Source organism: Cheilinus undulatus, linkage group 13 (assembly GCF_018320785.1).
Source record: "Cheilinus undulatus linkage group 13, ASM1832078v1, whole genome shotgun sequence".
In the NCBI taxonomy this organism is placed as follows: domain Eukaryota; kingdom Metazoa; phylum Chordata; class Actinopteri; order Labriformes; family Labridae; genus Cheilinus; species Cheilinus undulatus.
The window spans coordinates 34,067,878-34,329,664 of record NC_054877.1 but is presented as its reverse complement, the minus strand read 5'-3'; the positions used below and the strand labels follow the sequence as shown (position 1 = coordinate 34,329,664).

General features: G+C 39.0%; 17 protein-coding genes and 1 long non-coding RNA gene across 22 annotated transcripts; 11 read left to right on the top strand and 7 right to left on the bottom strand.

Moving 5' to 3' along the window:
• The first annotated feature begins 9,498 nt into the window (after positions 1–9,498).
• Positions 9,499–10,692, top strand: LOC121520225 (beta-1,3-galactosyltransferase 2-like). The gene has a single exon (XM_041803600.1). It carries the CDS (start codon positions 9,499–9,501, stop codon positions 10,690–10,692), a length of 1,194 nt encoding a protein of 397 aa, XP_041659534.1.
• Positions 10,693–22,107: 11,415 nt separating this feature from the next.
• LOC121520224 (beta-1,3-galactosyltransferase 2-like) lies at positions 22,108–23,292 on the top strand. Its single transcript, XM_041803598.1, has one exon. The coding sequence runs from the start codon at positions 22,108–22,110 to the stop codon at positions 23,290–23,292; it is 1,185 nt and encodes a 394-aa protein (XP_041659532.1).
• A 10,188-nt stretch (positions 23,293–33,480) lies between these two features.
• Positions 33,481–42,315, top strand: LOC121520223 (beta-1,3-galactosyltransferase 2-like). Its single transcript, XM_041803597.1, has 2 exons — positions 33,481–33,628; positions 41,102–42,315. Exons 1-2 carry the CDS (start codon positions 33,481–33,483, stop codon positions 42,313–42,315), a joined length of 1,362 nt encoding a protein of 453 aa, XP_041659531.1.
• A 3,434-nt stretch (positions 42,316–45,749) lies between these two features.
• On the top strand, positions 45,750–54,714 carry LOC121519576 (complement factor H-related protein 1-like). 2 transcript variants are annotated; one of them, XM_041802335.1, is made up of 12 exons: positions 45,750–45,910; positions 46,022–46,213; positions 48,382–48,561; positions 48,700–48,891; positions 50,469–50,573; positions 50,682–50,753; positions 51,276–51,377; positions 51,575–51,631; positions 52,259–52,420; positions 52,514–52,675; positions 54,311–54,336; positions 54,488–54,714. In XM_041802335.1, exons 1-12 carry the CDS (start codon positions 45,853–45,855, stop codon positions 54,509–54,511), a joined length of 1,332 nt encoding a protein of 443 aa, XP_041658269.1. In that variant the 5' UTR covers positions 45,750–45,852; the 3' UTR covers positions 54,512–54,714. The 2 variants fall into 2 exon arrangements, 1 of the variants encoding a protein (XP_041658269.1); XR_005992714.1 differs by lacking the exons at positions 52,514–52,675; positions 54,311–54,336; positions 54,488–54,714 and adding an exon at positions 51,910–52,163 and having other exon boundaries at positions 52,259–52,287.
• On the bottom strand, positions 47,446–48,059 carry LOC121519577. The gene is made up of 2 exons (XR_005992715.1): positions 47,743–48,059; positions 47,446–47,633 (listed from the first exon to the last, which is right to left on the bottom strand). It is a non-coding gene; the product is annotated as an uncharacterized LOC121519577 (long non-coding RNA).
• Positions 54,715–59,886: 5,172 nt separating the features above from the next.
• LOC121520222 (complement factor H-related protein 1-like) lies at positions 59,887–70,425 on the top strand. The gene is made up of 9 exons (XM_041803596.1): positions 59,887–59,980; positions 60,078–60,269; positions 60,819–60,998; positions 61,150–61,341; positions 63,159–63,263; positions 67,500–67,661; positions 67,767–67,928; positions 70,009–70,034; positions 70,186–70,425. The coding sequence occupies exons 1-9, from the start codon at positions 59,923–59,925 to the stop codon at positions 70,207–70,209; spliced, it is 1,101 nt and encodes a 366-aa protein (XP_041659530.1). The 5' UTR covers positions 59,887–59,922; the 3' UTR covers positions 70,210–70,425.
• Positions 70,426–74,440: 4,015 nt separating this feature from the next.
• On the top strand, positions 74,441–83,118 carry LOC121519561 (complement factor H-related protein 1-like). Its single transcript, XM_041802308.1, has 9 exons — positions 74,441–74,599; positions 74,705–74,896; positions 76,492–76,671; positions 76,823–77,014; positions 78,673–78,723; positions 80,736–80,897; positions 81,004–81,165; positions 82,689–82,714; positions 82,865–83,118. The coding sequence occupies exons 1-9, from the start codon at positions 74,542–74,544 to the stop codon at positions 82,886–82,888; spliced, it is 1,047 nt and encodes a 348-aa protein (XP_041658242.1). The 5' UTR covers positions 74,441–74,541; the 3' UTR covers positions 82,889–83,118.
• Positions 83,119–85,590: 2,472 nt separating this feature from the next.
• LOC121519814 (complement factor H-like) lies at positions 85,591–108,732 on the top strand. The gene is made up of 10 exons (XM_041802792.1): positions 85,591–85,751; positions 85,830–86,021; positions 87,515–87,694; positions 87,834–88,022; positions 103,529–103,576; positions 105,467–105,547; positions 106,348–106,509; positions 106,603–106,767; positions 108,082–108,107; positions 108,288–108,732. Exons 1-10 carry the CDS (start codon positions 85,694–85,696, stop codon positions 108,297–108,299), a joined length of 1,113 nt encoding a protein of 370 aa, XP_041658726.1. The 5' UTR covers positions 85,591–85,693; the 3' UTR covers positions 108,300–108,732.
• zbtb41 (zinc finger and BTB domain containing 41) lies at positions 108,567–122,778 on the bottom strand. Its single transcript, XM_041802791.1, has 11 exons — positions 122,602–122,778; positions 120,561–121,759; positions 119,234–119,441; positions 118,585–118,654; positions 118,318–118,465; positions 117,998–118,127; positions 116,426–116,521; positions 116,227–116,333; positions 115,972–116,077; positions 115,734–115,822; positions 108,567–113,059 (listed from the first exon to the last, which is right to left on the bottom strand). The coding sequence occupies exons 2-11, from the start codon at positions 121,723–121,725 to the stop codon at positions 112,428–112,430; spliced, it is 2,751 nt and encodes a 916-aa protein (XP_041658725.1). The 5' UTR covers positions 121,726–121,759; positions 122,602–122,778; the 3' UTR covers positions 108,567–112,427.
• A 3,481-nt stretch (positions 122,779–126,259) lies between these two features.
• Positions 126,260–143,365, top strand: LOC121520220 (protein crumbs homolog 1-like). Its single transcript, XM_041803595.1, has 8 exons — positions 126,260–126,265; positions 126,319–127,183; positions 135,293–135,843; positions 135,978–136,143; positions 138,432–139,338; positions 139,446–139,487; positions 139,582–139,704; positions 143,113–143,365. The coding sequence occupies exons 1-8, from the start codon at positions 126,260–126,262 to the stop codon at positions 143,363–143,365; spliced, it is 2,913 nt and encodes a 970-aa protein (XP_041659529.1).
• A 2,970-nt stretch (positions 143,366–146,335) lies between these two features.
• LOC121519567 (sentrin-specific protease 5-like) lies at positions 146,336–159,355 on the bottom strand. Of its 2 annotated transcripts, none has more exons than XM_041802314.1 (10): positions 159,165–159,355; positions 156,663–157,720; positions 156,470–156,575; positions 155,537–155,684; positions 155,372–155,419; positions 153,568–153,645; positions 153,269–153,406; positions 152,771–152,854; positions 146,979–147,029; positions 146,336–146,894 (listed from the first exon to the last, which is right to left on the bottom strand). In XM_041802314.1, the coding sequence occupies exons 2-10, from the start codon at positions 157,447–157,449 to the stop codon at positions 146,778–146,780; spliced, it is 1,557 nt and encodes a 518-aa protein (XP_041658248.1). In that variant the 5' UTR covers positions 157,450–157,720; positions 159,165–159,355; the 3' UTR covers positions 146,336–146,777. The 2 variants fall into 2 exon arrangements, with proteins under 2 accessions (XP_041658248.1, XP_041658249.1); XM_041802315.1 differs by having other exon boundaries at positions 159,260–159,355.
• A 1,175-nt stretch (positions 159,356–160,530) lies between these two features.
• On the top strand, positions 160,531–162,757 carry ahsg2 (alpha-2-HS-glycoprotein 2). Its single transcript, XM_041803905.1, has 7 exons — positions 160,531–160,832; positions 161,011–161,121; positions 161,208–161,289; positions 161,384–161,538; positions 161,630–161,725; positions 161,824–161,895; positions 162,008–162,757. The coding sequence occupies exons 1-7, from the start codon at positions 160,635–160,637 to the stop codon at positions 162,527–162,529; spliced, it is 1,236 nt and encodes a 411-aa protein (XP_041659839.1). The 5' UTR covers positions 160,531–160,634; the 3' UTR covers positions 162,530–162,757.
• A 2,269-nt stretch (positions 162,758–165,026) lies between these two features.
• LOC121520304 (titin-like) lies at positions 165,027–170,399 on the bottom strand. The gene is made up of 8 exons (XM_041803678.1): positions 170,031–170,399; positions 169,690–169,869; positions 169,463–169,584; positions 169,214–169,379; positions 168,852–168,967; positions 168,641–168,776; positions 165,178–168,546; positions 165,027–165,112 (listed from the first exon to the last, which is right to left on the bottom strand). The coding sequence occupies exons 1-8, from the start codon at positions 170,305–170,307 to the stop codon at positions 165,063–165,065; spliced, it is 4,416 nt and encodes a 1,471-aa protein (XP_041659612.1). The 5' UTR covers positions 170,308–170,399; the 3' UTR covers positions 165,027–165,062.
• Positions 170,400–173,071: 2,672 nt separating this feature from the next.
• On the bottom strand, positions 173,072–179,231 carry LOC121520370 (profilin-2-like). Of its 2 annotated transcripts, none has more exons than XM_041803779.1 (3): positions 178,886–179,231; positions 177,298–177,490; positions 173,072–175,155 (listed from the first exon to the last, which is right to left on the bottom strand). In XM_041803779.1, the coding sequence occupies exons 1-3, from the start codon at positions 179,012–179,014 to the stop codon at positions 175,058–175,060; spliced, it is 420 nt and encodes a 139-aa protein (XP_041659713.1). In that variant the 5' UTR covers positions 179,015–179,231; the 3' UTR covers positions 173,072–175,057. The 2 variants fall into 2 exon arrangements, with proteins under 2 accessions (XP_041659713.1, XP_041659712.1); XM_041803778.1 differs by having other exon boundaries at positions 173,072–174,829; positions 178,886–179,228.
• Positions 179,232–185,871: 6,640 nt separating this feature from the next.
• LOC121520433 (TSC22 domain family protein 2-like) lies at positions 185,872–223,156 on the top strand. Of its 2 annotated transcripts, XM_041803877.1 has the most exons (4): positions 185,872–188,253; positions 202,348–202,422; positions 220,181–220,232; positions 221,254–223,156. In XM_041803877.1, exons 1-4 carry the CDS (start codon positions 186,482–186,484, stop codon positions 221,623–221,625), a joined length of 2,271 nt encoding a protein of 756 aa, XP_041659811.1. In that variant the 5' UTR covers positions 185,872–186,481; the 3' UTR covers positions 221,626–223,156. The 2 variants fall into 2 exon arrangements, with proteins under 2 accessions (XP_041659811.1, XP_041659812.1); XM_041803878.1 differs by lacking the exon at positions 202,348–202,422.
• Positions 223,157–223,827: 671 nt separating this feature from the next.
• Positions 223,828–232,327, bottom strand: LOC121520435 (UAP56-interacting factor-like). Its single transcript, XM_041803880.1, has 9 exons — positions 232,134–232,327; positions 231,826–231,966; positions 231,552–231,715; positions 227,205–227,353; positions 226,890–226,962; positions 226,723–226,778; positions 226,500–226,574; positions 226,182–226,308; positions 223,828–224,384 (listed from the first exon to the last, which is right to left on the bottom strand). The coding sequence occupies exons 1-9, from the start codon at positions 232,204–232,206 to the stop codon at positions 224,283–224,285; spliced, it is 960 nt and encodes a 319-aa protein (XP_041659814.1). The 5' UTR covers positions 232,207–232,327; the 3' UTR covers positions 223,828–224,282.
• A 57-nt stretch (positions 232,328–232,384) lies between these two features.
• On the top strand, positions 232,385–241,287 carry LOC121520434 (CPD photolyase). The gene is made up of 10 exons (XM_041803879.1): positions 232,385–232,579; positions 232,790–233,148; positions 233,473–233,621; positions 234,612–234,794; positions 236,267–236,425; positions 237,003–237,201; positions 239,735–239,887; positions 240,054–240,175; positions 240,388–240,547; positions 240,648–241,287. Exons 1-10 carry the CDS (start codon positions 232,557–232,559, stop codon positions 240,794–240,796), a joined length of 1,656 nt encoding a protein of 551 aa, XP_041659813.1. The 5' UTR covers positions 232,385–232,556; the 3' UTR covers positions 240,797–241,287.
• Positions 241,288–247,693: 6,406 nt separating this feature from the next.
• LOC121520219 (neuromedin-U receptor 1-like) lies at positions 247,694–252,413 on the bottom strand (the record flags this gene model as incomplete). The annotated part of the gene is made up of 3 exons (XM_041803594.1): positions 247,694–247,989; positions 250,126–250,359; positions 251,717–252,413. Coding segments are annotated over 3 exons (1,227 nt in total), but the record flags the coding sequence as incomplete, so codon positions are not given.
• Between the last annotated feature and the right edge of the window lie 9,374 nt (positions 252,414–261,787).

The following is a 261,787-nucleotide window of genomic DNA, read 5'->3' as shown; positions in this document are numbered from 1 at the left end:
TTACCCATTATTTGGCCCCCTGCCAGCATTATTCCTTATCCAAATCCACTCACTACCCTGAACTGTCCCTGAGCACAATAGGCATGATAGGCCACCATCATCCGAGCATTCTCAACCTAGGTTGGTTCTACTTCCTCCTGTCTACGTAGCTGCTCCACTAATGGCTTCCTTCCATCTTTAGGACCTGCTTTGTTCCATGCCAGTTCACCTGAGCCAAGCCCCAGGCCTCCCTGGCCTATCTGGACAATGTCTACTATCTCAGCATGCTTAAGAGCTGCCTCTGCTTCCTGTACTGCCTGTCCTTGGTTCCATTCCCTCCATCTTTTTGGATTTGGATCCACTTTGTTAATTACTCTCTTTGTTCCCTTATAACAACAACTCTGCTCTAACCGTTGTGATCTTGAACTCTTCTGTGTAGCTATTATTAATTGGGAGCTGGAGTATCCCTCTGCCATACAGTGCCACACTACTGAGTAAAGAGAAACAGGAAAAGCAATAGTTCTGTTTAGATACACATTTTTAAGTGGGCTTAAACTGCTCTACTACTGCCTGTGGTGATTAGTGGTGGCCTTTGCAAATTAGTTGCCATATGCACCAAGGCTTATTTGTAAAAGAATGGAGACAATTTTGAATATTCCCTTTTTGCATTCATGCAAATGGGACTCTGTCTGCTTTCCTTGTGGTTTGCCCTTCATTCATGGTCTGTGGACTGCGCAGTATCTTTTTCTCTTATTTTTACAGGTTTAATGCAAACAAAAGCAGCACTGTCTTTGTAGCCCCATGTGCTTTCTTGTAGTTTGGAGTCCTCTGGTGGACAAAATAAAAATTTGTGAAGGGTTGTGTTTTTTTTTTTAATTTCAGATCAACTGAAATAACCTCAAGTCACAAAATTTCACAAAATAAACCATTTGATGATTTAAGGTGTCATTTCATCAGCTCATTTCATATTTCAATATCATTTTTAAATGGGTTAAACAGCTTTGTCAGAGTGAATGACAGTGTAACTGCCCGAATTATTTCTTGCAGGTTTTCCATTAATGGATCTTACCAACAAGTGCTTTGACAGACAGGCCTGCCCACCAAGTGGTTTGAGCCCCTGGAAAACCCATAAAAACCCCTAGTAGTGATTAAATGATGATGTCAGTGCATGTAGGTTGGAGCAGCAGCATTTGTGCTAGCTTCCAGGCAATAGTTACCTCATTTTGGAGCTGAAAAGTCTGTCAAATAATCACTGGATTCTGGTCTTGGAATTGTTGAAATTATTTTTTGCCATCTCTTGTTGCCACTTTAGCCCATTTTGCTACTTTTTACCAAGCTGCAACCTCCAGTCCTTAAAAATGAAGCCAATGCAGAAGTGCAAAAAAAATTGCTATACTGCGAGTGTCCACTAGAGGCTGGCTGCAGGAACACTGGAAGTCCCATCTGGACACATGTTAAACAGCTGGTTTTTACACTAGAAATAAACTGGTTTACAGCCTGGTTTAAAACATCAAACGTGTCTCATTAGCCAGTGTCTTACTGTTCTCCCACTGTACGGGGGGAATTTTTTTTGTACCACGATCGTTTGGATTATATTTAGGATGAAAGCTGATTGGCGCGTCTCATCTGATTGACAGATAGCTTGGCAGGCAGAGGCTCCTTTTCTGTCAACCAGAATGCTAGCTAGCAGGCTGACAGGAAGTCACGCTTAGTGGGCGGGCCATTAGGTTGATCCAAATTTCGGTTGAGACCGCGATTTCAATATGGAAGCCTCCACAGATTGGCTTCAAGAGCCGTTTGAGTCCGCCTATAGTAAGCAGACGACTGACGTCACACGGGGTTTGTCAAATTCTTTCTACAGTCTATGATTTTTACCCATTTTGGCACTTTCAACCCTTTATTGCCACTTTTTACCTGTTGTACCATTCTTTTGCCACTTTTTCCCAATTTTTGGCCTCTTTTCCCAATCATTCAAATATTTTTCCAATAAAGTTCTCTCTGGTTTTTCTACGTTATTTTCTGATATTTTGCCGTTTGGCTTAGACACATCGTGGCTTAGCTATGAAGTCTGATATTACTTTCCTAATTGTTTAGTTCAGTGTGTCCATCCACATTGTTAACATTACTAAATAATAATAATAATAATAATGATAATAATAACAATAGTAATTAAATAATAAATAAGTTTTTAAAAAGGGATTTACATTTCACAAATAAATCTCTATTGCACTGTGGCATAAATAAATAAAGTTACATTTTTGTTGCTTTGATAGTGGTTTCTATTAAGGTCAAAAGCAATATATACAATTTATAACCCCCTTATGAAAGGCCTTGTTGACAGATATTTAGTGTTGGCATACAGATGTGTAGAAAAGTAGTCTATAATTACAAAAGTACAGTTTGAGGCAGTCGCATGCTCTTCGTTTCAATAATAGCAGCTTCCTGTTACATGGTGAGACATCAGACCCTTGATAAACCAACGGTGTGATAAGAGAAATTTTGTATGGTTTTTGACATCAATGGGGGACATCAGTTATGGTCAATGTAGACTCCATGGTCAAGTGAAGAAAGTTCTTCGGTCAGACTGTCTTGGATGACTGATGAATATCCACATGATATTTATGTAAAAATTGAAGCCAAGCCATTCACTGATCTCTCCATCTCTTTCTGTGTTTCATCATCGACTACTGCCGTTTCTTTCTCATTCTATTCATCATCAGGAGCTGCCTGTGTCTCTCTGTACAGAGCACATGAAAGTAAGCCATGTGACTTCATTAACAACGATGCACTCATTCTCAATCCAAGCACGTTGCAAGGACCCTGTCAAAATGCGAGGCGTGATTACTTTTATATTGTTTCATTTTCATTCTGTGGTCACTGTGTGCTTGTGGGGTTGAGTGCCGCATTTTAACAGCTTTTCTCCCTCATTATGTCAAAAACATGCATTTAAAGAAAACAATGTAGACCGCTTAACTTTTTATAAGTTTTTTATAAAAAGAATAGACAAAAACTCAAAACTCTAGGTTAAAAAAAATATAGTTATGTAGCAATGCCTGACAGGATGTCTTTGACTCCCCCACCTGGCCTGAGACTGGCTGGAGGGACAGAGATCCTGGCCCTACCTGGTTTCACGCTGCTAGTCTTGAGCAGAGAATCTAACCTTTACCCTGAACCCTCCTTGGTTTGGGCTAAGGCATAGATATATAGAAGAGTATAGATATATAGAAGAGTAGATACGACACGCCCCTTTGAGCTGCGTGTCTACGGCGAGGCTAAGCTAGTGGGGGCAAAAGTGTCAGGGCATTCCATGGTTGTAGATGGCATGAAAACTAAAACAACAAGGATACAGCATACAGTTGCACACTACACCGTACGGTTGAAACAAGGAATCTGGAAATAACTTTTCATAGGTAAAAATAGTTTTTGGCTTTTTTTTCATCATTAAATCTTGTTGAGAGCTTCAGTAACTACCTGGCTACTAGCAAAACACTAACGCGAGCTAGCAGCTTGACAGCCAAATACCAGACGATTAATATTAGCTGTAGTATAGTTGTACAAGCAGCAGCAGTAGTAGTATAACTAGCCTTGAGAGCCGTAGAAGTATTATCAGCATTTGTAATAGTATTACCAGTTGTAGTAGCAGTGCCAGTATCAGCAGTAGTAGCCGGTGTACTACCACTACTATTAGTAGTAGTTATGTAAGTTATACGTTATAGTTATATGTATGGTTATATACGTTATTTAAGTCCAAGGTGAAGGGAAATGTTACTACGTATTTACTCAGTGACACGCACAACAATTTCAATGTACCTGTTTCTAACTTGTACAAATGGCAATAAACTCTATTCTATCGCCACAGTGTGTTTGTTTCTATAAACATATATATAGAGAGAGAGATAAGGAGGGAGAGGGAGACAAATTAATATTAATGATTATTTGATTACTTTACAATTAAATCTTTAGATCTAAAAATATATTTTCTATATATGTATATCTTTATCTTTTTATTTCTATACATAAAACTATATGTCTACGTATATAAATTTATAAATATATAATGGCTGAAAATAAACAATTCCCAGACCTCTGGACTTAAAGAGTAAAATAACTAAAATTGTAGGCTACATTGGTAGAAAGCCCTTTTCTGTTTTTTTTTTTTTAAATCAAATGTTCTGTATTAATAGCACATGTTTTGACGTTGACAATAAAGCAAACCACATGAAAATTGGTTGAGAAATGAGCAAGTTCTGATTTATTTTCAATGTACATGCCTTTAATGAGAACGTCGCCCCCGCCAAGATGGCCACCGTGTAGGCACGTCGCCTAGCGGGCTGCTACAGCACGCTGGCGTATCTACGTAGTGTTCTATCAGATATCTATGGGCTAAAGCACCAACATTTGCCCCTTCTAGCTCTGCCCCTGGCTTACTGTGCGTCACATTGCTGCCACCATTTTTCTAGCCTTTAGTAACGATGAGTCCGTTGTGTGTGTTTGAATACCGGGGCAGGCTTAGGATGGTTGAGGTGAAAATGATAAAAGTGCTTATGCTGTGTGAGGCTGAAAGCTGTCATACATGTATGGTGGAGTTGTGAATGGCTCTTGATCAGCTTGAGGTATTGATTGTGGTATGACCAGTATTTTGAGGAGCTTATGGAAGGGCACTTTATCACATTTGTCCATTGAGAAGGCACCTTGGATTGCCATTTACAGTATTTTTTTCACTGGTACCATTTTTATGCTTCCTTTGTATGTGTAAACTTAGACCATTTGATATGAAAAAATACTTGTAAAAGGTAAGCAGACCAAAGTCTGTTCTGTTGGTTTGGTTGTAACATTGTTGTTTTGGTTATGGAGGAAAGATGATCTTACAAGCTGGAACTTACGCTGACACTAAAGACCACGAGTTTATTGAATAATGAAAGAGGAAACCATCTTTAAATTTGCTTACCAGTCCTGTGGAACCAGTTTAAGAGCCTGCTAAATGATCAAGTATGGCACACTGACGCTCAGAGTTGTGTCACCAAGCTGGATCTGATCTTTGTCTCTCTGGAATAAGACCTCATGTTTAGATGGAAGTTCTGAATCTTCATCTCCTCTGGTGTAACAAACCTGGTAAGTGCAAACAGCTATTCTACCCATTATTATAGAACAGATTTTTATTTTTAGGGTCTCATGTTTTATCAGCTTAGTGCTGCTAGGATTTATACAGTAAATGCAGCATTTAAATTACATACACTTCAAAGATTGGTACATTCCTCCCAAACCATCCTCGAGTGTTTTAGATATTCACAAATACTACACAGAGGGCAAAAGAAGGTGCTTTAAAAGGTCCTAAATACTAACTTCTTACTGGGTTTTCTTATTATAATGATTTGATTCTAAAAAAAAAAAAACTGAAAATATCCTGCTGCTTTTAATTCAGAAACAGTTGTTTATAAACTTCTAACAGAATTTAAATTATTCTCAGTCCTGTGTTTCTCACTGATTTGAAGGCAGCTTACACAGGAAATAGCCTGGTTGATTGTTACCTGAGCCTTGTCAGGAAATTGTGCTTAAAAATATGGACTAAATGAACTGGAGTTAATAATTATAGTAATTCAGGGCCAAAACTGATGATGTGTGGTTAATGCCCTGAGGTCTTTGACTGAGAGAATCCCTGTAGTGAAATTATATAAAGAAATGTCAGAAATGGCATAAGGAAGAACTGATTAGATTTTGGAAGTGATCTGGATCACCGTCTGGATCCAGGAATTTTTTAAAGGATTCTTTACTATTGGGAGATAGGGCTAATGGCGGAGGTCTGCGCTCCCTGAGTGCTTTTCTAGTTTTTAATGTGACAAATTAACAGAGCAGCTCTCAACTTTTATATTATGTTGTACGAATTGTCAAACATCATGAAACATTCATGGAAATAACTTCAGTATATAACAAATAAAAATCATGTTAATGTACAAAGGCTGCTTTAATTAATCTGTGATAAATATTGATGGACTTTATTTCTTTTCAAAAGGTGTAAATCAGAGATCATGGGACTATTTGTACAATCATAATCTGTTGTCCGAAGATTGTCATCTTGGATATTATTTTATTGTATGGTTGATTTGCTAAAATTTAAGGTCAACTCGACTGCTGCTGATCAGTCATCACAGTCCATTTAAAGCAGCTGTGGTTAAATCCCCTAAACTTTGTAGCACATCCATGAGCCAACATTATGTGTTTACAATCCAGAGGTTAAAAAAATTTGTCATGATGTGTTCAAATGTAACTTTATAAATAGGAAATTTGGCATTTTGGTGAGAAACCTAATTAAAGCAGATTTTTTTTTCCTTATTTATCTGGAATTATTGCATCAGTTGTGAAATTAATCACCGCGAGTCCAAACTGAGTTGAAAACGTGAGCTCACCTGGAGTGGGATTTAAGTGTATCATATCTGTGTATACAGGTTTGATATATGAGGGCCATTTTCTTTTATTTAACAGACAATTTGCACTGTTTAGTCAATTAAATACATCCATTTTTTGAATCTGTAATTATTGTGTTAAATAACTGACAAATAATTACATTTAATAAGTAAAACACCACTTCAATTGTCCTCACTGTTGGATACTTCTTACGTAGCTCCTTGGGAGGTTTTTGTTCTGCTCTATTGAACAAAAGAAATAAAAGCAAGACGTTGACTGAATAAGGATGATGTTTCTGCTGATTTTATTAGGCTATGTAGACAGTCTTCAAAAACCAGGCAGGAATTAAACACAAGAGAGCAAAAAGGAAAGAATATGAGAATGAGGGATACTAGAGCATAACTAATGAAAATGATTATTCCAGACATACAGTATTTCTGTTTAACTAAAGCCAAGAATACTCTGATCAACAACAGGCTATGAACATTTGTCCAGCTGGTTAGTCCACGGTGTAAAGTACTGACAAGATGAGAGGTTTGTTGAAGCAAAGCTACATCTTTAGTGGAAAAAAAAATCCCTCTAATTTCAGGTTTCTTTGCTCTGTTTTGGTCTTCATCAGCTGCTCAGGGAAACATCAAAGGGGAGTAACATGAAGAGACCCAGACTCTCTTTGAGGAAGCACCCTTGACACAGCCTAAAGCTCCAGCTAGAGCTATCAGGTATCATGACGCTATAGGACCTTTCTTTGTTTACTCACATTTTCAGCTTGAGGTTGTGTGTGCTCATACTAAAGGTCAGTCTAGGACACTTCCTCTGCATGGAGCCGTCTGCCTCATTCAATTAGATTGAAATATTAATGAATACATAAACATTATTGAAGAATAATAGACTCCGCTGCTCTCAAGGTCAGGGACTTCAGACAATGACTGCTTCTATTTGTACGTAAATTAACTAGATTACTTTGCCATCTAACAACTAGGCAATGCCCATTGTTTATTCCTAAAATGAAGATGTCCCTGTGAAACTCCAAATTTTAACAAACATAAACACGGTTTCATCAATTACAATAAGTAATTTTGTTAGATAACCTCTATGCCAAAATGACAAAAATACAATTAATAAAATGTATTTCTGCAAGAGTCACCATTCAAAAATGTTCCTTTCATCTCTTACATGGCAGAACGAGGCTAAAAGATGAAGCTTAGCATCAGATCATGCAGGACACGGAAGTCATAAGGCCAGCCGTGGTCAGCTGATGGCCAGCTGATCCTAATTATCGCCTCCCAACTTCCACAGCCAATCACAGCTCTTTCTCTCGATACAGAATCCATTTAAATATGACGACCTTCTCACTAGCCTCCTCCACCCCAGCCTCCTCCTTTATGGCATAAAGCTTGTTGTAGCCTCATATTCAATTTCATGCAACAATGGATCAAGTTTTTTTTTTTTTAATTTAATTAAGATTATTTTGGGGGCTTTTTGCCTTTATTTAGACAGAACAGCTAAAAAGAAACAGGAAATATGAGGAGGGAGAGTAGGGGAAGGCCAGGAGTCGATCCTGTGAACCAGAGAAGCTTGGCACAACCATGACTCTTCCTCTGCTTTTGAGGGTTTTATTTGCTGTTTAATTCATTTTTTTTATTTACTAAATTTTTCCGTTGTAGGTGTTTGCTGGAATTTTCCATAATTTTCGTGCAATTTGGGGTATGTATTTTTGTTTTGGGGGGAATTTGATGAGGAAATTTGGGGGGGATTTGCTTTGAATTTTTCAGTAATTACATAGAATTTTTGGGGTAAATTTTTACTGGCATTTTTTGGCTTTATGACAAAGTTTTTTATGTGATACTTTATGTGATACTTTAAAAAATGTTTTAGACTTTTCAGACATTTTCTCTGAAATGTGAATAAATTTGTTTGGGTTTTAGAAAAGAAAATTTACAGAATTCAGATCTTTTGGAGATTTGTGGACATCATTTTGGTCAAAAGTAGTTCCTATTAACAGACAAGGCTGAGCTTTTTGACTCATCAGGTCCTACTGATCACAAATAAGTCGGAGAATGTAAAAATGCACTCCAAAGAGAAGATTAGGTCTAAGGAGATTAAAATCCAGGTAATAACAGCAGGGATGATATTGGGACACCTGTCTTGTGGTGGCCTCTAGGTCTATGAATGTAAGGGGGGCAAAGGGACCTCTCTTCTTTTCCTCAGAGGCAGAGAATTAGTGGAGGTGAGATAAAATCACAAGAGCCAGCATCACGTGGAGCTCCTGCATAACTGTAATGGAATATAAAAAACAGACAGTGGCACCAGATATGCTGTCTTGGTATCAGTGTGAGTGTCTTAAGGTTGAATGAAGGCCGAGCTTTGTTAACCCTTAGAGGTGAACTGGCTATTTAGCCCTTTTGGTAATACTTTTCTTTTGACAATAAAAAACACTCTGATAATTATGGAAGCCCATGTACAACAAATAAAGAAAAAATGGGAAAGTAAGGCAATTCTTGAAAACAAAATCCAGTGTCATAATCATGAGTTGAAAAGCCATAATTATGAGATAAAAAGTCGAAATTATGAGATAAAAAGTCATAATTGTGAAACATAAAGTCATAATTGACTTTTTATCTAATAACTATGACCAAGGATACTTTTTTAAATTGCCTAACTTCCACATTTTTTTCCATTTTTGAGTGGCAGAAATGGGCTTCCATAGAAAATGTATACCATGCTCATGTTTGGACTACCTCAACTTTATGAAATGAAAACTATATTTTTAAAGTTGAATTTACTGTATTAGATGTAGGACCTCCAACAAAGTTACTGATTATATCAAATTAAGGGTAAAGATGAGACATGCCTGACATTGTCATTGTTCATGAACATCTTTTCTGTCTCTGCAGGTTATCACAAGATGTGCAACACTATCGTCCACTCCTACCTTGCTGTTGGATTGTAAAGGAATTACAAAGTGATTCAGACTGTTGGAAGTGAAATAGAACCTGCAGGTTACAGCTCTTTAGACAACAAACCAAGTACACTTCCCTTTATCTCCAGACACCAAGGCCAGGTCAGAAGCTGCTGGAGATTAGTGGACACCCTGAGAGGATCAGTCCTGCTGTAACCATGCAATGGAAAAGACGCCACTGCTGTTCATACGGCAAATACCTCTTCTCTCTCCTGTCACTTCTGGTAGTGCTGCTCTTCTTGGTTCAACAAAAATATCAGCCTACTGTCAGAGAAGGACTGCAGGTCAGATACACCCCTGTGTCATTTTGGGGTGATGAACTAAACACCACAAAACCCAAACTGAACGTGAGCCGTCAAATTTCAGAGACATGGCTGGTCACTAATCCTCTGACCACTGTTGTCAACATCAGCTCACAGAAGGAAGCTGCCCCCTCTCCTCAAGAAGTGCCTAATGTTAAAACCACTATGGCAGTCAGTGTGGAGGGAGAACACAAAGACAATATCACCCCTGGGCCTTACGCTTATATCATCAGTGAGCCTGACAAATGTTCACAGAGCAGACAGGCACCATTTCTGGTGTTGCTGATATCCACTGAGGCTCGGCAAGAGAAAGCCAGAAATGCCATTCGACAGACATGGGGAAATGAGAGCGTGACTCCAGATCTCAGACTCATTCATCTGTTTCTCCTGGGAAGAAATGGTGAAAAGCTGGGAGTATTACAGCAGAAGATGCTTGAAGCAGAGAGTAGCAGGCACCACGATATCATCCAGCAGGACTTCAGAGATACCTACAACAACCTGACCATTAAGACACTGATGGGACTGAACTGGGTGGCGTTACACTGCCCACAAGCCAGCTATGTTATGAAGACAGACAGTGACATGTTCGTCAACACTGAGAACCTCATTGAGAACCTACTCCAGCCAAAAATGAAGCCTAAGATGAACTACTTTACAGGTCACATGATGGAAGACTTTTCTCCCATTAGAAATAATGAAAGTAAATGGTACGTGCCCCCTGAGCTGTACCCTGGCAACAGGTATCCCACCTTCTGCTCTGGGACTGGTTATGTCTTCTCAGGAGACTTGGTAACAAAAATCTATCAGGCATCTTTAAATGTTCCCTACATAAATCTGGAGGATGTGTATGTGGGGTTATGTCTGGCCAAGCTTGGTGTAAAGCCCACTCCTCCACCCAATCCACTGCTATTCAACCACTGGCATGTGTCCTATTCCAGCTGCAGGTACAAACATCTCATTACATCACATGGCTTTAATCCTAAAGAAATATTCAGATATTGGCGTCGCTTGCAGAGCACCAAACACAATGCTTGCATCAACATGATATAAGCAAGAAGAGCAAGAAGCAACCAGCTCATTAACTCATGCAGTTACAGTCAAATTCCCTGTGTTATAACCGATTTACATCTCTGCCCTGTACTCTTAACTTGGTGGATTCACAAACGCTTTCAAACATCAACTCTACTACAGTCAGAGATCATCACTGTCAGCCTGCCTCTACAACCTATGAAGGAGCAAGTGCAACCATGGCTGATTAACACTGGAATAAAGCAGAGACTGAGCCCTGCTAGTGATGAAAATAGAGTTTGTATGTAAGAATCAAATTTGATTTCATTAAAAACCCATTAATGATTGTTTTTATGACTTGTGTGCAGGGCTTGACATTACCTTTCTTTGCTCACCAGCCATGGTGGCTAATGGTTTTGCAAACTTACTAGCCACTCTGTATTTCACTAGCCACAATTTTGGTGTTTGGAAACTATGAGCTGTATGCCAAATGTGGTACAAAGGGTATTATATGACACACATGCTCTACATTCCCTCATCAATATGATCAATATCAGCTCTCCTCTTAATAAAGCGCCTCTCCCTGCACAGCACACCACAGAGATATTTCATACTTCACCGTTAGAGACAGACATCTAAGAGTCAAGACTCTTAGATTTTTATTTTCTTCAGTGGATATTAAGTTTATGCTAATATTAAAATACCGTTAATTTGCTGTTTAGTAGAAAAAACTACAGCAGATTACAAGAACTTCATATACCTTTTCTAATAATAACCACATAAGTGTTGAGTTTCCACCTGTAACCCTATTATGTATGTTTTTAAAATTCCCAAAGGCAAATAGCATAACAGAATTTCAAATGGGACTTATCATCTATAGTCTGATCGATTCCTTCCTGACTCACTCTGCTCTCTCTTCCTCCTCTAATCTTTCATTCTCCCCCTTTCTCTCTCTGCTCCACTCTTTTACTCCTCGATGGAAGTTTGCTCCACTGAAAGAGGAAAACATAAAAACAAGGAGTTTGAGATTTATGACCATTATACTACTATTAAAAGATCAAGTTTTTTTTTTTTTTTGTATCTTAGTCACATCAATTAACTGCTTCCCATGATTGGAGTCAAAAAGGTCAGACTAAATAAACCAAACACAAAATCAAACCATCTTCTAAAGTCTAAAAGCCACATAATATTTTCTGTTTAAGATCCAAGTTAAATTAGAAATCAAATCCTATCAGACTTTCATAATAGCCAGTATTTTAAAGAATAAAAAAAGTTAGTGCTTCCTATCTGATTTTAACCTCTCCAGTCTACAGTCAGCTCAATCTTTAGCAGAAACACAGTAAAGAGTCGACCCAGGCTAAATCATGAGTAGAAGTTTAAATCTCCCCTCTTAGATAATCTTTTATTCTATATGGTTCTTGTCTGACTGCAGTGTTTTAAACACAGCTTTAACCAAATGTTAACGTATATAATAAGAGTTTTGTTCAAAATGACAATTGTTTGTTTTTTGAGAGAGAGATTCTTCCCCCAAAAATAAGTGAGACTGTATTGAACATCTCTGCTGTGCTCAGTGTGTGTGTGATAGATTGACCCAGGGTCAGCAGCATCACAGCTTTCAGGATCAGATCACTGTTAATCAAACATGTTCAGAACTCAGAGGAAAACTTTAAGAACAGAGTGTTGTCTGAAATGTGGAGGATACATATTTATTTTCTCAGTTATACCTCCATAATCTAACTGGTTCATGTGACGGACATGTCTGTGTTTTTAGCTTTAATCAGAGTGATGAGTCTGACTGAAACGGCACAGGCACAAGCAGAACACGATGTGAACGAGCTGTGAGCTCGGGCTGAATTTACATGCTCTATGCTGGCTGTCTACTGATTGCACCTGTTTAATTGACTTTGGTGTTCCATTTCTAATTGATATTATGTTCTTTTTTATCTTGTTACTGTACTTTATATGTATAGAATATGTCTGCTATACTCTTCATCGTTTATCATGTGTTTTTCCTTTATCTGCTCGACATCATTGTAAATGAGGGCTCGCCCTCAATGATTTGAGTCAAAGATGATGATTATTTTTATTATTATTATTATTACTACTACTAAATCAGACATTAGAAACTTTATCTGTATTCTGACCATCTTCTGTCCTCTATGCTGAACATTTCTTCATTCAACTTTGGTGTCACTACCACAGCAAAGATTGCATATTGACGACAAAAGCACTCACTTCATCCCAAATTCAAACTCAAGCAATAACTGAATGGAGGTGCAAGTCGCTCTGACACCAAAGAGGTTCAGGGCTCATGTAGCTCATGTAGCCATCCCTTAACTCCGCCAATGGTGTCAACACAATTGTTTAACTGCCCCAAATCGTGCTGTAGCCTCCCAGACCCTGAATCGTAAATATCAAACATGTTTGATATTTATAGAAAATCCTCGAGGACAATCTTAAGCAGTCTGCAGGAGAACTACAGCTTGGGAGAACATTTATTTTCTAAGGCAATGACCCAAAACACACAGTGAGAGCTAACCAGAAATAGATTAAGGACAACATCCTGAATGTTCTGCTGTCAAGTCAATGTAGCATTCCATATTTATATTGAACTGGTGTTTTGTTTTTTTTTTCTGTAACTTTGACTTTAAAGATTGTTGTTTTGATCAAATATGTCAGATCATACTGACTATGGCTGATATTTAAAATCAACAACAGGATAAAACATCCAAGGTGGTGAAAACTATTAAAGGCGCTGTAATTGTGTTCAAATGTAGGGAGTAAAAGTAAAAAGTTGTCAAAAAAATACACTCAAGTACAGATACCTGAAAAGTCTACTACAGTAATGAAATATTTTTACTCTGTTACTTTTTACCTCTAAATTTTATAGTATTATTAGTAATAACTCAAAGTTCTGCAGTAGGGTTAGTGCCAGACAAAGTCATTTCCAGTATGTTTTTATATTTTCCACCATAAATATTCACAGTGGTTAATATATTAAACTGTAAAAAAGGTTTTTTTTACACAGGGTTTTTTGATAAAAAGTAAAAATACATTTCTCATGGCTAAATACAGCTTGTGTTGATGTTGTGCAACCACCTTTGCCTTTTACTGGAAATAGGATGCAGTCCATGCAGCTTGAGCAAATGAGGTGTGTGAAGAAGTTTTGTGTGGGACCACTTGGCCTTCTGAGGTTATAGAGCTACATAATTGACGCCATCAGTATTTGAGAAGAGCAGTTGCAATGACAACACCAAAAGTCTCTGAAATTATCACACTGAAAAACAACATTATTTCAAATAAAAAAGCAATTTTCTCAAGCAATGTTACTCACTGGATAGAGGCCTCAGTGTAAGGGGCAGGTATTCCAATCATTTTTTGACGCTATCAGTTGAAGCTCAATACATCTATCAGCTATACCCTCCTGTCATCAAGAAAATACAAGGATGCTTTAAATGAGCAATCTTTTTTTCCACCTGATAGTATATTAACAACTCATTTGAATGTAGGTTTATGAACTTCAGAGGATGAAAAGCGGTAAAAAAGTGGCATCACCAACCTGGTAATGTTACTGGTTTTGCTCTTTTGTGCATGCAAACACACACAGACTTTGTCATGAAAAAATTCTGTGATGCTGATTATGGGTCAACGGACAGAAGCCTATTGTATTGGTTTTGTTGTTTGTTTGGTGTAAGGGGAACATATTATCTTACAGCCGGGCAGTTATGATGGAGGGCACATCAGTTTATTGTGTGATGAAAGAGGAAACCAGCTTAAAGCATGCTCACCAGTCCTGTGGAACCAGTTGAAGATCCTAAAAAATGACCCAGTGTGGCACAATGATGCTCGGAGTCATGCCAACAGGCTGGATCTGATCTTTGAGTCTCCAGACTAAATCTTCATTGTCGCGCTGGATGCCCTGATTCTTCTTCTCCTCTGGTAGGTACAAACAGCAATTTTACACATTATCATTCACCTGAGTCTCTTCTTTCATTAAAGATAATTTTTATACAGTACACGCAGCACTTAAATACCATATACTTGAAAGTTTGGTTCATTTCTTCCAAATGATCATCAAGTGTTTAACATTTATCAGTATTACAACGGAGGGCAAAATAATATACTCAAAGAGGCCTCAGAAAGTTACTTCTCATTTATTTATTTATTTATTTATTTTTACAACAAATGCCTTAATTCTGAACTAACAGAAAATGTGATGCTGCTGCAAATTCAGAGTTAGTTATTGTAATTCCTACAGAGATTCAATCACTTGCTGTCTGATGTCTCACACTGGTTTGGAAACAACTTACTAAAAGATGCTGCTGTTGACCAGGACAAAATCATTATTGGGCAATTTTATTAAAATTAAGTGAACGTGGATTGAAATTAATACTTCTTATCAACTCCTGCTGTCTGTGGCTGAGGGAATCACTGTAATTTAATGATCTCAGTTGCTTTAAGAGGCAACCGTGGTTAAATCCCCCAAACTTGTTGTCCGATTAGTTCAAATGGTGATCCAGTGTTTGAGTAGCTTCACTTTTAACTGAATGAGATGGCACAATGTTACTTCATGATGTGTCTAGGTTACCCTTACAACTTTCCTTTACAAGTCCCTGATATTATGTTTGTTTTATTTGGTAGTAAATTTCATCCATAATACGATTTATATAAATACATATGTATAAAAAAAAAAAAAAACTTTAGCACTTGTTGTGTATTGGAAACTTGACAGTTTATATAGGACACATGAGGACTGCATTTCACATATTTTTAAATTGTGAGTGTTAAGTTGAAAAAATGCTTTAAAATATAATCAGTAATAATATATCATTAAGTCATTCTTCATCTAGCACATTTATGTGCAGATGAGTGCACAATTTAATATTTTATCCTCTCATATCAACACTCAAATGTTTGTAAGAGTGCTCTGGAGCGTTCTTACAGGTAAGAGAACTTTGGTGAATGTCAGAATTAGTGATGGGAATTCTGTCTCTTTTCAGGGATCCAGATTATCTGCCACAGCTCTGCAAGAAGAGCCGGTTCTTTTGTATTTTGTATTTGTATTTTTATTTATTTGAAATGACAGGGTCAGTACATATTATTAAACACTTACATGTAAATATGTAGGATTATAGCCAATGGCTAGTTTCTGTCTTTTGACCCTGGGCAGGTTGATGTTAACAGTAAAACAGAGGTACCCAACAGTTTTTTTGTTCTGGTATCAGTTTGGCTTCATTTGACCTATGGCTGATATCTGTGCTGGGAATAATATGTTTCACACTGACCACTGTGCTAAAGGTGGGGGAGTTGCGATACATTTTAAAAACACATTTCAGGTAACCATAGTTTTATCTAAAACTGTTCCTAAACAGTACAAGTTGCTTGTTACCTCTGCCAAGGAGGTTATGTGATTGGGTGGGTTTGTTTGTTTGTTCATTAGCAACATAACTCAAAAAGTTGAGGACCGATTTTGATGAAAATTTCAGGAAATGTCAGAAATGGCGTAAGGAAGAACTGATTAGATTTTGGGAGTGATCCAGATCACCGTATGGATCCAGGAAATTTTTTAAGGATTCTGTACTATTAAGAGATAGGGCTAATGGCAGAGGTCTTTATACCAGGAGATGGCAGACATGAGTAACTTCAATTCCCGCAGCATTTTTGTGTGTGTTTCTATTCAAAGTTTTGGAGTTTATAGAGTTTGAAAGATGCACGTCTGTTACTCATGTCCGCCATCTCCTGGTGTAAAGTGGTAACAGCGCAGCCCTAACTCCCAATAGTACTAACCTTGCAAAGCAGATGGATACACCCGTTTCCTTGTTTTTCCACTGGCGAATCCGTCTTGCAAAGCTCCCATCTGAACCATTTGGGCCCGGTTAGAAAGTGAGAGGACCAATCAGTGGCGAGGGGCAGTAATTTCAGGTGCAGCAGAGTCGTGACATAAACAAGCAGCAGCAAGAGCTATTGCAGTTATGGAGGAAGATTAGCTTGGATGCTGCTAAAGCGCCAGTTTTATCAGAACTTGACAACATTTCTTCATTAAAAGAAGAACAAAGAACAGCAGTGAGTTGTTTTCTCTTCAAAAACAGAAGTCTAGTACTTACATGTCTATAGTCGCCATGTTTCACTTTATTCCTCTGTAGCTGCGCACATAAAGCTCGATAGTGGCTACGTCATGTGTTTTGTTGCTCTGATTGGCCCGTAGAGTTGTGACAGACAGAACGTTCAACCAATCACACTGAGTTTTTTTCAAAGACTCTGCCTTTTCTCAAACGTTTCCTATTGAAGCTTTCCCAGATGGATGTGTGAAACACATCCATCTGGCGTGTCAGGTTACAATAGTACAGAATCCTTTAAAAAATTCCTTGATCCAGACGGTGATCCGGATCAGTCACAAAATTTAATCAGTTCTCCCTTATGCCATTTCTGACATCTCCTGAACATTTCATGAAAATCTGTCCATGACTTTTTGAGTTATGTTGCTAACAAACTAACAAACGAACAAACAAACCCACCTGATCACATAACCGGAGGTAAAAATAATAACAGTAACGGTGATAATATAAAATGGTTCTCAAGCAGGAGCCGACTGTTATCATTCACATTAAAGAACTGGCTCTACGAACCGGCTCATTTACAAACAAGCCTCATCATTAGTCAGAATCTTCTTGCAAAGGAGGGCTTTAAGAACAAATTTCTTCTGTATTGTCGGTTAATAAGGCCCAATGTCTCCAAGAGCAAGGCTAAATGCTTAAAATCAGTAAAGGTAAATAGTCTGTAGCCAAAAAGCAGACACTAAGGCAAAAGGCTGGGTAAAGAATAGGCAGGAATCAAACACAGAGAGAAAAACTGAGAATGTGAGGATGAAGGACTACGCCGTGGTAACATGAAGTAGCTCACGGTGGGGTTCAATCAGGTGATAACTAGAAGAGTGTATGTGTAATCACGGGCAAGCAGACAAAAAGGGCGGGAAACAGGAGGAGGAGGACCTGAGGACAGAGAGGAGAGTTAAAAAAACAAAATCGGGGAAAAAACAGAAATAAACTGAAAAAACATGAAACAAAAACTTCATGAAATGCGTCAAAAGGATGAGCTGCTTCACGACTGATGGAAATATAATATATATGTTTCTGTTAAATTTAAGCCTACAATACTCTGGTTAACAGCAAATTTATCCTGGACATTTGTTCACTTGGGTGGTTCACAATATAAACTTGAGATAAACAATATTTATTACGAGAAAAAAGAAAATGTCTTTTTAATAGCCTACAGTTCCAGTTAGAGATCGGGTATCAGGAAGTTGCATGAGTTTTCTGTTTACTCACATTTTCTGCTTCAGGCTGTTTGAGCTCAAATTAAAGGTAGGTTAAGGATGCTTCTTCTGCACTAAGCTGACTTTATGATTCAATTAGATTTATAAAACAATGAATACACAAGCATCCCTGCAGAATAAAACACTCTGCTGCTGCACTAAAGGGACAATGACTGCTTTAATTTGTATGTAAATGAACTTGGTAACCTTGCTATCCAATAAATTGACAGTACCTCTGCTTTATTTCTAATGGGAAAATGTCACACAGTGCAACTAATCCTAATCTGGACAAAAATGCACAAGAAATCATAAACGGGAAATTGGTCAAATAGCCTCTATGCCAAGAAATTTAAAAAATGACTCGTATTTGGCTAAATCATCATCCTTACCTCTAAGATTTAAAAAAAAAAAACAACAGGCTTTATATTGGATGCATGTCATGATAGAGGTTGGTATATGCAGCTTCAGCTTTAATAACTTTAAAAACCCTTCTGAGAAAGATGGAACAAGAACTAAAAAAATGAGAATGAGTATGTCACAGGAAACAGAGGGAACAAGGATCAGAGTATTTATTTTAAACTCATGACTCATCTTTCACTGTGTGCATCCAAAAATCATGCTTACAAATGTAGGTATGATAGATATGTATGAAAAGCAGTTCATATACAACAGACAACCACAGATTCACGTTGAAAGTCCACACAGATACGGCCTACAACCAGTTCATAGTTTTCAGGGGTTAAAGTAAATTATATTTACTCACATTACTGTAATGTAGTTGATTTTTGTGTACTAGTCCTTTTTTAAAGTAGTTTTTAAAATCAGTTATCTGACTCTTACTTAAGTGAGAAAGCACTTTTCAAAAGCATCCATTGCTGAGTAAAAACATATTAAAGTCAAAAAGTAGGTCCAAGTTTGTTGTTAGAAAAATAAAACTGTCTTTCTGATTGGCTTTTAATACATAACAGTCAGTTACCTATGAAGAGAGAATGAGTCCATATTTCACTCAAAAACAGCTGTTGCATTTTACTTTATTATAAAGGTTGGACTTTACTGAAATAACTCAGCTGATCAATGCAGCCAGGACATATGAGGCCGCATGGATCTGCTAACACGCTCAGTCTGCAGTTTTGTTTGAATTATTCCAGTTGAGATCTATAACAGTTGTCCCATTTGCCTTCTTTTCAGAAAACAATGGGACAGTATTTGCCATTTTATGTCTCTGTGTTATGACTTCTGTCAGTGCCGCTCAAAATAGAGCAGGGTACCCCTACTATTACATATGTGAGCAGAGCCATTGGGATGTTAACACCATTAGCTTCTGTACATGTCTTTTGCTCTACCAGACCCTTTTTAAGACTACGGGGAAAAGATGATTGACACCTGCTGTCTTTTACCTCTGGGTAATGCTGTGTAAAATTCTTCAGCATGTTTGATGTTTTCAGTAACATACAGTGCTTTACAAATTTATTAGACCACCCTAACCAAAGTAAGGTTTATGCCACAGCTGCCCTAAATTAACAGCATTGGTAATTACCAAAATCATTTTTTATGTTTCTGCAATGGTTAATACACCAATATGTAGAAGCTCTTTAACCCAAATGATATTTTTAATGCTAAAATATAATTATTATTGTTATCCATGAATTTTCATATTGACTGATTTACAAAAAACTAAAAAAATAGTAAAGCACATTAGTATTTCTTGATTAATATGTCAAATTAAAGTTATTTACTTGTATTCCTGAAAAGAAAAATTAGTTTAAGTGGTTGAATGTTATGCTTGATTCATTTGTGACTTCTCAGAGAAGCTCAGTGAGCCGGCTCAAATTTGGGTGAATTCAGTTTGAAATTCCTCATTCCTGTTCAAAATGGTAAAACATGGAGAGCTCACTGAAAATGAAAGAGTCCGGATTAAAGTTCTTCATGATGCTGGATGGTCTTTGAGACAAATATGACAGGTGGTCTAATAAATGTGTTAAGCACTGTACTTCACTGTGAATCTGAATTTTTTTTTTTTTTAATACAAAAAACCGACTTCATACTAGAACTGCCATCAGGTGAAATCCGAGCCATTTTGGCACTGTAGATGAAGTAATGAAGACTTACAAAAGCCTGCAATAGAATTTTATTTTTCACATGTTGCATGGTAAAATATATACATATTATACAAATATTTTTTTCCTGCAGAGATCTGATTTTGAAATTTCAGCCTACAAATGTGCAAAGATAAGAGGGTCTAATCTAATCTAATTGGGCCTATTGGGACCAAGCCCAAACCGCTACAGGGGTGTTGGGGTTCCTCCCCTTGGATCTTTTTTGAAAAAGCTCTATTTTTACACTATTTTTGTGCCTTTCTGTTTTCACAATGACATCGTGAATTTTTTATTTTTATTATTTTTATTAGTGTTGCTATTAGAGACCTACTCCTACTTCTACTCTTTTTGGTCAGGTAAAAACACCTACAATACTGATTTAAATTTGCTTAGTCTATGTGTTGTGCAGCTTTATGTGTTTCATCTCTTTCTTTGTTGTAATCTGGGAGCAAAGATAGCAAAGTTAGTGGTTCCAACTCCAACTAGAGGGAGAAAATGGAGCCCAGGACAGGCAGTACGGGAGGCAGAGGCAGCTCTTGGGCATACAGAGATTGTAGACAATGTTCAGTTAGGCCAGGGAGGCCTGGGGCTTGGCTCAGGCAAACCAGCCTGAAGATCCTACTGATGGAAGGAAGCTGGTAGTGGAGCAGGTACATAGACAAGAGGTAGTACTAGGGTGAACTAAGGCTGTGGCTCAGGCTAAACAGGGACAGTGGATGAACTGGGAGGGCATAGAGAAGAGGCAGCTGAGTTAGCGGAACCTCTGGAGTATGGAGGATAGCTGGCTCCAATACCTATTAACTCCAAATGAAAGCTCACTTGTCTTTTATATGGAGCTTTTTGCAAACTCCAAGCAGGCTTTCATGTGTTTTGCACTGAAAAAGTGAAGGGGGTCTGAATACTCTCTTAATGCACTGTGATGTGTTCCCTTATTAACTGAGCAGAGTCCTAAAGCAAAGGGGATTAGTTTGACCACATCAGTGGCTACATTTATATCAGTAATACATCATGCATCACTTACAGATGTTGTACAAGGAAATCCATGAGCCGTGTGTGATGTGGGTTTGCAACAAAGGTCTCTCCTCTGACCTGGCTGGAAACCACTTTTTATAAGCAGCTTTAATCTCATCTGACCATTAAATAAAGTAGGTAGAATTTCAAAACCAACAGCTAAAATAAAGCGCCAAGACAACAAATAAAGAAAAATGTTGCGCAAAAAAAATCATTTACCCTTAGAATTTTTTTCTTTACATAAACATAATATGGTGTAATATCTGCATGAACAGGTATCTAAAATCCCATAAGCAAGTTTAAACAACATGCATAAAATGCTGCAGCAATTAAACAGTAAGTTTCAGGAAGTCACAATTTAATATAAATTAAACAGAGAGGAGCATCCCCATAGGAGTATCTCATCTAAAAAATAAAAAAAAGAAGTGGTACCAGCATTTCCCACCTATAAGCAGCTGCCTTATCAGGTTAGCATCAGCTAGAGCAAAATGAAAAAACTTTCTTTAGTAGTATGTTGGAGATTGTGGAACAGAACACATCAGTTTGGCTGCAAACAGACTGCAAATAATAAATGCTAGAAACGCTGACATTGACCATGCTGGAAAAAAATTTGACCAGAGCCTGCACCGTATGGACCCCCAAAAAACACAGAAAGGAGGAAAACACTAAATGAGAAATTTTTCATTCATGAGCAATAACTTTATCAAACTGATAAAGTATATGACAGCACTCTCATAAATAAAGCAGTTTCAAGCGCAAAAAAACAAACTGAGGGTAATTAGAAATGCGTGACCTGTGTTTTATTGTTTTTCTTCTCACAGGTTATCACGAGATGTGCAACACTGGAGTGGACTCCTGTCTTGCTGCTGGATTGTGAAGTAACAACAGTGTTTGGACGGTTTGAAATTTGATATAACCTGCAGGTTACAGCTCTTGAGACAACAAATCAAATACACTTCCCTTTACCCTAAGAGCCAAGGCCAGGTCAGAGGCTGCTGGAGATAAGCAGACACTCAGTGGATCAGTCCTGCTGTAACCATGCAATGGAAAAGATGCCACTGCCGTTCATACAGCAAATACCTCTTCTGTTTCCTCTCATTTCTGGTAGTGCTGCTCTTCTTGGGTCAACAAAAATATCAGCCCACTGTCAGAGAGAGACTGCAGTTAATACACCATCCTGTGTTGTTTTGGGGTGATGAACTAAACACCACAAAAACCAAACGAAACATGAGCCTGCAAATGTCAGCAATGACATCTAATTCTCAGACCACTGTTGCCAAAATCAGCTCACAGGAGAAGAAGGTTGCCCCCTCACCTCAAGGATTGCCCAGTGTTCAGACCACTTTTGCAGCTAGTGCGGAAGGAGAACTCAGAGGCAATATTACCTATGGGCCTTACGCTTATATCATCAATGAGCCTGAAAAATGTTCACAGAGCAGACAGGCACCATTTCTGGTGTTGCTGATAACCACAGAGGCTCAGCAAGTGGAGGCAAGAAATGTCATTCGACAGGCATGGGGAAACGAGAGCGTGGCACCAGGATTTTTCCATCTGTTTCTGCTTGGAATTAATTACAGAGCGCTGGGAGTAACAACGCAGAAGATGCTTGAAGCAGAGAGTAACAGGCATCATGATATCATCCAGCAGGACTTCAGCGATACCTACAACAACCTGACCATTAAGACATTGATGGGATTGAACTGGGTTGCATTACACTGTCCACAAGTCAGCTATGTTATGAAGACAGACAGCGACATGTTCGTCAACACTGAGTACCTCATTCACAGTGTACTCCAGCCAAAAATGAAGCCCAAGACAGATTACTTCACAGGCCATATTTTGGAAAACCAAACACCATTCCGAGACAAAAACAATAAATGGTACATGCCCTCTGAGCTGTACCCTGGTAACAGGTATCCCACCTTCTGCTCTGGGACTGGTTATGTCTTCTCAGGAGACTTGGCAACAAAACTCTATCAAGCATCAATGAATATTCCTCACATTCATCTGGAAGATGTGTATGTGGGATTATGTCTGGCCAAGCTTGGTGTAAAGCCCACTCCTCCACCCAGTCCAGTCCTATTCCACAACTGGCGGGTGTCTTATTCCAGCTGCAGGTACAGCCGCCTCGTAACATCACATGGCTTTCATCCTGATGAAATACTCAAATACTGGCGTCTCTTGCAAAGCACTAAACACAATGCATGCAACATCACAACGTAAGCAATCGAGACCAGACAAAGAGAATACATGCAAACACCTAGAGCAAGGAGAAACCAGCTCCTCATGTCTTTAGTCAAATTTTCTGTTATAATTCATTTGTACCCCTGCACTCTACTCGTAACTAGATATGGGTGGATTTGTAATTTCTCTAAGACATTAAGTCTCTCTAATTTCAGTGTTGAGTGATGAGAGCGTCACAATGCTGCAAAAACTCTGATGTCCATAAAATGTCCTTTTTAAGAAAATACAGAGAGAAGAATCACTGCATACACTTCTTTTATAAGACTGAATTCTGGCAGAGTGATTGGTGTTTGGGGTGTGTAATTGTGCTGTCCCTTATGTCTGTAGGTCGAGAATTAAGGGATCCCAACAGTTTAAAAGATAAAGCCCTGTCAGCAGTAAACAGCTAACCTGACATGCCAGATAGACTGTTTCCTGGATCCATCGCATGAATATATTTCCCATTCATCTGGAGAAGCTCCCATAGTAAGCGTCTGGGTAGGGTAGGACTCAAAATTCTCAAAAGGTAATTGGATGAACGTTCTGTCTGTCACATTCAGGACAGGCCAACCGGAGACTATTTAGCCTAGACAAGGCAAAATTAGGTTGTGCGCATGCGCTACTCTTGAGCTGACACGCTGCAGCTGCCGTAGATCGTTAATGGTGAATCCATAGTGCTTGTGTGAAAGGGGCAATGTGAACTTCAACCTAAATGTGTGTGTAAAAGGTCACCTAGAAGTCTACCTGCTGATTTTATACAAAGGAGAAAGTCTGTGGTGATTATAATTACTGCAAACTTTATGTACAAGCTATTTTTTATATTAAACAATAAATTGTGTTTTAATAAGACCTTTTTTTGTACTTATTAGAGATCTACTATGTGTGTCTTGTAAATGATGGGTGAAAGATGGTACTGGACCAAAATAAAACATTTTTACATGCTAATATTGAAATTACTTCTACATGAAGTGTGAAAACTGTTACTAAATTGAATTAGTGGCCAATTGTATTTCAATTGATGCTAGCTCATTGAACCTCTAGGTGGGGTGCACATTTAAACACATGGATCCAGAGGTCAGATCAACCATTTATTGAAGATGAGAGGATGGATGATTTTCTGTGCAAAACAGATATAATAAATCAAAACATTACCATGCACATTTCACTATTAAATTAAAGCTAACAAGAATTAACTTACATTCATTTATGCATCCATTAAGTTCCACAAGGAGTGAGGAATTGCTTCAGCTTCCTGTTAAACAAACATAAATTAGTACACTGTGTCAAAATAAACTCTTCTCTTTAAACTCAGGTAGGAAATTTACTCACTCATTTGTGTCCTTTAAAGTAGACAAACAATTCTAGGTCTCTAGGTCTTCTTTGTGTTTTCACCAGTCATAAACAAGCTTCTACCTTTGGTCAAAAGTGACAAACAGAATTAAAAAGATGCACTTATTTGGCAAACAAAGTAAAAAGTGGAATAATTCCTCAAACAAACTTACTTAAGTGCTGTGGCAGCATGGACCAAGCAGGCTCAAGGACAAAGGGAAGACAATAACCACACCCATCTCTTATGTAACCTCTTGAGGCTCCTCCTCTCTGCTCTGCCATGATTGTCTCGGTGATTGAGGAGTTGAGATTTTTAACATGAAGTCAATCATCAAATGCTAAAATCTTTGTTACCTCTTTTTATTACCGGGCAAAAAGACCACAGCGTTTACCCCTCTTCACCTCATATATTTGCTCGCCAAAAACTGTTAACAAATAACAACTTATGTCAACAGAACATGAAATTTTTTCTTCTTCTTTTCTTCTTCTTGCAAGTTCAATATGGCCACTACCTGTGAGCCTAAAAAGACTAACAGTATTCGTATGCTGAAATTTTTTTTCACAAAATGATCTGGGTTCAGACTGAAATGAGGAAAAATGGCGAATAAAAAAACGTGATGATGTAAAAAATGTTGAAGACAGGAAAAATATTGACCATGGTGAAAAGGACAACGATGAAAATGACAACCGTGACAAAAATGAGCTCCTGGAGAAGAGCCCCCTCAGCCAGCTGATCCTGAGGCTCAGCTCACCTTACAGTACAGACTGCAGGACAGCCCTAGATTTGTAAGAAGACCCCACATTTCACTACCATATAGTAATATTGGTTTAATTACTGATTTAAAGATTTGGAGCCAGGCTCTGATTGGTAAATTAATATTTGAAGAATATCTTAATTAAATAAAAACCCCTTCTTTCCCTCTCTCTGAGCTCATTCACAGCCAGATTAAAATTTCCTGTGTGAGTGATTTTTAGTTCAAAATGAGTGTATGCATGTGTGTGTTCTACGTCTGTGGATCCTAAAGTAAATCACAGTTGGTTTCCCTGACCTCTGGATAAATTCTGGAATATCAGAATTTTAGTTTTATCCAAATTTTCAGTCAGGGCCCAGGTATGACAGAAGTTTTGCAGATGATCAAGTTGGTGTTGTAACACCTCCTTGGATGGAGCCAGCATTTTCAGATTACATGCAAACAGGAGGCATTTAATGTCCGAGTCAGAGAGGGTGACACCAGGTATGTTTGATTGTTCCAGAGAGTTAGCAAATTCATCGATGAAAATATTAAACAGGGTGGGGCTGAGACTGCAGATCTGTTTGACTTTGGGAGAAAAAGTTGGTTTCCGTTTCTCCCATTTGAACAGAACACCTCATATTAGTACACAAATTGTTTTAATTACCTTTACTCATTATTTAAGCTCTTGACAATCTACTGAATAAATGTGTATTAGAAAGTCTGACATCCATTAACTTGTGTCTTCAGTATGGTGCATTTGCTTATTGAAGTTTGTTAACAGACAAAATCATACAGTAGCACACAGGTAAACCACAGGTAAACCACAGTGGTTAAAGTAAAAGTAAAAATGACTTGGACTGAATAAAAAATTTGCATAAAATCAAACCTGTTCCGCTAAAGTGACGGATGAAAGTTTCTGGGTGAACAACTTGATATTAATTTTGTTTTTTAACATGCAAAAAATCCAGATAAAAAAAAACAGTCTCAGTGTGCAAAGGCCTTTAGGATAAACAGCATTCAACATGACTATAAATCCTTTCTGAAATATAACCGAGCTTTGAATGTTTGTATGTATACTGTCTCATTCATGGTTGTTTGCATTTTTTCTTTAGTATTCTATGTGAATTTTGTTCTTCCTCTATGTGCAACACTTAAGTCAGCTGCTGCTGTTTTTGAATGTGCTAGAAAAATAAATTTCCACTTGTTGGCTCATGTTGAGACAAGTCACAGTTAATGTCCAATAAAACTGATCAAGTTACAGTGTTGAGACTGCAGGGGAGTCTGTGTTTTATTACTGTCATTTTCATTAACAACCATTATATTACCTTTCAGTAAACAGTGGTCTGTGATGCTACTGGAAGTCATGGATCAGTGTTTACATAGACTTGTTTTCCAACTGTTTCTATTTTTAGCTTGAAGGTACGTGTACTTAAGTATGATTATTGCGTGGTTTGTACAAGAAGTGTAAATATTTGATGTACTTCCTTACAACACTACAACATGAAGGAATGGGGTGTCGAAAAGGATATTTTCACCACATTAACAGGACGTGAACCCTGCATCTGGTAATAATGATGTGAACCGAGTGGGAAAGAAACCACACGACTTAAGTGTTTAAATTATTCAGAAAAAAAACACATTTAAGCTCATAACTCAGACAAACATGGCTCAGAACTGCATGAGTAACCTAAAAGCAATGACTCAGTCTCTCACTAAGCCATCTGTGGAGCAAGGATGGAGAACAACTAATAACATTTACTCAAATTACTGTAATTGAGTAAGTTTTTTGTGTACTTTTGTAATCAGTATTCTATTTAAGTAACTTTTAAAGTGAGTAACTGTGCTTTTACTTGAGTTCAATAGTCTTGTACTTTTCCCATCTTTGTTGACTACACAGTAGCACACAGAGAAAATGATGTCACATCACATCCTAAAACAGCAAAGAATTAAAATTAAAATTAAAAAGACTGGACTATTTAGGAATCCAGGTTAAACATTTCAGAGGTGACTTTAACTCCCAAAGTGCATTTTTTAACTCCATTCTGAGTGAAATGGTTTTTATTGTTGGAGTTATAGTGTTAGTTCAACTCTGGAAAGAGTCAGTTGATCTAAGCTCCGCCCATACTAGACATAGGATGCAGTTTCATGCAGCAGAGTTAGGAAGTTTTGTGAGGGACCATTCAGCCTGGCAGGATAAGAGCTAAGGCCATGAAGTCTAGCCATTTTGGAGCAGTGTGATCATGCTCAAGATATGTATCAGCTCTTCTCTCCCGTTATCAAAAATATGCTTTTTTTACTCTCTTTACAGCTTAATAAAGGTGAACAACTGCCTCAATAAGTCTCCATTATCAAAACTTTAACTGTCCTCTTGTCAGACATTGGAGATTTTCTATTTTGTTCAAGCGTCCTTGGGTTTCTTGAAAGGGGCTATATAAATTCAAGATATTATTATTATTATTATTATTATTATTATTATTATTATTATTATAAAGTCCACAAGCTGTTTCATCTCTTTTCTGTTTTCTCCTGCTAGTTGGCAGGACAGTTGTTGGTCTCTCAGCTTGTGGTGATAGTTGTGATGTACAAAACTGGCTGTTTTATTTGAATGTAAGATTATGAACTTAAGAGGGAGAAAACGGTTAAAAAGTGGCATCACCAGCCTGGTGATTTTACTTTTTTATCTTTTATACATATAAACACACACATTTTTTCATGAAAAAATGTTAATACTTGCCACTCTGATTATGGGTCAACAGACAAAAGCCTATTGTATTGGTAACTGATACTGAAAGCCACATCAGTATGAAAAAGGGAACCAAATTCAAATTACTAACTATCCCAGCTGAGCGAGTTGAAGAGGCTAATAAACGCTTCAGTATGGCACATTGATGCACAGAGTTGTGCCACCAGGCTGGATCCAATCTTTCCTCATTGTCTCACTGGATGCCCTGCTTCTTCATCTCCTATGGTATGTGCAAACAACAATTTAACCCATTATTATACAACTGACTTTTAATGTTAGGGTGTCATATTTCATCAGATCAGAGCTGCAAATATTGACATAGTAGATGCAGGGGTCAAATTATGTACTTGAGAGTTTGGTACATTTCACCCAAAATATCGCCAAGCATTTTAGATATTCAGAGGGAAAAAACATGTTCTCATAAAGGTCCCACAAATTTACTTCAGACTGAGTTTCTTATTCTAAATAATTTAATTATAAAAGATCAAAAATATAATGCTGATCTAAATTGAGAATTAGTAGTTGTTTATGAACATCCTACAGAATTTTAATCTTGTGTTTCTTACTGATGTGACCCCCGTCATTATCAGGCAGTTTTCATCGGTCAGTGGATTACATTTAATGCTTATAATCATGCATGGCCAAAACTGATGACATGTGGTTAATACCCTGGAGTCTGTGGCTGAGAGAATCCCTTAAGTTTAATTATATAACCGAACTGCTGGCCAATAGGTCACGAGCACATCAGCGTTATGAATCAAGGAATACAAGGAAAAACTTCACCCTGCTGCCTCAGCCAGTCAGCCACTTCGTTTGAAGCAGCTGTGGTAAAATTCATGCAAATAGTGTAAACATTTTATGTGGATATGGTGTAAAAATAGCAAGCACTAAATAAGGGCTAATCTTTGTGCTTATTCTTTGTCGATCAGAATCTTGAATCTTTGGTAATAAACAAGTGCTTGAATACTCTCTCATTTACATGCTTGCAAACGAGACAGACGCACCCACGCTATGTGCTTTGCATAGCTGTTTGCATGTGTCACCCTCTGTGGATTGCATGGTGTCTTTTTCTCTTATTTTCACTCAACAGCAGCATAGTCCTTTAGTGGATCTGGCCCAGTGTGACTGATGAGGCTGTTGGGGATGACTCACCTCCTCAGGTGTTGGCCATGCAACATACAAGGAAACAGTCTGTGAAGTTTTGATATCTATGTCAGAGCAAGAAGTACACACTGAACTCTTAATGTTTAGCTACAAGGTGTGTTTAAAGTGTTTTAATTGCTGTGTGTTTAAGTCAGTGACGGTTGATAGATGTAAATGTTAAATATCATGGTCAATGAGATTGAAAGCATGAGCTCAAGTAACAGAAGTACACCATGTGTGTTTCTTTGTAGATGATCTCTGACTCCTGTGCCTGTTGGAGGGTGCCAGTATAGCGATGCTTCTTTTTCTGACAGTACAGTTACCTTTTGACCAAAGAGTCCTATTTTCAAGCCTCCTCGTTTAAATAAACAGCTCTCCTGGATTCTGATCCTGCAGAGTTAAAAAAGCCTGCATTTTCAGGTGCTCATCTTGTTTCTTTGCAGCACTGCAACAGTACAGGTAATTATATACTCTGTTCATTCAAATTCACCTGCTGTCTGTAAGTTAAAATTATTCAATTATACTCTTACTGTTGATAATACATTCTTAGGAAAAGTGGAACCTATCTGTAATACAATTTTGAAGGGGCATGTATAAAACCTGTTTTTGCCCCATAAGAAAAAAATAAATAATTTTGTTAGAAATTTAAAAAACTGGCAGCTGGAAGTTGATGTCACATGATAACTATTCACCTGAGGTCATCTATAACATGCCAGATGCAGGTGCAACACACAGATGGATGAGGGATTTCTGTGCACCACAGGGAATTTTAAAAGTCAGTTAATGATGCACTTGTTTAGACAGGCTTTAGGAAATTATCATTTTTTTATGCACAATGAACTAAATTGTGCAAAATGTGCTTTGAAATGTGAATGCTCATATGTTGTTACTACTCTTGTGGTGATTTTATCATCATCACTTTTATTGGCTGACCACTGAGGTCAGCCCTACAGATGGGTCTGTCTGTTTTTATTAGTGACTGACTGACTGGGTGACTGAGTGAATGATGCTACTTTCAGTAACACCATACAGAGTTGGGTTTAGTTGTAATGAAAGCCCTCTAATGGCTGCCTCCACTTCTCTTAATACCTCAGATATAGCGTTAGCATTGCGTCCTTTTACCAGAACTTGACCACATCTCTGTATGAAATAAAGAATAAAAAAACCCTAAAAGCTTTTTATGTTGGCAAAGATCCTTTTACTCTTCTGCTGACCTGTTTCCGCATGACTCTGTGATAGTGAAGAGGTAAAGGGTTACTTGTTGTGTGAATGCTTGGATACAATGGCTGCTAGTGGAGCGATTAGCTCTGACTTTGCCACAGCAGTGCTTTTGTCAGAAATTCAAAGCATTTCATTATTAAAACAAGTGCTGAGAGCAACACGGTAGCCTTCCACAACAGAAAACAATGTCTTCCCTCTTCTGCCGACCTGCTTTGGCATCAGTGTGTGATAGTTATGGGGGAAAGGGTTAGTTGTTGTGAGTGATTGTATTCAAGACCTACTAGTGGAGTCATTAGCTTGGACTTAGCCGCAGCGGCGGTTTGGTCTGAACTGGACAATGTGTCTTAAGTCAAACGAACGCAGAGAGCATCACTGAAAGCTTTCCGTGACAGAAAGGATGTTTTCGCTCTACTCTGTTTCGCCATGGCACTTTACGCCACTGCTATTAAAATAAATAGAACTAACTAATTTTCCAACAGTGCTGGTATGTGTTAGCAGGGCTATGAGAAAGGAACTTCTTTCTTAACTTTTATTTACACATACAGGCCAAAAAAAAATTAAACTCTGAAAGTCTCCTGCCCTCTTCAAACTCAAGACAGAAAATTATTTTGGGTTTTACCAAAAAGGCAACAGGAAAGTATCTATGTTTCCTCATTTGATGCTCCAAAGTCAAATTGATGTTGGGGTGCGGGCTTTAAGTCTGTTTGACCTGCATGTTTTGAGTATAACTGTCTACAGCAACACCACTGCCAAACCTCAAGCACTGTTGCACACTAAACTACATATGACATATGACATATTAAGTCCAACTTTCAATTCTGGAGAATTAAATGAGAACCCACTTACTATAGCAGTTTGGAGCCAGTGCTCTAGCTCTAGCGCAGTGCCTCCCCACCCACCCAAACCACCATGAGTAAAACCATATTATCCATCAAGGAAATCTTTCAGTGTGGCTCTTTGCTCTTTATCTAATTAAGAAATGTGGTACAGTCTGATAAAACAAATGATGTGAATTGGAGCTTTACAAGATGGGGAATTTGCCTGATGAAACTCACACTGAGACTTTAGTAAATGACCAGGAAAAAAACTAACAGCTTAGATTTTAGATTTAATAAGCTAGAACCAGCAAATATTTTACAATTTCCTTAAAAAAATGTCTAAACAATAAATTTAAATGAATTATTCATCAACATATTGTGCAATTATTTTTTTCCGATCAGCTTTTTGATTAATCTACTTATAGTTGAAGCTCCATGTGGCTCTTTTTAAAGGTCACATATTTTACCCCTTTAAGACAAGTTTATATCGGTCTCAGAGGTCCCCAAAACATGCCTGTGAAGTTTGCTGCTAAAAAAACACTCCAGTTTTGAATTTGTGCATGTGTAAAACCCCAAATCCTGCCCAAAACAAGCTGTTCTGTGTCTGTGGCTTTAAATGTTACTGAGCTGTCTGAACCCACCCCTCTAACGTGGCTCTTCTGATCCTCCTCTCAGGAGAGGAGGTTAAAACTTTCTTCCAAGAGGGGAGGGCCAACTGAACCAGGGGGTGGTGCTAACTCCACACATGACATCATGAGGGGAAAATCTGAAAACGGCTTGTTTCAGCACAAATTTTCCGAAAGGAGGAGAAAGAGAGGGTAGGAGGGAATTGATGTTTCTGATTCTTGGGGGGATTGTGGACTGGCCAGGGGCACATATTTTTGATAGAAAAGCCTAGAAAAGTTATTTTGCATAATATGTCCCTTTTACTTTGAACACCTGCCTCTTTAATGGTCTCTGCACTGGCCTGGTTTATGTTAGCTTACAGCAACACAGGGTGTTTCAAAACCTCTGCATGAGTCCTAATCTGACTGCTTATACTTCTTTTGTACATTTGTTCTATGTCATGGAAAAATGGAACATTTGGGACAAATAAAGGTTTAACAGACATTAGCTATTCTATAGATGTATTTTTAATCTTGTTAATTAACTGTTCATGTTTGGCACAAGGAGGGCAGACTATCTTACATTACATCCTCGGGTAGTAATCTTGTCACGTTATGTTTTGCTGGAACTGAAGGTTATATCAGTTCAATCTGTTATAAAGGAGGAGACAAGCTTTAATAGTACTCAGCAGTCCTGTGGAGCCAGTTTAAGATCCTGATAAACGGTTTGATATGCCACACTGATCCTTAAAGTCTGACCCTCAGGCTGGATCTGATATGTGTGCTCTGAAGTAAATCGTCATTGTCTCACTGGATGTCCTGCTTTTTCCTCTCCTCTGGTGAAATGAGCCTGGTAGGTACAAACCGAGATTATACCCATTATTAGACACCTGATCAATAGGGTTTTTTTCATTTACTCATAAGGTCAAATATTCACCTCTGTGGAGCTCGGATTACATCTAAACTCTAGAATTATTTTCCATATTACCATCCAGCATTTCAGATACTCAGTATTACATAGAGGACAAAATAATGTGCTTAAAATGTCAAAAAATAAAATGTGGTTAATTGAATTTTTCATTGTTATAAATAATTTACATCTGACAGAACAGTAAATGTGCTCTGTAGCACTTTTTCAGAGAATTTTAATCATTTGCAGTCTTGTGTTTCTCATTTGATCTGCCATCCAGTTTTAGGTCAATCTAAATTCACGCAAAAAAAATGTGGTTTACGGTAGTTGCTTATGCAGCTGAAAGGCTGCCTCCAGAGCCCCAGGGCCTAGTTCGCACCCCCACACACTTGAACGACATTGTACGTAAACACCTATGAATGAAAGATCTGGGTAGGGTTGGTACTCCTGATGCTGCAGCCGTTAGACGCGCTGCACGTCACATGAAGGCAGAGAGGTGAAGACCTTGGGACCCTCTCTGTCGGATGAGATGGGAATCCCGGTCCAACAAGCGTTCAGGTTGGTTGAACGTTGCTGGTGGTGTTGAGGTGTTGTTGACTGATTTAGCAACTGTTTCGACTCAAGTCAAGGCAGCCCTTCTTTGTCAGCACCTGGACTGTAACCTCTCTTCAGGAGGACTCTTGCGATGTCAAGGGAATTCGGCTTGGGATTGCTGTTGCTGCCTTGTCCGACCCTGGCACTGCTAAGTCTAGTGTGGGTGGATACATCTAATTCTGGTCTGGCTGCGCTGATGGATGACACACCAAAGGGTGACTGGCCCCTTGAAATCGGAGGTAAGGCCTGTCAATCAGCATTTACTGCGCACCACACTGGACCATTCATTGAGCTCAGTCTCATTCGTCGCTGTCTTTTCACCAACAGGGGTGAGTGGACTCTCTGAAAAAAAAGCATTTGACACCAGACTACCCTAAGGCTGGCCACACACTACAGGATTTTAAGCCCGATTTGGGGCAAGATTTGCCTCCCCTGACGATCATGGGGGCGTATCCCGAGAGGAGCCTTGTCGCAAACGACTGTTTGTCTGAGTAGCCTGCGTGTGTGTGGTGTCAACACAATTGTTTTACTGCTCCAAATCGCGTCGTAGCCTCCAAAATCCCAGCTAGTGTCACAGCCAGATCATATGTACTTTCACCACTCACAACCATGAACACAACTTTAACTTAATTTCAGCCATGAGTCTTTCCTTTGTATTATGATTTTTGCTTCACCTGTAACACATGCCAGGACAGCCTACTGTGGAGACACAGCAAGACGGTATCGACAGACATCCATGTTTTGTTTTGTTTTCTGAAGTCATGTGATCACGCAAGGTCGTAGGCAGGTCGGCAGGTGTGTAGTCTCCAGTGATCTGACAGTCTGACTGAGTCGTCCACTGTGTGCTTTCAGAGGATTAAAGAGGAAAAATCTTTGGAAATTATCCTGAAGTCTGTGGTCTCTCACAGTTTAAAAATCGTTCCAGATTTAAAAAATTGTGTAGTGTGTGGCCGGCCTAAGTGGTGGATTCGGTCCCCAGGAGTACATGCTTCGGTCGTTCTTGGGGACTTCAGTGCTACCACTGGCACTGGCAGGGAGATTTACAAGGCATGCGTTGGTCCATACAGCTCTGGACAACGAGATGAAAGCTCCTGAATGCTCTGGAGTTTGCCTGCAGTCAGAGCTTAAGGATTGCTGGAGTGTGGTTTCAGAGCCTTGATTTGTGGCGCTGGACTTAGTATGTCAATGATGGTGTCACGAAGAAGGAGATTGACCATGTACTTGTAGGCAGATGCTAGAGGCTGCTCAGGGACTGCAGGGTTTTTCAGGAATGCCAAATTCTTAACTAGTGACCCTAAAATTTGTGGCTGAAGTGCCCCTGGGAGGCTGAATCTAGATGTATCAGATTGGACATCGGTCATCCTGGGTACATCTAAGCCCCTACGCTCTTCACTACCTGTATGGACTGGATAATGTGGTGGGTAACATGGGCAATTAGATGTTATTTGTTTGTAGCGATACCCAGATCACTGAACTGGACTTTGGTCCAAAACAAAGGCCCAGGCATTTGGCAATGCCCTGGAATCAAGAGGGTTTGCTGCCATCAAATCAGTGTCTGTAGATGGTAAGAACGTAGAAGTTGTGGGGCAGTTCACCTACTGTACCTTGGCAGTGTAATCAATCGACTGCAAGGATGAGATCAGCCAGAGATTTGGATGCTGACTCATGGTCAGAGACACTGGCTGGACTCTTCTGTGATGACTTCTCTTCGCTGATACTTCCTATCTCTTCGGATAGGAGATATCAGCTACTGGATATGGGAGCAGCAGCTTTGCTTCTAAAGGTACCTGGTGCACTTTCCCAGGTCTGAACACAGCTAATCACATACTGGGACCCAATGGGCTGGACCAGATCTTTAGGGCGGCTGTGTGAGTCATGGAGGGGTCAGCTAGGAGGATACCTGTGGAAATGGGGCTGGGGCCTGGCAGGCCATCAAGAGGCTTGAGCAGAACTAGGCCAAGGCAGATGTGGCCAAGTGATGAAACACCACATGCTCCCACATGTACCTGATCTGACATGTGCCTTTCAGGGTGGCTACTTTTACACCCAATCATGGTACTATCACCTATTAACCTGTTTACCTTTGGAATGTTTCAGGTGTTGTTTGAGCACACCACAAATCTCCCAATAGTTACACTGTCAATACTTAAGCAGTCATGGCTTTCAATTCCTAGACGCTTACAGAGTGTTGTTAGAAGAAAAGGTAATGTAACACAGCGCATAAACATACTCCAGTGCCAGCTTTCATAGAACATGTTGCAGGCCTCAAATTAAAAAATGTGACTTTATTTGGTCTGACACACAGAGTGGGTATCAGGGTTTAACTGGTGCTGACTTAACAGTGTATTAAACTGCCTATGTTTTCTATTTTGCAGCAAATGTACATGTGCAATCAGTAGTGGTGTGCGACAAGTTCATGTGAGGGTGGGCAGACAAAACGGTTAGATGTGAGATCCAGGAAACAGCCACTGATATTCTAATTGAATCCTGTTTTGATCTGCAGGTTAATCAGACATTATTAAGGCCACTTTCTTGGTGTTTGGAGCCCACTAGTGGACAAAGAGAAGAAAGTGTGAAGTAATGATAATTTTCTGTGTTGTATGTCTAGCTAGAAGTTACTTAGTCACTATGTTGAATATTGATCTGTTACAGTAGGGGGTTTGGAGACGACTGAAATGGCTTGAGAGCATCAAAAATAAAACAGGAACATTAACTGTCTTGATTTGTACTAGAGCTCGACTGGAATGGATTTTTGGGGCAGATGCTGTACTAATACGAGGAAAAAGTTCATGTTACCAATATATCGGCCAATTACGTTTTTGCACACATTTTTTTTTTTTTTACCAATTCATAAATAAAACAGATAGCCGCTTCTGATTTCTTGGAATGTAGTCAAACACGTGTTATAAAGATATAAATTCAATTCAATTTTAATTTACCCCCGCTGGTCGTCACTCTAATCGCCTGAATTTCCTTTGGTCTTGGGTGGCAGCATGCCACTGCCTGAATGAGCGTAATATTCCATCCATCAATCCATTTTCTACACCACTTATCCCATTTGGGGTTGCTGAGGGGCTGGAGTCTATCCCAGCTGTCATTGGGCGAGAGGCAGGGTACACCCTGGACTGGTTGCCAGTCAATCGCAGGCTGACATATAGAGACAAACAACCAGGCACGCTCATACACCTACAGCCAATTTAGAGTGATTAATTAACCTAAAAAGCATGTTTTTGGTGGTGGGAGGAAGCTGGAGTACTTGGAGAGAACATGTAAACTCCGCACAGAAAGGCCCTGACCAGGAGGTGAACCAGGGACCTTCTTGCTGTGAAGCAACAGTGCTAACCCCTGCGCCGCTATGCAGCCTGAGGATAAAACTACTGTGAGATACTGCACCATTACGTTCACTGTGTCGGTTAAGTTTATAGCTGAAAAATGTTAAGCTAGGTTATCATAACTTCAGCTTACTAACAAAAGGGTGACTGACACAATGAGGCACACATGACCCATAGTCAAGTGGGGTCAACTGAAACAGGAACCTTATGGCATTATTTTTTATTTCACACTTACCACTGAGGCAAACTGTTCTCTCCAACAAGTTTGATGCTCAGCCAAGCTGCACTGGGCCCTAGCTCACTCTGCCGAAAGGAGGTAAAATGAAGCATGTGACATGAAAAGAGTTGTAGTGCCCTCTACTGGATAAAAAACAGAGCACAGTCATCATGTCTAAGATCAACCAAGTCATATTCTCTGCACTTTGGCCGATAACAATTACATTTGATAGGATATAATGAACCAATTAATTGGCTGGCTGATTTATCAGTCAAGCACTAATTTGTATACCATTTTGCACCATTTTTTTTTGCATCAGCCTTGATATGGGTGGTTTGGTGTCTTGTTAGGTAAAGTTGGGTAGGACTTGTTATAAAGTAGTGTAACGCTGCATAAAGGAGTCCAGAAACTGGTGTCAGCTGAGATGTAACTATAGACAGTGCAGACAATGCAGCTACACTACAGTGTACTGTAAAATATTGCTAAGGTTGACACACAATGCATTGATAAAGCAGTGTCTTTGCCTAGAAATAATGGTCACAAGGATCCAGACAGTTTGGTAAACTGTCTGTACATTTGATAAACAGATAGGCCATGACACAGAAGGTCACATACGTTTACATTAACGTACACATAGTATTTTGCCATATAGTTATGTTTGTACTATTTTCAGCAGCTCCGTGAGTGTTACTCTCTCTCCTCTGCACCCAAGAAGGAGGGGGCGGATAGAGAATACTGCGCTGACAGAGCTCCTCCTTCTCTGTGAAGATAAATGTTACACACATCCGGAAATCGTCTCTCTTCCTTGATCCTGCATGACAAGAGAAGGAGACACTCGGCCGAGTATTTACCTTACACATGGTCATTGGATTAAAGTTTGAGCCTAGAACTGAACTTACTCCTCTCTTGTCCTTTTGTCCAACAAAAGAAGTGACGCTATATCTAACAGTAGTGTATTGTTCCATCTTGTGGCATTTTCCTGCCATGCTTGTTACAATTTGTAGTGTATTACATATTAAATAATATAAGTGGAGAAATAAAATAGCTAGATGCAAAACATTAATCTAAGCAGTGGTGAATGCTAGCTCCTGATTTTAATGTAAAATGAAATTAGCAAAATAGAAATACAAAACTTTTGGAGTAATGTATTACGGAAGAGGATTAGGGACACCAGTGAAGGGGAATAAAATAATGAGCAAGTCAAGATTAAAGTCAAAATGACAAGAATAAAGTCCGAATTTCAAGAATAAAGTTGAGGCTAGAGAATAAAGTTAAAATACAATGCTGAGATCAAAGTCAAAATGACACGAAAAATTGATCATGGACAGTTTGCTGCAAATGACAAAATGTTTTAAAAAAGGAACACTTTGGCACGTGTTTCAGTTGGAAACTCTAGTTAACAGTACTGTGTGTGAAAATTTCACCTGCAAAATGCAATGTACACGATGTACTAGGGGTGTGAATCTCTCTTCCCTAAGACCTTTTTGATCAAATCTTGATTCACAGACAATTCATTCACTGACGATTCATTAAAATACCAAAGTACAAATCAGTACAAATCGATAATGGGATCAAAATAACCTTTATCTCAACAAAGATGAGAAAAAATGGGCAAACAAGATATTTTCACAATAGTCTAAGTGTCTTTGAGCTCATTTATCAGATAGACTAAATCCCAGGCCTTCTGTGTAAACATTATGAAATTCTGTTTAAGAAATGAAGTTTTTATCACACACAGCTGCTCTGATGTCTCACTTTGAGAATTAGTTTGGAGATAAATATTAAAATAAGTTTTTACTTGTACATAAATCTTTGTTCTTCTGTAATTGTTACTTCCCTGGTTTTATTAATCCTGATGACAGTAAAAACTTTATATCAAATTTTCATAATTACTCTTAATGTGAATATTTGGTCAACATGTTGCTTAAACCTTGTTATCTCTGCTCTCTATACCTACACCTCTCATGTTTTCTGGAGAGATCAAATGATCTCTAGCTCAGTAAAATCCTCTGTTTAATATCACATCAGTGGGCTCAGGCGTATTAATTATGTCACCCAATCAGTCACTCTCAGTAGCACATTACAGTTGTAACGCCTGTGAATAAAATGGGCTGTGGTTATGGTGATGACTGGAGAGTTCCCGAGTTTTAACTACGAAGAGTGTTTATTTGTGTTTGGTGCTTTGTTGTAACTGTGATTCTGCTTATTGTCAAAGCACTTTGTAAACCTCTGTTTTTAAAGGTGCTCTACAAGTAAAGTTTATTATTATTATTATTATTATTATTATTATTATTATTTTCAGGTCTGTTTGTGCTACATTTAGCATTAGAATCTTTGCTAAAATTTAGCTCTGCCATCCCTACAGGTGAGATTTATGTGATGCCGTTATACTACATCTCATTCTCCAAACGATACAGACGAGCAGACATTTCTCAGTATCACTCCTTCGGCGATGACCAGTGAAAAACATCTAGTTACCTATAGAGCACCTATAGCTAATGCAATTCTTGTTCTAAGGTAAGGTCACCATGGGTGGCTCGAGATTAGAGATGCTGACCCAGAGCTAGAGGAAAGAGCTCTGATAACAAGCAGCAGAGGCTCAGTGAACCGATCTCTAATGTTAAAATCAGTATAAAGACTGATTCATGCTACATCTTTACCGATCCAAGGCTCCACAGACCGATGCACAGACCTTTGATGTTAGGATCGGTTAACCGATCCATAACAGTTTATGTTTAAACCACTACCATGTACATTAGATTTTTGTATGGAATTTAGAAATAAAAATCACCATATGTTGTCATTGCTGCATTCATGCAGCACCTCCATGCTTCGCTTCAGAAATGTCGTTGACGTTGTTTAGTACGGGTGGGAGAAAAAATCGATACAGCATAGCATCGCAATATTTTGTGTGGTGATATATCGTCTCGTCTCGTCCACCAAGTATCGATTTTTTTCAAATTCATTCCAATATGAACTGAAGTCTAAAATAATGGAAAAATATGTGGAAAAATATTTGTCCAGTGAGGTTAGCAAAGGTCAAAGGTGACCGTAATAGAGCAGGAAAAAGTTAGTACAACAAACATGGCAGCACCAGGGCAAGGACATTAGGCTGAAAGCAGGGCACGAATGACACGGACATGACATGTGAGGTTTGCAAGAAGTGCTACATGAAAATAAAATACTGCAACATGAGGGTAAGACTAATGTTAAATCAGCTTAACGGTTGAAAAAAATGGTATAGATCGCAATATACAGTATCGCAATACTCACTGTATTGCAAAATATTTAAAATCGCCATGATATTGAATTGGGACCCAAGTATCATGATAAAATCATATGCATCTCTACAGGTGATCAGACAGAGAGGAAGAGGAAAAGAGATGAGAACTGTTATGTCTCTTCTGTCAATGTATGAGTATTTAAGACAATAACAGAGAATCCTGACTGCCTCCACAAAATGCCTTACGCCTTCGATGAAAATGTGAAACTATACTGAGATTCTTTCTCTTCAGCACATAAACACACAGTGTCTAAGACTGTAACAGCAAGTTTTGACTTTTTTCTCATCATTACGACTTTAATCTTGAAACTGTATTTTAACTTTATTCTTGAAATTTCGACTTTATTCTCGAGTTACCCAAAATCATTTTCTCCTTGGGTGTCCCTAATCCTCTTCCGTATTATATTATATTAATGATTAACAATTGTTAATCTGTGACAGCCCCCCCAATGGTCCTCGGGTGTTGACAGACTATTCAGGGATTCTTCAAAACATTTCAATGGCCACCCTGCCACTGCAGCAAATTGAGAGCCGCTTTTAGACTTAACTGTCCATCCCATTGCTCATGAATATCTTCTTCTCTGTCTCCCAGGTAATGGATGTGCAACATCAGAGTGGACTCCTACCCTACTGTTGGACTGTAAAGCAAGCACAGAGATTTGGACAGTTAGAAATGAGAAATCATCTGCATGTAACAGCTCTTTAGACAACAAACCGAATACACTTTCCTTTACCTCTAAGGAATTGAGGCCAGCTCAGGAGCTGCTGGAGATAAGCCGACTCTCTGAGTGGATCAGTCCTGCTGTAACCATGCAGTGGAAAAGACATCACTGCCATTCATTCATGAAATATCTCTTCTGTCTCCTGTCACTTCTGGTAGTGCTGCTCTTCTTGGTTCAACAAGCAAATCAGCCTACTGTCAGAGAAGGACTGGAGTTCAGGCACATTCCTAAGTTGTTTTGGGGTGATAAACTAAACACCACAAAAACCAAACTGAACGTGAGTCATCAAATACCCGAAACTAGGCTGGCTATCAGTCCTCAGACCACCATTGCCAACATCAGCACACAAAAGGAAGCTGCCCAGTCGCCTCAGGAAGTGCCTGACGTTAAAACCACCATGGCAGTCACTGTGGAGGGAGAACACGGAGACAATATCACCCCTGGGCCTTATGCTTATATCATCAATGAGCCCGAAAAATGTTCACAGAGCAGACAGGCACCATTTCTGGTGTTGCTGATAACCACAGAGGCTCGGCAAGAGGAAGCCAGAAACGCCATTCGACAGACATGGGGAAATGAAAGTTTGGCTCCAGGTTTCATTCGGCTGTTTCTGCTTGGAAAAAATGGTGGAGTTTTGCAGCAGAAGATGCTTGAAGCAGAGAGTAACAGGCATCATGATATCATCCAGCAGGACTTCAGCGATACCTACAACAACCTGACCATTAAGATATTGATGGGATTGAACTGGGTGGCGTTACACTGCCCACAAGTCAGCTATGTTATGAAGACAGACAGCGACATGTTCGTCAACACTGAGTACCTCATTCACAGTGTACTCCGACCAAAAATAAAGCCCAAGACAGATTACTTCACAGGTCATATTTTGGAAAACCAAACACCATTCCGAGACAGAAACAATAAATGGTACATGCCCCCTGAGCTGTACCCTGGTAACAGGTATCCCACCTTCTGCTCTGGGACTGGTTATGTCTTCTCAGGAGACTTGGCAACAAAACTCTACCAAGCATCACTGAATATTCCTCACATTCATCTGGAAGATGTGTATGTGGGATTATGTCTGGCCAAGCTTGGTGTAAAGCCCACTCCTCCACCCAGTCCAGTCCTATTCCACAACTGGCGGGTGTCTTATTCCAGCTGCAGGTACAGCCATCTCGTAACATCACATGGCTTTCGTCCTGATGAAATACTCAAATACTGGCGTCTCTTGCAAAGCACTAAACACAATGCATGCTTTGACAAGATGAGATCAAGAGCAGTTTCATTAAGCAGGTTTAGTGTAAACCTCTTGTCTGCATATTCTGAAATGAGGGAAAATGAGTTTTCTGTTTCAGAGGGAGGTATCTCAAACTGAAGAGGTAGCTCAAGCCTGTTCCAGAAAAAGAGGTAACTCAAGCCCTGAGTCAGTTACAATTTTTTTTTACTGTCTTCTCCCTCTTATGGAGCCCAAAATGCAGTTTCATTTCTGCATTCTTTAATTCAATCATTTAGTCTGTATCAGGCACATTAAGTCTTTTCAATCTGAATAAAAATCCACACTATCTCATCCAGATATGAAAATACTAGAAATTTTTGTAAGTTATTCTTGCTATTCCTCGGTACCTCTCTGACCTCCTTCATCCATATACCCCGACCCGGAGCCTCTGGTCCTCAGACACTGGCCTCCTCACTGCTTCCACCACCAAACTTCATACCTATGGAGACAGAGCGTTCAGAACTACAGCCCCCATCCTCTGGAACACCCTCCCCGAAAACATCCACAATGCTCCATCCTCACATTTAAAAAAACTCCTCAAGCACCACCTGTTCACCACAGCGTACAGTCTCTCCTAAACCTGCCCCCCTGCATACACTCAACTTAGTGTTTGTCGTTTTTGTTGTCTTGTTTTCCACTTTTCTGTAAAGCGACCTTATAAAACTCTGTCACTCTAGGATGACAGTATATAAGCATGTATCTCGCTGTGTTGGCCAATTCTGTGTCTCTGCACATGCTATGTGATGTGTTTATATAACTTTATATTAAATAAAGTTTGCTTGTCAATCACACAAAATACTGTTTATCCTTCTGTTATTTTATTATGTTTTTTCTTTTTAATTGATTACTACATGATGAAATAACTGGACAATCTCATGACACACAATCAAGTGTTTTCATTTTTGTCTATTGATTGCTTGTATTTTTTCAGGTTTTTTTCAAATGCTAAAGAAAAATATTAACACTACTGACACACCTGTAGAGTAGTGTTGTCCTGTCATTATTTATCTAAGCGTTGCTATTCAGGCATTAAAATTATGCATAAATGATGCAGAGATGCAGAGCTCTGTATATGATTTGTAAGGATGAAAAAGGAAGAGGCCAGATCACTCATGTGAGAGGCCGCCTCTATCAGAACACATGTGACATAATTTGCTGGATCAACATTTTATGTCTTTTTCTTTTTTAATTCAACTCTATTAATGAACAAATAACCACACTGCTAACATTACAGTCTTAACAACATCTCATAATTAAAACAGAATAAAGGTCTGATGTCTAATCCAGGATGAAATTATGTGTGGACCTATTGTAGAAGTACACATAAGGACAAAATTATTAGCCCCCATATGAAAATTTCAGTATTTTCTAAGTGCTGTTAAAGATAGGAGTTTTTAGTACAACTTTTCCAAACATCCTGGTTTTATTTTGAAAGCTTACATTATTTTATTTTGCACACAGAAACAAAGTTATTTCGCTCAAACCAAAAACTACCAGGGTCAAAATTATTAGCCCCCTTTAGAACTGTCCTTTTAGTCGTGCCATTGCAAAAACTACTGTAAGTCAAGGATGTGCCTCAACTTTGCAATGCTCAAAGCCTGTAGAATCGTTAAAACCAAGGGTTATTTCCACCTTTACACACAGTATACACACAGTCACTTGGGAAGGCACTATGCCAAAACCAAAAGAAATCAGTTCAGACTTGAGAAAAATAATTGTTGATGCTCACAAAGCAGAAGGATATAAGAAGTTATCGAAGCATTTCCAAGTGTCGAGGACTGGAGTGAGAAGTATAATCGAGAAGTTCAATGAGTTCCACACAGTCCAAAACAAGCCTGGCAGAGGAAGGGAAAGATTTTAAAGACTCTGGAAAGAACACTAGTGACAGATGTGTCTAAAGACCCCTGAACAACTGACAAGACACTAGTGAAGGACTCAGCCAAATCAGGAACTGTAGTCTCAAAGAAGACCATCACTAGAGCCCTGCACAGGAATGGACTGTGAGGTTGCAGACCAAGAAAAACTCCCCTTCTGCAGAAGAGACACCTTCAAGCCAGACTGAAGTATAAGGACAACCTGGAGAAGGATTATGAATACTGGAAGAGCGTCCTTTGGTAAGATGAAACCAAACTAGAGCTCTTTGGCCACAGAGACATTGGTGATGTTTGGAGAAACATAGTGGTGGGAGTATTATGCTGTGGGGATGCTTCAGTGCATCTGGAACTGGAAACCTCATCAAGGTGGAAGGAATCATGAAGAAAGAAAGATACGTGGAGATTTTGAAAGGATACCTGAAGCAGCCAGCAACAAAACTGGGTCTGGGTCATTGCTTTTTCTTCCAACACGAAAAATAAAACCTGCTCCACAAAAAAAACTACACTTTATGCTCCGAGACCTATCGTTTGAAGCCGTCACATGTTCACAACAGTATTGAGAGGCTTCTGTCACCACATTACTGTGAAATTTATGATACCATTGCATCTCTTATAGCACAGCTTCAATTTGTTTTAGCTTTAGCTATGTTAGTTATATAACTACTCTACCTTCGTAGCTTATGTAGCTAAAGTAGCTTTGTTAATTTTACATTTAGCTACATGATCTACATATCTGCATTATCTACCTAGCTCCTAAAGCTAACGTTAGCTTTAGCCTTTGCTACGTTAGCTGAGTTTTTGTGTTTTCATGAGGGGAAAGTTTCCTGTAAGCAGACGATTCACTCGATTTTATTACATGTTTTGCTATTTTTGAGCTTTTACTTTTGGTACCCTAACCCTCACCTTAACCCTTTCCCTAACCCTAACCAGAAGTTTAATACAATTTTGTTTTGAAACTTTCAGCTTGTATTGCCATTCTGACAGAGGCGGGGTCTCACCATAGTGGTCTGCAAGAAATCTGCAAAAGAATCAGGTCTGAGATCTTTGGTCTGAGGCCAGACCCAATAAGCGCAGAGCATTGTATAATGCCAGTCTTTTTTCACTAAGCTTGCTTTATAGTGATAATCCAGAATTTGTACTTCATTCTTTTTTTCTTACCAACTTATTTCCAGTGTTATAAATTCAGAAGGAACAGTTATCAATGTCCGTTTTTCCACGGCAGGTGAGACTGATTTTGCTGATGAGACAGTGAAAGTGCAGAGAGAAGCAGAGTGGAGTACTCCAGCCTGAACTTTTCCACTAGCTGTTTGTTATTTCATAATGCTGACCTCTGATCACAGGAGTCCGGGAAATCATTTTGAAATCTGGACTGTAAACAAATAGAAGTGTTTGGTAAGAAAAACATGGAGGAAACACTCCAAAAGGCTGCAATGTTTGCTGCTGTGTTTTATACAAAATAAAATACCAAGATAGAGTTGAAACACAATCCTTAAAAATAACATTTTTTATCTGTCAGTCAGAAAACTTATTTACATCTTCTGTCACAACACAGTTTAGTTGTGTTTTACCCCCTGTGTTTCTGCGATGTTGCTGCTCCATGTGAACAGTGTGAGGGCTTGAGAGTAAGAGCATGATGTCAGAGTCAAAGTTTCAGTGTTTACTTCACATTTCTTAACTTTTTGGGGGAATGCCCTCAGCAATCATTAACGTGTCCTGATCTGAAAAGGACTCTTTGCTCTGTAAAGATTTAATTCCTGACAAAATGAGAACGAGATACTTTGGATTTCTTCTTCTTATTGGGCTTCCCGCAGCCTTGTATGGTAAGAATGATAAATTATATTATTGATAAATAATCAATCTTTTTATTAAAATCTTACTATTAAAAGATAAATAAATTTCAGAGTCATACTTTGTTTATTCATCTTTTTCAGCTCAAAGTGCACATTGGCCTTGCAGAGCTCCCAGCCTGGTGGGTGGTTATTTTGTCCCAGAAAAACAAATTTATCCTCACGGATCTGAGATTACTTACAGCTGTGAGAGTGGACGTAAACCAGCAGTGGAGGGATGGTGGGCAACAAGCACATGTCAGAATGGAGAATGGTCTCACGAGCCACGATGTATAGGTAGGTGTTCTGGTTTGTTTGAGTGAGAAAGTCCACAGTGGTGTTTTTATCTCAAACTGCATGTCTCTTTCACATTTATGTTTGTTTTAACCCAACAAAGTCCTCAGTTTGTAACTTACTGGGACAGTTTATCAGTTATTGTTAGAAAGTGTTTTTTTTTTCCTCATTGAACCAGTTTGATTTGACCTTCATCATCTTGCTGTAAAAAGTACATAAGTACTGAACTGAAATAAATTTTACTTGTAATTTTAACATAAATTATCAATCTGGGCTGTAGTGGCATAAGCTTATCACATCAAAATCAGAGGCAGTATACAAATGGAGAGTGTGCTTTAGTCATCTCCTGACATATAGGGAATTTAGAACTAGTCTGCACAATTGAGATCTGCTGAAGGACACTGCGTACACAAATTGCGTGATAAAAACCCTATCATTCATGATATAAATCATAGTCTGTCACAGGACATTTGAGGAAAAAAACTGAATCAAAACTTTCATTGAATTATTAGTAATCATAGAAGTTTTAATAAAAAAATTTCCATAATGTGTAACAGTTTGGCCTCTTGCATTGACTATAAAATTAATGCGCCCCTCTTGGTACCAAGGGTGCCCATCCCTGGCCTATGGTTTACAGGCAACTTTTCAAACGAATGAGATGTTGGAAAAAAGAAAAAAAGAGAATGTCCGGATGTCTCTTTGTGTGGTCTGATGAGCATTAGTGACATTTAATAAAAAACTAAACAAAGAGGAATTCTCCTGGATAGCTAGATAGGCATCAAGGCATTTTTATGCATAAACATCACTGCCTGTGCATGAAGAAATGCCTCATCAGTTTTTCAAGTTTTTCTCCTTGAGTATGAACTACCTTGTTTGACCGGGTCACTAAAATTGGTGTTAAATTAGGCATATTCTATTTTGTTTCTTTTACGTACTTTAATTTCTCCCAAGTACACCTTAAATAATTTGTCGACTAGTAATATCTACCGTGGCACGTCCATCATGTAATGAGTGACATTATAGTAGTGACTGTCTACAAAAGCTCTACACTGCAGCCAGTCGGCAGGGGGATTCCTCTTGCTTCTCTTAAGGAAAGTTATCTAACTGTCCATTCTTTATTAACTCTGTGATCAAGTCCCTTTGTCTTTGCTAACAATTAAGTTAAATGTTTCCTGTAATGATCTGTGGATTGTGGTTGTAATGTTGGACCCAATATGCAGAACCGGACACAGTGAAGCAGTTAAAGGGATTTATTGTAGGGTAAACAGGCAGTGGGGGGGGGGTTGAGGTCCAGAGGTGAGAGAGGAATCCAAGGACGTGAGAGCTCCAGGCGTGAGGTGAAGAGGGGGGAGGCTGGTGAATCCGGAGTGAGAGTGCGGCAGTGTGGCAGAGATTGTGCTAGCACTGACAGCTCGTGGAGGCACTGGAAAAACGGAAGAGAAGGCAGGATTAGTCTCAGGGTAACACACGTAGTAGAAATCTCTACAAAATTACTCAGAGTAACACTGAAAGCACTAGGAGTTGGCCGATACCACTGTGAAAGCGGGAATCATCTGGCACTGGTGAAGGCACAGAGCACAGCTTAAGAGCAGGGTGGTGATTGCAGTGATGAGTATCAGGTGTGCAGGATTGAGGAGAGTCAGTGCAGGTGAAGACGCCCAATCTCTGTAAAGAGAGAACAAAAACTCCACACAGGAAGTGGTCACACAGGAAGTTAACAAAATAAGACCAAAAATTACAAATCACCACAGTTTCCAATTCATACAAAATATACAGGTTTAAATCTGAGGAACTTCTTTGGTGGTTCAGATTTGGTTATTGACTTGTCTACTGTCAAACAAGCACTTGTTTTTGGGGTTTTTTTAAGATTTATTTTTGGGCATTTTTGTGCCTTTATTAGATAGAGGAGGACAGTGGATAGAGTCAGAAACAGGGTCAAGAGTGGGGGTGAGACATGTGGTAAAGGGCCTCAGGCTGGATTCGAACCCTAGCTGCCCACGTACATGGGGAGCACCTTTAACCACTAGGCCACCTGCTCCCCAAAACAAGCACTTGCTTTTTTATTATGCTGCTAGGATTGTTAGCCTGTTTGCCGAAATGGGAGATGTTAGAAGAAAGCTATAGCTTCTGCGAATATCTAATATCTTCAACATTCCTTCTTCTGCCCACAGATGAAAGAGCCTGCGTTCCCCTTGAGATACCAAATGGAAAATATAATAAAAGACGAACTGGCTGGTATGGCGAGAGTAGCACAATTAGGGTTACATGCGAGGATGGGTATGAACTGAAAAACTGGAGCGCTACAGCTACGTGTTTAAATGGAGCCTGGTCCTCTGTGCCCATCTGTGAGAGTAAGTCAGTCCCTTTGCATTTTAGCTGTACAAGTGTGTCTTAATAACATAAAATCTAAGCTTTTGTTTTTTTGAAGTGAAGCTGACTTCATCCTCACCTTTAGTGCTCACCTATTAATGATGTGTTTGTCTTTGCAGTCAGTATCAATGCATGCAGCACGCCCCCTAAAGTCCCACATGCAGTCATCGTTGGCCAGAGATTTCAGGAGGTGTACCCTGCTGATTCAGAAGTTCAATATGAATGTGAGGATGGATACACTGTGGAGGGGGCAGTGAGTAAAAAAACCATCATCTGCATGGCTGGAAACTGGACTGAAGGCCCAACATGCAGTAAGTGAACTATGTGCTGAGATAAGCAGCATCAATGCATTAGTTTAACTTCAGAAACCACTGGTGTGGCTCTGTTGATGAACATGAGCAATCAACACAAACACTCCCCTCCAAAAGTATTGGAACAGAGAGGCCAATTCCTTCAGCAAACACCTCCAGAAAACAGGAGTGAAAGTATCCCAATCTGCTGTTTGCAGAAGACTTCAAGAACAAAAGTACAGAGGCTGCAGCAGAAGATGAAAACCACTGTATAGGAAGGGCAGGCTTAGGAGCTTAGAAACCTGACCTGCCAAGATTAAGATTTTTTTCAAATGATCAAAAAGTCATCACACAAAAAAAGTAATTGGAGCAATTTGTAACAGGACCCAGAAGAGGGATTGCTCCCCTAACTGTGCAGAGCTAATGACATCTCTAGGCTGGGTGCGTACACAACAAGTGGATAGGGATGCAGGATATTAGATTATCACCGGTATCCGATATGCTGATATGCTGATATTTAGAGATTCATTTTAGCCAATACCGATATTTAAATATGCTTTTCAGACAAGAGATTTCAGTCCTTTTGGACACACTTTAAGGTTTGAGGATGACCAAGGAATAAAACTTAAGCCCTAAAAACACACTAAAGTTTAAAGAACGAGGATAATAAAAAAAAGACCTCAACTGACATAGGTGTGCAGGTTCAGCCTAAAACTCCACTAATTTTTAGTATGGACAAAATTTACGCTGAAATACACAGGCAAAATCAATGTAAATATCAGCAGAAATTTTGATATCTATCGATACCAATATTTGACGTTTCACGCTAATATCTGCCAATATCAAGACCAGACCAATGATATCGTCCATCCCTGCAGATGAACATACATAAGAGAAAGATAGCAGATAAAAGGTGGTGCTTCAGTGAGTTCATTCACTGACGTGTGCTGTCTTGTGTTCAAATAAAAGCTTTTTGTGCCCTCGCTCTAATAGTGTTCCTCACTCACTTCCTGATGCTCTCCCACATTGGGTTTTTATGACAATTAGTGCAATGTGCATCAACATCAATGAGCCTCCACACACAGATCACATGTTGACTAACATAATACCAAGACTTGACTAAACATGGTTATCTTTTCTTATCTTAAATGTACTGCTGATAATCAATATTGTCAACGGAGCAGAAGAAAAAAACAAAAATATAAAATTAATCAGGGTGAAACCACACAATGTGTATGGGAGAGCAGAAGGTGACTGTGGGCAGGGCCAGGTTTCATCACTGGGAGGCCCAGGGCAAAGACTAATATAAGGCTAAAAAATTGAAAGCATCTCTTCTAAAGGGTTTAAGCTTTCTTTCAAATGGTGAAACTCATGTCTCATTCCTCAAGGCTGGCCACATAATAAAATTGGAAAGTGCCTCCTCCCCTTCCAGCTCACCATCTTCATGTAGACCTATGGATGAGCTATTTCAAATAGAGACTGCAGCAGACCACAGAAAGCTGCATAAGCATTTGTCATGTCTTGGAGAGGGGTTCCTGATTTTTTTGTACTGATTTCCTACAGTTTTCCGTTTGCGTAACTAATGTTGTGCCATTCAGGCAAACAAACAACACCAGATACCGGACACAGTGGCCCAGAAGAGGCCGACTCATCCGGGGGCCATTCTACATCTCCTGGCAGTGGGACACGAACTGGGAGTGGAGGTAGTTCATTGATCTGTTTTACATTAAATACTAACCAGACCATCACTAGATCTAGTTACTCTTTGAGTATATACTGTGTATTTCATGTATGTTTTTATCTTCACTTAGATGGAGTTGACAGACCAGGTACTGGACATGGTGGATCTACAGGGCAAGGAGGTGACAGACAACCTGTTGGAGGTACAGACTTGTATAGAATATATAACCATCCTCATGTCTTTTCAGTCATTTTTTAAAATCCTTTTCAGTCATAAATGTGTTAAAATATCACATACGAAAGCAGCTTTGATGTATCTATAGGTTTAAATGTGGTTGAATTGAGTCAGGCTCCTACAGGCATTTTTGAGGCAGCTTTGGAGAAGTTTAGGGGTCTTTTGGATGCACAGGTGCCCCTGTCTTTTGTCCAAGATGTTATGTACATACCACAGATACGCATTGATTCAGTTAGGGCAGGTCCTGTCACAAGAACAGTGTGCTAGTGCTGCCTCTATCCTGAAGAGGGATAACCACACAACTCACACAGATTGCTCCTGGGTATAATCAGCTGTCTGGATTGGAGTCTCGACCTCCACAAGCTAAGGTGGCTCACACCTTGGGGCTTAGGAGAGTTACAGGACTGACTTGCCTAGTCTGCTGCAACTTAGCCCCAGTTTGCAGGAGAAACATGGACTGTACATCAAATATATTGTATTATTTCTACAGGAGGAGGAGGACATGGTAGTGGACAAGGTGGACATGCCACAGGAGGAACAGCTGGTGGACACATTACTCCTACTGGTAGTGGGGCAGGGCCTGCTAGTGGAGGTAGGTGGCTACCCATGATATTATTGTAGAATGGATGAAGCTTTCAGTAGTTAAAGGTCTGAAAGTCTTTTTTCATTTTTCAGAAAGAATCATGGTATGTTTTTACTGTGAATCTGAAAAAGCATGTCAAGGAGAATTTAGAAGCAATCCCTTTTGTTGTGTCTTCTTTTTTTGTAAATGTGATCTCTATCTTACAGGATCTTCTTCCACCTCTGGTTTGGATGACAGAAATAATAGGCCCGCTTTCATATCAGGTAAATCAATTAAATTTTTGGTGTGCATTGGTATAACTTTTCCATTACTTTTTTCTCTTGCTAACAATTTCTAGGGAAGTTTTATTAAAAAAAGGGGTTCCACAAAGTACCGCACTAGGCCCTGTCAGATTCAAAATTCAGAGCAAGACTAGTCATCAGCAGCCTCTCTCTGACAAAGCTGCACACAAGTGTAACTGTACTCTGTGCTAACACTCTGCTCTTTTTCATTCTTTGTTTTTCACCACCACCCATTTCTCCTCTTTTCTCCATGTTGTAAGTTTAAGATTTAAACTCAGAAACTTACCAACCCTTCAGTTTCCTGTCATGATGAGCCTTCCCGAACCTCCCAATCACCACCCTACCTCTGATGCCATATTGGAAATGCTATCTGTACCAAACCTTTGATCTATCCTGAAACAGGCATAGAGGTGGACAGCTTGGCTAACAGCTACAGTGACCCATCTGTCAGTTAAATCACCTGGTCCCTGAAATGATCTAACTTATTAAGAAAACTACAGATAAACAAAATAATGTGTGTAATTAATTACAACACGTTTTGCTGTGCTGTGAACATTTGTCACTCTACTGTTATTTGAAAATGTTAATCAGTCTCTGTTTTGATTTCAGTTGACCAATGTGGAGTCGCTCCAGTTATTCAAAATAGTGTTCTTGTGGAAGAAGACCGAATGTATTTGAAATACCAGTGTAATGCTTTTTACACACTAGAGGGGTCAGATACTGTGGCGTGTTACAGCGATCAAACCTGGTCAGAACTTCCCCAATGCAAAGGTATAATCAAATCAATACAGCTGTTTCTTTTTCATTTTGAATGGCTTCAAAATAGTTATACAAAAACAGAAAATGTATTTTTTCTGTTTGCAGAGGCTTTCTGTGTTCTGGATCTTTCTCTGTATCATGAGAATGGGTTTCAGTTGACTGAAAAACAGTTTGTGAAGGAAGGAGAGACGAAGTCTTTCAGCTGTATTTGGCAAGACTGGGAAAAACGTTTTACTTGCACTAATGGAAGATTAACCTTCAGCAGATGTAAGTGCATGTTTCTTTTTCACATTTTCTTAACAACTAGTTTGAATGCTCAATAAAACAAATATCAAATCAGCTAAACAGCCATGCATTCAGGTATGTAGACCTGGTCAAGACCCCCTTCTCAAGTTCAGAGTATCAGCATGATGAAGAAAGCTGATCTGATGACTTTGACATGTCATGGTTGTTGGTGTCAGATGGACTGGTCTGAGTATTTCACAATCTGTTTATCTGCAAGGATTTTCTCGCTCAACCATCTTTAGGGTTTACAGAATACAGTACAGGAAAGTATCCAGGGAGCGGCAGTTCTTTGGGCCAAAATGCATTTTTGATGACAAATTTTTCTCCTACAGCCTTCAATTTCTTGTGGATTCTCTCAGAGTGCAGTGCTTCCTGATTAGAGTGCAGCAGGAAAAGATAGCCTTTTCAGAATGAGATATAGTTCCCTTTTTTCAATGTTATCTGCTTCTTGGAAGTGATTACAACTATCTTTTTCAAACTTAACACCTAAGCTTCATTCCTGTCTCCTTCATCAGCTGTGCAGTGATGTGCAGCTGATTAAGGAGAAACAGGAGAGTCTACGGGCTGAAGTTTCCGTATCAAAATTTTAAGAAAAGGATCAAGTCTAAATAAATCATTTCCAAGAAGCAGATATATTAGAAAAAGGGGAAACAGAAATATCATTCTGAAAAGGCTCCAGCTGCGATTATGAGAAAATCTATGATTAAAAAAAAAAAGGCTATAGGAGTTGAATTTGGAAAATTAATTATTCTGAGTGGATATCTACATAATAACAAGACCGATCTTATTGTTTGTGTAAATACGAGCTGTGATATTTCTCTGCTGAGCTACAATGGTGATGACAGTGATTATCATAATTGATTAAAACGGGAGATGTAATCATTTCCAAAATTAATAGCATGACTTTATCTAAAGACACTGTCCTTGATAGCCCTCCAAACGAGAATTATGTTTCCCCTTTTCTAAATCCAGCTATCTGGGACTTGACAACTTGAAATAAGGTAACTACACTAGTTAGTTATTTTACCAGAGTGTTGAAAAACACCCTGGTAAAATAAAAGACACACAACTACTGTTCAGAGATGAGACTCCTCTCTTCGCTCATTCATTATTTGAGAAGTTTATATCGGTCTCAGAGGTCAACAAAACATACCTTAGAAGTTTGTTGCTGAAAAAATAGTCCAGTATTGGATCTTTAAATCTCTAAAAACCCCCTCTGTTTTAGCCCTGCTCAGAACAAGCTGTTTCTGTGTCTGTGCCTTTAAATGTTAATGAGCTGTCTGACCCCGCCCATCTGAGGATATGGATGTGGCTTAATTGATGTGGCTAGAAGGGCGGAACTGTCTTCCAAGAGGCGAGGGCCAATGAACTTGGGGGCGGGGCTGATTCCCCACATGGCATCATGATGGGAAAATCTGAGAATGGCTTGTTTCAGCACACATTTTCCAAAAGGTGGAGAAAGAGAGGGGGAGAGGGAATGGGCTTTTGTGGACAGGCCACAGGCACATTACTTGCTAGAAAAGCCTGAAAAAGTGTATTCTGCATAATATGTACCTTTAAAACACCCAAGTAATGACATGCCTCTCATGTGCTGCTGTTTTGTTTTGTTGTTTTTAGGTTGTCATAGATATGACCACTATTATGTAAGTATCAGTCTGTCATCAGCCTCCCAAAGAATCACATGATAACTCATTTATTTATTCAGTCTGACTCAGGTTACATTTTATAGATCATGTTTTATGTTTCAAGTTTAGTAAAACTCTGGTAAAATAACCCATTGTGTGATCTACTCAGGGACGCTGTCAGTGGAGGAGCTGATTGTGGACTGCCAACAAAAAATGAAGATGGAAGCTTGAGAAACACCTCTATCAGAGAAGAAGCTCTAAAACACACATGATGACACATTTATCACTTTTGTTTTAAAACGCAGTGAGATTTTTGACAGTCTGCATTTTCTTTACAACAGAAACTCTAAATAGAGTTTTAACATGAATCATACAGAATAAAGTTTTTGTGCCCTATGTTATCTTTAATGTCTTACTTTTGTCTGGAGAAATTCTTGCAAAAAATATCGATCTATTATAAAAATGCATTCCTCTCTTATTGAAAAACTTGAAATGCCATCAATGTGAGTCAATTGGCACAAATAAGAACAATCTCTGGCAGACAGAAGAAGTGCTGTTTTTCTCAAGCTCTTCTTTTACACAGCCAATAAGAGCACTGCTTTCAAAAAGCCATAAAAAAGCTGCATTAAAACAGCCCCAACCCACAGACTGTAGAAAGATTTGGACAAACCCCGTGTGACGTCAGTCATCTGCTTACAATAGGTGGAGTAAAACGGCTTTTATATACTGTATATACACGGGTGAATTGTATATATTGTATTGTGAATAATTGTATGGTGGACACGTATCAATTAAAAAAAAAAATAAAAAAAATAAAACGGCTTTTGAAGCCAATCCGTGGAGGCTTCCATATTGAAATCACGGTCTCAACCGAACTTTGGATCAACTAAGCGCGACTTCCTGTCAGCCTGCTAGCTGGCATTCCGGTGACAGGAACGGAGCCTCTGCCTGCCGAGCTATCTGCCAATCAAATGAGACGCGCCAATCACCATGAAGTGAGGTTTATCCTAAATATAATCCAAATGAGACACGTTTGGTATTTTGAACCAGGCTGTAAACCAGTTTATTTTGTGTGTCAAAACCGGCTGTTTAACATGTGTGCAGACAGAACTTCCGGTTTTCCAGCAGCCAACCTCAAGTGGACAGTCGCAGTATGGCAATTTTTTGCGCTCGACAGTATGTCACCCAGCTCTTTCTTAGGCAAGGTGGGTCTGTTAGTGGTTCATGTGATGGAACATTAGCCTGTTGTCTATTCCTAACGTTATACATACTTTATAAGCTAGCTCACTTTTCTCCCCATATAAGCTCATATTTCTGGAGAAAACTCTGGATTTATACATTTCACTGTTGTTTTAGTTAAACAATCAACGCAGGCAAATGTTTAGCAAGCTGCTCTGTTCATATTCAGTCAGTTAAAACATGACGCGTGTTCCGAACAGACACGTCAAGAAGAGCAGCAGCAGCAGTCTGTCAGTCCCCCCTGTCCCCAGGTACCCCCTGAGGAAGGAGGTGAGCAGCTGTGTGTTAAATTAATTGATTATTATGGAGAAAAAACATTAAAGAATAAAAAATAGTTCTGAAATAAAAAGTCTATAGTCTGTATTTATTTCAGAACGATTTTAAGGGTTTAAAAAGCATCAGCTATCTCTGAAATAAAATGTTTGGTCAGTAGTTTGGGACTCTCACCCCCTGACTGGGTGACTGCTCTCAATCCAATCAGAGAAATGTTTTCATTTTCTGGAAATCAGAAGATTAAATACCAACAACCATATAGCCTCATATATGTATTATTTCACCATAAATCTAATGACATCACCTGTGAGTCTACAGTTTTAGAGAAAAATTAGACCTGCATGTGGGGCTACAAGAGGATGACAGTGAGTAGTGGAGTATTGGTAGTAAAATGACATTTTCCTTTGTCATTTTTGGTCAAATCACTGAAAACACCATTAAGTAAAACAAAATGGTGAGGCCACCTAAAATGGTGATTATGATGCTATTACAAACGGTATTACATTATAGGAAATACTATATAATGTGAGCCTATTTCACTTAGTTTAACCTCTGCTGCTGATTTTATTTATCATCATTATTATTATTTTTAGTTTTATGTATTTTTCTTGTTTGCTTGTTGTATCTTGTTCTATAGATGATAATGTTGAAATTACAATAAATCATAAAAGGCAATTGGCCGTTTTGTTTTTGATGGTGTTTTTAGCTGAGATTTTATTTGTTTCTCCACAGATTATAATTACATTTCATTTTAATGGAAGAGGTTATTTTGTATTTAAGTTTTGTATTTTCAGGTAATTAATTTTAAGAGAATTTTATGTTCAAGTATTTAAAGAAAGAGATGGCTTTTTGATTATAGAGTATCAGTCTTGCAGCAAATAACTGAATCCAAATGAATTTCATTTTAGTTTCAGTGTTTCCCCTACCAAGTAACTGTCATGTTGTTCTTTTCACTAATATGGGAATGATAGTCAAAAATATCATTAAAATGCATAGTTATGTAAAACGGTATCAAAATTTTCCACCAGCCTAATGGCCGGCTGTGGGGGGGCCCAGTTAGATTTCTTTTCATGGGGCCCAAAATCCCTGGCAGCACCCCTGGCCCCAACAGTAGCACTGGTTTTATACAGCAAATGAGATTCATACAGACAGCAGGTGTGCTGCTTAGAAACCGCTAATAGGAACATTTATTCTTTAATGTATTTTTTAAATTCTTTTATTGTTTTAATAGGTGGTAGAAGAGACATACAGAACTCTGTTATGTACAGTAGCGTCACATATGAAGTAACATGAAGAAGAAGAAAGTACAGGCTTAGCATTTTAGAAAGAAAAAAGGGTAAAAGAAAACTACATGTTTTGAGTTCTGTTAAATCAAATAACTTGAACATGCCACAGAATAAACACGAAAAAATAATAAATGATTTTAATAAATGAGAATGATATTTTTCATGTTATTACCTTGCCTCCCTCCTTACAAACATTCATACACACTTTAAGATCATACTAATGACAACAGCCTGGGAAAGATTTAAATGACAGACTCTTATAGTGATATAATGCTTTCATAATGTCCTCTTATAATCATTTTATTCCAGAGGAGCCACAGGTTAGCCTCAGCCTCTTAAAGTTGACATGATAACTATTAAACACTCGTCACTCACTTATTCAGCAAGCTAACATTATTTTGTTAACGCTTGTTGTCAGACTGCAATTTTTTCCACTAATCATCAGATTATTATCAGAGAAGTACTAAGCTAAGCAAAAGTAAAGTTTATCAGCTGCCTGTGTGTGACATAAACAGCTCTCTCAAAATTGGTTTCCAACATCCTTATACCACCCCAGTCTAATCATGTAAAGCTCACAGATCTGCAACAAAAGCTGTCTCTGTGACAATGCATTATATGGCATCAAACAGGAAGTGGGTTTTTGAAGGGCTTGAGACACATCTGCCATGAAAATTGGATGAGATGATCCACTCAAGACATTAGAAGATCATTTGGGATATTCATGTTGGTGTGGAAAAAATGTAATAAAATCAGCCCATGCAGCCTGTTGCACCTCAGTTGTGAAATTTGGAAGGCCATACCAGGGCCTAAAAAAAGTCTCTTGGACCCACTTCATAAAACCAACAGGAAATCTACCATTTTATTAACAAGTCTGAATAAAAAATCTCAACATGTTTAAAAATGAACAGCTTAAATATATTCACTTCTCTCTGTTTGTGAGATTTCCCTGACTTCTCTGTGTGTCTCTGCAGCTGCAGGCTGTTCTCACAAACACTCTAACTCGTCTGAGTGGGTCTGGTGATGGACATAGCAGCATCCTTTTTGCTACCATGAAGACAACAGAAGCTGCACAGGTAAAAGATTGTTGTTAGTGAGAAAATATTGTGCTTTATATTGGAATGATGTAACAAAGTAAGTTTGGCTTAGTTGGCAGCCTACCAGAAATAGTGGTCAAGGAAAGTACTTTTATGGAACTGAAGTGGTCACATGGGGTGACTTCCTGGATCGGGCGTCAAGTGTATAAATGACTGTCAATGTGTGCATTCTTGGTCTTTGGCCTGTGCATTTGTCGATGACTGCACCTGCAAGTAAAATTCTTGAGAGAGAACCCAGTCTTCTTGTCTCTGTGAAGCTTCTGAATCTTCCTCTTGTGCCAATACATTTATTTCCACATAACACTCAAAAAAAGAAAGATTCGTTAATACACACTTGGAATGAAATTTAGAGCTCTAACACTCTGGTATTTGATCATAAAGGCTAATAAAGCAGTAAATAACCTATATAGCATAGAGCTTGGTATTGCGACATTCTTTTTCCTGAAAGTTTGCTTGTGATAATCTGAGAGACATCTGGCTGCAGACCTCTATGGTGGGGCGTTTTGGGCTCATTTGTTGCAGACCTCTACAATGGGCGACCTCGACCATGGGGCAAGAAGTGATGTACTAACCATTGTTGGGTTTTTCCGTAGTTTGTGGTGTCTTATTTTTAATTTAACCCACTTTACCTCCCCCTTACCCTTACCCTAACCTTTATGGTCCCGGTGCCTAACCCTAACCCTCTTTAGGTTTTCCTTTACTTTTTGGTGTGTTAAATCAAAAATGTATCTCTCTCAATAAATGTTTGGTTTTATTCATACATTTCTGCTGTTGTGAAATACAGCCACTTACTGTAACCTTTGACAGAGAGTGGAAAATATACATCATTCAGTACGTCACTGTGGTTCCAGTCTGGGTAATGCACATCACTTCCTGCCCCGGGTTCAGGGTTGCCCCATTGTAGAGGTCTGCAGCAGGTGAGCCCAAAACGCCCCACCTTAGAGGTCTGTTGCCATATCCTCTTGAATAATCCAGGATCTGCGCTGTATTTCTTTTTTCCCCCAATAACCTATTTCCAGAGTTAAAACTACATAAAGAACAGCCATCAATGTCAGTTTATTTCACAGTAGCTAAGCAATTCAGAGCGAACTTCTCCACTGAAAGTGTGTGGTGTTTCACAATGCTGACCTCTAATCACAGGAGTCCTGGAAATCTTGTTGAAATCTGGAATGTAAACTAGTTCAAGTGTGTTTGCTTTGACAAACATGGAAGAATCACTCCAAAAAGCTGTGTTATATGAAATGTACCAAACTGGAGTTGAAACACAAGCTTTAATAGAACATTTAAAGTATTATCCAAAAGTAGGAAAACAGTATTTTTCACTTTATCAAACTCTTAATAATTTAAAAGTCACTGAATGTGTTTTCTATGTTGGTAAGTTCACATGGCTTGTAAAAGCATGTATAGAATCTGACTGAAATTCTCATTCATTTCCAGGACTCATTTAAAGATAAATATGAGGCACAATCTTATAAATAAGTCTTTAAAAGCTGTAACTCTTCAGTGTTGTTCCCTGTGTATGTCTGCAATGTTGCTGCTCCATGTGAACAGTGTGGGTGCTAGAGAGTAACAGTGTGATGCCAGAGTCACAGTTTAAGTGTTTACTTGTTAAGTGCAGATCTCTTAATTTCAGGGGGAATGTCCTCAGCAATCATTAACGTGTCCTGATCTGAAAAGAGCTCTTTGCTCTGCTAAGATTGAACTCCTAACAAATGAGAATGAGATATCTTGTATTTTTTCTCCTTATTGGGCTTCCAGGTGCACTTCATGGTAAGAACGCTAAATTATTTCATCAATAAAAAAATCTATAAAACAATCTATTTAATGCCTAAATATCATTTCAGTGTTGTAATTTCTTTTCTTCCAGCTCAAAGAGCAGCTCAGCCTTGTTCTGCTCCCAGTCTAGATGGTGGTTATTTTGTCCCAGAACAAGAAAGTTATTCTCATGAATCTGAGATTTCTTACACCTGTGATAGTGGACGCAAACTAGTAGTGGAGGGATGGTGGGCAACAAGCACATGTCAGGATGGAGCATGGTCTCGTAAGCCACGATGTATAGGTAAGGTGTTCTGGTTTGTCTGAATGAGAAAGTCCACAGTGGTGTTTTCATCTCAAACTGCATGTCTCTTTCACATTTTATATTTATTATGTGTCATCTTTAGCAAATGTTGATCAATTTTACATTGAATCAGTTAGATTTGGTCTCTATCCTCTTGCTGTAATGAGCATAATCTGTGTAGAACAGGCTTGTGCACTGTAAGTTTAGAAAACTTGAAATTTCAGTGTTAGATACCTGCAAATCATTTTATGAAACATAAAACAGTATTTTCCACGCCAACATTTCACTGAATGGGCCAAAACTTGTACATGTCAGTCAGGCTATGGTTTAACACCTGATGCTTGCCTTCCAGTACTTCAATCTTTAGCTGTCCTTGTGTTTTTAGCTGTCTCCTAGCATTTGTCATCTTATCTGTGTTTTCTTGGTTTACCTTGCTTGTGGCTCAAGGCTCAATCAATGAGGCTAAGCTAATGCTAGCGGTCTGAAGTAATAAGCACCTCCTCCACAGATTTTGGCTGCTATCTTAAACATTCCCTCTTCTGCTCACAGATGAAAAAGCCTGTCTTTCCCTTAAGATACCAAATGGAAAATATAATAAAAGACGAACTGGCTGGTATCATGATAGAAGCACAATCAGGGTTACATGTGAGGACGGGTATGAACTGAAAAACCGGCGTGCCACAGCCATCTGTTTGAATGGAGCCTGGTCGTCTGTGCCTGTGTGTGAGAGTAAGTCAGACACTTTACACCTTAGCTCTGTAAATGTGTCTGTGTAACATTAAATCAAAGGTTTTCATTCTTGAAACTTACAATAACTACACTGACTTCATTGCCACCTGTTAAAGCAATCACCCACTGATGATGTGTTTGTTTGTTACAGTCAGTATCGATTCATGCGGTGTACCCCCAAAAATCCCTCATGCGGTCATCATTGGTCAGAGATATCAGAAGGTGTTTCCTGCTGATTCAGAGCTTCAGTATGAATGTCAAGTTGGATACACTGTGGAGAATGCAGGGAGTAAAAAATCCATCATCTGCATGGCTGGAAACTGGAATGAATGCCCAACATGCAGTAAGTGAACTATGTGCTGAGCTATGCAGCATTGATGCTTTAGTTTTATTCAGTAACCCCTGGTGGATCCCTGTTGGTGAACATGGGCAATCAGCAAATACACTCCCCTCAAAAAGTTTAGAAACAGTGGGGCCAATTCATTTATTTTTGCTGTAGACTGAAAACATTTGGTTTTGACATCAAGAGATGAATATGAGACAAGAGATCAACATTTCAGCCTTTATTTCAAGGTATTTACATTTATATCTGATACACAACTTAGAAGATAGCATTATTTGTAACATAACGGAAAGATTTTAGTGACATCAGCAACAACCTCCAGAAAGCAGGAGTGAAGGTATCACAATCTGCTGTTTGCAGAAGACTTCATGAAAAAAGTACAAAAGCTACAGCAGAAGATGCAAACCACTGGTCAGCAAGAATTACAGAAAGGCCAGGCTTAGGAGCTTAGAAACCTGACCTGCCAAGATTAAGATTTTTTTAAATGATTAAAAAGTCATCACACAAAAAAAGTAATTGGAGCAATTTGTAACAGGACCCAGAAGAGGGATTGCTCCCCTAACTGTGCAGAGCTAATGACATCTCTTGGCTGGGTGCGTACACAACAAGTGGATAGGGATGCAGGATATTGGATTTTCACCAATATGCCAATATTTACAGATTCATTTTAGCTAGATATTTAAATATGCTTTTCAGACAAGAGATTTCAGTCCTTTTGGATACACTTTAAGGTTTGAGGATGACCAAGGAATAAAAACTTTAGCCCTTAAAACACACTTACATTTAAAGAATGATGATAAATAAAGAAAAAGACCTCAACTGACATAGGTGTGTTGGTTCAGCCTAAACCTCCACTAATTTTTAGTATACAGAGCTTAACAAATTTATTAAGCCACCACCCAAAGTAAGGTTTATGCCACAGCTGCCCTAAATTAACAGCATTGGTAATTACCTAAATCATTTTTTATGTTTCTGCAATGGTTAATACACCAATATGTAGAAGCTCTTTAACTAAAATGACATTTTTAATGCTAAAATATAATTATTATTATTATCCATGAATTTTCAAATTGACTGATTTACAAAAAAACTGAAAAAATAGTAAAGCACATTATTATTTCTTGGTTGATATGTCAATTTGTATTTATTGACTTGCATTCCTGAACAGAAAAACTAGTTTTAGTGGTTGAATGTTATGCTATATTATGTTATGTTAATATATTTGACCAAGAAAAAGGAATCTGGAGTACTGGAACTGATGGACTGGCCAAGTCAAAGACCAGATTTGAATCCTGTTGAAGAAATGTGGGATTTAGTAGATTTAAAGATTGATTGCACAAAAATTTCATCTAAAGCAAGTCTGTGGGAACAGCTAAAAACTATTTGGAGCTCAATAACAAAAGCGACTGTGGAAAACTATATAAAAACAATGCCAGCAAGAATGCAAGCTCTTATCAAAACCAAAGGAGGCCATACAAAATATCAAGTTTTTGGTTATTATGTGTGAAAAAGGACTATTTATTTATTTCAGCTTGTTATTTGTCAAATAAATCACAATAGCATTTTTAGTTTTAAAGAAGTTTTTGAAAGATTTCTTTCAAAGATTTCTGGCCTCGTGATAAAATTGGAAAAGTGCCTCCTCCCCTTCCAGCTCATCATCTTCATGTGGACTTATGGATGAGCTATTTCAAATAGAGACGGCAGCTCACAGCAGCAAGCTGCATAAGCATTTGTCATGTCTTGGAGAGGGGTTCCTGATTTTTTTGTACTGATTTTCTACAGTTTTTAGTTTGCATAACTAATGCGCTACCATTCAGGCAAACAAACAACACCAGATGCTGGACACGGTGGCCCAGAAGAAGCCAAATCATCCAGGGGCCATTCTACATCTCCTGGCAGTGGGACACGAACTGGGAGTGGAGGTAGTTCATTGATCTGTTCAACATTAAAGACTAACCAGAACATCACTAGATCTAGTCACTCTTAGAGCATATATACTGTGTATTTCATCTTCTTTTTAATCTTCACTTAGATGGAGTAGACAGACCAAATACTGGACATGGTTGATCTACGAGGCAAGGAGGTGACAGACAACCTGTTGGAGGTACAGACTTGTATAGAATATACACTCCTGATCAAAATTTTAAGACTAGATGAAAAAATTGCAAGAATTTGCATTTTCCCTTTACTATATTTCCATGGTTGAGAGGCAGAGAGAGGCGAACAAGCAGGAAACAGCGGGAGCCAATCTGAATCATCAACCATCACACTGCTTCCTCAGGTTAGAAGTTTTGCTGTAGTAAATCTTGAACTTCATGTCACAAATACTGCAGCGTAACCTGCATCGTATTTTCAAAAGTCGTGTGCCACCTTTAACCGCTGCCGGTCAACCATGTTTGTTTTGTTGATTCATTAAGCTGCTACCGACGTCATTACTCACGTGCGTGCAATGCTGCATTCGCGTCCGGCATGGAAAATTGACAACTCTTCCACTGTCTTACAGTCACAAGGATGCGTTTAGGTACCGACACATGGTACTGTTTGATTTTACGTGAATCGGTACTAAGTAGTACCGATGGAATTCGGTTGGTGCTTATAAAAGTACCAAACTCGCTACCCATCCCTAGTTCCAGACAGTGGATGCCCTTTGTGAATCCATCTTCATCATTTGGAGCAACGTTCCCACTAGCCTCCTGGAAACACTCGCATCAAGCATGCCAAAACAAATTTTTGAAGTGAACAAGAAGAACGGTGGAGCTACTCATTACTGAGCCCTTTTCCGAAACTTTTAGTTCTGTTTTGAGGGTTTTTTGAGGTGTGGTCTTAAACTTTTGATCAGCTGATGAACAGCCTATTTCAGTGAAATTGTTGTTTTCAAGAAATTGCTTACACAAATGTTTTTTTGTCTCACTCCCATTTTTTCTTTTTGCATTTTGAAGCTCTACTTAGAACCTTCTTAAGATCCAACAGTGCAAAATGTAAATTCTTGCAGTTTTTCAACTGGTCTTAAAATTTTGATCAGGACTTGTCTAGACCATCCTCATGTCTTTTCAGTCATTTTTAAAATCCTTTTCAGTCATAAATGTGTTAAAATCTCACATACAAAAGCAGTTTTGATGTATCTATAGGTTTGAATGTGGTTGAATTGAGTCAGGCTCCTACAGGCATTTTTGAGGCAGCTTTGGGGAAGTTTAGGGGTCTTTCGGATGCACAGGTGCCCTGGTCTTTTGTCTAAGGTGTTACATACACACCATAGTTGTATACGCATTGATTCTGAAACTTAGCCCCAGTTTGCAGGAGAAACATAGACTGCTGGACAAGGATCTTCTACCACCTCTGGTTTAAATGACAGAGTGAATATGCCCAGTTTCATACCAGGTAAATCAGTCAAATTCTTGGTGTTTCTTGGTATAACTTTTCCATTATTTTTTTTCTCTTGCTAACAATTTCTAGGGAAGTTTTATTAAAAAAAGGGGTTCCACAAAGTACCGCACTAGGCCCTGTCAGATTCAAAATTCAGAGCAAGACTAGTCATCAGCAGCCTCTCTCTGACAAAGCTGCACACAAGTGTAACTGTACTCTGTGCTAACACTCTGCTCCTTTTTCATTCTTTGTTATTCACCACCACCCATTTCTTGTCTTTTCTCCATGTTGTAAGTTTAAGATTTAAACTCAGAAACCTACCAACCCTTCAGTTTCCTGTCATGATGAGCCTTCCCGAACCTCCCAATCACCACCCTACCTCTGATGCCATATTGGAAATGCTATCTGTACCAAACCTTTGATCTATCCTGAAACAGGCATAGAGGTGGACAGCTTGGCTAACAGCTACAGTGACCCATCTGTCAGTTAAATCACCTGGTCCCTGAAATGATCTAACTTATTAAGAAAACTACAGATAAACAAAATAATGTGTGTAATTAATTACAACACATTTTGCTCTGCTGTGAACATTTGTCACTCTACTGTTATTTGAAAATGTGAATCAGTCTCTGTTTTGATTTCAGTTGACCAATGTGGAGTCGCTCCAGTTATTCAAAATAGTGTTCTTGTGGAAAAAGACTGAATGTATTTGAAATACCAGTGTAATGCTTTTTACACACTAGAGGGTCCAGATACTGTGACGTGTTACAGCGATCAAACCTGGTCAGAACTTCCCCTATGCAAAAGTATAATCAAATCAATACAGCAGTTTCGTTTTCATTTTGAATGGCTTCAAAATAGTTATACAAAAATAGGAAATGTATTTTCTTTCTGTTTGCAGAGGCTTTCTGTGTTCTGGATCTTTCTCTGTATCGTGTGTATGGGCTTCAGCAGACTGGAAAACTATTGGTGAAGGAAGGAAATACGAAGGTTGTCAGCTGTGTTCGGCCATACCATGAAAGCCATTTTACTTGCAAAAATCGAAGAATAACCTACACTACATTGAGGGTGGGAGGCTGTTCCACAGTTGAGGGACTTTTACTGCAAAAGCTTGGTCCCCTCCAAGTTTATGAATGGAACGAGGGACAGCCAGAAGTCCCATGTCTGTGGATCTAATGGGGCTGGAAGTAGTACAAGGGATGAGGAGGTTGTAAATGTAAGCTGGTGCCAGGCCATTTACAGCTTTAAACACAAACAGAGCAACCTTAAAATCAAACCTGTACTGTATTGGAAGCCAGTGAAGAGAGGGTAAGATTCGGGTGACATAATCCCTTTTATGAGAGACAGTGAGAAGCCTTGCTGCTGTGTTTTGTACCATTTGCAGTCTGGAGAGGGATGTCTGGCTGATTCCAGAATATGATCCAACCGTGAGGACATGAAAGCATGTATAATTTTTCCTAAATCATTAAAGGAGAGGAATTGGTTTTAATATGGCTATTGTTTTTAAATGAAAGAAATTGTTATTAACCACAGATTTTACTTGGGTTTCAAATGTGAATGCAGAGTCAAATATCACTCCAATATTCTTAGCCTGGGGCTTGATGAAGGTGAAAAATCACTTAAGCTGCTAGATACCAGTTTTATAGCACTGGGGGGGCCAAAGACAGCGACTTCAGTTTTGCTTTCATTCATTTGTAAAAAACTTTCAGCCATCCAGCATTTGATGTCATCGAGACACTGTGTGAGTGCGTTTAGGTCTGACTGGTTGTTTGGTTGTATGGGGAGATAGAGCTGTGTAATATTATCTAACTAGAAAAGCACTCAGAGAGCGCAGACCTCCGCCATTAGCCCTACTTCCCAACAGTGAAGGATCCTTTATAAAATTCCTGGATCCGTCCCCCTGTGCCCCCCTCCACAGCATTCATTGGTTACTCCCTCCCTGGTGGGGTGGACACGCGGTGAGGCAAAGCATTGGCTTCGCAATGGGTGGACTGTCACGGCAGAAGCATTGCCTACTGGTGCCAACAGATGCACTGACAGTCTCACCCATGGTCTCACTGGATGACTGGAAGTCATGGCAGAGGGTGAATATTCCTCTATTCCTCCCAGCATTGTGAGTATTCTCGCTACAATTCGCTGTCTTTCTCTGTTACACTCCGACTCATATCTCGACCAGACGTGCGTCTTTCAAACTCTATAAACTCCAAAACTTTGAATAGAAACACACCCAAAATGCTGCTGGGATTGAAGTTGCTCATGTCCGCCAACTCCTGGCGTAAAGTGGTAACAGTGCAAACCTCCACCATCAGCCCTATCTCCCAATAGTACAGAATCCTTTAAAAAATTCCTGGATCCAGACGATGATACGGATCAGTCCCAAAATCTAATCAGTTCTTCCTTATGCCATTTCTGACATTTCCTGAAAATTTCATCAAAATCCATTTACAACTTTTTGAGTTATGTTGCTAACAAACTAACAAACAAACTAACAAACTAACAAAACCCACCCAATCATATAACCTATTTGTAATACTATCTAATATTATGAAATATTGTGTTTTTCTATAACTTTACCTAACATCTCATTAGCCAGCCTGCCCCTGATGCCATATTGGAAATGCTATCTCTATCAAACCTTTGCTCTTTCTTGAAACAGGCATTGAGGTGGAACTAATGTGACTGTCCGTTAAATCACCTGGTCCCTGAAATGATCGAACATGTTTTGCTCTGCTGTGAACATATGTCACTCTACTATGTTCTTTGAAAATGTTAATCAGTCTCTGTTTTGATTTCAGTTGACCAATGTGGAGTCGCTCCAGTTATTCAAAATGATATTCTTGTGCAAGAACACAGAATGCATTTGAAATACCAGTGTAATGCTTTTTACACACTAGAGGGTCCAGATACTGTGACGTGTTACAGCGATCAAACCTGGTCAGAACTTCCCCAATGCAAAGGTATAATCAAATCAATACAGCTGTTTCTTTTTCATTTTGAATGTTTTCAAAATAGTTATACAAAAACAGAAAATGAGAAAATGTTTTTTTTTTTTCTGTTTGCAGAGGCTTTCTGTGTTCTGGATCTTTCTCTGTATCGTGTGTATGGGCTTCAGCAGACTGGAAAACTATTGGTGAAGGAAGGAAATACGAAGGTTGTCAGCTGTGTTCGGCCATACCATGAAAGCCATTTTACTTGCAAAAATCGAAGAATAACCTACACCTATTGTAAGTTAATGTTTCTTTTTCACATTTTGCCTTAAAGCAATTAATTGAAAATTTTGAGCAGATGTATATGAATATTTGCTTCATGGATTAAAGTTTAGCTAATTCAATCAGTTTCTTTGTAATGGTTTTAAAAGTATTACATAGACACACATACCATAATTATTCAATATTTATATATAATTACAGTTTTTCTAAATAAAGAAACCTTCATTATTTACTGTACTTATTTTTCAGATGGACTGGTCTGAGTATTTCATAATCTGTTTATCTGCAAGGATTTTCTCACTCAACCATCTTTAGGATTTACAGAATACAGTACAGGAGCGTATCCAGGGAGCGGCAGTTCTTTGGGCCAAAATGCATTTTTGATGACATTTTTTTTCTCCTACAGCCTTCAATTCCTTGTGGATTCTCTTAGAGTACAGCGCTTCCTAGGACGGAGTAATAGGGCCACACGAAGAGAGAAAAAAATACAAGAATATATATATATATATTTTTTTTTTTTTATTACAAGAATAAAGTCATATATTACGAGAATAAAGTCCTACTGTAACAAGAAAAAATAGTAATGTTACAAGAAAAAAGTCTAATATTATGAGAATAAAGTCGTAATATTACGAGAGTAAAATATTACAAGACAGTCTGCCGCGGAGCTGCGGATCTACGATGGAGTATTGTCCTGATTCTGATCAGAATTTGATGCTGATGTGCCAAAAGATGAAGTATTTCCTTATTTGTGAAACCAGTACTTAAGTATAGCTTCACAACATGCTCAACATTGCTCATTTTAATTGAGGCGGCGCCCTGGCAGACAATCTTTACTTTAGTCATAGTATTACGATTTCATTCTCATAATATTATGATTTCATTCTCGTAATATTATGATTTCATTCTCGTAATATTATGATTTCATTCTCATAATATTACAACTTTTTTCTCGTAATGTTAAAAAAAAATTAATTCTTGTTTTTTTCTTTCTCTTTGTGTGGCCCTAATACTCCATCGTAGCTTCCTGATTAGAGTGAAGAAGGAAAAAGAATGAGACATATTTCCCTTTTTTCAATGTTATCTGCTTCTTGGAAGTGATTACAACTATCTTTTTCAACTTTAACATGTAAGCTTTAATCCTGTCTCCTCCTTCATCAGCTGCGTACTGATGTGCAGCTGATGGAGGAGGAGACAGGAGAGTCTACGGGCTGAAGTTTCTGTATCAAATTTTAAGAAAAAGATAAAGTCTAAATAAATCATTTCCATTAGTGATTATCATAATTGATAATAAAGGTAGATGTAAAATAATTTCCAAAATTAATAGCATGACTAAATAAACTGGCCTCGATAGCCCACCAAATGAGAATAATTTTTCCCCTTTTCTAAATCCAGCTATCTGTGACTTGAGACCTTGAAATAAGGTTACTACAAAATAAAAGACACACAACTGCCATTCAGAGATAAGACTCCACTCCTGTCTTGGCTTGGTCATTATTTGACTCTAAATTGTTTCAGAATATTCAACAAACTCATTTTTAGACTGCTGGTATCTCCAAACTGGACTGAATTCATTCAAATGTGTTCTTTTTAGTTATCTTTTCAGAGAAGCACAATTTCTTTTAAGGTCATGCATTTTACCCCTTTAAGAGAAGTTTATATCGGTCTCAGAGGTCAACAAAACATACCTTAGAAGTTTGTTGCTGAAAAAATAGTCCAGTATTGGATTTTTAAATCTCTAAAACCCCCCTCTGTTTAAGCCCTTCTCAGAACAAGCTGTTTCTGTGTCTGTGCCTTTAAATGTTTATTAGCTGACTGACCCCGGCCCTCTCAGGATATGGATGTGTCTTGATGGATGTAGCTAGAAGGGCGGACCTGTCGTCCAAGAGGCGAGGGCCAACTGAACCTGGGGGCGGGGCTAATTCCTCACGTGGCATCATGAGGGGAAAATCTGAGAATGGCTTGTTTTGGCCCCCCTTTTTCCAAAAGGTGGAGAAAGAGGGGTAGAGGGAATGGATTTTTTTTGCAAGAAAAGACTGAAAGTGGATTGTGCATAATATGTGACCTTTAAAACCTTTGTTTTGTTGTTTTTTAGGTTGTTCTCAACATGACCACAATTATGTAAGTATCAGTCTGTCATTAACCTCCCAAAGAATCACATGATAACTCATTTATTTATTCAGTCTGATTCAGGTTACATTTTATAGATCATGTTTTATGTTTCAAGTTTAGTAAAACTCTGGTAAAATAACCCATTGTGTGATCTACTCAGGGATACTGTCAGTGGTGGAGCTGATTGTGGACTGCCAACAAAAAATGAAGATGGAAGCTTGAGAAACACCTCTATCAGAGAAGAAGCTCTAAAACACACATGATGACATATTTATCACTTTTGTTTTAAAACACATTTTTTTCCTGTTTTATATAAAAACAGTGAGATTTTTGACAGTCTGCATTTTCTTTACAACAGAAACTCTAAATGCAGTTTTAACATGAATCATACAGAATAAAGTTTTTGTGCCCTATGTTATCTTTAATGTCTCAATATTTTCTGTAGCAATCCTTGCAAAAAATATCAATCTATTATGAAAATGCATTCCTCTCTTATTGAAAAACTTGAAATGCCATCAATGTGAGTCAATTGGCATGAATAAGAACAATCTCTGGCAGACAGTAGGAGCACTGTTTTTCCCAAGTTCTTCTTTTACACAGCCAATAAGAGCACTGCTTTCAAAAAGACATAACAAGGCTGCATTCAAACAGCCCCAACAGTAGCACTGCTTTAATACAGCAAATGAGAGCGCTTATTTCAAACAGACAATAGGTGTGCTGCTTAGAAACCGCTGATAGGAACAATTATTCTTTAACATGTTTTTGTAATTCTTCTCTTATTGTTTTAATAGGTGGTAGAAGAGACATACAGAACTGTGTTATGTACGGTAGCTTCACATATGAGGTAACATGAACAAGAAGAAAGTACAGGCTTAGCATTTTAGAAAAAAAGGGTAAAAGAAAACTACATGTTTTGAGTTCTGTTAAATCAAATAACTTGAACATGCCACAGAATAAACACGAAAAAATAATAAATTATTTTAATAAATGAGAATGATATTTTTTATGTTAGTACCTTGCCTCCCTCCTTAAAAGCACACATACACACTTTAAGATCATACTAATGACAACAGCCTGGGGATGATTTAAATGACAGACTCCTACAGTGGGATTCTGCTTTTTATCCTAAAGGAGCCACAGGTTAGCCTCAGCCTCTTAATGTTGAAATGATAACTATTAAACACTCGTCACTCACTTATTCAACAAGCTAACATTATTTCGTTCATGCTTGTTGTCAGACTGCACTTATGGACACACACATACCCAGCTGCTCCTCTCACCCTGTGACTGCTGCTCATGCTCCTTAGGAGAGAGGAACATCTGACATTTAGAACACAAAGTGAGGCAATATCTACTCAATTTTTCTGCTATTCATCAGATTATTATCAGAGAAGTACTACACTAACAATGCATTTTATGGCATCAAACAGGAAGTAGGTTTTTGAAGGGCTTCAGACTCTTCTGCCAATAAATCGGATGAGATGATCCAGTCAAGCCATTAGAAGATAATTTGGGGTATTCATGTTGGTGTGGGAAAAATGTAATAAAATCAGCCCATGCAGCCTGTTACGCCTCAATTATGAAATTTGCCAGGGCCTAAAAAAGTCTCTTGGACCCACTTCATAAAACCAACAGGAAATCTACCATTTTATAACCAATTTTGAATGAAAACATCTCAACACGTTTAAAAATGAACAGCTTAAATATATTCACTTCTCTTTGTTCCTGAGATTTCCCCGACCTCTCTGTGTGTCTGCAGCTGCAGGCTGTTCTCACAAACACTCTGCCTCGTCTGAGTGGGTCTGGTGATGGACATAGCAGCATCCTGTTTTGCTACCATAAAGACAACAGAAGCTGCACAGGTAAAAGAAGATTACTGTACATGTCAAAATGCTGCAAGAGTCAAAATAAAAGTCCTCATTAGAATGAAATAACAGATTCACCAATACACACTTGGAATGAGATTCAGTAGACATCTACCATAATTGTAAAGGCTATAAAAGGAGTTAATAACCTATAGAGCTTAGAGCTCAGAGCTTGGGGTTATGACATTCCTTTTCCTGAAAGTTTGCTTGTGATAATCTGAGAGACATCTGGCTGCAGACCTCTATGGTGGGGCGTTTTGGGCTCATTTGTTGCAGATCTCTACGATAGGTGACCTCGACCATGGGGCAGGAAGTGATGTACTAACCATTGTTGGGTTTTTTTTCTTAGTTTGTAGTGTCTTACCCCTCACCTTTACCCTTACCTTTAGGATCCCGGTGCCTAACCCAAACCCTCTTTAGATTTTCCTTTATTTTGTGGTGTGTTAAATTAAAAATGTATCTCTCTCAGTAAGTTTTTGATTTTTGTTCATACATTTCTGCTGTTGTGAAAAATAGCCACTTTAAGTAACCTTTGACAGAGAGTGGAAAATATACATCATTCAGTAAGTCACTGTGGTTATGTAATAAATAAATAAATAAAATAAATAAAAAATAAAAAAAGGTAATGCACATCACCTCCTGCCTCGTGGTCAGGGTTGCCCAATTGACCTATGGCTAAGCCATGCCCCCTCCACTCACTCGGACAAACAATGACCATTCAGTGACAGACGCTACTGCAGCTGTCACAGTAGGAGATATTTCACAGGAGGCCAGTGATGATTTTTGGAGACAGAAAGATCACATATCATCTAGAAGTCACCAAAAGGGTCTAAACTACGCATTGGAGGGATATAGTAATCATTTTATTGTTGAGAAGGTCAATAAAAGGTCTCAGTTACAAGCCAAAATTTACAGGTCTCAGTGCAAACGTGATAAACCGCATCTCGTTGCCATCACAATCTCAGACCACAAGATAGAGGATCAGCATCAAAGTGCCACTGAAGTTAAGGTTTTTGGCTCAGAATATGAGAAAAATGAAGGTCTTTTTACCATCTTTACCAGGAGTGTCTCTCCGTTAATTTGGTGCTACAGTATTTACATTGAATCATTCAGCATAACGTTTGCCAACCTTTGTTATCTCAGCTTTTTCAGATGAGTTCATGAAGCTGAGCTCCAGGAGTTAACGTTAGTTTAACTAAAGCCCTTTGGACAACAGCTAACAATGATGTACGATCATCAAAGTACAAAAACTAGAACAAAAAAATGCCAATGAACTCCCAACAAATAACGAGACACAACGCAGCTAGGAGCTAACGTTAGGCTAACTTTAGCTAACGTTATGTTAAAGATATCTTTATATTTCTTTCCAACAAAGAGACAATATGCTGCCTCAAATCCGATGTTGGCTTACCCTAGAACAGATGTTATTAATTTTATCCACGTTGAGTTGATGTTGTGGTCTACTGCAAAACCTTTATCCAAAGAAGACACTTTTCTTGGTTTAGATTTGGCTTAGGAAAGGGTAAAAAATACACTCCGTCCCCCAGCCTCTCAGGATACCTTGTGTTGGAGTCGCATGTACCCCATGAACACTGTTTGACCATTTTTAAACTTAAAGTCTCAAAAAAGCCTCATAAAACCGGACGAAAACTGACTTTCTCCTATTCATTTCAATGGACGTCCAGGCAGAGGATGTCCAAGTGTATTGGAGTGGCTATACGCACTGTGATTCGCGTTTGAGGGCGGGACTTAGCCATAGGTCAATTGTAGAGGTCTGCAACAGGTGAGCCCGAAATGCCCAACCCTAGAGGTCTGCCGCCAGATCCTCTTGAATAATCCAGGATCTGTGCTATATTCCTTTTTCCCCAATAAATTATAACTACATAAAGAACAGCTACCAATGTCAGTTTTTTTTCACAGTAGCTTAGCAATTTTCAGAGTCATTATTACATTTCTCTGTTTGAGAAATCAATGATGACAGAATGAAAGTGTGGAAGGTTTAGAGAGAAGCAGAGTGGAGTACTCCAGCCTGACCTTTTCCACTCAAAGTGTGTGGTGTTTCATAATGCTGACCTCTGATCACAGGAGTCCAGGAAATCATGTTGAAATCTGGACTATAAACAAGTTCAAGTGTGTTTGCTTTGACAAACATGGAGAAATCACCCCAAAAAGCTGTGTTATACATGAAATGTACCAAACTGGAGTTGAAACACAAGCTTTAATAGAACATTTAAAGTATTATTCAAAAGTAGGAAAACAGTATTTTTCACTTTATCGAACTCTAAATAATTTAAAAGTCACTGAATGTGTTTTCTATGTTGGTAAGTTCACATGGCTTGTAAAAGCATGTATAGAATCTGACTGAAATTCTCATTCATTTCCAGGACTCATTTAAAGATAAATATGAGGCACAATCTTATAAATAAGTCTTTAAAAGCTGTAACTCTTCAGTGTTGTTCCCTGTGTATGTCTGCAATGTTGCTGCTCCATGTGAACAGTGTGGGTGCTAGAGAGTAACAGTGTGATGCCAGAGTCACAGTTTCAGTGTTTACTGCAGATCTCTTAATTTCAGGGGGAATGTCCTCAGCAATCATTAACGTGTCCTGATCTGAAAAGAGCTCTTTGCTCTGCTAAGATTAAACTCCTAACAAATGAGAATGAGATATCTTGTATTTCTTCTCCTTATTGGGCTTCCAGGTGCACTTTATGGTAAGAACGATAAATTATTTCATCAATAAAAAAATCTATAAAACAATCTATTTAATGCCTAAATATCATTTCAGTGTTGTAATTTATTTTCTTCTTTTTTTCCAGCTCAAAGAGCAGCTCAGCCTTGTTCTGCTCCCAGTCTAGATGGTGGTTATTTTGTCCCAGAACAAGAAAGTTATTCTCATGAATCTGAGATTTCTTACACCTGTGACAGTGGACGCAAACTAGTAGTGGAGGGATGGTGGGCAACAAGCACATGTCAGAACGGAGCATGGTCTCATGAGCCACAATGTATAGGTAAGGTGTTCTGGTTTATCTGAATGGGAAAGTCAACAGTGGTGTTTTCATCTCAAACTGCATGTCTCTTTCACATTTTATATTGATTATGTGTCATTGTTAGCAAATGTTGCTCAATTTTACATTGAATCAGTTAGATTTGGTCTCTATCCTCTTGCTGTAATGGTCATCCAAATAATTCCTGAGCACCAAACTGAAAGAAAATTCTACTTGTAATGCTTTAACTGGAACAGATTAAAGTAGCAGGATTGCAGAAATTAACCAACAAAAAGGGTTGGAGGCCGGAGGTCAGACGCGCTTTCACTGTTAACATTAGCTAGAGTTTGCCTGACATCGTTGTACAGTATGAAGTTGGTTTACAGAATGTAGTTATTTGTAAGAACAATTTTTTTTTTTATATGTAACATGTTTCAGACCATCTTTTAACCCAATATCTAACAACTGTAACATTAACAATCAGTTTGAGAAATGTAATAAAATAATAAACATAATATATAAACAATCAAATACAAGAGTAACAGTCAACAGGACATTATCTGAAATATTTGCTTTTAGAAGAGGTATTATTAGAATTCAATCTAATTGAAAAGGATATACAAGATATATATCCACTATAAAAATGTATCATGGAAAATTATAATTGTAAATGAAAAATGCTATGTTGCAGTAGTGTAAGCGTATTGCTAACACATCAAAATCAGAGGCTGTATACAAATGGACCGTGTATTCTGGGCATCTCCAGATGGACAGGAATGAGGCCAAAATAACTGTGTCAGACCCTGATATATTTTGAATTTAGGGCCATTCTGCACAACCGGGATCAGCTGAAGGACCAGACAACACACACAAACATATAACTCGCTGATAAAATGTCACAGATGGTGCACACAAGGACAGATGTCATGGTGTTAATAGCTTTATATTGTATGAAACATCTAAAATCAAAAGATGTCGTTACCAAAAAAGATGATTTGCACACAAAATGTGTAACAGAACAGTCTTTCATAATAGAAACAGTAATAAATATCTTTATCAGATGAAAAAATTAATTCTGGTGTGTATTTCGACTTTGAGTCTGACACATGATCCATTTGTTAGCATAGAGAAGGCGGAGCTTATGGTCTATAGAACTTTTACATCTAACGACCCACAGTCTGTTTTACTCGAGGAATGCTAATGCAAAATAAATACTCCTGTTGACACATTTCCTGGGGTAATCTGTGTAGTCCACGCTTGTGCACTGTAAGTTTAGAAAGCTTGAAATTTCAGTGTTAGATACCTGCAAATCAATTTATGAAACATGAAACAATATTTTCCACGTCAACATTTCACTGAATGGGCCAAAACTTGTCCATGTCAGTCAGGCTATGGTTTAACACCTGATGCTTGCCTTCCAGTACTTCAGTCTTTAGCTGTCCTTGTGTTTTTAGCTGTCTCCTAGCATTTGACATCTTATCTGTGTTTTCTTGGTTTACCTTGCTTGTGGCTCAAGGCTCAATCAATGAGGCTAAGCTAATGCTAGCGGTCTGAAGTAATAAGCTCCTCCTCCACAGATTTTAGGCTGCTATCTTAAACATTCCCTCTTCTGCCCACAGATGAAAAAGCCTGTCTTTCCCTTGAGATACCAAATGGAAAATATAATAAAAGACGAACTGGCTGGTATCGCGATAGAAGCACAATCAGGGTTACATGTGAGGAGGGGTATGAACTGAAAAACCTGCACGCCACAGCCATCTGTTTGAATGGAGCCTGGTCGTCTGTGCCTGTGTGTGAGAGTAAGTCAGACACTTTACACCTTAGCTCTGTAAATGTGTCTGTGTAACATTAAATCAAAGGTTTTTATTCTTGAAACTTACAATAACTACACTGACCTCATTGCCACCTGTTAAAGCAATCGCCCACTGATGATGTGTTTGTTTTTTACAGTCAGTATCAATTCATGCGGTGTACCCCCAAAAATCCCTCATGCGGTCATCATTGGTCAGAGATATCAGAAGGTGTTTCCTGCTGATTCAGAGCTTCAGTATGAATGTCAAGTTGGATACACTGTGGAGAATGCAGGGAGTAAAAAATCCATCATCTGCATTGCTGGAAACTGGACTGAAGGCCCAACATGCAGTAAGTGGAATAAGCGCAGCTTTTGAGCATGAATGCAGTTTCACATCAGTCAAGACTGATACATGTCCTGCTGATAAACATCGGCCACCAGCAAATAATGCAGCATGAACCTTAGCAGTGTCCAATGTATTTCTGTTGCCTCAAATTTAGGAAATGCTTCCACCACCTACAATTCAAAAATTTGTTTTATTAAGGCTGAAAAAGTCACCTGCTGGAAAACTCTAATCTGTTCTCATGGCCAAACACAAGAGAAATGGCATTTTGGGAGTCTTCCACAAAAAGTACGAAAAAACATGCTGGTCAAAGGTCAAAAAGACATTTTCTGATTTTAAACAAGACTACGTAAAAACCTAGTGCATGGCTGACCACAATTATCTGGGATGCCAGTTGAAATGCCTGACTGAATTGTGTGTTCTAGCAGAGTGATTATTTTTTGGGTGTGTAATTGTGCTGTCCCTTATCTCTGTGGGTTGAGAATTGAAGGGTCCTAAAAGTTAAAAACATAAAGCCCTTACAGCATGAAACATCAAACCTGACACACCAGATCAACTCATACGTATATCCAATTCATAAATATATTTGACATTTGCCTGGGAAAGCTCCCAAAAAAAGTTTGGGAAGCGCATGACTTTTCAGAAAATCTTCAGAGGGTGATTGGACAAACGTGCTGTCTGTCACATTCATGACAGGCCAATCAGAGTGGCAAATTGCGTTGTGCGCATGTGCAGAACAGAAGTAGAGCGAAAACATCTCTTCTGTCACAGAAAGCTTTTTGTGTTGCTCTCTGCCCTCGTTTTATTAAAGACACGTTGTCCAGCTCTGACAAAAGTGTCACTGTGGCTAAGTCTGAGCTAATCACTCCACTAGCAGGCATTGTATAAAAGCATTCACACAACAAGAAACCCTATACCCCATCACATACTCATGCTGAAGCAGGTCCTCTGTATGTATGTCTCTGAAAGTATGGTCATTCAGTTACCAACCAGTCAGTCAGTTACATACAGACCCATGTGTTGGGCTGACTTCAGCAGTCACCCAAAAAGGGGATTATTTGCTCCCATGAATGTGCTGCAGAACAAGTGGCATCTCTGAGTTGGTGCTGTTTATACATGTTTTAATCAGCCATTATGCAGTCATTTGGGGAAAAAAACAATGTTTGAAGATGTAAAAAAGGATGAATTACCAAACACTGGTGCTGCTCACACCATTCACAGTTAAGGCTCCTGTATGCTGCATTTATGTTTGAAAATGAATCTATGCAATTTAGATGATACAACTATCACGGCCTACACACTCATGTGCACCTGGGGTAGGCGTAGAAAAATGAATTCAGTAGAGGTCGCTGTCTAACACGGATCACCACAACTCTTTTGTTGCTGCTCCTGTCATCCTTGCTGTCTAGTCATTCTGTAGTAGTCTTTCTCTGTTCCCAGGTGAGCTAATATACAGTACATCATATCTTTGTAGTTACTAACAATTTGACCATCATGAGATTTCCTCAGCAATTTCAGTAAAAGTCAGACATTTTTAATCATCTGTTTTGTTGTTTTGGCTTGAACTTTTGTGTTCAACATTGCCCTAGTGATTAGCTGTGATATTGCAGCATTTTGTCCATGTCTGTAAAGCTTTATTTTGTATATCTGCTCTCTGTCTTACAGGATCTTCTACCACCTCTGGATTTATTGATAGTATACCCACTTTTATACCAGGTAAATCAATCAAATTCTTGGTGTTTCTTGGTATAACTTCACCATTATTATTTTTTTTTTATCTTGCTGACAGCTTAAAGGAAAGTTTAATTAATAAAAGGGGTTCCACAAAGTACCATACTAGGCCCTGTCATATTCAATGATACAAAAGATACAAAAATAGAAGTTGTTGGAGCTATGTTAAATATTAAGACCAGGTCACTGGGCTTCAGACTCAAAACCTAGACTGTAGACATACGTTTTGAGACGGGACTTTAAACAGTCAACGGAGGGGGCAGACTTGATTGAGGGTGGGAGGCTGTTCCACAGTTGAGGGGCTTTTACTGCAAAAGCTTGGTCCCCTCTAAGTTTTATGAATGGAACGAGGGACAGCCAGAAGTCCCATGTCTGTGGATCTGATGGGGCTGGAAGTAGTACAAGGGATGAGGAGGTTGTAAATGTAAGCTGGTGCCAGGCCATTTACAGCTTTAAACACAAACAGAGCAACCTTAAAATCAAACCTGTACTGTATTGGAAGCCAGTGAAGAGAGGGTAAGATTCGGGTGACATAATCCCTTTTTTGAGAGACAGTGAGAAGCCTTGCTGCTGTGTTTTGTACCATTTGCAGTCTGGAGAGGGATGTCTGGCTGATTCCAGAATATGATCCAACCGTGAGGACATGAAAGCATGTATAATTTTTCCTAAATCATTAAAGGAGAGGAATTGGTTTTAATATGGCTATTGTTTTTAAATGAAAGAAATTGTTATTAACCACAGATTTTACTTGGGTTTCAAATGTGAATGCAGAGTCAAATATCACTCCAATATTCTTAGCCTGGGGCTTGATGAAGGTGAAAAATCACTTAAGCTGCTAGATACCAGTTTTATAGCACTGGGGGGGGCCAAAGACAGCGACTTCAGTTTTGCTTTCATTCATTTGTAAAAAACTTTCAGCCATCCAGCATTTGATGTCATCGAGACACTGTGTGAGTGCGTTTAGGTCTGACTGGTTGTTTGGTTGTATGGGGAGATAGAGCTGTGTAATATTATCTAACTAGAAAAGCACTCAGAGAGCGCAAACCTCCGCCATTAGCCCTACTTCCCAACAGTGAAGGATCCTTTATAAAATTCCTGGATCCGTCCCCCTGTGCCCCCCTCCACAGCATTCACTGGTTACTCCCTCCCTGGTGGGGTGGACACGCGGTGAGGCAAAGCATTGGCTTCGCAATGGGTGGACTGTCATGGCAGAAGCATTGCCTACTGGTGCCAACAGATGCACTGACAGTCTCACCCATGGTCTCACTGGATGACTGGAAGTCATGGCAGAGGGTGAATATTCCTCTATTCCTCCCAGCATTGTGAGTATTCTCGCTACAATTCGCCGTCTTTCTCTGTTACACTCCAACTCATATCTCGACCAGACGTGCGTCTTTCAAACTCTATAAACTCCAAAACTTTGAATAGAAACACACCCAAAATGCTGCTGGGATTGAAGTTGCTCATGTCCACCAACTCCTGGCGTAAAGTGGTAACAGTGCAAACCTCCACCATTAGCCCTATCTCCCAATAGTACAGAATCCTTTAAAAAATTCCTGGATCCAGACGATGATCCGGATCAGTCCCAAAATCTAATCAGTTCTTCCTTATGCCATTTCTGACATTTCCTGAAAATTTCATCAAAATCCATCTACAACTTTTTGAGTTATGTTGCTAACAAACTAACAAACAAACTAACAAACTAACAAAACCCACCCAATCATATAACCTATTTGTAATACTATCTAATATTATGAAATATTGTGTTTTTCTATAACTTTACCTAACATCTCATTAGCCAGCCTGCCCCTGATGCCATATTGGAAATGCTATCTCTATCAAACCTTTGCTCTTTCTTGAAACAGGCATTGAGGTGGAACTAATGTGACTGTCCGTTAAATCACCTGGTCCCTGAAATGATGTTTTGCTGTGCTGTGAACATATGTCACTCTACTATGTTCTTTGAAAATGTTAATCAGTCTCTGTTTTGATTTCAGTTGACCAATGTGGAGTCGCTCCAGTTATTCAAAATGGTATTCTTGTGCAAGAACACAGAATGCATTTGAAATACCAGTGTAATGCTTTTTACACACTAGAGGGTCCAGATACTGTGACGTGTTACAGCGATCAAACCTGGTCAGAACTTCCCCAATGCAAAGGTATAATCAAATCAATACAGCTGTTTCTTTTTCATTTTGAATGTTTTCAAAATAGTTATACAAAAACAGAAAATGAGAAAATGTATTTTTTTTTTTCTGTTTGCAGAGGCTTTCTGTGTTCTGGATCTTTCTCTGTATAGTGTTAATGGGCTTCAGGAGACTGGAAAACAGTTTGTGAGGGAAGGAGAGACGAAGGAGTTTGCATGCAATTTGCGACTCTACACAAGCCGTTTTACGTGCACTGATCGGAGAATAACCTACACCAATTGTAAGTGCATGTTTCTTTTTCACATTTTGTCATGAAGCTATTCATTTAAAATTTTGATGTCAGCAGATGTACATGAATATTTGCTTCATGGTTTAAGAATTAAATTCGATCTGTTTCTGTGTAATGGTTTCAAAAATATTACACAGACACACGGAAACAAAGGATGGGAAACTGAACTTAAGTTTTGATTCAATATTTAATAACAGTTTTACTAAAAAAATAAACCTCCATTGTTTACTGTACTTATTTTCCATAAACAGTGCTCTTAGATCTCATAAACAGAACTAAAACTATGTATTTCTTCTTCTAACTGCTACTATTTCAATACACTTTTTCACATGTACTAGCTCAACAATCAGTTTGACTGCTCAATCAAACAAATATCTAATCAGCTAAACAGCCATGAGCGTGTGGGATGGTCTTCTCTGTCCTCATGTAGAAAACTGGCATAGTCTTATTCACAAGAATGTTCTTGGGCTTCTACCTCCATACCTTCTGACCGACATCTGAAGAAATCTGGAACTTAAAATCTCTGATCTCTATCTGTCCACAGGGTCAGAACTGAACTGGGCCAAAAGGCCTTTAAATTTGCTGCTCCCTTTGCCTGGAATGATACAGAAACACCTAAAAATTAGGGAGCTGGTCTCATTGGAAGCTTTTAAGAGGAGTTTGGTTGACATGGAGGCAGTCAGATCTGTCTGCAGATGTTTTGTGTGAGGTGTTTTGATTGTAGTCAATCTTAACAAATACTTGCTGTTTCTCTTTTAGTGTACTGGTGTGACATTTTGTATGACTACTCATTGGTTGTTTGTAACTTTGTTCTGCTGTCTATCTTGGCTAAGACACTCTTGAAAAAGAGATACTTAATGTCAATGAGTTTTTTTCTCCTGGTTAAATAAAGATTAAATAAACGATTAATAAAAATGGGGATTAATAAGGAATGTTAAGTAATGTTAAGGATTTGCATATCCTTATCCTTTTCAAACCAGGTGGAAAAGCTTTTAAGGTCATTCCCACAGGCTGTTGGCTATGAATTTGCTTTTCTAGCTTCTCAGAGTTTCTCCTCTAAGCCACTCTGATGGCCTTCGTTAGTGGGTTTCTGGCCTGTTTGTACAGGAGCTGGTCCCCACTTCTGTAGGCCTCCACTATGGCTCAGCATTGGTGTGAGCCAGGGCTGTCACTCTGAAGTCAAAATGTTGACATTTATTCAAACCAGGGGGTAAAGATCATATTCTAACTGTAATGAGCTGCTCAACATCAGGGCACCATTAAGCCTGAGCTAGCTTGCCCTTCAGCCAGCAGAGGGGGCTCTCAGTGTCACTTTACCATTGTGTGCCCTCTTGACCTCAGCAAATAATGACTATGTTGCAGTAAGTTTTACAAAGATGGAGGGTGTGGATAGCAGAGGAATGAGCAGACAATAATGATTTGATTCATAAAAGTCTGCATGCACAGTTTTTTTTTAAAACACCCATGTAATGACATGCCTCTCATGTGCTGCTGTTTTGTTTTGTTGTTTTTAGGCTGTAATTCAAGGGATCACCATTATGTAAGTATCAGTCTGTCATTAACCTCCCAAAGAATCACATGATAACTCATTTATTTATTCTGTCAGATTCGGGTTACATTTTTAAAGATCATGTTCTATGTTTCAAGTTCAATAATACTCTGGTAAAATAACTCATTGTGTTCTAATCAGGGATACTGTCTGAAGTGGAACTGATGGTGGACTGCCAACAAAATATGAAGATGGAAGCTTAAGAAAAACCTACATCAGAAAAGAAGCTCTAAAACACACATGATGACACATTTATCACTTTTCTAAACCAGATTTTTTCCTGTTTTGTTTAAAATCAATGAGATTTTGACAGTCTGCTCTTTCCTTACGATAGAAACTCTAAACGCAGTTTTAACATGAATCATACAAAATAAAGTTTACGCGCCCCTCTGTTATCTTTAATGTCTTCATTTTTTTCTGAAACTATCCTTGCAAAAAATATCAATCTATAAAAAAATGGATTCCTCTCTTTTGGAAAAGCTTGAGATGCCATCAATGTTGGGTAAATAGGCACAAATGATAAAAAGGCTGCATTCAAACAGCCCCAATAGTAGCCCTACTGTTACACAGCAACCGGGAGCGCTTGTTTGACACAGTCAATAGGGGTACTGATTAGAAACAGCCAATAGGCATTTTTAAAAGGCATTGGAAGAGACATACAGAACTATTTGAAGAACTTGCAGGCTTAGCTTTCCAAGGGTGAAAAAAAAAAGAAAGAGCTGAATACATTTGGCAACAGGAAAATGAAATAGCGGATCAATGGGCTGAAAAAAATCTCTGATAAAAGATCATGTTGACCAGAGTGTGTTTTTTGGAAAACCTAAAGAAAAATTAGAGTCTGTTGAGTCTCCTTGACAGTTGGTGGGTCACAGCTTACAGGTAGGTCCAAACTCACTGTGTCTGCGGCACATATTTGGAGCTCACAACTGAAAAGATCTGCCCGACACAACTCCTCAAAGAAGCCAGACCATCTTTCCTTGATATCTGACTCCTCTACCATGCCATTAAGTGCCTTTGCTGCAGAACAACATGGACAGGATAGAGCTGCCTTGAGAATTTGTGTGGCCCGGAACGCTGGACGGGTGTTACTTGTGCAAAGTGGCCCTCTACCAGGGGTGTAAATCACCGGTTTCATACAGATACGACATGATATTGGTATTTTTGTTTTCAGATATCACAAAATCTGCCACAATACGATCAATACCAGGCAATTTTATGCACAAATTTCAAACAGTTTCTACAATCAAATTACTGACGGGTCTCTGTATTTAATAAAAACATTTCTTTAACAAAAAGAAAAGAGACCTGAGTTTCACTACAATAACATTTTTTAATGTTGTAAATGTCTCATTTCTTTAAACTAAGACCCCTGATTACCTTTAAATTAGGAACATAACTACAAACATCTATGTTGAACATGTTTTTGCACTACCTCAACCATAACAAGTAGTGTTTTTTATCTGTGAATGATCTCATACGGTGGTTGTATGCAGATAAAGATGTAGACGTAAAAAGCAAACTAAGGAGAAAGGCCCGTCCTGCAATGGCGTCTGTCTGAAATATGTCCACACAGCCGAGACAGGAGAGGATATCCTCTTTCCCTCAGCTGCACAACTTTAAACCACTGCTGCTAGTTAGCTCGCTTGCAGCTAGCCTGTTGCTATTGCTAAGTACAGCTACATCTATCACTACCGCTGTCTTCTGATGTTTATCAACCAGCACTATGTCAGGATGACTAGCCATCATTATCTTGTTATTCTGGATCTAGAAGTCCCACAGGATCTTTGCTCACTTGTTCTCGACCACTTTAGGAGGCGTCTTCCATCTTAAACTGAGGTGTGCCCTGTAATTAGCATCAAACTTGTAATCAGTCAGTCTGCCTATTTAAAGGGTGAAAAGTAGTCACTGGGCCACAGTGTTGGACAAAGTCTCACTTAGCAGACTTTGGGAAAAAAAAGTAATCAGCTGACTTCAGAGAAAAAGTAGTGAGAGGATCTATAGAAATGTAGTGGTGTAAAAGTATTTGCCCATCAAATGTAGTGTAACAAAAGTAAAAAGTCAAAACTTGACTAAAGAACAAACACTCAAAAACTTCACTGTCCACCACTGCTGTGCACCACATACACCATGGGCCAAAATATCTGTGGACAGGTGCAGAAGTCTCATTGGTATTACGAGCAAGTGAAAATGCACGGCTTCTACCCCATCAACCACTGCCTTTAGTCCCAAGATGCTTACATTGTGTTGAAATAAACATCCGTGGTAAACATACTTCTGTCCCAACTTTTTTGAAACAAGTTGCCAACATCAACTTCAGGCATTGAGTATATTTTCTGTCACCACCACTAATATTACTACTACTATTAATAATGATGATGATAATAAGGGGAAGAAAAAGAACAACTGTATTATTTTTGTTATTATTATTATTAATAGTAGTAATAGTATGACAATAATATCAATAATTATGATAATGAGAATTAAGTTAAACAGTTTGACCATAAAAAATCCCATCTTTGTGCTATATTGATCGATTTGATCTCTGGCTGGAAACAGTATCTTAGATTTTTGTGTGACATTTTTCAGGGAAATAAAAAAGCAGTATTTCTGAAAAAAAAAAAATATGATGCAAGATATTTTCAAAATTGGGAAAATGACTAAAATTGGAGAAAAAAGTTGAACAGTAAATGAAGCAAGGCCTGTCCACATTATTGATCTGTGTACTTTGTTCACAGTCGTAGGAACAGAGGTTGAGCAACATGATTGTGCAAAATGTGGCTGATGTGTCTTTAGTAAGCTCATTTGTGTACTTTTGTTGAATTTCCGAGCAACATTATGAGGACAGTGGCTCAGTGCAATGTTTACTGTTTCTTAATATGTTTGGGAAAATCCCGCAACAATGATTAACCAGTCCACTTGTGAACTGAGTTTTTAGCTGTGATTGGTTTCTGTGTTTTATTCCTTCACAAAATGTGTGTGAGATATCTACTATGTTTTCTCCTGGGTTTGCTTCCTGGAGTGCTTTATGGTAAGAACATTAGATTTTATTAATAAGAAACACTTTGATCATTTAGCCCATTTTTAATGTGCACTTTTGCTGTTTCAGCTCAAAGTGCTGCTCAGTCCTGTTCTGCTCCCAACCTGGATGGGGGCTACTTTGTCCCAGAGCAAGCCGCATATTCCCATGACACAACACTGACATATGCCTGTGATAGAGGACGCAAACCTGCCGCAGAGGGGTGGTGGGCTACGAGCACATGTCAAAATGGAAAATGGTTGCCTGAACCCCAATGTATAGGTAAGATTTTTTTTAATTAATCTGCTGGAAAAAGTTCAGAAAACTCTGAAGTGGCATTTGGTAATAAATGAACATTCTGCTCAGGAATAGCACAATTGTCTGTACATAGGAGAACGGCTTGCGTTTGTCAATTCAAACAAAGGAAAATATTTACCATTTTGCAAAAAAAACAATAAGCCAGCATCAAAATGTCATTTTGAACTTAAAAAATAAAGACAAAAGGAGTGATTCACTGCTGACAAATTATCTGCCAAAATTGCAAATATTTTGTATCATTGTATATTTCTGACAATAAAATATTACTGATAAAACCCACTGATAAAATAGGCATTTTGACCCCCCTAACGAGACTACACCTCCCAAAACAGTAGGTGGCGTGGTGGTATGTGGCCTGTCATTAAGCCCCATAGAGGAAGAGCATGGCTTAACTAGTCTTCTCATGTGGGAGCTCATCAGTGTTTCAGGAGTATAACATGATTGTGTTTGTAGAACATGCTCCTCAACGATCCCAAAGGGAGGAAAAACTCCTTCACTTTTAACACACCAGGTCTTACAAGTCACATGAGTCATCATCCTTACAAAGAACTATTAACGGTATACAAAGCAGAAGTAGCTGCTAGCAATAGCTGCCAGCATTAGGACCAATGTGAAAGATAATACAGATAGAGGGCCGATTTAGCGGGCATTTGAAACTGCAGAAAGTTTGTCAAGAGACAGCTGGAAGGCAAATCTATTTCTGACATAATCAGTCTTGATTTCCAGATCCACAGCTACTTTTTAGACGTAGTCCTTTCTGCTCTGGTTTCATTCAGTCTGATCAACATATCAGTGACATCAGTTTAACCACGGACAACAGGATTAAGGATTCACTCTAGTTTCTGCTTCCCTTTGTTAAAACTTGTTGGTGTATATTTTGAATTTCTATGAAAAACAACAGCTCTCTTTAAGTTTTAAGATCTAAGATTTAAGATGGTGGATCGGAAACTACTTCTGGTTCAAGCAAATCCCTTACAGTCTCTTATAGACCGAGGACCGATCTATAAGAGACCTGGGATCCGGCTACAGAAACAGCTTGTTCTGAGAAGGGCTGAAACAGATGGGTTTTTAGACATACAAAAAACCAATACTTGAGTGTTTTTTCAGCAATAAACTTCACAAGCATTTTTGGGGACCTCTGAGACCAATATAAACTTGTCTTAAAAGGATAAAATATGTCCCCTTTAACAAACAGAAGCCTCCGTACTGTGTGGAAGAACCATACACAGCCACAACATCCTTCTCATGCTGGTCACCAGCCTGGTCACACACTGCTGTGGGATGGCATCCCATTCTTCAAACTGTATTTGTTGCAAGTCAGCCAATTCTGATGATCAGAAAAATGTAGTTCTGACAAATTTGAAAAATAAAATCAGGAGGTGGGAAAATACTTTTCTACAGCACTCTATGAATAATAATAAAAGTCATCTTTAAATGTCATTTGGTTAATTCCCTAGACGCAAATGGCTGCCTTCCTTTGACAATCCCACATGGAGAATACACAGAAGACTCTGATGGCTGGTTTAAGGAGGGGGAAAAAGAAAGAGTAAAATGTAATGAGGGATTTTATCTGAAAAACTGGGATGCCACAGCTGTTTGCTTGAATGGAACCTGGACTTCTGTGCCCATCTGTGAGAGTAAGTTCATTCCTCCATTAAGCCCACAAGAGAATAATATCAGTGACTAAATCTAAGACTGGTTTCAGCAGCTGCAACAACCAGTCATCTGTCCATTTCTGTCTGTTCCTGTTAACAACCATTATTATCTTGTTTACAGAGAGTATCACTGCATGTGGGGAACCTCCTAAAATCCCACATGCTGTGATTGTTGGTCAGAAATATAAGGAGGTGTTTGCTGCAGATTCAAATGTGCAGTATGAATGTGAAGAGGGATACACCGTAGAAGGAGAAGAAAGCAAAAAAACAATCATCTGCATATCTGGAAACTGGACTGAAGGCCCAACATGTAAGTGGAATAGATGCTGACATTTAAAAAATTAAAAGCACCACAGAATTCATTATTAGTGCAATATACCTGCAAAACTGTCAGACTAACTTTTAAACTACTACTTATGTTGTTTCTGAGTGTAGTACCCAGCCCTTTACCTGGATCATTAATTCAATATTAAAAGTAACTCTGCATGACCAGTCAAATTCACAATATTTGATAGATATTTGTGTCTTTTATATGTATATTAAACAATAAACTCACCAGATATCTGCATTTTGATAAAGTTTTAAATCAAAGTTTTAATTAACTTTCCTGGATGCCACCATGTTTTAGTCCACACTGCGCCCTGGGTAGTGTGACGTCACGAGGCTTCAGTGGTCCTCTGCCGTACCATTTCTATGCATTAGTAAACCAATCAAATCTGTATATCGTGAGCAGGGGTGGACTGGCCATCTGGCAGTCCATCTGGCAGTCCAGTCCACTAAATTTTTCCTTTTTTTTTTTTTTTTTAATTATTATTTTGACATGGCCTACCTATGTGGGGCGCTGAAAGTTTCTTCATTTTCTAAATTCCCTCCAATTGGGCCTGCCAGCCGCTCATCATTGGCTACAGAGGGCTAGCAGTGTGTTGACACATATTATTGGTCCATTGTTTGTCATTGTCAATAAATCATGGGCTGACAGGCTCAGAGAGCCCTAACAGTGCTGTCAATCACTACACGAGCCAGGCTGGGGCGGGACCTCATAGGCGGGACGGGCAAACCACTGACTTTGCTAATTAGCCAGGTAAAATCAAAATGAACAGGAAGAAAAAACACCCGGATGGCGCTGAGAAACAGCAGACCAATAGCTAAAATCTCTTGAGGTTGAGGCTGCTAAATGTGCAAAACTGGCAGACCTATTTAATGCCGTTGTCACCACCCAAGCAGCAGCGAGTGCTGCTGCGCCAGGAGACGAGTGAGGAGGGGGTCAGACTCAGCAGCAGGAGCTGGTGGCGATAAAGTCCGTGATCGCAGTGTTAATTTTGTTGACTAATTATTTTCGTTATAGTTTTCATTAATAGCCTTTTTTCCCCTGACGAAAACGAGACAGTAACCAATAAAAGAAAGTGCACATGGACAAAAACTAAAACTAAATTATTTGACATTTTAGTCAACAAATAAAAACGAGACGAAAAAGCTTGACAGAGACTTTATCTAATCAGATCTAATTTTGTCATGTAGAAAGTAGGGGCAAGTTAGGCATATATCCAATCACAGCTATTTTGGCTGTGTGGAAAGGAGGGAGGAGATACGGGGGGAGCCAATCACAACTGCTTTTGCAGTGTGGTGGCGGGGTAAGTTGGGGAGAGATCCAATCAGTCGACTAAATCTACTGTAAACTTCGTTAACTAAAACGTTGGGAAGTTTCGTCAACTAAAACTAGACTAAAACTCAAACAATTTAGATGACTAAATTATGACTAAAACTAAAATATATTTTTGGCAAAAGACTATAAGTAAAACTAAATTAAAAAGTGCAGTCAAAATTAACACTGCGTGATCGGCGATGATGAGCGAGTGGAGGCAGACATGGTAAGTAATGTTAGCCTGGGGCTGGCTAGGCTTCATTTTTGAGACATGTCCAAAACAAAGGAAAAAACGCTTTTACATTGAATGTGATGTTACCTTTATTGATAAAGTCATTTCTTCATGCAATGCTTTACCTGCAAAGTGGCCATGAAGCTTTCTGAGAACAGAGTGTAGTATTTAGTCCGTTCTTACTCTTGTTAATGGAGAAAATACATTTACAACCATTCAGTAAAGTATCCAGTTACATAAAAGAGGAAAAAAAAACATGAACTGTTTTGAATGTAAAGACTAAAACATTAGTTTTGCCTGATGATTTTGAATTATTAAGGGTCAAACACCAAAAAAGTATAATGGCTGCACAGAAAATGTTTATAAAGGTACACATATTTTTATCTGGTGTACAAGACAAGGAGAAGTAGGATAGGTTGTCCAATTTGAGGCTTCAATAAAAGTACTCAGGCTATTGTAAAACTCTCAAATATATTTTTTTCTCAGTTGTTTTGGTGCATTTCTCTGATCAGAATTAAAAGTCTCATAACTGTTAGTTCAACCTCCACAACATTGAGTCATTTGTGCACATCATAGCAGCAGTTTGTCATTTCTTCTAACAAACTGCAAATGCTTTTGGGCATGCATTAATTGCTTTCATACAATTCTCTGCTGTTTTGTAACATTATCATTTGCTTATGTCATGTCAGTCAAAATGAACTATACTTATGAATGCTAAATAGTCGTTTCCTATAAAACTAATAGTCCTCATTTAGTTGCTTGAGTCATTACATACAACAGGGTATCTGCAGGTTTCAGCAAGTCAAATTTAAGACTTTTTAAGACCTTTTTTAATGCCACTTTGAATGAAATTTAAGACCGAAAACACTATAAATACAGGCGATGGTTGGGGGATCCCGCTGTATTACAACCCAAGCATAGCATGTGTGTCACTCATTCAAGTTTACTTTTTGTCTGTTTATTGAACATAAAGTGATACTCAGTGCTCTCTGGTTCAATAGCTGTATGTACGAGTGCAGTTTAACTGCATGTTTCCAACCAAGTATACAAAAAAATAGGGATGCGCCAAAATGAAAATTCTTGGCCGAAAACCGAAACACCAAAAGAAATTATTATGCCAGTTATTAGTACCATTGCATTTATGGCTATGACTGTGTACTAACCTCACTAAAATCAAATGCAATTGCAAAAATTAATATTAATGCTTCAAACAATAAATCAGTTACAAAATTATGTAAATATTTATTAAGCACTGACATTCTAACAATGCACAAAATAAAATAAAATAAAATACAAAATAAAATGTTTAACTTGACCGCACTCATATATACATTAAATCAGTGGTTCTCAACCTTTTATCAATCCTGTACCCCCTGTGAAGTATTTTTACCCACTAAACAGCACAAAGCTTTTTAGCCAAAAAGAAAGACATTAAAGAGTGCTGTGACAGCCGTCTGATTTATCAAACTTTGTAACTGATAAACACTTTCAAATTACAAATATAAGATCTTTTTTTCATACATTTCACATGTTGAAAATGTATGACTAAATTCATGGCAAATCTTCTCATCTCTAAATGTGGGAATTCAAGTTAATGTAGCTATTGAAAACAGTGACTGGAAAGGCTTTAAACCCAGAAGTGTGTAAAACTCTGCTCAGCTGCAGTGGTCTCTCTGGAACAATTTGGAAATTAAAACTGAGCTAGAAAGGACTGAAGACCTGTAAATAATAAACAAAATATATAAAAAGACTTCGCTCTTCTCAAATTGAAATCATGAACTTAGTTATAGATCAGAATTTCTACACAAAAAATAAATCATAAACCTTTTTATGAATGGAGTGATTGTGAATGCAGTGATTGACAGGCATGTGCCAGTGTGGGTCAAACCATTCTGCCATGGGGGAGACTCAGAGGGTTTTAGGGTGAATAAATGTAAGAGCCTACAAAATATAAACTCCAGTTTATAAAGTTAAGGTCCTTACACTCTAGACGCAATTTTTTCATGCATATTATTTACACAAAATATTTACATTTCGAACCTGTAGCCAGTCAGAGCAAGCTTCCACACCTGCAACATCATATCGCAGCACGACATTGCTGCGAATATTTAAGTAGCGGATTTACATTCAAATAGACATGTCAGGCTGCCTGTTGCCTGTCTCCCTCTCTACCAGGCTAAAAAAAAACAGGCAAAAACACAAGCACTGATACAGACAGATATGAGGAGATTTCAAACATCAGGTGGTGCTGGAGAGGAGGACGTTTTTGTTCCTCTGTCTGCCTTAAAAAACGGCACCACCACCACCATGTGCGCTCGTCTGAGCGAAACTCACACAGCTGGAGCTGTTTCTAAAATAATGGGACTTCAGTGAAATATTTACCAACACAGTCTCCTCTGACCTCAGACAAACGACTTATAAAAGCTCCAGATCAACCAGCTAATGACTCCTCTGAACAGCCTGGAACACAAACAGGTGAGTCAGTCTGTGCGCTGTGGAGAGAGTTAACTCCTCTCACCACGAGCCTCAGCTGGGCCCTTATCACTCTTATTGATCATATTTGACATAGAATGAATGAAAAGTCAGTCCCTCCTCTTACAAACTTGGCTGGCACAGTGAATGAAACAGTCAAACAAAACGGCGCTGACGTCCTAACTGTGCGCACAGAATGAAGGACAGCGAGGGACAAACCTCATTTTATCTTCCACTCCAATAAATATCACTGTTTATCAGAGGACAGAGAAAACACATCGCAGACGTTTGCAGCACGAATGTGATTTGAGAATGTAATATACTCGCAACATCGTGTCGCTCCTGACGTGCAAAGAAAGGCGCCATTTTTCTTATATAGCCGGCATGTATTTTAAAATTTCGCGTAACCCCTAGAGTGCCTTCACGTACGCGTACCCCTAATTGAGAACCACTGATCCAAGTACGTGCTGGCCGCGGTTTTTGCTTGCGTCATCACAACATCGTGTTTTGGCTTTGTTGTTTCGGAGATAAAAAAAATCTTTCGCCTACAAAAAAATATACAAAAATACAAAATATACAAAGAAATAAAGTACATTCAGTCAAACAGTAGTGTGCAACTGGAAACATCTAACCAAAAAAACTACTGGACCTGCTGAACAAACACGCATGTCATGATGAGACTCAGTTCTGTGGCCTTAACCTCCAGTTCCCCAATCTGTCTGTGAATAGCTGTGTGCGTCTGGGTGGGTGGGGCGAGCAAGAGCGAGCGCGAGAGTGAGAGAGCGGTAGACCACTCTCCCCTGTGCGTTCTGACTACAGTCGGGGCGCCGAAGCAGGAAAGGTTTAAAAATAAGAGAAAAAAAAAAAAACCATTAAATAGTCCTGCCCCAACAAATTTAAGACCTTTTGAGTAATGTATTTAAAACCAGCATATAACATTTTTAATGAAATGAAGACTTTTTAAGGCCTTAATTTTTGGTTACATGAATTTAAGACACTTTTTAAGACTTTTTAAGGATGCACAGACACCCTGTACAAAAATGTTCAACTAGTTGTCAAAATCTGTCAAGCAAATTTTATACATTTCTTTATCACTTTTTTTTCCGGACAATGTTGTCTAAATTCAACAGTTCCAATGGATTATAATATTTGTTGTGCACAGCTCTATCCAAAGGCTGTATTTTTCTTTTGCACAATGCTGTGAAGAAATTAAAATTGCAAAGAGCATTATGCAGTAAAAATGTGAATCGTATGTATTCAGTGTCTTGTACTCAGTTACCCAATTAAATGCAGTAATTTGTCATTTTTACTGAAGTTTTCAAATGGCTGGGCAAATAGTGCTGTCTTGAGCATTTTCAGGTAGTGTCACAAAGATCTGACTTTTGTTGCATTGGAAAACACTAGAAAAGTGTCAGAATGAAAACATGACAAAGCCATTTGACTATCTTGTTCATAAATCATGGTGTCAGGACTTTTGTTTATCAAACGCACACTTTCGTTGACATGAAAACTTGCTTTTGAGGAATGACCTCTCCATTTCGAGCATGTGACCTGCTTTTGCAGGTTATCATTGAGGTTCTGCGGCTTGTACTAATTGTTTTTAGAAATGCACCAGCTGTTGTGCAAATGTTAAAAGTGATGTGAGAAATTTGTCGCACATTATTAGCTTGATAAGCGGGGTTCACATTAGCTAAATGTGTGCTTGTTTGGTTTGTGTGTGGAAGGGGGGTCTGGTTGGCGGTGCGGGTGGAGGCCGCATAGAGTGACAGGCAGGTCTTAGCTCCTCCTCCCAGCCCGCCCACAATGAGGCATTTTTTGAATTTTGAGTGCAGAGGCACTGCAGCCAAAACCTGGGGGCTTAGTTACACTTTAACTAAGGGTTCTTCCTGTTAGTCTGGTCTCACCCCTAGTCATGACATAACTTCTGTTGTGATTTGACACTATAATGAACAAAGATTGATTGACTGATTCCTATAGCTGTCAATTTTCTTCCTTGATTTCGTAGTTATGCGCTTCATTTGTTAACCGCTATCGAGAAATATGACTCTCCTTTGTAGTTTGCACAAGAGAAGACGCTCTGAGATTTGTGGACGTCTACGTGGTGTCTGCTGATAATGTAATGGGCTGGTCTGGACAGAACATGCCAGGGCTGAATTTTTGTCCCAGTCCACCCCTGGCTTCTGGTACCCACATACTCAGCTCTGCTGCTCATCCCACAAATGCATGTTCCTAGCAAATGTATGAAATAATCAACGTAATAGAAAGTTTGTTACATTTTGTGCTAAGTTTATATATAATGCACCAAAAATGTAAACCTTGATCTTGATCTTTCAGGTGTGAAAAGACCCTTTGTTGCTGCACTCATAGCTCTTGGTATAACATGGTTCATAATTTTGAACACTGTCATTCTTGCCCATCATCACTTCTGAGAGACTCTGCCTCTCTAGAATGCTCCTTTTACACCCAGTGCCCCAGCCTTTTGGAAATGGGGTTGTATTTTTTTAGTGTTTGGTTGTCATTGTGATTTCAAAAGCTTCCTGACCGTTTACACAGGATAAAATCTCCTGAATTTCGTGAATCTGCCTGCAGAACTGTCAACAGCTCACAGGAGCTCTAAAACACTACTGAGTTACAATGGAAGAAAACACAATTTACTGACATTTCAAAACAGCAGTAGTCATTTTATTTTTACTGATAGAACTGCTGATTAGTGTTGCACCTGGCATTTAATGCTGGGTCGGCCACGTTTGTTTACGTTTCATTTCAAACTGGTAAACAAGAAAACTGGGGCGTTCCGGAATGTTGGACTCAGACATACTGTGACATCATCAAAGCCAAATGGCTCTGATGTCACTCCTCAAATGTCTATATATACCAGCCAAACCACAAACACTGCAGAGTTAGAGTTACAGAGCAGATCAGAGATCATTGATCAGCAAGACGTATTCAAACTTTTTGATTTCTAGACTTTTCTTCAAACACAGAAAATGTCTGAAAACACGGAGACTAGTTCAGTGAGTTGGGGAGATCTGATGGAGATGGAGGATGAGAAAATGCTCAATACAACGCCTGAGACTGGCAGCGATCAGATCCACGCTGAAGAAGTCGCAACAGAGGAGCAAGACAATGCTCCTCAAGAAAGTGAGGAAGGAGGTCCCAGGCAGATCCACAATCACTGCCGGGGACCCCCTCGTCCACGCTACCCCTACCACGGACCCCCACGACCACCATATCCCCACCGTGGACCCCCTCCACCACCGCACTGCAGACCCCCACATCAGCCGTACAGGGGTCCTCCTGGTCCACCACACCATGGACCCCCTCATCAACCACACGGACCCCCTCGCCAACCAACCCAGGGCCATGATCGCCCTCCTTGGATGAAGGACATAGAGAGTCTAAAGAGTAAGCTCAGAGACCGGACCGGCAAACTCAAAGAGGTCTCCCTTGAGCTAAAAGACGTGTCCTCCAAGCTGGAAGAGGAGAAAGAGAAAAATGCCAAATTAGAGACTGAGAATGGAAAAAATGAGAAAAGGATCAATGATCTACTTGAAGCGGTGAAGGCGGAGAATAGCAGGAGGCTGGAGGGTGAAAAACAGATCAGGATGCTGAAGGAACAGCTGAAGCACCTGAATCCATCCTTCACTGAGGTGAACTTCGGCCTTTATCCTTACAAGACCAAAGAGGAGCTCATCGGTGTCATTGAAGCTCAGAATAAAAAGCTCCAGGACAAAGCCTCAGGGGTTTCACTCCAAGACAAGACCCTGAGAACTCAGAAAGAAGTCCTGGAGCAGGAGAGCAAGACACTGAAAGCTCAGAGAGAGGTCCAGGAGCGGGAGAACAAGACTCTGAGAGCTCAGAGAGAGGTCCAGGAGCGGGAGAACAAGACTCTGAGAGCTCAGAAAGAGGTTCTGGAGCGGGAGACCGGGACCCTGAGAGCTCAGAAGGAGGTCCTGGAGCAGAAGAACAAGACCCTGCCAGAAGAGCTCTCCAAAAAAGAAGCCAGCACTGTCATGCAGCTGAAAGTTTTAAAGGGTCAGCTGCAGGAACAGCATGCTACAATAAAGGCTAAGGAAGAGGCCCAACAGGACATGGAGAGAGAGATTACAGACCTCAGAAAGCAGCTGGAAATTTACATGTGGGATGAAAGTGCGGCGCCTCCCACTCAGGACAAGGAGGAAGTGAGGTTTGATGAGGATGGAGAGTCATACTTGGTTGAAAAACCTCCAAAGGGGGCCACTGAACCAAAGACCAGCTCACGTCCAGCCTCCAGAGCACCAAAGGAAGAATCAGTCCATCCTGGAAAAATACAAGAGCTCTTGGATCTTGTGTCTGCTCAGAATGATCGATTGAAGGCTGAAGTGTTGAGGTCTGACTCCATGCAGAGAGAGGCTCAGGAGGTCCAACAGAGGCTGACGGCTCAGATAGACTCTCTCAAGAAGGAGATATGGGTCTTCCGGAGAGAAGCCTCTAGAAAGGACACCGATACCTCCCTGCAGATAGAGGCCTTGACCAATCAGCTGCAGCTACAGGTCAGCCACGGCCGTGACCTGGAATGCAAACTTCAGGCTGAGAAAGACACTGTCCAGGTCCTGCAGAGAGAAATTGAATACGCGAGGGACCTCAATGCATCTCAGACCAGTCATCTGCAGGCTGAAACGTTGAGGGCTGACACTCTGAAAAACCAACTACAGGGTGTCAGGCTTCAGCTCTCAGAGGCGGAGGACAGGAACCTGATGTTGCAGCAGAAGATGAACGAGGAGGCCTCCAACAGAGACGCGGTCAATGAGCAGCTGGAGAGCCTGGAGAACGAGCTGGAAGTGAAGACGTCCTGCTGCATCGTCCTGCAGACAGAAGTGGACGAGTTAATAAGAGAGGCGGGGGAAAACGTCTCATCCTGGAGGAAGTTCAAGAAGGCCCTCACTCCATTATATCGGCGCCAGTTCAAGATGGAGAAGAGGCAGCAGAGAGTGGCCACACTCAGCTCTCTCTGTCCTCCAGATCCACAAAGGCTGCCTGGGCAGCACAGTGGGCCACAGGAAGTCCTGATGGATAGGAGGTAGCTTTCTGCTTTCTGTCTGTCAGGGCGATACATGGTCCACTGTGTCTGTGAAGGGTTTTCTCCGGGAGCTCCGGTTTGCCAATAAAAAAAATAAAAATAGAATTAAAAAAAAAAGAAATAGAAAAGAAAATATTTGTCTACAAATTGAATAAAAATGTTTTAAAGTGAATAAATTCTTATAACAGACTTCCTGTACTGTACTGACAACTGTAGGGTGTAAAGTGTCCATATATACTGTGATTTTCATCAATGTAATATCCACCTTACACCATAGAAAAGGGCTTCACTTATTACTTGGATGAGGACAGTGGCCCATGATGTCCATATTACAAACAAACAAACCTAGCATGCTTAGACTTTCCAGCGAGTGCATGGCTAGAAACCCTCATATGGATAGATACATTAATGACAGGCACAAAAAGTTGTAAAAGGGGATTAAGAGGGACAGAAAAAGTGTTAAAGTGACAAAAATTAGTGAAATGGGATTTAAAAGTGGAAAAATGTGCATTAAACAATCAAAATTAGGTTAACTGGGGCAGACAAATAGGCGGAAATTGGCAGAAATGGGTTAAACTGGTCAAAGGGGGCATATCAAACAGTGCAATGTGGTTAAAATGGGCAAAAATGGGTGTTAAATGCAAAAAAAGGGGTTGATAGTGGCAATAATTGGTCAACAGAGGCAATAATATACAGAAAGTTGTGAGAACTGGTTTAAAAGTGACAAAATAGACAGTAAAAAGTGTTGTAAAGGATTAAAAATTTAAATGAATGGGTTTAGAGTAGCAAGAATTTGTTAAAACTGGCAAAAAATGTTGGTTAAAAAGGGATAAAAATGTGTTAAAATGGAGTAAAGTGGCAAAAAATGGGTTCAAATTATGCAAAATTGATTTAGTGGCAAATTATAGTAACGAAACTGGGTGAGAAAAAAATCATTTTAACCCCTTAATGCCTGAAAACATAAATAACAGACAGAAAATTCTATTTTTTTGGAACTGAAATGTTCATTTAACTTTCTACTAAAATTTAAAAAAAAATCAAATTTTCCCCAAAAATTTTACACATATATATTTTTAGTATCTCATTTCATTCATTACATGTTTTTGGTAACTGATAATCCACTTGAGGGCATTTTTATCATTTATGAGATTGTATTTATAAGTGTTTTTGAGTAATTTATTGAGCATATTCATTAGATAGAAGTATCATAAAAGTATGTATCAAATTTGCGACAGCAGGCGTTAAGGGGTTAAAAGTATTCTCAGTTTATGAAGGCATCTGGCGACCCCCTCTTAGTGTTTTGCAACCCCCAATGGGGTCCCGACCCCCAGCTTGAGAACCACTGCTCTAGGACAATGCTGTGCATAAATGGGGGATAAAGAGGAGAGCTTTCTGGTGCCCAGCCAAACTGAGGGCCCATGGAGCTCAGCAAAGCCATGGTCCACTGTAAAGTTAAGCTGTGATATCCATAACTTATATCTAATCTGAATAATAACCACTCTTATCAAAGGAACAAATATCTTTATTCATTTGTACGTTAAGTAAATAGCCCTACTTAAAAATGTAAAATCCTTTTGTCAAAAAAAGAATGAAAATGGTTTAAAAATTGCTAAAATGGGTTAATCATAGCAAAAAATGTTGGAAAAGGTGGTGAAGCTGAATTAAAAGAGTGGCAGAAATTGGTTAAAGTTGCAAAAATGGGCATAAATAGTGGTAAAAGGGAGTTAAAATGTGGCTGAAATGGCTTTAAATTGGCAAAAATGTGTGGAAATTTGGTGAAATGGGATTAAACATTGATAGAAACTGGCAAAAAAGGGTTAACTGAGAAAGAGAAAAGCAGGTAGATAGTGGACGAAATTGGTTACACTACAAAAAATTATGCATATCACATGGTGAAATGTGGTTAAAATGGGAAAAATGGGTGTAAACAGTGGTTAATAGTTGTGATAATGGGTCAACAGATGCAACATTAGGCTTAAGTGGCAATAATTGGTTTAGAAGTGGCAAAAACAGGCAGAAAAAAAGTGGTGGAAAGAGTTTAAGACTGACAAAAATAGGTGATAAATGGCAAAAATGTCTTAAAATTGATGGGAAAAATGATGAAAAGGGGTTAAAAATTTGACAAAACTGGTCTAAAGAGGAAACAGTATTTTAAAGTATTTAAAAAACATCCTTAGTTTTTTGGGGGCATCTGGAGACCCCTTCTCAGTGTCTCACGACCCCCAAGAGGGTCCCGACCCCAAGGTTAAGAACCATTGGAAAAGACTGGTAAAGTGTCATAATGAAAACATGACAAAGCCATTTGACTATCTTGTTCATAAATCATGGTGTCAGGACTTTTTTTATCAAACACTCACTTTCGTTGACATGAATACTTGCTTTGGAGGAATGAATTTGCGGGTTATCAATGAGGTTCTGCAGTTTGTACTAATTGTTTTCAGAAATGCACCAGCTGTTGTGCAAATGTTAAAAGTGATGTGAGAAATTTGTCGCTCGTTATTAGCTCGTTAAGCGGGGATCGCATTAGCTAAATGTGTGCTTGTTTGGTTTGTGTGTGGAAGGGGGGTCTGGTTGGCAGTGCAGGTGGAGGCCGCATAGAGTGACAGGCAGGTCTTAGCTCCTCCTCCCAGCCCGCCCACAATGAGGCATTTTTTGAATTTTGAGTGCAGAGGCACTGCAGCCAAAACCTGGGGGCTTAGTTACACTTTAACTAAGGGTTCTTCCTGTTAGTCTGGTCACACCCCTAGTCATGACATAACTTCTGTTGTGATTTGACACTATAATGGATAAAGATTGATTGACTGATTGCTATAGCTGCCAATTTTAGTCCTTGATTTTGTTGTTATGTGCTTCATTTTTTAACCGCTATCAAGAAATATGACTCTCCTTTGTAGTTTGCACAAGAGAAGACGCTGCGAGATTTGTGGACTTCTACATGGTGTCCACGAATAATGTAGTGGGCTGGTCTGGACAGAAAATGCCAGGGCTGAATTTTTGTCCCAGTCCACCCCTGATCATGAGCATGATCGCGCTGTTAGTGAAGAGAAATTTATGAAGACCTAACTCTCAGTGTAAATCAAAGGGAAAATAGTCATACAGGCAAAAAGACAGTGAGTGGTGCTGATATTATTTTTTATTCTGGAATCTCCCAAAAATCTATTTCTCATCTCCAACTCATTCAAAACTCAGCAGCCAGACTCTTTACAAACTCCAACAGACAAGACCATATCACCCCCATTCTCGCATCTCTCCACTGGCTACCGGTCAAGTATAGGATTGATTTTAAACATTTACTTTTTACTTTTAAAGCTTTAAACGGACTCGCCCCAACATACATCACAGACTCACTAACACCCTACGAGCCTAGCCGCTGTCTTCGTTCCTCAGGTAGCAGCCTCCTTTGTGTTCCGCCAACTCACCTTGTCACTAAGGGGGACAGAGCATTTTCTGTAAGAGCTCCACAACTATGGAACTCCCTACCTGAGGAACTGAGGCTGGCTAATTCCTTGCTCTCTTTTAAATCACTCCTTAAAACCTACTTTTACAGACAGGCTTTTTTATAGTAAATCTGTTTTGATAGTTTTACCCCCCTTGTGTATTGTGCTAATACTTTTATTGTTTGATTATCTGTTTAGACTCTGTCACCGATTTATAGTTTCCTGTTTATTTTCTTTTTGTCTGTATGACCTGACATATTTAATCTCATGCTGCTAACACTGTGCTCCTGTGCTTCATGTCTTTAATGTTCTTATTTAATTATACCTTATGTTGTTTTTTAATTGGTGTTTTATTTGATTTTATGATGTAAAGCACCTTGTAACAGTGTTTTGAAAGGTGCTATATAATTATTATTACTATTATTATTATTAGTGCCTGCTAAGAACGACAGTGAGAGCCTACCTGGGTGAGCAGTAAGTCCAGGTTGTTGACACCAGTATAGCTCCAAGTACCACTATTCACGCCTGGTCTGGTCCTCATCATCTCCCAATGTCTCAGTGAACACCTGAACACTTTGTTCTGTAAATGCAAATAAACACAGAGCCCCATTCACCATCAAAAGGCTTTAAAAATAGGAAATAATGGCGACATACTGCAAACACGAGCAGTGCGCTAACACAGTTTTGTTTTTTTTCCGTTTTATGTAGCTTGTAGAAACAGTACAAAGACATCCGTGGATAAAATAGCAGGCAATATTTTGTGAATGAAACTAACGAGGTAAGTCCTTCCTGTTAATATCTCTGGATGACCGGATAAAAAAAAAAAAAATGCAGATCCACTGTTTCTGTTTAGGCTCCAAGTAACCTGGTTAATGTCTTCAATATTAGAATTTAGCCAAAATAGCCTGGTCCAATGGTTAAAGCTCTGTTTCTACATGCTTAATACCGTGTCTAATGATGCAGCTGCTTACCTGTGTAACAGAAGTGAAAATAACCTGCTTTTAGCTTTTTAAACCATTTTCAGTAAATTTTTTAAGAGTTTTGAATTTAATGGCAGAACCTTCATTTATTAAGGAAAAAAAAATCCCACTAAGAATTTGTTTTTAAACACAATCTTCCCCTTTTAACTCAAAACACATACATGGATAAAATGTAAACATGACGCATATACTGTACTTTAAATTAAAATGTCAAATGTAGTTAAATAAAAGAGAATTAGATCAAGAAAACAGTAAAAAAGCATCAAATATGTTTCACAAACACTCAAAAGGATTTCCTTTTTCAAAAAAAAAAAAGCCTTTTTTCAAGAACCTTTGGTTTAAGTACATTTTGACAAAGAGTGCCCTTTAAGTTCACATTTTAGTATTAGTCCGTCAAACCCAAAATAAACGTTACAGGTCTGATTTTTATGTAAAAACATTGGAAGTTATGAACATAACTGCATTTGCTACAGCATGAAAAAAAGCATAGGAACTGGTTTGTTTTAACTCACCAATCCTTCAGTTTTGTCTGAGGCTGGGTCAGAAGGAGAGGGTGATGGATGGCACACAGGAACGGTCAGTGAGGTTTAAAGCCAAGGCAATGGTCCAGACAGGTGATAGCTAATATGGAGACTTGTACACTTCTAGCAGGTCCAAAGAAAGCCTCCTGGTTCACTGTGTGCAGTGAAATGACTATAAGTCACTTTGAAATCGTCAAAAAACGTATTTAATCCTTGCATAAAGTCTGAGTGAGCTTTACTTTAGCTTACAAAATAACATACCACGCAACCACAGTATCATTAGCTGCTACTGGCAGATACATGCTAATCCCGCTAGCATGCTAATGCGCTAATTACGCTTAGCATAACATTTTAACATACGCATTTTGCTGAAGGAGTACACGATATTCATACAAAAGTGTTTGCCTCATGCATGCTTCTCAGTGTCCATAATTTGTCGGTTTACTCCGTGTATACTCAAGTATTAGACAAAAAAAAAAAACTCACTGGTGGCTAGTCTGTGCAACTGACATAACCCTTTTGTAGATTCTGCAAGTTTAGATAAGGCCCCGCTCCTCTACCTTTCAGATAGTGCTTAAGGATAAAGGATAGGATATATAACCAACAGAATTCACAAAAGCTGCAGATTGCCAGCTAAACTTCCTCTGCTTCATAGTCTGCTATAATGTTTTTTCAACCATTGTGAACTATTTTAAGACTCAGAAGAAACAGTTTAACATGGCATTTTGCTCTTTTAGGAACATATTGTCTTTATTAGCATTTCTTTCTCTGTTAACAATGTTTAAATGTCCCTTTTGACACACTTATTTTCTCAAATGGCATATTTTAGACTGGGCTGCTGTGCATAGTAATATCAGACATTGCAGTTAGTTTGATTAGCTGGATAAATCTCCTCATATGATCTTTAAAAGAACTGAAAGGAAAAAGGAAAATTAGGGAATTTGTATGACTACTAGAGGGAGGAGGCACAAATCTGACTACAAATCAGGGAGGTGGCACAAAGAAAAAGGAAGTGAATAGAAGTAGTAAATAATGACTCTTAATTGTAAAAAAAAAATAATAATAATAATTAAAATTTTCAAATTAATTTGAATTTAATGTCTTTGCTTAAACAAGAAATTAATTGACCACATGATTGCTTGAAAATGTAGAATTTTGTCACAAGAGTGGTTCATTTTAATTAAGAGCTTTTTTGCTCTTTATTCCTTGCAACCATTTTTGGTGCTCAGTTTGGTCATGTGACCTAGACAGGGCACAGTTCAGAGCATGATTGTTTAAACTCTTTTAGCAACCTGTGGGTTTGTGTGCATACACGCATCAATGACAGAATAGATTTGATGTGATGTTGAGTGACTATAATCAAGACAATCTTTTACTGTGTGACTGTGGCTATCATGCTCTATATAGATAAAGGCTTTATTTCCAAAAGCACTATTTGTGAAGTCTATTAAATGTACAATTTTTCCCCTACAGGCAGAGCAACCAGACCAGAAAGTGGATCGGGTGGATCTACAGTTGGAGGTGGAGGACACTCTACATCTACATCTCATTCTTTTTTTAAAAATCATTTCAAAGTTACACTATTTTGCCTTCAAACTGCTTTTGTGTTATTTGGCTTTTTATATGATACTAAACTATGGCAATGGACTTCCTGTTTGCATACAGACATGCTTTTACACAACACTAAGTTGTATCAATATCAATAAGAAGACATGATGAACATTTTTGAGCTGCTTTTACAGTTGGATCAAAACTTATAACATTAACTTAACCCAGGAAAAAGGAACTTGTAATGGATAGAAAACAAAATAAGGGAGTAGTAAAAAGGTAAAAACTTGATAACACAAGGTGTAGATGACTTCTGACTCATCTGAGGTTTTTTGTTTTTAACGTGAACTGAGACCTTCAGGTGGAGGTAACAGTGCTGTATTAAATCTATATCAGTTTTTTACCCTTGTATCTGATCTCTAGTTTGTAATAAAAGGGATATATAGCCTGTAAATATTCCAAACAGGTGGACAGTTAAGAGTTAATTTACTTGAGCGTTGTACTTAAATATGTTTTTTTGACAATGTACTTCACTTATGTGTTTTTTAACCTTATAACTAAATATATTGCACTTTTACTTCACTACATTTCCATGTATGCTTTTACTAGTCAATCTGTTACTCTGAAGTTTGTTTATTATTTCATCTTATTTTATTTTTCTAAAATCAGTTCCCAAAGGCAATAAACTGTGTTTAGGTTTAAAGAAGGTGCAAAAATGGGCAACATGTGGCAAAAATGTTTTAAAAATCTTCCAAAGAGGTACAAAAACTTGGCAAAGAAAGAGGCAAAATGGGAGAAAAATTGCAAAACTGGGTTACAGTAGCAGAAATAGTGGCAAAAATGGATTGTCAACAAGGGCATAAAGCACCAAAAAATGTGTAAAAGTGGGAAAAAATAGTCAAAAGTGGTAGAAAAATGACTAAACCTGGTTAAAAGTGGCAAGAAAACTAACAAAATGGGTAAAAGGGGGCTTTAAACTGACAAAAATTGGTTAAAAGTGGCAGATATTGCAAAGTAGTATGGACATACAGTGCTTAACAAATTTATTAGACCACCCTAACCCTAACCAAAGTAAGATTTATGCCACAGCTGCCCTAAATTAACAGCACTGGTAATTACCAAAATCATTTTTTATGTTTCTGCAATGGTTAATACACCAATATGTAGAAACTCTTTAACCCAAATGATATTTTAATGCTAAAATATAATTATTATTGTTATCCATGAATTTTCAAATTTACTGATTTACAAAAAACTGAAAAAATAGTAAAGCACATTAATATTTCTTGATTAATATGTCAAATTATAATTATTTACTTGCATTCCTGAACAGAAAAATTAGTTTTAGTGGTTGAATGTTATGCTTGATTCATTTCTGACTTCTCAGAGAAGCCCAGTGAGCCGGCTCAAATTTGGATGAATTCAGTTTGAAATTCCTCATTCCTGTTCAAAATGGTAAAATGTGGAGAGCTCACTGAAAGTGAAAGAGTCCGCATTAAAGCACTTCATGAGGCTGGATGGTCTTTGATACAAATATGACAGGTGGTCTAATAAATTTGTTAAGCACTGTATAATTTTAACACAAGAACCCTGTAATATCCTGACACCCTTTCAGCTCCAAAATGAGGGAAGCCAGGACGCTTGCATCAATGCTAGTGATACGACTCGCATACATTGCCAGCATCAACAAATCACATTTGAGAAGACCCATTCTCTGGGCTTTTCAGGGGCCCTGCCAATTCTGTGGGAAAGCCTGCTAATCTGACTGAGCAGCTTTTGCTTGTATTTGAATTATATTTACCAGAAGTATTATTACTTTGACTCAGTAAAAATGTTGTGTTCTTTGTCCACCTCTTCTAACAGGCAGCCGACCGGGTACTGGACATGGCGCTGCAGGAGGGGGAAGCACTCCATCTGGTGGCAGTGCAGTGCGGCCTGTGCATCGTATGTTGTAATTCTTATGATGCAGGATTACAGTAGAATAAATGTTGAATATTTAGAATAAATGTCCATTTGGACTGAGAGCACATTTTGGAAAGTTTTGATAAATGCATACATATTAAAAGTATTTCACAACCAACAATCTGGCAGTCACAATTTGGGGTCAAATAAAAAAGTGATTAAAACTGCTTTAAAAGACTTAAAATATTTAGCTCACTTGTGCATACTTACTTTTCAAGAGATTTTGTTGCTCTGATACTTCAGACCCAGATCTTTGGAGAACACTGACTCTTCCCATCTGTTGTCCCCAGTGGTAGAACGAGTCTCCTAAATACAGTTAGCTTAAACTCTCCCACTCTACATCTGGGGGTTTTGCACCCAGCTCTTTGAGAGCAACCCAATGTTTGGCACTTTAGTCAAATGCTTGTTAGTGAAGGCAAATTAATTGATGAGGATGATGAGGGGTCTCACATTAATGATTGGTTGTTTCATTGCTGATGCTTATCATTAGAAAAAAAGGTTCAATCCATCATATGCGTAGCCTCTAGAACTGCATGACAGCACCTGTGTCCCATTAGACTTGAATTATTTGTGGCACTTACTAATGTTGTCTTTTCCTGTCTAGATGTATGATTGTGTTGTACTCACTTTCAGATGTGAGTTACTTTCTGCTAAATGAGAGTCTAACATTGTAACATTGATAATCTGCTGCTAAGAACAATATCTAGGTTAAAGTTTACGAAAACGCACCTGTTTCTGTATCTCTCTCTCACTACTTCTTACTTATTTTTTATATTTTCCAGTCACATACTGTGGAAATTCTCCAACAGTTCCAAATGGTGAAGTTTTTCAATCTACTGAGTTGTTTTTGAAGTACCAATGCAATCACTATTACAAACTGGAGGGTCCAGCGACTGTGTATTGTTATAGCAATGGCTTATGGTCAGAAAAACCCACCTGCAGAGGTAAAAACACTTCTATTCTACTACAATACCGGACTGTATGAGGGGAAATTTAGGGACAAAAACATATTTTAATGTTTTTTGTCTTTTGTACAGTTGCCTTCTGTACTGTGAACACTGATGGACACCCAGATTTGGTTCCAGTTGGAGTACAATTCATAAAAGAGGGAGAAGAAATGGAGTTTCGTTGTGTGGATAAGTGGAGCTTTACTAATTACGCTGTGGGCCGGTGCATGAAAGGAAGACTTTGGTTATCCAGATGTAAGTATATCTTTAGAGATTATCTGTAAGTCAATAAATTAAATACTTAATGATCACTGATTTCCTAAATTGGTTCTATGATCCATTTTGAGTTAAGATACAGGAAATGAATGTTAATCATCTGCTTTATCACTTCACTGTTGGTAATCTCTACAACACATTTTCATCATTTCCATCATCAGAGCAACATGATCCAGGTCACATAGATAAGATAAGATAAGATAAGATAAGATAAGATAAGATAAGATAAGATAACATACAATACAATAAAATGAGACAATATAAGATAAGAAAGGATAAGAAAAGATACAATTACTTGAGATAAAAGAGATATTTAAGATAAGATTAAATATGATATAATTTAATATGATAAAATAAATTACGATACAATTAAATAAGATAAAATGAAACAAGATAAGGTAAGAAGGTAAAATAAGATCAGTTTACACAAGGTAAAATAGATCAGATAAGATCAGTTAAGATGAGAAATGGACATAAGAAAAGAGGCGATTAGATAAATTAAGATACAATTAAATGATAAGATCAAATAAGATAACATAAGATAAGATTTTATACAATATGATTAAATATGATATGATTTAGTACGATAAGATAAAATACAATAAAATGAGACAATATAAGATAAGAAAGGATAAGATCAAATTATATTGGGTAAAATAGATAAGATCAGATAACATAGGAACCATGAATAAAATGAAAAATAAAACAGGAGGTATATGCAATTGGAATTTTGTGCATGAAGGCAGTCTTTTATGTAGCAAGGGACCATAAATGATCACTTCTTGACCTCCCCCTAACTTTCCGTGTCATAGCCAGTATAATTTTTCTCAGCCAATCAGTGGAGCTCAGTCAATGTTACGGAAAGTGACATCACACCACCTGACCAGCCAGCAGTGGCCCAGCATGTCTCAAATTTCCTGTTTCCTCCAAAACTCCCAAAAAGTTCGTCTCTTTTGGTACCAAACAAATAGCCCAAACATCCAAACTAACCAAGCAAGATGATGAAACTAACCATATAGGCATTACGCACTTTCTGGAGGAAACAGGAAGTCAGAAATATTTTGGGTCACAGCTGATTCGTCCAATGGAGTGATGCCACTGTCCATGACATCGACTGCTCTCCACTGACTGGCTGAGAAAAATCAGACTGATTCTACTGTGTCAGAAAGCTGGGGGGAGGCCATGGAGGAAGTAGACTGACGTGACCATATATGGTTCCTTGCCCCTTAAAGGGTTGTATGTGGTGTACAATTATTCATATTCACTGTTGTGTCTTTGTGTGACTGTTTCCAGGTTGTAACAGGGGGCAAATAACATTTGTGAGTGTCACTTTTACATCTTTCTTTAAAGTACACATTATGAATTTATGATACTTTGTACCACATTATTTTAGTTTTACCGAATAAGTAGTGCAACTGTTTTTATGGCTATTTCCATGAGTTTTATTTACATTTAATGTCACTGCTTCTTGTTTGTGACACCATGTGTCTTGATTCCAGGGTGTGTGTTAAGGCTGTACCACACAGGGGAAGATAACACTGCAGCCTCTGGATTTTTCAACCCGTTGTTTTGCAAAAATACCACCCAGGAGACTTTCTGAATAATGCACTTACACACTGCTAGGTTTCACAAACACATCTCTGCCTTTTCATAGTAATCCACACATGCCAACTTAAACTGAGCAGCATTTTTGACTGCAAAAAACATAAATGAGAGGTTTTTTTGATGAACTGGCCTCAATAAACTCTTCTTGAATATATAATGTTTGGCTTTTTTTAGAGATCTTGGCAGGGTCACATCATCAGTATATAAACAATGTTTTTTTGAACTGAATTTATTGGTCATTAATGCTGTTTTAAAAGAGAGCGGTTTCGAACTGTGTGGTAGTAAATCTATGCAGCAATAACTGTGCAAATAAAAAATAAAGATTCATTTTCAAAACAACCTCAAGATGAAACCATTCCTTTCTCACGTTTCAGTCTTTACAGTTGCCTGTTTCTGCAACTCTTTTAACAAAAACGTATAATTAACTTTTACTTTTAAATTACTTAATACACACACTGCAACCTCTTACATTGAATGGATGTTCTCTTAATTATGGATTTTAATCTTTTCCTTGATGATTAAAATCATTACAAACCCAAAACTTTTCAGTGAGCTGATGTAGAAACAGTCAACTTTTATTTTTTTATTGATACATTTTAATTTAATTAACCAATGAACTGCTTATTCAAACACATTTCAATCAGTGATGTTTCATAATTTTTAAACCTGTATCTGCTCAATCTTTTAATAGACATAATTCCAAGAATTAAACAAGAAAACAAAATAGTCCTAAATTACTTAAATTAATTAATGTTTAAAACTAATTGCTTTCACTTTTTAAAAGCACTTTATAAAAGGCAAATATAAAACAAAACTCATTCTGTTTCTCTTAAAAAACCCAAAACACCAATGAGAACCAGAGACACAGCTGAGGCTGAAAACAAAACCCATTTTCATGATATTTACAGCCAGGTCCATATATATGTGGACACTGACACAGTTATGTAATCAATATGGGCTTAAAGTGCAGACTCTCAGGTTTAATATGAGGGTATCATCCCAATTGGAGGAAGGATTTGGAATTACAGCTCTTTAATCTGCAGCCGCCTCTTTTTCAAGGAACCAAAGGTAATTGAGCAATGGACTCCAGCTTTTAAATGGGCTGCATGGGCTATTCCCTGCCTGTAAAATGTTGAGTTGATTCCAGGTGTGGCATTTGCATTTGGAAGCTGTTGCTGTGAATCCACAACATGTAATCAAAGGAGGTCGCAATGGAAGTGAAACAGACCCTTAGGCTGAAAAAAATCCAGGAGAAACCCATCAGCAAGATAGTGTAAATGTAGGAGAGGCCAAATTAACAGTTTGGTTCATTCTGCTTGGGAACTCAAAAATGTCTGGATGTCCACAGAAGACACCAGTGGTGGATGATTGCAGGATCCTATTCATGGGGAAGGAAAACCCCTTCAAAACATCCACCCAAGTGAAGAACACTCCTGGAAATATCAGTATCTGAGTCTACCATACAGACAAGACTTCATGAAAATACACATGGGTTACTATAAGGTGCAAACCATTAATCAGCCTCAAAAAGAGAAAAGCCAGAGTAGACTTTGCCAAAAACATCTAAAGAAGCCATTCCAGTACTGGAAAAGCATTCTTTGGACAGATGAAACCAAGATAAACCCGTACCAGAATGATGGGAAGAAGAAAGTATGGAGAAGGCTTGGAACGGCTCATGATCCAGAGCACACCACGTCTTCTGTAAAACATGGCAAAGGCAGAGTGATGGCATGGTCATGCATGGCTTCCAATAGCACTGGGTCACTAGTGTTTATTAATGATCTGACAGAAGACAGAAGCAGCCGTGTGAATTCGGAAGTGTATAGGGATATACTGTCGGCTAAGACTCAGCCAAGTGCAGCAAAGTTGATTGGACGATTACCCAAAACATACAGCAAAATCAACCCAGGAGTTTTGGAGGCAAAAAGTGAAATATTCTGCAATGGCCAAATCAAACACCAGATCTCAACCCGATTGAGCCTGCATTTCTTTGCATAAGACAGAAAGACCCACAAACAAGCAACAACCGAAGACAGCTGCAGTAAAGGCCTGGCAAAGCATCACAAAGAAGGAAACCCAGCGTTTGGTGATGTCCATGGGTTCCCGACTTCAGGCAGTCATTGCCTGCAAAAGATTCCCAGAAAGTATAAAAAGTGAATATTTCATTAAGGGTAATGTTAATTCGTCCAATTACTTTTGAGCCCCTGAAATGAGGAGACTTAGTATAAAAATTGTTTCATAGGGTATTTTTGTTCAACCCCTTGTATTAAACCTATAAGTCTGCACTTCAAATGCATTGCAGTTGTTTCATTTCAGATCTAATGTGGCATCATGCGAAGCCTGAATGATGAAAATTGTGTCACCATCCAAATTTTTCTGTGCCTGTGTACTGTTAGATCATCAGGCTTTGGGAAAACGGAAATACCCATTTTGTACAATGAAAGAGCAGCTGTGTTTGTTAGTAAAACTGTGTTCTTGCACATTTTTCTTTCAGCTTATATTTTAGATTTAAGCTGAAACTGTCTGTGGTTTTTCTTCAGTTATAAAAGATAAAGGCCACATTTTTTCTTCTTAAAATACCAAAAATAGTTTTTATGTCGGGGGCAATATGATCTTAAATTCATGCAAATTCATGGATGAACATTTAATTAGTTTAACTCAACGTTTCCAAGTTAAATAAGTGCATTTGTGTAGTTTTGTCTCTGCTGTACACTGAAAGAAAGGCAATTGGCAGGTCTTTGAATTTACTAAGATTAAATGAGTTTATGTAACACAATAAATCACATTCCTTATGTAAACATAGTTTAATCAAATAGATGTAGCATGTTAAATAAGAATGTATAATTTACATATTTGTTTTGAGTTGACTGAAAGTGATTTAATCTAAAAACAGAAAAGTAATATAAACGAGTTTGATCAACACCGGAAATGACATAGCCAATTCAGTGACTGCCAGGACGTGCCATTGGACAATTCTGCATGGTGGGTTGTGGTAAATAAAGGGGCACGCATTCTGGAATCACACAAGCTCCCTTTCCAAACGGAATAACTGAAAAAGTAAGTAAATACAAATATTGTGGCGATCCAGGAAGCCTGGAGCAGGGACTGCTGAGATTGTTTTGTGCAAGGGAATTCACTCTTCTGATGTTCTATAATGTTCGTGTGTCATTGTGGGGTTGTAATTGTGCATGTTTTGTTTGTTGGTTCATGTTTTTGGGGGAGGGTGTTCTTTCCAAGTGGCACACCATGAGTGAGGGGGTTAATGGTGCAGACTGCCCTGTCTGTATATGTGTATCCATGTTATAAATAAATAATAGCTGCTCATGCTCACTGCATGAGGGCTTGTAGAACTCATTCAGTCTGTCTGTGAGCCAATCCTCACCACAGCTTGCCACAATATTACTCTGCACTAGTTTTGTTATTGCTACTAGTGATGCACAGTTTGAAACAAATTTAGTTTCTGTATGCACTTAATCTACTGTGAAGAGAAGTTTATATTGGGTTTATGAATGTCTATGCAGTCATTAATCTGTCCTGAAGATGCTTTTAAAAGCATAGTTGTAGCAAAATAACAATGTGTATTTGGTATCCACTGCATCTTCTGTACACAATTACACAACTGATTGGAGTAATAGTAATTTGAAAATAATACGTTGATTCAACATGATTCTTTTAAACAGTCTAATTCGATGGAAACATTTTGGTCTAAAGAGTAATAGTTAGATTGGGATAAAGAGGAAAGGGATGTCAGATCTACACATTTTGATTGTGTGGGAACAATGTACACATTAAAATTAAGTAGATTCAAATATTTTTTTCTTTCAGTGTAAAATCAGACTTAAGTTTTAGGTCCGAACTACATTAATGCAATGGTATCAATATCTGTATTGGCTCATATGAAGTTGTTAATATCAGCAGATCAAATATTGGCAAAAATCCAGTTTCATGTCTTTTATTTCTGTTATTTTTTGCTGGAAATGACCTCTAATGAAGCTAATCTGTGCCCAGTTTGCTCTGTTTTTGTCTGATGAGTATCAGTGTGAGTGGTCAGGGTTGGAAATGTTCTGCACAGATGATCCTGAATCCAGTCCCAGCAGCGTGCCCAAGTAGGACTGCTCCCGGGGGTCCAGCATCTGATCTGGCCTCACAGGGTGCACGATGTTAGCCGGCTGCGGGGTCAGGGTGTACTTCTCTAAGAAGGCCAGATCTGAGGATGCCTGGTATCCAGAATTCTGCTGCTGTCCTTGAGCCTGCATGCTCACAATGCTGTGAGTCTGGGCAGACAGAGACGGGGGTCTGTGAGGGTTTAAGTTTCCCTGCGTTCCCCCTGCCATCTGGACAGGAACGAGAGTGACGGGCACGCACACATTAGCAGGAGGAGGGGTGCTCAGTGTGGACTTCGGTTCAGTGCTGAATGACTTAGACGGTTCCTCAAAGGGAACAGAGACAAGTTTAACCTCACTGATGCTGCTGCTCGGGTGTTCTGTAAAGCGGGTGCTGTGCACGTGATCTACGTGGTACTTGAGCTTGTCCTTTCTTTTGAAGGTGGCGCTGCAGTGCGGGCAGTTAAAAGGACGAGCGTCTGAGTGAATCACCATGTGCTTTGTCAGCGTTTTCTTTATACGAAATGTCTGGTTACACTCGGGACATCTGTGAGGTTTCTCACCTGTTACATGATAACGACAGGAAAAATCAGTTACTTCAGGAGAAAACATTTATCATTCAGTCATCACCATGACTCACAAATGTACAGTGGTAAAAACTCAGCATCAGTACTTAAAGCTCATGTGAGAAACTGTTGGTTTGCACCGATTTTATTGTCCCATGTGGATAAAGCAGTATGTCTAATCTCTTAGCTGATTTTATCCTCTACATGCATGAATGACAAAAATGTGCATACTACTTTCATTCAACATTCAAATAGTCTGTGTTTCTTCAGTGGTTGTTACTGTAATTGCTTTGTGTAACACATGGCTGTAGCAGTTTCAGGCATTTTAATATACACCATAGAAGCAGTCACTCTAGTAGCCGATGATAAGAAGCCGGTCACAATGAAGCATCAGAATTAATTTCAGTCTGTTTTAAAAACATTTAAAAACTCATGACTGTGAGTAGGTGGGGAAAGAACATTGCTAAAAGTTGTTTGCCACAAAGGAACCAATCATGACAATCATTAAAATCATAACACTGAGCAGATGTAAGATTTATAAATAAAACACTGTACGATAGAGGAAGAAAAAAAGAAAATTGAAATTAAGCAATACAAGCCCAATTTTTAAAAAAAAATGGCGCGCTGTGTAGGATGTAGAAAAAAAGAATGCACTGATTTTCAAATCTCATAAAGCCATATTTCATTTATAATAACAAATGTTGAAACTGAAACATTTCACCATCTTATGAAAAATATTAGCTCATTTGGATTTATTGCAGCAACACATCTCAGAAAAGTAGGGTCAGGGCCACGTTTACCATTGTGTACTATCCCCTTTTCTTTTAACAACAGTCTGTAAACATCTGGGAGGTGAGGAGACAAGCTGCTGCAGTTTTGGGACAGGAATGTTGTCCCATTCTTGTCTGATGTAGGATTCTAGCTGCTCAAAAGTCCTGGGCCTTTTTTTCTGGATGATTTTTATGAAGCACTAAATGTTTGCTGTTGGTGAAAGGTCTGGACTGCAGGCAGGCCAGTTCAGCGCCCGGACTCTTCTAATGTGAAGCCATGCTGTTGTGAGATGCAGTATGTGGTTTAGCACTCCCTTTCTCAAATATGCAAGGCGTTCCCTGAAAGGGTCGTTGTCTAGATGGATGCATATGCTGCTCTAAAACCTCTATATAGTTTTCAGCATTGATAGTGTCTTGCCAGATGTGTAAGCTGCCCATGCCATATGCACTAATGCAACCCCATACCATCAGAGACACAGGTTTTTCAACTGGTGCCTCTTCTCCAAAGTCCACAGGACTTGATTAATCTGACCACAGAACAGTTTTCCATTTTGCCCCTGTCCATTTTAAATGGGCTTTGACCCAGAGAAGATGGTTGTGTTTCTGGATTGTGTTCACTTTTGGCTTCTTCTTTGCACAACACCGGTTTAACTTGCATTTGTGGATGGCACAATGAACTGTGCTGACAATGATTTCTGGAAGTGTTCCTGAGCCCATATATAGAATAGTTCCATAGTTCCTGAGTCCATGATAGAATCATGCCTGTTTTAATGAAATCACAAGCATCAAATATTAACCCTCAATCTTGTCTGTTGTGCACAGAATCTTTTGATGATATTATGGACTGTAGATGGTGAGATATTCAAAGTCTTTTCAATTTTTTTGTGAAATTTTTCCACAATTTTTGAACAGTGTTCACAGATTGGTGAACCTCTGCCAGTCTTTACTTCGGAGAGCCTCTGCCTCTCTAAAATACTGCATTTACACCCATTCATGTTACTGACATGTAGCCAATTTACACAATTAGTTGAAAAATGCTCCACCAGCAGTTTTTCATTAGTACCATTTACTTTTCTAGTCTTTTGTTGCCCTGTCCCTACTTTATTGAGATGTGTTTATTAGATTTGAAAATCATTGAATTCTGTTTTTATTCATATTTATGACCCATTTTTTGTAATCAGGGTTGTAATAATATAATTCAAAATATATTACAATATTTTGGAATTTTTAATGGTGAGATATTTGTGGCTTGGAAGAGTATTTTCTAAATTCTTTTCAAAGTGTGTACTTCACTGATTAACAAACAGCAGAATCACAACAAGGCCTATTTTCTGCCCTGACTGATGCATATATGCCTTATTGGGAGTGAGAGTTAAAAGTGTCAAAGTTGCATTTGAAATACTGCGATTGTTATTTCTACTGTCAACCAGCCACCCACTCCCACTGAAGATGAGATGGGAGAAAGACCTTCTACACGTCAAAGTTCTCCTGCGACACAGAGGAGAAGGAATTAACAGTTACAGTCCATAAGAAGATTTGCCAAAACACCAGAAAGCTAGAGTTAAATCTAAAACCAGTAAATATCAAATAATTTTAATGCCTTATTTGACAACACAACAACAAAAAAACAAAGTTCTAGTCCGCAACTTTGGGGAATCACTTTTGGGGAATCACCAGAAATTGCAGGCAAGCTTCTGCACACTCTCTGATTTCACAAATATGTTTGCAATGGGTTCTCTCTTCATTTAGGGCTGCAGATCTGAGTTTTTTTTTTAAGCATTGGCACTCTTTCATACAACTGATAATTGAAATGCAGACCAAATTGTTTTATAACCTGGTGTGTTTTTTCGCAAGCAACATCCATTGGCCTCATACTGCATCTCTTATCTTTGTTATTTTACCTGAGTGGGTCCTGAAGTGCATTTCCAGACTAGACTTTCCCTTAAACTCTTTCTTGCAAACCTCACACTGATGCACGGCTGTTTTATACCTGAAAATAAAAGTATCATTAGTGTGGGAAAATGAATGTTTGCCACGGCGACGGGGGATGAAGGGGAAAATAATCTTCTTCAATGGTAAAAAAAAAAAAAAAATTTAAAAACATATATGATTTAAAAAAAGACTTTTATGAAGACTTACTTTTGCCAAACTTTCTCTCCTAAATGGATGCTTTTGTAGTGGACGGTCAGATGGTCGTGGCGTCTGAAGCACTTTCCACACTCTTCACATTGGTGGGCTTTCTCACCTGTAAAAAATAATTCAGTTAAAGAAACTAAAGGAAATTCTCACAGGATAGCATGAATGGTAAACTCAAACAAGCTTGATCTGTGTGAATTTTACCAAAAAGAGGCAAACAAAGAAAACACAAGACCAATCAAGTTGGGGCATGATTACCTGAGTGTATTTTCTGATGTTTTGTCAGGTGATCATGCCGTATGAAGGTTTTCCCACATTCATCGCACTCGTAGCGCTTGTCGTCATGATGAACTCGGAGGTGGAGTCTGTATAGAGAACAGTTCACTCATTATAAGCCCATAAACCATATTCTGAATTTTTCTCAACTATGCAATTCTTCAGATCTCCTTTGACTCACCTGTAGGAGCTGCCATGTCGGAAACTCTGGCCACAGATACTACAAAGGTGAGGCTTTTCCCCGCTGTGGATCCTCATGTGCTCTCTCAACGTCGTCCTAGGAGAAGAAAAACAGCCTTATTTGAAACGAACAGTACATCAATTTCACAGCCAAGGGGCTCTCAATCAGAAACAATAAGAAGAAATTGCCTGTAAAGACATGATGCTTAATTTTTGTTTTGAATTGGGGACTGTTTTGAATTCAATACTTCATAAGGTGCCTTTAAACAAAATAGTAAATCAGCATTTTCCTTTATCCCCATAATGAGGGAGAAAAGCTACTTACAAAGCATTCCAGTAATGCTTGTAGCTGTAACCAGGAAGGACATTTTTAACAGCTTTTATCTCTCATTATGTGATATCTACAAAAAAGTACAATAAATACACCTTTAAAACACTTGTCAAATAAGAAAAAAGCATGGAAACTGGTGGAGATCTGTAAACATCTAGTGGAGCCATGCTGTTCAGCCAGAGATGTAGTTGCTGTTTCACCTTGTGGCAATATATAAATATACAACCGATGCATGTTTCTGGAGGACACTACTAGAGAGTACACAGACCATACAGAACTATCTGATGTGTGGGATGTAAACTACAAACATAGAGGCACTTAAGGAGGTTACTATAATATTAACTCTGAGATCAGAACTAACGTGATATTCACATCAGTAACCAATAGGAACATTTTTACTTTTTACTTTCCTATTATTGTAAAAAAAAAAAAAAAAGCTCTTAAATACTCTGCATTTTATGTTCAGCCTGTCTTAAATCTAATTCTAAAATGCATTTTTAATCCCCAGCTTTTGGCTATGAGTGGGAATTGGCTTTTTATCGTCACCTTTTCTTTTTTAGTAATTAGAGCCGTTAATGTTTACACGTTAATACACATGATTAATCTGCAAACCTTAACACACTAAAAAACTAGAAAAGCACTCGGAGAGCGCAGACCTCTGCCATTAGCCCTATCTCCCAATAGTGAAGAATCCTTTAAAAAAATTCCTGGGTCCATCCCAATGTGCCCCCCATCTCAGCATTCGCCGATTACTCCCTCCCCGGTGGGGTGGAAACATGGTGAGGCAACAGCTATAGATACACTCAACTGGAAGTCACTGCTTTGCACATCATATTGTAAAGATGAGGAGCATGGTTGACTTCACCTATTAGTTTGTCCTTAAAACTTTCACCTGTTGTTTTCTGCTTCTGTGTTTATTGTCACATCTTCTCTGCTGCCACAATGCCTCTACCACAGATGTATTTTCTACTTGCATTTTTGAGGACGTGCACAGACGGTGCGTCAAACAAACTTTGAGGACATGTGGCAGCCATGATGTGACTGAGTATGCATAGTTAACTGTGTGTCTATCTTCAACTTGGGGTCAGGGGTTGGAGGGATGAAGTGAAGCATTACAGTGGGAGCATAGGTAACAGAACCACAGCCAATGGCAGAGAATAATCATTGTTCATAGTAAGTTTGTGATGTTTACATGATAACAAGCAGAATTATGCTGTTATAGAAGGGAAAATTCTGGCGTACCTTTCTCTTACAGACTTCCCACAAACAAAACAAGTCCACTTCCTTTTGCCTCCATGTGTACACTCGATGTGCCTCTTCCTGTTGCCTGTGTCGTTAAACTGCCGACCACAAATCTCACATGGAAAAGGACCTATCAATTAAAGAGTGACATCTTTCAAAGTTTCGGTGAAGACTTCATCTTTTCACATAAGTCTAACAGCTGGATATTGGTGTGTGTTGTGACTTTCTATTGGTAAGTTTAATGTAAAAAAGCTGTCCTGTTCAAACTAGATGTTTAATACCAAGGGCTTCAGCATGCATTTCCATCATTCATCTCTTACCTAAGTGGTACTTTTCTTGGTGTTTCAGCCTGGCAAACCTGGACTTAAAGTATTCATCACAGAAGGAACATTTAAAAGGTCGGTCCTGTGTGTGCAGGATCATGTGCTCCTGCAGATGAGGCCTGCGGCTGAAAGTCTTCAAACAAATCTGATAAAGAAAAATAAAAGTTAAGACTCTTAAATTTATTCTTAAAAATATTTCCAGCACTTGAGGTCAGCTTATGTTATTATAAGACCAAGACTAAAGAGACTGAGATAAATTCTCACAGCACATTTCCAGCCCTCGCTCTTCCTTTTCCTCTTGGTAAGAAACTCTTGGATGTTGTCTGGATGAAACCTGACAGGACAGAGAAAGCCGACGCTACTGATCAACATTTAAAGATACATGCAAAACCAGTAAAGTGGCTTGTCATTTGTTTCAGCTTTGTTTAAGCCCTGATTAGCCATGTTAACATGAAAATGATTACACAAAGTTGGTAAACGTAGCAAATAATGTACATTCTAAAAAGTCAGAATGTTAGCTTCTTCACTATGAGCATATCAGCAAACTTAGGTATAAGTTTTCCAAACTTATATTTTACAAAAATCTTAGTCTATAGGAGAAAATATCCAGACAACACTTAACTGGTGTTCAGTTTGACAGACACATTGCCCGGCTACTTTGCGGTTTAGACAGAATTTCATTGAAAACAAGAAATTACCTAATATTTGGTGCCTCAAACTTATATTTGTTGCAGTGGAATCACAAAAAACATCACATATGATATTAACAAGAATCATACCAAAGTTTAAAATTTGGTATCATGCAATCGTGTTGTCTGACATCACCGTGTATGAGACAACAGGGAAATGTAACAACTGTACTTAAAAAAGAAAAACTACAACAAAAGAAAGGTTCTGAAGGTGAGAGTCTCACCGTCTGACATGCCGGGTGAGGGTCTTCTTGGTGGCATGCAGCTTGCTACAGAAGGGACATTTGTGCTCCTTCCTCTGCAAGGGAGTGTCACTGGTGTGCTTCTTCTTGTGAACGGTCAGGTTCGACTTGGTGGAGTAACGCTGGAAACAAAGGTCGCACTGGAACGGTTTCTCTCCTGTGTGCACTCTGGTGTGACTTTCATATTTCCCTAATCGTACAGAAAAATTAACAACAGTTATTATGTTGCATCAGTCAGACACTAAAGAATCCGGAATAATAACACTAAGGGTATATGTACTTTTCATTTGTTACAGAAAAAGGCTTTTTTGTTTTCTTTTTTAAATTGGACAAAACAGAAGCAGAGCCTCTGCTCTTCAAGAACAAACCAGCCAGAGCTTTAAGGAAGCATTACTTATGGCTACAAGTGATGCATTAGGTGCAGTAAGAAGGGTTTATTTTTGCACTACTACTTTTTTACTTTTTAAACATTTTCTTACATAGAATCAGCAATCTATAAAGATCCTGTGAGGACTTTTTAGGTGGTTGTGAAACAGACTGTCATTATTAATGATCTATCTGTATGGGCAAAAAAAGTCAACCTGTCCTTCAGGAAGAAGAGTTATTACTTTAATATAGTTATTTTAGTTTCTAAATGCCTCAAATCAACTAAAACCAGGAAGATAGTACTTAAGATTAATGACAAATTGGTCTTTCAAAAATTTTTCCATGCCAGTGATCTAAGTGAAAGTCTTAAAACAAAGATGGGCAACATTTTTTCAGTCAAACAGAGTTAGTTTAAAGCTAAAATTCACCTGCAATTCATCTGCCACTGGCAGATCTAAAAGACAGTTTAATGTGCTCGTAGAAAGTTTTACATGCTAACGAGACTGTTTAAAGGATCCACTTGGAAATTTTTTCCACATGAAAACATTCAGTGTATTTACGAAAATGTTTAATGTCTGCATGTGGCAGTACTGCTAGTGCATGAGAAACTCTCACAAAAGTCCAGTAAATTAATCCAATGAGAGAAAATAGCAGAGAATCTCTGGTGCACACAAAGTACTTTTAAGTGATCGCAGGTAACTTTTTCTGGCACAATATTTTCTCATAAACACCAGAAACTGTCTTCTGCCTATTGAATACCTTATACTCACAGTGTAGTTTCTGGGGAGCACAAGATAGTTTACCTTTCACACCTGAATTTTTTTCTTTTTTTGGCTAAGTGTCTTTAAAAAAACACACATGTACCTGCTACAATAACCTTCAGCAACAAGATAATACTTTGATGACATCACTGATAGTTCAGACCTCACTAAATGGTTCCCACCTGCTCGGTCAAAGGTCTTGTCACATTTAGGACACTTGAGAGTTTTTTTGCTGGCGGTCTGGATGATGACTGGAGCCAGGCCTTCAGGGTACACCTTTTTCTGAGGAGAGCTTCCGGCAGCCGACGCACAAACCTTGACCTCTCTGACGGCCTCGTTCTGTGCTCCATCTGCATCGAAACCATGAGGACTTGAAATATTCTCTGCTGTGAAAATCTCGCCAACTTGCCTCTGAGCAACTACATCCTCACTGTCCCCATCCTCTTCCCCGTCCTCTTCGCCCACTATAACAACCCTAAAATCTGGAATAGGTGTCGCCTGGTTTCCAACAGTCACCTTCTCTGCCTCTTTTGCGCTCTCTCCACTTGGCTCTCCTGCAGATTCAGTCTTTTGTTGTTCTTCAGCTGAGTTGTTAAACTCAATATTTTCTCTTTGGTACTTGACAGGTGTTATTCTCCTTCTAGCTGATTTCCTTGTAGTCTTCTCTGCCTCAGTTGATTTTTTTTGTACATCAGTGAGAGTTTCATCCAAGCCATCCTGCAGGGTGTTTTCACCGCTAAACTGATGACTAGGAGGGCTCTGCATGTCTGTTTCACCTGTTGGCGAGTCACTAAATGATATCTCCTCCTCAGGAGACCCTCTTATCTCATCATGTGGCGGGTTTACACCTACAGGGTTGCTGTCCCCTTCCTCACAAAGCAGCTTCAGTATATCCATCATATCCAGGAATCGGGCTGCTTCTATAAGAGCTGGGAGCTCCCTTTGTGCAACAGCACACTCTGAGGTGTACAAAAAGCCAAGCAGATGCTGGAAAACTGAGTCCTCCACATGGTCCAGGGTCACATGTGCTATGGTAGGGTTCTTAGAAAGCTCAGCATGGAAGTAGCTGCTCCCATGGGCCAACACCACCTTGTGGGCACTGTAGACCATGCCACCCACAGAAACAGAAACATCACAGAACCTTTGTCGTGTCCGGTCCTCATTCAGAAACTTGAGGAGGTTGTGACTGTGCTGTGGCATAGTCAGGTGTCTGGTTTGAGAGGTAGATCCTGGGGGAGTTTGAGAGGTTGGTGGGGGGGTGTTTGCTGCCAGCATGGTGTCCTCATTGTCTGCACTGACCTGCCTGCTGCGTTTGGAGCGCAGGGGATTACAAGGCTTTTTCTTCATTGGTGTGCGTCTTTTTGGCCACCATAAATTACACCTGGAGACAAAAGAAAGGTAAGAAAGCTCAGTTGAATCTCCACCGGTGGGAACTCTTACAAGACTGGTAATCAATCACGCTTTTACAGGATCAGGATCCTTTAGAGGCCAGGGAATGAGGATGTCAAACAGATGCGTTGCAGTGGAATTACTACATCAGAAAAGGCAAGCAAAAAACACACTTTCTGAGTTGCAACAATGAATACAGAGGGCGTGCAATTAAGACTATGCTTACATTTTTTGATAAGTCAGAATAAGAAATGATCTAATACTTTGAGTGCAAAGAAATAATTATTTTAAGTTGCATGGTATCAAATCATATATCAATATTGTCTGATTCATACTGGTATTATATTTAAGTTTAATATTCTGGTATCATGACCACCCTATTGGGAAATAGTTTAACAGGATAATGTGTCACACTTTACACCACATCAGTGGTATCAATAGCATGTCAAGAAGGGGTCATACTGGTAAAATATTTAACAAAAACATAAAGCACTGTACTTGAAATGATGCATTTTATCTGCTTGTTGCTCTCGTTTCACGTCTGTATAGCCAATATAACAATATATAGCAAAATAATAGCTGTTTATCATCAATGCTGGACCCCAACAGAAGAATAGCCCTGCCGTTTATGTGCAATTAAGCTAGTTGTAGCCGCACTGACATGTTGGCCGGTCAAGACGGCTGTAAATGCAAATCTTCTCTCCACCTCAGGGACCCCTACCATCAAGGTACCAGGCTAACGGACGGGACCCCTCCGAGGAGAGTGTTGACAAACGACCCTCAATGCAACCTCGGAATAGTACGTTTCTGTTGTTTTATCAAAGCATATCTTACCTTTCAGATACATGTCATGTTTAAAAACACACTCTTCGCTCCTGCTGACATTACAAATATGCAATGTAGACGAATAAACAATAATTTCCTAGATTTTCGCTACGCCCCTCCTCAACACCCTACCAGAAATGTCCGACACCGTAACAAACCGTCCGCCCATTGGCTGCTTCAGCTTCAGTCCTTTAAACCTCTTGTTTTAAGTATTTGACACCATAACAAACTCGGAATTCGAAGTAGTGTCGCGTCTAGTCCAACATCGATAAAACCGCCTCAAGAAATTATGTCTGTAAGCCAAATAAAGCCACATTAAACGAAAAGGACGTGGACTGCACAGCAGAAGCCAAAAGTTCACGCGAGGTTTCACGAGATCTCGGTATGATGGGAAATGTAGTTCGAAAGCGGTAGACAAAATCCTCTCTGTTCCTAGCTAACATTTAAAAGAATCCTGTGATTTTAGGTGTATTTTAAATGTAACTAAAACATGTACTTCAGTATTGTAATTAAAGACAATTTATATGTGCTTTTACTTGCTAATTAGATTTTCACTTAGAGACACATGAAGAAATGAAGGTTAGTTTGAGTAATTTATCAGACAGCTTAGTAATAGGCTTAGCTACATTCCAGTTCAATTACATTAGCCTAATACAAGAAAACAAGCTTCTTTCATAAACAATTTAAGAAACGGGACTCTGTCTGCTCTGATGTTGTCAAAATAAGATATATATATATATATATATATATATATATACATCTTTTAAACATAATGATTAAACATAATGTATGACAGTGTACAGGGCAACCCTAAAAGATGAAAACATTAAAAGGGTCCATTCATTTTTGGCCAAAAAAAAAAAAGTGGAAAAGTAGATTTTTTTTTCTTTTTTTCCCAGATTACAACGATTATTTTTACAAGAAAAAGAACTCAGAATTTCAGAGTTTGAAAAGTTGAAAGTTTATGAAAAATATCAGATTTTTAAAAAATCCTAATACCCCCAAAATCAAGTTTTTAAAATCATAAATTTACAATATTGTAAAGTCAAAAATTTACAAAAAAACAAACTGAAAACTATGGTTGGTTAAATGGTCAAAATTCAAAGTTTCGGTTGACGTTGAAGTACATTTACAACTTTTAAAGTTAAAAATTTCTGTTTGTTTCCTTTTAAGTCAAGGACTTTAAAGTTGAGAATTTTCAGTTTCTCTTGAAAATTAACAGATTCTCTTTATTTTTTCCAGAGTGGGCCTTATACAACTGTCATAATAATGGATGGTTTATAAATATCCTCTTTTCAAGAGTAAGTGTCTGTCCCAGGTGTAGTGGGACTAACTGGATGAAACACTGACGAAGGAGGGTTCCCACTTGACAACCCTGGTGGGACGCGGGTTTCTTACTACCCATCAGACTGCACGGTTGACTTGTGGAGGCAAACAGTAATGGGTTAGGGACTTCTTCACTGAGCGCTTATCCTCTTTATAGGGCACAAGTATCTTGTGTTTCATCCAAATGTCGGCCTGTTATGTTCAGATTTTGTCAATGAAAACAATTAAAATATATGTGTACTTTTTCCAAGTGGGCCCTGGGGGTTCTCAGCTCCTCTTAGATTTGAGTATGGGGGCCCTTAGGAAAACAGGTTGGGAACCACTGGCCTATTGGATTCAGATACTACTTAAAGAGGCATATAACTATCATTGCAGGCCTTTTTAAAAGCTCAACAGCTATTTTATGAGTGTATATAGGACTAAACTGTGCAAATATACATGTCTTGTAAAGTAAATATATCTTACTAATAAACCTGGACTAGACTTTCCCAAAGCAAGATTTAGGATAAGGCCTTATTTATATCTCAATGTGTTAGAGCTCTAAAGACCAAAATGAGTTTTTTTGTCCAGTTTCTTCACTTGAGACACGACAGTTTGTAACTTCACTGTGAGCCTTGAGTGAGATCTCTTGTATTTCCTTCAGTTGTCTCAATCCAAGATGTAAAGTCAAAGAAACAAAAGCAAGGTCTCAAATCTGGCTCAAAATAAAGGTCAGTTTTCAGTCCAAGTTCTTTACTTTGTCTAACAAATGTCTCACTCTAAGATACTGCTCAGAAAAGACTTGCCAAGACAGCTACGAGACAAAAATCTCCTCCAGTCTAGTTTCAATTTATTCTCCCCAGAAGTAATTTCTTAGGCCTGTATGCACAAATATGAACATAAACATGACATATGTCTTATATTAGTCCCATGAAAGTCTTTTCAGACAAAAATGAGACAAAGATGAGCTCTCTCAACTGTTGCTTTGACGATTTACTCAAGTTATTCTCCTTCATCTTAAAGATGTCACTTTTCCATGTGATTTCATGCTCCTAAAGGTTGCTCAGAATCATCTTATTTTACCTTTAAGACAAAAACGAGCCATAGACTTTTAGTTATAGGATTATTGGATCATGACCCAAAGTTTTAGACTTAAAATCTAGGCCAGAACTTTTTCATCAGCCCTAACATTTAAACAATAACCAGCTATGTGCACACAGGATAGCTCTTTGGGCTTATAAGAGGAATGAGTCGTGAGGACTGGAGTGACGTTTTAATGACAGAGACACTTAATGGATTAGAAACAATTACCTGAGTTTTCTTTAAAAAGATGGGCATCGGGCCAGCCAGCTCCTGCAGCCAGATTCTCAGCTGGGCACCTGCTCTTTGCTGCACGTGTGCCTGAGTGTGCACACGCATTTAAAGTCGATGCCAACCTTTAAAGGTTTGTTTGTGGAGTATGTTTTGGGAAATACCCTTTAAAAGATTGATGTTGCTTTAAAAAGAAACTACTGAAAATGAATACTCATCACCTCTTTGTTTTCATCGGGTGGATCTCTGTCGTCACTTATGTAATAGTACATCAGAGTTGTGTCTTTGGAAGGTGTTGGGAGTTTCTCAAATTAGCCTACTGGATGAACTCTCCCTTTGTGAACTCATTTAATGTGTAAGACATTGTAAGTGCATTAGCTTAATCCCTCCTATCTGTCTTGCAGCACTCGAAGAAGTTCAGTTAACACATGCATGCACGAAGGAGTGGAGCTTAAGATGGGGCTGCACACACAAGAATTCCCTTTCTGCCTTTGACCTAAAATGAAGATATTGCCAAACATCTTGTGATCTGGAATACTTGATGAGGACAATGTTGAGATTCATCTGGCATATGTGGATTTTATGGCTGCTTTATGCAGGTAAAGTTTGGTTACAGTATGCATTTTGTGAGTAGAGGTGAATACTGTTTGCACATGTTTTACACGTTTTGTCTTTAGCTTATAGGTTAATTGTTAAAACATGGTAATAGTACATTTTTAGACTGTTTTGTTATAGCTTTTGAAATGCTATTATGCTGACACGTGCTGCAAATTCAAAGGCCAATGTGTAGCATTTAATACAGTTGCTTTAGAACTTAAGAAATGAGTCATAGTTGTTATACTTTGGTATTTGTTTCTCATGATTCATTTTGTTCTCTACCTTTACATAGTCTGAACACATAGTTGTGACTATGCACTTTACTAACGCCAAGGTGTAAAGCCTGCAGTTAGACTACTTTTTCAGTATTTGATCAAGTAATATGGGTTTGTTTTTGGCTTGCCAGGAGCTTTCTCAAAAAACATCAATGGATGTGAAAAGCAGCCATGCCAAAATGGTGGTGAGTGCGAGCCCATCCCTGGTGGAGGTTTCAGATGCCTTTGCTCCCAACAGAGCCAAAACGGACGTCTGTACGGTGGCGAGAACTGCACAACTGCACTTTCTGGATGTGATGACAACCACTGCGAGAACGGAGGAATATGCTCTCCTTTACTTGTCAACAATCAGCACACCTATACATGCTTCTGCCTTGCAGGCTTCACGGGCCCTAAATGTCAGACCCCCACCACCTTCTCATTTGAGACCAGAGGCTACATGTACATAGAAACTCAGCTTCTCGACCCCGAGTCTCCTCTTAATGTGACGTTCAGCTTCAGGACGGCCAGACCAGTCGGGACGCTCTGGCAGCACAGAGTGGACGACCTCCTCCTGAGGATCGAGCTGACAGATGGCCATCTCTGTCTCCGCAGCCTCAGAGGTCAAAGCACCGTCAGTCTGGTTCAAGAGCTGCCAGAGGACTTTTCCGACAACAAGTGGCACACGATTGAAGCATCTCTGGGTGGTGGGATCAGCCTCATCAAGCTGCTCTGCACTGAAGGAACCTGCCCCAGAGACTACAAATCCGAAACCCCGCTCCTGGAGCAAGCAACTGTTCTCCCTGACCCGGGCAGTGTTCGCCAAGGCCTCTTTATAGGTGTAGTTGGGAGGAACTGGGGTTTGGGTGGAGTGGAGGATGAAACAGAAGGCCCTCCAGCCTTTCTAGGCTGCTTCAGAGATGTGTTTGTGGGTTCACATCTGGTGTTGCCGGTTGTTGCGCCTGGAGATTCAGATGCCCAGGCAAACATCACCGTGGGATGCAGCGACAAAGACAAGTGTGATGAAAGCCCGTGTCAGAATCGAGGGCGCTGCTTGAGCAAGGGCTGGAGGAGCTACGTGTGCGAGTGTCACAGGCCATATGAAGGAAACAACTGTGCAGAAGGTAAGTACAGATAAGCTGTTTTCACACATGCACACCTGAAAGTTTCTGGAAAACTTAAGGACAACCAGCCCATGGGAGGCTATCTTTAACAGCCACAAACACCTGCCAACTTGAGTAACATTTCATAAAAGAGCCACTTTAAGCCAATACTTCTGAGTAAGTCTGTTACGATACCAGAAGTCTAAGCTTTGCTAAGTGTCTGGTGAAAATCTTGATATTTCTATCAGTTTTGATGCCACCATCACAAACATAGAAGCTGTAGGCACCAAGGTTATTATAGTCAACTAAAACTAACTACATAACTAAAAATAACTACAAATAAAATTTAAAAAACATTTTAGTTAACTAATAATAAAATAAAAACTAAGCTTTACAAAAATGAAAACTAAAACTGTTCTTTGTGCTTATGAAACCAACTAGAATAAAATAAAATAAAATTAGAGACAAATGCTCTGTAGTTTGAAGCTATGACAGCAATACACAGACTGACATGAACACCCAAGCCTTGGGAGAGTAAAATTACCTGATTTGATTGGTCAGGACTTCACTCATTGGTCATTTTATGCCTTGAGTTGTAATTAAACATCAGCTTTAGAGAAATGAAATGAAAAGCGAAGGGTAGCCTATTTGAATGTGTTTTTTTAAAATGTATGATTTTTATTTTTTTTTAGGCAATTTGGGCCTCACCCCTGACAAGTACTTGAAAAACTAACACTAAAACTAATGAAAACTATGGCAAGATTAATCACATTAATCCCAATTAATCAAGGTCCACAAAAATGGTATTTAATTGCGATTAATCTCATGCTTTATTGGGCCTTTTAGCACACACTGTAAAACCGAACAAGTTGAAACTTCTCAAATTTTTTGTTGAAACTGATTACGACAAAGTTTTTAAGTGAAAATAGATTTTTTAAGTTATTGTCACTCCTACATGTATGTTGGGTTAACCTGACTTTCGTTCTAAATCTAACTCAAGTATTTTTCGTAAAGCTACCTCCACTTCATCCACTGCAATTTTCCCTCGTTTCTTTTACATACATTAATCTTGAACATTAATGCCACCTAAGGTTGTCCTACTTGAGGGACTACAGGTGAAAAGTGCACAATGAGCCAGGAAGTCCTCCTCTATCATGTTCAGTATTCCATCCACTGTTTATTAAAATTGCTCTTAACAGGTGGGACTTCACTCGCTGAGTCAGTGATTTCACTCATGGTGCAAAAGTATCTCATGCCTAAAAACATTCTAGGAACTATGGCAAAAGCACAGAATGACTGAGTACTGTTCACTTAAAACTAAAAATGTGTTCAACTCCATTATATAAAGCTGAAATAGTTGTTTTGGAATTTTAAGTTAACACAAGTTATTTTTCCAAACAACCGTCAGCTGTTCAGTCTTACAGTGTACTTTAGTTAAGCCTGGTCTGTGTCTCCCTGCAGCAACAAATATGTAGAAAAGTCCACCACTGCCTCTTTAATGTCCCGTTTACCTTTAAAAACCCAGACAGCTCAGTGGACAAGTCAAAAGCCATCTTCACTTCATTTTTCCTTTACTATCAATAATGCGTTCTCTTTTCTGTTGTTAAGTTCATATTAAAATCTTCAATCTCCCTATAAAGGCAGGTTTGTATCCAGACAGGAACTCAGCTACCCTTAGGTTAAGACAGCGGAATAATCCAAAATGGCAAAAAACGGGTTTGGTAACAAAAAATTGTTCTTTCAAAATGTATGTGATTAACCACAAGTAACACCAGACATCCTGAGATTAATTGCGATTTTAAAAAGCCTCCTTTCACAGCCCTAAAACTAAACAGAAAACGAAACATTTTTGCAAATAAAAAACTAAACTAACGTAACAAACCAGCAGTAAAAACTAATTAAAACTGAACTGAAATTAAAAACAAAAGTCAAAATGAAATTAAAGATAAAAAGGAATGAACAATTCCCAACCGTCTTAACCTTGGTAGGCATCCAGTATTGGATAACTTCTTGTTTTTAGTTCCCAACAGCTGGAGTCAAACTGCAGTACACAATCATATGCACACAAAACATCACACAAAAAACAGTATGCAGAAATATGCCTGCAATTCTTAATGAACTTATTCCTCTGAAAATCACTTTAATTAATTAATATAATGAAGATTGTATCAATCAAAGCACCTGCTCTCAAAAAGTACTGAACATATTGATAACTGTTTGAATCAGATGCATTGGTTTAACGTCAGTATCAGCTGATATTGACCCTTTTTACGAACACTGGCCATTGGCCAAATAATGTGGCATGAACTGTTATCAGGTATTTACAGCTGTGTCCTAAACCACACACTCATTCCCTATTCCCTATCCACTATATAGTGAGCAGCATATAGTTCCATGTACAGTGGACTCAACTGCAAAACACAAAAATGATTTCTGACACTACTCCGGCTGCGGGCAGTGACGTTATCGCCGTTTCACAAAAACATTTAGCAACAACGGCTCGTAAAGTTGATGATCAAAAATAACAGTAAAATTTCACTTAAAACTGATACTAAACGTAATGTATTTAAAAAAAAAAAAAGAAATACTCATAGAAAAAAAGTGTTTTGGCTGGAGTGGAACAATAATTTCCCTGTATTAACCCTTAGTTCTTCATAAAGTTGATGTTCTCAAGTCTTGTATTCCTCAAGGGGGAAAAATGTTACTTCGTTTTGAATCCTTAACATTTTCTTACAGATGATATACTTTGGTTAAAACCAACCAAACAAAAAAAGCCTAAATAATGTTTTGATATGTGTTCCTGAGCTCCTCTCGTTCGTCCGTAATGTTTGAGAGCAGCAACTGCAATGCATGATGGTAAATATTGCTGGGTTAGTGACCATCGGCTGTTCACTACTTTCTACAATGCATTTTGGGGTAGAATGAGTTCACTATATGGGGAATAACAATACTCACTCAGAATTGGACACCACTACAAAATTTCGTATTCACTATACAGTGAATAAAGATGTGATTTCGGAATCAGTACACGTTTATCTGTTGTGTCCAATCAACTTTATGATGGCGTCTGGTATGTCTAACTGCTGAGTGAAATAAGAGGGCAGAGCAAGTGACCAGTTAAACTCTGATCTGTTTTCATGGTCTCTCATAAACTGAAATGTTGGTATACTTGGAGTTTAACATCAAAACGAGTAATTTAAACAATATTAGGGCTTCCAAAAGATTGAAATTTTTAATCATGAATAATATGATAATTTCTGTAATTAATTGCGATTAATCGCACCCTTACCAGTGCATTTTTGAACAACACGATTTAGCATGCTTAAATGTTTTGTGGTTTGTATTTTTCTGCTGTCTTAAACCAAGGGTAATTGACTGTTAAGACACAGAGCTGCTTTCATAGGTAGATCGAAGATTATAACAAGAACTTAACCATGGAAAAAAGAATTTGTTATGGATCTTAAAGGAAATAAAGTAAATATTTGATAAGACAGGGCTCAGATGACTTTAGACTTGTCCAATGAGCTGTCTGTGAGCTTTTAAAAGGGAAATTACACATTAAGGAGCAGTGGTGGACTTATTTTATATCACTGTGGCTGACATGACTTAACCAAAGTGTGTTGAAAGGAACAATAGCGCATGAAATTAATTGCGATTAACAAAAAACAGTGCACAAATTGTGAATCTTAATTAATCTAAAATGAATAGATAGATAGATAGATAGATAGATAGATAGATAGATAGATAGATAGATAGATAGATAGATACTATGTGTTATTGTGTTTTAAATGAGGACAAGATTTATATGCAGCAAAATACGTTACTGGGTTTCATGTGTGAACAAATACAGTAAGATTGCTTCAGCTGACCTCTAAAGGCTGTATGTCTGAAGTTTGTTTTCAATGATGGAGGCATCACATGACACCACAGCTGACATGGCAGAGGTCAAGTCAAGTTCAACCTTATTCACTTCAAATCTAAAAAGAGAGCCATGCTGCAGGACGATAAAGTCAGTCAGTAGACATGAAAGGAGCTTACAGCGCTCGCAGAAATAGCCCAGAGTTATATAATTAGGAGGCATTCAGCAACACCTGGGCTTAGGATTAAAAAAACGTGTGTTTCAGCAGCTGACCTGTGGCTTCTTTACAGCGGAAAATCAGGGACAGATTCACACAGAGCAGAGACATATTAGGTTGCTGCCTTCTCATGACATTTCTAGAAACAGCTCGAAACATCAGTTATCAGTGAAAAGTCATATTTCTATTGACTAATAACATCCAGTTGACTCCACTGGTCATCAGGTAACAGTTAAGTACTGGAATATAGTCTAAACAAGTTAACCTAGTTTCAAATCAAGGCTGAGAAAAGCCTGTCATGTCCTGATGTAGCAAAATTCATATGCTGGCACCTCTAAAGCTCACTCACAAACACACTATACCGTGAGGAGTCTGGTCACTGCCATATGGTTGCAAGTAAACACGGTCAACTCCAAGCCAAGAGGCAGTGCAGAAATCAGCCCCAGTATGATCACATCTTGTTTGTGTGAATAGAACAAATATCATACAACTATTTATAATAAACTGTAAAGCAAATGAAGCACAATTATAAAACAGACTGATATTAATAATATGTTTTTATGACCTTATAAAGAAAGGAAACACAGGTTAGGAACCGGACAATGTGGTTAGCACTCAGAATTGGACATTTTTCCAAGAGATAAGTAAGGCATTTATTTTTAGAAGAAAGCTGTAAGAGATGAAAACTCAACTTAGGTGTATTATGGGAGGATAAGATCAAATAAATAAAGACATCAGAGGCACTGCTTTGTCCACAGGGGGCAACAAAATCAACAAGAGGCAGCAGGAATTGAGAGGATCCTGGCTGCAGACATCAAATCTCCAAAGAGACATGCACACTAGGACACACATAAACTCATGTGCACCTAGACAGCCATAATTCATCTTTTTTTTTTTTTTAATCTGTAATCTAATGCCCCACTGAAGGGCCAGTGTATAAGTGGCAATCCTATAGGGCGTTAGTTAATAACAGTAAACCAACACATCATTTTCAAGGATGAATTTCATGTAATAGAAAAAACCTGTTTTAAAAGTGCAGACATACTCAAGCTTGTGCTCCCAGTAGACAGGTGCCACAGGCAAAGCATTATGGGAACCCAATGCAGCGCGAGACTAGAATACACGGGCCCTTTTAAACATCTTTTCTGCCTCAAAATATGAAATTTATCCACAATAACGAAACATTGGACTGTATAGTACATACATTTTATGGAGTTCAGTTTTCATGAAAAGACATCTCAATAAAAAAAAAAAAAAAACAGGTGATATGCATGTGTTTATGGATGTCCAAGCGCCCATGCATTCATGGATGTCTGATGCCTGCAGCCAGGTTCTCCTGCAGGAATTAAGGATGCACGATATTACTGGCATAACATCAGCAATGGCAGATTACAGCTTCAAAAAGCTAATTTATTAATTTCTGCAGATATACAGAAAAAAAAAATCATTGAAAAAAGTACAATTTGAAAGTCACAGAAGAAAATTTGAAGATTCTTAGAGATGAACCAGGATGTGCATTTGCATTTGATACTAACACTTATTGGACATTGTTGCTGATTAAAACTTAAGTAACTAGATATTTTACTTGACAATACTAGATCAAATAGATCATTTAATTGATCAACTACATTAAAATGTTCAGTAAGATTGATCATTTCTGAAGTTAAAAGAAGTGAGTAGTGTTACCAGACGTTACTGCTTTTGTCTTCTTTTGTAGTAAAAAGTCTTCAAATGTGCTTCAGACACCGCATGGTAGTACCCAGTAAAAGCAGATGCTGATTAAAGCAATGGAGAAAAAAAGTTTTAAAGATTTTAAAGATAGTCGCCACATGAAATCTTTGATATTTTGGAAATTATGATTGAATATTCTTCAATCATTGCCTATCCCTTGCTTCATTTTTAAAGTTAGGATTTAGCTTGTGGATGTTTGTCAGAATCTTGTATTTACATCGTTTTAGATATTAGTATCAACATATTGCACATTGAAATATATTGGTTTATTGGTTTGGATATAAAAAGGCGGTGGAAAAAGGCATTTAGGTTACCAGCAGAAATCCAATGCCATGCAGCACTATGGAAGGTAACAGTATGTATACTATAGTGTATATAAATATATATATACTCAGCATGCTCTGTGATACTTGGTTCACACAAAACAATTTCATTAAGGTTATATTTATGATTTTCTCATTTTTATTAAGTCAAGTACTGAGAGATGTGACTCTTTGATTTGAACTTTGTGACATTCTCAACATTCAAATCACCACTTGTTTCCTCCATGTCCTCCTCTTCAGAGATCTTCATAACATATCTCTAGCTCCTTGCACTGGCTCAGAAAGACAACTGATTTAAATCAGTGTTAATTTTGGCAACTATAAGAAATATAGTTTTAGTCTTGGTCTTAAGAAAAAAATGTTAAATATTTTTAGTCCCATTGAGTCATTTATTACTCTTTAAAGATTTAGTCTTGGTTTACTAGATGAAAAGTTAAATCATTTCAGTCCACTGTCAGTTAAAGTCTGATATTTTAGTCTTTATTGTTAGTCAAAACAATTATTTTCCAGTGAACATCTTAAATTAACCCTGATGTGAAATTAAAACATAAATAATTATATTTACACACAATTAATATTTTATTGACTTTGAAATAAGGCTTGACATTAACACAATTTTAGATTACATTGCAATGTGACCACTTCAGTTTTTAAATTGCAGAAGGTGAAATATTTCTTTAACCTAAAATACAATTTAAATACATTTCTATTGCAGCAGAGATGTTACTCTACACATCACGCAAGTGACAGTTTTTTCTAAAATTGTTCTGTCCTTATTTTCTGTATTTTTTTCTTATTAAGAATAAGAGTGGCATAAAATTGATAATTCCTTTCAATACATCAATTCACATCAAATTTGCAACAAGCCAATATAATTAGAATTATTATTATTATTATTATTATTATTATTTTGCACAATCTTCCAGCTATAGTTTTACCTATATAGTAGTGTGTTATAATAGAATAGAATAGAACTTTATTTGTCTGTTCCAAGATAAAAACAGAAATTTGTCTTTAACACAGCTTATTCAGGCAAACATCATCCACACAAAAAAACAACAACATTATAGAATCAGATAAAATCAGATGTTCAAAATAAAACAGTGCTACTTGGTACTGTTTGGAGAAGTTATTGCTGTAGGGATGAATGACTTGTAAATGTTCCTTCGGGCCAGGAACATTTACAAGAAGTTACAAGTAATATGGTTTATTAATGTGTTGGTAAAAGATACATAAGATTAGGAACTTAAAGATAATTGCATATTAAAACTCAATTGCAATATTGGGGAAAATATTGCAATTATATTATTTTCCCAAATCAATCAGCCCTACTATAAGCAATGAATCCTCTCAAACCTCATCTCTGCTTGTGTTTTGACAATAACAGGCACAGGGTAGAAATATTATGGAGGTTGAATGTCCAACAGTCCAGCACTTACATTTTAGTCTCCTTTATGAAAACTAAACTTACTTTTCATCAGAGTTTTCATTATCAAAGATATATTTTAAGCTTATTTTAGTCTTGTCTTATTTAGGGATAAACGTTTCTCAAAGTACAATTTTAGTCGTAGTTTTAGTTGGAGTCATAGTTAGCATCTTTTGGGCATTTTTTCCTACTTTAAAATATTTTAAGGCCCACTGACAGATGTAAAGAGATGACCAATAGCTCTGATGTATGAACAAATTGTTACATCCTTGCACAGTAGATTGAAAATCCCTGGTTACTTATTGGTTGTTTTGTTTTTCTATGTTTGAGACTTGGACACAGGCTAGTTTCAGGCTAAATGCTAAGCTAAGCTAAGTTAAGCCAAGCAGTTGTTGGTTGTAGCTTCATGTTCTGTGGGAGGACATGAGAGTGGTATCCATCTCCTCAGTGAGCCTTTGTCAGAAAAGTTTATCAGCTTTATTCTCCCACACTGTTTCACCAATATTTCAGGATGTACTTTTTAAATCTAGGTTCTCTTCATGATTTGTTCTCTTTTATCCCTGAACCCCAACAGAGTATATCACTGCAAGGTTTGGCAGCAAAGACCTGGAAAGTTTTGCCTCCTTCTCCTTGGACGATGACCCAGGTGATTCTGTAACTGTATCCATGTTCATTCGCACCAGACAGAGCAGCGGCCTGCTCTTCATCCTGGCAAACAGTACCAGCCAGTACCTCCGCCTGTGGCTGGAAGGAGGGAGAGTCAAAGTCCAGATCAACAACTTTGAAGCCCTTCTTGGTCGAAGTTTAGTCAGCGACGGCCACTTCCATCTGGTGACTGTGAGGTTGGAAAGAACGGAGGCCATCTTGATCCAGTCAGCTCAGATGCAGGGCTCTATTTCCATACGGCCCATCCAAGCACACCCTGGGGATCTGGTTTTCGTAGGGGGGCTACCAGACTCGAGAGCTTCTGCTTCTTTTGGGGGCTACTTTAAGGGATGCATTCAGGATCTGAGGATTAACAGCAAACGTCTGCAGTTCTATCCTATTGAAACTCCCGTTGAATCTTACAGACTGGAGCAACTCATTAATGTCGCCAAAGGCTGCAGCAGTGACAACGCATGTGCTGTGAGTCACATCTACACTGTTCTGTTCATTATTTCGTCTTTGATTAACACATTTTTAATTCCTCATCTGTGCTCACAATGATTAAGGATGTTGTACATCTGAAAAGAGATCTGAAGTGTTTTTCTCCTCTATAGATCAACCCATGTCTAAACGGAGGAGTCTGCTACGCCATGTGGGACGATTTCACCTGTAACTGCCCCCCAAACACTGCAGGGCGACGCTGTGAGAAGGTGAAATGGTGTGAGCTGTCACCCTGTCCCGCCACTGCTGTTTGTCAACAACGATCCCAGGGCTTTGAGTGTGAGTGTCCTGACATGATACTGTACTGAAGACATTAACCTAAAGTGACATCGGATTAAAAGTCTCTTAGAAAAATCACCAAAAACATTAAGAGTAGTAGTGCTCTTTCATAAATTGTAAGTCTTTTCTCATAGTAGCCCATTTCTGATCCTGGGTTGTATCCACTGAGGGGGACTCTCCAACGTGTGCAGTCCCTTCAGGACACTCTCTGCCGAGGCACTGATTAATTACAGGTTGGCTGATTACAGCAGGGAACAGAGTTGAAGCAGGGATCCTCCATAGGATTCCTCTAAGACGTGCTAATCCCGGGTCAGATTAAGTCTGCTGCCACATGCCTGTGGAAGTTTATGATGACAAGTCTTCCTGGAAAAGTCACATGTTCAATAAGAAAAAGCAGGGGAGCTGTTGATCCAGAATAGCAGGCACATGTACTTAAATAAATGGAAACACTCTGATTTATTTGGTGTGAGTGTACAGACCCTTATGTTGTTGGCTTTTTCCAAAGTTGGAGCTATGAAAACATGCATTGTTTTGCTGAAGTTGGACTAGTTTTGGTTATTTGCAAGGTTTTTTCTCTTTTTTTTCTCAATAGTTTGCAGTGGGTACAGCTTGTTTAAAAACATGAAAGTCATTATAGATGTCATACAAAAGATAAGGTTGAGAAATGAGCCTCATTCACCAATATCCACTCAGGGGTTTTCTAAAAATTGTATTTAAGACAGTTTTTCAGAGAAACCTATGCCAGATTTATAATTTGTTCTTAAACTGCTTAATTGTTTGCAGCTCCTTTTAAACCCTCAGATAGTTTAAAAGAAACAGTTACACTTAATGTGCTATAACAATAAATTAAATACATATGTTGCATACATTTTTACATTGCATGTGTTTCGATAAAGATCAGACTAGATCATACATTTCAAATATTAATTTATTTTTGGGATTTTAACCCTTTAAATGCAATTTTAAGGGCAAACCCCCTGATGTTTGTGATGCAAAAAATACAGAAAAAAATCGAATATTTTTAAAATACTACATTCAAGATGGATTTTCTTTAAGGGGATTAATTTATAACAGCCTTGAATTTTTTAAAATAATGAGCAATGCCTTTGATTTTTATGGACTATTACTTTTTTAAAATTTTAAGATTTTCATAAATTGTTACACTCAGGGTGTTACTGCCCAAATTTTGGTCACATATAAATAGCAATAAAATGCTATATAATTTTTTTTTTCCACTTTTTTGCAAAAGTTTTTCAAACAAGATCAGACCTGATCATATTTATCAACTGTTGATTAAATTTTAGGAATTTAACCCTTTCAATGTCAATTTAATGCCACATCCATTAAGCCACATCGATTTCCGGGAGGGGCGTGGTTAGGGGCGGAGTTAGACAGCTCATTAATATTTAGAGACACAGACACAGAAATTCAATACTGGGGTGTTTTTATTTTAGCAACAAACATCACAGGTATGTCTTGGGGAGCTCTGAGACCAATATAAACTTGTTTTAAGGGGGTAAGATATGTGACCTTTAACATTGGTACCTAAGCCAGTTAGCTAAGTTAGCTTTAGCAACATTAGCTTTAGTAAACAGAGCTAAAGCTAACTTAGCTATGCAGATAACATAGGTAGGAAGGTTAAAACACAAAGCGACTTTGTGAGCTTAGCTACGTATCTCTGTAATATACATAGCTTATGCAGCTAACAGAGATACACAGGGTTCTTCTGCTGTGTTAAAATGTTTTCATGGAGGACAAGCTTTATTCCTGTAAGCAGTCTGTTTAATTGCCTTCAATAAATGATTTGTAGTCAGGTTTGCAGGTCGGGAAATTTTAGCATTTATTTCTGTTCTGACAAAGACTGCATTTCACATGAACAGTCTGGAAGAGATGTATGTCTGCCACCAGACCCTGCTCAACTGGGCACAGGATTGGCCACAATGTACAAAAGCCGGCATACTGACTCATTGCCACAACAATTTTCATCATCACAACTTTAGACTAGATATCAGCTAAACAAGACATCTGGAATAAGACCTATTATTCTTCATGCATGTGTGGTTACCCAGCCCCTGTGTTATAAACCCTCCTTCCATACTGGTCCATGACCAGCACAAGCCAAAGGAGTCTTCTTAGTGTTTACCTGAAGGCTTTATTGGAGAACCTGTGAAATTCTGACTAAACATAGGTCATATTGATGAAGCAGATCTTCAGTTTTTTTGTGTTGAAGTCTACAAAATATGTGTTTATCAAATGTTACATCACTGTCATACATTTCTCTCCTCTAGGTTTGTCAAACGTGACATTTCGGGCTGAAAGCAGCATTTTGCACTACCGGAGCAATGGTAAGGTAAAGCGCAGCCTCACCAGCATCACCCTGAGCGTCCGTACAAGACAAAACACTGCAACCTTACTGCATGCACAAAGAAATTCAGACTACCTCACCATCTCCATCCTGGACTCTAATGTTGTCATGGAGCTCCAGGCTGACTCCTCCAGGGTCACAGTTCAAAGTCAAGGCCCCATCAATGATGGAGAGTGGCACAGCGTGGAGCTCAGCATGGAGAACCAGTGGCTTCCAGCCTCCAGGTGGGTCATGGTTGTAGACGGAGACAGAGAAGAGATGAGCGTGTCTAAAACAGCTGTGAGGAATCTGAATTTTCTCAAAGAGGGAGCCAGCATCTTCCTGGGCGGACTGAACCTGGTGGCTGGAGTGAGCATGTCAGGCTGTTTGGGTCCAGTTGAGATTGGGGGGCTTCCTCTCCCGCTCCACCTGGACACAGAGTTGAACCTTCCCAGACCTCAGGAGGAGCAGTTTACCAGGGTTAACAGTGATGTCTCTCCTCGATATGGCTGCTGGGGATCTAATGTATGCTCTCCCAACCCATGTACTAATAATGCTGTTTGTGAGGATTTGTTCGACCTTCATTACTGCAAATGTTCCTCAGAGTGGATGGGCTCGTGGTGCCAAGACACAACAAATGCCTGCATCTCCAGCCCCTGTATCCACGGCAACTGCACCAACCTACAAGGAAGAATAAAGTGTGTTTGTGAGCCGGGTTACGGTGGTGACCTGTGTGAAACGGAGGTCGATATGTGTGAGAACAGCAACTGTGGCGAAGGAGCCACATGCATCAAAGGCCTCCAGAGCTATGCATGCCTCTGCCCTCAGAACACGACTGGTCAATACTGCGAGTGAGTACTTTCAAAGTCTACCAACATCTTAATAATGTGTGACTGTACCAAACGCATAAAGTTACTATATTCTTTGTTGTACTGATTTCAAAACTGGACTCTTTCAGTGAGAAAATCCCTGAAATCCCATGGTACATCGAGCCAAGTCCGTAAGTTCTTTTTTATTGTTTCACAAAATCAAGACTGAATCCCATCAGACTCAAACAAAAAAAAGAAGATATTTCTTTTTGTGGTCTTTTTCAGGCTTCCTCAGTTGCCTACATCGACATGTGCAGGAACAAGATGGAACTACAGCTGCTATCACGGAGGGAGCTGCGCTGAAACAGGCGATACCTGTTACTGTCTACCTGGTTTCACAGGACTGTGGTAGGAAAAAATACTGAATGATAATCCTGTGTGCACTTTGATTGTTCCTAGGAGAATAGTATATCATCTGTGTGTTTGTAATATCCTCCTGACACACTGCATGTACAAGGACAAAGCAGAAAATTCTGCTATTAGAATTTTTTGAGGTAATTGTTCAGAATTTCCATAGAAGTTAAAGGAAATTTGCTTGGTCTGTTTGAGAAATTTTCTTTGCTTTTCTTTTTATTTTAATTTCATGAAAATGTTGGGTATAGTTTTATTTATTTTGGAGGGTTTGATTTTAAGTTTTTATGGGAGTATTTGATTAGAAAATGTAATGTATTTTCTGAGAATTGATTTGTATTTTGGGGGGAATTTGACTGGCAATTAAGGGTTGGAATTTGCCTTGACATTTTTGTGAAATTTCATAGAATTTTTTTGAGGATTTATTAGGATGTTTATTGGATTTCTTTGGGAAGGTTTCCATAATTTCCCATCAAATGTTTTGGAAATTTCTTTGTTATTTTGGGGGAATTTGACTAGAATTTTGGATTGAGTTTGCTTCAAATCTTCAGGATTTTCAGGGACTTTTTCATGACAACTGTATTTTAATCTTTGAACTTTTTTTTCAAGTTTCACTTTAATGTGTATAGAATTTTTGAGGACATTTTAGGGTAATTTTGTTTGATTTTAAAAATTGAAGAATTTCCATATAGGTATTTTAGTGGGTTTAGTTTAGTTTATTAAGTTTATTTGTGTCAGGGACAATGTACAAAATTGCATTAGTCTCAAAAAGAGAAAATATGCTTTGTACCAGATTTAGCTTGCTGGCTTATTTCCATCTATAGTCCCTGGGAAGGTAAACAACGACAATGGAGTACAGAATCAGTCAATCATCTACACGAATATGCACGCACACATCTGCATTCATTCAGCCACAATACATGTTTCATGGCAAAGGAAATCAAATTACATATATTTGAATCTGAATATGATTTTCTTCATAGTTATAAAACAGTGATTTAAATGCAAGATTAATTCTGACAAGACTGATTCCTTAAAATCCACTTTTTCACTTCTCGAGAGAAAATGTGGAAGTCTGTGCAAAGCAAAACAAAGCTCTTCAGTGGTGGAGGAGCCACATTATTGATTGGGGATATCTTTATGTCTTAGAAATCTCTAATAATTTTAAATATTTTTTTCAGAGCTGCAGAACTTTTAGGGGAAATTCAGTTCATAATTGGCCTTTACAAATTCCTGTGGCCCATCATCATATGCAGATAGACTTTTTTGTTGAAAAATACTTTCTGTTCAAAGACAAGGCTTAGGTTTTATACTTACCAGGTCAAACTTATCCAAAGTAAGTGAAAGGAAATAACACTGCATTTCAAACAAAAGCTTGGATCTCAGGAGGATATGTGATTGAGTTCAGATGTATAGTCTAAAGTCAAGACAGCATTCTGTAAACCAACTTCACACTGCAGCAGTAAAACAACTGAACACTGAAGTTTGTTAACAGAATGTGGCTACCATTAGCAGTGCTAGCACCACCGGCCTTCCATCTTCTTTGCAGGTTAACGCCCACATTCCTGTGCCAAATATTGTCACACATGCTTTGGTTTTAGGTGGATATAATCTGACAGCCTATAGAGAACTTTAACCCCATTGGCCTACAAAAAATAGTGCTAAACATCACAGTTCCCACAAGATGCTATCGGTGCTGTTAGTTGGTGGTTGTATTGGTTGAAAGAGTCCTGAGGAGGCAAGGCATTAAGAACAACTACAGTGCCTTCTAGTGGCGGGTGGCTGTGTCACAGTTTAGACAGAGCCTTTGGCTTGGATTGCAGGCCTGAACAGATAAAAAAAAATATAGTAATTAGTTCAACTAAATCATAATTCTGGTGTCAGCAACAATGGGATCCGATTTTAACCATTTAGCAGATTAATCGAATATAGCCCTGATTTGCTCCCCATCAGTCATGACCTCAGTGTTGAATAACAATGACGGTTAATGCCTAACAGCGCTACATGGGACCCCTGGAAGAGGCTATAAACAGTTTCAGGATTTAAAAGTCATTGTCAATAATATATATGTTTTAAAATTGCTATCATTTGGATTTGGAGGTCCTTTCAACTAAAATTTGTCTGACTGTTTTCAAGAATAAGAATCTAGAGCTCTTAAATTAGGGTTGATGTGCAACTCAAGCTGCTGTCAAGCTGAAAGAGGAGCAGTTTTACTATGTGCACAAATTGCACTGGTCATAAAATATGAGTAGCGTCATGCTCGCTACCTCATGCATCAGCTCATCCTTCCTTCACGTGGAAATTTTACCACGAGTATGGCAAGATATTCAGTAAATTTCAGGACCTTATTAGAAGTTGTGTTCCTTGTTTTCCTAGTCCCTATTTATTTTGTTTGTTTGGCTCCAACCTTGACTGTTCTGGTTTACTCATACAACCCTCAACATCAACTTGATATTTGAAAAAGCTCTGTTCAGCCTAAGAGCCGCTCGAAACTGTAAAGCCCACTGTATAGCAGTGTTCAGCTAAAACAGCAGACAAGCAATAAAAACAAACAAGCTCTTGAACCTAGTCATCATTGTGATCATTTAGCAGGTAAAAGTGACAATATTTGATAAGAAAGCTAAGTGAAGGGCTAACCAAGCTGAAATTGTCAAGGTTTTACAAAGCCAACCTCCTTTTAAATGCTGACAATACTTTTTATCAAGGTTGTCAGCATTTTAAACTTCTGTACAATACTAGTAAAATAAAAAGATGTTTTTAATACCACAGCAACACAAATACAGACCATAGGCACTAATACTGGGTGCTTACTTATCAAAACTGATAACTCATTTGAATATTTGGTTATTAGTACTGAAACAAGACCAACATTCCTGAATGATTCAGAGAGTGTGCAGGATTTGACTGCAGTTCAGAAGGACTCATCCCACCCTCACATGTATGTTTTTCAAAATAGATATGCCAAGTAGTTCTTTTTTTTTTGTATGTTTTCAGTCATTAGACAGTCTTCTAATAGGCAAATATGGCTTTTGCCTCTTTTTTGAGACTTCAAAATGATTCAAGAAATCAATATTTGCCAACATGTTGATATGGATGGACCATAGCTGCTCTCTCTTTATCACCACAGATTATGGTTAAAATACCTTTTTTGAGTTTAGGTGCTCTCATACTTTTGACTGTTAAATGAAAGGTAGATGACATCCTTTCAAAACAAGTGGTGTCAAAAAGTCTCAGAAATTTTGCCAGCCTGACGTGCTGATTTTCAAAGCTCCATTGTAAAGTCACATCAGCTTATGGGGGCATAACATTACACTGCCTCTTTCTGGCACAAAGGGGAACCTCTGATGGGTTTTGTGTGCTCTAACTCTCTGATTTCTTGTCTTTATTTTCACTTTTTCTCTCCAGGTGTGAGAGGGATGTAGACGAATGTGCCTCCGGGCCGTGCATGAACGGTGGCTTCTGTATCAACTACGTGAACAGCTTCGAGTGCGTGTGTGAGATGAATTACTCCGGGATACACTGCCAAATTGATGTCAGCGACTTCTACTTGTACCTCTTCTTGGGTCTGTGGCAGAACCTCTTCCAGCTGGTGTCCTACCTCGTGTTACGCCTCGACGATGAGCCTGAAATCGAATGGGCGTTTCATGAGAATGACTAATGACCCCTCTTTCTCTGGTACAGTCATACTGGAGCATCATATGAACAATTCATGAATAAGTTCAAACTTTTAACTTCAGGGATAAGAGAACAACTACAACTATTCCCATTTTTTCCCCTCAGAACACCTTTTTCAAATAAAACCTATGGATATGGGGATTTAGTATTACTATTGATCAGTTAGGGTATTGAAGTATTTAAATTTTTGATTTTGTGTTAAGATTCTGCATATATACTGCCCTCTACAGGTTGAAACAATCTGCTGCAACTGAATTTCTTTGAAAATTCATCCAGCTGATCTGGTGCTAAGACTTGCAAGAGTCAACTGCTGAAATTTGCAGTTCTACTCAAACTTGCAGTGACTTCATTTCTAAAAATACATCTAAACAGAGGTAATGTTGTCCTGCTTCGCTCAAACCAGGAACAAAATTAATACAATGAACCCCTTCCCCAGAAATAAACTGGAGATCACAGGAGATCCACAAAGTCCTCCATCTGCCCAAATGTAAAATTTTGGCTGAAAGACCAAGAAGAGAGGACTTTTTTTACATCACTACCCTGGGCACATTTCTTGCAATAACTACATGAAATTAACATAACTGCTTCATCAAAGTCTTTTGATTTTCATGGTATAATCCTCTTAGTAATAACATGTATGGCCTCAGCAAAATGACAGAAGTTTGGGAGTATTCATTTCCTTGGATCCCTGTTAGTCTAAAAAAGTAAAGTAGCAACCACTCTTCCTGGAGTCAACACAGGCAAACACGTAAATTAAAATTACAAAAGTCCAAACAGAATGTAAGAATGCTCATCTAAAAAAGGACAGAATCATCCGTTTCCCCATTTAAATCCTCTTTTGTTTATAAAACAGCCGTCAAATTAGCTAGTGGTCTAGATCGCAAAAGTTTCGTGGGTAATTGTGGGATCAACCAATCAGAGACGTCGCTGTGAAACTCTAGGATTGTGGGTAATATAGTAAACCATGTTTTTCTTAAAATAAGGTTGGTAAAATATGGACTTGTGTCCTCTACCTGAAGACTCACACTCAGGGAGCTTGAGATAAATGCTGAAAAGCAGCATAGGCTGAATGATATCGTGGCTGATGAGGGACAGCAGGAGGGTTGTCCTGTCCATGATGTTTTGAAGGCTTTTTTAAATTCTGAGGTGTAGTTACTCTATTAACTTTGATGGATTTTTGCCACAAACAGGGTTGAACCTGACATTAGTGTACACTATTCCTTTTTCCTCTTTCATAGGACTCCCAAATTATTCCTCAAAACCATTGCAAAGCTGAGAAGAAATAGCCATAGTTGTATTTCAGGGTTCCTACACACTTTTGAAAATTTTAAGACTTTTTAAGACCTTTTTAAAACCTGAACTGTGAAAAAAGAATACCACTTGTTGTTCAGCAGCCAAAAACAAAAGGTATGTGAGATTTCTTAGTGCAATCCACCAGGACTGAGTTTTCTGAATTAACAAAATGTTTTAAAATATCACATGATATAGGGCAAAGGCATTTTTGGGTCATAAATGCCCAAATCTGAATATTATTCTATCAATATACAATATGGTAATATTTATCATAGCATATTTTTAGGTTGGCTAACCTGATGCTAAACAGTTGTATTACATAAAAGGAATATTACACCTTTTGTCAGGGGGGACCTGTATAAATGTTTTAGTTGGCAACTTGGCCGGCCAGAGAACTGTAATGTGGACAAACATGTTCTCAAAAAGAAAGATTACAATTAATGGAAACAATGATGTGATAAATAAATACCTTAGGCAAAATGCATCTTAAAATCCATTCATAAGACCCCTCACAAGTAAAAATAGGGCTTTTTAAGAAATTTAAATTTTAAAAGCCCAATTTAAAAGTTTTCAAGGATCTGCAGTGTGTTTTCACTCTTGCCAACTCCCCCGGGATCCCAGCAGACAACCGTGGAGCACACATTATCCTTATTTAAGTGGAAGTACATAAAAAGTGAGAAACTCATGCCTGTGATGTACCTTTGCTTCCCTGTCACAGACCTCTCCTCCTCCACCTGTTGCTACATGCAGCATCAGATGACATCTGCTGCAAGGCCTGCAAAGTCCCCCTGCGGAATGAAACTTTCTTCCACGTCATATTTTTCATTTTACTCCCTTTTAATGCTCATTTTTCACTTTTTTCAGACTCTTTTCCTAAGCAGGTTAAACAAGTGTGGAGGGGAGGGGTGTAGTTGTGGCTGTAGATTTGATTGGGGCAGCCAATTGCCATTTTTAAAAAATACAACCAATGAGCTGCTGCTCTTGCTCTACAGGATGCTAGGCAGTTAAAATAAAATACAAGGATGATAAAGTCACACCAGCCACAAAGTGCATCAACCCACTGGGGAAATGCCTGGGATGGCAGATTATCAGTCCAGCCCTGACTTTAAAAGCAATGTGGACTCTACTTTCCTTAGAAATATAAAGGCTCAGATTGTTGTCAGCACTTTATAGTTTTTCAAATAAAGATAAAATGAACATTTCTCTTGAGATATATCACTAGATATAAAAAAGAGGAACAACTGCAATAAATGAACAAGTGAAATTGTATTTTTCTTTATGTAGTGTCCTGGCATGGTCAGAAATAGATCTCTGTCTGTTGTGAACAGATTTATGTTACAGTGAATCTAGTATATTGCACCATGATTATGAATGCATTTTATCTGATTCTCATGCTGAAAACCAAACAGTAGAGTTTGTATTGTGCCTTATCTCTTTTTATCTGAAGCTCTAATCGGTGAATGTTTTATAACTGTTCAGGGATTCAATCATATTATAATTTTCTGGTTATTATTAAAAACCATCTTTAGCTAAGGAATTGTATAATCACTAATATGGATTTACCAAATGTAAATGGGCGAAAGCTATTCTGCATGCAGTGCATTCAGAACCCAATCTGTACATGTGAAAGAGAAATAAACTGTGAAATGTTTAGATGCTGTCTGCTTTTATTCAAAACTTCATATTCAAGATCTTTTATGCAGCAAACAGTATAATTAATTTCCGACCTTTACAGACAAAGAACACATATGTTTTATTCAGCTATCTGATAAAACTTCTGAAACAAAATGTGCCTTTAAATGTGCAAATAAGGTGAACTGAAAATAAGAAAAGCACCTAAACCCAGCTGAGAAGGCAGTCCTTTCAGTAAAGCTGGAGGTGCACTGTAGATGTATCAATGTGTCATGCCTGTTTAAAATATTGATCATATAAATACAGTAATCATACAAGGGATTATGAGTTAGGCTTAACAGTACACCTAACGTAAAACTGTCATACTCCTAATTGGGTCCTTCATGTGCACTCACAGTGCTGTAAGGCTGCCAGAGATTACCGTCCCAGATCAGAGCAGTGCTGTTATCAACAATACATACAAATCCAAGTCAGCCTTGTTCACAAAGTTTACATTCACAAAGCTCTTTGTAGATCCTCTTGCGTATATTTGGTATGTCCTTCTGTGAAAACTGCAGCGGTTTAGCCAGAGCGAGACACCGAGAATACTGCAAAAGAAAAAAATATTTAAGTACGATCACTTTAAATCCATGCATACTTTTTAAGTGATGTCTATACGAAGCATGCTGTACCTCCAGGACAAAAACTCCACAGTCGTTCTCGTTGGTCTGTTGTGGAACTTCCTGTAAAGGACAGCAGGGGGAGACATCAGATTGTGTTAGGAGTTCATGTCTCTGGATGTTGCAGTCTAATGGCATACCAACACTTGAAAATGTGTAGCACTTTTGAACCCCTTAAGTCCAGTTTGTTTGACTAATCTAAGAGTTCTGAACCACACTCAGACACAGCACACCTCCTTGGCCCTGGCAAAGACGGCAGAGGTCAGTGTGGTTTGGTTGCTTATGCATGCACACAAGCACAAAGTGCACAACGTGGAAATGATGTATAATCAATACAACTAATACTCTTCATAATCATTTGAAACAATGGCAGTGTGTCATAGGGCCATATCTAACTAACATGACTCAGAATAAGGCACAATAATAGTAATAGACTCAGGTAAAACACATTTGGGTGTTCGAGTAATTAATTAAGCTGACCAATCAAATGAGACATCCTTAGGAGATGCTTTAAGCAGCAGTGGTTAAAAGAGAGGAAACCAACCAAACCACTGTTGTGCCAAGGCATAAAACTCACAGACTAGCAATGCCAAGAGGAAAAGAGACATCCGAAGACATCACGAAGAAGGTGGTGGCAGCCCGTCAGTCTGGGGAAAGCTACAAGACCATGTCCAAAAGATTCCAGCCATATCCATCCACTATGGCTACATCCACACTGCAGTTGAAAGTGACCTGAATCTGATTTTTTTTGCTCACATGTGACTTGTATCTGACTTTTTTCTGACAGTGTGTACAGCCCAAGTCACATTGAATCTGACAGTTTTGAATCAGATTCAGGCCACTTTGTATGTGGTTCTAAATCAGAACTACACTCCAGTCTGGCCAAACCACACATCACCTCAAGAGAGGTGCAGACCTCTCTGGCAGCATCTGGGATAAATGTACATGCATCAACAATCAGGTGAAAAATGAACAGACACGACATTCATGGGAGAGTTGCTAGAAGGAAGCCTCCACTCTCAAGAAAGAAGAAATATGCCTATTTAAACTTTGCCAGAGGGCACTTAGACAACCAGAGGTCTGCTGAACAGATGAGTCCAAAATTGATTTATTTGGCCACAACCACAGGTGCTATTTTGAAGAGTAGTCAACACTGCATATCAAGAAAAGAACCTCCTCCCACCAGTGACACACTGAATTCCCTGGCCTGTCAACAAACTCTTGACCAGAATCTCCTGCCATCAGTCACGGATTTGGAGCTAGGACAAAAATGGATGATGCAACAAGACAACAACCCAAAACATTCCAGCAAAACTACCAAGGAATGGCTTTAGAGACAAAAGATTGGCACTGTCAAAGTCCAGCCCACAATCCCATAGAAATGCTGTGGAAAGATCTAAAGCGGGCGGTACATGCCAGACGCCCCTCCAACATCTCTAAACAGGCTGAGTTCTGCAAGGAGGAGTGGGCAAAATCCCCAAAAGCAGATGTGAGATGCTGGTTAGTGGTTACAGAAGACGTTTGGCATCTCCTTTTGCGGCCACTACAACCAAACGTCTTCTGTAACCACTAACCAGCAGATGTGAGATGCTGGTTAGTGGTTACAGAAGACGTTTGGTTGTAGTGGCTGCAAAAGGAGATGCCAAGCTACTACATAAAAGGGCTTCACATACTTTTGCCCCTGGCAGATTTTCTGGGGGGTTTCTGTGGAAGATAAATTACTTTGTTGAATAAATAATGAAAATATATCTCTTTTTCTGTGTCCCTTAATTGGAAGGTCTACCTTACAAATTTGGATTTGGATGATCATTTAATAAGGTTATTTTAATTAAAAGATAAAATGATTATGTTTGGAGGGTTCACAAACTTTTAAGCAGCACTGTATAAAGATGGTCTCAGACAATTTAGTATCAAAGACTGTTTAAGACATGGACATACAGTCATGGATGAAAGTATTGGCACCCCTGGAATTTTTCCAGAAAATACACCATTTCTCACAGAAATTGTTGTAATTACGAATGTTTTTGGTTTACACCTGTTTATTTCCTTTATGTGCACTGGAGCAACACAAAAAATCTGCAAAAAAAGGACAAAATTGACATAATTTTACACAAAACTCAAAAAATGGGCCGGACAAAACTGTTGGCACCCTTTTAAAACTATGGGTAAATCATTTTATTTCAGGTATATGATTCTCATTTAAACTCACCTGTGGCAGTAACAAGTGCTGGCAATCTAGAAATCACACCTGAAGCCAGTTAGAATGTCTAAAAGTTGACTCAACCTTTGTGTTGTGTGCCTGTGTGTGTCACACCAAGCATGGAGAAGAGAAAGAAGAGCCCAGACTTGTCTGAGGACTTAAGAAGCAAAATTGTAGAAAAATATGAACAATCTCAAGATTACAAGACCATCTCCAGAGATCTTGAAATCCCTTTGTCCACTGTGTGTAATACAATCAAGAAGTTTATAACCCATGGAACTGTGGCTAACCTCCCTGGATGTGGACAGAAGAGAAAAATGGACAAAAGAATGCAACACAGGATAGTTTGAATGGTGGATAAACATCCTCAGTCAACTTCCATACAAATTCAGGCTGTCCTGCAGACTCAGGGTACAAAAGTGTCAGCCCTGACCATATGTCGTCATCTGAATGAGATGAAGCGCTATGGCAGGAGACCGAAGAGAACCCCACCGCTGACAAAGAACATTTTGTGGACAGATGAGACTAAGGTAGAGCTTTTTTGGAAAAGCATGTCATTCTACTGTTTACAGAAAACAGAATGAGGCCTACAAAGAAAAGAAGACAGTACCTACAGTCAAACATGGTGGAGGTTCAAGGATATTTTGGGGTTATTTTGCTGCCTCTGGCACTGGCAGCCTTGACTGTGTGCAAGAAATCATGAAATCTGGAGACTATCAAAAGATTTTGGGCTGCAATGTAGGGCCTAGTGTCAGAAAGCTGGGTCTGCATTAGAGGTCATGGGTGTTCCAGCAGGACAATGACCCCAAACATATTTCAAAAGGTACCAAGAAATGGTTGGAGACAAAGCGCTGGAGAGTTCCTAAGTGGCCAGCAATGAGCCCGGATCTAAATCCCATTGAACACCTATGGAGAGATCTCAAAATTGCTGTTGCAAGAAGGCACCCTTCAAATCTGAGAGACCTGGAGCAGTTTGCAAAAGAAGAGTGGTCCAAAATTCCAGTTGAGAGGTGTAAGAAGCTTGTTGATGGTTGTAGGAAGATATTGGTTCAGTTATTTTTTCCCAAGGGTGTGCAACCAAATATGAAGTTGAGGGTGCCAATAATTGTGTCCGGCCCATTTTTTGAGTTTTGTGTAAAATTATGTAAATTTTATCTTTTTTCTTCGGATTTTTGTGTTGCTCCAATACACATAAAAGAAATAAACGTGTATAACAAAAATATTTGTAATTGCAACAATTTCTGTGAGAAATGGTGTATTTTCTGGAAAAATTCCAGAGGTGCCAATACTTTTGTCCATGGCTGTAAATGTTTCAAAGCAACAATGGCAGTCACCACATTGGAAATGCTGTCCTCAAACTAACTTTTTTTTTACCCTCCCACAAAAACATTATGTCATAAAATTGGTTGCTGTTGGGCAGGCACACACATAGCCTTGCAAAGTTGATGGATTGGCAAGAGTTGTGAGTCTGTCAGAACTCACAAACATTTCAGATTGGTTCTGTCAGAACCAGTCTGAAAAATTACCAGACTAATAGGCTTCATTCAAGGAGAACGAGGCAGCAGCTATGGGAGGGTTAAGCTTGACTGCAAGCTGGTAAAAAATGTCTGCCGCCAATGAAGCAATTAGCTTAGATGAGCTACAGTAGCAGTTTCACCAGACCTGGACAATATTTCTTTATTAAAGAAGTGCAAAGAACTTCACTGAAAGCTTTTCTATGCAGCAAAGATGCTTTTGCTCTCCCTTCAACTGGCCTAAGCATGAGTTTGTGGTAATTAGGGGTATGGGTTTAGTAGTATTTAAAGGCCTGGTAAGATAATTTTTTTATAATATTTTACTTAACCTTTATTTTGCCAGGTTAGTACTATTGAGATGTCTGTCAATATACTCTCTTGCTGTCCCTCCACAACAGGCTGTCCTGGCATGCATTACAGGTGCAGCAAAAATCCTAAAACAAGGGAAAGACTCAGGATGAAAATCCTGGCTGGAATGAAGCTATAGTTGTGTTTACGGTTATGAGCGGTGAAATTGCGTATGATCTGGCTGGTGACGCTACCCTGTCTGCTCGCTGTCATTGGTTGTTGTGGGTACTCCGTCTGAGAGCACTACGACCTAGACTTGTAAATATAAAACTTGTTTGATATTTACCATTTGGGGTCTGGGAGGATACAACGCATTTTGGAGCAGTAAAATCGTGTTGACACCACACACATGCAGATTATTTAAACTAATAGTTTGCGACAGTTGCCACTCAGGATATGCCCCCACAATTGTAGGGGGAGGCAAATCTTGCCTAAAATCGGGCTTTACATCCTGTAGTGTGTGGCTGGCCTAAGTATAAGTTTAAAAAAGCTACCGAAAATGCAAGGTTTGTACATGGTGCTTTGTGCAACATTGTGCCCTTTATCCCCCTAAAGGGAAGGTGGGGGTCCCCAATCTCTGACTTCGTTATTTTAGGTGTCACAGCTTTAAGAGTTTGGGAACCCCTGGTCTAAGACGAAGTGTACTTAAAGAAGTCCAGCTGACTTTAGAATATTAAGTACAATGGTGAGTAAGAAATCCACAGTTTGTGAAAAATCTCAGAGCTCCATCATACACACAGACCGACATATGAAGACTCTGAGCTGAGGCATTCATGTACACAACATCACTTACACACAATTAGCTCAGATGTAGTTATAGTTGCAGTTTTATCAGGACATTTCTTCAATTAGAGCAGAGTGAAGAACTGAACTGAAAGATTTTCTTGGCAGAAAAAAAGGTTTCTGCTCTTCTCAGAACTGGCTTCAGAATGAGTTTGATTCACCAACTGGCCCCACTATTAGAAAACAACAACAGCACGCGCCTGTTGAGCTCACTTTATGTTGTTACTTGTACTTGTAGTTTTGTTACTCTGATCGGCCTTTTACGGCTGGTATGTTCTTCCAATCAGCTTCCAAAAATTGTTTTGAAAAATTCTGCCCTTCCAAAACATTTTGTATGTGCAGTTAAATTATACTATACACCAGGGGTCATCAACACCATTTGAACAAAGGCCCGGTTTTTCTTAACAGGTGGTGTAGGGGCTGAACCTTTAAATTAACAACAATTAAAATCAATATTTTGGTCTGCTTGGCACATTCTTAAAAACATATCTTGTCCTTCAAAAATTAATGGAAGTTTTTGGAAATATTTAAGCTAAATATTTCTGGACCCCTCATGATGTCCATTAGTGAGTTTGATACTAATATGATGTGTCATGATTGGCCAAAAACACATGAAGGAAACAGATCTTCAGTGTAGATTAAAGAGGAACATCTGGTTTCATGATCAAATAACGTTACATATACCATATCATCTCAAAAGTCTGCTCCTCTCTCCCCCCTCTCTGTACTTTGAGTCTTCATTGTTATCTCACATCATTTGGTGTTTTTAAGGCTATTTATTTTCACAGATAGAGGGAAAGTTGAGATTAGATCAGTTGTACTGAAGACGCGTTTGGAGATGCATGATCTGGTCTGCTGTGCTAAAGGTTAGGAACTTGTGATCTGATCAACAAGTCTGTAGTAACAATAACAAATTAAACTGCCTTTATAAAAAGAAGTAATAAAAAAATACAACGTACCTCATCAAAAGAAACAACCCATCCACTTTCGAACTCAGTTTGGTTCTTCTCCTTTGCTTCTGTCATCAAGTACTTCAGGATGTTCTGTTAAAAATGAGCAAAAAAAAATTGTTTCACAGTGTCTTAAAGATGTTCTGATTAATCAGGGTATGTATGAGTAGATGCTGTCAAAATTGCTAAGACTTCACAATTCTATATTTAAAACAATGCAATCTCCATTATTTTAACCATTAGTAGCATTGTAAAGTAGCTTTACAAAATAGGCTAATTGATAGTTTTGGGCAAAAGCTGACACAAAAGTGAGAGAGGGCTGTCTAAATGGCACGAATACATTGGCAGCATTTCAGTACCAAAATGTTGCAAATCTCACAGTGTGCAGGAATTTGGTTATTGACCCATATTGGGGACGTAGAGGTCTTACAGTTTGGTTGCCGTAATGTAGCAAATGGTATTGACAGCGTTTGGTTTTATTAAAATGATAGAGACAAGTGCTTTTACCCTGCCGATCTTCTGGAGAGCATTTCCTTGAGAGTCGTACAGGCAGATCTTCTTTTTGATGATGTCAGCAGAAACCAAACACCAGTGGACCTCCAGGTGGATCGGCACCAAAATAACATTTTTAGAAAACAAATCCACCTGTGCGAGAAAGTAGGGTTTAAACCACAAATTCTGCTTTCTCATTATATCTGAGGTCAGTCTTGTTTTGATCTTTTTTCCAGCCAACTGTGCACCTGAAAACATCAAACTCTAACATAAACTCTAATTAGTAATGACATGGCATCAAAATTAGAGCCGACCTGCTTTGTCCATCTCTTCACACCTTCATATCCCTTTGTCATGAGTTGCCGGTGGAAAAAGCTGTTGAGGAAATGAACCTGAGAGAAGAGAGATACAAAAATTACCACCTTTAATAAGAACTCCTAGTTTCAGTGCACTTTGATGATTATGAAAACAAAACCTTGGTTAGGCTTTGAAAGAAATTTACAAGTACTATATGGATAGTGTTAATGGTATTGAATGATTCAAGGATAGCAGCACATCTCTATATTGTAAGACATAATGGGCTGAATTAAAGAGGCTGTGCATGGGGCGGAAAATGTCCAATATCCGTGTGTCTTGTCTGTTTCTGACTCCAAGATGTCGCAGTGTCATGCTGAGACGTAGTCCTGCAACCAAAACTGTTCAGTTTTCATTTTGGTTTGTGTACAGAGTTGCTGAGGGATCAAATACGAAGAGGAGGAGGATCAGGAGGGCAACAGCAGAAAGTGGTATACAGCATAGGTCAGTTCCTAATGATGTAAGTATATTTTAATTCAAGTCTATTAAAAAAAAAAATTAAAAAACAAGTTTAAAAACTGTCCTAGATGACCAGAGAGCTGTACAATGCAAGCAGGAGAACAATGCAAGAACCAAGCCCGGACCATATGAGAAAAATGTACATTGTGCAATGACAGTTTCAGTACTGCAATGGCATAAATTGGGACAAATAAACAAAAGGGGGTATAGTTGGTATGCTTCACTTTCTATGTCTACAAGTGCATCTAAAAATGTTTGAATATCATGAAAAGGGTTTTTTTTTTTGTTTTAATCTTGATTGTGGCTTACAGCTCACAAAAATCATGAATCCACAATCTCAAAATATTAGAATATCCCAAAGTACACGTCTTAAAAAAAATTTATAACACCAAAATGTTAATCTTCTGGAAAATTATGCTAATTCATGCACCCAGTAATTGACTGGAGCTCCTTTTATACAAATTACTTCATCTATGCTACATGGTGTGGAGCCAATCAGTCCGTGGCACTGCTGGGGTGTTATGAAGCCCAGGCTGCATTGATAGCCCTTAACCCATCTGTATTGTTGGGTCTGGTGTCTCTCATCTTCCTCTTGACATTTCAACCAGAGGGTTGTTGATAACAAGTTTTATCTTTAGCGGACAGCTTTAGCTGATAGCATCAAAACAACGTGACTGGTGTTAAACCATTGGCATTATACCCAGGCCTGAATGCAACAGGTAAAATAAGCACATGCTAGGAGGGGGGAAGCATCGCTGAACTTTTTAATTGAAGCTAACAAAGTCCTTTCAGTCCATTTCTGCTGGAAGAATCTAAAACAATGTTTAGTTACCCCAAACCAGATATCAAACATAAGTGGATTACAGTTTTTTTTGCTGGAGAGCAACCAGAGGTTTCTGCAGATTATGTTCATGTATTTTTTTTTTGGTCTTGTTTGATCTGAAAACTTTGTGAAAAAAAGTGGAGCAGCTAATTGCACAAACTCTAGACATAACATTTGACTTCTCCCACACCTCCCTGCATCTTTGAAAAACCCCTGAAGGCCTCGCTAAAAGAGGCAGATATGTTTTGAAGATATTTACAGTTGCAAGAAAAAAAATATATAATCACAGGCTTCAGAGAAATCCTCCACTATGGAACTCATTAGAAACATTATAAACCGAATTTACAGCATGGAGATACTGACTTTACTGAAAACTGAAAATGTCCATCCCTTATGTGCTCTGCTGAAATGTTATTACTACTACAGTTCATTATTGGCCATATTTTAATAAGCAGAGTAGTAGGAATGACGGCCTTTTTTACCTTGTGATGAGCAGATTCCATGATCAATTCTCCATACATGTTCATCACCTGCAGCAGAAACAGAAAAAGACAAGTTAAATTAAGCGTAAAAAACTACTGTCTTTGTTTTTTCCACTATAAAAAACCCTCAAATGACATTGTTTTGTACATCATATGTTTCATTACCTGATCATTGAGCCAGTTCTGATCTGCCAACGTGGACAAGTCATCCAGCGTTAGAGTGTGTTTTTTGTAGACCAGCTGAAAGGAGGGAATGGGTTTTTGAAGTAATGCAGTCCTGCATCTGGAGACCTCTGAGAAGATGAAATTGTTCCTGTACAGGTAGAGAAAACAAAACACTACAGACATTAAACCAGGGGTCATCAACCACATTCATACATGGGCCAGACTTTCAAAGGAACTAAATTAAATCAACATTTTAGTCTATTTCACATATTACTGTATTAGTATTCGTACTTTTTTTAAAATGTCTGTAACTTTTAAGCATAAGCAGTAAGAGCAGCCCCTACTGCAGCCAGCCACAAGGAAGTGATTGATATTTTAGCTTCATATTTTTGGAGCTTCTCTGTTGTCCATCACTGGGTTTGACATGATAAGCTGTGTCCTGATTGGTAGGAAACACGTGCAGAAAATAAGTCTTTTCTTTTAAGGAAAAGCTGCACTGTCCAAGAGCCTGATGTGGAAAGTTACCACAAAAACTGCAGATTTAATTAGGACATGATTGATGAGTATGTGGTTATCATGAATCATATTTACTAATGATGGCTGGCAGGTGAATTTCTGAAAAATGGGTCAAACATAAGTCAATCCTGATAAAATATCTTTTTCCTAGCTTGATTTAATAGCAATAGGGATATAAAGACAAAACATACACTAAAAAAAACATGTTTTCTGGATTTATTTGTCTTTTGGGTGCTGGATGGGAAGCTTTGGAGGGACTGATATGACTACCTGGCTGTCAGCTGACCAAACTAAACTCCACCTCTGTGAATTTTACCATTATAAAATGTGATTTAAAGAGCACTACTCTGGAGTCAAGACTTTTGATTACATAAACAGGGAAAATGACACACTTCTAAGTGATTCAGAAAGACTTACCTGCCAATAATATCAGTGTTACACCTCCTCTTCAGATATCTCAAGATGTCGATCTTTTGCAGTGGGATAAAACTTCCATACTTGCAGTAGAAGTTGAAAAGAAATTCTAGAGACACACAAAAATTGTAATCAACAAACCTGAAGAACAGAAAACCAACAGAAAAAATACTTGAAAAATGTTACGATTATTTACCATGGATGTGTTTAGTCAGAGCTCTAAGGCTGACATCAGCTTGAGAAGACACCGTCTTGGCAGAGGTGATACCTCCAGCTGTATTGCTGTTTGTAGCCAGAGTCGTAGTAGTCCACTGCTCTGATGGCTCATCTACCTCAGGCCTCTGAGATTGTAACAATATCTGTGATTCTTTTATAAGAGCAGAGAAAGCACATGTATCATCCTCAGGCAGCAGTGGCTTAACAATGAGGGAAACCTCTGGGCCAGGCATTTCAACTGTCTGTACCAGTGCCTCTTCTTTTTGAGAAGGTACAGTTTGATTGAGGCTCATTAAAGTAACATTTGTGTCAGTAACCTGGGTCTGAATGGAGCTGGAGGCGGGTAATGTCTCAGGTGGACTGACAAATTCACACTGGTTAAGCAGGCGGTTCTGCTTTCTAGGCGGCTCCTCTGACCCTCTGTTTTCACATCTGAGAGGTGAAAGATGAGCTGCTGTTCCGATGTGGGGATTCTGTGAATGTGGCGTGTGGTTTGTGGAAACTTTTGTCCCATTTTTCTGTGATTGAGTCTTTTTCCTGAGGCAAGAACCAGAACGAGGACTGCACACAAAAGCCTGCTTCCTTGTTCTATAGATACCAAAACCACATTTCTCCTTCCGCCTCCTCCACATCCAGAGCTGTAGTTTATAGAACAAGCGTCTCTTTGCTCGCCTGGAGAGGTGAGAAACTCCCTTAAGGGAAGACACGAGTCCCCTCTTTCGCTTGAGGCATTTTGCTCTGCCCCGTGCACTCTGTTTTCGATGCATTTGGGAGCATTTGATGAGTGGTAAGGGTCACGTTTGAGTATAGATATGCAGGTCTGAACCTGGGTTTTATTGTAATTCTTTAGACCAAAAGATACTCGAGGCTATAGTCCACCTTCCTGCTGCAATATCCTGTTACTTCAGATGAGCTGCTGTTAGCTGAGCCAGTGAAGCACGGGGAAATTTAAAGATGAGTCTGATGCTGATGGATGCGTAGGTTCTCCCACACCTTGTTTTTGTGGCTTCTTTAGTAGTGCAAAAAATAGTCCAAATGCTGTAATACAGAAAGGATGTGTTAATATAAGCAAGGTTCTAACACAATTTACAAGTTTTTGATAAAACTGATTTTGTTTAGTCATCTTTAAACTAACAAAACTTGTGTCTGGGGCCCACAGCAGTTTACAGCAATGTTGGAATGAATATTTTGAGGAGATCTTTCTGGGACCCAGCCAAATGGGGGACCTATTCAGTCAGAGGGCACATGAAGGTCGGGAAATCATGGACCGTTGTAAAGTTAAGCTGTGATAATCATTTAGCCATAAAACAAAACAAAACCTGGATTGACAGTGGCAAAAATAGGTGGCTTCAGCAGTGTAAAAATGGTAAAAAAAAAAATGTAGTGCAAATGGATTAAAAGTTGCAAAGTTTAGTTCAAAGTGGAAAAAATGTGCAAAAGTTGGTTTAATGGGTAAACAAATTTGGGAAAAATGGGGGAAAACAGTGATGAAAAGCAGTTAAAAAGTGGCATTGATAAATCATCTGAACATCAGAACCCTATAACAGCTTGCCACTCCAAAATACAGTAACTGTTAGCCAGGATGCAAGCACCAACTCTACTGACCCAACACATGCATAGGTATCAATACATCACGACGGGGGAGGGCCCATTTTCTGGGTTTTTTTAAAGTCCCAGCCAACTCTTTGGGCAGGGCTCTGCACTGGTAGTCATTTAATACAATTTATTTCCAACAGGGCAATCTTTTATGTCAAAAGGAAAATGAAAAATATCAAAAGTTTTAAGAACGGAATCTGTTTCATGAGGCAGGCGCAAAAGAGAGGATTGAATCCTGACACAAAAACAAAGCCAGCTTCTGTGCCGGGTTTTTGGTTTTTAAAACAAGAAATCAATATTATATGCTAAGTTTAAAATGTAACACTTTCAAAGTTCATTCTAAGTTCAAGTAGTCACATTTAATCCGGTATTGTTCAGTACATAATTCAATATATTTTTCTCACGCAATTTTTGATCAAGAGCATGTATATTACTTCAAAGTGAGGATTTTTGTGTTGCAGAATAACTTCATTTACTTCTAAGATTCACCTTAATGATCCATCTATCAACTTTATTTGTAAGCAGCTACATAAAACCTAAAGCTACATAACCTGTAACAAGATGATGTTAACGATAATTTGGCTGCTAGAAAACATCAATATCATCGATATATCACACAATTATTATCTAAGCTTTGCATTGCATTGCAGTTTAAAGACCGCATCTGAGCATGTGCGACACATGAAACTCGTCAAACACAACATTGAAATGTGAGTTTATCGACGGTTTTGCTGACATCCAGCTAACACACAAGTCATTCTTGAAGAACTTTACCCTGACACGTGTTTCCAAGCATGAGCCCTGCTAAATAACCCTAAGACAGCGTGGTTTCCTGACACAACTGTGGGTAACAAATGGTGAGCAGACAGCCATGTCGCTCTCTTACCGTTTGAGTCTTCTTGTCTCAGTGAAACTCCGAAGTGGACGGAATTATTGTTAGATTAATGTCAACCATGTTATGCTCCTTAAGAATAATGTTACCTTTAAATTTAAGACACCTTATCACGCGAGTACCCCCTCAGTTTGCAGCACACTTAGCATCATGTATACAGTTCATAGCACATTGGGAGTCGCATGTAGAATGCGTCACCACTGCGCGGACCAATCAGAGGTAACAGCGATTTCTGCGGGGAGAAGACTGCCGAAATGGGCCAAACTTTGCTGAAAGACCATTTGACCATTAAATAAGCGAGTACCTGGTATTATTAACCCTTCTTGAAGGTTTATTTAACAGTTAACAGTCAGTGTTGTATTATTAGTTTATACGTAATAATCCTGTCTCTTCGTTCTGCAGGCAGTTCCTCTGATCTCATGGCTTCATTTTTGCTGATATGCATTGTCAGCTGTGAGGCCACAAATGGACTTCCTTCAAGGTGTCAAAACATTTCAGCAAAGATCGAGAGAAATTGAGGAGCCTGAGCAAAATTTTAAGGTTTTTTCGCAAAGGGTGTAAATTTTTATGTAGATGTAATATTTCAGGTTTTTATTTTTTAATAATTTGCAAGTAATCTAAAATTTTGCTTTTGCTTTGTCATAATGGGATGCTAAATGTAGATTAAATAAGATTTTTTTTCGACTGTATCATCAGGCTGCAACATTACAAAACTGAAAAAGTGAAGGTGGTCTTAATACTTTTTGAATGAACTGTATATATCCACATATATTTCAGAAAATATATCTCTTCTGTGTAGCAGAAAATGATCAAAACATGGATGTCGTTTGTTAAAGCTTATTGCTTACTTCATTTCAGACAACAGTGCCTTTCTTGTGCTAATTTCCTCAATGTGATGCCTTGCTTTTGGCCTACAGTAGTATAAGCTACCAGTGTAATGTGATGAATTTCCTATAAAATGTTACAAAAGCACGTGGACAGCAGAGTACCCTGGTCCCTAAACTATGCCCCCCCTGTCGGTAAACATCCTTTCTGCTAGTGTCATTGAGCAACTCAGCGAATCCTGGCAGCTGTGAGGCACTATTCACTCTGATTTATGGAGAGGGAAAGCTCTCTCATAGTGAGAGTGTTTGGACATGAAGCTTGACACATTTTGTTTTGTAGGTAAGTCCTACAACATTTGTGCTGTTTAATAAAAGACACAGATGCTGGCCATGTTTCTTCATGCTTCACTAATGTGAGTCATCAGTAATTCAACAAACAAAGTTCCTCCCACACAGACTTACATTTGCTTTGGCATGAGTCCTAAAACAGAGCCTGTGTGTGACGTAGGAGTCAGGAGGGACGATCATGGTCACTTGGCTGTTTTTTTTTGTCTGAAGTGCAGGTTATATACAGCCCAAACTGCTATTCCTCCCCTCCATACCTGCTGTATCTGCTCTGTTACCTCTTGCATGTGCAGAAATGAATCCCCTGGGCATCACTGTGGTTCTGGTTCTGTTGGTGGGTGTGTGGGCTCAGGTCAATGTTCTGCATCCTGACTGTGACTCCCCTGAGGTAGAGGAGGCCGCTCTGGTAGCTCAGGATTACCTCAATGCTCAGCACAGTCATGGCTACAGATACGCGCTGAACAGGATCGAGGACATCAAAATCTATACCGACGTAAGTCAGCAAGTCTGAAAGTCTGAATGGGATGATCAGATAATTTTAAAGATGTGGTATGAATGTGTAATTTTTATTAACAAACCATAGCAGAATTACATTCAATATAAGTTGGATTTTCAACTTAGTTATCTATTGCAAATACCTGAATCTAAACATGAACGTTTCCTTCCCTTAGCCTGCTGGAGACAACACCTATGTCATGGAAGTTGACCTCCTGGAGACAGACTGTCATGTGTTGGATCCTACCCCTCTTGCCAACTGCACAGTCAGACCTAAAAGACTGACGGTGAGAATTACCTAGCATTTATTCACAGGAATACTTCAGTAATTAAACAAAATGTTTACTTGGGCTGTATCTTTGTCTCCGATCAGGCGGTGGAAGGTGACTGCGATGTGGTGCTGAAGAAGGTTGGGGGAGCTCTTTCTGTCACAGCCTTCAAATGTGAATCAGAAGGTAAAACTTTGTCATGGCACACTTATGAACCAAGACAGTTCTTTACCAACCACATGCAGAAACCTGCATTATCTTTTTCTGTGATGACATACAGCATCAACAGAGGACATGTGCCTGGGCTGTCCTACTCTCCTTCCCCTGAACGACACTGCAGCTCTGGACTTTGTCCACGCTTCCTTAGTAACGGTTAACAATGCCACTGTAGATGAGACTTTCACTCTTCTAGAAGTTGGGCGGATGTCCTCACAGGTGCAATTACATTGTTCACCTACCAACTTAAAGATTTATTGCACATTATAGTTTGTCTGTGTGAACAACATATCTAAATATCTTGTTTTAGGTGGTATCTGGCGGGCCGATCTATTCAGCAGAATATGTCATAGTTGAAGCTCAATGCTCTAATGATACCTGCATACCCTTGAGTGATGTGGCGGCTGTAAGTACTTAAAGTACTGTTATGATTTCACTAAAAAGACTTTTTAAAATCTTATTCCTCTCAGATCAATGCAACTGAACACTTTCTTTATAATCTAGGCACGCGGCTTTTGTTCCGCCCAAGGTCTGACTGCTGACCACACAGTGAACTGTAGGATGTTTGCTACTCTGGTAAAATATCCCTTTTAACCTCCAAATAGTTTTATTCCTTACAAACCGCAACATTAACATTTTATAAAAATTGTGCTTTTCTAACCATGGTTTAATGGATATACTTTTCCAGATGCCTATTGTAGATGCTAACAGCACAGCGACTGCAGCTCCTGCAGTGCCACCGATGGTCCATGTGCATACAGGCAACCTGTCACCCAAGCATGGTCTGAGATTCCACAAACTGACGGCGATACATAACCCTCAGCAAAGTGGCCACCTGTCTGCAGAATCAGCAGAATCAGGAGAGTCATTTGAAATGGTATCCACAGTCGAATCAGGGGCTGATGTAATAGTACCAGTTCTTGATCCAGCTGGGGCTTCTCTGGCTCCTTCTGTTCCTGCTCCAAGTGCTGCTGTTCCTGCTCCAACCGTTGCCGCTGAACCAAATGCAGCTGATCCAGCTCCAGCTGATCCTGCTCTAGCTGATCCTGCTCCAGCTGATGACAGTATGTCTGCTTCAGATGCTTCCAACAGTAAAGAGGACCTCCCCATTCTGTTTAAGAGAGATGTTAGTGCTGTATCTATTCCTGTAAATCCCAGTGATACCATTGTTTTTAAGCAGCTGTGCCCAGGAAGGATCAGATTCTTCTAGGTAGCCAGGCTCCACAGACTCTGGTCCATGTGTAACTTATGACTTGTTGATACATAAACATGTCCTTCAATAAGCAAGTTTAACACCAATAAAGTTTTTAAAACCTTAAACAAAATACATATTCATACATACACAACTATTTTACAGTTGTATCATCAAACTGGGCAATATGAATTGTGGAAAAATGTGTAAAATAAATAATAAAGATTTGCATGTGTTGCTGTTGAATCTCCTATGACTGGGCTTTTTCAAACTGAGAAAAAAGGCATCTGTACCAAGAAGCATTTATTCATTCATGCAACACCCCAAAGAGATTGGGAAACAAATTTGTTTACCTCCTCATACCAGTGACATTAATGTGAACCCACTGACGTTTCAACCAATTTCTCATTCTAGAAATAACCAGGGTTAAACACCAGTTTGCATGGATATGCAGACTAAAGTTTTTACTAAGTTTAACATAAGAATCCTGCACAATTTATTTCAAGCAGATTAAATATTTATAAATGAGAGACTTTTCAAATGATTTAAAGGTACTCTTTGCAAACCACTTTATGAATAGGTAACTGAGTCGTATTTGCTTTGATAGGTCAATGTTCAGGAAGTAACAGTTCATGGTAGTGCAAAATCAGCAGAGCATACAAGTTCAATGTGTGTGCAAGTGCATTGCACCTTTGATTCTTCAAATCGGATATGAAGCCAACAAATACCAAGCTTATACTGCCACCTTTAAACCGGGCAGAAAGGAAAAAAAAAACGTCCTTGACTGTCCATGCCAAAAGAGATAAGGGCCTGTACAACATGCTTGCCAATCTGTGCTATCAAAATGTCCTTTTAAAAGAAAAAAAAAAAACCTATTTAATCTCCTGAAACATGAGCTTTCAGTTGTTGTGCATTTTTGATATCTCCTACCTATCTGAGTTATAATAACCAAAAGTTGTAACTCAGCAAGTACTTAAAAAAAAAAACCGATGTCCTTATATGAGGAGAGTGGGTCTATATTACTGTTTAAGTAGTAAGGACACCATTGTGTAACACAACATGGGCAATTCTCCGTCACTGGTGCAAAAGCAGAATTTTTCAAAATCATGGAAGAGAAAAAGAAAACATTTATTTCCTAAATTTGTTCATGTGTGCATGTTGATATTTCCACAAAATGTTCCACTTAAATCTTGCTTTCTATTTTTCATAGTTTCCTTTTATTTTTGTCGCCCAAATATGACACTAAAATTTCATGAGAAAATAAAACTTAGCTCATGAAGCTTTTAAATCCTTTTCAACTCTACATATAGAATATACACTCACTGGCCACTTTATTAGGTACACCTTGCTAGTACTTGGTTGACCCCACCATTGCCTTCAGAACTGCCTTAATTCTTCTATGCATAGTTTCAACAAGGTGTTAGAAACATTCCTCAAAGATTTTGGTCCAATTGGCTGATAGCATCATGCAGATTTTTCAGCTGCACAGCCATAATGTGATTTCTATTCCAGCACATCCCGAAGCTGCTCTATTGAATTGAGATCTGGTGATGGTGGAGGCCATTGGAGTACAGTGATCTCATTGTCATGTTCAGGAAACCAGTTTGGGATTTGAGCTTTGTGACACCATACATTATCCTGCTGGAAGTAGCCATCAAAAGATGGGTACACTGTGGTCATAAAGGGATGGACATGGTCAATAACAATACCCAGGTAGGCTGTGGCATTTCAGCGATGCTCAGTTGGTACTAAGGGGACCAAAGTGTTCCAAGAAAATATCCCCTAGACCATTGCACCACCACCATTCTCCTCTGACATCAACAAGGCATTTTCATCCATACAACAGTCGCTAAATGGAGATTTTCCCAACCATCCTCTGTAAACCCCAGAGATGGTTGAGCACGAAAATCCCAGTAGATCAGCAATTTCTGAAATACTCAGACCAGCCCATCTGCCACCAACAAACATGTCATGTTCAAAGTCACTTAAATCCCCTTTCTTGACCAAATCTACATGCACAAATGCATCAAGTTGCTGCCATGTGATTGGCTGAATAGCCATTTGTGTAAACAAGCAATTGAACAGCTGTACCTAATAAAGTGGTCAGTAAGTATGTATTTTTTAAATTATCGAGTTAATGCCAGATTCATATAAAACATTTTTAAGAGGCATTTTTGTTGAAAAGACACGTTTGAACTGTTTTCAAAGTGAAAGCTACATTATTTTTAATCCATAACATAAAAACATCAAAATTAATTATTCAATATTTTACCACTTGAGAAGTGGCTGTGGAGTATTTTGGTTAGAATGGCAGCCTCCTTAAATAGACAGTGATTAATGTAATGTGCTTTTGTGGCCACAGACAGTGTACACAAATGAGGCTAATAGGTCTAAGTTCAGAAAAATTATGCATAATAGCGCAGGGAACCCAAAATATAATTTTTTCATATGAGGATGCTTGGACATAAGAGGCTGAAGGATATTCTAGAAGTATAAATAAATGTGAGCAAGAACAAATTATTCCAAATTCTTTATTTATATTGAAGACGATTCATTTCTGCTTCCAATTTCCACCCTCTCTCTGGATACGTTGGTTAAGTCCTGCAAGAAATACATGTTAGTTGCAAAGTCAAGGATAGGATCTTTTAAATATTGCATTTACATACCATTCCCAGGATGGCTGATGGCAGAGCTCCGTCGTTGCAATGTCTTTGCAGGAAAAAGGGGAGGACTCCTTTTGCCTGAGCCACGTCGTGCCATGGGTCTCCAATATTTGGGGAATTTAGGCTTTATGTTTTCTGCACTGAAAGGATCCAGGCTCAAAGGCACAGAATGAGGAACAGCTGAAGCAGAGAAGTGCTGTGAGAAGCTTGAGCCATCATCAGGACTTGGCAGGTAGTTCAGATTTCCAGATAATGAGCTTGACTGTGCTTTACCCAGCCAGTTGAGATATTGAGAGTTTTCCTGTGGGAGCCAAGAATTTTGAGGATTCTGGAGTTCTGGAGCAACACTATTGGCATTATGAACACCCTCTCTCAAAGGTAGGTTGGGTTCACTGAAGGTGGTCATCTCCCTTTCTGGGGGGCCGTGCTGGAGAAGCACAAAACTCTTGGGTTCAGAATCGGTGCTAGTTGCTGTTTGATGGCCAGATTCTTTTGAACTGCTGCCAGAAGGTTGCTGCTGAGCCAAATGGTTAGGGACCCAGTAGTTATAAATGGGTGCTTGAGCATCTGGAGTCAAGTAGTAAGAGACTGGAACATGAGGTTCCTGTTGGACTTTGTCATATATGGGTTCTTGAGAGTCTGTGGACTTGCTGTCTGATGGCAGGATGTTGGTTGCTGGTTTATTTTGCTTCACAGCTGAAGGTTTGCCATGTTGCACCACTGCATTACCAGGATCATTGCTTGGAGCCTGCGGTTGAGAGGGCAAATTATAGTGAATGGAAGATGGGCTGTGTTGCAATTTCTGTTGATCAGGATTTTGTGGCAAGTATGGCCAATAAGGAGGCACTGAATTGGGAAAAACGTAAGGGTAGATTTGTTGTTGATTAGTTGGATTGTGGGGATTACTTCCTTTTAGCGCTTCTGGGTTTTCATGTGCCAACTGATGATATGGCTGCTTATTTTCAGAAGGGGGAGACTCAGATGCAGCAGGTTCAGAGGTTGAAGTTTTAGAAGCTATAATTTTTGTTGCTTCAGTTGACCCAGGTGGAATCAGAACATTACCAGTGCCTTGGCCAAACCCAGAATAAGCTGAAGGAAGGAATGGCAGACCTGGATAGAGTAGAGGTGCCTCTTTCGCAGGAACAATATGATGCAGATGCTGATGGAAGGCAATTTGTACACAGCAATTAGACAATCCAGATGGGCAAGATTGAGGGCAGTACACAGGTGGTGCATGTGGAGGGCCTGATTGAGGGTTTTTGCCTCCATTGCCAGATTGTGGGTTGGCAGGAGCAGTGACTGGAATGTTGGTCTGTTGAGGCTGTGGCACAGACTTTGTAGGGGGTATTGTTACAAGCTGGGGGTCTTGGTGTGGGTTTTTTACAGCGGGTTCACTTTGGATTGTCGTTTGAGATTGAATATTGGCATTTGTTCCAGTGTTTATGCTAGATGACTGATTAGGTTTTGGTAGTTGACCTTCAGAAGGGCTAAGACCAGCTGGCTGATTTGCAGGTTCTGGTGGAGAGTAGAAAGGGAACCCATATGGGTAATAGTAGGGGAAGAATAGCCTGTGCTCATGGGCACCAGGATCTTCAGGTTGTTTTGGAGCTGTGGGCATTTTGCCAGGTGGACTCACGGGCTTTGGATGGTGAAATTTTCCTGAAGGATCTTCAGCATGGGCTGGTTGTTTATTCTCAGTCTCTAGATGAGGGGCCAGGGGCTTTTGGGGCTTTGGAACTGCAGTGGGATTCACAACCATCTGTGGGGGTAAGCGTTGGTTCACTTGGCCCTTCGGGGATTGAGGCTTTGTTGGTTGTAAGGGAGCAGTGGGTTGTTGTGCTGGTTTATTTTCAGGTTCTGGCTGAGGATAGAAGGGGTAGTAAAATGGATAGGTCATTTGGACTTTGGGGGCTTCAGGCTGTTGAGGTTTTGAAGCTCCAGTAGGCTTCTCAGCTGGTTTGGGGGGAAGGGGCTTGTCAACTCTCCCTGGAGGGGCTTGAGTCTTTGTTGGTTCTTGAGGAGCAGTAGGCTTTGTTACTGGTTTATTTTCAGGTTCTGGCTGAGGATAGAAAGGGTAGTAGAATGGATAGACCATGTGGCCCTGGGGGGCTGATGGCTGTTGGGGTTTTGGAATTGCGGTGGGATTCACAACCATCTGTGGGGGTAAGGGCTGGTCAACTTGCCCCGGAGGGGCTTGAGTCTTTGTTGGTTCTAAGGGAGCAGTGGGTTGTTGTATTGGTTTATTTTCAGGTTTTGGCTGAGGATAGAAAGGGTAGTAGAATGGATAGACCATGTGGCCCTGGGGGGCTGATGGCTGTTGGGGTTTTGGGATTGCGGTGGGATTCACAACCACCTGTGGGGGAAAGAGTTGGTCAACTTGCCCCGGAGGGGCTTGAGTCTTTGTTGGTTCTAAGGGAGCAGTGGGCTTTGTTGCTGGTTTATTTTCAGGTTCTGGCTGAGGATAGAAGGGGTAGTAGAAGGGATAGGTCATTTGGCCATTTGGGACTTCAGGCTTTTTGGGATTTGAAACGGCAGTGGGCTTCCCAGCTGGCTTTGGGAGAAAGGGATAGTTCCCCTGCCTGTGAGGTTGTGTGGGCGTTGAAGCAGACTGGGTTTCAGGTTCTGGCTGAGTGTAGTAAAGGTAGGGGTAAATTGAATATTCCTGGCCCGGTGGTACTTCAGGGTGTGGAGGGGTTTTGGCAGCAGGAGGCTTCGCAGTCTGGTGTACTGTACCTTGAGGGGCTTCAGGCTGTGAAGGAGCTGGAGCAGGTTTTGGTTTCTGATGCACTTCACTTTTAGGGGCTTCTAGCTGTGGTGGTCTTTGGGGTTTTGCAGCTGGTTCTTTTTCAAATTGTGGCCAAGGGTAGAAGGGATAGTGGTAAAATTGCTGGTAAAATTGACCACGTGGGGCTTCAGGCTTTAGAGCAGCAGCAGGCTTTTCAGTTGGTGGCTCCTTAACCTCGTGTTTAGTGAAATGTGGCATTTGCACTTCTCCTTGAGGAGCTACAGGCTGGGGTTGCTTAGAAGGTGTTTTGGCCGTTGGATTGTCAAGCCCCAGCTGAGAGTAGAATGAGTAGGGGTAAAGATAAAATTGCTGGTGTACTTGGCCCTGGGGTGCTGTTGGTTGTGAAGGTTTTGGAGTAACAGTAGGCTTTTTAGCCTCAGGCTGAACAGGGAGTTGCTGGTGTACTTGGCCCCAGTGAGTCTCAGGCTGTGGTGGTTGTGCTGGCTTTGTAGCTGGCTGAGGCTGTGGTTGAATGTAATAAGGGTAGGGGTAGAATGGCTGTTGAACTTGGCCACTAGGAGTCATTGCTTGTTTGCCATTTTTCTTGGGAACCAAGGAGGAGGGAGGCTTCACTGTAGGACTAGGTTCTGGAGATCAACAGGATGTGGGTATAAGAATTAGGGGTCAGTCAGAAGGCTTAGGGATGTGTTTTTTGGGAGAATATTGTAGAGGAATACACACGTTTGCTTGGTACGTTGTTTTGCTGATTTGGGACCGTTCCTGGATTCTTGTTGGGTTCAAGCACAGCTGGTGATAGCGATGGGCAGGAAATTTTAGTTTCTCCATCTCCAGCAAGTTCCAAGGTATACATTCCATCCTAGAGTACAATTTATCAAAATTTTAAAAAACGCTGAAGAGCAATTATTATTTTTAAAATAAAATTGTTCCATACCATTTTCCTCAGGCAGGGTGCGTAGCGAACAGAGATTACCACACCTTCTGGATGAGTGACTACACTGAAGCCACATCTTGGTGAAGCTGTCATCAGAGGCTCCCAATCACCAGTCACTGTAAAATACTACATCACTTCAGAGAACAATTGCCAACAATGTTGGGACATTTTGAACAAGGCAAGAATTGTTATGGTTTACCACTGAGTAGTCTCAATTAACACTGAATATAAAAAACTATCAACCTCAACCATTTGAAATAATTACAACTTATTCTATAACTGGAAGCATGCTGCCATTTCTTCTGATATTTGTCTGTCTACTAGGGAGTTTAGCACATGATTTTCAACTAGAAAGTACTTACATTTCACTTTGATTTTGGCCACAGAAGTTGTCCATTCAGTCTTCACTACCATGCCCTCAGCATGGCAGGTGACCATAGGAGGGTTAGGTGAAGACTGCTTCAACAAAGGGCATGACATCTTGACTGGTAGACCCCACCAGTGCAGTGGGAGAACATAAGTGTCCTCCTAAAACCGGCAAAGAAAATGTTTTTACAAGGATTCACATGTACATTTTTCAACTTTGTACTGCTTTATGAACATCATCCTACCTCAAGAGCAACAAAACAGCCATCATAAGGTGCAACCAAGACCAAATCTCTCAGTGTTGACTTGACTGAGTAACCACAGCTCGGTGGCAACTTTGACAGAGGCAGAGGAGATAGGTGAGCTCCTAAACAAAGGAGAACATGGTTCTAAAAACTGCATGAGGGAAAGTCAAACATTAAGATGAAACTACTGACATGTGACCTTTCTATAACTAAAGGAGATTGCTTACCCCTGTCCACCAGCAATAAAGATCCAGGAGTGGAAGCAGCACCTTGGACTTGGAGCTTCATTGAGTCTCCTGTACATTCAACTTTGGGTTCCATTTTAAGGAGGTGTTCCACAGCTGTATTGTCTTGCTTCTGCTTTGACAAAATATCCAGCACATAAGGTTGCTTGGACTCCCCCAAACCTTTTAAAAAATAGGGAATCGGGTATACTTTATAAATGCTGGTTCTATTGAACTAAACCAGCCAGGAGGAAAAAACTACACAAGAGGTTTGCCAGAAAATGAGGCCTGCTTTACAAGTTTTGTAGTGTTCAGTGCAGAAAAAATAATTCAACTTTACATACCCACGTCTGCCTGGTAATCCATATCAACCTCCAGTCCATCCTGGGTGTCCTTAGCTCCTTTGACTTCAACACCTTGTGGAGTATTTTTCCAAATCAAGAGTCTGCCATTACGCAGTTCATTAGCTTCAGTTTGACCATGGCCATGTGTTGAGTTTGTTCTTAATTCATCCAAAGCCATAAGATTTGTCAGACTTGCACTTTGGCAAAATGAACTTGAAAGCAACAACAGACCTAAACATATTAAACTGTAACTGGCCCCAGGCTTTTTATACGCCATTAGAAGACAAAAAAGCTCTATACGGGCAGGATGCCTCAGCAGTGTGCTGAAATCACTGAACTGTCTTCCTCACAGGGTGAATTTAAAATGGCACCCACTCAGGTGTTAATGATTGGTGGTAGTGATTAGACCTCTCCTCAGGAATAAGAGGGTGTGGCTAAGTTTGTGTGACAGACAGCACCACTTGGCTGTTAATTTTGTAGAACCCATTTAAAAAAGAGGACTTGTTGCCCTGTTACCATACTTATTAGTGCATGGAATTACTTTTTCAGAACTTCTTACCATAACCCATAACCCCACCTATTTTCAGCCTATCCTGTTCCTAATCCCATTCTCTGCTCTAAAGCTGTGAAGGGGTGGAAAGCCACTAATTTCAGAGCCTATAAAAAACATTCACCCTTTGGATGTTTTACCTTTTATTGATTTTAAAAAACCATCATGGTCAATGTAATTTGTCAAAGTGAAAACAGATTTCTTCAAAACAAGTCCAGTAAGACAAAACATGTAATGTTAAATCAGAGACTGCATGAATAACAACCCCTCCAAGTCAGTATTTAGTAGATGTTCCCCCGGGCTGTAATCACAGCAGTGAGTCTGTGTGGATAGATTTCAGTCAGGCGTGCACATCTGGACACTGCAACTTTACTCCATGTACTCCAAAACTGCTCAAGCTCTGTCAGGTTGCACAGAGACTGGGCATGAACAGCCCTTTTCAAGTCCAGCCACAAAACTCTCTATTGGACTGAGCTTTGCAGCCAAAAAGCATCCCCACAGCATAACGCTGCCACCACCGTGCTTCATGGTGGGGATGGTGTGTTTGTGATGATGTGCAGTGTTTGGTGTCCACTAAACAGTGTCTTGTCTTAAAAGCATCATTTTTGTCTCATCAGACCAAAGAACTTTCTTCCACTTGACCATGGAGTCTCCCACGTGCCTTTGGTGAACACTGGTCTACATGTAATGAGTTTTATTCAAAAGTGGCTTTCTCTTTGCCACTCTACCATAAAGCTTTGACAGGTGGCGAATCCGGGCAACAGTTGTTGTATGCAGTCTCTCCCATCTCAGCTGATGAAGCCTGTAACTCTTTCAGAATAGTCAGAGGTGTCTTGGTGGCCTCTCTCACCAGTCTCCTTCTTGCATGGTCACTCAGTTTGTGAGGATGGCCTGATCTGGGCAGATTTATACATGTGCCATATTCCTTCTATTTCTTGATGATGGATTTAACTGAACTCCAGGGGATGTTTTCTCTGAGTTGTTTGGAGTGTTCTTTTGTCTTCATGATGTAATGGTAGCCAAGAATACCGATAAACCAGCAACTGAATCTTCCAGACACAGGTGTCTTTATACTACAACCACTTGAGACACATTCACTGCACTCAGGTGATCCCTGTTTCACTAATTGCGAGACTACCAGTATCAATTAGCTGGACCACTGAGGATTTAGGTCATTCATTTTAAAGAGGGTATGTATGCCGGTTTTTATTTTAAGTTACATCTTTATTCAATTGAGATGAATTTTTAAAGACATTTTTTCACTTTGCAAAAGTTTTTGGTCTTTTTTTGTCGTTTTATAATACATAAAAACTTAAATGAATGGTGAATACTTTTTATAGGCCTCAATCAAAACTTAAATTTAACAATTTCCTTTTTGTTTTGTTTTTTTTAGATCAAAAGAATCAAAATTCTTTTGGCTGACAGTCAAAGATTTTTGACAGAAAAGCCCTCCTACCCCCACAAAGTTTTAACTTTGGTTGTTCAAATTAACTAGATAAACATGCAGTTGTAATCTTGGTCAATCTGTAAGGTTAGTCTTCATGGCCAAGAAGCAGTACAGGTTTGAAAAGTTAATTTTTGATAAAGTGAATTTGATGTTTAACCAGCTTGAAGTCCGACCGACTAACATGTAAGCAATTCTGTTCAGTTTCACCTACAGAGTTGTATTTTATCTCTAAATCTCTAAAATCTTCATACTGTTACAACAGCGCCACCTACAGCATTATAGGCCAGAGACCGGCTGTAGAAAGTACCTTAAGATCAGCCCAGGCTTCAAAGTTTAACTGAATGTTGGCAAGTCGGGAGCGGGAATCAGGACATGTACCAAAAGAAAAAGACTGGCAGGTAAGCTGCCCAGCCTCTTATTATGATTAGACAAAACCACATAAAGGATTTAAAGCTAAAACTGAAAAACACTGTATATGGTTTTCAGACTATTAAAGTCTGTGAATAGCTGCTTCTTCTGTTCAATAAAGACATTACCAAAAATCCTTAGACTTTAAAAGGTCATACAGTCATTGAGAGCACCAGTGCAGCACATTTGAAATTTTGTCGTCAAAATTGTTAGCTTTATTCTAAGTCATGTAATGAATTTTGAAACACTTCTGAAGTTGAAGGGTTCCCTTTCAAGAGTTTTGTTTTCTGCTCATTGACAATGTGTTCGATTTCCACCGCCTTTCTGGTCAGAAACATTTCAGGAGCTTTTTCCCATGACTCATTTACAGCTGTAACCACAGGGAGAGAGACTATGTTCTTTGCTGTTAGGGTTCTCCCAGTTAAAAGTAAACTGCTTAAGAATAACCATGGCTGTAGCACTTCTGCAACATTTCAGTTCCTTCACTTTTCCTCAGCATTGTTTCAATAATGTAGTAAATCATTAGCACTGTATGGTCAAACTGGATACCTAGATTAAACCTGCCCTTTTTCAACTCTTCAATCTGTCCACCCACTTTTGTTCACAAGGTAACAGACAGGACATGTTGACTTAAACTCTGGTTGGAATAACTTTTATTTGATCTGTCTGTAAACAAGATGTCTCATCAATTCATGGCATTTGAAATAGCAGAGTTTGTGGCAGAGGGAATATCCAACTCAAAAAAAAGAAAAAAAAAAAGGACAAAATATTTCAAATGTATTTTTCTGTTGTTTAATTCTGTACATATTCGACAAAGTCTGGAGATTACTGATGTCAAAATATCCCTTCAGAAAGTGCCATTAAAAGTTACTTCTTGTCAGGGCAACAGTTAAAAATCCAACTCATAGTAGCAACAGATCAGATCGATTTTATGGCACAGAATACACAGTTATTCTCAGAAAATTTTCACAAGACAACTTACAAATGTTCTTATTCCAACCAACACCATTTTCAATGTTTAGTGTACACAGCATTGTTTTTTTTTTACTTTTAAATATACTTCTAAGTACCATACTATGACAATTTGTGAATACACCTTTGATGACTAAAGCACAAGGCAAATTATTTCCAAGGTGTTGGAGGCCAACAGCCTGGATTTACAGTCAAAATGCATTCATAATGTAGTAAAATGACAATGCTTTTTCATTGGTTAATGGAGATGTAGTTAGCAACAAATCAATTAGTGATGAAAAGTAGTGCTGAAGTCTAAGGAAGCAGTTAAATGTTTTACAGTCATCTGAAGTTGTCCTAATGATTTACAGTCAACAGGCGATGCCAACAATCAATCAGAATAAGCTGAAGACGTTCTGATCATCCACTTACACTGACAATTGGTCCAAAGGGAAGGCAGGGAGGGGAAAATAACTCCACATAACACACGAGCGTGATGACTTTTGGGGGGGGGGGGGGGTTACAAAAAGCAGGAGCTGAAGGAGCCGTCACAGAGGTGGAATGTCCACTCCCAGATGTGTTGAAGTATCGTGACAACAACTTGATGCGGACCTTAAAACTACACTCAAACAACAGCCCAACACCACATCGTAACTTTTTAAGACCACATTCAGGTACAACAGCAAAAGCATGTGATGGAGGGTAAAACAAAGTTGGGCTTGATGGTGGAGAACTGGTACACATACAGGACTTTGTCAGAGAGCGTTTTTTTCCTTCTTTTAAATGGAGGCTTGTAGATGACAGAATGAGAAGATGGTTTTGGCTGGAATATTATGCTTGGACAGAGAAGGGAAGGGGCTGGGGTTTGTATGCTAAAGATGGTATGCATGCAACTTTTAAATGCCTACATGCTGATGAAAGAAAACCTCAAAACTGGCATCTTGTAATAATGCTCACAAAGCATATCTATGCAGCTGTCACCACCATTACACATGTACTTCCCCTTGGATTATTAACCTGCAAATGTTATACAAAGCAAGTCCAATTTTGAGTGACACTTTCATTACACTTTGCCAACATTTTTTTGCTTTTGGTTAATAAACATTTTAATGCACATGCAATTATTTTAGTGCTGACATGGAAGTACAGTGGTAAAGTGGGGAAGGTTTAAAAAAAAACCAACAACCTAGGAGTGTGGGAGTTGAAAAAGGAGAAAAAAAGGCTGTGTATAAAAGTAGACTGGGGAGGAAGTAACATTGTATGCCATCTAATCCTGGAAGTAATGTCAACACAATGAGGTGAGGGGGGGCGAGCGGCTAAGTTGATGGATGGGTGGAGAGGTTGCTTAATATCCAGACTTCCTCAGGTGGTCAGCCATTGCATGTGCTTTCTTGTTAAGATTTCCACCATGGACCGCCTCCTTTCCCATGACTATAACCAATACTGGAGCACACAAGGAAAAAAAGAGAAATGAACAAAATTGAAGAGTCTCCCCCTCCTACAGGACGGAAGGAGGGGGGGAACAAAGGTGACACAGTATCTTACCACTCTTCATTGCTATTAAAAGTTTCCAAGACATTTGACTGCTTGCAGGAGAAATCTTAACAGCAATTTTTTCTTTTCTCTTCTTTTTGTCCCTCATTTTTTTTTATCTTAGTGAGCTTGAAAACATTAAAACCCTGAATCCCTCAAGTATTTTGCCATTGAGTAAGCCTTCTTATTCAATCCGCCTCCATGGACCCCTTCTTTGCCCATTACCAGAACCAAAACTGAAAGAGAAAAGATAGAAAAAGGGGACAGTTAAGAAAAGTAAAATGAAGAAGAAAGGGAAAGGCATTCTAGGTACGAAATAAAGTCATCAGAAGCGTTTGACTTGAGGATATTCAACCACATGCAACACTAGGTTGACTGTTTGCAGGTTTCATCTTGTAACAGAGACTGCAGACAGGACCTTTGCAACCAGGTGAATTTTTAGGGTTGATTCCACACATTTCCCATTTTAAATTATGGCTGTGACTAAGATTAATATCTGGAAAATTAGGGAAATTAAAGTTTGTCTATTTAAACTCACTAAAACTTTTTGGAAAGTTTTTGGAAATGAAAGGATAACAGTTTGGTTTTGATGGCCGTCAGTGTTTCCCATGTAAAATAACTAAATCTAAAGGCGGTCACAGCTCTTTTGCTGTAAAACTGTATGAAATGGCCCGTGAATACAGTCCAATTTCCTGAGGCAAGTTTTTAAATTTCAGACCACAGAAAAGTCTCAAACAATGAGAAACACTGAAGCAATGCCAGACATCAAGGCCCACAAAGGCAAAAAGATGGGAGTAGGCAAACCCTTGTTAATGTCATTTTCTTTAAATCAAAATCCTAAAGTTAATGTGTGTAATATTTCAACTGTATAATCTGATTGAAAATCTATTTGTGAGCAATGAGCTGCGGCAATTAAATGACAAAAAATGCTTGTTATTATATTTGTTCTGCCAATCAGGAAAATAAAAACACTTGCTTGTTGAATTTGCTTAAATTTGAGGATTGTTGTATTTTTGGAAAACATGTGGTGGGTCTTTTCATATATTGTTGATGCATTTTTTAAATTCTACTGTTCAATCATTTGCTGATCATTGAAAATAATATCAACTGTTACGTTTAGCCCTCAAAGAACTGTTCAGACACGAACTACAAATTGTAGCAATCAAGGATGAATGAATCTCTTGACTGCCAGAGGATAAAATAAAAGTAAATTCAAAAATGTCTTTGATTAACATTAGTTGTCATCTAGAGTAATTTTCAAAATCTTAACCTAAAAACATTTATTTTGTCTAATTTTTGAAAGAAATTAGAAAGTGGAAAGCCCAGTGTTATTTCCAAAATGCTATGATATCTTCAAATGTCATGTTTTGTCTAACAGTCCATAATAAATTTCATGGCAAAACAAGTAACACGTAAAAATGCTCACATATAAATGAACTAGAGTTAGACAATGCCTTGCCAAAAGGACAATCTTGCATGGTCTTTAATCTGAAATTTAAATCATCACTAAAGTACACTAGCCCTAATATCATGGGTGCACGATCTTGGATTTTTGCAAATATCCAATAGTATTTATGATTTCGTTTAAGCTAATACATACAGGTTTTAGGGATGCACAATACTGTATTTTTCCTGCTATCCAATATGCTGATATTTTAACATTAATTTAAGTTAATACTGATATCAACACTGATACTTAGATGTAGTTCAGACCTAAAACTTCCTTCCTTAAAACACACTTTGAAGTCTTTTTTATGGACTGAAATGTAATAATTTCTTCACCCTCAAACTTTCAAGTGAAAAGAAGGAATGATGATGAACAAAGAAAGAGATTGAAGTTTACTTGGGTCTGTTGGTCCAGCATCAAACTTCACTACCTAAATGTTTGTATGACTAATATTTACACCTGTTACAGGCAGAATGGTTTAGCAAAAGTATCAGTTGTATATATTGGCTGGAATTTTCATATCTGCTGATACATTTCATGTCAATAATATTGTGCATCCATAATTGATATAAAACAATAAATAAAGATAGATCAGACATAAAACCTTTATCCTTGTATCAGTTTAAAATACAAGATGAACAAAGACAAATATTTCTGCTGACGTAGGTTCTGCCCTGAAACTCAGAAAACCTATTTGTACATATGGCCAATAGACAGGTTATATACAGCTGATATAGCAGTTGTATATACTGGCAGATGTGCTACTAATTAACTTTTAATGCTAATATCAACCAACACAGATATAATGGCAATAATATTGTGCATCCTTACTAAATATCATGCATTTTATTTAACAATTAAACTCCATGTAATGTAATGAAAACATATTAGTAGAAGATTTCCTTTCTTCTTTATTGATCTACACATTTACCTTTTCCAGCTTTTCCAACAGAGATATTGTATGTAGGTTCTCCTCCTTGGCTCTTCGTCCTGATGTCCATTGTCCAGTCCCCGTCGTCCTGCAGGCTGTCTCTGAGGACTGAACACTTCTTTGAGCCCAGAGTGAGACCACAGGTGTAAAAGGTCTCTCTGTCCTTACCAATAAGGACATCAATTTCTTGAGACTGAAAACAAAGAAAAAAGGTGGAAAACAAAGGGTCCAGGTTAGTTTGTAGGACTAAACTTGTGGACAAAAAAGGCCTACAATTTTAGAATACATATGCTCACCTTTGACTACAAGACACTGTATTATTTTCATGTGCTCAAGGTAGAACTAAAAGTAACATAGGACCGTTTTGCCAATTAACTTATGTATTACAAGCTTGTGCTACAATATTACTATTCTGATAAATACATATTCCAAGGTAAAAAACTTGAATTTTTGTCAGATATCCAACCTTAATAGAAGTTTAACTAACAGCCTGTTATTCATATAGAACTACTTTTACCATTTTCTTAAAATCATCTTCTAAAGCTAGTGTTTTACTGCATCTCTTTGGCATTTATGACTGTATATGGATTGTGTACTGGTATTGCATTTTTGCATGGGCAACAACAAAAAAAAAAACATTTAATTACACAACCTTGAGCCCTGGGGAAGTTTTGCTTTGATTACTTAACTATTCCACAAAAATACTATTAAATGTCCTGATTCATCGACATAACAAATTGATCAAAAACCACTGTAATACAGTCCTGCTCTAAACTAAAGTTGTACTTCTTTCCTGCCTTATACTGGATATTAATTCACATTATTCATAATTTTCTATCATCGCCATACAGTATATACGTGTCTACGAGCTGTACACAATGCAATTTTACTGATGCAAGTTACAGAAATTTCTGGACCCGACCACATAATATCCCTTGTCTGCAGTGACCGGCGGAAGTTAAGTGACGTCCCTGCAGCGGACTAGCTCTCATGCCAACCATCTCAGTGAATAAAGAAAAACTGTGTTATTTACATCAAAAAATAATGGTGTGTGCATGCAGCTTGTTTTCTCGCTTGAATATAAAGGGAACTTCCCCACAGACCGACCACAGGTCCGCTGGCGTTAGCCTTTTTTGACCACAGGTAGCCGGTAAAGCAGCAGCTTAACGTTAGCTAATCAAAGCGGCCGTGCACACAAAAGCATGCACGTTTTCTTAAGTCAGACACCGTCTGCTCTGGTTTTAAATGAACCTCTTAGACTGCTACATAAATTTCTAATTAGTGGGTCGTCATGGGAAGTAAACGTTTAATTTCTTTATGGTACGTGCAAGCTATAATGAGAGGAGTCTTATCTGATCCACACGCGGTCTAATCCCGCAATGTTTCCTTAGCAGGAAATAGCCGAGACAGGCCACTGATAGACTAGCTAGCCCGCTAAGCTAATGCCGTACCGTTAGCAAGCTAGTCACCCTGCGAGGTAACGGTTCTGTCGCTATTCATTCTGGTGAGCGTCTGTGTAGGTGATACACAACAGCAACAATAAACGGAGGCACACTCTCACTTTAATTACCCAATTTTAACTCCTTACCGTGATATTGTTGAATGTACCACCGGCATGTCCTGCCCAAACATATTTGGCGTCCGTATACCCAACAATGGCGCTATCCTGACAGCTGCCATCGGCCATCAGGTTTTCCACGTAGCTTTGCCAAGACATATTCAAGAAATTGATGCTATATAAAAATGCCTACTGCTCTGGAAGTAAGCTTGCCAATCAAGAGATAGCCAATTCAAAGGAAAGCCTCCAGGAAAATTTAGAGTATCCAATGTAACCCGCACTTCGACGTTCACCGACGTCAAGGCTGGGGCAGCAAAGAAAGCCAGGGCAGTGAGGCAGCGGCTGGGTGTAGTCCGTATCAGATCACTCCGCACAATGAGCGCCCTCCCCGGCGCTTTTATGGCAGCAGGCGGCGGAATAAAGAGAGACTTAGCAGCTCAGCCAAGAGTCAACTGTCTGAGGGAATGCCGGGGTACACATGGAGCAGGATGGGGGTTTACGAATTAAACTGTTTAGCTGTCTATTCTCTCATTCATTGTATGTTTTATTATGTCGTAGGAATATGTACAAAGTCTAACCCTTCATTAGCATTATATCTGTGCATACAGGATACATGAGGTGCAAGTGGTTGATTCTTAAATATTATTTTCATGAAACAACCTGTTAAATGTTATTAAATCTTACATGGTTTCCTCCCATGTGTCTTAATAACTAACAGGTCAATTTTCCTGCCTGAAGTCATAGGCCTATCTAAGACACACTAAATGTCACTCTGAATTATAGGCCTTTCTGTATTCATATCTTCTCTTTGGGGCCCACATTTACATTGCATTTAAAGGTTAATGCTTGATAAAATGTCCTACTTGTTGCCAAGACCACCCATAAGGGGGATGAAAATAATTTCTTACTAGAGCACAACAGCAAAACAGACTTTGCACAGCCATACCAGGACATAAACAAAAGTTGGGATACTGGAAAAGAAGGCAAGAAAAGGAGGTACATTTGACCCTAATAATGACCTGTTTGTAAACTTTATTCAACCCACTTCTAGGTTGATCTGAGCCAGGCTTTTGAGACAAATTAGGAGGCTAGCAGTAGTGTCACTATGTTGCAGAGATGCACAACGTTAGATGCACAGTAGCTGATACCAATATTCATACCAATATTTCAGTGCTTTAAGACCCAAACATTTTATCCTTAAAATACACAACCTTATGTTTAAGGCTACACAAATGAAAAAAGTCAAGTCCTTGAAAAACACTTTAACATTTAAAGACTGAGGATGAACAAAGAGCAAGGCTTATTATAACGCTGATGCTTATTTGTTGTTAAGGCCTACATGTATGATTTCAACAGATGATTTAGATTTTTAAAGCCCCTGTCAAGCATTTTTAAATGGCAATGAAACAGAGTAAAATCAATATTGATGCTTCGGAATGACCATAAAAAGAAAACAAGACCAACAGTGATAAGAGCAACTATTTCCGTATGGTAATTATAAAACTCGGAAACCACATCAGGTAGGGTTGGTGTCAGGCAAAGTGAGATGGAGGAATGACCTTTGTTTACAATTACAACAAATGTTGACATCTGTTTAAACAAAGCAGGATGATACTTGTCTGAAATGTTTTTTTGTTTTTTTTTTGTCAGAAATTTTAACTTTACTTAAGCACAGGACAAGATAAGCAAAGAGATAAGGTGCTTGAACACTGGGGGGCGCCAGAGCGACATAGATCCCAAGTTCATATAGGAGCTTTAAACATGATTTCTATTTTGGGTTACTGATTCAATGTAGCATCATGCGGCATGACTTTGATCTTTAGAGAAAATGCATATCATTTATATTCTCAATGAGCATTTTTGAACAAGCAAGTGAAAAATCTTGAAAATGATCATTCTAGTGTAATAACAATCTATACCCATTACTCTCGCATATCCTTATCAAGAGTGATACACCATTTTTTTTTGCAAATAGGTTAACACTACTTATGATTTTAGATATTGTGAGCTAGCATATCTCTTTCCTCTTTCATGGTTAATGTCATGCTGCAGTGAATGCTTTCAGTCCACTGTTATCTGGTTATAATCAGGGATAAAAGCAGGAACCTTTTCAAAACCTTCATTTGCTCAACAACAAGCAGGTGTGTCGGAGCACAAACATTTCTTATAAAGAGAGATTGTTGCATCATCTCTTTTTCAAGAAAGAAAGTCATATTAAAGCATCAAAAATGAACCCAGACCTTAGCTTTTCTTCCAAAGCTGCACTTTACATTAAATTATCTTGCAAACACCAAGACCGCTGTTATGTTGTCATTCGTGGATTAACCATTAACAACTGAGCAAATGTCTGATAGAAAAAAAATCTTGACAGAGCAGATGAATGAAGGTTGTTAAGGTTGATTTACTTCCTTTAACAATGCAAAGTTCAAACTGATTAGAATAAATGAATGATTCAAGGCTAAACATCACCAGGGGCTTTGCTACAAACTGAGCCTTTGCCACATGAATTATCAAAAAAATTGAACTTCAAGCTTCCAAGTATAGATTAAACTACACTTTTCTGAGTTTCAGGAAACCAGTTAATGTTATTTTCGTGTCTAAAATGCTTAGGAATATATCTGAGTACATTTTGACAAGGCTGTCCATAGGGGGGTTGAAGGGGAGAGCTTTCGGGGGTCCAGTCAAACAGAGGGGCCCATGGAGGTCAGCAAGATCATGGTCAATTGTAGAGTTAAGCTGTGATATTTTATTTTTAACCTGATTGATAACAACTCTTATCAAGTCACAAATAATGAATTGTATTTATTTAAGCATGTAGCCTTTTTACAGATACAAACTCCTTTTCTTTATACAGAATTACCTTTTAAAGTAATGTTAAGAATTCAGATGAGCACACTGAACTAAACCATATGGAAAGTCATGTCAGACATCAAGATGCCAAAAAATAAAGTTAGAAGAAACTGAGACAACTTTAGTGGAAAAACAATTAGACTATTGGGAAATTGAGTAAAAACTGCTAAAGTGGCAAAATGGGTTAAAAGTGACAATAATGGGGTTAAAAATGGCAAAGAATTGGCAAAATAGTTGGGAAAATTGTTTTAAAAGTGAGAAAACGTGTCCAAATGGGTAAACAGTAGTAAAATGTGTGTAAAGATGGAAAAACATGGCAGAATGGGTTTAACGTGATAAGACAAGTTATGAAAGTGGCAAAAAGGCAAAAATAGATTTAAAATGCAAAAAAAAGAATATCACAATAGGTTCAAGTGGTGAAAATGGGCAAAAAGTGTCAAAAAAAAGTTTCAAAAAATGACAATAGCATACAAAAATTGGTTTAAAGCCTTTTAAAAAGTGGCAAAAAAGCAGCAAAACTTGGTTAAATGCAGCCAAAAAGGGAAATGAAATAATTTTTAACATCAGTAACATAATTATAGCTTTACACACTTTTCAGCTCCAACATGCACTGACACTGTCAATAAATCACGAGGGAGGGCCCAGTCTCTGGGTTTTCAGGGCCCCAGCCAGTTCTGTGCCTTTTTATAACATTTCTGTCAGCTGTTTCCTGTTTCACTTGTCTACTGTGTAAATTTGCAATATCTGTTGAGATGAGCCAATGAGCTAACATTTAGCATAAAACAGAAGCATTAAGGAAATTAAACTAGCATAGATGGTGAAGAGTTCAAGGATCACCCAAAATAACCAAAAAAGGAAACAGAAGCGTGCTACCTCAAGGGTTGAAATGCCATTTCCTGACCACAGGGGGCAGTGTTCTCTATGCTTTGATCATCTCAGCATAATCTCTGGTGCAGAGCCATGACAAACAGATATTCAAACGACTGTGTGATGATTTTTAGACACACTGTTCAATTAATAACCTGGGTTTATATTTTGTCAGTTCATTACATTAACCTGGCTTTTATGTGGGAAAGGCTTAATAGGAGACAAGGTTGGTTACTTTGACACAGAACTTTTGCACAACAAAGGCAAGAAAGATTATAAATTTGTCAAATGAACACCAGAAATAATATTCAACTCTGCACAACTCAGGCTATAAAATGAAATTATAAATAACTAATCTGATCCTGATTTGTATGACAGCCTTTCTGTGCAAAGTTGCCTTACTGTGAACAAAAGAGCGAGAGACCCCTGTCAATATATTCACTTATAAGTCATATGCTGGCGTATGGAGCTGTGTAAACATTAGAATCAATTTCAGTGTTAAAGGTACGTGTTACAGTGTTAACATTTCACAAGAAAGTTCATTTCTTTGATTTTAACATCTACTTCCATCTCAAAGTCAGCAGAATCAACATAGTTCCTGTCCCTCCTGTCACACATTTCTTTACTTCTTATCCTGATCATCATGCAGGAGACTCTGAAAGACAGTGATTGAATTCTATGGACGCTTTTTCTCCTTTAGATATGCAACTTCAGCAATAAAAATAATACCAATAAATATTTGGGACCTGCATGTATTTGTCATAACATGCAGGAACACCAGGCTACAAAATGGGACTTGGCCTTTTACTGGGATGGGTTGCAATAGAAGTGGAAAAAATACATAATATTGTACTCAAGTTAAATTACAGTTACCCTGGTTAAAATTCACTTAAGTAAACGTACTGGTTCATAGATTTACTCAAGTCAAAAATGTACTCAAAAAAGTACAAATACTTCACAAAAAACTACTCAAGTAGGTTGAGTAAAAGTAATTAGTTACTTTCCGCCTGGTTACAACTGAGTGGGATGGGCTTTATTTGAAGTTTTATGTAATTTTCTAAATACATGTTTAGAAAAAAGAGGGCAGTTATTGGCATGTAAAGTGTTACTATTTCCCACCTTTATTACAAATTGGTTAATTACAAAATCCAGCTTATAAGAATATATTTCCCCACAGTGTGTTGGTTTGCTCATGCATGATGTACAGGACTGCTTCATGACATCATATTTTTAACTAAGCTTAATCAATTGGCGAAGAATTTCAAACTAACCTGAGGTATAACCTCCAACAGGGTTATAATTCTGGCACAAACATACTGGAAAACATACAAGACTAACTGTTAAATCTTAATTAGATTTAAATGTGCATTAATTGAATAGAAGCATTTCGTGGGCACCTTTGCAAACAAACTGGCTTATATAGCTTTGAATGGCTTTGAATCCCTAAAATGTCCACAAAAGACAAAAATAAAACAATTTTACTGTTATAACACGTGGCATCCTCACTTCCTAAAAGCTAACTGTTTCTTTAGGTAGTTTAGTTTAAGACATATTCTTAAAAATGGCATTCCTACTGATTCCTGTATGCTGAACAAACATACTAAAAAACATGACTTAAAGACCTCCTGGGTACCAACAGCAGAAGAATTTGAGCTGTATTCAGGTTTACTCTATAAAAATGCTCACGTTAGACGTACACAGAGACTTTTAACAAAGACCCTTAACAAAACAATGACTGTAGGATCCTGCTTTTATGGGGTTATTGTACAACCATCACATGAAATGCTCCTTGAGGAGTACTGTGATTATAACAGCAGGCATAAAGTATTACTGCAGCTTACGCAAATACCCTACCAGAGGGTGGGAGAGAGCTGATGCACTCAGCTGACCTTGAATAAAGTTGTAATAGCTGAATCGAATGTATCTTTCATGGCGGTATTCTACTGGCAGCTGATTGAAATTTAAGTAATACAGAGCTGCTTTAAGCTGAAGGTAACTTTGCAGATGTCTTGCATTTGACCAATTGCATAATCGCATAATTGATAATGCATCAGTTACAAGAAATTATAAAAACACAAATCAGTTATTCATTCAGGCAATATACAGTATACTTAATTCAAATAAGTGCCACGCTCTTGTTGCAATTTAACCAATTAAAGACTTGCATTTGCAGGGTTGGTCCTGAGTTCAATATCATTTTTGATTATTTGATAAATCCTCTACATTATAAGATGTTAGCTAAAAGTGAGGTTATAGTGATTTAATATCAGTCAGAAAAACACAAATTTTAAAGCTTATTCTTCAGTTATTTTGCCAGACTCTTGTTAAAACTAAAATATCTTACTGATAATGAGAAGAACTCAGAAAACCTGCCAATTTGTCACAGTGAAGTAGCTAGAATTGTAACACATTTGTATTTCCCTTACTGATAAGTGGACTTTACTGTATTTCATCCATTATTATTATGTTTTACTTTGTTGCTCTTTAATTTGTTTTCATAGGATTGTATATTGTTTTTTTGTGTATTTGATTTGATAGCACATGTGTTTTATTCATTTAATAAAACAAACAAAACAATTTATATTTGAAGTCAAATATTCACCTTCAAATTTGGATGAAAAGAAGTGGAAAGAAGAAGAATCATGTAATATCAGCCCTGTCTTCACAAAACATCAATCAAAAAAGCATACACATCAATAATAAAATGTAAAATAAAATAAATAATACACTTAGTAGATTGATTGATTTATTTTAAACAAACAAAGCAATTTATATTCAAAGTAAAATATTCAACTTTGAAGAAAAAAGGGCAGAAAGATTAACAATCTTTTAATTTCTGCTCTGTCTTGATAAAACATAAATCAACAAAGCATACACATACTGTACATAAAAATGAATAAAATAAAATAAAATAAACAAGCTGCAGGCCAAACAGCTGCTCAAATAATAAATAATGATTAAAGTGGTACTGCTCAGTGTTTCTGCCACTTACCATTGTTTTTAAATGCTAGAAATATCCCTAACTATCCAGGCACATTTGATGTAAGGGTCAGCTAATCATCATAGAGATTACAAATGCTTTATGGATTGTTACTTAGGCGAAAACATGTAAACTTATGTCAAACTACGTAGAAAGTGCTCACTTTTCCAATTCTATTCAGTCTGTTTATCACAGCTCTAGTATTTCCAACTGCGCCTTGAATGCGCCATGAGGGGGGAATTCTCAGACGTCTCATACGTAAACATCCTTGCGCACGTTACCTACCCACGATGCAGCGCGGTTGCATACAACATAGCCATCTTGTCAAGAGTGACTGAGGGAGGTAACTGTAGGCGCTGTTAGGAGACAAATTTGCTCGAAAGCTGTGAATTTGAGGAGTTTTTTCTTCCGTCGACTGTTAAGTAAGAGTCGCCACCGAATGACTTTGAGTTGGTGAAGTGAACGAGCTTAAAGGACTGCTTTTTGGAAGATGTCTCCCATACTTGTTCCGACGTAGGGGGAGTGTGCAGCAGCAGCCAGTTGGCTTGACTTGCTAGCTAGCTCGGTGAGTGGAGGGCTGTGGGCCCTCCTCAGCCTGAAGTAGCTCCCACAGCTGGGCAGCACTCTCTGTGACAACGACCGTTTGACAACCGGGATAGAAGCTGGTCAGTCCAGACTGAGCTGAAGTTGAGAGTACAGGCTGCTGTTTCGGGGTCTAAAGCCGTATTGCTGGACAAGACGAAGTGTGGCGTTGCGTTATGAGCTCATGAAACGCAACAGGAGACCGAGAGAGGAAGAGGGATGGCGTAGATTCATCTTGATTACAGTTAGCTAGGTAAATAGTGCTGTTTAATATGATCTGAGCTGTTAGGGGCTGTTTTTACGGAGGATACTTATAGCCATACGGGACTTGGACTACGGCTGTCAATATGTCGAAAATGCCGGCCAAGAAAAAGAGCTGTTTCCAGATCACCAGTGTGACTCAGGCCCAGGTGGCTGCTATAGGTGCCACGGACGACACGGAGAGTCTGGAAGACCCGGACGAGTCCCGGACTGAGGATGTGTCCTCGGAAATATACGACGTGTCTCGTGCTGAGTACGAGCCCGCGTGCGATAGAAGTTCATCAGAAGAAGCCCTGAATAATGTCGGAGAGCCAGAGGCGACCAGTGTTATGGCCCCATCACACATACCTCAACCTGGCCAGCTGCCCGCGCTGTCCAGTACCCCCATCGGAGAGTTTCGAAAAGTGGGAGTGTCTGGCTCAGCTCAAGCCGGTCAGCAGCCCCAGGGAATCGGCGTTACAAGTGGGCTACCCCTCTCCACTCAGCCTGGGGCAGTGCAGCAACAGTCTGCTCCATCCGGTGTGTCAGTAAACACGTCCCTACCTGCTGCAGTGACCAGCAGTGCAGCTCCTCCTGCCGCCTCCACGGTGAGTTGTTCTTCACGATTCAGGGTCATCAAACTCGATCATGGTACTGGAGAACCCTTCAGAAGAGGCAGGTGGACATGCACAGAGTTTTATGAGAAGGACTCTGATAGTTCTGCTGTCAGTAGGACTGTAGATAGCATCAGGCATGCCAATGCAGCACCAGACCCTGCGGCAGACAGAGACAGTGGGCTCGGGCTCACAGGAGGATCTGTGGTTGCCCCGGCAACACTTTCAGGTCAGGGCTTGGGTTCGATGGCGGATTCTTCTCTCCCATCATCCCGCATGCAGTCTGTGGATACACTATCGCAGCAGCAGCAGCTCCAACACCAGAACTACAACCCCCGACAGCAGGGTGTGAGTGGGTCGACCTTGCAGAGTGCTTTCTCCAGCACCAAGCCCACAGCGCTTCCCCCTCAGCCCGCAGTGGGTGGTCTCCAGCCTCCTGCCCCTCAGAATGTGCTGCCTGTTGGTCAAAATGGCCTGTCTCAGTCCAGTGTCAATCTACAGAAGTCTCCTATCATGCCACCCTTAGCCCAGCCCATCCCTTACCCTCCTCAGCAGCAGCAGCTTCCCCTTGGACACCCCATGAGCAACCAGACATCTGGTCTGCTACAGAACCAGACCGAGTACTATCAGCAGCAGTCAGTTCTTGGTGCTGCTCAGTCCCTCCCAGTGTCCAGCATGTCTGCAGCACCTGTTACGGTCTTGCCTCGACCCTCTGGTGGGACGCCTGTGCCAAGTCAGGTTGGAGAAGTTGCAGGAGGTGGATCTGTATCTTCTGGACAGCCAGGTCCAGGCCTTTTGCAGCAGACTGGTGGAATGGGAGCTGTGGGAGGCTCCATGCTGGTTGGTGGATCCACGTATACACCCGCTGGACAGCCTCAACCCCTCGGCCTCCACCCCACATCCTCCGGTGTACAAAATGTGCCTGCCATCGCAGCCAGCTCCAGTGTGCCCACCACTGTGCCCGCTGCCTTGCCCAGTGCCTCCAGTGCAGCCATGCCAAATGTGACAACCTCCAGTTTGCCTCCAGGTCAGATCCCCCTCAGCAAGACTCCAGTAGGTCTAGGGGCCCAGGGGCTCCAAGGAGCCGGGTTTGGACTTGCAGAGGGTGGCGGAGGGAAATCAGAGGGTCTCGTCAACGCACAGTCTCCTGTCATCTCTGGAAAGGAAGCAGTGAAGCCCTTCATGCCTGAGAGCCTGCAGCTCGCCACGCCAACCGTCAACAGCCTGTTTGGAATCCACATACCTGTCGACGGGGAGGTGGACAGGTAACAATCTATAGATCTTGATTCTAATGGTTCAGAAAACTGTCATCACCATTCCACTTCAGTATTATTCATAATACACACAAAGACCAGGTCTAGTAGGCCTATTTCAAGGGTTATAGCTCGGGCTTAACAATTTGGGAAGATTATCTAATTGAGTCTGATATTCAGATTTAAAATGTGGTTATTCTTTATTTCCTCATCTAATGTATTTTCAGCAAACACAAGCAATAACTCATTATATATTATAACTAACACAATATAAGATAGATCAGACAGAGATTGTTCTTTCCTGTAGGCCAGGCCTATATATTAGGATGGAATATAGTAGGATTTTTGCAAACTACTCTAGAAAGAATTGACATTTGTCTGATTACATTATGTGTAAAGCGTAACATCACTGCTGCAAAAAAATGGTATTTTGACAGGTCAAAGAAATATTGCACCTTGTGCAATTTGAAATTGCGCTAGTCCATATATTGTGATTCCAGCGACATTTTAATGAATTACCCAGCTTTAGTTACAGCAGGTATATTTGTTCATTTTCTGTGATCACTGCGAGGTTAAAAGTTGCAGCCAGAGCAGTGCGTGGTTTACGTGCTGGTTGTTAGATGAACAAACAAGCTTTATTTTCAGGGATGTGGCAAGGAGGGGGCTTTGTAGAAGGAAGAGTTATGTGGCACACAGGAAGGAAATTTAATGTTTGTTGTTTCTCATTAGAGCTTAAAGAAGCCATTAGAGTGGAGAACACCCTTGGCTCTCCACTGCACAGGCAGCAACTTGTTAAACACACACAACGTCTCTGACACTGTCATTCTCTGTGTGTGACGGTTTGTGTTTGAGTTGTGTGTGCATTGACCTTTTCTTAGCTCTCAACCTCCACAACAGTATCTGAGGTGCTGGCCTTGGCTGCAAACATCAAAAGATGTGTAGCACAGAGTTAGCTTCTTTCTGTTAGCTTCAGGCCTGTCCTGGCCAAAGTGCTGCCTGTTTGACCTTTAAATAAGTTGGGTCCTGCTCCAGAGATGAATTTGTAATACAAGTTAGGAGGGTTTGACATTTGTGTTGCCGCATTATGATATGATTTCCATGTAGAACACCATCAGACTCCCCTACGCAATGTTTTCATATTGGATCATTCTTAAAGATACTTCAGTTAGTATATTAAACTGGTATTTTATTTTGTTTGTGAACATCCAAACATGACCACGTTTGGAAAAAAAAATGTTAGCATTCCTTCATAAGTTGTTATGTCATGGCATGTGTTTCCTCTGAAAGTAATCTTTTTTTCAGTGCCCGAGTTTTTGCGATTTGTTTCACCTTTAGTAGACGGCATGCTTGAGCGGAAATGATGCAGTGCCAGAAGTGTATCTGTGGTTTCCATTTACAGTCTTAAAGAACAGATAGGGTATGCATACCTCAGAAACCTGGCACTATCATTTTTAAGATTATTTTTTATTTACATGGATCAGAACCAAGATTGTATTTGTATGTTTTACTTGAGGTAAACCACTCAGTTTCTCATCGTAACTTTTTTTTTCCTTCCTGTGTTATTAAATGTGCTGAAGTGGCTTCACATACACCTACTGTGATGTGTCAGTGCTTTGAAGACAGAGGGCTGAGGCCTGTATGCATGACCTGTAAAGCAGCATAAGACCAGGCATTTCTCAAAGTCCAACTACCCTCTGTGAAATCATTAGTACATTGCCCAGATCCCTCCCATCAACCTTTCAAACACACGTTAATGTGCCGCCAGACTAGTCAAAATTTTGTTCAGAGTGCTTTGCAAGGGTACAGATGTTCGATATAGTGACATAGACTGTTTAAGAAGATTTAGACTAGTACACATTAACATGGTTTCAATAAAAATTGGTTTGATGATCCAAAACATTTAAGTGTGATAAATATACAAAATAATCAGCAATCAGAAAGGGGGCAAATACTTTTTCACAGCACTGTAATTGTGAGAAACTAATGCTCCAAGGTTCAGAGCTGAAGTTTGCACAATGCTGTAGAGGATGTAAACATGCAGTGTATGTATGTATTGAGGTAGTTTCACTGTTTGCCCTTGTCTTTAGCCTGCATTTGTTTACATTTTAGTAAAATTACACCATTTTAAATGCTGTGCTGATAGCAGTGTTTCATGGATGTAGGGATAAATCAAAGGATTTCTTTGATGGCGATGAAAACTTAAACATGTGATTAGCAGCTGAAGTTCTGCGGGTGAATTTTCAGATTTCTAACTTTGGTTTTTACTCTTGTGATCACAGGATTTTGTCTTATATTCTCATAGTTTCTTTTCTTTTGTGGTAGTCATTTTATGCTGAGTTTGTTAACTACCTGAATTGCCTGCGTGAGCTGTGTCACATTCACTGCTGCAGCTCCCTCTGATGATCATGCTGATAAACAGGTCAAATCAATAGGGCAAATACATAACTAAAACCCTGTTGTCTTTACAGCAGTGGCAAACATCTGTCCTTTCACCCAATGCAGTATCTTTGCTTCACGTCTTTAGCAATGCACAACCCCCTCGCATTTGCCTGTGCTTCCCTCACATGGGAGAGATTATAAAGGAGTTATTTATTCCCTTTTTAAAGGGCCAAAATTGTTGGGTAGGCAGTGATTACAAAATTAACCCCACAAGTACTTTGTTTAATATAGGTGTCTGAAATCCACATGATTGTAGTTAATTTGTGATAATTTAGTTGAAATAAACATTTACACTGAATTTTATTATGTTTTGTGACAGTGCAGTCTGCTCTAGGTAGGGTGTTTTAGGAGTACCTATGTTTTACTTGTGAGAGGGCCCAGCTCACAGGCTGATAAGAGTAGGGGTCTCTTACGATAGCCTAGCCCTATCAGACATTGAGCAGTAGTCTTTCCACTGTGCCCCCATTCTGCCGATAAGAGGCCTGACAGTGGGGTGTGTCGACCAACTGTGCTCTGTGTCACGTATTGGCACTTTTCTTTTGCAGTACAACTAGATATTCAGCAAAGTGCCTTCAGATGTTGTCGCTCTCACACCTCCGTGTGTAGTAGGGCTGCTGGATTATGGTAAAAATCATTCTCACAGTTGTTTTGATTGATATTGCGATCATGATCGTTCAAGATGGTTATTTTATTCCTGTGGCTTAAAAACAAAATAGTCTTAACACTTAAAAAAAGGTAATGAATGAACCCCCACTGAAACATTTACTCAGTGACAACACCTGTGGACAGAATATACACCACGTGCATTTCCTCTAAGACTGCATGGTGGCACTTGTGTCTGATCAGACTTGAAGCACTTTGTGGCACTGCTGATGCTGTTTCTTCCTGTCTAGATCTGTCTCTTTGTAGTAAATTGAGTGCAACATGGCATGTGGCAAAGTAATCATTAATCATGATTCATAGGAGGCCAAAATTGTGATTGAAATTTAAACTGAACTAATTGCCCAGGACTAAGCTTGCGTACAGCTCCTTTAAGAGCTGAACACTGCAAATCAACAGAGCCCTAGCTGATGTTTACATCAGTTTATTACCACCAGTGCAGCATCAGTGCTTCTGTACCTGCTGCTGCCCCACACTTTGAGTGATAGACGAGCCTCGACAGTTGTTCATGTACAGATGAAGTGTTGAATGACATTCCTGTGCAGCAGTGACTCTGGTATGCTCAGAAGAGGTGGAGGAAGCTGTAGCAGAGTGCAACTTGTTGTACCTCACTTCAGCAGGCATTTTAGCTATGCTCAAGTCGATACACCCCCTACCACCCTCCCTTTCCACCTTCCTCCCCTGGCTCTACTTTGTCTCTTGCTTAATTTCTACATTTCCACAACACTGTTTATTTTGTTTTTTATAACCTCACACACCACAGAACAAAAACACTTCCATCTTCTCCTAAACAGCCTTCTTCAGGAGCTAATACCTATAATCTGCATTACACAGAAAGATATTTTATGTACAAACACCCACACAGTGTTTTTGACACAGCTTGCACAACCTGAAAACCTCTCATGGCCATTTGGAAAGCTCTAATGTTTGTCCCTGTCCTCCTCCACCCTGTAGTTTTCCCTTAAAGTAATTAAAGCAGAACAGTGGAGATCTACACTGCGAGGTTGAAGATGTTGTTCTCATACCCAGAATATGATTCGCTCAGCTTAATGTTTCCCAGATGGCTTCAACGACTGAAGGCGTTAAATAACATCACTTAATTGTAGTAATGTCTTTGTAACACTCCCAGAGTCGATACTTGTGAAGCATTTGCATAAATGTATGGCGTCTGTAGTGATTGTGTGTAATCAAACTCCCACTGAGAAGGTATGGTTTATTGTCCTCAATCTGGGAGCTTATGTAAAATCAGACTCCTCAGGAGGTAAAAGAGGGGAGGGGTGTCCTGGCCAGTGTTACTGCCACTGTGAATCGAGCGCCTGTGTCTGTGTGGGTGGATGAGGGGTGTGTCTTTAAAAGGGGATGGGTTGCACAAGTATCCATGTGGGGGGTGGGGGCTGCTCCGCTCCCCGAGGAATTGAGCCATTGCTTTTGGACAAATCCACAACACACGTCGCCAGCGTATTCATTTCTAGGCACAGTGGAAGTGGTGGGTGCATGTGCGAGATAGTGACACAGAGGTGACATGTTCCACAGGGTCTCTCCCTCCCCTTTGTGACCTCTGCTTTACTGCTGTATCCTGTTTTGAGCCAGAGTCCCTCACACAGCTCTCCACCTTCTATTCATTTAATATTCCTTAGCTTTCTACCAGCTTCCGCACTGGGGCTCTCTGGTCATATCATATGACATTTGCTGGGCATATTTTTATCCAGCTGCAAAGAGCTAAGCAGCAGCACCTCAAGTATCTGTAAAAGAGCAATCCTGTTATCCATAATAGCACACTTAGTAGCCGGTCTGCATGCATGCATAATACTAATGTAACCCTGCAATGAATTACATTTTTATGAAGCTAGTACTGCTGAGCCTGAATGATGTAAATAACTTATTGCACAAACTCTGAGCTACGACACAAATTTAAACTAATATCGCAGCAAAGTCATGCCCTGAAATGCTGATAAATGTTGGAGTGAATGCCAGAAAATACAAGCTGTATAAAATAGTAACAAGGTTGACCTGCTTTGTCTCTCATGAAGAGGTGCTCTACTCATTTTTTAACCCTTTCTATCCTGTAACTGTTGAACTATTAGTGTACTTTAAGGATGGAACCATACACTCAGCTCATCCTATGATAGTTATTATATTACAATGCCCATAATATTGTTTAACGTTGAAATATTTTTAAAATTTGGGGTTTGGAGTGGTTTATTTAAACACTGACAATAGAAATAGAATAGAAATCAATGTTTTTTCCTGATAAAAGTTAGACTTATAATATCCTGAAAAGACCTTGTGTGAACTTGCTTAAAATAAACTCATTCTTTTAATAATATTATAAAATTGTTTGCTCATTCTAACTGTTTCAGACCTGTGTTAGTTTAAAAAAGAGTTTTGCAACACATTTTGTTGTTTGACTTCCTGATGAAAGCATGATGCCAAAACACGTTGAAGTGTGTTTTTAGGTCAACACATGACATGCTGTGAAAATGAAGTCATTTTAATGCTTGTAGAGAGTGCCTTTGAGTTTTTTTCTATTTTATACAACAACATATTGTTGTCTAATTGATTAAAGTTGTCCAAAACTGGATTTATTTCTGTTTTGGGAGTTATCATCATGTTTCCAACAGGCTGTTGAGATAGAATAAAATAACCAGTTTAACTGATCTTTAATATTCCAAAATAAAAGCACCCTCAGATTACATTAAAGTTTACAGTAGCTGTTATAGTTACCTCTCAAGGGGTATAAAAGATTTTTTTTTCTATCAGGATTTTGCACAAAATCTACATACAAAAAGTAAAAGTTCTATTGATGGTGTTTATCTGAGAGTGCGTGTAAAATTATTTGACATTATCAACCTGTCCTTGCACAGACCCCTGCTACATATTCTGTAGACAATGCTGACAGTATAACAGCACTTGAGCTGGACACAATACACATGATGACAAAAATCTGAATCAACCCAAGCAATTTTTAAAAAGGTCTCAGTATCTACTAGGGATGTGTATCTAAACCTGGTATTAGCATGTTACCGATGCCATCAACATACATATTTGACCAAAATACAGCACCGATATCTTGCCACCCTGTTTCAACCTCCTGCCACTTCAAATGAAAGGCAAGAAATATGTTATGGAATAGGGGTTGACAACTACTCTTTGTTCAGGGTTGATGCAAATACCAATTATTGGTAGTTTGGGAGACCTTTAACCAACATTTGGAACCGATATGCATTTATGTATTTTCATGTAGCAAAAGTAAAGTTGAATGATGATCAATGATGGGAAATAAACAATAAGCTCCAGCTGTATGTTTATGAGAAATTGCACAGAGCAACACAGTAGCTGGAAAACAGAAAGTGATGCTATACGCTCAGTGTGTCAGCGGCGGCCAAGCTTGAGGGTGAACCCCATTTCTACCCTTTAGCCCAACCCTTTGGTTTTGCGTGTTCATGTCAGGGGAAGTGGTGTCCCAGTTCTCCTTTGAATTGAGGGTAGAGCTAAGGGCCAAGGGCTACATAGCCCTTAAAATGAAGATTTTTCAGAACCACACTTTGAAACCAAGGGGTATGAGGAATTTCCCTTCATGCACTGCTGTAGCGTAACTAAAGGCGAATTGCAAAATGGCACAACAGACTACGAAGGAGGCGCATAAATGAAAAAATATTTTCGGCATAATGATTATAGAAAACACAACATTTGTGTTTTCTCATATATTCAATCTTTAGTATCTGAGGATTGGAGTTTATTGAATTTTCGGTATCTACACGTGTAAATGAGGGTTATTAATTGTATCAATAAATGGAGAAGATCAACGCAGTATGAACGAGATGGTCGAAGCTTTATTGTCACCTCTGGTGACGCAGCTGTTTACCGGCAATTTGTGATGATGAAAAGCAGTCAAGTGGTGTGTTGTTTCTGAAGAGAAGGTTTTCACCCCAACCCTTACCACTCGGTTTTAAGGGGCAAGGGGAAGGGCTGATGGGAAGGGTTAAGGGTTAGAAATGGGACTGGCCCTAAGTGTTGATTGGCTTATAATCATATGGCACCTAACTAATCAGACTGTGTTGTATGCAGGAAATTTTGTGAGACTGAGGAAAGTTAAAGTGAAACTAGAGTGGAAGACAGACCTTGCTGTGCAGCCAAATTAAAGCACTTTTTGATTCATTAACTTTATCGGTTATCGCTCAAATCAAATGCTGATAGCAAATGCCAAATATCGGACTCCACCATCAGCTATTTTCATTGGTCAACCCCTATCATGGAATATGTGTGGTTTATGCACACTCGTTTTATTTTAGAAGAGAGTGAACATTATGATTGTTTGCTATCTGGAGCAATGGCTCTGCTCATGTTTTCCTATCAAGGACACAGACACATGGAGTGACACATTTACTTTGTGTCTGATGCAACGCCAGTGTATGAATTTTGTCTAAGCCTCTTTCATGACGCATTTCCTTTTCATATCTCTCATGCTCTACTGGCTTCTTCTAAAGATTTCTCTCTGAATCATTTATAATAGAGGGACAGCTTTTATTCTCCCGCCGACTTTTAATGCCCCAACGATGTATTACTATGTTGTAATGGGTTGATTAAATTATAAATATCTTTATCGTTTGCATATTTAAAAAAATAAATTATATAAACATTAATCAAATTAGTATATACAGCCGTTTTAGTTAACATATTCAACACAGAGTTTGCTCAACAAGAAGTAAGACAAAGATTGTATGCAGTCTATCCTAGTTTTTTAACAACACTTACTCAATTATATACGTAGTATCAGTACCAGAGAAAATCAAAGGATCAGTGTATTTGACCTATCAAACCTTTTTACTGATCTAAAATATTATTTTTGCACTTTCTTAAACAGAATTATGAGTGAAGTTCTTTGCTTTTTTATGCATATCAAATATACAGCAGTAATTATATATGTTATAGGCTAACGCTGGTCAAAAATACTGGCTAAGCAGACAGCTTCATGTATTAGCTTTTAAAAAGCTCCAGCCATCTACAGTATGAACATAATAACCTTTGCAGAGGTAGACTGTCAGAGCACCTTATAAAGTTGCCTTAAGTGCATTATGCACTTTTTATCCTTTTGTTGCTGTGTGAGTTCTCGAACCTCTGACTGTGTACTTTCTGCACCTCTGTGTACACTCATCAAGTGGTTCCTCCTGTGTGACCCCTGCCTCCTCTCAGCCTCTGAGCTATTTTCAAACAGAAAGATGTATTGTTCAGGTTGGACTGACTGTACTAGTCAGTATGTCTGTAGGCTTTACCTCAGTCATCACCTCCACCCCAGGTAGGGAGGCCCTCCATTGTTCTGACAGGCAGGAAAACGTCACCAGCTCAGTGCAGAGTTTACGATAGTTGTTTAACTGGGGATGTTCTGCACAGAGCTGCAGATAAGCTTAGCTGAGAATATTCTTGTTATCTTGTTTTTGGGAAGTGGTACTCAAGTGACTTGAAGCATTACTAAGACTCACTTTTCTGGCTTTTCAGCAGGAGGGCAGAAAATGATTGCATCAAATATTGTTTGACTTTTTTCTGCATTTATTTGCTTTTAATTAGATACAGTTTTTCAGTCAAATAATTCAACTTTCATTTAAGCATCTCTAGACAGGGAAATCAATTACATTTTAATTAAAGATGCCATGTAAACATTTGCTCACACATATTTGGATCAACTAACTCTTGTAACTGAAGTCCAGAACCTTAAATTAAAACCGTAATGTTTAAACCGGTGAGGCAAAGGAGTCATGAAGGGCTGATAAGGGTTGGAATGAAATGCAAAATATGCAGATGTCTGTCTCCAGAGTAACAAAGATGTGCCAAGCAGCTCTCCACTGATTTAACTTTTCTCTCCAACCACAGGGTTGAACTCGTAGTAGGCATTAAGAGAGGAACAAAAATGCAACAGAATAATCTATTTATCTTTTTATTCCAAGCATTATTTTTTCTAGTCAAAACCAAACTAGGTTACTCGCACTTTTACTCGTCTTCCTCTCTTCAGTTGATGAACAGGAGGTTTAAGCTAATAGTGGATAATGAGGCTGCAAACCACTAGCCTTAGGCAGCATGTAGGGGCCATGTAAAGAGGTGTGTTTAACTTCTTTCAAATATAATATCAAAACATTATTTTATTCTTTTTTTCTTTGCTGTCGAGCTTTAATTGAGACTGACTCAAGTGAGATCACATGAGGCAAACTATCAAATAAGCAGCTTTAATAAGCAGCGTCTGTTCCTCTGTTTCAAAACCAGAAAATCTGTTATCTTCTAAGCTTATTAACACTGCTGTCAAGTCTCCAGTGGGTTGTAATGTGATGTTTTTGTAAGTCAAGTAATTTTTTATCAAATCACTGGTGCACAACAATTGTCATACGATGTCTCTGAATAAAATTGACAGCCAATGGGTATTTAGCACATCAGCATTCTGAATGTGGCACCTTTTACTGTCAGCTTGAAATAAAGTCCATCAACACATCTGATGTTTTTGCTACTGCTGCTGGACAGTCATCCTCTTCCCCTTCTCAAAGCAGCTGTGACTTTTAGTAAAAAAAATCACACCAATTTTTGTTCTGATTCCCCCTTAAGACCAATCTGATTGGGCCTTTGTTGAGGTCTGAAGATTATGGGGGTAGATTTTTCCTGTAATGCAAGACGTGTTAAGAGGGAATTTCTGTCTCCAACCTGCCAATGAGAAGCTTCAACTACGGATAATAAATATGTTCAGTATGAACAGTCAGAAGTCTTGTTGAGGACAGTTGAGCAAGCTTTCTTTCGAAGATATTTTTAGGCATTTGTAGCCTTTATTTATAGAGGATGACAGTGGATAGAGTTTGAAACAGAGATATGAGAGTGGTGGAAAGACATGCAGGAAAGGGACAGGAGTCTGGCTTCATTTCTGACGGCCGCTCTCAGACCGTTCATCTGAGATACAAAATATCTTAGAAAGGAAATGCCATAATTTGCAGGTACAACACATTTCCAGGGTGTTTTAAATTCAACTTAGTTCATAAACAGAGTCTAGCATTAACATTCATGAAACAACCACATTGCAAACATTACAGACACGGAAACGTTTCATAAATAAAGCAGAATAAAAGTCTGAGGTCTAATCTGGGATGAAATTATGCATCAATCTATTAGAAGTAGTTACACAAATGTTGGCTTACTTTAGCTCCTTTAGCTTTCAGGAAAGATAATGGAGCTAAGTAATTAACTTACTACATGAGCCAATGTTGCTAAGTTAGCTTTAGCAACATTAGCTTTAGAAAACATAGCTAAGTCATTGTAGCAATGTAGATAACATACCTACATAGCTTATATAGCTGCTTTGTGAACTTAGCTATTGCTATGCAATCTTCATAGCTTCGTTATCTATGGCCAAGTTCTAAGAACATGAGCCAAAGTAAATGTAGCCAAAGCTTACTTAGCTATGCAGATAACGTAGATAAATGGCTTACGTAGCTTCTGCGTGAGCTTAGCTTTAGCTCCTTTACCTACATAGCTCCATTATGTATCTAGCTTATGGAGCTATGTAAGCTACGCTGGCTGCGTTGGAATGTTTTCATGGAGGTGAGCTTCTTTCCTGTAAGCAGATGGTTTACTCGGTTTTGTTCAACATTTTGTAATCAGATTTTACTGGCATGAGTGGCATTATTACATGAAACATAGCAAGCTAATCAGGAAGCAAGCTAACTGAATGAGGAAGCACAACAGATACAGCCATGGCAGGGATAGTAAATGTGAAGCATCAAGTCAAATGGACAAAAGAAATGGAGGACCATCTCGTTGATTTGAAACAACACAATTGCAGGTAGTTAACAGCAAACCACTTTTAACTCATTCAGATGATTTTGAGTTTTGAGAGTGGAGACTCTGGTTGTTGGTAAATTAAACTGTGTGTGGTGATGATGCATTGGTCAGCTCATTGCATATCACGTACTATAAGAGCAACACGGTTTAATCTACCATTACACTTTGCCATGTGTTGAGTCTCTCAAATGATAACTCACAAATAATAATCTAATGTTGAAATCTGTGTTTAAACTGGCAGGATGAAAGCAAGTTAGCTCATTAGCAAGTTGACATAATGCCACAGAATGATGTGTTGAAGGTTTTGTTGGTAATATGACTTTTAGGTGAAGCTAAATAAAATTTCCCCATTCCTCAGTAAAACAACTTTAACGTGCAAAATGATTGAGTTCCCTTCAACAAACTGGTTACTTTAGTTTAATTCTGTAATTTGCTGAGCTACTTAACCAGTTTCTCTTCTGTATTAAGTGGGTAGTTTTCTGATTTTGGGAAGTTGGCTGCATGACTGGTGCTCACTGTTCCTCCTTCTTGATGTATTGATACTACAAACAGGGCTTGCTTGTATCCTAAATTCAGTCTTGCACAAAATAAAGCAGCTTCTGTTTTTGCCTTAAGAGTTCATGGAAGTACCCAAGAAGAAGGAACCTTTCTGGAGTTTTCAGCCCAGGATTGAATAGTTTAATAGTTACCAACTGTAGGTTCCTGTTGTCCCAAGAGGACATAGTTGGTGAGCGTCCTGGCACTAACCTGTGCTGGTGGGACTCTAATCTCCTCAGTTGGCCTTTCTGTAATCATACAGAGGCTCTGGCTCCTCTGTGCTTCGTCTCTCCACTGAAAGAAACTCCCATAGGGCAGCTGAAATCTAAATAGTTCTGACCTACTTCGCAGATGATGGATGGTGCAGAGAATCTGAAGCCTCACGAGCACCAACACCGAGAGCTTTCAACACATTCTTTCTACCTCTCTTTGTACCCCCTAGTCTCCAAATAACCCTACCTGTCCATCTACTGCCACTTCTGAAGTTTTACATCAGGGCCCCAACACATTCAAGGCACAATCAGGCTTTGTAAAGAAGTCTGGAAATAACTAAGCAAAAGTTTAAACTTTGATGTGATACAAGTAGAAATCTGATGCTTTATCAATACAATGGCAACAAAAATAGAAATCCAGAGTCTCAAATATTGGGTGTTTTTTTTAGCTGTCAAAAACAACAGGGGAACTCTTGCACACTAAATAAATTGCAGGCAATATCACCAACTTTTCTTTCATGAAGTGTTACCAGTGCTTTTGTTCAAATGTAGACACTGTGCAGGAGTTTGCCTGCAGTATTTGATGCACCTACCTTATGATACTCATTCTGCTTTAGCACATTTCAGTACTATCCCTGATTGTAACATTTTAAAGCACATGGTGCTGAATTTTTGACAATAAGAGAAGTTGCATTCCCAAACCTGCTGACGAGTTTTGAGTGCTCTAATGTCTCCATAACACTTAAATATAAGAAGTAAAATCTTCTCTGACACTATCCACTTCTGTCTACTTTTCTTTTTTACCTCTTCTTGAACTTTCCTCCCACTTCCTTCTTGTCACTTAAGGCCACTGAGCGTTTGCTCATTCTCAGTGAGTTAGCAGGTTTATTAAGAGGTTCAGTGGCGTGAAACTAAACCTTTGACGCGGCTTCTGGCTTGCAGCGCAGGCACGCTGAAGGAAAAACCATGTGTCATGCTCCAGCTAGATGTGTGACATCAGCCAGTAAGAATGCTCTGAAAGGTTATATCGGTTTGCTGCCAGGTCAGATTTTTCACTTTGGGGCTGCGTGGGGTAAACCTGAATGTGAGCAACTGTTGTTTCTGTTTCACGTTAGCCTAAGAGCTCTGAGAGAGGGGTTCAGAAAGAGAAAAGGGTATTTTTTTTCCTCCTTGTGCATCTTCTCTTGATATTCTTGGTTAAAGGGGGAGACGGCACTTTACCACTGCTGAACACATCAACAAGCTGGTTTACAAAGACAGGCTTTCATGCATGGATATTGACATGTTAGAGCTACAAAGAGAGCCTTTGAGAGGCGAGCGTGTGCTACTTGAATACAGCGAATGATGACTCCTCCAATTCTTACCTCATTCAAGAAGAGGTCGCTGGACTCCGAGTCATCTGACCTCCAGATCTTGCTCATACACAGCTCTTAGCTTTTGCCATTGTGGAAGAAAAAAACCAGAGATGTTTTCTGTGGAGGTGTGCTTGCCATGCGTGTGCACATGTGGTGGTTTTCTCTTGCGCCATACCCCACTTAAAGTAAAATGAGGCAAAGACATAGGGGGAGGTTTGAGAGAGAGTGTTTAGCCGTGAGGTAATGTGACAAAGCATGTTTGTGCCAGAGATTTCTAGGAAAAGAGCCTTGGCTGCTATAATATTCGCACACATGCTGTAAATCAACTCCTTATTCCCCTGTGTGGTGGGTGTGCATTCTCATGTCTGTGTGCATATACATTTGTGTGAGACTTAAGCAGTTAGTTTTGCAAAGCACGAGCCTGGAGTAGATTAAATGAGTGTGCGTATGTAGGGGTCAGTGTGGGGATTTCCTTTCCTCTTCCACGAATATACATCCCTTGGCACAGAACACAGTGTACTTCTGGTAATCACCAGGAAGCCAGGAGGTAATTTTAAAAGGTGATTTTAACAGCAAGACAGTATTTGATTAAAAAAAAAGTCATCTTAAACTCTCTGAATGAATTATTAATAGATCCATAACTGAACTATATTTCACTCTCTGAGCAGAAATAAGAAGTGAGGTTGCCTTTTTCATCTTATGTATTTGGCTTCAAGGGAAAACAAACTGAGCATGAGGGATGGTTGACGTTCTGTAGGTGAATGGCCTGAGGGAGGCCCTTACACTTTACGAGGTTGTCCCCACCTTTGAACATAAATTCCTGCACTGAGGTCAAGACTCGCTCTCTTTCTCTCTCCTGTCTCTTTCTGCTACACTCAGCCTCTATGTCCCATATGCTTCATGGACATCTTCACATTTTCTCTCCTGCCAGGTTTACTGCACAAAACAAGCAATGGGATTTTGTGAGGGGAAATTAAATTGCGTAAGAAAACATTTCTAGGAATCAAACTCTGGTCTTCTTTAACTGTTTCATCTCCTCTATCTTGTGGCTGTCTTTTCTGACTTCTTTTTCCTTAATGTGGTTACCACAGGAATCCCTCCAAGGCTTTCTACCAGGCCTTCCAGTCTGGCAGCAGATTAAGGGACTCAAAGGCCCACAGTGATAGGTACAGTACAATACTGGATTGGACCGGACAGGCCTGCAGACTCTAACAACATGTGTGCCGTGTTGAATAGCTGCGAGCTTTGCTTTCTCCACGTGCATGGATTGAGTTTGGAAACAAAGCTTAGCAGCAGCAAGCACAGGATTGGCCCATAGATTTCTCAACAACATCCCCGTCTTTCTCTTGAATTCCTCACAGCTTTTGCATCCGGTGCTTCCTTAACACACAGGTGCATCTAAAAAATGGGATGGCATGTGAAAGCTCATTATTTCCTGTGATTTCATTTATAAAGTTATATTCTACATTCATCTCATAAAAAGGGAAATAGTTCAAGATTTTTTTTTGTTTCAATCTGAACGATTACAGCTCAAAATTCCACTTGCTCAGAATATTAGAATAATCTGGAAAAGCCTGATATGTAAAGGTTTCCTGAGCCTTTATTCTCTCATTCTAGTTCAGTACAGACGACCACAATCACAGTGAAGACTGCTGACATGACAAATGTCCAGAAGACAATCACTGAAACCCTCAGCAAGGGGTAAGCCACAGAAGGTCATTGTTAAAAGGCTGAGCTCATCTCTGTTGCACCTTTTCATATCTTACTTCCCTTCAGGGAACTTTCCGTGAATATGATGGATACAGCACTCTAAGAACAGCCTGGCCTTTCAGCAATGATCTTCTTTGGCGTACCCTCCTTGTGGAGGATATCAGTGATTGTCTTCTAGACATTTATCAAGAAAGCAGTCTTCCCTATAATTGTGGTTGTGTGTACTGAACCATAGTGAGAGAATGAAGGTGCAGGGAACTTTTCAGTCTTGAAGTGTTTCACTTTGTATTTGGTGAATATTAACTTTTTAGATCAAATCACAGGGAAAAAACAAGCTTTTACATGATATTCTAACTTTATGAGATGTACCTGCACTCTCTTTGTATGACAGCCTTAACTGTATGTGTCTCATGAAGACTCTGGTTTGTTGTGTTCCTTCTAGAAGTGTTTGCATCTTCAGTATTGTTTCATTTAAAGGCTTAATGCCAGCTATCTTTAGGTGTACAGACAAAGCACTCAAACTAAATTGAGTGGCAACTTTTGGTTTTTATAAATAGATAGGAAACAATCTTCACTAATAGATATCTGTGGTTAAACAACGTCCAAAAAGATTTCACTTTAAAACCCAAAAGTTTGCACTGATATAAAGATATACTAAGTAAAATAAACTACTAAAGGCCATTACATTATTGAACATTTGCATTGTAACACAGTAAAACTGAAACGAAATACAACCTGTGAGTTGCATTTATGCAGAATTGATTCTGCTGAAGTAACAACGATAGGTAAAAACATCTGATATTTAGGGAGGTAAAATAAATCTGTTTCTCAGATAAATACTTTGCATAAGTGTCATGCTTATCATGGCTTTTAAAATTTTGTTTGTAGGCTGTAAGATGAATGGAAAAACGTCTCTCTTCATGTGAAGCCAACACATTTATTCCCAGCTTAGTAGCAAAGTAAAGCTCATGAGCTCTACTTCTTCCATGTTAACAGATGGGACATGGATAAAAAAGATCAAATCAAAATACTCTTCAAATTATGTTTTCCCAGACCATTTTTATGTGAAGGTTAAAATCACTCTGATTTACTTCAGTGTTAATTTATCAGAGGTCTTTGGTTTATTTACCATAAAATCCAGTGTATAACACAAACTTTTACTACTTTTTATTTAGGTATGCATGACTTTGAGTTTTTGCTTATAATCAATGCCAACATTTCCAAATTCATACCTGATATTAACACAGATAATTCTCATTTTTTTACATCAATAAAAACAATGTTTTTATGTTTTTTCTTTACTGGAATCCCGTTATCAAACTTTAATTAATTGACTAGCAACTTTGCATACTGGCTTCCTTGAAACAATCCTGACTACAAATTTAAGATAAAACTTTTTTTTTTTTTTTTTTAGGTAAACACATGAAAATTGGTATCCCTCTACCCATTTATGCTTTTACTATTGGACCCCACAAGTCAACCGTGCAGACAGACCACAGCAAAAAGCCAGCACTTTGCCAGGGTTGTCAAGGGGGAACCCTCTTTAGCTTTTAAGTTGGTCAGTGAAAGATGAACAAACAATGCTTAAGTTTAAGGAAATGTGGATTAAAAAAGTAAACTCTAATTGCGATAGATCTAATTATTCTGCTTTGAACTGCACAAACTTATTCATTTGGCTGGTATGTACTACTACCAGTAATTATCGATCATAAATATTGGCAGAAATGCTGATACAAAAAAAGCTGATAAACTTTTTTATTGCCTGCTGATACTGATATCATGCTGATTAAATTGTGCAACTTTACTTTTTTTCATCCAAAAAGCTGGCTGTGTCCTATAAACAAATGTGACCAATATATCCTTGTAAAGCACCGGGACATGCTGGTATTCATTTCTGCCAGTACAGCTGCAACCATCACATGAAAATATGCCTTTCGTCATCGTGTTGCAAGCGTTCATGTCATAGCTCAAAAACGTGTACAGATACACAATGATGCAGACCAGACTGCTCGTGCCACCTTTTAACATCTTAATCCTGCATTTAAAGAAAACGGCGATACGCTGTTGAGTAAACAAAGCTTTTTTAGTGCAGTTTTGATCAAAAGGACTCCTCACTTAAGGACAATAGGTGACCAGTACAGACCAACAGCAGGCCGAGAGCTTAACTACTGTACCAGTAGCAAGTAGGAGCGCAAAATCCACATGGTGAAAACAAATGATGCTAAAAGAGCAACACAGCTGCACAGGAGCTGCATGTTGTGGACTTTGACTTCAACGGAGATCATCAGGGATAAGATGGTTGTAAGTGTTATACCTTGCAGAAAACCCCCCAAAACAGGCTTCATCTTACTTACCAGTGCAACTAGTATGCTGGATTGTACAGCAGTCATTTGATGCAAATGTCATATCATTTATCATGCTTAACTTCTGATATCTATTTTGTTCTGAAGAAGGAGGCATTTTCCACGTTAATGTACAGTCTGTGATTTAGCTCTGTAATTCCAAGCTTGGAAGCCAGATTTGAGTTTATATGATGTTCATGTCAAATTTCTACAAACCAAAATCTTCCCTTTTTTGTCAACTTCAGTGTTTTGGGCATGGATGGCCAAAGTTGAAACAGGAGATGGTGTTGAAGTCTACTAAATGTTTTAAACCGAAACCTCTGGTGAAGATTTTACCCTTTCTGTGAATTTTCACTTCCCACTGAGTTTTTTGGTTGAAATATTTTTTTTACAGTAGGTCTGATCATCTGACTGCTGCTCATGCTGTCAGCAGTATTGGGCTCCTTTTATTGTCTCAAGAACTCAAAACGGGGCTTGTTTAGTAAAATGTTTCTATGCTTTGTAGAAAATGGTAATAACTATGCAAATATTTGTAGTGCAAGTTTAATTTTTTTCTGTATGGTGGCTGCTACAAAACGTGCTTGCTATCTGTAACACAGCTTTGTACCATCCTGGTTTCTACTGTGAAATAGTCTCAGTGTTGTGCTATAATAACTTCATAGCTGCAGTCTGAATTAATCGCTAAGCTATTACATTGATAAGTGGTGGTGTTCAATGCTTTATTCAGAAACCTGGTGACAGAAATAACTACCCTGACGATTCAGAGTGACAGAGTGCTTCAACATTTTTATAATGCCTTTTACAAAAATGAAAAAGGGAAGCACATGAAACCATATCTAAGTGACAGGAAATGAAACTGTTTTTTAGAGAAATATACAGCTGACACACCATCACCAGTCACCGACAGATTGCACACACACAACACACAGACCCCTCACAGAAATAAAGACAAGAGTCTGTTCTAGTTTATAAAACAGTCAGGTATCTTCTCTAAGATGATTGGATGTGCTGTCGGAGTGCTTGAAGACTTGTCAATTTTTATTACCATTCTCCGTCATTGTTTTCCTGCCCCCATATGTCCAGTTGAATCCAATTTCTGCTCTCATCAGAAGGCAGCAGTAAAGTAAGATGGCACAAACACGAGCGCTGTAATGAGCCCCATGCTTCACTTCTTTTTTCTGAGTGGTGCTGTTGTGGATACACTGCTCTGCCAAGCGCTGCTTTTGTTTCCATGGAAGTGATGAGAACCACAGCTTTGTTTGAAACTGTGTTTGGTAGATCTTGGTGATGGCCTTCACTATTGAACCTTAATCAGTTTATTTGATTCGCTTTTATATGGCATCATGTCTGAGGCACACCCAGTGAAATCATAGGAGGTGTTGCGTCGATGAAAATCAGCACTTGATGCTTTACCAAAGAATTTTTACCACAATATTATGCCAGAACTTTAAATCAATTGTAGCTGCATCACACCTTCCAGCTACATCCTCTAGGGTTGTCATGATACTGGAAATTTAAACTTTGATATTGCACAAGTAAAACTCTTAATGATTTTGTTACCACAGCATCAAATGTAGAAGTCCTAGGCTCTTTTATTAGGTATTTTCTTATTTAAATCAACAATTATTGAAAGCAAACTCCTGCACACTGTCTAAACACCAGAAAGACTTTAAAAATGTCATTTGCTGACTTATGAACTGTTACTGCTCTCTATGTCCTGCAGCAGCTCTGTCTCATAATAATTTCTCCATGCTTTCATTTAAAGAATTGAGACATATAAATATATATATAACAAACTAAAACACGTGGTACCAAAAAAACATTTATCATGACAGTGTTAATACATATACTCTAACTGAACTGCATTGAATTTAAGACCTTAGAAGTCTCACAGTAGGGTTATGTCAGATGCTCTCCAAGAGACTGAGTTGTCAAAATGAAGACCCCCATGTGAGTATCCTCGTGGCTCACTTGGCAGTCGTTCCTGGCAGGAGAGATTTTGCTGTGTATCATCCTTGTCTCTGTCTTTTAGTTACTTCTCAGCAGTTTTGTTTTACTTTTTTTTTCAACGAGGAATTGTGGTCCATGAGACTAAATCCTTTTAGAGAAGTTTGAGTTTAAAACAAAAATGTCGAGTTGCTTTGTTTTACTTTTAATATCTCAGTAATTTTTTTTATTCTTAGTGGTCAAAGTGACTGCCAGATTTCATGACTGTAGTTAAACGTGGTGCAGACATTTAGGCTTGAATTAACTTTTCTTGTAAGGCTTGCCACACACTTGATGATTTTCAAATCTTCAATGGTTTTTAAAACGTGGAGGACCGCAGTAAGCCCACTCAAACTGCACACCTGCTGACCTGCCAGCAACTTCGCGTGATCATGTGACTTCAGAAGAAAAACAAACATGGATGTCTATCGAAACCCTCTGCTTGTTCCTCATAGACTGTAGAAAGAATTGGACAAACCCTGTGCGACGTCAGCCGTCTGCTTACAATAGGCGGACTCAAACAGCTCTTGAAGCCAATCCGTGGAGGCTTCCATATTGAAATTGCGGTCTCAACCGAACTTTGGATCAACCCAACGGCCCGCCCACTAAGCGTGACTTCCTGTCAGCTAGCTAGCTAGCATTCTGGTTGACAGCCTCTGCCTGTCGAGCTATCTGTCAATCAAATGAGACGTGATCAATCAGCGCAGGTTTATCCTAAATATAATCGAAACGATCATGGTACAAAAAATTCACACCCTGTACAGTGAGAGCACAGTAAGACACTAGCTAATGAGACACGTTTGGTTTTTTGAACCAGGCTGTAGACCAGTTTATTTCTAACGTAAAAACAGGTGTTTAACAGGTGTCCAGACTTCCAGTGTTCCTGCAGCCAGCCTCAAGTGGACACTCGCGGTATTGCAATTTTTTTGCACTTCCGCATTGGCTTATTTTTCAGGACCGGGGGTTGCCGCTTGTTGTTCCTCCACAATAAGCTGTCCTGGCATGTGTTACAATTCCAGCAACAAACAAGGAAAAGAATCTGGATGAAATCCTGGCTGGAAGGAACAGTCTTGTTTACTCTTGTGTGCCATGAAAGTATACCTATAATAACACACGGCTGGTGATGCTACCTGATCTGCTCACTCTCATTGGTTTTGTGGAGGCATAGTGACCTCGAGTATTAAATGCGCCTGATATTTACGATTTGTGGTCTGGGAGGCTACAATGTGATTTGGAGCAGTAAAATAATGGTGATGACACACACACTTGTGGATAATTATTACAAATAATCTTTTGCGACAAGCCTTTACTTGGGATAAGCCCCCATGGTCGTCAGGGGAGGCAAATCTGGTCTCAAATCGGGCTTACAATCCTGTAGTGTGTGGCAAGCGTAAGTCAGAGTTTTAGCACCTACAGCACTTTGTTTTAGGACCTGACACATACAATAGTAGGCCAAAGCTTATCAACCTGAGCTTTATTTGTAGAGATATTTTAAAACAATTGCAGACTTAAATACTTCATAAGGATGCTGAGCATCTCAACTTCTGAAGTCCAAATATAATCTTTGTAATCGAGTATTTTCCACTCCAATGGTGTTTAATCTGATGCTCAGAGACTTTTTTAAAAAGTTAACTTTTTTGTTTGTTTATTGACTGTGGATAAAGGAGGAATTAAGGGGAATGAGTGGGTAATGTTCAAGCCACAGTTCAGCCTTGAACATGCGTTGTCAACTTGGAGGGCAAACACAACGTCACTCTAACGTCACAACCACAGATTCTCCAAACTTGAATTTAAGTCAGATTTTTCTGTTTTACATGTATGAGGAGACATTTACACTGTTGTATACATTTAAGGATCTGAAAACAGTAGAAACAACACCTTAGATTGCCAGTTATCTTTTCCATCCACACTCCATTCTCTTGCTTTATTACCTCTGCCAAGGAGGTTATGTGATCGGGTGGGTTGTTTTGTTTGTTTGTTAGTTCATTTGTTAGCAACATAACTCAAAAAGTCATGGATGGATTTTCAGAAAATTTTCAGGAAATGTCAGAAATGGCACAAGGAAGAACTGATTAGATTTTGGGATTGATCCGGATCACCGTCTAGATCCAGGAATTTTTTAAAGGATTCTGTACTATTGGGAGATAGAGCTAATGGCGGAGGTCTGCGCTGTTACCACTTTATACCAGGAGATGGCGGACATGAGTAACTCTTTTTGGAGTTTATAGAGTTTGAAAGATGCACGCCTGGTCGAGGAGACGAGTAGGAGCGTAACAGAGAGAAAGACAGCGAATTGTAGCGAGAATACTCACAATGCTGGGAGGGATAGAGGAATATTCACCCTCTGCCATGACTTCCACACATAGCGAAGCCAATGCTTTGCCTCACTGTGTCTCCACCCCATGGGGGAGGGAGTAATAGGCGAATTCGATTTTGGGAGTGAATGTTTATAAAGGATTCTTCACTATTGGGAGATAGGGCTGATGGTGGAGGTCTGCGCTCTCTGGGTGCTTTTCTAGTTCTACAGTTGTATTTGTTTTGTTTGCTTGGCTGTAATCTAGATTTAAGAGGCAAATCCCTCAAAAGACTTCCCTATTAAAGTCAGGCCCTTAGGTTTCCAGAATTGTTGGTACTTCAGTTCTTTTCGATACTATGTTCTTTTTTTTTTTTTCTTTTAAATCCAATCTGTTGTAGGTTCTCATTCATGCATGTGATGCTTATCCAAATCTTCACACTCTTGAAGATGTATCACCAGGGGAAACAACTTCAAGAACCTCAATCAAATCCAGTTGCCCTTTTGATGAAAAATGTAGATACAATCTGAATTTCTGAATAATTTAGTGATCATTCGTATCAAAAAGCACCAAACCTTTAAAAACAGAACCCAGATCTTCAGTCATGTTTACAACCAAAAGCTGCCCTGGGTGAAACAAAGACAGCACTGTCTTAGGCCATGTTTCCATGAAAAGAATCTACTGAAAACAGAACTGTCTTTTTGATTTACAAAAAAAGCACATCGTTCAGACAACTTTTTAAATAACAACCTCTGTGCACTTGGATTCACAATAACAAGCTGTTTCATACCAGACCAGTAGCTGGTTGTTTGGCTTTGTAAGACCATGTGCACATTGAGTGGTGAGGTACAAATGTACATAACTAGTAGGGGTGGGAATCACTAGTGGCTCCACAATACTATATTATCACGATACTTGGGTCACGATTCGATATTATTACGATTTAAAACATTTTGCAAAACAGTGAGTATTGCGATACCATATATTGCAATCTGTTCTATTTTTCCAGCAGTTTAGGTGATTTAGCATTAATCCTGCCCTCATGTTTGTCATATTTTCGCAGTATTTTGTTTTCATGCAGCACTTCTTGCAAACCTCAGATGTCATATCCATCTCATTCATGCCCTGCTTGCATTCCTAATGTCCTTCCCCTGGTGCTGCCAGTTTGTTGTACGAACTTTCTCCTGCTCTATGACCGTCACCTCTACCGACCTCCCGGGACAAACAGTTGTCCAGGCAATTGATTTTATTTTTCCATTATCATAGACCTCAGTTCATATTAGTAATAAATTTGAAAAAATCGATACTTGGTGGAGGAGACGGTAGAATATATCACCGGACAAAATATCGTGATACCATGCTGTATCGATTTTTTCTCCCACTCCTAATAACTAGCAAGGTGGATGATGAGGCGTGGCTGCTACTTCAACAGACCGTACACTAGAAAGTGAGTAAATCTGAAGAAAATTTTGCCTTTGAATGAGTGTCACAAACAGATCATGTGCATAAAGTTTTCAGTAGGAAATCTGTATCGCCTGTACATGACAACCAAAATGTTGGAGTTCTTAAAAATGTACAGTCTTAATCTGTCTTAAATTTTTCAGTTTTCACGCACCCTAAACGTGTGCTGTGTATTTGGATGAAACTGTTGCGTAAACATGGACTTCGTTGCATGCTGCCATCATATTTATTTTTAGTAGATTGTAGTGAACTTTTAAAACCTGGAATCGTGACAACCCTAGTCCTGCCATGCAGCAGCTCTGATGCATGCTCAGTTGTAACTGTAGCACTTCCTCTTTCATTCTCTGCTGGCTCTGTGCCGATGCCTCACCACACGCACTGCTGTGTAATGTAATGCAACAAAAACAGTGGCAGTTGTCAGGTCTTGGGTATAATTGAATATATGCACATCTGATATGAGTGTGAGAAGACAGGCTCTGTATACTCCTGAAGTTGAAGTTGCTGTGAGCAAGCCCTGCAGGTCTGCAACACAAAGCCTCAGTCAAAAAGAAAAATTAGATCCAGATTCTTAAAGAGCAAAATTTACACTGTAGAAGTAGAGGTATGCCTTACAAGTGACTTGTATGATTGTTTTGTGCACCTGTTGTCCTTGGGCAAACTGTCAGGCATCCCCTCTTGGAGCTCTAAACTTGTCCCATCATGCCTCAGGTTGAGTTAAATAGACTTTGCTTTGTTTTTACCATGTTTCTGATGGAAACCTATTCCTCTTAAACATGCCGGCAGTTCTGCCAGAGGCGAGGAATGACAACTATTCGATGTGTAGATGAGTTATTCACCCTCACTGCTCCACTTGTTAACGCTCCCTGCAAGTGTAAACTTTCCTGCCTTTAATGTACGGAACTTTTTATTGACACTCATGCTTTCACCAGCCGGAGATTATAAATGTCAGTCATGTTAATGTAGAAGGTGAAGTTTACTGAGGCGCTGGTTACGTAATCAATAGCAGAGTACGTTCAAATCCTTGTTAGCATAATGTTGGATGTCAGCCCAGCCTTCAGGCCTCAGGGCTTGACCTCAGTGCTTATGTACTGTTTGCTTTGTAACTCTGGAAAAACAGAGGAGGGCAGCTTAACTCTGCATCAAACATGTTTTGTATTGAAGTCAGGCGCTCAAACGAGTTCTTGGCTTTGACTTGAGATCCAGAGGCTTAAACAAGATCATGTGTGTCAGGAGCGCTGCTTTAACCAGACACAGTCACTGTTGAGCCCCTAAACACTGCTCACTCATGCTCTGGCTTACAACATCTCCTTCCTTTGCCAGCCATTCCTGGAAGTTCTACATGAGGCACCGCATGGTGTCCTTAAATTGTTTTTGCTTGATCAGTATTCCCACTATTTTCCATTTACTGACAAGCTAAGGTAAAGAAATGACCCCAAACATCATGGATTAACGGAATTATCTCATAAGAAAAACTACAATTAGTCATCCACATCTTGAAAATCTATCTCAAACTCAGAAAAATATTCTTCTATTGTTGATGTTTTCCCATCTCTATAGCTACAAACCCATCGCTGTCATGTTGCATGTCCCAGTGACAGTGGGCGTTTGGAGTTTTTCCTCTCATTTTCCTCTTAGTCCAGCTCATTGTTGCCTCCAGTGAAGACGGTTTAGGAGAAACCTCAAGAGAAAATGTTTCATACCCTCTGTTTTAATGGGAATGAGGTAATCCAGAGGCATTTGGACAAGAAACACTTACAGACTTTTACTGTTACACTGGCAGACAGTAACCTGCAACAATTTAGATAACCTAGTAATCCTTTGTTTTATTTAACGGGACATCTTTGTTTTTTGTCTGCCATAAAAGCAATTTGATTAAATCAGACTGCATTCCTGGAAATCATAATGGGTGTTTTTCACTTTTCACATTAGGTTTTTGGCCTGGGTTTTATCCCCAAATGTACTTTTATTCACCAAAACCGCAACTTTGGTCTGTTTCTCCTTAAGATCCAGGGAGCGTCTGTGTGTTGTCAGATTCTAGAAACTCTCCTGTGTGTCTGTGTAACAGCTGCTTTCACAGCGTCTTAACATCAGCACTCATTTTTAATTTCTCCCATATGTCTCATCTCTGTACTGGTTTGACTTTCCAGTTATCATTAGTTGAATCATCTGAACCAGACTGGCTTCACTGGATCTCCTGACATTTGTGTGTGATGTCTTAATTATTTATATACTGTGCTACACTTAAGTCAGTATGCACTCTTGCAAACAGTGGATCATTGTATTATTTTAACTTTATCAAAACGAATCACAGTCGTGCATACTGTCAGTTTACGGTGGCAAAATTTCAACAAAAAACAGAAAGTGAGATTTTTATGTAGGTGTACTAGTTTAACATCAGCACACACCTGTTTCAATCGTCTAATAGACGATTGATGCCTTTTGGGACAGATTCTTCAGTAATTCTGCTGAAGCCAGTGGTTAGCTTTAAACTGAAGCCAGTGGTTAGCTTTAAACTCATCTCTGTTTCAGATTGGGTGTGTGGTGGCTGCGTCATGGCTCGATTGTCATATCAGCGATCACTGTAAGAAGTCACAGCTTTCAGACTACCTGCATGCGTGCAACATCCCACGCACACTTATCCAAAGAGTAGAAACCCCCCCTTAGATTATTTATGTTAATACAAGCCATGCACATCTCTCTGCTAAAATAGACAGGAAAAAGATAAATAAAAGAGCTATATTTACTTTGTTTTAGCAGATGTGCATCTCCACATTGGTAGAATATGTCACAGACAAGATACACAGCAGTTTTTCAGTTTTTCCTTTTAAAGTTTAAACCCGGTTTCTGTGGAGAAAAGCACCATGTTTTTTTCCTTTATTCCTCTATGATTAACATTTTTTACATTTTCATGACATGAAGTACTTGCAGACTTGGGGTCCAATAATCAGTCTGGCCAAATCTCAGCGCAGACATTTGGCATTTTGCCAGTTATCAGTAAAGACATTTTATTTCACCAATCACCAATATGATAAATTTATCACAACATCTGCTACTGCTTTGTCTCTGCTGCATTTGTTTCAACCCCTCCAGCTCATATGTCCCGCCTATCTCTGTCTAATTGGCTAAGACGTCACGTGAGTTCTAGTCAATCAAAACCGCAGCCTGAAGAGCTAAGCTCCATTGTGTCACTCCAATAAGGTAATACTGCTGTTATTTTTGAAGTTGAAAACATTACAATCCTCGAAGGCACCACAATCCTCTGTCCAGTTTCACAGTTATTCCATAGAGAATGCCCCCAATAGTGAACTTTGTTTTGATGCCAACATTAGCCTTTAGTGTAAATCAGTGGGGTTTGAAACAATGTGTTGAGCCCAAGCTAATGTTGTTGCTCAAAGTTACACTAGTGACACTGCAGCAGAGACTTTCTGACTGTAAATGTAACATTACTCCTCTGTTTGCACTTTTCATGATATTTATACTACTGTAGTGATAGAAATAAAAAAATAACTAATTCCATGCTGTAAATCCAGATTCCTGTGTACAGATTCTTTATGTAGAAGTTGTATCTAATTTTGCCAAGAAGATTTAAAATCTTGATGATGATGAAGATATTTTCAACCCCACACATGATGGCAAATAATGATAAACAGTTGTTCCTGTAGTGTAGAGAGCATTGTTATGATCCAAACGCCACACTCTTACACATTTTATTCACAAACGGTCAGAGTCCTGACTCTAAAAACTTAAAATCTCACAAAATATCTCCAGTCAATGTGACTTTAAAGTAAACAAAAATAATAGGAAGAATGGGCAGTATAGGCAGTAGTTTCTGGACTATTATTGAGTGAAAGATCATGAAGTGAAAAGACTATGGGAAAAGTGTTGGAGACAGTGTAAATATGGTCTGTACATGTGACAGCACAGGCTGGTGGAGAGTAAAAACTGATTTTCTGCAGTTGCTGTGCTTCCTTGTCAGTCAGCTCACTTGGCTGTTGTTTCTTTACATGTGACAGTCATCAGAGTGCATCTGTCCAGATGATTTTCATAGCTGTCAAAAACCAGAACTTTGTTCACTTATGATTATCTAGTGGTGTGTACCCCACTTAAGGAGTGATTGTTGTGAACGACCCTCTCTTTCTCTCTGTTTTTTGCTTAAATGTCAACATAATATGGTAACACCATTCCGGTTTATGAAAAAGTTGAAATTTATCATTTCTGTGACAAGTTTCCCTCTCTTTATCTTGAAGTAAAAACCAGAAGAAATTTGGGTAATGTGAATTTAACTTGGAAAAAATAACCAAATATGTGAGGAAGCTAGTTTTGTGCCATGGTTCTGTGTGGTAATAATGTTTTACGGTGACAGGATGGTAGAGCTTGTTTTTGTCTGTGCCGTCTAAAGCTGCTGGTGAAGCAATAAGGGTGTAGCCCAGAAAGTCCATCAGAGTCTGGTCTTTATGGAGTGAGAAATTCCTTTGGGCACAGTCCTAATGAAAACTCAACTAACAGAGGAAAACTATAGGAGGGCCTTTGTGACGCCTCGTCTAAATTAAACACACATTTGGTTACAGGGTGAAGCTGAGGTTTATTACTTCATAACATCTGGTTATGTAACCAGTTGTGGGGGGTCACATAGCGTGGTCTACAGGGGCAAAAAAGAGTCCTGACAGGGGAAAAGAGAATTCTTAATTCTTAATTTCTTTTAAAGGTAATAGGTGTGTTCCTGTCGGTATAATATGATTGACACCGTGTATGTTTAAGCTGACACATGTTTTCTTTGTTCATTGTAGGATGTTTTTGCATGTAGTATGTAAGACGCTGTCATATCTGACAGATCAAAGGAGGGACTATGGGACGGGGCATGTGACTGACAGTGTTTCATAGTTTCAGAGGTATGGGGAACATTCCTGTCCCGGTACAACCCGCCGATAACAATCTGCTGAGAGCTTCCTCTGGCCTAACACATAAATTGGAGGGTGTTGAGAAAAAGAACATTGTGTCCTCCATGGGAGGCCTACCATCTACCTGGTGTCTACCTAAAGGTACCTTGTTACCACAGGGTGGCACTGGTCATCTCTTTACAGCAAGGGATAGCTTTCATTTGCATTTGTTTAAGGTACAAACGCTTAAATCGAGACCAGTGTGAATTATTTCAGGCCAGTATAGCTGTCCATTCAGAATTTATGAGTTGAACAAAGAACCTAACCATCTTCTAAATTTCTAAAACATTGTAATGAACCTTAACAGAAGATTGAGGGGCTTTTGGCCTGTAGATGTTTACCTGTTGGAGTACCAAGCATCAGTGGCCTCTGGTGGACAAACATTTTAATGGTGACAGTCTCTAAAGCACTTTATCTACTATATCTGGACTCCACTTCAGGATATTCACTGTAGGTACCACCAACCTCAAACAACCTTACTTAGCTTTCTAGGTAATGGCACTATCCCTATCTATACTCTGCAGCTCTGCAGGGGGTCATGAGCATGTTTTTACTGTTAGTTTAACGAGAATGAGTCATGCAAAATGCCTTAACACACTAGACTAAGTTGATCAACAAATGTTTATGTATATTGATAAAGCATAATTTATATTTGATATTCATGTTCCCTTCATTTTGACTAAATCAACCAGTCAGCTACTGGAAAAAACAGTTAAATTCAATTAATTTATTCCTTCATTCACTTATTCATTTATGTTTTGCACTCTAAGCCAGGCTCACTGCATTTTTCAAGCAAAATGCAGCCAATAGTTTCTTCAAGACTGCACACCAAGATCTATTTTTCCTCCAGTTCAGTTTTCTAGCTGTAGTAAATTGAAGTCTAGGGATCCACAGATGCATTGGCTTAATATCAGTATCAGTTGATATCAGTTCCACCATTACCAGATAATGAGGCATAATTAGATATCAGTAACTGTTGCTTATTATTTTTATGCTGGTGAGCTCGAGCTTGTATACCTGCAATTGAGCACAAATCTATGAGCCCTCCGTGAAATTTAGTTTTTTCAAGATTCTCCCAAGTTTTTTTAACAGAGCAAAGAATTTTTAACATAGCATTTCTGAGCATAGGAGCTATCTTTTGAAGGCATAAATTATTTTATTGCCCACACTAAAAGAACTTTTTCTAAAAAGGCTAAAATGACCAGGGTCAATATTATAAGCCCCCTTTTAGAATTGACCTTTTTACGGAGTAGTCTCAAAGAAGACCATCACTAGAGCCCTGCACAGGAATGGACTGTGAGGTTCCCCTTTTGCAGAAGAGGCACCTTCAAACCAGACTGAAGTGTGCTAAGGACAACCTGGAGAATGATTATGAATAGTGGAAGCATGTCCTTTGGTCAGATGAAACTAAACTAGAGCTCTTTGGCCAGAGAGACGTCGGTGATGTTTGGAGAAAGAAGGGAGAGGAGTATCACCCAAAGAACACGGTCCCCACAGTGAAACATGGTGGTGGGAGGATCATGCTGTGGGGATGCTTCAGTATGATTTTAAAAGAAAAACCTGAAGCAGTCAGCAACAAAGCTGGGTCTGGGTCGTCGCTTTGTCTTCTAACATGATAACGACCCAAAGCATACATCACTCCTGGTGAAGAACTACCTCCAGAAGCCCAATAATTTTGACCCTGGTAGTTTTTGTTTTTTGTGGAATGATTTTGTTTCTGTGTGCGAAGTAAAATAATTTCAGCATCCAACATAAAACTAGGGTGTTTGAAAAAGCTGTGTTAAAAATGCTTTGCTTTGTTTAACAGCACTATAGAAAAACATTTAAATCAATTAGATTTTTATAGGGGGGCTAATAATTTTGTCCTCATGTGTAACTGTTTATTCATAGCAGTCAAACTCGGAAGTCATAAAATAACATCTGTATTGTTTTTGCCTTCAACTGAGTTTTTTCTTTTTTTTTTAACATTATGTTGTTACCAGGTGCGGTTTTCACAACATACATTACCTCCTTGTGGCAATGTTGCAGTTGCAGCTGTTAACACAAATCCAATCCGCTCTCTAGTATCCTGTGCGTCCTTACAGTTTTGTCCGATCACCTCAACCTACCCATACATTTGTTCCTCATGTCACCTTGAACTGAGTGCCTTAAGCCAGCATAATTTTGTCGACTAAAATATTGGAAGACTAGACTAAGACAAGCTAAAAAACGATTTTTGATGATAAAAAAATCTGATTGAAAACAAGTGCTGCCAGCCTTAAAAAAGCCAGCTGTAGACACAGACCCCAACTCTGCTGCATTATGCATCTGATTCAAATGTTCTTTTATGATAAGGAAAGAAATTTCACTTTCAAGCAACTATATTTATTCAAGTTTATCGCCAAAACCCCAATTTCCTTTTCTTGAAAACATTTGACCCCATCCTGTGACTTTTCTTTTGCTAGATTGTCATTTTACCAACTGGATGTGCCAAAATTAGCTGACAGGCTCAAGTCTGCTGGTATCAACAAGGATTTTAAAGCAGATTTCAACAGTGTGTTGTTTTTATTAAAGGGACACAAAACAAAGTTTATGGTATTTTAGCGCTGCTGCTTCAGGTGGGGCACTGAGCAGCAGCTGACCAGGTGATCTGATCTGTGACACCCTGCGTAATTTCAGATATTGTCCATGCATTTTTCATAAATATCAACAAATTATAATCAGTTGCTGATTAATCAAGCTATTCTGTGTTAGAAATGAGGTAGTTAGCTCTTTTAGTGAAGCTAAGTAGAAGGTTTTTTTTGCGACTGTTCTTGAAAAAGAAAATCAGTCCCTGCAGTGTCAGGGGAAAAGCCTCCAAACATGAAAACTTCAACTAAAAAAAAAAAACGCTGAAAAAGTAAGGTGTTTCAAGCTGCAAGAGACACAAAAAGCCCTTTTAATCCTGGAGGGGGTGATGTATGTTATCGAATAATCCGTGATTTCCCCGTCGCTGTATGTATTAACGTATGTTTGGCCCTAGTAGGCCTCCATACATGCCTCTGAGCACGCAGCACAGTTCGGGCGGAGCAGAGCAGTCAGTCCCTCCGCCTCCTCCCGACGGCTCCTTTGACTTCTCCACCCGCCGGTTCATGTTTCATTATTCCAAATGTGGTCACACTTACCGGACTGAACCGCCTGCGGTCCGCTCTGCTGGTCTCCTTCTTACCGATGTAGCTCCAGCGGCGGTCAGCGCCATGCCGTGCACGTTTTCCTACAAACCTCCGTGCTGCCCCGGGGGCCTGACCCGGCGTGATGCGACCTGCGAGCCGCTGCTGGTCTCCAGCCGGACCCGCTGCAGGTAACGGGAGGCGGGCTCTGTGGTACTGCGTGAATGAAGCGTATTAATTCCTGTTCTTTATAGAAAAAAATCAACTTTCTTTACTGCATGAAACATGTTCCTTATCTTAAAGCCGTCATACTCCCCGGGAAAGATCTTGGATCTTGTCTCGTAAAATGTTCCAAATGATCCTAGATGCAAACTTTTTATCAGTATGTTTTTAATGCAGAACACTAAAGTGAATATTTAAGTCCGATGTGTGACAAAAAAGTATGTGCAGATACTTTTGCAGAGCTCATTTATCCTGTTGCTTTGTCTGCCAAGTGCAGCTGCTTTCTTATTGTGTTGGATCTAAAGGGAAATGAGGTCATCATAGTTGCACAACCACACATGTATGAAGAATCAGTGAGTTTCAGTCCCACTCTTTCATATACATTATCACTCATTGAGCACATAACTGCACCTATGCTGAACCACTTCCACTCAATGTTGCATTTTTTAGCCCTAACTCTTAGCCGCTGCGTTTTCTGCCCAGCTTCTCCCAGTCTCCTGCACACTCCCTGACCTGACCTACATATGAGTTATAATTTTCATGGTATGACCTAGAGTGGCAGCAGGTCATTTTATATGATCTAACTCAGATTCCTTCGGTTGAGGCGATGGCGGCTGCTTTGATTGATTAAGCACATGTGTGTTATCTGCTTGTGCTTAGCTGTAGGGGTTAAATGTATTTTATTACCCTTTATTCTTGCTAACTGCTTGTTTTTCAGGAATGTGTCTGCTGGTTGGTGAAAAGAAAAGAAAGAAAATAGGGAGAGAAAATCGACTCTCCCTGAGAGGTTTTGGATCCAGATACCTACCAGACTGATTTTAACATCTGTGTTTTCTTTTCACAGAGCCTCGGGAACCAATGTTGCTGCCATTGATAACAAAATAGAACAGGCAATGGTGAGTAATCTATTAAGCATTGATCGTACTGAATGCAAAAAACATAAAGTTGGTGTTCAGTTGCATGGAAAGATGTCATCTTCAGGGACCAGGTGTTATACACATAACTATTACTGTATTATGCTCTTTATTTCCAGACATTTTGGTTACTTTTTTTCTTTTGCATCCTTCCTGCATGATGCCTTTTAACATGTCATCATACATACATGTTTCCCCTTGTCTTTGTCAACTAACTGTACATTTATTCAGTGAACTTGTGCTTTTTTAGTTATTTTTTGATACTATACATTTTAAAATAAGACAATCTATTTGCTAAATGTTAAAAAATGAACACAATTTATCATAAAAACAAAACTATTCAGTCAGTATTTAATCTAAAGATGTTGGGAAAGAAAAAAGAGAATCTGATTCAACAGGATAATTAGCAATATTAGTCTTGAATTTACTTTAAGATCAATAAAGTATGTAGTAATATTAATTACACAACATTAGTGCTTTTGATTTTTTTTCTTAAACAAGACTTTCTTGGGGAGTCTGCTTGAAATTTTTAGTCATTAACAACAAGAAAATTTCCAATGTAAGACATCCAGGAATTAGAGTGCATTCAGAAATTATTCAGACCCCCTTTACTTTGAGAGGGACCCAACTGCAGTCAAGATGGCCGACACGGGTGTCGCTATACATCCAATCCAAACTGAAGCATTTCAACAATCCAGAGAAATATGACTTTCTGAATGTACTGTACGTTACCATTGTCATGGTATAAACACAGAACTGATTATGTTAAGTTTTGATGATATCATATCAAAGTTTAAAGTTCTGTTTTTTTGACAACCCTACATGAAATGTGCAGCTAGATAGAATGAGTACATAAACAACTGTAGCCATTTGCTTTGAGTTCACTCCCATGCCCTTGTCTAAACATGATAAATCAACCCCCGTGTGAATCTGCAGCCTTCGGCTGAGCCCGTATACTGGCGTCCCAGTGACACAATTCATGTCACCCTCTTGTCTCCTGCAGGACCTGGTGAAAAGCCATCTGATGTATGCAGTGCGTGAAGAGGTGGAGGTGTTAAAGGAGCAGATCAAGGAGCTGTACGAGAGGAACTCTGTGCTGGAGAGGGAAAACGCCGTGTTGAAATCTCTGGCCAACAGCGAGCAGCTGTCTCAGCTGTCCTCCCAATCAGCCCCCAGCTCTAGCACCACACCACCCCAGCAAGGACTCAGCCAGCCTCCGCCCCAGGCCCAGCCTCCTCTACAAGTCCAGCCCCAGCCTCAGACGCAGCAGTCCCACCCCCAGCTCCAGCACCACCCCAAACCCCAGCAGCTCCAGACTCAGCCTCAGCTCGACCCCAGCCAACAGCAACTGCAACCCAACGTCACCTCCGCTTGAAGTGCATCTGCCTGCTTCTTAGAGGGCAGAAAAAAAGAAGAGCATCTTCTCTGCAACCTATTAAAAAATTAGTGTATGTGAAATAAAAAGAAGAAAAAACTCTTTGTCTTCTTCGCCACCAGCTTGACCACAAAGTACAGCTCGCGCGTGAGTGTGCGTGTGCACGGTGTGTACGCAGGTATGACTGTGAAATGTAAGCGTGTATGCATCTGTACTGTGGGCCTTTCCAGTGTTAATGCAATCATCAGAGAGCGAGTGAGAAAGACTTGGATGGAGGAGAAGTGTGTGGAGATTGGACTGTGTCAGGAGGTTGTTCATCTTGGCTGTTATCCCAGTACGGGTGCCTGCTGGGTCCTAGCTCGTGGACGGGACGTCTCCTCTTGGACCCATGCCACGACGCTGACCTGCTCAAAGCGAGAGTGTGGAAAGGGAGGGGGTTCGCCTCACATAAGGGACAAACAGGAGTGATTGTCTAAACAGAGAGTGATTATTTTTTTAACGTAAGATAAATGAGGGGGCAAAAGGGTATTTTTAGCCTTGCTGTTTCATGTTGTATAGAAAGAAGTGGGAGAGAGTGAATCTGATTTTTCGGAGCGCCACACCCGCTGCCGTTACTTTTTACATCAAGTCCAACTCTTGCATCAGTCTTTTGAGTTCTACTGTTAAGTGTTTTATTTATTACAGGGCTGCTATTTTCACACATGAACAGTCTCATGTCACCTGTTTAACAGTAGCCCGGCGACTAGTTCCTTATTTTCTATTAGTGTTTCAACATTTTGGCCATTCTTCCCTGAGGCAACGCTTTAGATTGAATTGTTTAAAAAGTAGGCAAAGAAACAAAAGCTGAATTCTGACAGATGTTTAACACTAACTCAAATTCTTCTCTCCAATTGCCAATTCTTACCGAAAGTCAAGATCAGCATGAATGTATATTATTGTTTTGTAAAAGTATTAAGAGCCTTGGTGGGTGACTCCACCTGTTGACAACAAATCTTAACGTGTGCCTGCAGATGGCATCTGGTGAAGGTTCAAGTGAATTAGTGTTGCCATACCCCCCTCCTTCTTGTTTTTTTTTCCTCCATTGTTTTCCTGAGGGGGCTGGGGGGGAAAGCTGTGAAATCATTCAACCTACTTTGTAACCAAAGATGCAAAGCTGTGTAAATTTGATTATTTTTAAATGCACACCTTTTTTTTCTGGTTGTTTTGTTACTTCCTCCTTCACAGAATATTTTGTTGCTGTTCAGCATGTTTTGCATGATCTGTAATCTTCAAACCACTTTCTTACCTCATTTTTATTCAGCACTCTTATTGTAAGATAGTCTGTGAACAGTGTAAATGGGCGAGGGGGGATGGGACAATGCAGAGCAGAGTGGGCGGAGAGAAAATTACCTAGTGTTACTGACACTAGTCACAGAAAAATGAAGTGAGCCATGTTTTGTTCATTTAAATGGTGTTTGAATTTCATATGCCAATAGTTTTGTTACATTGCAAATTTTAATGTATTTAAATAAAAGCAATATTCAGATTCCAAGAGATGCCTGATACTTTCTGACAGACATTAAGAAACCATTTTATTTCCCTTTTCTGAGTCTTGTGGGCATATAAAATGTTTTACTTGTGCTTGAAAACCCCCCTGAAATGCAGCAACTTCCTAAAAATTGCTATTGCATAAATTAAACATGTATATTTTCCAAGATTCAAAACCCAAGGGATACCATACAGGCACAAAGATGCCATAAAAATCCCACAAGTTATGGAATTGTACAGGTGACCATGTGACTTCACAACAAAGAAAGTTTCTTGCCAGCCCCCAGAAAAATATGTGTGTACAATGTCTTTTTTTAAAGTTATGTTGCAGCCTAATGCTCCTGTAGAAACATTTCTCATTAATCTACACTCATGAGAAAGTGAAAACAGAATTCTAGAAATTTTTGCAAATTAGTGCAAATATAAAACAGAAACATGACATTGACATAAGTATTCAGACCTTTTGTAAAAACTCTTTAAATTTAGCTCAGGTTCCTCCTATTTCTCCTAATTGTTGCAGAGATGTTTCGACACCTTATTCGGAGACCACTTATCTTTTAAGAGGAATTCGTTTTTTACAAACTCCACAAAACAAACAAAAAACATTTTTGAGATGCAAAGACATTGGCTCGATTTCATTGAGACCTTACGGACTGATCTAGGCTGAACCATATATTGTAAGAGAAACTCCTTTATTGGAACAAACTTTACAAAATAATTCTCAAAAATGTCAAAAAAGGTTTTTTAAACATACATCCCACTGGAGTAAATACATAGCTGTCCTCTGTAAATCAAATATTTCTGAGCAGTCTCTAGTAGTGTCAATACTTTCAAGTCCAAAGGGAAAAAAGGTTCTTTCCTTCCCAGTTTAGGAGGTCCACAATACAAACAGCGCAGTACAATGATATGGACAATGAATGGGGATTTATTTTTAAACAATCTCTTCTATTGACACGTCAGTTCTCACAGCTGCACAGGCTGATCTCATCCATCCCACCGTTTCCCTTCTTCCCTTTGGTTAAATCAGTCAGTGGGTCATACATCCCATCCATCACAAAGGTCGCATCCACCAGGTGTCCGAGTGGGACGAAGGGGCTGCTGAGCGTTACTCTTCACCGTCCTCTTGTCCTCTAACCCACTGTTACAAACCGGCTGCCTTTGTTCATGTGTGCTGTGGCTGTGCGCCGATCCTTCAGGATGCGGAATCGCTCATTCAAGGTCATCGACGTTTGCTGCAGGAAGAACGAAAACAAACATATTTTAACACTGTTTGGAGTAACATTTTGTGACTTGGTGGGCTTAGGAATGCAATGAATAAGGTCCTAAGTGAGGCTTACAGGACAGGAAATTTAGTATTCAGAATGAGTCTAGTAAAATCAAATAACACTGTACTTGGATTACAAATTTTAATGTCCTATGCATCAAATATTGGGTAATTCTTGTTATTTACAACCAACACTTGCAAGTACACTCCTGCAAACTTTCTAACTCGTTGCCTAGTATTCACAATATTCTAATTTTCTGAGACACTGAATTTTGGGTTTTCATTATCTGTAAGCCATAATCATCAACATTTCAAGAAACAAAGGCTTGAAATATTTCACTCTATGTGTAATGAGTCTATAATATATGGGTTTCACTTTCTGAAATGAGTGACAAAAAATATTGAACTTTTTCATGATATTGTAATTTTTTGAGATGTACCTGTGTATTAGTAAACTGATTAACATAAGATCTGTTTACTTGTATGTTCTTCTGAAAATAAAGGAATTATTTTGATAGTAAACCATCAACAATACAGTTTTGCAATAGAACAGCTACAAAGACAACTTCTGTATCTGAAAACTTGGAAAATTTCCAAAATCTTTCTAAACTTGAGTTATTTACAGGACAATATTAAAACAATGTTTCTTTTCCATGTGCATTATCATTTTAGTTGGACCGGAAAACCTAGATACAAAATAAACATTGATTAATTAAATATTATAAGTTAGACCACTGGTCCTCAACCTGGGGTCTGGGGCACCAAATATCGCAGTCCTCAACGCACTGGTCACAGGACTGATACCCTGTCTCAGTGCTGTTTGGTGCATGTCTTCCCCCTACTCTGATCAAAATGACACCTGACGTTACAGAACTGTGACAACTTATTTATGCTGCATACATTATTTGTATTTTTACCCTCAATATTTATCACAAATTATGCATCTACTACCATTCCTTATTTATTTTCATAATCAGACTGTTATCAGCCTTAGCCTCACCAGTGAACCTGACTCCTCACCTGACCCCCCCTCCTCCTCCTCCACCTGGCCCAGTTTCTACCGTTACCTGATAAAACAGCAGCATATCTTACTCAAAAGTCACAATAAAAAGAAGAAGGAAGCTTATTTATTGAAGATTATCACCAGACAATGATGAAGGGCTAGGGCCCAAAACGCCACATATGTGGTGATAATCTTCATTAAATAAGCTTTGGAGCAGCTTCTGGTGTGCAGACTTATTTTTCTGTTTTGCCTGCGTGTATTATTCACCTGTGAACCTGACTTTCCTCACTCTCTTCTGTCTGCACTCCTGCCTGGCCGGTTTCTGCTGTTGCCTGCTGTTACCTTTTTGTGGAATATGAACAACAGATTTGTTAAATATTAAATATTAATGAATATAATTTTATTGACTCTCTTTTCAGGACTTGCATGCTGACTTCAAATTCAGTAGCTCCTTATATCCAACTTCCTTTTTTGGCTGTCATCCTACCGAGTGACATGTATCAACAAATCAGCTTAAATACCTAACACACATAATGACTGTCTGTAGGTTTGATATTATAGATTGCTTGTAGACTTACACCATTCACACAGAGCTACCGCCTCTCAATCAAAAAACTGTGTTTGGATCAAGAGGCAGGATTTGGTTTCTGCATTAATGAGCTCTTGGAATTTCTGAGTTGTAAAAACTTCAAACCATTTATGTACCAAATAAGTGAAGTACAAACTTGATAATAACTGAACAAAACTGTTAAATGCTCTCACTGGTTTTCCAACACTGTTGATGTCGAACTGCAGAGGCACTCCTTTAGGTATTTTCTTCTCCACGGTTTCCACTTTAACAGGAGCAGAGCTGGGAGCTGGAGGGTGCAGCGTCCAAGCTGAGGGTGGCCTACAAAGAAGTCATACAGTCACTTCTTCTCTGTAAATGTCATAACCCCTATCAAATGTGTAAATGTCCTTTAAATATCAGAATAAACCATAGCAAGTTTCTAATTTAAAATCATAGTGTTCTGGAGATATATTTCTAAATAAGAATAAAAACATAAGTGTTATTATCCTGCACAGTTTTGTGATATTTACTCAGGCTGAGTTCTGGCTGTGGGGTTGTCGATTGAAACAGTTAAGATTCCACTGCTGGCTGTCGATGTGCGCCACCTGGTGGATAAACAGAGAAGTGTTACAGATTCACATAACAAACACTGAGTCTAAAATGACAAACAATGGTCTTCTTTCCCATCCTAATGATTCATATCCTAATCACATTTCCTCTTCCTCACAAGAGTGACAGACTAATAATACTCACTGTCGAGTTCTCACTGGAGTAGAGCGAGGATTTGGCTTCTGCACCTGGGCCTGTACCTGTGATAAAGACATTAGAAATTGAACATCATGACAGAAGTCTGCATAAATACTTAAATTCTTTAAAGCTGAGATGAAATGATGATTCCCCATCAAACAACCGTTGTGTACCTTGAGTCCTCTGCGAAAAAGAAACGTGGCCTGGCGTGCTTCTCTCTGAGTCTGCTGTACAGGTGGTAGTGGTCTGCACAAATAAAAGATGTTTTTAACGTCAATGTGGAGTTCCATCATAAACACACAAGAGTCACCAAATTAAGCTGCTGCTTTAGACATGTTCACCCCTAATACAGGTTTGAAATTCACCTGTTTTACAGTTTATGCCTCTTAAAAATCATTTTATGTTTGAGGAAATATTGAGATGATGACTTCAGATTCCTTCAATGTTCCTTGTTTAATAAAAGACAAGCTGCTGTGATTGGCCCTCACCGTCGCTGTAGCTGAAAAGGTCTCCTGACCGACGTTACATTCTGGCCTCTCTGTTGATCGGGCTGCCTGTACGGCCTCCTCTGTACCTCTGGCTTCCTGTATGGAGCTTCAGGACGTTGAATGAAGGGCTTTGTTTTCTGCCGTGTTTTCTGAAAAAGGGAGGGTAGTGTAGGAAGATACACTGTCAACAAAAACACACTCATAACTATGTTAAAGAACAAGCATGACAACTAGATTTACCAGCATTTAAAAAACATCAGTATAAATATATATAAATGCAAGTCTTATAGAAAAAAGGGAATCAAGCATTGATGCGGTACTAAATCTTTGTGTGATAACTGCTTAACTGTATCAAACTTATGTATTTGTGCATACCTAATGACATGTTTAATTTATGATAACTTTGATAAGAATGAGGAAGAGTTAACAATTTCCTAGAACACTGACAGGACTAAATATTGAGGATAACATGGGAATCACTCAAGTTTGATACAAGGAGGAAGAACAATCAAATGTATTAACGTCTGCAATCATGACTGCTGAGATTCTTATCAAGCCCCTCCGGCTCTGATGAGATAACAGCTCTGAGGTGATGGTAAACAAAATGGAAAAGTTTCTACGGTTGTCTGGAGCAGATAACAGAAGAGGTGGTGACTTAGCAGCGCCTAGATAGCAGCAGAGTCTGCTGTCTGTTGCCAGGTAACAGGATCAGGGCGTGATGAGGGTCCAGCCACTAAAGTAGGACGACTGTGGTTCATTTTTGAAAAGGCAAGAAAAGCTGGCTTGGGTTCACACAATAAAAATGGATGCAGAAGTTTAAAAGGACTTCTCTTGTTTTTCTTTGTCAGTGTGTACAGAAGCTTATTGTCAGTAAAATACCAGCATTGGAAAAACATGTGTTTTCTGCCGTGGAGCTGGAACAATTCAGAATTAAAGTATTATGTATGAACAAGATGAGTGTACTGCAGAAATTCTAAACCAGGGTTTTTCTTTCAAAGGCACAACAAGGAATTGTAATCGTACTGTGTTTATGTTACCAGTGACATATTCTACCCATATAGAAATATAAAGCTTCACCAATAGTTGATGTTTAGAGAACAACTTCGTTAGACTGGTACATTTCATCTTGTGACCTTCATCAGGATCATCAAGGAACTCACTGCAAACAACCTACTGATGAGGAAATTCATATCTAATGAAACAAGGTTAATTCTCTGTAGTATTTTCCAGTTTGTTTTGGATGAACAGAAGAAATAGGCGAGCCCTCAATTCTCTAGATTCTCAGTAAAAGATGTTCATATCAGGCGCATGAGTTGCAGGGCCCATAAAGGTAGTCTGAAAGCCCTGACTTGTTATCATGCAAGCTGAAACTAAGATCAAGTGGTGTCACTGACCAGATGTGTGTCACATGCTCCCATTCTGAAACTAGCTTTTGTGGACTAAAGACATTAAAATGACGTCACGCTCACTAGTCGGCACCAGATCTAATTATTATCAATGCTTGTCAGAATATGCCAAAACTGCTGTAGCTCTGGTTAAAGGCCTTGCTTTTTCTGCTCTGCCATTCAGTGGTCAACAAGCACAGTAAATGTATAACATCCCATAGGGGGTCCTCAGTCTAGAAAATGGGGATTCAGCTGTAAGTAGGCCGTGTCATGTTAAACTAACATACTGACCTGAACAGCACAAAACAGCAATCAGCACAAACATGTGGGCATGAACCTGCAAGGAGGACTGACGGCTGATGATGCTATTAACGCTAATCGTAACCCCTCCCTGGATAGCATTTTTGGGTGTTTACCTGCTGAACTTTTAAATAAATTATGCTCAATTTTGACTGCATTTAAGCATTTTCCTTCCATAAGACTATTCAGTAAGTCTGCATTTGAATTTTGTTTACCGCCTGGGAAATTAGTCATCTAGGGAACATCTTGAGCCATGCACCCAAGTCAATAGCCAAAGAGTATCTGTAGCTGTGTAGCATCAATTTAATGCTGGAAAGCTGGGGCATCGCACTGCTAATTAAAAGATTTTTGTGTGTACTGAGAAACAGAACTCACCTGTTGGTCACCTCTGAGTTGTTTTAATCAATCATTAAAGTAAAAGTCAACAGTATGGGAGTCTGGGCCTTGTCCAAAGGTGGGTATGTTTTTAAATTAAGTTTTTCTGTGCATTCTGTGCAAATGCAAACACAGTTTTAGGTCACAGAAAAAAACCTTTGTGAAAACTCCTTCATTGGTGAACAGTTTTAGAAACTCTGCTTATGTGTGGCCAGGGAAAACTAAAGATTTGGGCTCATAACGTCACCCTGTGCACTGGTTCTCCCCTGTTTGATGTCACTGGTATGCAAATTTATCACTTTTATTACTATGGCAACAACAAAAGCTGATGTTTTGCTGGAACTAATGTTGTTAACTGAACTTCTGACAAAGACAACGTAGCATGTGTGGACAGGATTATTACAAAACTACCCAACTATGTGTGGACAAGTTCTTACACCAGCTCTAGGAAAGATGAGTGACATATGACAGATGAGATCATTTAAAAGGGAGACACAACTGATTACTAACAGAGCATGGAATAAACATTAGAATTAGTTCCATTTGCTAACTTATTAACTGGCCCTATTTTTCAATATCAGTCTCTAAAATGAAGTGTACTGACATGTTACAACTATTCCAACATTTACTGTATGAAGGTGTAAAGATAGGGCTACTAAATTATGGCAACTCATAATCAACATACTTTTGATCAGTATTGTGATCATGATTATTAAATGATTACTCTCTGATTTTTCTATTTGTCTAACTTATACATCTTAAACAACCTAACACTTTAAAAAACAAGCAATGCATGAAAATAAATAAGTGAAAATAACATTATTTCAACACATTAGTAACTAGAAAAGCACTTGGAGAGCGCAGACCTCCGCCATTAGCCCTATCTCACAATAGCAAAGACTTCTTTGCTAAAAATTCCTGGAACCAGACGGTGAGCTGGATCACTCCCAAAATCTAATCAGTTCTTCTTTATGCCATTTCTGACATTTCCTGAAAATGTCATCAAAATCCATCCATAACTTTGTGAGTTATGTTGCTAACTAACAAACCCTGCCAATCACATAACCTCCTGGGCAGAGACAAAAATACACTGGCTGTGTTTTTGGGGTACTGGTGATACATATTTGTTGCCAAAATATCACAGCAAAGCAAAAAATGAAATGGTGACTTGTCAGACTATTTGTGCACATCTTTGTTCCAGTGCTGGTCTGTTTTGGGATGTGACTGCTTCATATTCTGTGCTCTGTTTTGTATACTACTAAATACACTCACATTTACTGTGAGATTGTTCTTGTACCTATTTCTGGTGTGGTGGGTTAATTCCCCACTTAATTGACTGCAGTCATAGGATGTCTTTTTTCATGTTTTCGTGATTACTCTCACTAGCTGTTTAAATTTATATTTATACTAGTGTGAACAATTTTTGGTACTATAAGAATGTGTTTTTGTACTTTGATTCCTGCTGTTATGGTTTATGTTTAATTTGTGCTTGCTTCTTGTTGTAGTGACCTTTGTCAGGTGACTTGTCCTATGACACCTCATACAAAACACTTGCGGCTGGATAGCTCACTGGTTCAGATCACCAACTTTGCTACAGGACATTAGGGATTAAGGGCACCAATAGCATCCAGCACAGGCCCTTGAGCGAGGTCCTTAACACCTCAAACACCTGCCCCAGATGTGCGTCGCTTTGGATAAAAGTGTCTGCTAAATGGCAATGTAATGTAACCTGGTCTTTATATGTCTATTATGTCCTGATGAAGACTTGTTGCTGAGTGCCTTGGATCTTCAATTTTGACAGCCACTTCTACTTTGGACAGTTTTCTGAAAAGCACCTGATCCTGGTTACACTTTACAGACATTTTTTACCCCGCTCAGCGCTCACCTTTCTTTCTCTACGTGTATATATCACATCAAAGCCTGAAAATTTAAATTGGCATGACAAGATCTATGTAGAAAACATTAAGCATGGGAAGCTTAAGTTGTTATTGAAATTAATTGGCCAGCACTATCTAAAAGTAACCCACAATTTCAATAAGACACTAGTTACAAGGATGCATGTTCTGTACCAGAGGAAGAGATTAAGAGGCTAAAGAGATTAATGCATGAGGCTGACATTTTGAGTATCAGCTCCCTGTCTAATCAACAAAATTAGCTCTTAATCCCTCAATAGGATCTGAACATAAAGTGCAGTATTACTACAAATATAAAAATAACTTTCTAAAACCCTATCAGAGGCTTATAACCATACTAGGGTATTTGATCACTCCAGTATGATCCCCATTACCTTGTTGATTGTTGCTCTGTTCAGTGTGCCCACCCTCTTGAGGAGTGCAGTTGGCCTTCTGGCTGCCAGTCCTGTGATAACCCCCTGACCTCGTCGTCGACCTGGCAGAGGAGGGACCCTCCTGTTTCTTAATTTAGACACTCCTCCACGAGGAACGCCACCTCCTTGTGACGACAATAAAAGCCACATAACATGTGCCCAAACTTGTTTAGAGGAATTAAAAAATGCACAGGTGTCGATGTGTCATCAAAAGATGAAGTGTTTACATACACACCTCTCTGGGCTGGTCCAGTAGTCCTGGACGAAACTCCTTTTCCTTGAATTAAACGGCCTTTCTTCTTCACTGGTCGGCGATTTACTGTGGCCTGTCTCCTTTTAATCTGCTGCTCCTTCTTGTTCAGTCGAATTATGTCATCTGTGGATGGCAACACATGATCGTTTACACAGAAGAGTGAGATAATGCACCAATTACCTCAATTTAGAAAGCTAGCTTACGCTCTAGCAACTGGCAACCTCCCACCACTAAGTGGCTAACATTAGCCAGTACCCTATTTTAGTAATGTTAGCCAGGGACCATCTTACCTAATGACATGTCGACTTTATCTGGAACTGATGTTTTCCTCCCCCGTCCTGCTGTAAATTCATCTCTGTTCATGTTTAAAATGTGACAAACAACCAAGACCGGTGGAAAAACCGCGACAATGATTGTAAACCGTGTTAGTTGTACGTTCTTATTTAGGGTACGCTACAACACACAACGGACCTTCTCCGAACGTAAACGGCGCAGCGCATGCCCCGTGAAGCTTAACATTTGCATTGTGGGAAATGTAGTTAAATACATGGGAAACCGCGTTACAAAACCTAAACATTAGCGTGCTCATGTAACTGCTTGTGTAAAGGCAAAAACTGAGTCCTACAGACGGGTTGCTCACCTCTCGTAGCTTCTTTACACCAGCCTACTATCTGTGTAGCCTCTCAGATATCTACTTTTAATCCATTCATTGCATGCTGAAGTGTATCTTAATAAGGTAAGTTGTGTTTTCTTTGCGACTAGTCATTTGAAAGATGTTTCCTACTTCGACGTCGTCGTGTCTCTGGCAGTTTTGCTTAATTTCAAATATTTTTCTGTACTTAATGCATTGAATTTGCCGAACGAACCACTTTAAACGTTTGTGTGTGTGTGTATGGACAGTTTTGGATGCAGTTTGGTCATCTTTTCCACTTTGATTTTCTAACAGAGCATCCTCACCGTTTGCACGAAGGTATTTCTTGAGGCTTCTGCACCACAGTACTGAGAGGTCCATCCCAATATTCTTCCACCAGACCAAATCTTTCACCAGTCAAACCAGTATGTCTGACAAAAAACGCAAGGCACCAGCAGCTGCTAAGGAGCCCAGTGCCAAACAGCAGAAGCTGACCCCCATGAAGGTGGAGAAAGCTGGAGGCTGGCTGCAGGATCACCTTAGGCAGCAGAGGACAGATAATAAGGACATGAAATTCAACAAGAAACGGCTGCGTTTTATATCTGAGACTGAGAAGATAAAGCAGGGCTCTGAGGGTGTCCTGTACTGGATGTTAAGAGACCAGAGAGTACAAGGTGAGAAATGAAAACATGTCCTGTAAGATCTATTTGAGTTTTGATTTCAGATATGTGTTTACAGGGGATGTAACATACTTCAGCCATGTCTGCATGCCTCTCCCGCAGCTGCTGATGTTTAACAAGAGAAAATAAAAACATAAAACACTGTTTTCCATTGAAATTCCAGTGTATTTGAATATTTTTGTCTCATTGGTTTAAAGTCGACCCTTATCTTTTCAATTAAACTGTATTTTTGTACCATTTATATCCCTTATTTTAGCTGTATAAGCTCCCACTCTCTGTGTCTCAATGGTAACATATTTTTTTTCCTCTGTATTTTAGATAATTGGGCACTGATCCACGCCCAAAGGCTTGCTGTAAAGGAGAACCTCCCTCTGCACATCTGTTTCTGTCTTGTCGTCCCAAAATCTGAGCTCTCCACTCTGAGACATTTCAGCTTTATGCTGAATGGTCTGAGGGAAGTTGCAAAGGTATGTTGCTATAAATTATTTTTTTGAAATTCAATTCTGTTCATAATTCCAGTAATTAGCAGATTTATTTGGATTTAGTAGAAATTAATAACTGTACATTTTAATTCTAAAATCAACCAGAGTTGTCATTTGTCATTTTGTAAGGATAGGAGTAAATACAGAAATGTATAAGAGAAATAAGGAAATAAAGTATTGATCGAGAGCCACAGAACTCAATTACACTATTAACAATGCCAGAATAAGCTTTGTGGGCAAAGTATGTACAAATAAAACATTAAATACCAGAAATAAATAAACTGAAAAAAGTAAAAAAAAAAAAAAAAAAGATTTAGATATGTACAAGCTCTTGTCGGGTATTTCTTGGTGTGCATTGATAGTATGGTTGCAAGATGTGCAAAGGGTGCAAGAAAGCTGACTAGACATGATCAGAAGTATTAAATATGCAAGGATGTGGGAAAATTTACACAAGGTAGATAAGATAATGTAAGATAGTGGATTAGTGCAAATTTGCACGAGGTGATGCTTTTACTACAGTGAGCTTTCTTATAGTATTTAAGTTACTGTGATAAGTTAATTTACTTGCTAATATGGTAAATAGATTAATTAGTAAAGCTGCACATATGAGGTGAGGCTTTTACCCCAGTGAGTTTCTAAGTATTTGAGATGCAGTACAGGATTTTTTAATTTAAGCAGGGCTAAAGTGTGTGTTAAATTAAAGTTATATTTTCTGACACTTTGTGACTGTTTGATGGTCATCAGAGTAACTCTGTGACTGTTTGACGGTCATCACAGTAACTATTTCTGTATCAAGTTGTTTTGGCATGCAGTGTCCTGCAACTCCTACCAGAAGGGAGGAGTTTAATCAGTGTGTCTGAGATCTGCAGTGATGTTACCTGCCCGTTTCCCAAGGCTTCTTTTTAATCTGTTGTGATCCATGTAATTGAACCCACTACAGATTCTATGCGCTCTAACTCTTCCCCTCTCAAACAGAAATGTAAAAACTTGGACATCCAGTTCCATTTGCTGCATGGCTCAGCGGGGGAAGTTCTCCCCGGCTTTGTCTCTGACCATGGCCTGGGGGCGGTGGTGACAGACTTCTCCCCACTTAGGGAGCAGCTGCAGTGGTTGGAGGATGTGAAAAAGAAACTTCCCAAAGACATCCCCCTCATACAGGTAAAAATCCTCTTAAATGATCAATCATTTTGTTGTTTTCTTTCTGTAACTGCTGTCTGAATTATAGTGGTTCTCTAGGAATAAAAGAAATGAAGTGTCTTTTCTCCTTGTGTTCTGCTCATTGCACACAACCCTATTCCCTTAAAAGTTGGGATATTCTTTAATATGTGATGAGCAGGGACTGCAGGAAAGCCTGTTTAACATCCAGATTCTTTTACTGCTGTTGCATGGCAGGGTGAATGTAGTTTTTTTACTGTCTAAGGCTGGCCACACACTAGACGATTTTTTTTTTAATCTGGAACGATTTTTAAGTTGTGGGAGACCACAGACTTCGGGATAATTTCTAAAGATTTTTCATCCTTAATCCTCTGAACGCACACACTAGACTACTCAGCCAGACTGTCAGATCACTGGAGACCACACGCCTGCCGACCTGCCTACGACCTCGCATGATCATGTGACTTCAGGAAAAAACAAAACGCGAATGTCTGTCAATATCCTCTTGCTGTCTCTTCACAACAGGCTGTCCTGGCATGCGTTACAGGTGAAGCAAAAAATCATATTACAAGGGAAAGACTCGGGATGAAATCCTGGCTGAAATTAAGTTAAAGTTGTGTTTATGGTTATGAGTGGTGAAGTACGTATGATCTGGCTGTGACACTACCTGGTCCGCTCGCTCTCATTGGTTGTTGTGGGTACTCCATCATCGGCATATGACCTAGAATCTTAAGTATCAAACACGTTTGATATTCACGATTCAGGATTTTGGAGGCTACGACGCGGTTTGGAGCAGTCAAACAATTGTGTTGACACTACACACATGCAGACTACTTGGACAGTCGTTTGCGACAAGGCTCCTCTTGGGATATGCCCCCACCATTGTCGGGGGAGGCAAATCTTGCCCCAAATCGGGCTTAAAATCCTGTGTGTGTGGCTGGCCTTACTGAAACAAGACGACTTAAACAGATGTTGTCTACTTTGCAGTATACTGGAGGTTACCCCTGCCATGTGCACTAACGCATCCCCATACCATCACAGATGCTGTTTTTACCTCTGCTAAGGAGGTTATGTGATCGGCAGGGTTTGTTTGTTTGTTAGTTTCTTAGCAACATAACTCAAAAACTTATGGATGGATTTTGATGAAATTTTCAGGAGATGGCATAAGGAAGAATTTATTAGATTTTGGGAGAGATCCAGATCACCGACTGGATCCAGGAATTTTTTAAAGGATTCTTCACTATTGGGAGATAAGGCTAATGACGGAGGTCTGCGATCTCCGAGTGCTTTTCTAGTTTAACAGTGCTCTTTCCCCATTAGTCTGGAAGGTCATTATCATTATGTCCTTGACAGCTGCAAATTTTGACCTGTCAGACAATAGGTAAACTTCTCACTTTAAAGCATTTCTTGTTCGTATTTCTTGACTCTCTGTTAATTAGTATGTTCATGAGTAAACCCTGATTTTCCTTTTATAGGTTGATACCCATAATATTGTTCCCTGCTGGGTGGCATCACCTAAACTTGAGTATGCAGCAAGGACCATCAGAGGAAAGATCACCAAGCTTTTGCCAGAGTTCCTTACTGATTTTCCTCTGGTGGAGAAACACCCCCACACTGCAGCCAGAACTGCCAAAGTAGGTACTACAGCAGCAATGAAAGGCACCTTGTGAATCCAAGGTAACACGTTGGCTTCAGCAGAAAATAAAGTCTTTTATGTCTTTTGTTTCACCTTTAAGGACTTTTGGATTAGTTGAGATGACAGAATAATACTCTAAAAATATCATCGCTTTGAAACTATTTTTCTAGCATCAGTGGGGAAAAATGAGCTTCCAGTAAGCTCAGTGATGTGGAGTTTATAAAACAGAGTGCTACAATAAAGCACATTTCTCTCAACCTTGAACTGCCCCTCTCCTCTGCACATTATGTATTGATGTGGGCATATAAACCTCAGACCTTCTCAACTGCCCAAAACTGTAAGTTTCTTTCCCAGCATTAGACATTAAAGCTGCAGGGGTATGTACCCTTATCGGAGTGCAGCGATTGATATTCACCTCACTGGGTTGAGCCTCCTGATAACAGACACTAGGTGAAAGGCACAGGACTCTTCTTGGCGCTTGTTAAAGTTTTCTGTCCTGTATTTATCTCCCTGTATCACTTTAAGCCTTGACCTCTGCTGATTTCTTTCTTCTTTTTCTTAACTTCACCATACAGCCCATAGACTGGGACAAGACCTTGGCTTCCCTGAAGGTTGACAGAACAGTTGGAGAGACAGAGTGGGCAAAGCCAGGTACCAAAGCAGGGGTGGCCATGCTGGAGTCCTTCATTGACGTGCGCCTTAAGATGTTTGACACCCAACGTAATGACCCTAATGCTCCTGCACTCAGCCAGCTCTCCCCCTGGATCCGCTTTGGTCAGTAGCGTTACAGATGATGTTTGCCTAAATTAATATGATGATTTATGTAAAAAAAGCACAGTAAGAGCAGTGACTCTGAAATTTCTCCTTTGCCATCCCTTTTTTCATATTCACTTCCACACGTATCACCTCAGAATCTAGTCTATTGATGCTTTCAACCTTGTCAGGAAAATTAAACTCCAGCTGCTTTCAAGTAAATTTTATTTTATTGTTGCAAATGTGTTTAAAGTTATGGCTCCTTGGCAAAGACTGTTTGACAGAGATGATGATGGCCAAAGGTGTCCCATATGGATCAATAACAGTGATTCAGCTATTTAATAAATATGAGATTCATGTGTTTGGGTTGCCCCAACACCAGGTTTTTAAACTTTGGTATGGTACTAGCAAAGATTAAATGATACCAATAGCTGATTTGGTTCCACAGCAACAAGATTAGAAGTCCTAGCGAACCCATATCAGGATATTTGCTTATTTTTCAAGTTTTGAAGTTGCAGGCAAACTTCTGCACACTGTCTGAATTGCGAAAGTACAATTGAATTGTATCATTACTGTAAAATCATCAATGCATTTCTCAAATTTAGACTGTGCAGAAGTTGGCCTGTATTTTTGATGTATTTATCTGTCTTTTATGCACCTATCTAATTGCAGATTTGATACTTTCTGATTGGCTGATCATTAAGATAATAACGATTGTACTGTTTTGTCATTAAAACTGTTGAAGTGGTTCAAATGAGTTTCCAAGTATAAAAAAACTTTGTCAGCCTTACCACGTTGAAAATTTTCAATTTATTACTCATTAGGTCAACCACAAGCTCTGGGTAATTATATAATAATGGGAAATTTTGCACATGAAAGCTCTTGTAAAGATACTTCCAGTATACATTGTAAATAGGCATCACATCAAAGATAAAGAGAATAACAAGCTAAGATCTTGTTGATCTAATGTTGCTCATAAGCACTGGCACTTAATTTAGTCAGATGAAAACTCTTCACAGGAACTTTAAGATGTCTTAATCTAATAATCAATATAATCTGGCTTTTTTACTTTAAATAACAAAAAAAGGAAATGTAAAAGTAAAGAACAAATTTCTACGAAGCAATGTCAATTACATAAAAATACATAATATAAAACAAGTGACTGCATATTCACCCCCTTCAAGTCACTTTTTAGAAGATATACCTTTGGCTGCAATCACAGCACTGAGTCTGTGTGGATAGGTCTCACCAGGCTTGCACATCTGGACACTGCAATTTTACTTCATTCTTCTTTGCAAAACTTCTCAAGCTCTGTCAGGTTGAACAGGGATCAGGTGTGAACAGCCCTTTTAAAGTAGCCACAAATTCTCTATTGGATTGAGGTCTGGGCTTTGACTATGCCACTCCAGAACATTCACCTTGTTGTCTTTAAACCATTTCTCTGTAGTTTAAGTTGTATGCTTCAGTTCATTGTATGGCTGGAAAATAAATCTTCTCCCAAGCCATAGTTGTGTTGCAGATTGAATAAGATCGTCTTATATAGGATTGTCCTATATTTTGCCACATTTGTTACCCCCTACCTTTACAAGCCTTTCAAGGCTGGCTGCTGAGAAGCATCCCCACAGCGTTATGCTGCCACCACCATGCTTCACAGTGAGGATGGTGTGTTTGTGGTGGTGTGCAGTGTTTGGTGTCCGTTGAGCATAGCGTCTTGTCTGATGGCCAAAAAGCACCACTTCTACCTCTTGATCCTGGAGACTCTCACATGCCTTTTTGCAAATTCTAGTCAAGACTGAATAAGAGTTTTATTGAACAGAATCTCTGGCTCTCTCTTTTCCACCCTCCGATAAAGCTTTATCTGTGGAAGAACCCTGGTAACAGTTGTTGTATGCAGAGTCTCCCCCATCTCAGTTGCTGAAGCGTGTAACTCCTTCAGAGTAGTCACAGGTGTCTTGGGGGCCTCTCTTATTAGTCTCCTTCTTACACTGTCACTCAGTTTGTAAAGACGGCCTGATCTAGGTAGATGTACACATGTGCCATATACCTTCTATCTTTTTATGATGAATTGAACTTCATTCCTGGGGAATTTCAGTGCCTTGGATGTTTCTTTATCCATCTCTTGACTTATACTTTTTAATAACATTTTCACTGAGTTGCTTGGAGTGTTCTTTGTCTACATGGTGTAATGGTAGCGAGGAATACTGATTAACCAGTTACTGGACTAGCACCAACTGGCTGGTCCTCATTAAGTCAGTCAAATTAAAGGGGGTAATTATCTATGTTACATGTTTTTGTTTTATTGATATTACCTTGTAGGACTCTGTTTTCACTTTGACACTGAAGAGTTTTTTGTTTTTTTGTCAAAAAGCCAAATTATATTGACCATGCTTTATGAACTCAATAAAAGACATCCAAGAGTGTGAATACCTTTGATAGGCACTGTATGTTTGATAGCATATTGATATACAATAACTGTCTCGTCAAAGTATATAGATGTGATTAAGTCATGCAAAACAAAAGAATCCTCATAATTGCATCTTCTTCTTCCAATCAGGTCACCTGTCAGCACAGCGCGTTGCTCTGCAGGTTCAGCACAGCGGAAGGAAGGCAGGTGTTACAGTCACCTCCTTCATCGAGGAGCTGGTGGTGCGCAGGGAACTGACTGATAACTTCTGCTTCTACAACAAGAAATACGACTGTGTAGAGGGTCAGTTCAGATTTCATTATTTAACATACAATTCACTGTTAGAAACTCTCTATTTTAGTGACATCAACTGAGATGTCTGTTTCTTTGAAATGTTCCCTACACACAATCTTGTCTTGGTTGTTTCTGATTAGTGTCTTTGGATCAAATGTGTGTTTGTGGTACTCAGGGGCGTACGATTGGGCTCAGAAGACTTTGAAAGATCATGCCAAAGACAAGCGGCCGTATCTCTACACACGTGAGCAGCTGGAGAAAGCAAAGACACACGACAAGCTCTGGAATGCAGCACAGGTACGGCATGCAATCTAAGGTCTCTTTTCTGCCCCTTAAATGTCAGACCACATTTTCCACACAATACAACCCCATGGCCTTAGGTACAACAGTCCAGCTTGCTGCCAGCCAGCAGGAGAAGCTCTAAATATCCTGTACTGTCCATGCCTGTTCTCACAGATGAATGTTATAGTTACAGTTTGTTGTAACGTTATGGTACTTGTCCTCTTCAGTACCAGATGGTGAGTGAGGGGAAGATGCATGGTTTCTTGAGAATGTACTGGGCCAAAAAGATCCTGGAGTGGACTTCTTCACCAGAGGAGGCGCTCTCTATCGCTCTGTACCTAAATGATCGCTATGAGCTGGATGGCCAGGATCCTAACGGCTTTGTTGGTAAGCAAATAGTTCCTAGTTCAAGCCAGGTCAACACTGATATACTGAGTTATGCTTTCTTATCTCTTTATGACCTCTTCTCTGTGTTTCCCTCCTGTAGGCTGCATGTGGTCTATTTGTGGAATCCATGACCAGGGATGGGCGGAGAGACCCATTTTTGGAAAGATCCGCTACATGAACTACAAAGGCTGCCTTCGGAAGTTTGACGTAGCACGTTTTGAGAGGAAGTACTGTCCCAAAGATCTCTGAAGCACTATACGTTAAGAGAAAAGGGAGTAAGATGCCTGGCAGCTTTTATCTCCTGTGTCTTTATCTCTGGGAACTTTTTTTCAAGCCTCTTTTGCAGTGCTTTTTTTGGTTGTTGTTCTTTAAAGTTTGTTTTTTTTGTCCTATGTATTCAGAGGGATTTTGCCTGTGCTGTTTCTCCTGCTGACTATCAGACTGGTTCTTTACATTTATCAGTTCTGTAAGCTGGTAGATTTTTTTGCTGTCGCTTGTCTTCACATTAGATACTCATCTTTGGTGCCTGATAAGTTAGAAAACATTTTTTCTACTATTTTTTATGTTATAGTTTTTATGTGAAACTGTATCTCAAATACAGGATGCTTTGTATGTTATTAGTGTTTACAATTCATTATATCACAATGCATGCAGTAATGTTAAAGCAGCTCTTGAAATTTAACTTTTTTCTTTAAAAAATCTTCTCATATCAAAATGTAATAAAGAATTTTTTTAATACAGTTCTCGGTTTTATATGTTTTTTGGTTTCGTTCTTCTGTTTTGAAGATGTGTCATCATTCGTTCTTATTTTAATGCTATTTTACTTCAAGAAAAGACTGTGCGATATTGAATCAGGCCAATTCAAAAACCATGTGTTGAGAGTCTTATTGTGTATTATGGTCTAAAGAAGTACAGGAGTGGTCTAATACAACTGCAGATACTTAAAAATCTTGTGACACTTCCTTATGTGGACCATAAATGTATTTTTAACAAAGCCTCAGTTCAAGTTGGATGGATTTCTCCATTCAGAATTTTTTTTAAATCACAGTCATACATAATTGTTTGTTAATTTAAAATAAAGCCGTAATTAATTCATATAACCTCTTTTATTGTTATGTAGCAGTACTGCCATCTATTGGCTGTGGAAGTCCAGTGAAATTTATTCTCATGCAAATTACTGTCAGGGAGTATTGTAATACCACATATCCACCCTATAACCATTTTGTGTTTAAATTGTGCACTGACAGTTTAAGTTTGGAAAAAAATCTAAAATGGTTGTAAACAGAGAAAAGTATACATGAATAAGTCAAAGATTTTAAAGCAGAAAGAACTTTTCAAAGACTTAATCACATCAGTTCTGATATCCAGTAAAACATCATGGCCTCATGTGTGAGATTGCTTTCATAGAACAATTCAAAGTATAGAAGAAGACTATTTAAAATAAATAAATAAGGTATTTTGCTCTATAAACTCCACTGCTACTCATTAAAGGGGACATGAGAAACCCACTTTATGTATTATTCTGCCTATATTTGGATATTAATACAGCTTCACGGGGATATTCATAGCTCTCAGTGCTCTGAAGGAGGAGGGGATGGCAGCTGAGAGGAAAGACAGTTATACTGAACAGGGGATGTAGATGTCTATTAAAATACCAAGGTTCAACAACATTATCAAACATGTCCACATACAAGTCAAGTGTTTAGGCGGTTTTGTAAAGGAAATACACTCCTCAGTTCATTATGGGAAAAAGAAAAATGACTATAAACATGCTTTATGCAGGAGCTAAGTTACATCACTATTGCAACTGACTGCTGTTGTAATATACAAGAGTTAATTAAGCGCAAAAACCCATGACAACCAAAGTTAATTAAGAGCACATCCAGTAGCAGGGATTAAGAACAATCCCTTAAGGTAGCAATTGTACTTCACACAATTTCTCAAATTAGAATAAGGGACCTCCGCTGATCTATGAGTTCTTTTGTTGTGTTCATTTCAGAGGATAATACAGTAGATATAAATGTCTCATGGGATTGTGCTTTTTTTGGTGTAAGTGAGCTGAAATAGGAGAGCCATTTCAATGTGGTATGTTGTACTCTTACTTTCTGCTTTAGACTGTTTGAAGTTCTTTTACTTTAGAGACATCAAGTGTCAAAGGAGGGTTTGTATCATGATCTATAGTGGTACTATTGCAACAAGAGGGGCCTTTAGGATATGATGGTGCCTAAACTTTAAGAGCAGATCACTGTAACTATTTAATTGAAACTAAGGCTGTCACAGAAAAGAAATAATATGCAGCTTTTATGAACTGACGTTGATTTAACTGTGGTATAACTCAATTCTTTTCACAATAATATCTTACTTCCATTCTCCCCTAACAAGCCCAGCTATATCATTAAGTCACAGTGAGAATAGACAAGCTGACAAGGAAGCCCTTATTTAGGTGTTCTTTTTCCACATCTGTAAACAGATGTTCTGTTATGTTTTACATACACTTACGTGCTTTCATCCACGGCTAAAACAATATGTCAAGTGGAATACCTTTGTTCCACTTGCAGAGGACATTACATCAACACTGTCTCAAGGATGTCACTGGTAGTCTTCAACCTTTTGTTTAGTCAAGGGCATAAATGTCCTCTGTGCGGTTATAAATCTCAAAGCTGTAGGACCACAAAAAGAAGGGGAAGTAAGCTGTGGATCATAAAAATTGTAAATGAGGGAAACCTCAATGATTTTCAAGACTTAAATTAAGGTTAAATGAAAATGAAATAAACTGCAGTAGTAGGTTTGGACTAGACACTAGATGAAATACTGTAGAAGTCTGAGCGATGTCAACCATTCGATAACTTTTCGCAGCAGCCACCATATTTAAAACACTGTCTCAAACTAACATTGGATCAACTAAGTAACAAGACAAAGAGGTTTAACTGAGGTGGGTCTTCAGCCTCCCAACAAACAGCTAAATAGTGCTGGCCTGCAGTTATGCAGGTGCATCTAAAAATTAGAATATAATAAAAAAATTTAGATTAATCTCATACAAAGTGAAATATTTCAACTTTTTTTCTGATGTTGATGATAATGGCTTACAGCTCACACAAATCCAAAACCCAGTCTCTCAAAATATTAGAATATCTAAAAATGCTAGTCCTAGAAAATGATTAACAATACAGAAATACTGACCTCCTGGAAAACTATGCTTATTTATGCACTCAGTAACTGGTTGGAGCTCCTTTTGCACAATTACTGCATCTGTGTGAAATGCCATGGAGCCAATCAGTCCGTGGCACCGCTGGGTTTGCCCTACATCCTGCCAAGTGACAGCCAAGACAATCTGGCTCCATGCAGTTCATCTCTGACAGCCACAGACCACAGCTATGATACCAGAAGTAAAAAAAACCTGACCTGCAAAACTGAATTATAAAATTACTAATTTAGCCAAGTAGCTATATAGCTAATGTAGCTAGCCAGTTAAAGCTACAAAAACTGCTACTTAAGTTACATTTCTATGTTATCTACATACCTAAGTTCGCCTTAGCTGCGTTTGATAGAGATTACATTGCTATAGCTAACTAAGCTATAGATCAGTGATTCTCAACTGGTGGTCTGGGACCCAAAAGTAGGTCGCGGGGCAGTTTTCAGTGGGTCGCAAATGTGTGTCTGGAAATAAATGGTGGCAAAAGTCTAAGAAGAACATGCAACCATACTGTTTATTCAACTCTGTTTTATTGTGATAATGGGTCAATGTAGATGTTTTATTAATATTTCAATTCATTCATCTCATTTTCTTGCAATACAAGAGCTGCGTTTACAATGTTGATGAAATAATTTCTCAAGAACTCTGGAAAATTTGCTAAAATTTACAAGTTATCATGAGAGAGGAGGGTGTAAAACATGCCTGTCTCTTGTTCCTGTCATAAATTCTGTGCGATCCAAAATCTTAAGTGTAAAGTTTTTATTAACTAAATGTGCATTGTTAAAAATTATTGGAAATTTGGGTCGCAATTTGTCATCCAAGATATTGGTGGGTCCTGAGGCTAGACCAGTTGAGAGCCACCTCTATAGATAACGGAGCTTTGTAGCTATCATAGCTGAAGCTATGCTCACAAATTAGCTATGGAAGCTACGTAGATATGTTATCTATGTAGCTACATTAGCTTTAGCTAAGCTTGCTTAAGCTCACATTGCTGAAGCTAATTTAGCTATATTGGTTCATGTAGTGACATTAATAATAAAGGAACTGCAGTTTTTGCACATCCTCATTGGCTTAAGTTTTAAACTACAGAGGTGGCTGCTTGGTTTAGACATAAAATAATCGGTTCCTTTATATAATCAAAGTTTAAGTTGATGATTGTGTTTGCTTTTGTTGGTCATTTCGATCCATCCATCCATCCATCCATCCATCCATCATCCACCTTCTTCTTATCGGAGGTCGGGCTACAGTGGCACCAGGCAAAGTAACCCAACCCAGGCATCCTTCTGCCCAGCAATGTTTTCCGGTTCCTCCTGAGGGATTCCGAGGTGCTCATTGGCCAGATGGGATTCATAATCCCTCCAGCGAATTCTCGGTCTGTCCTGGGCTCTACTTCAAGATCCTTCTAGATGTCCTAGCTCAGCACCCCATCTTTAAGGCTGAGCCCAGCCACATTCCTGAGGCATCTCATTTTGACCACTGGTATCCGTAGTCGCATTCTTTCAGACATTACCCAGAGCCCGTGACAATTGGTGAGGACTGGAACATAGATTGACCAGTAAATCGGAAGCTTTGCCTTCCAGTTCTGCTCCTTCTTCACCAAAGTAGTCTGGTACAGTGGTGAGGCTGGTCAATCTCATGGTCCACAGGACAATATGAAGCCATATGTATTCATATCAGTCTGTTTTATAAACTGTAAAATCCCTCACAGAAGATTAAGGCCACAGCACAACATGAATGGACTAAATGAAAGTTAATATTGATTAATTTATTGATTATGGTTTTTGACAAAACAAATCAAATTTCACTGGTTTACATATTTTTAAACAGTGCAATGTTGGAGTCAGAACTGCACAGCTGTTAACTCTTCAGCCCACTTCTGGTTGACTGAAGGTGAGGCCAAGCCCGTGTCCTTGAGTCACTGCAATGTCAGATTCTTTTAAGTCTTTTTCCTCTTGTACCAATCATCTACAGACCTACAGTGTCAGTTCTGTTCCCACTTTATATCCAACCTCATGTTATTATCAAAGATCTCATATCATCCTCCCTCTCTTGTCTCTGATTCTGTGTGCCTCAACTTTGCACAGTCTAAAATAACCGGATGTTGGATAAATCAATTTGCATGAATTTGAAAACCAGCAATGTGAAGCCAGTTCCCTTGTAACCACCACCCAGCATCTCATTAGTTTTTTTATTGCATCCAATTCTGGGATTTTATGGTTTTCAATTTGTAAAAATGGCGAAATCTCTGTTTGATTCAGTAAATGACAGTCAACATGAACCACACCATATTTATGGTTTAATTTCACATCACCCACTTTCCTCTCACATAACTCTGCACTGTTAAATAACATTTGCTTCATACTTTCATATCAAAAAGCCATGAGTACTTATCATCCCCCTGCTCTGGAATGAATACCATTATTATGGTGATACAGACTTCGAAACAAGTCCATTTACAGAGCCATTTGGTTAACAGTGTTTTCTGTTGTGATTCAAGTTGTGGGTAGATTGCTGTTCATTAGTTTTGGTGTGGCCCGCTGATTTCACAGTCATTTGCCTGTATCCATCAGTAAACTCACCATCTTCTTCTCTCCTCCTCCTGCTTTGTCATTCATAATTTCATTACTTCTGTGCTGTTGCCCCAGTGACATCATCCTACCCTTTTAGCATTCAGAATCATCTTTTTATATCTGCAAATTCTCCCTGCATGTGGGTCAGACAAAGTTGAATAGACGATCGAGTAGAAAGGTCCTTGTGGTGCTGTGCAGACCTTCTTACTGTAAAAGAACTGCATTTTGAGCACCACTTTAATCATTATATTCATGCGGCTGTCGAGCTGGTGGTCATGTAGGAATCAGAATATGTGAACAAGAACAAAGGCGAGTTTTTCTTCTTTGTTTCAAATCCAAACTACTAATAAGAAAAATACATCTGCGGGCACATCTCACAGTTCAAAGCATTTCATGAAACAATACAAACCATTTCAAAGGTACATGCTGGGAACATTCATGTTTTCATTAAATCATACAGAACATTGCATCAAAGCCCTGTGCATTAATAAACGTTCATACATATTCACATGTCCTATATACAGATGTGTTTCTCAACAATATAGCAAAAAGTAAAATGAGTTTAACAGCAAAAAACAATTTACAGTAGTAATAATGCATACATACATATATATATATGAGAGAGAGTATATATAAACCATTTTTCTGCACCAACTCTCATACATTCAATGAATTCACAATGAGAAGTAATTTACCTTTTAGACACGCTTACAAATGCTCCCATGTCACTTGTATGAAAATGTCACTGTTCATTCCAACATTGACATGTGAGGATGCCTGTTGCTCAGTCCCATTGACTTTTTGCTTCTTTCAGCATTATTGCCTTGCTTGCTATTCTCTAGAGATGCTATGCCAGTTTTTGCAGTGTGGAGAAGAACAATCCAGTAGATACTGCAATAATGCAATATGCAAATCTGCTTATGTTTGAATGTGCATCCCTTAGGGCATGTGTTCACTAACGGCTTTAGGGCCTCTTATGTCTTTAGCTGACAGGACAGATGTAGAGATGGACTGCAGAGGGACATGCACCAAACAGCATCAGGAGTTGAATGTACAAAAGGACCTCTAGGCTGTGTATATGGAGCACCAGCAGCACTTTCTAAGCTAGCCAAGCATTCCGTATGGTATTTTTACACATGCAGGGCCCAGGACCTCAATTACATATGCTTCTTCCCAGTTGTACATTTAAAATTATTACATTATTAATGTAAGAATAATGTAAGGGGATTGTGCCCTAATTTTATCTTATAATATCTGAGAACATGAGACCAACATTTGGCAAAAAAAATTGGTTGCTGTTTTAGCTTGCGCTCTGGCACTGCAGCCCACTGAGTTCAGGCATTCAGTGTCTGCCTTTATGCCCAGTGACAGGACTTGTGGTTTTCAAATGGTCATTTTGTTGCTCACGGTGCTGCGTTGGGTCATCCGTAAGCTGGAGTTCGTCTGCCAGCGTTTCGAGCAGCACGTAATGTGACTGAACATCTCTCTGAATCTGGTGGACATGAGGTTGTAGAGGATGGGGTTGATGGCAGAGCTCAGGTAGAAGAAAACTCCAGAAATGATGTGGATGGGGCCGAATATGTGAAGGTGCTCCACATCAGAGGTGTCCATGTAGCTCCACATTAAGCGGTCCATGTGGAAGGGAGCCCAGCAGATTCCAAACACCACGACCAGCACACCTGGACCGAGCAGAGCGTTGTTTAATAATACAGAGTCCATAAACCATCAGCGTCTTACTGACTGGTTTGCTAGCATTTAGCCCAACTGACCACATATGGACCAGTGAATGTTACTGGAGAGAAGTGCGAGGTTGGCACATGCCAAGTTGTGGCTACCAAAATGCTAAACTATGTTTAGTTGCAAAATTTGATTTTACTTTTCATGGACACTTAATTAGCAGATTTGACACAAGTAGCAAAGGCAGCTTTAGAAATGCAACAAATTGCATTTGATTTTCTAGATCTCTGGAGCTGACCCTAGTGTTTTTGAGAAGTCTACATTTTTTAATTCATGAATTTACTAATATATTTTATCATAAGCATGACCATTTTGATGCTGCCTGTAGTTCCTTTGGCCATGTATAAGCACAGGGCCTGCTGCAAACATGGAGCTACAGCAAAATAAACAATCAGAATTTGAAACATGGTGACTAGAATGCCCACAGAGCCAAAAAGGACCCAGTGGCGGCCTATAACTATGCAAAAAAAAAAAAAAGAAAGTTTTGCCCTTTTTTGGGTGATTTTTTTTTTAATATATAAAAGAATTATGTGAAAGAGAGCAACCTAGACCTGAGCTGTGTGAGGCTCACACAGAGGCTTTGTGAGGCATGTAACAAATAGAGGGTGGTGAGGCCATTTTGCAGCTTTTTTGGTCATTTGTTGTTTTCTTTCTTTTTTAATGTTGACAGTGTTAATGCTAACAATATACATTTTTATAGCATAATTTTTTTTTTCCCAGTATGGTTTCTCATAACCTTGCAAAGCAGATGGATACGGCCGTTTCCGTGTTTCTCACTGGCAAATCCATCTTGCATAGCTCCTATCTAAACCGTTTGGGCCCAGTTAGAAAGGGACAGGACCAATCAGCAACGAGTGGCAATACTTTGGGTGCGGCGGAGTTGTGACATAAGCAAGCAACAACAAGAGACTGGTGCAATTATGGTGGAAGACATTAGCGTGAATGCTGCTAAGGGTGCTTTCACTTTAGGCCCAGTTGTTTCGAACTGTGGTACAACCCCCTTTTGCATTCACACTACCAAAACGAACCGGACTTTGGGCTCAAGTGCACTCAGATCCGGGACTGGGACCCTAGTGTAAAAGCCACCTAAAGCACCAGTTTTATCAGAACTTGATGACATTTCTTCTTTAAAAGAAGAACAAAGAACAGCATTGAGTTGTTTTCTTTTGAGTCTTTTGAGCATTGAGTTGTGTACTGAAATGTCTACAGCCATGGTTCACGTTAAGCAGTTTTCTATGTTTACTCCTCGGTAGCGGCTACATCATGTGTTTTGTTGCTCTCATTGGCCCGTAAAGATGTGACAGACAGAATGGTCATCCAATCAACCACCAGGTTTTTTTCAAAGGCTCTGCCCTTAACCAATCGCTGTCTATGAATGGTTTACCAGATGGATGTGTGAAACATAAGAAGGTCCTTTCCCTTCGGGTATTTGAGTCATTATTTAAAGTGCAGTGACTCTGAGGGACAAATTACAGCCTCTCTGTGTCTATTTCTCTCTATTATGAGTCATTTAGTCGGTCTTCTGCAGTTTTATAGTCTGTGCACATATGCTGTTCAGCAAAGTAGGACGTGACCACAGAACAGCCTGCCATTGGTTGTCAAAGCCCAGTTGCAATGCATTCTGGGATACAAACAGATGATATGGCAGCAGGCTAACCGGTTAAATGCAATAATGATCACAAAAATGGCAAAAACAAAAAGGCGTTAAATATCGGAGTTACTGGCGTGGATTTAATCTCTAGAGACCCTGGAAAGTCAGCAGAGTTCTAGGATTGCTAGCAAATGCTCTGAAAGAGCTGTGAAGGCATGGCTAGTGTCATTAGAACGTCACAGTGGGGGGCTTTACGAGGGAAAAAAAACAAATAAGTGGCTACATTTAAAAAGTTATTTAACTTTGAATTAGACGTGTCTCTTCCTGTTGTATATAATAACGCAGTCCTCAGAGGGTTAACTGTATAAACCAGGAACATGACATCTTGGTTGGTCTATTAGTGCCAAAGACACAGAAAGAAGAAGAAGAAGAAGAATCTACAGAGGGCACTAGCATCACAATAAAACATGCTTGATATAGCACCTACTCAGCATTTTGGTGACTTGCATGTTGCGCTTGCTCATCTTCTTCTGGTGGGCCATGGAGAGGCTTTCTGGTTCACAGCTACTCCTGGAGTCCATCACAGTCATCAGCTTCTCCCTGTGCAGCTGCAGACCAATGAGCAGGTAGAGAATGCTGATAATCAGCATTGGTAGCAGGAAGAAGACCAGCGTAGAAATCAGGATGATCCGGTTGTACATCCACGGGGGCTTTACCACTTCTGGAGAGATAATGAAACAAAGGTGGGTGGACCAGATAGTTTAAGCATACAAATATACCACTGGCATTATACAGTAAGTCCATACTACCCTAGTTGTTTGTTTATTAACCTCAAGCCACAATGTAAAAACAGCTCTTGTTTGCTCATTTCTGCTTTTATCAAAAATAGTAAATAATTAATATAGGCCAGCCAATGATTTCAGTTTTAAAATTAATGTGTTTAACTGATGCTGTGCAGGTGTTGTGCCAAGAAAAGCAAGAATTGCATGCCCCTTGCCACAGCACACATAACTCATTGTGTTGTAATATTGCATGTGGCATAGCAAAAAATAAAACAAGTCTTTTCCGTCAGGGCAAATCAATGATAAGAAATGATGTGAAGTTTATAGTTCACAGAAGTTTTGTATCCTTCAGGTTCTATAGACTCTGTAGTAAAAGCATTGTCCTGGAGGAGGGACTGAAACGTGGTTTTAAATGCAGAAAAATGGAAATACTTGGTCTCAAACCTTTGAGTTGGACAGAGTGGAAAAAACAGATTAAACCAGCAAATCAGTTATACCTGAATGTACTCTCTACTGCCAAGCTCTCTTGGCCAAAGCTCTTCTGAGGTGGACTGTCATACAGTAGAAAAGTGTGCTGTGGCCTGACGACTCCATATTTCAAATTCTCTTTGGAAATAATGCCAATCAAGTCCTCTGGGCTAAAGAGAAAAAGAACCATCCAGATTGTTACAGACAGAAAAGTTCAAAAGCCAGCATCTATGATGGTGTGTGGGTGTTTTAGTGCCCATGGCATGGGTAAATTTTTATGCCATAAAAAGGATATTTTAAATCATTAAAGTTGACATATTTTATACTGGGATAAATCTGCAGACCTCAAAATGGTGAGCCAGTTCTAATAAATATATGATATGATTTTGTGGGCCAGGTTTAACCGTACCGCAGGCCAGATTTGGCCCCTGGGCCTTGAGTTTGACACCCTTGTTTTACATGATAAATTAAAATGTGTTTAGTCAGATCAGCTGAATGAGTTTGGAAATATCAGCATATCGGATACTGGAAAAAAAATCGTGCATCCCTACTTTGCTATGCTTACAGAATACTGTTAGTGGTAAAGCTTGCATTGGTAAGCATGCTTCTGTCTCAACTTTTTTATTGTAGATATCAAGTTCAGAATACGTATATACCCAAAAAAAACAAAAAACAAAACAAAAAAAAAAACAAAACAAAAAACAAACAAAAAACAAAACAAAAAAAAACAAAAAAAAAACAAAAAAACACACATTAACAGTATTAAGGGTGTGCATCAGAATGGCTGTAGTCTAGATAATTAACATAAAATATAAATTTGACACCTACTGCACATGGCAGATTGGGGAAACCTTCGTCCAAACAGTGGATCCAGCTCCTCGATCCCTTGCATGCTGGTGTTTGGCCCAGCACATAGCATGGACAGCACCCACAACAACAAGATCACCCTCTTGACATGAGCACGTGTCGTCATGTGCTTGACTTTGAGAGGGTGCACCACTGCCACATAGCGCTCCACACTGAGAGCCGTGACGTTGAGGATCGACGCGAAACAGACAGTCTCAAACAGGAAGGTCTTGAAGTAGCAACCTCCTTCTCCAAGCAGAAACGGGTAGTTCTCCCACATCTCGTACAGCTCTAACGGCATGCCCAGCAGCAGCACCAGTAGGTCAGACACAGCCAGACTCAGCAGGTAGTAGTTTGTCGGCGTCTGCATCACCCTGTAGCGCAAAATGACCGCACAAGTCAGGGAATTCCCCAAAACACCTACCAAGAAGATGGTGAGGTAGGTGATACAGACAGGGAGGAAAACCGGTGATTTCCGAAGCCCCAGCTGCCCTTCCAGGAATTCATCTTCACTCAAACACAACTCTTCCAGCTCTTTGGTAGAGGCATACGCCAAAACCCAGGAGACATTCATCCCACATGCCACAAATTCCTGAGGGCAGCCAGGGCCACTAAAAAATGTGGCAGCAGGTGATATAAGAGCAGCAAGGGAGCAGTTCATTTCCAGTATGGTGGAGAATAACAAGAAGGTAAGTCAATTTCTCCACCTGTAAGGAGGAATACAGAAGAGAAAATATTAGCACTCCAACACGTTCACGATGGAAATGCAGCTAACCCATCAGAAACAGTCGGCTGATGAAAATATGAGGTCAACAATTTGAATCTGGAAAAATGCTGATTTAGCTTTTACATTGTCAGCAGAAAATCTGGCTGCACACTTAAAAGTGTCATAGTAAATCTTTCACAAAGGCTGCTGATGGTTTATTTCACAGTATTCATTATCAGGAGTTTTTAACCTAAGGTGAATTTTGACTGAGGTTTCTCCAGAACTAACAGTGTGTCCCAAATCGCTTATTTCTAAATACGAATTACTTTGAGTGCACAAAGTGACTTGAAACTGAGGTGTAAACTCACTGCTGGTGCACTCAATATCATCCAAGAACTGGAGAGGGGTCTGGCTGCAGACTGGTCATCTGAGACACACCATATCTCAGAATACCAGTGCAACTATTTCCCGTTTTTAATTTTTTTTTTTTTTTAATTCAACTTTATTCAAAAGCAAAGTCTGGGAGTTACATTTTGAAATAACCACATTGCAAACATTACAGACTAAGCTACATTTCATATATAAAATATAGAAAAAGGTAAGAGGTCTACTCTGGGATTAAATGATCTATATACCCATTGACATACTTACATGAACCATGGCTTCATTTAGCTTTGTTAGCTTTAGCCAAAGCTGTGTTATTAACATTGCTACATAAGCCAATTTAGTTAAGTTAGCTTCAGCAACATAAACTTTAGCAGACATAGCTTAAGATAACATAGCTACCTAGATAACATTTCTAAGTAGCTTATATAGCTGCTTTGTGAGCTTAGCTTTAGCTACATTAGCTATATAAGCTACACTGCTGTGTAAGCTACATAGCTTTATCTATTGCTGTTAGCTTAGACAACGTCAGCTTTAGCAAACATTGCTAAAAAATGCTGAAACTAACTTAGCTGCATAGATATGTAGCTGCTTTTTGAGCCTTGCTTTAGCAAGCTCTGTTAGCTACATGGCTCCATTATCTACATAGCTTATGTAGATAACATAGCTCGGATGTTACCCTTGCTGTGATAGAATTTTTCTTTGAGGACAAGCCTTTCTTTTGTAAGCAGATGGATTCCCCAGCTTTATTAAATGGTTTGTAATCAGGTTTTGCAGAGCAGGTTTTTCACTTTTACCTTCTGGTATCCTAATGGTTACCTTAAAGGTCACATATTTTACGCTTTTAAGACAAGTTTGTACTGGTCTCAGAGGTCCCCAAAACATGCCTGTGAACTTTTTTGCTGAAAAATACTCCAGTATTGAATTTTTGCATGTCTAAAAACCCCTCCGTTTCAGCCCTGCTCAGAATGATCTGTTTCTGTGTCTGTGGCCTTAAATCTTAACGAGCCGTCTGACTCCGCCACCTGACTACACCCCTCTCAGGAAATGGATGTGGCTTAAGGATGTGGCTCTCCTGATCCTCAGATGAGAGGACGATTAAGAGTGGAGGGCCAACTCTTCTAAGCAGGGCGGGCCAACCGAACCTGGGGGTGGGGCTAACTCCCCACATGACATCATGAGGGGAAAATCTGAAGACGACTTATTTCAGCACACATTTTCTGATAGAGAAAGGGGGGAAGTGAGAAAAGTGCCACATTGCCACAACAATCAACATAGATTTTAATTCCCTAGAAAAAGCCAATGCATGCTTTTCTTATCAAAGACCTATGTATAAACCACTTAATTACTGCTTTTTCATGGTTTTAGTCAACATTTGAAAATCTAATTTTGGCAGCCTCAGAGCAGACACGTTTTTTTTTTTTGTTGTTTGTTTTTTTTAGCAATGGCAGCAGATTTCAATCAAGAAAAAGCTATTTTGGGCAAAATAAGTTTGATTTATTGAAGCAATAATGTTAACATATTCACATATCACATCGGAGACAATACTAACCCACTGTGGTTTAATGCTCTGTACTGCATGGAAGTGTACTGTACTACAATACACTAACAGAAATATGCGATTTGAGACACCTTTTAACAGAACAGGTTTTTAAAAAATTTTCTCATTAGCTACAAAAATCTAACACAGGCACATTTTAATTCACTGATATCCTAAATGTAAGGGTACAGGAATAACCCAGCAGCTGTGAATTAGGTCATATTTACTGTACCAATCAGAGAAATCATGCTTACATGTGGGAGTAATCAGCAGACAAAAGGCGGTCTAATTAGTTTAAGAAATTAAGTGTACTGTATATCAAGCATCATCACCATAGCAACTCACTGCTTAGACTGAAACTCAAATTATACATCACACTTAGATAATTACATCTCATTTCAAGACACTTAAGTACATTTGGCAGCTTTACTGACACAAGCCACACACAGCTTCCTATTTCGCTTGTGATCTTGATGTTAATCTGCATTTGCCTGTTCACTGTCGCTTATGTCGATTGTAATTTGATTTTTTTTTTTAACAATAAATAAGACAAACACCTCTGATATTCACATCACTGCGTAGTGATGAATGAGATCTGACAAGAGGGATATTGCCACCTCGCCTCTTCAACTTGCATATGGATGATCTCAGAACAATTCAACACTTGATAAATTGGAGGTATGGTGACTGGTAGGTTTGTTAAGCCTCTGATATATGCTGATGACTTTATCATACTGTCACCTTACAGCGCAGGCTCACAGCAACCTCTGCTAAATCTGCTCCATTGACAGTATACAGTATGACAGTAAGATTAAAGTAAGTGTCATCAGGGTAGTAAAAGATGACGAGAGGCAGTATTTTTCTTTATTCTTTATTTGAGATTGCGCTTAGTGTTGTAAATAAAGTGAGATATGAAGGTCCTGTCATCAGGAATGTTTAAAGTGATGATGTTAGGGATGTGCATTCCAAAGTAAATTACTATTTTAAAGCCAGAGTAATCAATAAAATTAAAATTTGTTGTAGTTGCCATAATTTATCAATGTTTAAAAAAATGTTCCTTATGTTCAAAGATACAGAGTCCAGATTTTTCATCTCTACTGTCTTTTATAATAAAAAATGTTTTCTTATGGTTTTTCTAATGGTAGTTAGCAGACAGCTTTCAGAGCCACCACTGTATTTTTTACAACTAATAACGGAGATTGAAACACAGTTCTGTAAAAACCTGTTCTGCATTTTACACAACCCAAAAATCAGTGATGATTTAGCTTATGGATACCGCTACTAAATCGCCTACAGAATTCCCATTTTACAAATCACTGGTGGAAGAAAACAAACATCAGGTCTTATAATAGGGAACAAAAGCTCAAAACACATTAGCTTTGCACATTAAATCAAACTAAAATCCCAATGAAATGAATGTTTTGTATTCAAATAACTTTTTGATATGCAAAGAAATACTCATTAGACTCTGTATGTGATTATTTTTCTATTATTAACAGTTTTATATGCACACACTTATTGGATTTTTATTTTTTGACCATAAACGGGCATGGAACCGTATATGGTCACTTTGTTGACATTGATTTTCACCATAATAATGAAAAAAATATATGTCGCTGACATTGGGCTAAAACCTTGTATCTCCAAAATCAATACTTTTCAAGAAATGAAAAAAAAACCCAGTATTTTTCAATTAACTTAGCACTGAATGGTCTTAGTCAGCATTTTTTGCTTTAAAATTGGTTGAAACCCACTGACAGATGTAAAGGGTGACCAATTATGAAAAATATTAAAATAATGGAAAATGGAGATATAAGGTTTTAGCCTAATGCCTGCAATGTGCAAGTGGCAAAAGTAAAAAAAAATCAAACCAATAATCTGGGTTTAAATTTTGAATTTTCAAGTATTTGAAAGAGTGCCCTATAAAGGGTTAAGGTGTTATCTCATCACTCCTCAAATTCTGCATGTGAAATAAATCTGTAAGAAGTGATGTGGTCTGAGCCTGATGCCAAGCATCTTATGCTGCCATAGTAAATGCTTGATTGACTAAGAAGATTTGACTGACTGAAATGACTACAAAATATTCAAGGAAACATTAAACATCACTTATGATGATGCCGTATAATGTATGCACAAACGGAGCTTTTTATAGCTCAGTTTATGACTTTGGAGCTGACTCTGTTCTGCTCACCTACTGAGCAGTAATGTAAATGCTTCAGGTGGTATTAAATGATGAACCTCTAATCAAAGTACCACAAAGACAAGTGCAAGCAGTTTATCCGTAATAATGCTTTAACATTCAGTGCTGCACTTAGAAACTTAACATACAAATTCATAGGTGGATTATCTGAATCTAAATCATAATACCTTTAGCTCAGCCCAAACTTAGCAACTCAATGTATTTTTCCTAAGATTTTAAAGTTTTCAAACAAAGTCAATGTAAACTTTTAGAATCTCATCCCTCTTTCTTATGATCTCAGTCTTTGTATGTTATTTATCATACTGAGCGTTTTATGATGATATGGACCTTTCTGTCTGAGATATAAAGCATCTTTAAGTATGAAGTTAAAAATGCTCCCTATAATGTTCATATATGTAGGGAATGTAGTTTAAGGGTAACAGTGCTGTCTAAATAGGATTTATTGCTCAGCAGACCACAGACTCCTGTAAATTCTTTGTTTAAATTCCCACTCTGGATTTGTTTATCCACTTCAAATGCTCTGATTTTTTAAAGATAACTTTCTGTGAGACAAGAAAACACATACCTGAGTTTGAGTGTGTCCTCCTCTTTTTATCTACAGGATGGACAAGATGGGAAGAAAAGTGACAAGATCTTTGGTCCTCCTGTGTTTCTGCATCGTAGTCTGAGTTTTCACGGCACTTTCTCCCGACTGCCTTGTTGTTCCAGTGCGTCACAGCTGCTCTGGCTTCCTGCATTTTCAACCCCCGATCTGCCCTCCACCACTCTCTCTCTCCCTCTCTCTCTTCACCAGAGCATCTTTGTAGCCTCTAGTCGCTTTTCTTCATCACTGCTCAATTTCAACACCCTTCCATTTTTTTTTCTCTAAATGGCACATACTCTCTAACACACAGTCACAGAGTCACACTTCCATTATCTTTGAGTGGGATCCTACAGACAATCCACACCTTGTCAACAAGCATTCTATTACTTTTCCACATTGAGAGACGTCATAGTGACACACTGTGAAGATTAAAGCTGAAATTGCTTCAACGCGAGGAAGACTTGGATCCCATGTGTGCGTGTGAAGAGGGAATATGGGCCGTATATGTCACTATCCCATTAATCCCAAGTCAAAGACAAAACAAAAAGGCACCTAAATCAAGTCAATAATAAAATAAGAGCTTAAAAAGGATATGATCAGGACCCAGTTTAAAAGATGAAAAAATTTAATTATAATTTTTTTTGCCCTATTCTGAAATTTGGAGAATAACTTTCTGCAAGGTAGTTGATGATGTTTTTATTTATTTCTTCTTTTTTCTCTCTTTTTTTAGCAGAGAGAACACACAGACTGAGGTCACTTCTCCAGGATTGTAATACAATATTTTCTTTTTTCATATGTTAGTGCCATTGGTCATCCTTTGTAGGTGTCATTGGGTTTTACACATTTTAAAGCATTAAAAGTGTGAAAAAGAGCCTGTGCCCAAACCCTGTAACCCTATTGAGTCCGAAAGCAGCCAACTAGACCTCTTGACTTCACCCCCAGTCTAATGACAGTGAACAATCAGAGGTGTTAACCTAAAACATCAGATAGACTGCTTCATATTTCCGCTGCATGGATATACTTCACATTCATCTTGAAAACATCCCAAACAAAGTGTTTGGTAAGGGCAGGATAATATATTCAGAAAAATCTCATAAGGTGATTGGACGAACATTCTGTCTGTTGTATTCATAACAGGCCAATCAGAGCGACAATACAAAGTGTGGTAGTAGACGTGCAGTAGTAACCTGAACTACACAGGCTAACGCTCGTCTGTGGCTAAAAAACATTCCAAAGCCTATCAGGAGATGCGCTAAAACATCTCTGAAAGAAAAGCTTTCTGCGTGGCTCTTGTTTTTATTTTTAAAAAAATGCGATCATCGTCTGATTTAACTGCTGCTTTTCTACAGCTACATCCAAGCTAATTGCTACTGTGGCGGTAGCTGTTGTAAAGAGGGTGTGCATGTGATGTCACAGCCAGTGCGAGTCTCTGCTGCTCCAGCAGCTGAAAGTCTGTACTGGTGGCAGAAATCAATAGGGAGTTAATGAAGGAGCGTTATTTCACTTGTAAACTGCCATCTTTTTAATACTACATCTTGATGATGTTCACTGTGGTCAGTATAGATCCTCAGCTGATAGAATATGTTTATAGAAATGCTTATAGCTGTTACTAAAGACACAAGAAGAAGCTGGGCAACTACATTAGCTACTACAAGAATTCAGTTATGGATAAATGTAGGCTTCATTCTCTTTCCTCTTACCTTATAGGAAAATTAAGATGGCATTTCAGCGGATTAACCATACAGTAAAACACTATATAAGCTGACAAGGCATCTAATAACAATTGTTTTATAGCTGTACCTATTGTTCCACGATTTCAACATGGGTGGTTTTATAGGAAGACAAAAAAAAAATCATCAAGTCCATTGATTATCACAGATTAGATTTAAAAACCTTTGTAAATTTATGTGATTTCTATTTGGTTAAATACTGATGTTACTTCATGAAGTGAACGTATCTGAAACTTTAACAGTTTATACGACATGATATTAAAGTTGAGAGCTGTACTGTGTAAAATTTGTCACATTAAAAATAAAATAAATGTTTATTTTGGTTAATTTCAAACTAGATCAAGTAAAACAGCTGAGTTACATTTGATCTCGTTTTGAAATAAGCTACACCACAAATTTTTCCGCATAGATTTAACAACCACAGAGCAATCTTCTTACAGATAAGCTAAAGTAAACGAAGCTCAGTGTTAGTTCATGGACATGGTAGTCATACGCCCAGCTGTGATCAGCCGATGGCCAGCTGATCCCTGTTATCACCTCCCATCTCCCACAGCCAATCACAGCTCTCTCTCTCAACACAGCAGTCCATTTAAATATGGCGTACTTCTCAGTAATCCCTACTTGCATGTATGCTGATGCACCACGCTGCTGCTGGCAAAGTTTAACCTCCTCCACCCCAGCCTCCTCCTTTAAAGCATAAAGCTGGTTGCACCCTCATATTAAGATTCATGCTACTATGTTTGTATTGCTGTTGAACCAGTTTTATTGTATTCAGAACATAATGTCATTAATGTATCCATCCATATGGTGGTTTTTAGCTGTGCGCTCCCTGGAAAGTCAAAGCAAGCTGCTTGACTAACCCAGGGAGCATAATTTGAGCAGAGCTTTCTCTGCCAAGTAAAACTTTAAATCCATTTTGCAATAAAATGGTAAAATGTATGACTAGAGTGTTCCTGACTGAAGAAGTTGTAAATAAATCACTGAAATACAGAGAAACAACTGATCTAAAGTTTTGTATTATCAGAACTTTCAATGTTAATTCAATTTCACATCCATCATACATATGTGTCTTCAGGCTCTGCTTAGATACTTCAAAACAGGTTCTGCAGCCAGACCCCTCTCAAACTGGCATCCCAATGAAGAGCTGTTTGAGAGATGAAACAGTCGGCTCTTGATGAACCACATCACTAAAAGAGGTCATGGACTCTATCCTCTCTTGTAATTTTTTCAAAAGGCATTATTCAGAAAGACTTAGTTTTTATTCTGCATTTTGCTGACTGTCCTTCTAGCATGAATCTTGATATGTTCAACAATTTAGGCAGGCGCAATTTCTGACAGAAAGCGTTGTTTTTACCACAGTGGTGCATACCTTTGTACATCTCAGTTAATGGAAAAGATTTCACTGCTGCCTCCTGCTGGCAAGTGCTTGTTTATGTGTGCCCTTGGAGCTTCTATCTCTTGTATTTGAGGCAGAGCTAATGCATATGTGCAACTTACAACAACAGTCAATGGGAGGCCACGGGTGCAGGTCTGAGTACCCCAACCACAAAAAAGTGACCAGGAAGTCACATCAAATACATAGAACATTTGAAATCTACTTCTTTATTGAACAGAAATGTAAAGATCCCCTTTGTAGGATGTAGTATTTTTCATTTTGAAGCATTTAGTGCAGAGCAGTACATACAGCAGTACGAGTCCTCAGGTGTGTTTCTGCACACATTTAGAACAATATGTTAATTCTCCTGACTCAGATGAGTGTTTTTCCCTCCTACAAAGCAAAGACTAATTAATAAAAGCTTTTTTTATAAGTGTAAGCTCAGGGGATCTCTGAGAAAATATTTGATGCTCGGAGGATTGTTAAGCTCACAGATCAGCCCAGTGAGAGACTCTCAGCACAGTGTGTATACAGTGAAGTGGAGATGGTAACAGGGGATTTAGTGTGTGATAAATCATCAGCAGGACTTCTGTCAGAGGGCAGAAGATTCACTGTTTTTGGTTCTCTGCACACGGCCATCCAACTGTGTGTCCCCTCACAGCCCCCCTTCATCCCATTTCTTTCCCTCTGCAGGGGTGTCTAATTCAATCACAGCTTTTAATCCCAGCGCTGGGGCTCCAATACTTAGAGAGCACAAAACTGTCATCCTCTCATTGGAGAGTACATTTAGTCCAGTGTTAACTGAGCCTGTGAGTCGCCTGACCGAGACAAAATACCCAGCAATACTTTTCTCCTTCAGATTTGTAGAGATTGGAAAGTAAATTCAACATTCAAGTGTATTCTTGCTGGAGCCGTTTCACTGAGAATAAGATTTTTTTTCCAGTAGAGGTATTTTATTAAACTTGTTACTGTATGAAAGAAAGTCAAACCATGCTTTATATAAAGATGTGGTATTGTTAAATTTTTCTGTAAATTTGATGTTTTCTCCTCTCTAACTGCTCTCATTCGTAGCACTGTACAGTCAAGCTTCCTCAAGCATTCCCTAAGGGACGGAAAATCTCGTGGCTTTTATAATAACTATTATCAAGTACTTCATTCAAATACCAAAATATTCCTTTAAATTGATTAATTATCATTCGTAGAACGTTTTTCCTTTCCCATGCAGCCTTCAGATGCCCCCTTTTGAGACACCGCCTCTGTCAGGATGGAAATACAGTCTAAATCTTTAAAAACAGAATCAGATTACACTTCTGGTAGGGTTTGGGTAAGGGTAAGCCTAAGCTAGCCTTAAAGGACCATTTGGAAAGATGGAGGAAGAAATTTGGAACGTCCCATCATCAGGATGTGCGTTAGCAGCATCTACGCTAATCTCTTCCGCCATAATTGCAGTGGCTTCTTGTTGCAGCTTGCTTACGTCATGACTCTGCCGCAATCAAAAGTACTGCCCCTCGTCACTGATTGGTCCTGTCACTTTC

Excerpts from the sequence above, each read along its gene's own strand:
- LOC121520433 (XM_041803877.1), top strand. The coding sequence starts at position 186,482 with ATGTCGAAAATGCCGGCCAAGAAAAAGAGCTGTTTCCAGATCACCAGT. Across the intron at positions 188,254-202,347 it reads GTCGACGGGGAGGTGGACAG|GAATCCCTCCAAGGCTTTCT; the intron begins GTAACAATCTAT and ends TGGTTACCACAG. Across the intron at positions 220,233-221,253 it reads ACAAAATAGAACAGGCAATG|GACCTGGTGAAAAGCCATCT; the intron begins GTGAGTAATCTA and ends TGTCTCCTGCAG.
- LOC121519814 (XM_041802792.1), top strand. The coding sequence starts at position 85,694 with ATGTGTGTGAGATATCTACTATGTTTTCTCCTGGGTTTGCTTCCTGGA. Across the intron at positions 86,022-87,514 it reads GCCTGAACCCCAATGTATAG|ACGCAAATGGCTGCCTTCCT; the intron begins GTAAGATTTTTT and ends TTAATTCCCTAG. Across the intron at positions 106,510-106,602 it reads AGAAAAACCCACCTGCAGAG|TTGCCTTCTGTACTGTGAAC; the intron begins GTAAAAACACTT and ends TCTTTTGTACAG.
- LOC121519567 (XM_041802314.1), bottom strand. The coding sequence starts at position 157,449 with ATGCATCGAAAACAGAGTGCACGGGGCAGAGCAAAATGCCTCAAGCGA. Across the intron at positions 153,646-155,371 it reads TGGAATCTGCTCATCACAAG|GTTCATTTCCTCAACAGCTT; the intron begins GTAAAAAAGGCC and ends CTCTTCTCTCAG. Across the intron at positions 147,030-152,770 it reads GGGTTGTTTCTTTTGATGAG|GAAGTTCCACAACAGACCAA; the intron begins GTACGTTGTATT and ends TGTCCTTTACAG.
- LOC121520220 (XM_041803595.1), top strand. Across the intron at positions 139,339-139,445 it reads ACGACTGGTCAATACTGCGA|TGAGAAAATCCCTGAAATCC; the intron begins GTGAGTACTTTC and ends GGACTCTTTCAG. Across the intron at positions 139,488-139,581 it reads TGGTACATCGAGCCAAGTCC|GCTTCCTCAGTTGCCTACAT; the intron begins GTAAGTTCTTTT and ends GGTCTTTTTCAG.
- zbtb41 (XM_041802791.1), bottom strand. The coding sequence starts at position 121,725 with ATGAAGAAAAAGCCTTGTAATCCCCTGCGCTCCAAACGCAGCAGGCAG. Across the intron at positions 116,078-116,226 it reads ACATCAGAAAATACACTCAG|GTGAGAAAGCCCACCAATGT; the intron begins GTAATCATGCCC and ends TATTTTTTACAG. Across the intron at positions 113,060-115,733 it reads GCACTTCAGGACCCACTCAG|GTGAGAAACCTCACAGATGT; the intron begins GTAAAATAACAA and ends ATCATGTAACAG.
- ahsg2 (XM_041803905.1), top strand. The coding sequence starts at position 160,635 with ATGAATCCCCTGGGCATCACTGTGGTTCTGGTTCTGTTGGTGGGTGTG. Across the intron at positions 161,726-161,823 it reads CCTTGAGTGATGTGGCGGCT|GCACGCGGCTTTTGTTCCGC; the intron begins GTAAGTACTTAA and ends TTTATAATCTAG. Across the intron at positions 161,896-162,007 it reads GTAGGATGTTTGCTACTCTG|ATGCCTATTGTAGATGCTAA; the intron begins GTAAAATATCCC and ends ATACTTTTCCAG.
- LOC121520435 (XM_041803880.1), bottom strand. The coding sequence starts at position 232,206 with ATGAACAGAGATGAATTTACAGCAGGACGGGGGAGGAAAACATCAGTT. Across the intron at positions 227,354-231,551 it reads ACAGAGCAACAATCAACAAG|AAAACACGGCAGAAAACAAA; the intron begins GTAATGGGGATC and ends TCCCTTTTTCAG. Across the intron at positions 226,963-227,204 it reads CCTTTTCAGCTACAGCGACG|ACCACTACCACCTGTACAGC; the intron begins GTGAGGGCCAAT and ends TTATTTGTGCAG.
- LOC121520225 (XM_041803600.1), top strand. The coding sequence starts at position 9,499 with ATGCAATGGAAAAGACGCCACTGCTGTTCATACGGCAAATACCTCTTC.
- LOC121520222 (XM_041803596.1), top strand. The coding sequence starts at position 59,923 with ATGAGAATGAGATATCTTGTATTTTTTCTCCTTATTGGGCTTCCAGGT. Across the intron at positions 60,999-61,149 it reads GTCTGTGCCTGTGTGTGAGA|TCAGTATCGATTCATGCGGT; the intron begins GTAAGTCAGACA and ends TGTTTGTTACAG. Across the intron at positions 61,342-63,158 it reads GAATGAATGCCCAACATGCA|GCAAACAAACAACACCAGAT; the intron begins GTAAGTGAACTA and ends GCTACCATTCAG.
- LOC121520223 (XM_041803597.1), top strand. The coding sequence starts at position 33,481 with ATGTCAAGGGAATTCGGCTTGGGATTGCTGTTGCTGCCTTGTCCGACC. Across the intron at positions 33,629-41,101 it reads CTGGCCCCTTGAAATCGGAG|TGCTGCTCTTCTTGGTTCAA; the intron begins GTAAGGCCTGTC and ends CACTTCTGGTAG.
- LOC121520434 (XM_041803879.1), top strand. The coding sequence starts at position 232,557 with ATGCTGAAGTGTATCTTAATAAG. Across the intron at positions 239,888-240,053 it reads GAAATACGACTGTGTAGAGG|GGGCGTACGATTGGGCTCAG; the intron begins GTCAGTTCAGAT and ends TGTGGTACTCAG. Across the intron at positions 240,548-240,647 it reads GGATCCTAACGGCTTTGTTG|GCTGCATGTGGTCTATTTGT; the intron begins GTAAGCAAATAG and ends TCCCTCCTGTAG.
- LOC121520370 (XM_041803779.1), bottom strand. The coding sequence starts at position 179,014 with ATGTCTTGGCAAAGCTACGTGGAAAACCTGATGGCCGATGGCAGCTGT. Across the intron at positions 177,491-178,885 it reads GTACATTCAACAATATCACG|TCTCAAGAAATTGATGTCCT; the intron begins GTAAGGAGTTAA and ends CTTTGTTTTCAG. Across the intron at positions 175,156-177,297 it reads TGTTGGAAAAGCTGGAAAAG|TTTTGGTTCTGGTAATGGGC; the intron begins GTAAATGTGTAG and ends TTTCTCTTTCAG.
- LOC121520224 (XM_041803598.1), top strand. The coding sequence starts at position 22,108 with ATGCAATGGAAAAGATGCCACTGCCGTTCATACAGCAAATACCTCTTC.
- LOC121519561 (XM_041802308.1), top strand. The coding sequence starts at position 74,542 with ATGAGAATGAGATATCTTGTATTTCTTCTCCTTATTGGGCTTCCAGGT. Across the intron at positions 76,672-76,822 it reads GTCTGTGCCTGTGTGTGAGA|TCAGTATCAATTCATGCGGT; the intron begins GTAAGTCAGACA and ends TGTTTTTTACAG. Across the intron at positions 78,724-80,735 it reads TATACCCACTTTTATACCAG|TTGACCAATGTGGAGTCGCT; the intron begins GTAAATCAATCA and ends TTTTGATTTCAG.
- LOC121519576 (XM_041802335.1), top strand. The coding sequence starts at position 45,853 with ATGAGAACGAGATACTTTGGATTTCTTCTTCTTATTGGGCTTCCCGCA. Across the intron at positions 51,378-51,574 it reads GGCAGGGCCTGCTAGTGGAG|GATCTTCTTCCACCTCTGGT; the intron begins GTAGGTGGCTAC and ends TCTATCTTACAG. Across the intron at positions 51,632-52,258 it reads TAGGCCCGCTTTCATATCAG|TTGACCAATGTGGAGTCGCT; the intron begins GTAAATCAATTA and ends TTTTGATTTCAG.
- LOC121520304 (XM_041803678.1), bottom strand. The coding sequence starts at position 170,307 with ATGGCGTATAAAAAGCCTGGGGCCAGTTACAGTTTAATATGTTTAGGT. Across the intron at positions 168,777-168,851 it reads CACCCTGCCTGAGGAAAATG|GATGGAATGTATACCTTGGA; the intron begins GTATGGAACAAT and ends ATTGTACTCTAG. Across the intron at positions 165,113-165,177 it reads CATCAGCCATCCTGGGAATG|GACTTAACCAACGTATCCAG; the intron begins GTATGTAAATGC and ends TATTTCTTGCAG.